Below are 288,358 nucleotides of genomic sequence, written 5' to 3'. Positions count from 1 at the left end.
CATTGCTTCTTGTCTGTACGGTGAAGTTACTGAGACCAATTATGAGTTTTTAGACACACCCCACCACTATGAGTTCAATGCATCTGATGACTTTGTTGCTTCAGGCAGCAATAATTCTGTCCTCATTGCCAGTGTAATATTTATGCCCCTGTGAGTTCCAAGCATGTTGTGATTTAACATGCAAAAGTCCTGATGCAGGGTTTCAACCTGAAACTTCAACAATTCTTTTCCTGCCACATATCGCTGTTCAACCTGCTGAGTTCCTCCAGCAGATTGTGTGTTGCTCCAGGCTCCAGCGTCTGCAGGCTGTTGTTTCTCTGAGAAAAATGTGTGTGTGCAATGGCTCACAAGCAGGATTAAAATGAAAGTGGCCAGCTTTTAGATTCCTGATCTGATTCTTCATTGAGGCAGCTGGTTTGGTCTGCCCCACTTCAAAGCACATGACACAGATAAATACCTTTACTACAGAAATATATCAGTTCCTGGCATACCTTGTGATATTAAAATGAGGACATTTTAAAATTTAAGCTGGCTGCTCTCCTGCTCCTGTTTTATAAGCCTTGACAGTGTGGGAAGAATGAGAGAAGGCAACAACAGTAATTACAACATGGTGTTTCACAGGAAAAACAGAGAGGGAAACAAAGTAAAAACTAGTTTGTGGCAAGATCAAAGTTCCTTGAAGAATATCATGTGAGCTCTAATACAACAGTAACGGCAGGAGGCTCTATATTTTAATTGCTACCTCATATTAATTCGAAAGCAAGGACTGATGGTCTCCTCATACTAACTTAAACCAAAAGCTGTTCCCTGTCCACCCATTCGATGGTGGATGATCTGAAAACAACTTAGTTATAATTTCCAATCACTAGATTACTTATGGGTGGCAATAAGTCTTTGTATAATCTGTGACTTACCTTTTATTGTCTCCTTCCCCATCGTCACACCCTAAACACACATCTCACCTTCATCCAATAGTTCAGTGGCTCATTACACTGACCTGAGCAGCAGCATGAATGGGATTAGGGTTGACTCTCTGCTTGGATGTATTCTTGGAGGTTTGATATCCCATATTTCATCATCTACATGGTTAAGTAGTCTTTCATCTCCAAAAACAATAACTTTTATAATTGATAAACCAAAGTTCCCTACAATCACATAGACTATATTACACAGAGGCATGTCAGAGGCACAAGAGACTGCAGATACTGGAATCTGGAGCAACACGCAAGATGCTGGAGGAACTCAAAGGTTTAGGCAGTGTCTATGGAGGGAAATGGACAATCGACATTTTGGGTCATGACCCTTCATCTGGACAGAAACATGTCAGCTGTCCAAACCTGTCCTTGTGACAGTGGTGCATGAAACAGCTGGCTTCGCTTCCAGCAATTTGGTGTGGCTATCGATTAGGATTGTCTGGCCCCATCAGTCAATGGATCCACAAGAATGACCTTGCAGGCAACTCCCATGTATGAATGGGTGGTCTGTGAGGTTGAGATATATGGTCTTGGCAGGATGAAGGTTTGTTAAACATGTCTCAATGCTCCCATCATTCTGATGGCTGGCTTTGACCGCAAAAGATTTAGAACTATTTATGGTCTGTAATTGGAGTGAAGGTCACCCTGAGAGGAAATTGTGAAACTGAGCAATGCCAAAAAATAGTGGCAGAGGCCTTCTCTTAATCTGTATATAAGTCCTTGCTTCATGTGAACATGAGAAAAACACATGCTGTTGATCCCATATGACCTGCATCCATCATGTTAATAATGACTGTCCCAACGCCATAAATGGAACTGGTACAAGAAGAGCTGCAGTGTCTTTTCTACATCACAGTGGGTCCAACAGTGAGTTACTGCTCAGCCTGTCATGTGCTCACTGCTGGTCTTTGCCTCAGTGCCAGAGTTCCTCCCTTTAATGTAACTGGTGGAGAAGTGTTAACATAGTGATGAGGCCTGGTAAAGGCCTGACGTAGAATTGCAACATGTTCAGAAGGGACTGAGCTCTGTAAAGTTGTTGGTTCTTCTGGTATTTTGTATTGCTGTTACTTTGCTTTAACAGGTCAGCGTCCAATTGCATCAATCTTGAGGCCTAAATATATCACCCCTCTGCTTCAATCTGACTTTGCATGTATAAATACCTCTTAAATACCTCTTCAAGCACTTTCAAGTGCCCTTCCTCAGTTCCCATAACATTTTACCATTTATGCCCCCTATGGGATAATTTTCATAAATTTTGATTTATATTACTTTCAACAAGAGCTCCCTCTGGTGTGCTGGTGGTTTCCTTTTCCTCTATTTTATTTTTCCCAGTTTGCAACACCCTTTAGTCAATCTTGCTGCAAAATATTTAACGGGAGCCACCTGGCTGTTCTTTTCAAAACTTTGGTGAGACGACGTACTTCCTAGCTCCAGTGTTGGCAGGCTGGTAACATGGGCCTCAGGAAACACTTAAGTTGGAGGGACACAAGGATTGGTGCGTAGAGCAGTTAAGTATCTCTGCAGCACTGTCTGAGAGCCAAGAGGAGAAGGAGTGCATCCCCCTGACCTCCAACTGTGGTTGGTATTACCCACGTGATCTTTTGTGTGCCAGCAATCACTGAACTCCTCATTAACATATTCCCTCTACCCTGATCTGTCTCAAACCCCACGAAGTTGCCCCTGACCCTTCAAACATTATTCACCCTTACCCCTTCAATCTCCATCTAGCAGCAGGAAACTAACCTGTTCTGGGATGCAGCCTCTTCTGCACTGACAGAACCAAATATGTCAGCTAGAACTCCTGTGGCAGATCCTGTTGAAAGGAAAGCACATAGATAGCATTTGAGAAAACTGAGACTTCCAGTTGCAGAGGTCTCAGTTAATGCAAAAAAATTGTGTTCATAAAGTGCCTTTAAAGTGGCAAAACATCTCAAGGCAAAATCTACAGGGTTGTGGGGGTGGGGCTAGCTGAGGTGACAGGAATAGGGAGAAAACAAGGACAAGGGTTTTTATAATCAAGATATTGCTGGGCTAGGAACCGACGTAGTCAGTGAGTGAGGATTTGATGGATGAACAGAACCATCCAGGGGGTTATGATATGAAGTGCAGAATTTCAGATGTCCTCGATGTTTGAAGAGTGGAAGGTGGGCAGATGACTCATGAAGTGAAGCAGGGAGTCAAAACTGCCTTGTGGAAGAGATGGTGGCAGATGGTATGAACATAAGGTTAGAAACTCAACTCAGGTACAAATAGAACAACTTTGCAACCAATCTTGTTCAGCCTCAGTCATTTATTGGGAGTGGCTGGAGAACAGACCTGCTGGTGGGGACCAAAGAAAATGCCACAGGTTCTTCTGATAATTCCCTGGGTAACTTTGAGATCTAACACGGTTATGGAAGTCCCGAAATTGCTGGTATCTGTCTAACTATGTTTCAATACTCAAATTTTCATGCAGGCTACCATGAGGCAGCAACTTGGCCATTTTGTCCTAAAGAACCTGCTTTGAAACTTTAATGCAGGGACAGATTCCCATTGACTTCAATGAAGTGTAACAGCTGCAGGGAGCCAAGTTATTGTTTAATTTAGATTTTTTCCGTCATTTGAATTTATTTCAAAGTTTTAAAGTATTTCAAATTTCTAGGCTGTGTCATTTTTTAATTTTTTAAAGTGTTCTAATTTATTCAAGTTTTAATAAATTTTAATTACTTTTTAATGTTATGAGTGTTTCTGAATGTCAGAAACATTCACAGTACTTTGATGACTTTACCTGGCAGTCATGTCAGTGGGTGTGACTTAGCCATTTGTCTGGGCTTTAGGAGTCATGGGCAGGGCTTGGTCTAGCTCCTCACATGATGCCTCTTAAGTTGAGACCTGGTTGACAGCAGAACCTCACTGCAAGGGATGGAGGCGATTTCCCTGTAAATTCTTACTCAATCAATGGCAAAAGGTCAATTGAAGAGGTTCACTATTGATTGCAAACTCTGGCCTCAGTATTCTCAATATTTACTTGGAAGAATGCAAACAAAACAACAGGAAGTCAACAGGAAATAGCCAAAAGAAGACAAGCACACCATTAGATCAAAGGTGCCGAAGACCTGCCAACAGCCAATGTTGGAATTACAGTGAGAATGAAGATATCATCAGGCCAACACCAGATGTAGCAGAAGGCAGTGGTGACTTGACACGCACTGTACCACAGATCTCCAAGGTGACAGAGGAAGCTGTCCCATTTCGGAAGAACAAACACCATTTCAGGAAGACCTCTGAGGAAACTTGTTTGGCAGAAACAGATAGGGAGCTACCAGAGGATACACCATTAACTCTATTGAGCAAGATCACCTTGATGATCACAAGATGAGCCTGAGGGCACATACCACCAGGCTCAAGGACAGCTTCTATCCCACTGTGATAAGACTATTGAACAGTTCCCTTATACAATGAGATGGACTCTGACCTCACAATCTACCTTGTTATGACCTTGCACCTTATTGTCTACCTGCACTGCACTTCCTCTGTAACTGTGACACTTTACTCTGTACTGTAACTGCTTTTACCTGTACTACCTCAATGCATGCTGTACTAACTCAATGTAACTGCACTGTGTAATGAATTGACCTGTACGATCGGTATGCAAGACAAGTTTTTCACTGTACCTCAGTATAAATGACAATAATAAACCAATGCCAATACTAATAAGGAGCTACCAGAGGATACACTACTAACTCTATAGAGCAAGATCAGCATAACTCAACAACAGAGAACCACAACCAGTTAGGAACATATCTGGAAGGACAGTCAGTTGACACAAGTACAGTGTCTGAAACATTCTGTCCAAAGCAAGACACAGAGAGTCTGAACAGTTAATCAGGTTGTTTGCTATTTTTCTTTTTGTTTTTCATTCTCAAAGGCAGAATATAGTATGTGTCATATATAATGGTGGTTGTTAACAATCATTGCTGTTTTAAGGCTGTACAATTGTATGATTGTATCATGTGATTAATAGCTCTCTGTGTTTTTGCGACAATGTTTGGCGTGGACATTTCCAGAATCTGTCTTCGGCAGTGGAGAATGGTGCAGTAAGAAATGCTGTCCTGTAAGTTTTATTTTTCATTTAACAGGCTACCCTCATTGTTATTAAAGCAGAACACTATAAGCAGGTCAGGTAGCATCTGTGGGAAGAGAGACAGTTAACATTTCAGGTCAAAGACCCTTCATCAGAACTGAGAAAGAGAGAAACAAATTAATTTAGTTAGGAGAGGTAGGGGAGGAAGAAGGGTTGGATCTTATATGTTTTGTGACAGGCTGTTGCAGTTCTGTGTTTTCCTGGGAGATACAGGAAACATGCGCCTTTTGAAAGAGGCAGGTCTGGTTGTGACTGAGGCACAATTGCAATTTTAAAGAAAATTTGTGGAAAGTTTTACTCTCCAAACAAGTGAAGAATTACTTAGCAATTTTGTCATCAACCCTGTCAGGAGTAATGAGAGATGGTTACCTGAAGGTGCAAGTCATTATTTTAATAGATGTGGCAGCAATAGATGTACAGTGGAGAGCATTCTGCCTGGTTGCATCACCGCCTGGTATGGAGGCTCCATTGTGCAGGACTGAAAGAAGCTGCAGACGGTTGTAGACTTAGCCAGCTCCATCACAACCCTCCCAGCCATCGAGGACATCTTCAAGAGGCAGTGCTTCAAGAAGGCGGCATCCATCATCAAGGACCCTCACCACTTGAAACATGCTCTCTTCTCATTAATACCATCAGGGAGGAGGTACAGGAGCTTGAAGACCCACACTCAACATATCAGAAACAGCTTCTTCCCCTCTGCCATCAGATTTCTGAATGGTCCTTGAACCCATAAACACTTCCTCGTTATTCCTCTTTTGTAACTTATAGTCATTTTTATGTCTTTGTGTCTTGCACTGTACAGCTGCCACAAAACAACAAATTTCACGACATAGGTCAGTATAATAAACCTGATTCTGATTCAGTATATGAAGTGTGATGCAACCTGTCCATTCAGATTAATTAAATGTAACCACAAGGTGGTGCTATAACCAAAGATTGTCAATGCCTTGAATCCTGATAATGCTGTGATATCTCACAGTCATTGAATAACCTGTAATCTGAAACAACTCTAAAAAGAAACCTTCACATATTAAATTTACTGTTGCCCATATTAGTTATCAGCAGAGTCTCTACTGATAAGATTATTGCCTCCGAGTCAGAGGTTTGTAAATTCATGATACCCAGTGATCTACAGACCAGTAGACCTGAGCACAAAATCCACAATGTGTGAGTGCTGCACTGTCAGAGATGCTGTCTGTAGGATAAGATGTTAAACTAAAACCGGGCTTGCCCTCTTTGGGGCACACAGAGGATTCCATGGCCTTACTTGAAAAGAGCAGAAGCGTCCTGAACAATGCCTAGCTCTCACTCAATCCCTACAGATGTATCATTAGATGATTTAGCCCATTGCTGTTTCTAAAACATCACTGTGCACAAATTTGCTGCAGTTTTTCCTATAATTACAACAGTAACATAACTTTAGAATTACTTAGTTAGTTATAAAGCAGAGATTGCAAAAGATGCTGTACAAATGCAGACTTCCTTTCTTTATCTGAATATCGTCCACCAATGTCAGTTATCCAGGATTACGTGCATCCGGTGGCAATGGGGACCTCCTTCTGGAGATTCCAATCCTGGAATTTCTCTAGCACGATCTTTATGGGATTGGATGGCACCAAGCGATTTTCAATGTGCTCCAAGGTTGAAGTAGATGAAGTCGTTACAGGATGCACATAGACTCCCCCTGTCACTTCGATCACCATACCAGCTTCGACAACAAAAGACGATGTAACCTTGGAGATCTGTGGTGCAGTGTGTGTCAATTCACTACTGTCTTCTGCCACATCTGGTGTAGACCCGATGTTATCTTTTATTTTACAACAAAATAACCTTCATTTGTGTAGCGGCGTTGATGCAGTTAAATCTCGGAAGGGCTACGCAGAAGTGCAATTAGAAAAAGATTGACACATCGAAGAAGGAGATATCAAATTAACACGTAATAAACTAGCTCATAAACATAGGTCTACGGTGTACCTTAAAGGATGAGAAAGAGAGGAGAGAACCACAAAATGCTAGAGCCGAGACAGCTGAGGACATGGATGTGAAATGGGGGGGGGGGTGGGGGGTGGGGAACAGTGAGTGACGGATCTGCAAGATGCTATACAAATGGAAGTTATTTTGTCATGTCCCTAAACCCAGGGATCCCTGTCTCGCACATTGTCCCTAAACTTAAGAGCCTTTGTCTCCTATACCACAATAAAACACCCAAACTAAAGAGAGTAAAATGGCTTTGTGCAAGTACTGAAAGCGGCAGCCTTTACTTCGGGTGAGCTGGACCCACATGATTTCAGTGCAGATCAGTCTTCGTGTACATGAGTGATGTGGCCTGGGAGTAAGAGGGAAATACAAACTTTCTGGAATCAACTGAGCTTGAACAGGTATCATTCTGGGAAGATCACAGCCTTTTCCACTGTGGATTGTCAGAGGTGGAGGTTCTACCCGTCAACATGACACCTTTTACTGAAATCAAAAAACTGCAGATGCTGGAAATCTGAAATAAAAACAGAAAACACTGGAAACACTCAGCAAGTCAGGCAGCATCTGTGGGGAGAGGGAGTTAACATTTCAAGTTGAAGACCTTTTGCCTGAACTGAACAGATGCTGCCTGACCTGCTGAACTTTTCCAGCATTTTCAGTTTTAATGACACTTTGTGTTGTTTTATAATGCTAGTTCACAGGGCTACCAGCTGCTCCTTATTGCACTGCCCAGTTTGGTGAATCTTTACCTGAGCCCAGAATGTTACGTCTAACTCACCTTTATATTGAAATTGTTTACTCAAGAATCTTTTCAAATTACTGTATCTATGGTATTGCTGTTTCTGTTTCCAGGAGAGAGATGATATACAACGCCATTCTAATTTTGTTGCTTAAAAGTTTGCACAGTTTCCCACTCATGACAGATGGTGCTGGATTGCAACAACATCCTGTTGGTTTAAATTGTCCCCTCCTCCCCTGCAATCCTTCCACCTAAACATCCTGAAGATGTTGACTGTTACTGATTCAAAGGTTTCACAGACATCTCACACCTTATCCAAGTCAAGTAATCTTTGTAACAAGGGCACCACAGTGATTGTTAGCAAGATACAGAAACAGAATAAATTAAATCCAACAACAGAGATTAATATATGTAAATATACATCACTTCAATTGCTTAGTTCTACACACATTTCCCAGAGTCAGCAATATTTAACTAGTGTCCACCAACCTCACTGCCCAACACATCATACAGATGCTTCTGGAATGGATCCTCCTTTGACAAGATATATAGATTGCAATGATGAGCTCTTAGTACTCCAGCTGAAGAAATATTCACCAATTTAGGCAACAACTTTGGAAACGTGAGTAAAGGAGCCTGTTAAATCGCCTAGGGTTTTACACACCCTGCTCTTTAGTAAGCTAATGCTTGTTCTCACTGCCCTAACTAACTAACCAGGCCATCTCCAACCTCCCAGTCCTTTTCAAGCTCCTTGTACGTGTTGTATCTTCCCAAAATCATGCTCATCTTTTCCAGAACTCCTTTGAATCTCTCCGATTAGATTTTCACTCATATCACAGCACAGAAATTGTCTTCATCAAAATCATTAATACTAATATGTCATCTTTACCTCCTCTGGCCTATATTTGACAGCAGACCCATAAAGATATAGTTGTTTCATAGATATAAATGTCTTAGCAATCAGTTACGTTGTACAATAATCACTACATTACACAAAGGGATAAAACTGGTTGGACAGCCCAACGTAGACTTGATATGTTGCAGGGCCTCCTTCTACATTGTTATGAAAAATGAGACAGGTTCTGCAAAGTTGCATGCAACACAGTGAACCTTGAAAGTTCTTCCCACAAACATCTGGAACTGACGTCTACATCTGTCCACACATTTGTCAAGCCACAGCCTGACATATTCATGGAATCATACCTCACAGACAACGCACCAAAATTGATCATCACAAACCCTAGGTACATCCTTCCCAATAGCAGGACAGTAGGCAGTACAGTGGTGTACAAATGGATGGGAGTAGCCCTGGGAGTCCGCAGCATTGATTCTGGACCTGACGGCATCAAGTCAAACACTGACAAGGAAACCTCCTGATTACCACCTACAATCGTTCCTCAGCTGATGAATCAGTGCTGCTCAATGTTGAATAATAACTGGAGGAAACACTGAAAATATTAAGACCACATCATGTATTCTAGGTGGGTGGCTTTCAATGTCCATCACCAAGAGAGGCTTGGTAGCACCACTACTGACAGCTGTTTGAATATTGTGACAATGTGTTGGTAGGTTACTCTACAGAATGTCCTGCTTCTCTGGTCCTGCGTTTTCACCTTGCGTGGGATCCACTGATTAACTAGATAACTTTCCTTCCAATCATTTAGATAACATTTTTGGTGTGTTGCCCATTCAGCTGATTAAACACTTTCATCTTACAATATCCAAGAAGTTAAGCAGTCAAGTGTGATCCTTGTTACACTGAACCTTTAGGCAAAAACAACAAGACACCAGAAGTCAATTCAGAATATTGAACAGAGAGTTAAGGAACAAGGATAAGGAAGTCAGTTTTGTCTTTGGAAAAGAGGAAATGTTAAAGTGGCAAAATTGATGCTTCTAAAGCTTTGAAGGCAACAGACAAAAGAAATTTGATCAAATTGGTCACCGTGGTGATAGTTTCGCATCCAAGGAAACACAAGTCAAAAATGAGGAAGTTGAATGTGTTCATCAGTACAACTGCGGAATGAATAACCAGCGGAAATTACCCTGGTGATAGAGTCAAAAAAAATGCAACATGAACTGAAAGTATCAGAAAAGCCAAAACTGATGTTGTGGTCTGTGTTGAGTTATCTGATCCTAGTACTTATGTGATCTGTCTCTTTCCTGTTCATATCCTGCTGTGTACTCTGCCTCAGTTCACTCCATTATTCGAGGCATTTGGGGTGGTGCTGAACACTGTAAAATCATTAGCAAACAACTCATTGTGCTTGTGCGGGACTCCTGCAGCAATATCCGTAGGCTGAGGTGCTTGGCCAACCTCCTTTATGCTCCTGTGACTCTAGCTAATGGGAAGTTTCCCCTTCATTGCTCTTGATTCCAATTTGAGTGGCCGTGACAGTTGGAAGGCAATCATCTCAGGCTCGTATCCCTGCAGTAGAAGTTAGTCAGGAAGCTGCTCACATCCTGCTGCCTCATCAATGATCTGCCCTCTGTCACAAAGTCAAACCTGAGGACGTTCAGGTTGCACAATGCTCAATTCCATTTGGAGCTCCTCAAATAATGAAGCAGAATGTGGCTGTGTGTCCTGGACGATATTTAGGCATGAACTGACATGGGGCAAGTAATATTCATGTTACAGAAGTCTCAGGCAATAACCATCTCCAACTTCCTTTTGGCATTTAATGGCATTAACACAGTGAATTTCCCTTTTGTCAACTGTGAGGGTCATTCTGATCAGAGACCTAACCGGAGCTGTCATATAAATACTGAGCTCTGAGAGTTGGTCAGATAATGAAGCTGGATGGCCTGTGATGTGTAGGTCAACTTCTGACTCCCCAAAGCCTTTCCACCACCCAGACGACACAAGTATAAGGACATGCCTGAGAATTATGGTATAGCCAGTTTAACTTTGGTTAGCTTTCTAGAAACAATAGTTAAGGAAATAATGAATAGACACCTGAGAAATTTGACTTGATAAAGGAAGGCCAGGAAAGATTTGTTGGAGGCAAAGTGTATTTGACCACCCTGGATGACAGTCTTGTCTCTGATTTTTTTGCACTAATGTCGTGTTTGGCACAATTATTTTTTTCTCTTCACTGTCTTGTATAATTTATGTATAATTTGTGTTTTGTGTATTGTCTGAACTTATGTGCCTGTGATACTGCTGCAAGCAAGTTTTTTTTATTGTGCTTGTACCTCACCATACTTTGCACATGACAATAAGTTCCACTTGACTTGAATTTTTAAAATGAAGTTGTGGAAAGTGTTGTTGAAGGGAATGATTTGGATGTTATCTTCATGGATTTCCAGAAGGCATTTGGTAAATCACAAACAAAAGGCTTTAAGAGCCATGGGGTTAAAAAGTCACTAGCAGCATGGATAGGAAATTCATTTAAAGATATTTTATAGAGTTTGGTGGGAACTGGTTGCTTTTCAGTGTGGAGGATGGTAAAAGTTATGCTTCCCAGGGTCCATTGCTGGGATTAATGTAAGTTTTTAAATTTATTTGAGCATGGATGTATAGGGTAAAATTTCCAGATCTGTGGATGACATAGAACTTGAAGTGTTGTAAAAAGGGACAAGGAACGTAATAGACCACATGAAGACAGGGATAGGCTGAGTGAATGCACTGACACTGTCAGGTGGAATCTTACACACTGAAGTGTGAAGTGACAGAAAGAGTGAGGAGAGACAAGGTAGACTAAAGATGAACTCTTGACCTCACAATCTACCTCGTTAATGCCCTTGCACCTTATTGTCTGCCCGCACTGCACTTCCTCTGTAACTGTAACACTATATTCAGCATTCTGTTATTGCTTTTCCCTTGTACCACCTCAAAGTATTCATGCTTTGAAATTATTTGTATGGATGGCTTGCAAAAGTTTATCACTGTATCTTGGTACTTGTGACAATACTAAACCAAGAAACTAACAAATGGCAGTTGTAAGGGTGTGTTGGAATGGGGCACCTCTGCATATGCTCATCAGTCCTTGAAAGAGGAAGCCTTTGTTCAGATAATAATGCAAATGGGATTTTGGGGTTCATAAACCGAAACAGAGCATAAAAGCAGGAAATAAAAACAGAAAATGCTGGGAATACTCAGCGGGTCAGGCAGCCTCTGTGGAAGGAGAACCAGAGTTAATGTTTCAGGTCAATACCCCTCCACCGGCACTGGGAAAAAGAGAAAAAAAGTTTGTTTTTATTTTGAACTGAGGGTTGTGGATGGATATTTAGGGCAAAGGGAATATATATGATAGGAGAAATGGTAAGGAAAAACCTCTTTAACTCAGATTATGACTGAGCTGGTGCTGCTGTAGAGCTGAGATTCAGATTCTTAGCCAGATTAGATTTGTCTGTTTTCGTCCATTACTGGGTTGGACCAACACCCTCAGCCAGACAGACTGAAGTGGCTTCCTGCAAAATACAGCCCTGTTCTCAGTCAGCTCAACCTTGGCTGTCTTCCAGTTTTGGAGATTTTACCCCGTACCTTCATATCCATATTATTAATACATATTTTAAAAAAATGCAGCGAGGCCAGCACTGGCCCATGGGGAGCATTAATTTTTATATCAGAATCCATTTAGTGACCCTTGCAAAATGACCTGTCATTAGCTCCAGATTGTCACTGCTTATCCCAAGGCACCAGGCCAATACTGCACACACTACCCACTCAAGTTATAATCTTGTGTTCTTATGGATGTAACTAAGTCTGGAAATAACATTAAGTGAAGGTTGCTATCGTGAATCAGACTTCCCATTTCTAACCGGTTTGGCTACCTCTGCCACGGAGAGCACAAGTTCTCATGGAGAACAGTTCCACAACCAGCAAATGACCACTCTCCATGGGTAAATGAACCATCAGACCTTGCAGCAAACTCCTCTATCACAGTTCCTGGGTATGGTTCTGTCCCACTGACAAGACAGACCCATCAGAAGGGGCAGTACAGTGGGAACCAGGTGGTCCTGTTAATCCTCAACATTTATTCCAGACTCCATGAGAACAAGCTCCATGAAAACAAGGAAACCTCCCCTTGATTACTGTTGCCCCTCAGCTTATGTACAGTATTTGTCTTCCTCCAGTGGAAGGAGGGCTGAGCATAGCAAGGGCATTTGGGTGGGGACCTAATATCCATCACCAAAGGGCTTAGTAGTACCGTCACTGACCATGCTGGTTAGGTCCTGAAGGAGTTAACTACCAGAATGGGTATGCAGCAGGCAGTGAATGGACTAATCAAGAGGAGTTCTTACTAATCTGACTGTTGGAGATGCATCTGCCCATAGCAGTACTGCTAAGAGTGACCACTGCAGAGTCCCTGTCGAGACAAGATCACTTCTTTGATAGCGTCTTCCATCACGTTGTTTGACTCTGCAATCATGCTAAGTGAGATAAACTCGAAGCGGATCTGCCTGCACAAACCTGGGTATCTGTGAGCCGCTGTGAGTGATTAGCGACAAAACCGGATTCCACCATAATCTGTTACCTCACAGCCTGGCACGTCACTTACTTTTCCAACACGATCAAACCAGGGCATTGACCCAGGTTCAGCGAGGAGGGTAGAAGACCATGCTGATAACAGCACCAGGCCCAACTATAATAGAAATCCCAACCTGGTGAAGCTGCAATATGGGACTACAAGTGTTAATCAGCAAAAATCAGCATGCAATGAAAAGAACAAAGAGATTCCATTACAGATCAGATCAAAGCTCTGTAGTCTGCCACAGTGAAGGAAATTGAAGGTCCCTGCCCAGTGTACATTCATTGTATGTTCAGTCCACCTACTCATGTATGGTGAAGGAGAATAAAACAAACAAGGAGAAGGCTGCTCCACGAAAATTTCCATCCTCAATGATGGCAGAGCTAGCATGTAAGTGTGAACAACAAGAATGAAGCATTCACAACCATATTCAGCCAGAAACATGGAGGATGATCTGCTTTGGCCTCTCCCTGAAATGTCAGTCTTCAGCCAATTAGAAGCACTGCACATGGCATCAAGAAATAGCAGATATAACCGGATACAGCTACGGTTATGGGACCAGATAACATCCCAACCGTAGTCCTGAAAACCCATGCTTCAGCCAAGCTGCTCCAGTACAGCCAGACCTCTGGAATTTATGCAACACTGTGAAAAATTAGTGACCAATGAAAGCAAACAAGTCTGATTGATATTTACTGCCCATTTGGTCTACTTTTAATGATCAGCACAATGATGGAAGGTGTCAACAACAGGGGTAGTTAACCTGCTCACTGATGCTCAGTTTGGATTTTGCCAGGATCAGACCTGATCAGAGCCTTTCAGAGGATTTCACAGCAGGAGTTCCTCAAAGGAGTGGCCTCGGTCCAACCACCTTCAACTGCTTCAATAACCTACCAAAAGGACAGAAGTGGGGATTGTACATTGTTCCATTCCATTTAGACCTCCTCAGCAGATGCTCACACCTGCATGCAGCAAGATGAAGATAAGTCTGTGAGAGTTTCCTCCGGGTGCTCCAGTTTCCTCCCACATTCCAAAGACGTACAGGTTAGGAAGTTGTGGGCATGCTATGTTGGCACCGGAAGCGTGGCGACACTTGCGGGCTGCTCCCAGAACACACTACGCAAAAGGTGCATTTCACTGTGTGTTTCGATGTACACGTGACTAATAAAGAAATCCTACAATCACACATGGGCTGTTAATTGGCAAGTAGCATTGATAATGCACAAGTGCCAAACAGCGACTATCTTCATCAAGGAAGGTTCTACCCACATGCTCCTAACATTCAGTGGCATGACCACGGCTGAATCCATCCTGGGGTTCACCATTAACCAGAAACTCAACACGCGAATGCTGCAGCTGAAAGAGCAGGTCAGAGACTGGCTATCTTGTGATAACTGAAAGCAACAAATCTGATCGTCTCCTGACACCTAAAAGCTTTTCCAGCATCTAAAGGCACAAGTCCGGAGTGGAATGAAATACTCTCCATTTGCTTGATGAGTGCAAATGCAATGAACACTCAAGCAGCTCAGCAGAACCCAGGACAAAGCAGGGCTCTTGACTGGCACTTCTTCAGCCACCCTGAACTTCAACCACCCTGAACTGTCACACCCTTCACTAATGGTGCACCATGGTTGCATTGTGTATGACTTACAAAGTGCAACAGCAGTTCCCACACCTGCAGATTCTGGATTACCCTGTGAGCAATGCAACAAGTAGTCCATTCGGCCCTTCAAGGATGCCTTTCAATGGAATTGTGGCTGATCATTTATTCCTAAACCCATACTTTCTGATGTCTTTTGTGCATAGAAATCTACTGATCTTCTTAAATATATGGCCTCCACAGTCTTCTGTGGTTGGGTATTCCTTAAGTTCACAATCCTTTGAATGAAGAAATTTCTCATCTCAATCCTAAATGTTTCAGCCTGTATTCTCAAACATCCTCCCAGCATCCAGCTTGAGCTGTGTCAGAACTATGTTTCAATTGGATCTCTCCTCATTCTTCTAAACTCTTGAAATACAGGTTGCGTTGATCCAATTTCTCCTCAAATGATGGTCCTGCTCGCTCAGGAACTGGACTAGTGAATCTTTGCAGCACTCCCGCTATGATAAGTGCTTCATAGGTAAGGAGAACAAAACTATTCACAGTCCGGGTGTAGACTCACTGAAGCTTGATATAATTACAGTAACGACATCCTTGTTCCCGCATTCAAGACCTCTGGCAATGAACATCAACGTACTATTTGTTTTCTTAACCACATGCTGAATGCCTTTGGTGTACAATGCAAATCAATGTTTCACAACCTCTCATTCCTTAAATAAGTTGCTCTTCTGCTTTTCCTACCAGGGCGATTAACTTTGCATTAATCCACATTATACTGCTTCTCCCATTTGTTTGCCAGTCACTCAGCTAAATTGCCTTGAAGCCTTTTTGTATCTTCCTCACAGCCCCACCCCAGTCTCACATAGCCAGCAAACGGACTCATTACCTGATGCAGGGTTTTGACCCGAAACATTGACCATTCCTTCCTTGCCCCACAGATGCTGCTCAACCTGCTGAGTTCCTCCAGGAGATTGTCTGTCGTTCCAGATTCCAGCATCTCCAGTCTCTGGTCTCCAATGAACATTTTATAATCTGTTCCTGCATTCAAATCATTGCCATATAGTGAATAGTGATCCCAGTGTTATCCCACGACTTACTGACTGCCATCCTGAAATAGACCAATTTATTCCTAATCTGTTTCCTGTCTGTCAATTAATCCTTAGCCCATACCAGTATATTATAAAAAAGTCACGTGTTTTACTTTTGCCCACTAACCTCTGTAGAAAATCCAAGTACACCATTTCCACTGGTTTTTATCTTGTCTATTCTACCAGTTATATCCTTAAAAAAAAGGTTTGTTAAATACAATTTCCCTTTCATAAATCCATGTTTAATCCTAATCATGTTTTCCAAGTGTACAGTTATCACATCCTTTACAACACTCCTGTTTTTCTCTTCTATTGAAGTTCAGCCAAATGATCTGTCGTGGTCTCTTCCTCCTTTTTAAATACATTCGTCATCCTCCAATCTGCAGGAACCATTCCACGATATATAGAATTCCAAAGATGATGACCAATGCATCCACAATTTCCATGGTTACTTCATTTAGTACTCTGAAGTAAATTAACTGGCCCTGGGGAGTTATCAACTTTCAGTCCCATAATTTCATTAGTATTTTTTCATTTAACAAAAATTACTGATATCCCCAAATCCCTCTTCATTAGATGCTTGGCTCCCTAGCATTTCTGGGAAGTTACTTGTGCTGTCATACAGCATGGAAACCGACCCTTCCGTGCCACTGTCAACCACCTACTCTACACTAATCCTATATTAACCCCATTTTTTTTATTCTCCCTACATTCTCAACTCCCTCCAGATTCTACTGCTCACCGACATACTCGGGGCAATTTACAGTGGACAATTAATCAACCAGCCCACATATCTTTGGGCTGTGGGAGGAAAAGTAGAACACCCAAAAGGAAACTCGTGCAGTCACAGAGAGGGTATGCAAACTCCACACAGACAGCATCCAAGGTCAGGATTGAACCTGAGTCTCTGGGTCTGTGAGGCAGCAGCTTTACTTGCTACCCCACTGTATGGCCCTCTTCCTCAAGGACAAATTTTGCTATTTTTGTTCCTCATTATAAACTCTGCCATTTCTGACTGAGGGACACTGTCTTCACTAACCTTTCTCCCCCCATATTGTGGAAGCTTTTACAGTCCATTGAGATCTATTAGAATTATTAAAAATATTATAAAGTAGAACATAGTACAATGAGAACTACACAAGCAAAATACAAAAACATTTAATAATTGGATTAAAAGAGAACTACATATATAGTACAGAGAAGACTTCATTTGTGACAAGTGCTCTACAGTAGAGAATGCAAAGTCCAAAAGGCACACACTATTGTATTAATAGCAGAAAATGCTGGAAATATGAATGCAAAGATTGTGTAAAAATTGTGTATAATTTGTTTATGTTTTTCTTGTGAATGCTGCTTATTCAATGCTATGTCTGTGATCCTGCTGCAAGCAAGTTTTTCATTGCACCTGTGCACACATGTACTTGTGCACATGACAAACTCAATTTTAACTTTGATATCCAAAACTTCAGGCAACATCTGCAGAGTGAGGCAAGTCAGTGTTAACTACTTTTTGCTCTCCATAGACACTACCTTACCTGCTGAATATTTCCAGCATTTTCTATTCCAGACTTCCAGCATCTGCAGTTTTGCACTTTTTTTTGTAGTACCAGTTTTATCTTCCACTTTGGAAGAAAATAAAACCGGCATTTTCCTGGCTTCGAGGCCTTTACAAATCTAAAGACAGACAACTTGCAAGGGATATATTGTATAGTGCCAAATAGGATTAATATTTTGACTCTGCGTGTCAGCCTAAAGCATACAGCTTCCCTGCAGTTGTTTATTCCGACATGTTCAAAAATAAAGGAATCACACAATTTGCTGGCCCTCTCTTCCCTATTCATAATCCCCAAAAATCTAGATTACAAAGATTTCAGTAACACTTATTGGTGGATGCAGTACTTTCTCACTGCACTTTGAAATACAAACCAACTAGTAGTATTTTGAGTTCCAAGCCTCCGATGTTCAGGTTTTCAGCTAGAAAATGACTGGTGGGTGGAGACTGCAGATGGTGGGGGGGGGGGGGGTGCAGGGTGGAGAGATAGGGCAAAGGTGGTGGGTGGTTTGAGGGGAATGTATAAGAAATGTATCATATGTCAAAGAGTACTAATGCTCAATAGGCTCAGCTGTAGCCAAATTCCAGTTTACTTTGTAAAAGTTATTTGTCAAAGCACTAAACCAGACTTTGGGAGAAAAAAAAATAAGCTTGCAGTCATGATAAAGTAGTCTGCAAAATTCCCTGTAAGCTTGTGGTCTGATGCAGTGCAGGAGACTTGGTCCCAAGGGTTTATTCTGCCACATTCTCCTGACTGCTGACCCTTTGGAATGTTAGTCAGGCTTGAAAAGAATCCAGTTTGTTTTGAGAAGCAACAAAGAAAAATGTAAACGCGGTGACCTTGGAATGTTATTGGAATTGGCAGGGTGGAAAAATTAGAAACAGGTGGCTGCATTTTCCCAGCCAGCCTGCACTCATGGACAACTGGGCTTTGCACACATTGAAATTCCAGAAGATTCCCAACATTTTTTTGGTTGAAAAGGAGGAAATGTGTATTTATTTTTAAAAACAAATCCTTAAAAACAAGTTGCTCTAACTTCATAATGAAAACTATAGTGAGATGAGTCACAATTACTGGAGAATCTAACAATCACTAAACATTGTATCATCAAGTGCTGCTTTTTCCAGTCACCTGACTACTGAAACAATTTTCTCCCTTCCCTCACAAGTGTCAGCTGCTTCACAGACTCCAATAAAAGCCATGCTTTGAAATTTCAAGAACATTTAAAAAAAGAAACAAATATCTTCCTTTGCCAGTCACCACAGAACTGCAATGCAAGCAAAATATAGGGATTTAGAAAGTAAATTGATATCAGATTCTGCTCACAATTGCTAAAGTAAACATACTTGAAATGCAGAGACATTCAATAGGAAAGTGGGAATGTTGCTGTGTGAGGCATGGCCACACAAAACTGCAGCTGCTTCTCTACAGTGTCCGCATTGCAATGAAGGATTCAATAAAATTGTCCAGGATAATCAGTAGGGTGCTCTGGGACGTACTCTGCATTGTAATCTGAATGGCTTCCATTCTGTCCTTGCTCAGCCTTTGGACAATACTTGGGATCGTAGATCTGGCGGCCTAGGCCGAAGTTGGTGCCACTCTGGTTGGCTCCTTGGTTGGTCCCCATCTGTAGAGATGCCGTACTGTTGTCGCACTGCTCAGTGCCCAGCTTCTTGTCATAAATGGGTCTTCGGGTGCCAGGTGCAGTCATACCAGCCTGAACAGCGGTGGAAAAAGGTTATTGTTCAAGTTGTAATCAAGCAAGGCTACAGCTCTACAACATGCAGCACCTGTTGACCAGACAGCCCATCAGAATCTAAGATACCCATTAACAGAGGAAAAATAAAATTTCAGAAAAAAATACAACTGAGGAAAAATAAAATCACTTGCAACTAGAAAAATAATTCACAGAAAGCAGATATTTGGGGAAGGGATCAAAGAATATGGCAAGGCAGGCAGTGAGGCAGAAATTAGCTAGATTAAGAGGGCACACTCAATGGGAAATTTATTTTAAAGCAACATTCCTCAAAGTCAGCAATTTAGGTGAAGAGAAAGGAAATTTCTTCACTTAAACAGCTGTGTATCTTTATAATTCTCCACCTCAGTCATTAAATGCAGTGACTGGTGGATCTGACCTAAACGAATGAAGTGATGTGGGAACAGTATGGGAACACAAATTGATGTAGAAGGTCAGTTATTACTTTATTGGTCAGTGGAAGAGCACTGAGGTTCCATGGCCTGCTTCTCCTATTTCTTATATTGCAAGAATTTACTGAATATCATATTGTCATATTGATAAAGTAAAAAACAAATCAAACTTTCAAAGACTGATTTTAGTTCTGATATAGCAGACTACAGCACTTCAAATAGGAAGATTTTCATTATATACATGAACAGTGCAATGGAATAAGGTATTCACTTCAATCGCATTTTCATAACTTCATGTCCCAAAGCATTTTACTTTTGTTGCGCTTCAGGAAATGCAGCAGCCATTTTGTCTCCAACAAGATCCTTGCAGAGAGCGATGTGATAATGAGAATACACTGTTTTGGTGATGCATGGTCCAAAACACTTGGTGAATCCCCACCATCTCTTTTATTGACAGCATTATTTTATCTTTCTTACTCAGAGAGAGAGAAGATGGAGCTGCAATTTTAACATCTTATTCAAAAGATGACAATTTAGTCCTCATTCAATATCGCACTAAAACATCAGCCTGGATTTTAAGCTCAGATCTCTAAAGTGGGGCATGAACCCAGACTAAACCCAAGATGGGAGCGCCTTGCACCATGGAAGACCTGTGCTCACATCCACAAATAGCCATCGGACCTTTGCTCTTCTATTTTGTCAAAATTAACCAGAGGCCTTAGCAATCAAAATGGGCAAATAGCACAAACCTGACTTGCTCCCTTGTTGGTTCCCATCTGTAAACTGATAGTAGACTGGTCCACTGCAGCAGGGATTTGAGCCCTTGGATCATACAGATGTCGCCTGGTACCATAGGCACTCATCCCAGTCTGGCTGGCACATTTATTGGTTCCCATCTATGCAGCAGAAAGAAAGATGCACAAAATCATCAACAGAATGAACCAATGTAGAATAGTAAGTCAAAGGCAGGAATCAACTACAAGACACCCACAGTCCCTTTGTCTCTTTCCTTCATTTTCCCCCGCTTCCTAAAATTTGGATTATATTTCACCAGAGACCCTCCAGTTCGCTGACTTGAAGCCAGTATCAACAAGGTCTTGGAGCAATTGTCAAACTATTCAACTGCAGATGCATCAAAACCCAATCCCGACATCACACAATATTCAACATGAAGAGCTTCCAACATGGGTCATTGCACTGATAGAGGCTAAAAGTCTAAAATGCTCTGAGAAGGCCAGCATAATCCCTTTTGTTGCATGGCTGGGATGAGCCCATAGAACGAGGGATCCTCCAGCTTTGCAAGGATCAGAAAATCAACCCTCAAGAGACCAAAACATTAATACCTGAAGTCCAATGACACATTGTCCTGCATTCAAGACCTCCTGATCAAATGATCGCTCCTGTTTGTCTGCATATTTAACACCAATGTCAACTCCAGCCAGCATTCCTTTGGTTTTAGCCTAGAAGAGGATATTGAAAGGTGTTAAAAATGCAAAGCACTTGGAACAGCTATTTGCCCCATTACACATTCACACACAGCACAACTCTGCTATTAAACAATACAGCTCATTTCCTTCATTATCTAAGATGCAGCACAATTTCCATTCCCACCCACGATCCTTCCCAAAAAGTGTACACAAATTTAGTCTACCCTGAAATCTCAATAATCAAAAGTGGCCTCTACATCACCAGGATGAACAATTAATATTTCTTGAATTTCGTTCTCCAGCGCTTCAGCCAATAGAAGCACTGCCCAGTTTAGAATAACCCTTAAAACCACAAACATTGGGTGACACAGGTAGTATATCTGCTGCCTCACAGATCCAGTGGTCCTGGTTCAATCCCAACCTCCGGTGCTGTCTGTGTGGAGGGTGCACTTCCTCCCTGTAACCATGTGGGTTACCCCTGGGTGCTCTGGTTTCCTCCCACATCCCAAAGATGTGCCCGCTGGTAGGTTAATTGGCCACTAAATTTCCTTGTGTGTAGGTGAATGGTGGAATGTAGGGAGAATAAAATGGAATTATTGTAGGATTAATGTAAATGGGTGCTTAACAGACAGCACATTCTTGCAGGCCAAAGGGTCTGTTTCTGTATTATACGGCTAAATTCAAGGCAAAGCTTTCCTGAGCAGGTTAATGATATTTAGAGGCAGGATTGACACTTCATTGTGGTGACCTTCCCTTATGGTCTCAGGCAAAGACCAGACACCTGGGGAAGTTCAAGTGGACTCAACAGTCATGGAACTTTTGCAGTGTCAGCCAACATATGGAGCAAAAAAGGAGCAAAAATATGGGACAGATTAGATGTGTAAAATCAGAACAGCACTTGTCACTTTGCTCCAAGTCTCGTAATTACCCTTCAGCTGCAATCATGGTTTGCGCTTTTGAGCATAGAAGGAGAATGGCCAGTGCTCGATCTTGTGAACCAATTGTGATTCACTGTTACTTAAAGTGAACTTGGTCTGAATTTGCACTTCAAGCAACACCCTACTTTGATTTGTTCTCACATTTGTAATAATTGGGGCCTTGTTTGGAGTAGGGGGACTGGAGCTGCCATACTTTGAGACCCTGCCAAATGCAAGGATCTCACCTGATGCACTTTGATTGGGCTTCTTGGAAAGGCACCTGGACAAATTAATCTCCCCTAACCCAAGGAAGTTGGGGACAAGATAGTAAAGGCACTTTATAACCCAAACCCATTCATCCTTCGCAAACACATTCTGGGTTTGGTGGCTCGACAAATGCCCAGAGCTGACTTCAAGAGTTTGGCTGGCATCAACCAAAGACCATTCCAGCTCTGGGACCTTTCTCAAAACTACAGCAGGCTCACTGAGCTCCAGTTTGAGTAGAGGGAGAGGCTGCTCCAAGATAAACTTAGTAATCAGTGTCCATCCCCAAGTACGAGGAATGGCAAGGGGAGTGATGAAGTGCCAAGTCACAGACAGTGAGGTATTAAGTGCATTAACTGATGAATGTAATACAGATACAAAAAGACAGCAAGTTGGGTCACATGGACAATTGTTCTGAGCTGATGCCAAGCTGGTACTTACCATCCCTGCCAGGGCTAGTAGTGCTGTCTGTACCTGGGTCAAATTTCCATTCTCAAAGAGGTCATTTGCCTCAAATGTGTCATGTGGTTTAATGCCATAATTCTGCATTGCTTTGATAAAATTGGACAAGTTTTCCAGCTGTTTGAAACAAACAAATAATTCTTAACCTCAACATACATGATGAAATTTATTTTTTTTTAAACACACTATTTCAGTTTTGACTTAGTGATCCCAATTCATTTATTTTGCAGGAAGATATCAATTTCCTTTATGTTCCTTGATAGGATTTGCAATCAACTCAATAGATTATAGGATGAGCTCTTTTCCCAGAATTAAAACTGCAATTTCCTTCATTTAATGTTTAAAGATGCTGCGAAATTCCAGAAAATGCATTGAAGGACTTACTAATTTTCTTTTATAATTTTTTATATTTTATAATTTTATTTTTAATAAGCACAGTACCTGATGCCAGTTTAAAGCTGACCTGTTGATTTTCTTCACAGAGTTGGGTTTGATTTTGTTCATGAGCCTGTCAAATGGAAAGAATAAAATAGAATAGGTTAGTCTAAATGAATGCTTGATGGCTGGTGCAGACTTGTGGGCCAAAGGGCCCATTTCTGTGCTATACAATTATATAAAATGAAACAGGCAAGTTCAACAGGGAAGCTGTGGCTGCAATTTATGCACACTGACCTTCATATTCAATTAGTAACCTGGAGTTACAGCACCATCAGGGTCACTGGTTTCCAGTGAGTGTCATTTTAGTGCAGGGTATTCCTTGGCTATGTGAGAACAGACTTGGCTAGAAAATTTACATGTCCAATCTCACTCTGGAGATGAGGGCACCTAAGCTGACAGTTCAGATGTACCATTGGGAGACAGATTCTGCAGATGCTGGAATCTGGGGCAACACACACACACACACAAAATGCTGGAGGAACTCAGTAGGTCAGGCAGCATCGATGGAGAGAGATAAATAGCTGACATTTTGGGTCGAGACTCTTCATCAGAATTAGAAAGGAAGAGGGCAAAAGACAGAATAAGGTGGTCAGGGGAGGGGGAGGAGCACATGCAGGCATGGGATAGGCGAGGGGGAAGGTAGGTGGGTGGGGGAGGGTAGGTGGGTGGGGGATAGGTAGAAGAGGCAAAGGGCTGGAGGAGGAGGAATCCGGTGGGAGAGGGTAGTGGACCATGGAATAAAGGGAAGGAAATGGGGAATAGATTGGTAGGTCATGGGGGGGGGGGGGGGGGGGGGGTGGTGAGAGATAAAAAGAGCAGAAAAGGGAGGGGGTTACCAGAAGTTAGGGAAATCAATGTTGAGGCCGTCAGGTTGGAGATTACCAAGGTGGAATATAAGGTGTTGTTCCTCCAACCTGCATCTGGCCTCAACGTGGCAGTAGAGGAGGCTGTGGATAGACATGTCAGTATGGGAGTGGGAAGTGGAATTGAAGTGGGTGGCCACCAGGAGGTCCTTGCTTTTGTGGCGGATGGAGCAAAGGTGCTCGACGAAGCAGTCACCCAACCTGCATTGGGTCTCACTAACGTAGAGGCGGCCGCACTGGGAGCACTGGATGCAATGAATGTCACCCTTGGATTCACAGGTGAAGCGCTGCCTTACCTGGAAGGACTGTCTAGGGCCCTGAATGGTGGTGAGGGAGGAGATGTAGGGACAGGTGTAGCACTCAGTGCTGTTGCAGGGATAAGTGCCAGGAGGGTCATCAGTGGGGAGGGACGAGTGAACAAGGGGGTCGCGGAGAGAGCGATCCCTGTGGAAAGCCCGGGGCGGGTGGGGGCAAAGATGTGCCTGGTGGTGGGATCCCGTTGGAGGTAGCGGAAGTTGCAGAGATGATGTGGCAGAGGCTCGTGGGCTGGTATGCGAGGACAAGGGGAACCCTGTCCCTGTTATGTGGGGGTGGGGAAATGGGGTGACGGCAGACATGCGGCAAATGGAAATGGAGGAGGTGCAGGAGAGGGCTGCGTTGAAGGTGGTGGAAGGAAAACCTTGTTAACTGAAAAAGGAGGACATCTGAGTTGTCCCGGAGTGGAAAGCCTCATCATGGGAACAGATGTGGCAGAGGCAGAGGAACTGGGAGAAGGGGATGGCATCCTTGCAAATGTACTATGCATTGCTGGAGATACCAACTTTCAAATAATGTTAGACTGAGGCCCCATCTAGCCTTTCTAGTGGATGTAGAAGTTTCATTAGTAAAGTACAAAGGTTTTTAATGGTATTCTAACTACTGTTTATGCTTCAGCCAGTAGAGATATGAAGTCTGTTGAAATAAGGCAACAAATTGATGAAAATTGTCGCAAAGGGATGAAGGGATTGGCAAGAGAAGCAGAAGTTAGCCAAAGCAGCAGGATGTGTTTTGTCTGACTGTTCATCTCATTAAGCACCCTTCCTTCTGGTTTTCATGGCTTGGTAGCTGGTCAGTTTTCAGGAATTTGAATCCGATTACTTTTGGAGGTGCAAATTAAACATGCATACACACTGTGTTCCTAATGATTTCTGAGTAACAGGATGGGTGGGCAGGGATAGAAGTTGGTTGTGTCCCTACTGGAATGTCTCTACTTGGTAGCACATCAGCTGTCTGGCCAGTATCAGAGAACCTTTCTCCATAATTTTCTTCAGTGTCAATCTGAAAAGGCTCCTGGAATTTGTAGGAAAACAGCAAGAAATACCAGCAAGTGCAAATATTAAATCCTGCAGCTCATTACTCTGCAAGCAAGTCTGATCGTGTCCCATGACGCAGGCATCTCCAACATCAGAGTCTTCCTGACATTAACTCTAAGCCCCAGTGTCGAACACCAATCCCACACACATTCCTCTGAATGCAAGCTTTGTGATGCTCTGTAATAGGAGGTGCATATATAACCTTCAATTCAAAAAATACTAAAATGCCAACCTTTTCATGGCAAGCCTAACAAATTTACATTGCTGATATCATTGAAGATTTGTGTGCAGTCCCCACCTCTGTGGAGAGTCCTGATCAAGAAACATTGATATGAGCACCCACTCCCAAGATCAATGCAAAAAAGTTTATGTATGTGTAGGAGGTTTGGCCACAAGTTGCCCGTTTCCACTCAGATCAAAACTATATCTAAAAATATACACAAGAGTGAAAAGTTCCAGAACTAATGCATATGGCTGCTTGACATTTGGCATCGAGCATCAAGTGGCGTGATGTCATTGCATCACCAAGCTTAGAAGTTTGTGCAAAACCCTCGAACTTACTATTCTTTCACCCACTGACAGGAAGACTTCAGGCAGAGTGAGTCACGGACTACTCACCTCAGTCAGGACTGAGTGTGTGCTAGTACTGCTCTCTGGTTTAATCAAGGTGAGAGGTGGGGGAAGGAGGAGAAGAAAAATGTCTATTAAGTTCCAACTCATTCTAGTCATCTCTCCTGGAATGAACGTTATATTTTCTGATGCGCTCAGTTGAGAACCAGCCAGATTCAGCTGAAGATAGTGCTGAAACCAACCAACTTAGTTCATACAAAGAAATGCCATTTGAGCAAGTAGTGCAGGTGCAAGGTGGGAGGGAACCAGAAGGACCTGCAGTTTCCATACACAGCGTGTTCTTGAAATAAACCATCAGGCCATAGTGAGAGATGGTGGAGGTCACGTGGGTTTATACAGTAGCCAGGGACATTAGAAATAAGGTGGCACCCATTAGCTGACAATATCAGGCCAGAGTCTACAGAGAGAGATGATCACCAGCAAACAATTATCCACACTCAACCCAAGGAATGCCTCAAAACACACGATAGTCTATTAATAATTTTTGAAATGCAATCACCAATGTAATGTGAAAAACATGACAGCCAATCCGAGTCCCTTACGATTCCATAATAATCAATGAGATCAGAACAAATGATCTGATTGGGTAAGTGTTAGCAGAGGTATGAGTGTTGGACAGAATATTGGAATACCTCCACTTTCTTCGAACCTTGTTCACATCAATGAGGTTTCTTGTCTCATACGAAAGACGACAATTCTACGTGCGCTGCCTTCACTCCTTCCTGCACAAAAGTGCCCAGAATGGAGCTTGAACCTTATGAATCAGAGGCAGATTGTTTCCACCATTAACAATAGCAAATGAAAAGTCCCATAGAATTGGCCACTGCCTGAATTCCAATCACAACAGTACTAGTAAAACCATCAGCTTACACTTTAAGCTAGAGGGAGAGATGGGACAGAAAGGAAATATTTGCCCCTGATACAGGGTCTTTACAACAATCTTATATAACGCTCCAGTGGGGGTCACTTATATAATCTTATATAACCCTCCAGTGGGGCCTTGGGTGGCCCCAGAGGGCCACCCAACTTCAGTAACTGATCTGTTAAGACCAAAAAAGGCTTTTGTCCACATATAGGTCTCTCCTTTGGTCTTGTTGTTATCATGGAGACTCCATTTGAAATCATGAGGAATAATTAGATCCACTGAAAGCTCACATTACAGGTCAAAACGCAAGCTCAGCATAGCTATACGCTAGTCTTGCAATATTCCAGCTTAACGTGGTTGCTCCTTACACAAGGCTTGCAAGCACATGGCTGGATGCCAGCCACAAACTCAGCTTTTTAAAACAAAACACCCCTTACAGAGCACTATCTCCAATCTTGACTGAAATGCCCAACTTATACTCCGTGAAACCAAAGTCCTTCAGGAAACAAAGGTTTGTTTGTTAGGTTACTTTATGGAACAAAGATGGACTCACACCTGTACTGTCACAACTTGCAATGCTCACAGATAGACCAAACCAGACAAGTAGTTTCATCCCATGTATTTGATTCTCTCCAAACCATGCAACAGAAACGATGAGGAAATGAGATCAGAATAAAGGAGTATCTGGGGGTCACCAGCATGCCAGGGGCGAAGGAAGACCAAAAGAAAGTGAAGCAGAGGTTCAGTAGGGTTGCACCTCCAATGGTCAGCTGACACAGGAGAAAGAATTGTTTGGGAGGGGAGGGGGGGGGGGGGGGGGGGTGGGGGTGGTGGTGCGGGCTGTGGGTTGAAGTGAAGTGAAGAGGTCCTAAAAAGCAATGAATCTGTGCAGACCCCATTCACTTGCAGTGAACACAATAGTGATAGAACAGGTTGCCAATCTCAAGATCTAGACTAACAACCCAAAAATGCAAGTTCAAATTCCTACACAGCAGCAGTGGAGCTTAAATTCAATTAAATAAAAAGGTAGCCATGATCATGGCTGATCTATCCCAGGTCTCAGCTCCTCTTCTGTGCCAGTTCTCCATCACCCTCAATTCCTTGATCTTCCAAAAACCTTTAGTTCCTCTTTAAATACCTCAATGATCTAGCCTCCACAATCTGCACCCAGTAAAACCCATCAGGCAATTCCAAATCTAATTATTCGATTCTCAACTGCCTTATAAAGTGGACTAACATCCATTCAGCTCAAGGGCCAAAACACTAGCTTTTCCAGTACTTCGTGAATTGGATTTTTTTTACCTTGGTGTAGTCAAGAACAATCCCAGGAGCTGATTTTGAGATTAGGACTTGGATATATTACTACAGTGGAGGTTCATTTTGCATTCAATGTTGCAAAAGGCATTGAACTATATGGAGAGGTAACTGGAATATGGTACTGAGATGGAGGACCAACCATGATCATACTGAATGACAGAAGGCTCAAAGGGCCAAGTGGTCTACCACTGCTCCTGTGTGTCTGTCTGGGAGTATGAGCTGCTGATTCTGTGTGCCAGAAGTGGGAGGGTATTCATACATTCCATAATTGACATACAGATGGTTGTATTGTGGAGGGTCGTGGCTGTCACGTGACAGCACTGCCCACTACCTGGTGGTCAGACACCACTGCAAATCAAGGTTTGGCCCCTGCCCCACTCAACAGCACACACCTGACCATTGGCCCTTTTAAGTACCTTTGTACTTGGCCTTGGGCCATTGGCCTTTGTAATCAATTAGTCCTTGCTGTCACCGAGCCTGTAAATTACCTGGGCTGGACCCCCCAGCACTATAAAGGGCGCCACGTGCGCTCAGCTCACTCTTTTGCCATCTTCGAGGGACCACCCTGCTTCACTCTAGGCCGAGTACTGTGGAACGGCGCTGGAGAAATCGTTAGTGAGGTGTGCACTGTTAAAGGGTTGGGAGCGTTTTAGTTAGTGTCCCTGGTAGCATAGAGCCATGCCTGTATGAGTCAAGGGGTGGTGGGTATTGTATTGTTTTTCCCGATTGTATGTACCTAGTTCGTTGTGTATGTGTGTGTATTTTATCCCCGATGCGATTTTCCGCACGCTCACTAAACTGTGCACGTTATTCCCGTTACCATCTTCCCACGCTCGTCTTTTGTAAATAAAATCATTTACTGCCAGACTGTGTTCAGAGTCCTTGCTTTTGAGACCCATCGAATCTGTTTTCTCACTCACAACAATGCTTCCTTCTGCTCTTAATTGTTTTTGTATCATGATCCAAATCTAATGCAATGCCAGTGTTACGCACCAGCAACAAAAGAAACACTCCGAATCATGTGATAAGTGTTAAAAACTACTTTATTAATAACTACTTACGATAATAAGAAAAATAAAAGTAAAAATATTAGAATGTTAGAAGTAAAAATGTTAAACCTTGAACATTAACCCAAAAACTAAACTCATCATGTGTGTGTGGCAAAGTCCCAAACTCCAAGTCCAGGAATGGTTCTTAAAGTTCAGTTCCGCAAGCCATAAGGTGAAACATGAGCAAAAGCTTCTTCAACAACTACTGTTGTCTGAAGATAAAATGTAGATGTAGAGACAACAAGAGAGTAATTACGAAATCCCAAATGTTCCACGATGGAACCCAAACAACACCTCAGTGTTTACTTGGTAGTGACTTCCTCACCCCGCAAAGCATCCGAATCATGGCTGTCCACACAAATACCTGTTTCCCTCTACAGGTCAGCAACAAAGTGAACTCCACCAGATTACTCCCAGTTTCCATACGTGGATTGTAGTAACAGACAGTTATTGTTTCTCATCCATCTATAGAGGAAACTAGCAGGCTGGTCTCTCCTCTGACTGACTTCTTCAACAACATCATTACGTCCTTTATCTTCTGTTGACGTAAGCACACCACACACACCACTATGCTCTATCTTAAAGGGACATTCACCTAGTCCGTGACACCAGCTAAACTAGAATGCTATGTACAGGCAGGGACCTGAATTCAGACAGAAAAAACAATGGATTTAGATAGAGAGGGTGACAAGACAGAAGACAATGGGGGGGGGGGGAAGGATTTATCAGGAATAACTCTTGATGAAATTCTATGATTCTAAGTAACCGCAGTGCCCGGTAACAACTTTGTTATGACCCTCAGACCCATGTTGCAGAACACAGCTGCTGCCTGATGGAGCCCAGGTTTGGGAATAACAGCATCCTAAGGAAGTGGATTCTTGGGAAACAGCAAAATAGGGCTAGACTTAATGGTTTGCAATTTATTGTTTTGCTGAATTGCCACTGTCAACAAAAGGTGGGAACACAGTACTCACTCGCAGAGGATGACTCCGTCCTTCAGGCCTTTCTGAAAGTTGTCCCCAATCTGCTTCCCGGTGATCTCCTCGATCCAGACTCGCAGCTCCTCCTCCTTCTGAGTATCATATTTCTGGGCAATCTGCAGGGAAACAGTTCTGCATCAGGTTGCTGGCTGAATGACACTTGTGTTGGTGGGTGGAGGTGACAGAAAGAAAGGGTGCAAGGGGTCTTGTTACTTTTATGAATCAAGTCTGCTTTTATAACATGACTAGAAACCATGAGCTAAAGAAATTCTCCCCTCTGCTTCCAGGAGAAAGATTTACTAAAGTGAACACAAACCCCGAATCAATAGTTCAGCAAGTATTTCTATGTCACTGTGACACCTGGAGTGAGATGTTCTCTAATCCATCAGCACAGTAAATACTAACAAACCTCAGAACCATTTGAGATGTACACAGTGACTGAACCTGGTGAAGTGGCACTGATGTAAACCTTGTGTCCAATAAGTTTGAGCATGGACACTTAAAAAGTGCCTGCATAGGGACCATTTTGGCTCCTCCCCAACCAGCCCTGAAGCAGAACAAAGCATTCATTGCAGAAATAAGACTCATTCCACCAGATTGCCTTCAGCTTCCTTTACATTTCTGAAATGAGTACACAGTTTGCGCATTGATTCAACTCCAGGTCCACTGTAGATTCTTCCTTACATCCGCACAAAGTCAACCAGACTGCAAATCTCCATATTGTTCCAAGGTTACAATGGCTAAAGTTGTTTTCCAGATTACAAACATAGAATGATTTCATTGTTCAGTTTTGGGGAAAATAATTCCTATCCAACATGTTAAGCACTGTTTGGTGCTGTGTTTAAGAAAAACATTTTTTCCCCCCACTTTTTTGTGGAAGTGGTCAAAAGAAATGTGGAACTCAGAATGCACACTGATTTCATTCACTAACCACATGGCCTGAATTTTGCAGATTCCTATTATTGCTCAGTTGCAAAAATGAGTTTATTTCCTTATGACATCGGAGGGAATTTCAGCCCATTGAGTTTATGCCAACTCTCAGAGCGATTCGTATCCCCAGTAACTTTCCCTGTAATCTTTTCTTCCCGCATTCCCCATTAAATCCCCCCAAATTCTATGACTCATATGCACATTAGGGACAATTTAGGGGGCAATTTAGTGGCCAATTAACCTACCAACCCAGCTGTCTTTGTGATAAGGAAGGAAACTGGAAGTCCCAGTGAAAAACACATGGTCACAGGGAAAGTATGCCAACACCTCACAGACAACACATCTGGAATTGGGTGGTGGAAGCTGGATCATTAAAAGTATTTAAAATGGAGGTGGATATACATCTGATTGATCAAGCAATTGAGGGGTATAGAGAAGTGGTACAGAAGAGTGAGGCCATGATCATAGTAAACGGTGGGATCGGCTTGAAGGGTCTGATGGCCTGCTCCTATCTTCTTATGATCTTCTGCAATCTGAATTATTGATTCAAGCCTTGGAGTTGTCTTTGAGCTCAGAGCAGGAAGCAGCACCAAGATGAGCTGAAACATTCATAACTTGCAAACTGCCAATACAGGTGACCCTCACATAATAGGAGGGTTGCATTCCTAGAAGACAGACGTTAGTGTGATTTTCCATTGAGCAAAGTTGTGTTATCTGTGTATGCATCAAGAAACACAAGTTGAAAGAAATTTGTTTACTATTTCTTCCTCCACAAATCCTGCGACAGTGAATTTTATTTTGCATCTCAAAATTTGTACATCTGCAAGGGTGAATTTCCATTACCCGATCGGCTGTAATGTGTGTGTGTGTGTGTGGGGGTTTATACTGTAAAATTCCAATAATCTGGCACACTCAGAATTTTGGTGCTGACAAACTATCAGATATTCAGATCTTATTTTGTTAATGCTCCAAAAGACTTCAAATTCATTTTGAAAAGAGATGTTACACAAACTCTGAACTCTGCAGTGTGGGAATCAGGGCCCCGGTGAGCAGACGATGACAACAGCTGCAAACATCACCCAGCTAGCCAGATGCTGAACTACTGGGAATTCCAAGTGGTTGGAGAGCAGATGATAAGAGTTTTACTATATTATATTAAATGCATCAAAACAACTTTCCATTCTCTGTCCCATAATTCAATGATGGAATGCATTGTCTGCTGTGGAACTGGATCACACAGACCAAGAGAATTCCAGGTCATTTCTGAATTGTTGATAAGCTATTTGCCACTAGTGGGGCATTACAGCTGGCTTTATGCCACACAGATGTTGTTGCTTGTGTGATGTAGAGAAAAGCAAGACCCCCGTCTGTAGTAACCTGGTGAGGGATGGGGATGGGGATAACTGCTTACTGAAATGGAAAAGGAGACCGACCAATCTTTCTCTTATTTCAGTCAGTAAATCTTGTGCAAAATACCACCGATCCGATTGCTTCTTGTTTAAAAACTTTCCATAAAGTAGGAGAGAGTGTTGATTATTGAACAGAATTGGATAAAGTGTAACAATTAAGAAACTGGACCCAAAACTGATTATTCAGACACTGGCAAACTGCAACATCATTCACTGGTACAACCACCACCACCCCCTCCCCCCCCACACACAAAATTCTACTTTTGGAACAACTTCTGTTTATATTATAGCGAGCCTTGTAGAAGTTGGCCAAGAGCAGGATTAGATTCAGCTACTGTACCTCCTACCAAATCCAATCAGCCGACCAACATTGTGGGCTCAGCTCACAGCTGATCAATGGCTTCTTGGCAGAGGCACTCGAGAATACTGTATATTCCTTTTAGTTCATTCATTGGTGACTTATGCTACTGTTAAACTTTATCATGAACATGTGACAGGATACGAATGTCGCTTGTTATTTACTTTCTGGCTGTCCTTTTCCTGGACCCCTTCTTCCTTTCCCACCACTGCTCTACTTAAAAGTTATCAGTTACGAACATTCACAATGAGTGTTCTTTTGTCAGCCATTAACCTTCATTAAGAGACTCTTGTTGAAAATAACATGGATTGTTCTCAGCTTGAACATGAAGGTTCTGCGTTACTGAAGTGCCCTTGTTACATTACAAGATTTCTCGTCTGACGCCTTCTATCTCAGCTGCCTGGATCAATGGGCAAGTGGTTAGTATAACAATCTGTTCCATTTATTCACAGTGGGGAACTTTGAGTGCTTTGACTAGACAAGTACACCCAGTTAGTAGGACTACTAATTTTAAAACCATAAGTTAATTATTTTCCACACCTGATTTTATAGTCAACCTGTGCTGGGTTTTACAACAGTAGCAGAATCTTGGAAGATTTACCTTGAAATTTTAAGATTGCAAATGATGAACAGTTTAACTTGCTGTAGTTAACTTCCCACAATGCCAAGAAGATGGGTGGAGATCACCTTCTATCAGATAGGGGATGGACAGATAAAAACCCATATGCAGGTAGATGGGATTAATTTAAATTGGCATTATGGTTGGCACAAACATTGTGGGCTGAAGGGCCTGTTCCTGTGCTGCACTATTCTATGTTCTATGACAGCTTTTCGGCCCTGGACAGCACAGATGCGAGGGCTGCCACCTACTATCAGTCAAAACAAAAACCTTCCAACCACAGAGTCCCTTTGCACGTGGATGGCACTTCCCAAACCCACAAATCACCTCACCTAGATCAAAGACAACAGATACATGGAAACAAGAGATTCTGCAGATGCTGGAATCTGAAGCAACACACAAAATGCTGGAGAAGCTCAGGTCAGGCCCCATGCGTGGAAACACGGTCACCTGCAGACCACGCCCAAAGTCCCAGAATACTTTCCTCTATGCTATTATAAGAATGCTTTCAACACCCAGGCTGCACGACTCAATGTGATAATTCACTATCAGCTTTGTAAGAGCAGTGAAGGAAGACTAACAAGTTCTCTACTGACTAGAGATGCCCATTTCCCAAGAGTAAATTTAAAGAGAAATCCCTCTTTGGAGTGGGAATGTATGTGATATTGATTAAACAAAATAAACCACTTGTTCTGTATGTGGAGGACCTGAGATTCCAGTGCAATTTCCTGGCTGATTTGAACACAAGTTCTCAGAAGGGAAAGTTAAAGGAATTGAATGGATGCTTAGCTAATTCCATCTGCTGCATTCTGGAGAGATTTAGACAAAGCAAACTTGGCAGCTGTTGAAAGCTTGTGCAGCAAAAAAAATAGAAGGAAATGAAAACACAGAAGTAAAATGAGCAATTTTGCCACCCATAATCAAACCCTTCACAGCCACTGTGGATTTTCTACACAAGGGAAAGAATATGCGCCTATTACTAGCGGCATAGAAATTATTAAAAGCTGCAGTGCTTAATCTAACAGGGCCATAGTATAGGATATCAGTCTCCCTGGGACATGGGCAAGAACTATTTTAAATAATGGACACAAGGGAAATGATTAAAATTCTTTGGCCTATACATGGTGCCGTCCCTTTACAATGCAAATTCAACAAAAAAAATTCATTAGAAATCCAGCCTCCACATCAACCACACATCAACTCAAGTGCAATCTGATTTTATCAGCTGAGGAGACAGTTCATTCCAGATGGCAAATTTCTCTAGCTTAAAGAGAAGTGCCTGAGGGAAGATTCTATATTTAAAGGATGGTAAAATTACATGCAGGACACCACTGACATTAGTAAATCAAGATATAGTGTGGAGATGAAGACAAGCTTTAGTTTTGAGAGCCTGTAGATTTCAAAGTGGTAGAAAAGATAAAGAGGTGAGGAATTGCAGATAAGTAAGAGGAATGAATTAAGAGCGGGGAAATTAAAACAGTACATGACAAACTTGGACTTCAAAGCAGTGTGGTGGGGGTGGTGGGCAGGGTTGCAGTGGCAGGAAGTTGTGCTTGCAGAAGGTTTATAACATGGTGCTTGGAGCTTAGCAAAGAGAGGAGACAAGAGATATGGTGATGGATGTTGTTACAAACCAGGAGGACACAACCATGCACACGAAAGCAGTATTACCTTGCCCATCTACCACACACACCTAGTATTGAACGGATCACCTGAAAGGTTCTCCCTTCCACTGAAAAGCATCTTGCAGTCTCGTGTTTGATAATGAACAATTTTCACCATTGCAGTTTGGTCATTCTCTAAACTATTAAAGGGTATTCCATGCTCGAGACCGATCCACATTGACCCAAAAACAGAACCTTGCTTAAAATTATTCATTTAATCAGAAACAATATATCCCGTGTTATAGGAAATTTATCAAAGTCTTTGCAAAATGGAGAACTTAATCACTAACTGGAAAAATTCATTAAGTAGGCAAATAAGAGAGCCTGGGGTTAGCATCAAATAATGTGCTTAGCCACATTTACCTCCAATAGTCAGGAGAGATGCCCTAACACAAAGGCAGCACTGCACCATCCCTCAAGTATAATATCTCAACAAATCTTAAAATCCAATTACGACTCAATACAATACAGCACCTTTAATATAGTTCAATGGCTAAGGTATTTAACAGGTACAGACAGCAAAATCTGGCATCACTTTACATAAGGAAATATTAAGAGATTGACCAAAAGCTCAGTGAAGCAGTACCTTTTTAGGATTGACAAAGTCAGAGAAGGAAGTTTAGAAAAGGCAGAGACAGATTTGGGAAAGAAATTCCGGGGGGACAAGGCCTAAACAGCTGAAGAAACTGCCACTAATGCTCAAACAATGGAAATTAGGGATGGCCAAGATTCCTGAAATTTGGAAGAACAAACTCTGTGGGATTCCAGATCTTAAAACCCTTTGCAAGCACTGATTCCCGGATTTCAGGCAAAGGCACACTTTTGGACAGGGCACTCGGATTAAGCTTCATTCACTTCACCAGTTCAGTCACATCACTCCACCGCCAAATCAATGGCCTTAATTCCTCAGTTGACCAAAGTCAACTTCTCAGAAAGCCAAAGTGGCAACTTGCAACTGGAGAGCTTGCAGAGGATTAAGGAATTAACATATTGCACGAGCAGAAGAAAGGTGTTACACCTCCACTGCCCATCCTTCAGCACTTGCACCATTTTCAAATTTAAGTAATTCATTACAGCATAGGACATATCAGGATCCTACCTGAAATGTGTAATTGAAAGGGAGCTTACACTGTAGTGACAACCTAAACCCCTGGATCTAATACTAATCAGTACATCCCCAAAGCTCCTATTATAACAACATTAGCCTCCGTTGCATAATGAACAAGAGAACTTCCCTAGAGACATGCAGATGCTGATTCCATGGCTTCCCATGATAAGCTGTAGGTCTCAGCCTTACCTACCTGAAAAGGTCTATAATCAGGCCATGAACCTCAGCTGAATTCAGTTAGGCACAGTGCCACCAACCATAGGCTGTGGTGATAAGGTGGATGAATACATTTTTAAAAAAGTGGCTCCCGATTCTAATCCAGTTTCAGTGTTCCTAAAGTACCCTCATGAAGGAAGGGCAAGGACAGGATCAAATGTGTCCATGCTCACTCCCAGTCCACCGCCACAGTCAATGATCCAGCTGGCTCCTACTGTCTGGGCTTACACGACCAATGACCATATGGCTGATGATTACTCACTCTGGAACTCTACCCTTAGGGAGAATGAAAGAATCCAAAAATAGGTTAGGAAGAACAAAACTGCTAATGTTGGAAATCTCAGATAAAAACAGAAGTTACTAGAAACACTCAGCAAATCCAACAGCATCTATCGAGACAGGAGCAGTTTAAGACCCTTTTCCAGTTCTCATTTCATATTTCTCACAGAGGAAGCCATTCATCCAATGGAATCAATGCTGACTCTCAGAACAATCCCTGCTCTCACATACCCAGCAACTCCACACCAATTTTCCTTAACCTACCTACACTAGGGGCAATTTATAAAGGCCAGCCTGCTCATTTTTGAGAAGGGGAAGGAAACTGGATTATCTAGGGGAAAACCCATGCTGTCACGGGGAGAATGTGAAAAATCCACTCACACAGCACCCAAGGCCAGGATTGAACCAACGTCCCTGGTGCTGTGAGGCAGCAGCATCATCGCACCACCTCAAAAACTATGTTTAATCTGCTTCCCCACCACCCAGTCCCCCAACAAACCTCTAAACACCATCACATAAAATATTTTGTACTGGGCATAGAACACCAATTACAAACCCAAATCTAGAATAATTCTGGTATGTACAGAGCCAGCAGCAAAACCATTGGTAAAGTTATGCTCATTGCCAACAGGACAACTCGCCATAGCTCACTTCTTAAATAATATAACAGCGTGTTGACCTACAATGTGTTAGAACTTATCTCCTATAATGTAAATTAATGCTTTTCTGTATTTTATTAGAAACTGGCTTTTCTTGAAAAGAAAGCCAAGTTGTGGCAAATTAGACAATACTGTTGCATTTGTTTGCTCTGTTCTTTAATGTGGAATCAATCACACTCTGCCTGCTGCTTAGGCTAAAGCTCCTTTCTTCCTTCCACAACTTTCTATCCATGCCCTTAGTCCTATTGCAGCCTTGCCTCATTACTTTCCTTTCCCCCATCACAATCTTTCAACTGACCAAGCCTTGTGACCACCTCTCCTCATCACAAAAGCACAACATTTCAGTAGAATTAAATATTAGGAATTAAGTATTTGAGTAGTAGTTTCCAATTGCAATGTCAAAGTTCCCATACTTAACTCTGCATATTCTCAGCGTTAAACAAATTCCAGCATTTTCCATTTTTAAAATCAGATTTCCAGCATCTGGTTTTGATTTTCATTTATTCATTTCTGAGGAGAAATTGCTGTTTGGGAGCCATTATGGATCTGATAGGCCACCATCTGTAATGTACTTAGCCCAGGCAACACAATTGGATGGGAAAAAAAATCAAAATTACTTGCATTTATAGAACATCTCATCACAACCTCCTGATGTCTCAAGATGCTATACAATCAACTAAGTACTTTTGAAGTGTAGTCACTAATGTAGAAAATGCAGCAGCCACCCCATGCATAGGAATTTTACAAAGGCAGCTATGAGATAATTATCAGATGTTTGTTTAAACAATGCTGGCTGAGGGATAACTATTAGAGCACTGGGGGAGGGAAGAACTCCCAGCTTTCCTTCAGACTCACCCATGACTGGGCCTTGCCTGAAGATAATAGACACTCTTGGATAATAAAACACTCCCTCAGTGCTCCACTGAAGTGCCACCTTTGATCATGTCACTGCAGTGCAGCTCAAATTCAGGGCCTTCTGACTCAAAAAAGTACATGCTACTACTGAGGTATGTCTCAGACTGATGCCAGTTAGGAACACCTACACAATCCAGGCTGAGGTAACCACCCAGTCATATGAAAGGAGGAAGCTCTCCCTTTACAGCCTACATATCTACTCTCCGCAGACTTGGCTGCATGACTGCTGGCACAGTGTGCTGGTGGGGGTGGTGATGGGGCAGGGAGGGTGCTAAATATGACCTCAGTGTCAAAGAAGTGGGAAAACAGGGAAGGGGAAAGGATTTTCATAGAAGAGTGTCTGGTCCAGACCATTATTCAGTAACTCCTTCTGGAAGGACCTGCCAAGTAGACATCACAATTGGTGTGGTGTCCATGTGGCAGAGTAGCTGGCCACAATTATGATGTACTTTCCTTGGGTAAGGTACCTTTAGGCCAGGCACTTTCAGAAGGCTGCTAAACACAAAATCATTTCCAGTGAGAAGTCAGCAACCAGGAAACTTGCACTTTCCATTAAAGCCGACTGCAGGGAATACCTGAAAAGTATGCACAATGACAGAATGGAAGCTTCACAACAAAACTTATTGGATCAGTTGCAGACACAAGAAACATGCACACAGCCTCAAATAGTGCAGACTCACTGCTTGAGAAACAAGTCAAGCTTGGTCAATTGGTCAAGCTGAAAGATAAAATACAAAGACATTTGGGGAAGAAAAAAGTTACTTCATACAAGATATAGGTGATTGCTGTCAAAATGAAAACAAGGATAAAAATCATCCATATTCACCTTATTGGTTGAAATTAAACAATTAAGCAACAGCCATTAAACAAACACAATTTTGAACTGAATTTGCTGTAAATCTGAAATAAAAACAGAAAATGCAAGAAATACTCAACAGTTCAGGCAGCATCGGTGGACAGAGAAACAGTTAACTTTCAGATAAGGTATCTTTATTAGTCACATGTACATCAAAGCACACAATGAACACTTTTTGCATGGTGTTCTGGGGGCAGCCCACAAGTGTCACCAGGCTTCTGGCACCAACATCACATGCCCACAACTTCCTAACCTGTACATCTTTGGAATGGGGGAGGAAACCCACGCAGACATGGGGAGAACGTATAAAGTCCTTATAGACAGTGGCCGGATTTGAACCCAGGTCGCTGGCACTGTAAAGTGTTATGCTAACTGCTACACTACCGTGCCTGATCAAAGACTTGACGAAGGGTCTTTGAAATGTCAAGTTAACTGTTTCCCTTTCCATAGTTGTCTCCTGACCAGCATTTTCTATTTTTGTTTCAGAACTTCTAACTGTTCTTGGGTTATTTTTAAAAAAATCTCCAGAATTTGTGGGTAATTCCGGCAAACATTTGTGCAGAGAAATCAGGAACTAAACATAGTCTTAAAGAAAAAGTTATTTGCCACAGTAGTAAAAATGAATCTCCCTTCATCTGCTTCAGATCTCTCCAATTTTTTGCCTTGTCCTCTCCTGAAGGGACGACCTCTTGCAGGGTTTCAGGTTCAACTAACAGGGGTTGTCCTCTGCTACCCCACCCAAAGGACAGTTGGAAGCATCAATGGAGATGGGTCTGGCTACCTTGAGATCTCCCCACTAATCTTTCAATTCCGATGGAGGGTCTCAACCCTTAACACCAATGGCCCCATTTCCCTCCACTGATGCTGCCTAACCCGCCGAGCTCCTTTGGCAGCTCATTTTTTGCTTCAGATTCCAGCAGCTGCAGTCTCTGGCGTCCCTACTTCTGCAATGTGCATTTGCCATGGAGATTTGGAGGGAAATGCCGTGGCTTTGTCACACGTTATCATGAACAGCACACCACAGGGCTAGAACCCAAGGAAGAAATCAGACCCTCCAATTGTTTGCTTTGGGAATGCACAAAGGAAAATTAATGCCATGGTGATGTAATGCAAATAGAATGATGTGGCTTGTACAGTGGTATTGTATTGCTGTATTATATATTTGCAAAGTTCATAAATAAAGCAAATTTTTTTTGGAAAAAATAATCAACAGGCTATTTAGTTGCAAGGCTTCATCCTCAGGAAAGGCTCAGAAGAACTGCCCTAGAATCACTGGAGATGAAACAGTGAGAAGCAGGAGTAGGCTATTCACTCTTTGGCTGATCTTTTCCCTCAACTAACCCCATGTCCAATAATTATCTTAATAATTAATATCTATTGATCTTCATTTAGAATTTACTGAATGATTATACCATCACTGCCCTCATGGGAGGGGGGTGGTTGGTACTGGTGGTTTCTCAGTTCCTTCTGGGTGAAGAAATTAATTCTCATCTGTCCGGAACAGCCAACCCCTTATTTTGAGACATTGACACTTGGTTCTAAACACCCCAGCCAGGGGAATCTTCAACTACCCATCTACTTTGCAAGCAGTATGAGATTCTGAGACAGGCAGACAGGATATATGCTGAAACCACACTTGGAGTCACAAAAAAATTCTACAGATGCTGGAATCTGGACCAATACACAAAAAGTGCTGGAGGAACTCAGCAGGTCAGGCAGCATCCATGGAGGGAAAGAAACAGTTGACGTTTCGGGCCAAGACCCTTCATCAGGACTGGAAAGCAAGTGTGTACATTTCTGGTCACCACATTAGAGGGAGGATGTGATAGCAGCAGAGTGCAGAAGGGATTCACCAGGCTGTTGTCTGGAATGAAGGGTTGTAGTTATAAGGAGCTATTGGATAGAATGTGCTTATTCTCACTAGATCATGGGAAACAGAGGGGTTAACCTTAGAGTTTTATAAATCTCTGAGGGGCCTAGATAGGACAGATAGAGTCTTTTTCCCAGGGCAGAGAAGTCACAAACAAGGGTGTTTAAAGTGAAGGAGGAGAAATTTAAAGGACTTCTGAGGGGTATGTTTGTCCCAACACAGAGGATATTGAATATCTTTGGAATTCTCTAACCCAGAAATCTGTGGATACTCAGTCACTGAATATACTCAAGGGCGTGATCAAGAGATTTCTGGGCACCAAGGAAAGTAGTAATAGGAGGTGAATATTTGTGAAGGATCAGCCACAATACTGAAGAGAGAACAAGTTTATGAGTCTCTATTTCTTTCACTTAATGCATGGAGCATTAGGGTGGAAGCTGACTAGATGTTATTCAATGGACATCTTCACCAAGGTCATGGGAGAACGGAGGCAGATACTCTGATCAATTTTCTTCTCCCTTAATGCAGGATTAAGAAGTTCTTTGACATCAGTTAACTCAATATGGAGCTGAAACACGACTGGTCAATTCACCAAGAAAAATCTGGAGGGGAATTAACACAATGGAAACCAGAAGGTGAGCATTGTTGAGACTGCTGGTCAAAGCATGCTGCTGGAGGTGAATGCAACACATAGGCCCCACAATATGCACTTCAATGATGCTGGGCAAGGGGTATCACTGGATATCTGAGCACTAATGGTAATAAGCCAGTGTAAACTCACTCCCTTTGCACCTTTCACCATTAGTTGTCTATGCAGACTTGTTGCAGACATATAAAAAGATATAAAAGATCTGAGCTTGTGATATTGCTTCTAGTTTCTGAACTCCCAACCATCCAGGATTGTACTAGTTTCCAGGACACTGATGCAAGCAAATTCAGAGAAAGTTCACAGGAACATTAAAAATTTTTAAAAATTGAAAAGTTCATTAGCTATATAGAAAAAAATTGAAGTTCTGTGATGCAACTCAGCCCACTAACAAAACCAGCTGGATTTAGAAGTCAGAATCCATAGGATTCCATTGGAAAAGCACCTGCATTATACAGCTAGGTCATTCAAGTCACATTTCCTGCACATTGCTAACTTCATCATAAACCTTGATCACCCTTGTCACTGCTGGGATCTGCAAGTTATTTCCTGTTTTTAAAAATGATACCAATATGTATTGCATCAATTTATAAAGAGGGAAGTTGCCTGAACATATTCTTTTCAGTTGCACAAGCTCACTGAAACAATGACACAGAGGAGCAAACAAAACAAAAATTCACCTTAGGGCAAGAGTTTGAGAAGGAGAGAAGTCATAATTAACTGTAATATAATTTAATTTTAAGACTATAATTGAAGTACTGTGTACAGAGGCTCCAGAGAGTGTGCAAAATATACTTCACAAGGGACATACTCATCAGGATAATCTACCCAAACTGGGGCTCTTCTCAAAAAAAACACTTAAGTACAGCAGTTTAAGAACAGCCAGATAATCTGGTTGGTGATGTTAACAGAGGGATAAATATTGGACACTTGCCCAGCATAACCCAGTCCGGACACTTTTTTTGATCCAAAACATTAAGAATTCTTTCCCCCACGCAGATGCTGCTGGACCCACTGAGTACCTCCAGCAGATTGTTGCTTCGGATACTTTCCACCTGTGCTGGAAAGAAAACTGCAGCATAACAAATGGATTACTGCTGGACTGGGATTAGAATGAATCATGGGCAGGGACATAACCAAGGAGAACTGTGTTAGCTGACCATTGCACAATGCATTCAACATCCTGTCCATTAAAAACAATGGCCTGCAAATTCATCCCCATGGTTTTTCCAGCAGTAAAACTCCCTGACATCATTTGAAATGCCCTTTATAAACAAAGGCTTAGCTCCAAAAGCCAGTTCTAGTAGCCTTTACAAAGCCCCACAATAGAACCAAAACTCCTTCAGCTGCTGGAGAGTGTTGGCAAGGAATGAGTGCATGCTGCAATGTTGGGAAAGGGGTAGCAGAGGAACTTGCCCAGGCTTCTGATGAGCAGTGCACACAGGAAGTATTTTCCACATGCAAAAGGAACATCCTGCCAGGGAGGTGTCAATAAAGGAATGAGAGGCCTCTATAAACAACAGCACCTTGGGAGCCCTACAATGCAGCTGGATCCAGATGCAAATGCAAAAGCTGTGTTAATCAAAAATAGGTTCCCAACTTTGCAAGTAGAGCTCATGACTTCAACGGTGCAGCAGAGAGCAGCAGAAGTGTCACACTTTAGCAGAGGCACCGCACAGGGATCCCAAGAGAAGGTTTTTGGAAGAGAGGGCAATCCCAACTTCCAGAGACAGATGAGGGCAAGAACTGGTGTTCATGTACTGGCAGCAACTCACTGCTGTGAAGAACACATCTTATCAGATGCCTCTGTAGTTTTTCTTTAAATACTCATTTCTAAGCTGACAAACATAGACACTTCTTTTTCTGTGCGATTTCTTCTGGCATTTCTGACCATTTAATTTCAGGGGGACCTGCTGAAATCACCTGGGGGCATGGTGACTGGGATCCCAGTGTGGATCAGTCTACTTGAATTTGTTTGGCAGAGAGTTTCGCAGCAGCCTGGAGGATTTGTCTGACTCATTAAACAGAATTCAGTTTGATCCTTTTGCATTATGAAAAACTGTTTATTCTGTGAAAGAACAGCACCAGGTATGACTCAGACCAAAATGTCAAAAATCTCAGAGACAAACATTGGACATGTCACACCTATTGATACCATATGGGTGAGTTGGGAGCTGGAAAAACAGCACTCAGGTACAGGAATTTCCCAAACCCAAAAACATCCTGATCGATAACTATTAACAGAAATATGTTCAAAGTTGGTTAACACCACATGAACTTGATTTTCATTTGTGCAATAAATTTCTGGGCTAAAGTAATTAAATAGCAGAGAGAACCTAATAACACAATATTGACCATTTTTACACCCCTCTCTCTCGCAGTTCCAACCACTCACAGACAGTGCCCAAAAACCTTGACTGCCCAAACACCAAAACCACAACTGTTTTCCCCAACTACTTTTCTCTGCAAATTCACAATAGAAGATCTGTAGCTAGAATCAGAAATTATACATCAAACATTGGCCTACACACAATTGGTTTTCCACTACAGTGTTAAGGAGGGCAGATCCCAAGGCTGCCACACATCGTGCTACTAGCATTTTTTAAAAATCCATTATGTAGAATGGCTGAGAATTTGCACCTCAGAACTGACTGCTGGATGTCAAGTGATCTAGTAGAGATTTTATAAATAAGTCGAAAAACCATACACATTGATTAGTGATCATCATATTTGCACAAATGTGGGGAGATCTGTAGAATTGCTATGTCAGTGCAGAGGAACTTGTGAAGTGGGGGAAGAGAATCAAGACCATATCCACTTCCAGTTGGTTTAATGCTTAAAACACCAATTATTTCTAGATTGTCAAAAACAAAATAAGGCTGATGTCGGAAATCTGAAATAAAAAAAGTCAGGTTATGTCAAAAACCTAACTGATTCTCTCCCTCCAGATGCTGCCTGCCCCACATTTTCTGCTTTTATTTCAATATTAGGGTGACTTTGATCAGAAGAATTAGCAAGGCTGTAGACTGAGTGATGGGGAAAGGAGAGAATTGGTTATTTACAAAATTGCTCTTCTGAATCTTTGCCATCCCCCCCCCCCTCCTCCCATTTCCTCATCTTCCAGGTTCCCCACCTTCACAAGTGGATCCGGAGAGCAAGGTTCAGCACTGAGTACACTGCACCGAGTCCAAAATGTCAATCTTGGTTCAATGATAACACCCTGTCTCAGAAGGTCCTGGATTCAAAGTCCTGACCAGACTCTTCAGCCACAGTTCAAACAGTGCTCAGAGAGTGCTGCACTACTGAATATCCTTGGGGATGAAACATCGAACAAGGTGGTGTCGCCCAGGTAACACCATCTCAGAGCAGGAGATTCTTCCCTCCAATGACCTGGGTAGTAGTATACCTCAACCAGCACCAGGTTATCCAACAAACACCATCTGTGGGAGCGTACCATGGTCAAATCAGAAATTAACCAAAAATTCTAGCTACTCCACAATGAGACCAACTAATTCAGCAAAGGACAAAACTGCTTATATCAGAGAGCTTTTCTACGTAACAGCCAAAGAAAAAGTTAAAATGCAACTTTGTCACACTAATTACAAGGATGTGAAAAGCTATTTCGCGTGGCAGAGGATGGCGGTCGAGGTGGGGGAAAAGAGGTCACTGACTCAGTCACCTCATGGTCACTGAAACAAAACTGAATAAACAATAAGTGTAATAACGAATATATTCACCCGAGATATTCTCCACACTACCAAAAACAGCAAGTGCACGCAGCAAACAAAGATTTTAAAGAGCTGCTGAACTCCTGTGAAGTATCGCCTCTATTAAAAGTTAACCTTTTTTAAAAAAAAGTCACCGCCCACCACATGTGGGATAAAAGATTCCCAGCTGTTAGTGCTAGAGCGGGAGATAAACTGGCCCGGGGGACGCGGGTGAGAACCAAAGTTATATGGAGGTTGAAGATAGAGAGAATGACTTTAACTAATCTAATCTTGCAGTAAGAAGCAAGGGCAACGCCCAGACCTGCCGGAAAAATATCAGATTAACAACTCATTAAGGACCCACTTTACCAGTGAACCGAAACGTGGCTGAAACCCACTCACAAAGTTACCCGAGGCTGGAATACAAAACAGCAACAACATTCCGAAGGAAAAAAGTTAAACTCACTCTGTTCTTGACTTCTGCTGTTAACCCGTACGAGGGGCCAACGTTGAACTGCTTGCTGGAGTGTGACATATTGCTACCACTCTGTTTTACGGGACTGCACGCAGCTTCGTTTCCTTCAATAAAAGTGCGATGAAAGGGGATAAAATTTTCACGTTCCTTCTGATCAGCCTCAACCAAGTCCTTTGCCCCGCCCGTCCAGTGCGCTCCTGCCTATATAAGGAGAGAAACTTGACAAATTCCAGGCTGGGCGCTCTCCCCTCCTCCAATTCGCAATCTTTCACTGAGAAAGCAGCAGGAAACTGACGTCAGGCAGTCGCATCACCTTTCCGGACGTCCAGGAAAGTAAACCAAGTGTTCCCTTTCCAACAAGGGACTTTACCTGGACATCTGCAGTAAAAATAAAAACACTACGCAACGAGTCTGGTTGATATTTGCAGGGACAGAAACTCTTTGCCACAACAGATTAGTGGTCTGGGGATCCTGATATAATTTAAAAGGGAATCAGAATTGTAGAGAAATAAAAGACTGCAGATGCTGGAATTCAGATAACAAACACTATGATGCTGGAGAAACTCAGCAGGCCAGACAGCATCCGTGAGAAAAGCGTTTCAGATCAGAACCCTTCTTCAGGACTGAAGCTAGGAAAAGGGGAAATCCAATATATTGGGGGGGGGGGGGAGCAGAGCAGCAATAGGTGGACGAAAGAGGGGAGGTTTGGTGGGCACAAGGTGGTGATAGGCAGATGCAGGTAAGAGATAGTGATAGGCAGTTGGGGAGGAGGGAGAGCAGGTCCACAGGGGACGGGTCAAAGATGATGAGGAAAAAAGGGGGGTAGAAGAAAGAGAGAGAGGTGAGGAAAGGGAAGAAAAGAGGCATGGTTGGGGGTGGGGATTATTTAAAGTGGGAGAGTTCAATGTTCATGTCGTTAGGCTGCAAGGTTCCAAGATGGAAAATGAGGTGCTGTTCCTTCAGTTTGCGCTTGGAACAAAATGGAAAACGAGGTGCTGTTTGTGTTTTGAGAAGAATTCAGGGAGTGGGGTTAGAGTAGTTAGTCACTGCTGAAAGATCACGTATTCAAAGGTTGCATTCTGTGCTGGAAATGTTGAGATTCTGCATTTTTATTAATCAATGACATCAAACTTTTTTTTCCACAGATAAAGACTGTTTGAACATAGCAATATTTATAAAATCATTTTAAATTAAATTAAAATTAAATTTTATTTACAGCGTGGTAACTGGCCCTTCCGGCCCAATGAGTCCACGCCGCCCATTTTAAACCCCCAAATTAACCTACCCATACGTCTTTAGAATGTGGGAGGAAACCGGAGCACCCGGAGGAAACCCACGCAGACAGGGGAGAACGTACAAACTCCTTACAGACAGCGAAGGGAATCGAACCCCGATCACTGGTGCTGTAATAGCGTTGCGCTAACCGCTACGCTACCGTGATTTTCCATCGCTCTTTTGCTCATGATCTATAAAGTGAGTACTGAGAGGCCAGAAGTATCACTTGTGATCCTAAAGATGCCTTATGTACACAGAAGCACACCCTACGGCAGGTTTAATGATAACAACATGCTCTTACAGCACTTTTACGAAGGCAACACACCCTATGCTGCTTCATTGGAGTGTTATGAATTCATATTGATCCGTCTGAGGAGAACCTGAAGTTTGGTTGAAGAGGGTTTCAAGGGGAAAGGAGTTGGGAGTGAGGCAGAGAGGCTAGTTAGCCCAGGGGACCATGCCCCATGTTAGAGTGATTAATTCAGTGATGATGGAGGCTGGAGCTGAGGAATCAGGGAATGGAATTCTTTCCCATCCAAACCCAAGGGACAGAAAAGTCAAATTTAGATGAGATTGTCTAATTCACTGCAATTTATGATGAATTAGTCTGCACATTTCTTGACCATAAAGAATGCCACTGCTTTAAGGCCACTTCCAGGGGTTAGTGTGATTCTGTTGGGGGAGGGGTTGAGAGGGAGGAATGTGTCTTTCTTTGCCAGCGAGGTAGATGGGAGTTAGTGACCGAGACACAATTGTTATGGGTAGCTTGTAATGCTGAATTGGGCCTGGCTACCATGGAAACAACTTTCCTGAGGAATCTCTTTCCCTCCCTCAGTTTGCTTCCTCCAAATGACCAGATTCTCCTCACAGACCCACATCTGTATCTTACTCAAGAGTAATTCATTTTATACAGTTGTGAATGCTGGACTGTATGGAGACCCTTATTAGCATCTGTATACCTTATTTTCCATTTTATTAATGTTTTACAACTTAAATAATTATTATAAACCTTTATCATTTAAAATCTCATCTACTTTTCTGGAGAAATGTTTTTTGATATTTCAGAATCCCTGAACCTCATAAATCATTTTAAAAAGAAGAACATGAATACGTGTTATGTTGGTAACAGTCTTCTCTGAGTGAGAAGTGGGAGTCATAATCTTAATCATTTTTACTGACTGTGCAGTGCTGAGTCAGTGCTGTGTTGTTTTTCTTTTCCTGGAGTACAATGCTAAACCATGGTCCTGTTCACGTGTTTAGGTGTGTTATTTGAGAAGAGCATGTGTTTTGCTTGGTTGGACCTGAGGAATTCATGGAGGATGGGAGATTAACAAGGAGGAGTTAAAATAGTTGTACAAAGAGGTGATTGACATGCAGAAGGTTGGGAGTGGCAAAAGGCTGAAGATCCCACTGTTTATGAGCTGGCTGTTGTATTTGATCACCTGTCAACACAGAGTAGTTTGATGCTCTAGTGAAGTACCTTGAGAATTTCCCACTACATTGACCCTGACAGATCCCTGCCTAGATGTCAACCTGATTGACAGCCTTGGTTCTAGTCTGGTGGGGATTGGGGAGGAAACTCTCGAGTAGGCCACAATCCAGTATTGGTCCAATTAATGACTAGGGGGGTGGATGGAATGGGAAGGGAGGGTATCTGATAATGGGGAAGTTTGGGGGCTGAGAGCAAGCACTCCTGGCCCATGGGCAGTGGTATCAATGCATTTAACTTCACCCCATAAGACATAGGAGCAGATTTAGGCCATTCAGCCCATCGAGTCTGCTCTGCCATTCGATCATGGCTGATTTACTTTTCCGTCTTAACCCCATTCTCCTGCCTTCTCCCTGTAACCTTTGATGTCCTTACTAATCCAGAACCTATCACCCTTTGCTTTAAATATACCCAATGACTTGGCCTCCACAGCCTTCTGTAGCAATGAATTCCACATATTCACCACCCTCTGGTTAAAGAAATGCTTCCTCATCTCTGTTCTAAAGGGACGTCCTTCTATTCTGATATTATGCCCTCCGGTCCTAGACTCTCCCACTACTATCCAGGCCTTTCAATATTTGGGTTATTCAATAGATTTCAATGAGATCCCCCCTCATTCTTCTAAACTCCAACGATTACAGGCCCAGAGCTATCAAATGCTCTTCATATGTTAACCCTTTCATCCCTGGGATTATTCTCGTAAACCTCCTCTGGACCCTCTCCAACACCAGCACATCCTTCCTTAGATATGGTCCCTGAAGTTGTGGTCACCTCACTGCGACTACCAGGCTCCTTGTGGTCTTGGAAACTTCGATGGCTACAGAAAAACCTACAAAGACGATTATATTAGAGATCCTTTCTAAATGTTTGCCCTGTTTCTCTCTTCACAGATACTGCCCGACTTGCTGAGTATTTCCAGAATTCACTGTTTTACTTTCAGATGATCAACTTCTACAGTATTTTTTTTTAATTTTTAAAAAAATTTTATTTACAGCGTGGTAACAGGCCCTTCTGGCCCAACGAGTCCGTGCCGCCCATTTTAAGCCCAAATTAACCTACCCATACGTCTTTGGAATGTGAGAGGAAACCAGAGCACCCGGAGGAAACCCACGCAGACACGGGAGAACGTACAAACTCCTTACAGACAGCAAAGGGAATCAAACCCCGATCGCTGGTGCTGTAATAGCGTCACGCTAACCGCTACGCTACCGTGCCTTTTAAATATCATAGAGCCAGTCTTTCACTCCATGTGATATCAGAAACAGTAAAGAGTACTGGATAGAACAAAGATGAGGACCAGACAACTTTCTGGCCATAGTACTGAAGACTTGTGTTCTAGAACTAGTCGTCATTCTAGCCAAGCTGTTCTCAAAATCAAGTGTTCCTGGATGTCAAAGTTCAAGCACCCACAGGAGAAAAAAATTACATCAGAAACAGGCAAACAGCAGAGGCAAACACACAAAACAAACATAAATACACACACAACAGACATAAACACACAGATACACACAACAGACATAAACACACACACATACACAGATAGACACACACCAGACACAAACAGACACAGCAGATATAAACGTACAAAGCAGGTACAAATACACACATAGCAGACCAACCACACTCAGCAGGTATAAACACACACAGTAGATCCAAACACATTCAGCAGACCTGAAAACAGACAGCAGACATAAACATGCATGCACTCAAGCAGACATCAGTTGGAAGAGAACAAAACAAGCACACATGCATAAATACAGGCACATTGATAGGACCTGATAGAAGTGGAGCTGAGAACAGTGAGCACAGGTCGCACCCTGTACTATTTCATGTAATCTCTATTGGGATGGGCAAATATAAAATTTGAATAAACTGCAGAAAATATAAAGGGGGAACCATGGTGAAAAATCTCATGAAAATGGTAAAACTGAAGGAATGAGAAGCTGAGTCGTATTAGCTGAATAACTATGAAAACAGTTTCAGAAAACACTGTTGAAACTTGTTTGTGGGATTGTTTTACTTGAATATCAATGCCAGTGGGAGGATCAGCATGAGCTTTGGCGGAGCACAGTGACCATCTGCTGTGCGTGTGTGGCAATAAGTAGTGATGCCGAGTTCTAACTGGAAATATTATCTGCTGCATAAAGCAAAGCACAACCCTCTCCCTGGTTTGTATGTGAGAGTGAGAATGTATATGTATGATTATGTGTGGTTGTTTCTATCTGTGTTCTTCGTCCATTTCAGAATGTTTATTTCATACTTAATATCAATGTAGAAAGAGGCTATTTGGCCCATCAAGTCTATCCTAGATCTCAGAGCATTCCCCTCATCAATTCCCCCGATTATCTCCCTGCAACCAGTTCTCTTCCACACGCCCATCAACTCCACCCTGATTCTCCTGCCACTCAACTGCACCAGGGGTAATTTACAGTGACTGCTTAACCTACCAGCTTGTCCCTGGTTTTTGGGAGGTAAACAGAAACACCAGAGGAAACCCACGCAGTCACAGGAAGAACATGCAAACTCCACATAGACAGCATCCAATGTTAGAATTGAACCAGGGGCTGCTGCAGCTGTCCAGCAGCACCAACTGCTGTGTCACTCTGTGACCCTGTTTATGCATGCAAAATATGTTTATGAATGACGTACGTGTTCATGTGTACATGCATGTTTGTTCATGTGTGCACGAGTGTGTGATTGTGAATCATTATTAACATTACAGTTTAACTTTATTCAACAAGCTATTACGAGAGGCAACTTTTTTTCAAGGTAAGAAGCACGTTTTCTGCCTCCTTTGTCAAGTTTGTACTTACCTACTGATTGATAAACAGCAGCTCTTGACATACCAGGTACACAACACTTGCAGGTAAATTCAGTTGATTGTTCAGCTACTATTTTGGACTTACCCACTGTCCCTCAAGGTGATATTGGAAGATACTCATTCTACACATTAGAAGCTCTGCAGCATGACAAATAATATTCCCTGCACTCCCAGTTAACCACCAGTTCTCCAGTTATAGAATCCCGCAAGAAGAGCAGCAAGAATTGCAATGGCCCAAAGTCATTGTCTACTGTAATTTCAGACAATGACCTTGGGATTTCACAGGGATTACTGTCTTCACTTTACTGCAACCAGCCTTTTGTACACACACCATATTGATTGAAACCATTCTCCGCCCAGCAGCTCACCACCTCATTACTTGCAATCCTCATCTGAAATTTCTGCCATGGAGTTCAGTTTCCTTCAGATACCAGATCAGAATGGCTATTACTTACATGCTTTCTGTTTGATTGTGAGATGCTTCTCAATAGGCACGGTAGTGTAGCGGTTAGCGTAACACTATTACAGCTCCAGCGACCTGGGTTCATTTCCCGCCGCCGTCTGAAAGGAGTTTGTACATTCTCCCTGAGTCTGTGTGGGTTTCCTCCGGGTGCTCCAGTTTCCTCCCACATTCCAAAGACATACGGGTTAGGAAGTTGTGGGCATGCTATGTTGGCACTGGAGGCGTGGCGACACTTGCGGGCTGCCTCCAGAGCACTCTACGCAAAAGATGCATTTCACTGTGTGTTTCGATGTACATATAACTAATAAAGATATCTTATCTTATAATAAGCTAACACTGGCAAATTTTGCTGCTGGGCTCCTTGGGTGATAATCAGGAGTGTGAATGCTGTCAGAATTTTCCTCTCCTTGCAGGGGCAAGCTGAGACCAATGGCCCATCCCATAGTCCAGGCTAAAGTCTGCCAACTCAGACTTTTCAGTCTGAATCATTGACCTGAAATAATAACCCTGTTTCTCTCTCCTCAGGTGCTGCCTGAACTGCTGAGCATTTCAAGTACTTTCTGTTTATCTTTCAGATTTCCAGCATGTGCAATATTTTGCTTTTGGATTCCTGATGGTACTTTTGACTTGGTTGAGATTAACATTAATTCCTGGTTTTCTGAATAGGGAGCCACTTCTTATCACATTAATTCCAGATAAGTTTTCCAGGTGGTATATACTTTTTGGTATTGAGTTAATGGATTGAAAATGAATCCTTTGTGAGGATTTACTATTCTGTCTTATTTGTATTGAATTCTCTGCAAATCTTTTGTCAATACAAACCCTCAAATGTATATTTTTAACAGCAAAAGTTTCAATTCACAAAGGAGGTGAATTTTAGTTTCTTTTTGTTTCTCATCTCTGCTCAGATTATTTTTACCCTCTTGCCACTTTTGCTTTGATTTTATTTGTTTGGCCTTTCTTCTCTCTCAATTCAGCTCTCCCCAAGAAAAGTTACCTTTAAAAAATTAGCAAAATAGCTAAAAATAGACAAATTGCTTGCTGTTGTACACGACCACAATCGATGTTGGGTTAGAAATGTTGCTCCAGCATGCTCTGAGTATTTCAACCAATATCCCTTTAAGTGTGTTTTACCCAGGTGCTTTATACTTTCGAGGCAAACAAATGGACACAATCCTATCTGGATGCATTACGGCTTGGTATGGTAACTGTTCTGTCCGCAGAGAGTTGTGGACACAGCTTAGCATATCACAGAAACAAGCCTTACCGCCATAGACCCTGTCTACACCTCGCTGCCTCGGTAAAGCAGCCAACATATTCAAAGGCCCCTCCCACTACAGTCATCCTCTCTTCTTTCCCCTCCCATTGGGCAGAAAATACAAAAGCCTGAAAACACGTACCACCAGGCTCAAGGACAGTTTCTATCCTGCTGTTATAAGACTATTGAACGCTCCGATTGTATGATAAGATGGAGTCTTGTCCTCGCAATCTACCTCTTCATGGCCTTGCACCTTATTGTCTGCCTGTACTGCACTTTCTCTGTAACTGCAATGCTATATTCTGCATTCTGTTATTGCTTTTCCCTTGTACTACCTCAATGTACTGATGTGGTGAAATGATCTGTATGGATGGTGTGCAAGACAGTTTTTCACACAGTTAATCATGCAATACTTAACCCTATCTGTTCAAGTCCCAAACACTATCTTTTATGCTTGGGTCCATTACAAGGTCTTTGCTGGACCCCAAAGTCCAGGGTTCTCTGCTCTTGAGGAAGGTTAGTCTCCTCCTTCAAGTACAGCAGTGCCATCTTCACTCCCTTGATTGGAGCCCTCAAAATTGTCCATCATTAACTCTGGTCCTCGCTGGCTTTGCTGGCTGTGGTTGAGGTTCTTCACTGCTGACCACCAGGACAGAGTTATTGTTGCCCTGGCTTGCTGATTGGAGTGTAATTATACCCCTGCTATGACCTTCCAGAAATCTCAGTGACCAATTGGATGGCAAGGTGGGAAGGCCATGCATATCACTTCAAAGGATAATGAGTTTGAGGGAAGCTTTGAATGCAACCCTCCAAATCAAATGAGGTAGGAACAGGAAACCTTGGCTCCATTCAGTCTGCCTCTCTATCGTTTCTTTCCCTGGACCAAATACTGACATTAAATATTCAATCACTAATCGATGAACTTGTATTCCTATTCTTGCCAGAGTATCACTAGCTATGAGCTCAGACTGAATGTCTGGCCCAGCTAGTTATGTGGTTTTGGGTCTTACACTAGTCTAAGGTCAGCTTGGCTAATTTTCCTATGGTTCCCAGCTCCGTGTTCTAAGGAGCTGCTTGGCCACAGCAGATACCAGGACATAGGAGGTTATGTGATTGAACTGGTCTTAGCTGGAGATTATGGAAGAAAATCAGCCAGGATCCTAGGGTTCACATGCCTCCCTTACTAAAATAAAAGGACATCATATCTCTTCTCAGAAGCATCTGCCACAGTCCTTAGTATGAGTTTTCACATGCATTCACTGGCCATGTAGACAAAATGCACATGTGCAAGCAGGTAGAGAAGGAGAGGGCAGTGTCAGGCTTAGCTGCAAAGGTTCCTGTGGTTGAATAACACACAAAGAATAGGAGGAGCTCTGGAGGTTGGAAAGCACCAATGCAGTTGTAACCTGGCAACTCGGACTTACAGTGCACAAGTCAGGATGTGCCCCAAACAGAAAACGTGTGGAACATATGGAATGACAATAACAACATTAACTTTTATAATGATCCTCATTGAAACCACCTGGGGCATTTTACAGGGGAAAAAATTAAGAGGAAGCAATATTGTGCCAAGTTTAGGAGCAATGCCTCATATGTTTGATCACAGAGCTGGGTTTTAAGAAAAGTGTTGAGAGGTCACTGAAGGGGCAAAGGGGGAAAAGTGAGACTGATACTCCAGCCATCTATTGGAGTGGCATGTCCAGGAGGACCGAGTCAAAGCGCTGAAGGATGAAGAGGATATGGAAGATAAATAGGCAAGTGGATGGTGGTGTTTCAAGGTGAAGATGGTGATTTTAGAGACAACATAAGAGGGACACCTGCCATGTATTCTCACTGCTGGACATGTGGATCCTGTTGGTTTTGTTGTCCCGCATTTGCCAAGCTCATTGACCAATGGGTTAACCCTGTGACATCTCAGGCTCAGCATCCATTGTGGCCACAATGACATCAGGTTGTACTTAGGTCCATGGTGGTCTTGGTGGGAGTGCAGAGGGGGTTGAAGTGGAGGGGAAGTCACTAGATTCCTTATGCTCCAGGAATCTCGGGGAATTTTCACAAATTATCAGAGACTCTGGTGAAACCCACAGAATTTCCAGGAACCAAGTCCCTTCAGAGTACAGGATGTTTCTCTCACTGTGGGTAATAGCAGCAGACAGATCTGTTAACACCTTGTGACACAGACCGGCAGTAATCAGTGTATTCATTGTAGGCATTTTAACCTCAACATACAAATGAATGCACAATAACAGTATGGATTAGTTCACTTGTGCCCATTGTATTCTATCACTGTCTGTAGAATCTTTTGAACTGTGGTTTCCTTTGCATTGCTTTAATAGTTAAACAGGGACTAGCGGGCTTTCTATGTGTACTGTGGAGGCTGATGCTCTATACTTGTGAATAGGACTTGCAGCATGTTAAAACCACACCAAATCATTTCCTGCTATTTGCAGCCTTGTTGCACTGCAGTAATGCTATGAGTCAAACTGAAACTCAGGAGTCCAAAACACACCATCTGCCAAATCCTGCTCAATGTGGATTCAGTCTATTCTTTATTTTGCAGTTGATAAGAACCATTGATTATCCATGGGGCTGGAACTTCATTCACATGATTCCAAAGAAGACAATGCAATGCCGTTGAACATCAGCTTAACCCAGAGCAGCTTGGCACCCATTAGAGAATTCATCTCCTCACTTTTCAGTGGGGCTTTTGTTCTCTCTAACATTTTTTCTTGTTTAAATTTCCCCTAAATTGTGTTAACTGTGGTGCAGCACACAAGATTTGTCAGTAGTGGGTTTATTAACTTCACCGATTTGAAAAATTACAGATCTTAACGACCTACAGTTTTACTAACTGGGCTTTTGAAAGGGCTAACACTGAAACTCCATTCTCTGTCCTTTCTGAGATCAGTAATCTCTGGTAAGCTCAAATACAACCTCATATGTGTGCCTGGACTGTTTTACCCATCGAGTTCAGGCTCACAGTCACTCTCAGCCTCCTAGCCTCAGGCTACTGCTGCCAGACTCTGCCACATCTCACGGCTTGCTGCTCACTGCTGTATGAGCGAGGTCACCCAAACTGCAAACCCAAGGAGAGGAGATTTCATCTACTTTTCCTTCAGCCCACAGGAGCAGAAGAAGTAGATGCAAGCATTTGCCTATATTACAGGCTTCCTCAAGATGTAGGCATTCTGAGACTACATCGACATCCTTACAGACACCTCACCGTCCACTTGCTGCCAGGACACCCGGGCTGTGGTCCTGTTTAGCTTCCTTGACCTTCATCCACAAGAAGATTCCTCAAGCAGGCAACATTCTTCAGCAGCCTGTTCAGGCCACTCTGCCCCCTCAGGAACATCCTCCCATCTCCTCAACATCTTTATTTTGAAAATTAGGCTTGGAAAACACGTTAGAATTTTCTGAGGAAATGTGGCACAAAGAAGACAAATAAGAACCAGGGCATGTGATACTTTTAGATTTTCAGAAGGCATTTGATAGGGCATTAAATAAAATGTTGCACAGGAGGACTCATGGGGGTTGGGGAATAATAAAACATTAGCAACAAGGAAGGATTGGTTAACATCAGAGAAGAGAGAGAGTAGGAATAAGCATGTTATTTGCAGGTTGCTTATTAATTATAATAATCATTAATAATTTTCAAGTTGTACCTTAATAATAATTAAGAAATGATTCTTCGTAAAATGAGCCCTTCTTTAAGCGGAATCATAAACACCAAAAGCAGGAAATTGTCATCAATGTGCTAGTACTCGTTAAAGCCCATGGGAGGTTCTTGAGTGACCAGAAACACTTTTAGTCTTTGTAGAGTGGGGGAGTAATCTCATCATTGTTTCAAGGAGACCATTTCCTTTTCCATATCATTTTTTAAAGGGCCTTGGAATTTTCTAAGTGAGGAAAAAACAAATATTGTGGATTGAATTATCAAAAGGCTGACTAAGCAGCTCTGTGCCTGGTGATTTACAGCCTTCCCTTTCGAAGCAGCAATGCAAAGAGTATGAAAATCAAAAAAAATGCAGATGCTGCAAGTCTGAAATGAAAACAAAATGCTGGAAACACGAAACAAGTCAGGCAGCATCTGTGGGAAGACAAACAGAGTCAATGTTTTGACTCCAGGACCCTTCATCAGAATGAGGAAAGAGAGGAGATGTTCTCTTTTTTTCAGTTCTGACGAAAGGTCCCAGGCCTAAAATGCTAACTGGTTCTAATTCCACAGATGCTGCCTGACCTTTTGAGTGTGTCCAGCATTTTCTGTTTTTATATTAAATCCAATAGACATCTGGAGAAAGTATGAGCTGGCCAAAGAGGGATAACATGGATTTCTGAAGAGAATGGTTATACCTGACTTATACGTGTGAATATTTTGAGGATGTCACTGGCTTGGAGGATAGGGTGGTACCTACTGAATGATGAATACCCTTCCAGAAGCTGAGGTGCTGAGTAAGGGATTATTAGCAAGAAGGAAAGCAGATAGGGATAGGAAGGTAGACAACAGAGAGTAGGGATAAAAGGAATGTTCTCTGAAGGGTACAATGAAGTTTGCAGATGACACCGAATTACAAGGCACATTATGTTCAAACGAAGGAGCACAGAGTTGCAAAAGATTATTCACACAGTAAGTATGATCCTTAGCATTAAATGTGGGGAAATGTGATCTCATCCCATTCGGTCTAAGAAAGACAAATCAGAATGGTTTCTTAATCATGAGATGCAGAGAAACAAAGGGATTTCAAGCCCATGGGTGCAGATCACAGAAAATGGTGGTTAGTATAAAAAGTAATCAAAGCGGTTAATGGAATGTTGGCCTTTATCTCATGGAGGTTGTAAAAAAAGGCAAGGAACTGTACAGAGGTTGGGCTGTACAGAGGTTCGTTGGACTCCAACTGGAGAACTGAGTTCAATTCAGGGCACCAAATCTCAGGAAAGAGAGGGCAAAGTGCAGATAATACAAAATGAAATCAGGGCAGAAAGGGATAATATTGATTTATTTATTTGAGCTGAAAATGTTAAGGGGAAATTTAATTGAGATTAAAACAGAAAATGCTGGAAATACTGAGCAGGTCAGGCCGCATCTGTCGGAAGAGACACAAGGTTAATGTTTCAGCTCAAAGTCTCTTTGCCAGAATTGACCATTTGTCAGTCCTGATGCAGGGTTTTGGTCGGAAACATCGATAATTCCTTTGCGTCTACAGATGCTGCTTGACCCATTGAATTCCTCCAGCAGATTGTTTGTTGAAAAGTCATCACTGTTTCTCTTTCCATAGATGCAGCTAACCTGCTGAATATTTCCAGTATTTTCTGTTTGTGTTTTAGATTTCCAGTATCTACAGTTTTTTTTATTTTCAATCCAGCTGAGATGTTTAAAATGATGAAAGGATTGGTATGGTAGGTCCAGTGAAAGTTTCTTCAGATGGGGGAACAAAAGAGCACAACCTAATATTGAAGTTGAACCACTTAGAAGAGAAATTAGGAACTACTTCTCTCACTAAAGGCAGCTGAGCCTTGGCTTCTGCCTCCTCTTACGTCTGTTGTTATTGTCGATTGCAATTTCCAAGATTGAGGTCCTTGTTTCATTATTAAATAAGAATGCCAGGAGCTAAGGCAGGTAGACACAGTTTACTTACACATCTGTGATCACCTTGCTGAATAACTGAATGGCCACTCCAATTCTGACGTGCCTATCTAGACAGCGACATGCAAGTCATGTCCTCAGTCTGTACGGAGTTACCAGATCTCGAACTTGGGAAGAAACAAAGGTTTTTTTTTATTTGCCCTTAATATTCCTGGCATAGAATGGAAATAAAGCTCTTGATCCAGTTCACTGTTCAGTCTTTCCTGATGGACTGTACACAGCAGCAACGAGTGAAGAGAGTATTTTACTGGTCACTCACACTGACTACATTTCCAGTACATGGGCGTAATGTTGAGATATTAGAGGGAGTCTAGAATCTGAATGCCAGTGATTAATCAACAACTTCACAAGTGAAAGGGAGGAAGTTGGAAGGCACTGAGTTGAACCGTTTGCCATGTTGTTGATCAATGTTGCAGTTTCATCTCCAGGCTGCAGATCCCTCCTGACATGTTGGCTCATGGATTGAAGATAATCAGGATAAGGAGGTATAGACTGAACAGAGAGAAAGGAAGAGTGAGGAGGAGGAACTTCAGTGAGCATTCAGGATGTGAAGCAAAGACGAGGAGGGAGAAAAAGATCAAACAATGCAAGGTCTTAAGGAGTGAGTGATGCAGTGTGAATGGAGAAAGAACAAGGGACAGTGGTTGAAGGGTAAGGGCACAGGTGTAGGGCTTGAGGGGTGAAGGCTGAGAGATGCGTGAGAAGGAAGGGGCAGGGGCTGAGAGACTTTGTTTCCTTTATTGTTTCCAGCCCAGAGCCTGCTGAAAGGGCATCTCCACAGGAGATGGACGATGCCTGTTATTGACTGTAAACAATAGACTACTTGATTGCAACGTGACTAATGGGAGAAATAGGCCTCTGAGCAAATAGGCAAAATCACATTAACCATTTATATGCTGAACACAATTGTTTGGTATACAGTAATCCCAATTTTATTTTCTCCCTCCCTTTGCAGTCAGACTTCATTCAGTGTAGACAGCATTGGGGGTGCTACAGTTTGCCTAAGTCTTCCTGGGTTTAGATCCAGCTGCTTACTGTTCTCCATTGACCCCTGCTGGAAGGTGGCAGGGGTGCATGTCTGCTGCGGGCTGGCTCTCTTTTGAAGGAATAGTCCAGACTGATTGTCTAACCTCATGGATTGTAAAAGGGCAACTCAAGTGAGGTACCACAGTAGGAGGATAATGGGGAGGAGGGCCTGGCCCCCGTGGAATCTGCTCCCCAGCCAGGATCTCTGCCTGCAGGGAAAGAGGAACAACAATAAAGGCATATTTAGGTATAATTCAGTTGCAGCAGATTTTATGTTACCAAATACTGAACCTGGAAGACTAGCATATCTATCAGTCTGATTGGGTGGTTAAATACAACTCAAGGTGACTGAAAACAAAACTTTCATAACTTTGTGCCAGTAATTTTATTCACCATATACAGTATTATTTGAATTATCATTGTTGCAGCTTTTACTGAACTCGATTTGATTTTGTCAGATTCTAGAGACATGATGTAACAGAGTAGACTGGGAAATAGGAAGGCAGACAGTCATTTTGGCTTTCTTTTAAAAACTCAGCATGTATTAAACTTTGACCTTAAGAAGGATTATGAGAAATTTGTGTTAAATATCTCTCCCACTGTGTTCTGACAGCTGGGGGTCAGTGCAGGTCACTCAGCGTCTGGGTAACTGGGGCCGTCACCAGTTCAGGATGTAGCCTGCATCAGTCAGTGCACAATAACCTTCTGATTCAAGATCCAATGAATTGTAGTTCAGAGTGACAAACTGCCAGGCTGCAGATCTCAACTCATTGTGACCTACAGCAGAGCAGAGCCCCTAGAAAGAATAGAGCACGGACAAGCATAACTCAGGAGGAAGGAGTGTGTGTCATTGCTCTTGGGAACATGAGTGAGACTTCCAGCACACTTGGAACTGGGGGCAGGTGTGGGATTGGGAATAGATGAGATTGAGGAGGCTGGTGATGCCCTAGATTATATGCTTTTAGAGGCTTTCTGAATTTATGTGAATTGAAAAGAAAATCGAGAGAATAACGTTGAGAGGCCTTTTTCCATCATTGCCAGGGTCCAAACATCCCCATCATGGAACTTCCATTATCCACAATCCAGTGACATGATTAGTAAGTTTGCGGATGACACCAAAATTGGTGGCGTGGTGGACAGTGAAGAAGGTTGGCTAAGGTTACGACAGGATCGAGATCAACTGGGAAAGTGGGCAAAGGAAAGGCTGGTGGAATTTAACTCAGACAAGTGCGAAGTGAAGCATTTTGGGAAGTTAAACCAGGGCAGGACATGCACAGTGAATGACAGGGCCATGAGGAATGTTCTTAAACAGAGAGACACAGGGGTACGAGTACAGAGTTCCCTGAAAGTGATGACACAGGTAAACGGGATGGTGAAGAAGGCAATATAGCATGGAGTACAAGAGTTGGGATTTACAGCTGTATAAGACATTGTTGAGAATGCATTTGGAGAATTGTGTACAGTTCTGGTCTTTATGCTATAGGACGGATGTGATTAAGCTAGTGAGGGTGCAGAAAAGATTCACATGGATGTTGCCAGGACTGGAGGGCTTGAGTTATCAGAAGAGACTGGATAGGCTGTGACTGTTTTCCATGGAGCGAAGGAGGCTGAGAGGTATTATGATCATAAATAGGTGGATAGACACAGTCTTTTTTCCACGGTAGGGAAGTCTAAATCTAGAAGGCATTGGCCTAAGGTGAGAGGGGAAAGATTTAAAGGGACCCTGAGGGTCAAGTTTTTCACACCCAGTAAACTATACCCAGTAGTGGGTATATGGAGGGAGCTGCCAGAAGAAGTGGTAGAGGCAGGTACAATTACAACATTGACATTAAAAGACATTTGGATAACTACATGGATAGGAAAGGTTTAAAGCCAAATGGAATTACCTTGGTCAACATGGACCAGTTGGGCCAAAGGGCCTGTTTCCATGCTTTCTAACTCTGTGACTCTAGTGATCCAGCAGACTCTTTGTGGAACAGCACATTTCTGGGGCAGAATATAAAGGTGATAAACAACAGGGTCTTTAGTTTTGTGCCGTGCACTGCACTTCCATCAGTCTGGTGCTGAGTAGATGTCTAAATGTGAGAGAGAGAGAAAATGCGAGTCCTGGTTAACTGCTCACTCCTCTACTGCATTTAATGGAAGCACCTCTCTGACTGCAGCGATAAGATGGTCATAAAGTTTCCCATTATGCCCTCTATAAGTTACAGATTGCCTCGGTCCCTGCTGCCTCCAAAGAAACCACATTTAGCATCTCCTGTTTGATTCTCTCCACATTCATTTCAACATTGACAATGTTTCTACAGCAAGGCTGCAGTCCTTTAACTTAGATTTCTGCCGAACAATAATCCTACAGAAATGCCTTGGGCCTATTATTGTCCTCACTGGCATCAGCAATTTACTAATTTTCAATCCACTTCATTGCTAATTCATACATTGCAATCAAATATAAATTATACATCCTGGATAGCAACAATATATCCTTTGTGTATCAGTAGAAATTCATTTCCTTTCTAAATCTTTAAAGGAAATGTCTCCAGAACAATAAAATGAGAGGAGGTTTAGTCTGAAGTGCTGGGCTGTCTCTTTGTTCCCAGGCTCAGCAAACTCTGCATTCACTGTTTGATACATTGAAGTCTTGCTGTAAAAACTTGCCTCCATCAGCTTCGGAATTTGGCTTTAAAATGTTAAGGGAGAATATTGTGCTGAGCTCCAGGGATGAGTGTGATTCAGGGCAATGCAGACCAGCCTGAAGTCAAGACATTTCCTAGCTTGTGCATTTGACTGATATTAGTCAGGGTGGCTTGGCTCTGTAATTGGCTTCAGTGGGTTGGGAGCAGAGAAAACTTCTCAAGTGCCTGACTATTATCTAGTGACCATCAATGACCATTGGGCACAGGGACAGAGCTCAGCAGTGAAAGCATCAACCTATAGTTTAATATGCTACCAGTCTTCATTGTTTGTGCACACACGTAAAGAAAGACCCATTTAACCATAGAACCATAGAAAAATACAGCACAATACAGACCCTTCGGCCCACCATGTTGTGCCGACCTTTAAACCTCGGATGCTTTCACTGCTGAGCTCTGTCCCTGTGCCCGATGGTCATTGATGGTCACTAGATAATAGTCAGGCACTTGAGAAGTTTTCTCTGCTCCCAACCCACTGAAGCCAATTACAGAGCCAAGCCACCCTGACTAATATCAGTCAAATGCACAAGCTAGGAAATGTCTTGGCTTCAGGCTGGTCTGCATTGCCCTGAATCACACTCATCCCTGGAGCTCAGCACAATATTCCCCCTTAACATTTTAAAGCCAAATTCCGAAGCTGATGGAGGCAAGTTTTTACAGCAAGACTTCAATGTATCAAACAGTGAATGCAGAGTTTGCTGAGCCTGGGAACAAAGAGACAGCCCAGCACTTCAGACTAAACCTCCTCTCATTTTATTGTTCTGGAGACTAAGACTATCTAACTCCTTCCTCCCACATATCCCCCTATTTTAAATTCCTCCATATGCTTATCTAACAATCTCTTGAACTCAACCAACGTACCTGCCTCCATCACCACTCAAGGCAGCGCATTCCATGCCCCATCCACTCTCTGGGTAAAAAACCTTCCTCTGATATCTTCCTTGAACTTCCCACCCATTACTTTAAAGCCATGCCCTTTTGTATTGAGCATTGGTGCCCTGGGAAAGAGGCACTGGCTGTCTATCTATTCCTCTTAATATTTTGTACACCTCAATCATGTCTCCTCTCATCCTCCTTCTCTCCAAAGAGTAAAACCCTAGCTCCCTTAGTCTCTCCTCACAATGCATACTCTCTAAACCAGGCAGCATCCTGGTAAATCTCCTCTGCACCCTTTCCAACGCTTCCACATCCTTCCTATAATGAGGCGACCAGAACTGGACACAGTACTCTAAGTGTGGTCTAACCAGTGTTTTGTAGAGCTGCATCATTACCTTGCAGCTCTTAAACTCGATGCCGCGACTTATGAAAGCTAACATCCGATAAACTTTCTTAACTACCCTATCCACCTGTGAGGCAACTTTCAGGGATCTGTGGATTTGGACCCCCAGATCTCTCTGCTCCTCCACACTACCCAGAATCCTGCCATTAACTTTGTACTCTGCCTTGGAGTTTGTCCTCCCAAAGTGTAACACCTCACTATTCTCCGGATTGAACTCCATCTACCACTTCTCAGCCCAGCTCTGCATCCTATCAATGTCGCTCTGCAATCTTCGACAGTCCTCCACGCTATCCACAACACCACCGACCTTTGTGTCGTCTGCAAACTTGTCAACCTACCCTTCTACCCCCTCATCCAAGTAATTAATAAAAATCACGAAAATTAGAGGTCCCAGAACCTATCCTTGTGGGACACCGCTAGTCACAGCCCTCCAATCTGAATGCACTCCCTCCACCACAACCCTCTGCTTTCTACATGCAAGCCAATTTTGAATCCACACAGCCAAGCCTCCCTGGATCCTATGCCCTCTGAACTTTTGAAGAAGCCTACCATGTGGAACCTTGTCAAATGCCTTACTAAAATCCAGGTAGACCACATCTACTGCACTACCCTCATCAATCTGCCTGGTCACCTCCTCAAAGAATCCTATCAGGCTTGTGAGACATGATCTTCCCTTCACAAAGCCATGCTGGCTGTCCCTAATCAGACCATGATTCTCTAAATGCTCATAGATCCTATCTTTAAGAATCCTTTCCAACAGCTTGCCTACCACAGACATAAGGCTCACTGGTCTGTAATTCCCCGGACTATCGCTACTACCTTTTTTGAATGAGGGGACAACATTTGCCACCCTCCAATCCTCTGGTACCATTCCCGTGGACAACAAGGACTCAAAGATCCTAGCCAACAGTTCAGCAATCCCCTCCCTCCCCTCGCGGAGCAGCCTGGGGAATATTCTGTCAGGCTCCGGGGACTTATCTGTCCTAATATTTTCTGACAGCTCCAACACATCCTCTCTCTTGATATCTATAAGGTCTAGAATATTAACCTTATCAACACTGCCCTCAGCATCATCAAGACCCCTCTCCTTGGTGAATACTGAAGAGAAGTATTCATTGAGGACCTCACCCACTTCCACGGCTTCCAGGTACATCTTCCCACCTTTGTCTGCTTGTACTCTCGTCATCCGTCTGCTCTTCAAATAAGTGAAAAAAGCCTTGGGATTTTACTTAACCCTACTCGCCAAGGCCTTTTCATGTCCCATTCTTGCTCTCCTCAGCTCCTTCTTAAGTTCCTTCCTTGCTACTCTATATTCCTCATGAGCCCTATCTGATCCTTGCTGCCTACACCTTATGTATGCTGCCTTCTTCTTCCTAACTAGTTGCTCCACCTCTCTTGTCACCCATGGTTCCTTCACCCTGCCATTCTTTCTCTGCCTCACTGGGACAAATTTATCCCTATCATCCTGCAAGAGATCCCTGAACGACAACCACATCCCCATAGTACATTTCCCTTCAAAAATGTCATCCCAATTTACTCTCGCAAGTTCTAGCCTTATAGCCCCATAATTTGCCCTTCCCCAATTAAATATCTTCCTGTCCTCTCTGCTCCTATCCTTTTCCATGACAATGCTAAGGGTTAGGGAGCGGTGGTCACTGTCCCCCAAATGCTAACGCACTGAGAGATCTGTCACCTGACCCGGTGCATTACCTAATCCGAGATCTAATATGGTATTCCCTCTAGTCGGCCTGTCAACATACTGTGACAGGAATCTGTCCTGGACACACTTAACAAACTCTGCCCTGTCTAAACCTTTGGTACTAAGCAGGTGCCAATCAATATTTGGGAAGTTGAAGTCTCCCATGACAACAACCCTGTTATTCTTGCCCCTTTCCAAAATCTGCCTCCCAATCTGCTCCTCAGTATCCTTGCGCTACCGGGGGACCTATAGCATACTCCCAGTAGAGTGACTGCTCCTTTCTTGTTCCTATCTTCCACCCATACTGACTCTAGAGAGGATCCTCCCACATTATTCACCCTTTCTGCAGCTGTAATAGTGTCCCTGACCAGTAATGCCACCCCTCCTCCTCTTATTCCCCCCCCCATCCATTTTAAAACACTGAAATCCAGGAATATTCAATATCCATTCCTGCCCTGGTGACAGCCAAGTCTCTGCAAGAGCCATAATATCATAGTCCCATGTACTTATCCAAGCTCTCAGTTCATCACCCTTATTCCTGATACTTCCTACATTTAAGTAAATGCACTTTAGTCCATCCACCTTTCTACTTTTATACCCTATACTCTGCTTCTCCTTCCTCAAAGCCTCTCTACATGTTAGATCTGACTTTACCCCATGCACTTCTTCCATTGACCTACCCCTCTGGTTCCCATCCCCCTCGCAAACTAGTTTAAACCCTCCCAAACCACACTAGCAAACCTGCCTGCCAGGATATTGCTCCCCCTCAGGTTCAGGTGTAACCCATCCACTCTGTACAGGTCCCACCTTCCCCAGAAGAGATCCCAATGATCCAAAAATCTAAAACCTTGCCCCCTGCACCAACTCCTCAGCCACACATTCATCTGCCATCTCCTCCTATTCTTACATTCACTATCACGTGGCACTGGCAGCAATCCTGAGATTGCTACCCTTGAGGTCCTGTTCTTCAGCCTTCTGCCTAGCTCCCTAAACTCACTTTTCAGGACCTCATCCCTCTTCCTATCTATGTCGTTGGTACCAACATGTACCATTACTACTGGCTGTTTTCCCTCCCACTCAAGAATGCTGTGGACCCGATCAGAGACATTCCGGACCCTGGCAGCTGGGAGGCAACATACCATCCCGGATTCTCGCTCACATCCTCGGAACCTCCTGTCTGTTTCCCTGACTATCGAGTCCCCTGTCACTATTGCCCTCCTCTTCTCCTCCTTTCCCTTCTGAGCAGCCAGCCCAGTCCCAGTGCCAGAGACCTGGCTTCTGCCGCTTGATCCCTGTAGGTCATCCCCCTCAACAGCATCCAAAGCGGAATACCTGTTACTGAGGGGAACAGCCTCTGGGGTCCTCTGCACTGTCTGTCTGTTCCCTTTCTCTTTCTCTCCCCTGACAGTCACCCATCTATCTGCCTCCTATTTAGTGAGAAGGTGAGTGTGTATCGGGACACATGACCACACAGTCAGAGTGAGCATCAGTGCAGTTGTACCCCAGTGGGTGTCAGTGTCCAACAAATCGTACTCTTATGAGAATAACAGTCCTGGCATTCACACACAAGTGAGAGACTGCATCTATGGGATTTAACCAGTGAGATTCAAGTGTGTTGGGAAATGCAGTGACAGTATCACTCCATAATTAAATAGGGAGGGTGGATTAATATTATATAAAGCTAGAGACATTCCCAGGAGATGAATGCATGATTTCTGTTAATCCCATGTGTCAACATTAGCTCAGTAGCACCACACACATCTCTGACCTCATGCCCTGAGGTTATGAAAGACACTAGATAATTGGAAATGTTCACAAACCCAGCTGAATTGCTAAAAGTTATGAAACATTGCAGAAATGGTATGGAAGTATCTCCATTTAGTATCTCTAATCCAGATGGTTGTGTGTTCAAGACAAACAGCAGATATTGAGCACATCAGTACTTGTCTGCAGTACTGATGGAGTACTGTCCAGGGATTGTTGCCTTGCCGTGGTGGAGGGATGTGAGTGTTCCATTGACCTGAAGAGTGTTGCTGTCTGGTGCTGGCCTTCCTGGTATAGCTGCCTATGGTGGGGTTTCACTGACTAAGTTGGATGTGAGCCAGGATCTTACCCACAATGGATAGGAAGGAAATCTCCCTGTAGTTCCCACAGTCATATTTTTACCCTTTCTTATCAGTTGTCATAATGGTCATGCTCTTGAGATTATTGGGAATCTCCTCTTCTTCCCAGAAGCAGGTGAACTGGTGAAGGAGTTGTGACAGAAGTTGGAAGTCACCAGCTTGATAGAGTTCTTTCGCCCTCTGGTGGTAACTTGATAACTCTCTGTCACCTTGAACATTGTGCTTTTCTCTCAGTTTTCCCACTTCCTCTCAAGTACTGTGTCTTTCATATTTCATATTTTATAAAAGGAAGGCATTCGGTCCATCACATCTTTCCCAGCTACCAGGGCAGTCCCATTTCCCCACTATTTTTTCCTTGTAACTTATTCTCCTCACATTCCTATCAATTCCCCCCAGATTCTACCACTCACCCACACACTAGGGGTAATTTACAATGTTCAATTGTTGTGACCTTGCACCTTATTGCACTGCACTTTCTCTGTAGCTGTGACACTTTACTCTGCACTGTTATTGTTTTTACCTGTACTATATCAATGCACTCTGTACTAACTCAATGTAACTGCACTGTATAATGAATTGACCTGTACGATTGGTTTGTAAGACAAGCTTTTCACTGTACCTCGGTACAAGTGACAGTAATTAACCAATACCAATACCAATTTGCGTATGTTTACAATGTGAGTACCCAGAGAAACTCACGTTGTCAGAGGGAGAATGTGCAAACTCCACAGTGAGCCACCCTCCTGCACCGCTACAGTCCTCTTGGTGATGGACTGGGTGCTGCTGGATAGGGAGTTCCAGGATTTAGAGATGGTAATATATTTCTCAGTCAGGCTGATGTGTGACTTGGAGGAGAACCTGCAGGTGTTGGTGTTCCCAAGTCCCTGCCCTTGTCCTTGGTGGTAGAGGTTGAGGGTTTAGGAAGGGCTGTCGAGGTGGCACAGTGAGTAACTGCAGTGCCTTTTGTTGATGGTACACACTGGAGCCACTCTGCACTGATGGTAGAGGGAATAAATGTTCGGGGCAATTGATGAGGTGACAGTCAAGCAAGCTCTATTGTTCTTGATGGTATCCAGCTTTTTGAGAGGTTTTGGAGCTGCACTCATCCAGGCAAGTTCATTGTGCTCCTGACTTATGCCTTGCAGATGATGGAAATGCCTTGGGGTGCCAGGATGTGAGTCACTGAATGATATCTTATCTTTGGCCCACTCTTGTAGCCACAGTTAAGATTCCGATCAATGGTGATTCCAAGGATTTGATGATGGTGGATTTGGCGATGATAATGACAATGATTGCAAGGGTATGTGGATAGACTCTCACTTGAAAAACACTATGATGCTGGAGGAACGTAGCAGGCCAGGAAGCATCCATGGAGAAAAGCAGGCGGTCAACGTTTTGGATCAGGACCCTACCCGAAACGTTGACCACCTGCTTTTCTCCATGGACGCTGCCTGGCCTGCTGAGTTCCTCCAGCATCATAATGTTTTTCATCTAGATTCCAGCATCTGCAGTCTTTTGTTTCTCTAGACTGTCACTTGTTGAATATGGTCACCGTCGAGCACTTTTGTGACACAAATGTTACTTGCCACTTATCAGCCTGAATGTTTTCTAGGCCTTGCTGCATGCAGGCAGGGTCTGCTTCATTGGCTGAGGAGCTGTGTCAATTGAATTGAAGATTTTGCGATCATCAGTGAACAGCTGAACTTCTGAGGAAGAATATTGAGGGAGCAGCTAAATACAATGAAGCTCCAATAATCTGGCATGAACAGGACTTTGATGGTGCTGGACTGACAGATTTTCTGGAAGTATTGGATGCTTTTTCCATCAATACCCAACACACTGTTAAATCATTTTTTTAAGATGTTACACAGTATTCAAATAAATATTTCAGTGAATCAGGCAAGTTTAAAGGGAGGGTAGGAACTGGGGTCCTGATGGGTGGAAAGGGAGAATGGGAACCGGGGTTCCAGTGAGTGGGAAGGGAGCATGGATACGTCACCTAGTGAGCCAGATGCCAAACCATTCTGATTTCTGATTAGTCAGATAGTGGATTATCATTGCTTTACTGTATTGTTGAACTTGTATTGGTGAGGACACTGCCCTGAGGAACTCCTGCAGTGTAATCCTGGAGCTGGACGATTGATTTCCAACAACCACAATCACCTTCCTTTGTACGAGGCATGACTCCAATCACTGGAATGTTTTCTCTTTGATGTCCATTGACGTGCCAAGTGTGATGGACTCAGTATAGATCTGGCAGCTCAAAACTGGGCATCCATGATGTGCAGTAGATCATCATCATCAGCAGATCTGTAACCTCATGGCCTTGCATATTCCTCATTCTACTATTGATATCAAGCTAGGGGATCACCTCCGGTTCAGAAGCAGAAGAGTGCAGAAGGCCTTGCCAGAAGCATCACCAGACATACCCAAAAATGATGAGGTGGCAGCCTATTGAAGCTGCTCAACAGTAAAAACAGCATGAAATAGTAACTTCACAACCAAGGGATCAGATCGAATTTTGCAGTCTTACCATTTCAAGCTGTGAATGGTTGTGGACAATTAAACAGCTAGCGGGAGGAGAGGGCTTCAAGAATATCCCCACATGGTGGCGCCCAGCATATGAGTGAGGCTGAAGCTTTTGCAACCACGTTCAGCTAGAAGTGCCAAACAGATGATCCACCTTGGTTTCCTATTGAGATCCCCACCATCACTGAATCAATTCAATTCATTGTATTGCATTATCAAGAGATGGCTGAAAGTATTGGATGCAGCTATGGCAATGAGAACAGACAACTTCCATCTGTACTACTGAAGACCTGTGCTCCACAACCAGCAGCACCTCCAGTAGCCTCAAAGATGCTCCATGTAGTTATTACGCTGGCATCCACCTGACAACATGGAAAACTGTCCAGGCTTATCTGACTCACAACAATCAGAACAAATCCAATCTGACTAATTATCCTGCAATCAGTCTACCCTCAATCATCAGCAAAGTGACAGAAGCTGTCATCACCAGCGCTATCATGTGGCACTTATTCACCAAAAACATACTCACCAACACTCGGTCTGGGTTTTAACAGTCAACTCCGGACCTCATCACAGTCTTGTCCAAACATGGACCAAAGAGCTGAATTTCAGAAGTTAACTGAGGCTGACTGCCCTTGACTTCAGGTTGGTTAATTTAAAAAATGTGCTTTATTCATAATATACAGTAAATACATTCAGTTCACTTCTTTCTCTACATTCATTAAACCATCAATTCAATACATTTTCTGACAATGCGTCAGCACCACTCATGTTTCCTCCTTAAACAATGCAGCAGTGAAGTGTTTAAGAGGCTCTCAGACAGGACCAAGCCCCTCAGCGTCCAGTGGCGGCAGGACCCTAGACTGGGGTCCTTCCCCACATAGCCTTTGCAGTAACCGCACTGAGCTTCAGTGCGTCCCTCAGCACCTTGGAATGTACCAGTTGGCAGCATTCGCTTGCAGACATCTTCTCACACTGGACGACCAACAGGTTTCGGGCAGACCGAAGTGCATTTTTCACTGAGTTGACGCTCTTGTCGTCAAGGTAGCACTTGACCAAGTGTGGCCTCGAGGCCAATTGTGTAATATTGGCAACCAGTTACATCTTCTGCTTCCTCTGCCAATATTTTGTTATTTGTGCTACAAGTCTCCAGCACTTAGCAATGTTCGCCATATGGAGCAATGTTTATCAGGCACAGATGCATTTAGCAAAGCAGGATTTTACACCAGAAAATGAAGAGCATCGAATGCTAAAGACCTAATGCGGGCAAATGGAATTAGTGGTGGGAATTTTTTTTATTCCAAAATAAACTTTATTCTTAATAAAAGACAAACTATATACAATTATAAAACAGTGCAAGCCTTTACATTCTTGCACAGGTCATTCATTAGTGTTAAAAACAGCACCGGTGCCACACGTGTGGCTCCCTGGGGGCTACCCGGTCCCGTATTTACAATATTTAATTCTTACTTGCCTGACCCCGCCCCTCCCTCTCCAGTGGCAGAACCCTAAACTGTAGTCCTTCCCCACTGAGCCTTTGAGTTGGCTGCGCCCAGCTTCAGTGCGTCCCTCAGCACGTATTCCTGCAGCCAGGAATGTGCCAGCCGGCAGCATTCCCCTACGGACATCTCGCAGTGCTGGGAGACCAACAAGTTTCGGGCAAACCAAAGGGTGTCTTTCACCGAGCTGATGACCTTCCAGCAGCAGTTGATGTCTGTTTCTGCGTGTGTCCCTGGGAATGGGCCGTTTCTGTGCTGCATAACTCTCTGATTCTGTACAATACGGGCTTGAGCAGGCACGGTAGTGTAGCAGTAAGCGTAACGCTTTACAGCGCCAGCGACCCGGGTTCGATTCCGGCCACTGTCTGTAAGGAGTTTGTACGTTCTCCCCGTGTCTGCGTGGGTTTCCTCCGGGTGATGCGGTTTCCTCCCACATTCCAAAAAGACGTACGGGTTAGGAAGTTGTGGGCATGCTATGCTGGCGCCAGAAGCGTGGCGACACTTGCGGGCTGCCCCCAGAACACTCTACGCAAAAGATGCATTTCACTGTGTTTTCGATGTACATGGGACTAATAAAGAAATCTTGTATCTTCAGTCAATGTCATAGTTGAGTGAAGAGACCACGTGACTGAGATGCTCCGGCTGCCGAGGGGGAGAGGGTTGTGATGACGTCATCGCGCCGAGGCGGCGTTGACGCTGGGCCGGCGGTGCGTGCGTGCGTCAGGACGTTGTGGTGGCTGGGACCCGGCCTGGTCTCACGGGCCTCCTGGATCCTACGGGCAGTGGGTGGCGGGACGGAGGAGCGTCCGTCAGCGGTCGGGCGGAGGGCGTCTGGATGTGGAAGTGGGAACGGCGGCGACTGGCGACCTCGTCAAGTTGGACGGCAGGCCTCGGACCTTCCAGCGGCTGCAGCCCGGGGATGGACTCCGGACCCGTGAGCTCGGGTTGCCCAGACTGAGCCTGCAGCCGAGGAAAGGCGCTGGGCTTCACTGCCGGCCGGTCGGTCCAACGCTCACCGGCGGCGGCTTCAGGGGCTCTGCCTCTCCGGGCAGTGTGGGTGGGATTCACCATAGGCAGCTCCAAGGGCTCCGCATCCGAAGGCAAGGAGTCGGCTTGGGCCCTTTAATCCCGGTGCAATATCAATGGGGTCCAGTGAGTGGGTCTCACTATCAGTCTGAATGCAGCTAAGTAGGGTTTAGTCCTTCTATATTGTTATTAGTCTTCTCCTTCCCCCGCCCCCCCATGAGTTGAATCTTATTAGTCTTTCGTTTCATTTTTGCATCAAATAATAGTAATGGGAGATTAATATGAGCAGACAGGAAGATCTCAGTGAGGCTGTCAGTTTAAGTCAGTGTGTCAATGGGGTTGAGATGAATGAACAAGGATTGGGAAATGATCATATGGGTGGTGGAACTATTCTGACCGAGGGTGGTAATGGTGGTTCTCTGGAAAACCTTCACTGTAGCAGAGATGCTTTTAGAGGGAATTTGGATGAAGATTTATATGGGGCTGGTGTAGGTTTAGTGAAAGAAGACATTAATGGTGAACAGAAAAGTTTGGATAATGTGGAACTGAAAAACGCAATAACTGATGAAGTCAAGGTTTTGGTTAGTGCTGTGCACTTGTCAGAATTAAATGCAGATTCTGAAAACAATTTGATTGAAGATGGTGTGAAAAACTTAAGTTCAGGAACTGGCGATGTGGATGAGACTTCAGACCTTGATGATGAGGAGGATGATGATCACTGCCAGATTAAATTGCTTTCTGCCCAGTTGCGCCAACATGAGGAGGCTGCAGTGATCATGGAGAGCAAAGGAAAACTGGCTGTTAGGTCACCAGTGGATGGAGGGACTGATTCATCAGCTAGAGAAAGTGACAGGAAACAGTCTGGTATGGTTAACAGTCAAGACATTTTGACTGACAGGAGCTATGAACATCCACTATTGCTTAATGAAAAACTTAGAAGTTTAAATGGAAATAAAAAGGAAGATCTAGTTCAAGATTGCAACAAGCTGACCCAGGATAGTTATCTAGAAAGAGTTTCTGGTTTTACTGGTCATGCACTGTCTAATATCCAGGAAAAGCTCACACCAGCACAAACTGAAATAATCTCACAAGAAACTTGCAGATGGTCAAAAGGTTCATCTGGAAATGACTTTGGCCAAACTAAGGATATCATCGGGGGTATGCACCTTGACCAGCAAACTCCTGATTTCTTTGAAGATGATGTGGAAATTGAAGATTTTTCAAGTTCTTCTTTAGTTGGCAGGCTGTTACTTAGGCAAATGATACTGAAGGAAGACTGGAAGAAAGAGGGAGAAGCATTGTCTTTAGCTGTTAAAGAACTGAAAGAAGAGGTTGAGTGTATTAGCAAATCCTTTCTGCCCGAGGATGATCCTGAGCACATTGATCCATCAAGTCAAGGCGCTTGTCGTATAAAAGACAATGTCCATGAACCAAATCGAAAGGTAAGAAAGGAAACTGAACGGAATACTTCCTACTTGCGTATTCCAGTCATGAAATAAGTCTTTATACTAAGATTGAGGTGAAATCTATTACAGGAGGTTCAATGCACAGTGCAAACTTTTTATTCTGGTATGAAATTAGCATATTCTTGAGGTTCATTGTGTGTTTTGGGATGTGGATTTGGCGCTGGTAAAGTAATGGGAGTTTTTCCACAGTTGGAATTAAGTTGTGTCTTGAGGGTATTGGTTTATTATTGTCTCTTGTACCGAGGTACAGTGAAAAACTTGTCTTGCATACCGATCGTACAGATCAATTCATTACACAATGCAGTTACATTGAGGTAGTACAGAGTTCATTGATGTAGTACAGAGTGCATTGATGCAGTACAGGTAAAAACATGCAAAGGAACCTTTTTACAAGGACTTCAATACTGAAATACCTCTGCTGCAGGCTGCTGATCTGTGTAACTGGACCCTGCTCTCTGGTGATGTGGTGCAAGTTATGGTCCTGGCAGCAAATTGCACCAGAAATGGCCATTTAACTTTGTGGCCAGCAGCCCTTTGTCTCTAAAAACAACTCATTTGTGTTGCAAAAGCAAAGTACTGCAGATGCTGGAAATATAAACTGAAATAGTGCTGAAAATAAAATTCAGCAGCTCAGACACCATATGTGAAGTGAGAAACATATTTTACATTTCAGGTTAATAATTTTTCATAGGAAATCTTTGACCTGAAGCACCAACTCTACCTTTCCATCTCTGCAAATACTACCTGATCTATTTCCAGGACATTATGTTATAGAGTTGAGTGTAATTCAATTTTAGTTGCTATACAATTATCTGATATCCAGTGTTGCTAATGAAGATTTGTGGGTGTTCTGTGCTGAGGCTAATCCTTAGCAGAGTTATAGGCCAGATAAGTGGTTCCTATTGAAAAATCATCTTCCCATGGAAGCAATTGTCAAGTCATAAACAACTTGCCTAAAGACTTCATAGTAATATAGAATCATTCAAATATTCCTATGCTATGTTTTTTTTTGCTGTGTGGGTGAAGTCCAAAGTGATTGTGCATCTGATACACTTGGGCTGGTGGTCAATCAGGTAGCACTACTACATATATTGAAGAGAGATTAAAAATGTGAGCTTGCATTTCTGAATGAATGTAAGATCATCCATCTGTAATGTTCAGGGTCACTTGTGCATCTACAAAAAGATCTTGGGGTGCACAAGTTGCAGAAAATTGTGCTAATGTTCATTTGCACAAATGTGTGATTTAAATTGCATGCAGAAGTGGTATTTGCAGCACGGAAGTGAGCCATTTAGACCAGCAAGTCTTTGTTTTTGATGCAAGGCTTCTGCCGTATTTTGCTATTCATCATATCACTGTATTTTGCTATTCATCATGAACATAATGCTCCCTGCATTAAAGGATGACCTGACTTATGGAAATCCAACTTTACATAAATTCTCTCATGCATTTTTTTGAAACTAGTGATAATAACATTTTTCAAATAATAACATTTTTTATAGTCCATTAGTTTAATGATGGGTAGTATTAGAGTGATTATTCAATAAAATTAAAGAATTGCAGCAAGAGTTTGTAGAGACTGATACAGCATGGGTTACCATAGAAAATGAACGTTTCTGACTTGCGGAGAAATCAGCTTACGGACAGTTCTCAGGAATGAAACCGTTACCTGACCCAGAGACTACCTGTACTTAGCTGAACTTACTTAGGAATAGAAGGTGTTATTCACTTCCAATATTCCATACAAGACTGAGGCCAATTGCAACTAGGAATTTGAAGACTTACTGGTGTGTCATGCAGACTCTACATTTGTAGATTGAAGTTGGCTTTGAATTTTTTTCACAAAATGAGTTTGTATCATTTGTCGAATTGTTATGAAGCTTTTTTTTAAGGGGGTAGTGGGTGTGGGGCAAGGTTGGTGATTTTTTACATGTATGGAATGATCTGGATGGTATGCAAACAAAGGTTTTTCCCTCTATCTTTGTACATGTAACAATAATAAACCAATTACCAATTCATGCAGAAAGTGGGATGGGATGAATTAGTGACTGTAAGCTCAGAGTGCAAAGTTCAATTTCTATTCCCGATTTGGTGCTCTGATTGAGATCAGCTAATTCACCTTGGAAAGAACTGTCTGTACAGCCCGGTAATGCACAAGAATTATCATCGAATTACCCAACAGACTTGATATTTTAAATGAACTTAAGCAAAAAAAAATCAAGTTTTACTTAAGTCATTTTGAGCACTTGGACAAAGAACATTAAATTGTCTTTGGTATAAAAAGTTTTAATTTTATTTCAGACAAAGAAGAAATTTTCCTTTCCTGCATTTAAGGAAGGTATGTTGGCCCTAATCGGATATCATCAAGTATGTGCCTAATATTACTGTTCAGTCAACTGTAATATTGAAAAGAGAGGTTAGCATTTGTACAGCACTTTTCACAATTTCAGGTCTTGCCAATGAAGTATTTTGTTTTTGAAGTGTTGTCACTTTAGTTGCGTTGGAAACACATCAGCTAGTTTGTAGATAGTGAGGTCCAACGAATGGACAAGTCCTTTAACACACCTCGCCTAATGTTAAAGTTGTTCCTTAAATGCAAACAGCTAACTTATAAGTTTAGTCTTCGGTTTGCTGTACATATGCAGTTTGAATAAATGTGCAATTCCATATGCAATGCTACTGGAAAATGGGCCATACATGTGCAAGTTGCCATCTCCTTTGTCAATGATAAATTTGTTGATTTGCATTGGGTGGTGATAGAGCTAGTAAATTGGTTTAACATTCCCTGGATTAGAAAGGGCTAGGGATGATTGTGTTTGGGGTGGGAACGGAGGGTGGTCTGTGGTAATGTAGGGGAAATGTGGAGATGTCAGGATTCTTGTTGCTGGTCATTATCTGTAGAGACAAAATAGGGCAGTTTGCTGGGATGGTGCATTAAGAATATCCTGGAAAGCAGGAATTATAGGATATTACCAAGATTAGAGGGCTTGAGATTTGAGGAGAGACTAGACAGGCTGGGGCTTTTTTCCCCAGAGAGTAGGAGGCTGAAGGGTGACCTTATAAAGGTATATCAAATCATAAGGGGCATAGATAAGGTGAATGGTTGCAGTCTTTTTCCCAGGATAGGCATGTCTAAAACTAGAAGGCCTGAATTTAAAGTGAGGGGGGAAAGATTTAAAGGGGATCTGAGGGGCAACCTTTTCATGCAGAGGGTAGTATGTGTATGGAAGGAGCTGCCAGAGGAAGTGGTAGAGATGGGTACAATTACAATGTTTAAAAGATATTTAGACAGACACATCAATAGGATGGGTGTAAGAGGGATGGGGGCCAAACACAGGCAAATGGGACTGGCTCAGGTAGCCATCTTGCTTGGCATAGACGAGTCGGGCTGAAGAGCCTGTTTCAGCTTGTATAACTCTGGCTCTATGTTCACTGCTTTCATGATACCCAGTGGTGGAAGATAGATTTTAACCCTGGATTCAATAATAACACTTTTGTTTCTTTCTCTGCATGTAGTACTGGGACCCTGTGAGTCAGAGGATCTCCTCGATGGAATCATATTTGCAGCAAGTTATCTTGGATCAACCCAGTTATTCTCTGACAAAAATCCATCGACCAATGTCCGAATGTCACAAGCACAGGAAGCAGTGGGGAGAGTAAAGGTGCTTACGTAAAGTATCTAACTTGATGCACAATATTCTGCAAATGGGAATATTTGCAACATCTAGCAGTATGCGTGTGATATTGATGGCCCCGAATGTATCACTGACAGATGAGTTGGGGAGGTAGAGTAGTCTCCAGGTTTGCTACCTGACCTGTACTGCTGGTAGGTTTTTGACGTGATGGCTTTGTGTTCTGGGCCACTGAACATTTCTAAGTAACAACATGTGAAATAAAAGCAGGAATAGGCCAAAGGGCTCCATGACCCTCTTTCCCACTTAGTGAAGTTACAACTAATTATGCACTTTGTTCAGTTTCCAGCTCAATCCAATAATTCCTGACACTTAGTATCCAAAAAAAAATGCATTTCAGGCTTGCATTTACTCTAAACATCCGCAATCCTCTGAGTTAGAGAATTTTAAAAGTTTGTAACTTCCAAGAAATTTCTCATGACAACCCTAACTGGCTGACAACTTATCTTGTTATCACCCATATTTCTAATACTTCTCTGTTAAAGGAAGCAGTCTCTTGCCATCTGCCTTAGTTTCTGCTCATTAGGCAATCCCTTCGTCCCAGGAATCAATTGGTGAATCTGCACTGCACTGCTTCCAAGGTAAAGATGTCATCCTTTTGGTGTGAAGATCAAAGCTGCACACAGTACTCCAAATGAGGTCTCACCAAACCCCAAACAATCTTAACAATGTTTTCCCACTTTTCTAAAGCCCCTGAATGAAGTCACATTTGGTGGTGGGGGGAAGGTGGGAGATGACCTGAAGTTTGTTGTCTGGATTTGTGCTTGTATGGCTGTAAGGAAGAAGTACTGGAGAGCTCCTGGCACGTGGACTGTTCTCCTATCTTCCAGAAGAAGATACTTGCTATTTGTGTGTGTGTGGGTTGGGGGGAAGTGAATGGAAATTCAAGTCAAGTAACTAATTTGTGATTATGTTTAATAGGCACCCGAAGGAGAGTCGCAACCAATGACTGCAGTAGATTTGTTTATATCGACACAACGAATTAAAGTATTGAATGCTGAAACGCAGGTAATGGGACATCTGAATGTCAAGAAATATACCTGAGCTCTTCTGCACAGAGTGTACTTTTTTTTTTCCCTCCCACAGTGTCTTGGTACTAAAATACTATGGAGAAAAATCTACTTAAGACATTTTAGTTATCAATATTCTTTATTAATTACCTAGAAATATTCATATCACTGACACCAACTTTGCAAATTAATTTACATATAGCAAAGCTCCACAAACTGCAAAGATACTGACCACTTAATCTGTACTAATGCATGTAAGTTGGCCAGGGCATTGACTACTGCTTTTCTAAATGGTCCGACTGAGAAGGCATGCGCAACCTTAGTTTAACACCTCAACAGAAAGACTTCACTTCCAAATGTACAGCAGTCTGTCAATACTGTAGTAAAGTAGAGGTCTTGGTTTGAAGTAAAGTGAAAGCCATAATTGGTCTATTCTCAGTGAGAGTGCTACCAATGAAAACAAGACTTGTGCGGCATTACATAGTTCAAAAAACTCTCTAGTGCTACTAAGGTCTGGAATGACAGTCATTAGTTATTTTGTCGAGTCCAATTGCCTGGCTTATTCAAAATAATTTATTCAGCTATGCTGTTATGATGATCCCAGGAGTAAGTTAGTACTTGCAGGTGGTTAACGATACATGAATGGTCAGACAAATCTATGGCTGTAACGTGTTCAAAAAAAAAAGTGTGAGTATGAGATCTACACTTTATCTATACTTCACAGCTTGCAGGACATGTTAATGTGTTTGCCTTAAGTCATTTCTTAGTTTTCTGCCGTCACCTATCTCGGAAACATTGGGTTAAGTTTTAACAGGAATCCATTTTGCAAATTAGACAATGGTGGTAATGTGAGTTTGGCTTATCATAATTCAATTTCTTCCTTCTGTAGGAAGCCCTGATGGATCACCCTCTGCAGACTATTTCATACATTGCAGACATTGGAACTACAATAGTTTTCATGGCTCGGCGACGATTGCCACGTAAACCTCCAGGCCAGGAGACTGGGAGCTCCGTGACAGGAAAGCGAGAGTACAAGATGATATGCCACGTCTTTGAGTCAGAGGACGTGAGTATCATTCTATTATACCTTAAATTTCTAAATGATAATCTGGACTATCAGGATCTCAGTCTGTAGTTATAACATTTCTTTTTGTGTTGACTTATCAATGGCTAATTTATAATGCTGTTCAGTTGTGATGTTTTCTGCAGTTGTGGCATGAGTTTCCTTTTGTTATTTGTTAATTGTTTAAAATCAGTACTTGTAGGATATTGTTAAGTGATTCATTGCTCCTCCACTGTGCCCTGTGGATGTGTAAGGAATGGTGTGATTCATTGGTATGTACAGTTTTAACAATGCAATCCAATGTTTTTTAAACACTGTCTCTACTTGCAGGCAAGTCTTATCGCACAGGCTATAGGCCAAGCTTTTACTGTGGCTTACCAGCAGTTTCTGAATGCCAATGGTATCAATCCTGCAGATCTGAGTCCCACAGAGTACAATGATTTAATCGACACTGAGTTCTACAATGGGGATCTTGTACACTTTTCCAAATCAGAGAACTCTAAAGAGGTGAGTGTCTGTTGTGATGACTTGTAGCATGGTAACTTTGGATTTGCAAACGTAACTGGCAGAGTGAGCAACAATGTGCAGGATGGCCAGATTTAATGATCTAGAATAACTTCAAGACCTCTATAATTTCAAACATCTTTCTGGATCTGGTATGTTTCAATAAGTTGATATTTCTTTTTTTCTAAACTGCAGAGAAAAGGCTGACCTTTACATGCCCTTTCCTCGTAAAATAATCTCTTCATCCCAGAAATTAATCTAGTGGATCTGTGCTGGTACTGAGTCCAAAACAAGTGCGTGTATGTCCTTTATCAGGAAACATGGCTTCCCTTCTGCTGTGGTTGATGGAGCCCCCTCTTGCATCTCTGTTTCTCGTACTTCTCTCAGCCTGCCTCCCTCCAGATATAGACAGAGATAGAATTCCCCTAGTCCTCGCGTTTCACCCTATGAGCCTCAGCATCCAGCACATCATCTTTCGTCATTTCCGCCAGTGCAATGAGATCCCACCACCAGCCACATCTTTCCTTCCCTATCCTCTTCTGCCTTCCACAAGGACCACTCCCTCCGTGACTCCCTGGTCCACTCATCTCTCCACACCCATCCCTCCCTGACCCTGGCACTTTCTCCTGCCCTTGCAGTAGGTTTAACACTTGTCCCTCACCACCATCCAGGGACCTAAACAGCCCTTCCAGGTGAGACAAAGGTTTACATGCACCTCCTCTACTGCAATAGGTTTTTCCTGATGTGGCCTCCTCTACGTTGGTGAGACCAAGTGCAGACTGGGTGCCCGTTTCGCAGAGGACCTTTGCTTGGTCCGCATTGGCCATCCCACCCTCCTGGTTGCATGCCATTTCAATTCCCCTTCCCATTCCCACACTGACCTGTCCATTCTTGGTCTTTTCTACTCCCAGGATGAAGCCCAATGTAAGCTGAAGAAACAATGCCTTGTGTTCCGCCTGGGCTAGTCTACAACTCAAAGGCATGAATAATGAGTTTTCCAATTTTGGGTAACCCTCCTCCCCCCCCCCCCCCCCGTGTTTTTTTTTCCCACACCCCCCACCCTTCTGATCCCCTTCCCCCTCCTAGTTCCATCCACTCACTACAACAGTTCACTCACAAGCTCCCCCTCCCCCCAATCTGGTTCCAACTACCATTCATCTTTCCCCTGATGGTTCCCATTCTCACCTTAACTTATCAGAGTCCAGCACTGGTGGCCCTTTGTGTTCCTGCTTACCTCCCTCCAGCGGCTGGTTCCAACCTTTGCTCTCTTCTCCTCTGACCTTGCTCCATTTGTTCCTTTCCCCCTTTCCTCTCTTGCGCTCTTTCTGTCACGCTCTCCCTCCATCTATCATTCACCTGCCACTGCCTCCCAACTCCGCCCCTGCTCCCCTTCTTGACTTCGCAGTATCTGCCTGTCATCTTTCACCCTTCCTCAGTCCACCAGTTACCTTGGATTCCTTTCTCACCACTCCCCTTTTTATATTGGCTACTCTCAGTCTTGATGCAGGGTTTCCACCTGAAAGGTCAACAATTCATACTACCACTCTTACCCGCTCTCCCCCCCCCCCCCCCCCCCCCCCCCCCCCGCCCAGACACACAGATGCTGCTCAACCTGATGTCCTCCAGCAGATTGTTGCTTCAGATTCCAGCATCTGTAGTGTCCTGTGTCTCCTCTGCTTGTATATCCTTCCTTAAGCATGAGGATTGCAACTGCATATAGTCCTCTCAAGTGAAGGTCTAGAACCAGAATGTGGTTTATTTTCACTGACTTGTATGTTGTGAAGTTTGTTGTTTTGCGGCAGCAGTACAGTGCAAAGACACAAAATGACCATAAATTACAAAATAAATAGTGCAAATAAAAAAGGAATAATGAAGTAGTGTTCATGGACCATTCAGAAATCTGATGGCAGGGGGAAGAAGCTGTTCCTGAATCGTTGAGTGTGGGTCTTCAGGCTCCTGCACTTCCTCCCCGATGGTATTAATGAGAAGAGGGCATGTCCTGGGTGGTGAGGGTCCCTAGTGATGGATGGCACTGCCTCTTAGGTGTCCTCGAAGGTGGGGAAGGTTGTGCCTGTGATGGAGCTGGCTGAGTCTACAACCCTCTGCAGCCCCTTGTGATCCTGTGCTTCGGAGTCTCCATAACCAGGCTGTGATGCAACCAGTCAGAGTGCTCTCCATTGTACATCTGTAGAAATTTGTAAGATCTTTGGTAACGTACTACATCTCCTCAAACTTCTAACGAACTAGAGCCACTGGTGTGCCGCCTTTGTGATTGCATCAATGTGTTGGGCCCAAGATAGATCCTCCAAAATGTTGTCTCCCAGGAACTTGAAGCTGGTCACCCTTTCCATCCTGACCCTTTAATGAGGACTGGTGTGTGTTCTCCCAACTTCTCCTTACTGAAGTCCACAATCAGTTCCTTGGTCTTGCTGATGTTGAGGGTGAGGTTGTTGTTGTGACACCACTCAACCAGCCGAAGTATCTCATTCTGAAGTCACCGTCTGAGATTCTGCCAACAGCAGTGGTGTCATCAGCAAATTTATAGATGGTGCTTGAGCTGTTCCCAGCCACACAGTCATGAGTGTAGAGAGAGTAGAGCAGCGGGCTAAGCATGCATCCTTGAGGTGCGCCTATGTTTGCCAAAATTTTGCATAATTGCAGGAAGGCCTCCTTGCACTTGTATTCCAACTTCTTTGCAATAAATGCAATTTTATTATTCACATTCAGAATTGTTCATTGGAACCTGCATGTTAGCGTGCAAGTACATTTCTTTCGTGAATCAACATGGGCTTGTTTCTCATTTTAAAATGCTGCTTTTCCATTCTGTCTCCAGGGATTTGTTAGCTTTTAGTCAACTTAACTTCTCCAAGTTTTGTAACTAATTACTTTAAATCTTGATGGTCATTAAACTCTCGTTTCCCATTGTTCCTGGTGCCTTTATTATGACGTTGACATTGAAGGCAAAAACAAAATATTTCTTTAATGTCTCTCATTTCACCATCCATTTTCCTTCTCCAACTTCCCAATGTATAATTTTGGGATGCTCTGCCCTCCCTCTGAAAGGGACTATCTTAACAAGGACTAGAAGTCATCCCAAGACCATTTCTCTGGCTCATTATGAGCAGTATTTTTAACTAAGGCAGATGAGGAAATTGTGAAATATCCAACATTAATTTTCAGTGTTTTTTTTCCCAAGATCACCTTTTACGCTGGTGTTACTGAAGTTCACTGGATTTTATTTGTGCTTTATACAATCAATGATTTGCAGAATTGAAGGAGAAGGGATCATTAAAATGAGAATGGGTTAGAAGTAGTCTTAGATTTCGCAGATATATTATCTAGAAGTAATCTGAAAATTAGTTTCCAACTCCAGAACTTTGGTGATTGTTTTCATATGTAATATAGTAGAATGGCTTAAAAAATACACTAGAGTTGTTGCTGTAAGAGAATACTGAGAAATTTAAGGAAAAGGGGGTCTTGGTGGATTTGTAATGGATTACTATCTCTGGTGATCTAAAGCTCAGCTGAATAGTAATAGTTATGTTTTGAGATGATAGAGGTAATTCTGTTCATTGCAATCCTGGAAAACAGCACAATCAGGGCTACAATGTTGTTTTCCCATTTCTATTATCAAGTTTGGTGTTGTGCTAACACTGAACTTGATAATCAAAATGGGAAAACAACATTGTAGCCCTGATTTTTCTAACATTCGACAGTAATTTTGCAAAATGACCCCCAGTATGTCCATGCTGGTACAGTTGTAAGCACCACACACCAGAAGAATTTCTGACATGTATTAGGGCCTTCAATCTGGATGAACCCAAGAAAATATTTGTTAGCGTTCACCCTACTTTCGCTAACTAGCTCGTGGAGCTGGGGATGATGAAAGCTAATTTTAAAAATGAACGAGATCTTGGGGAGAGAGAAAAGCAGAAAATGGTGTCAGAGAGCAGAGTGAAACTGAAGGTAAATAATATTGCTTGAAGACTGCAGTAGCTGTGGGATAGCAACAGTCTCTTTCTGTGAGAGGTCAGGAGAAAATTATGATGAAATGGGCAGGGTAGAAATTGGTGGAAGTTATTGTGATCAACTACCATTTCTTTTTGTCTTGGTGAAGTTTATACTTTGTTATAATCCACAATGTTACATAATTTCCCATGTTTTCAATGAGTATGATAATTGATGCAATTCTGTTCTTTGCACAGGTCCATATCGAAAAAGCGAAAGGTGAGATCCTTGGCCTAGTGATAGTGGAGTCAGGCTGGGGCTCTATCCTTCCCACTGTGGTGATAGCCAATCTCATGCATGGCGGGCCCGCGGAACGGTCAGGAGAGTTGAACATCGGAGATCAGATCATATCTGTGAATGGCACCAGTTTAGTTGGCCTGCCACTTGCTACTTGCCAGGGCATAATCAAGGTACTGATTCCCAAGTGCTCTGGAGTTTGTATGCATTGTTTAGGTTCTTGTTTTAATTTATTTCTCTTTTAGTTAAGTTTCTTACACTGTAAAATCTTCAATACTTACAATTGGTTCCTCGTATATAATATAGAATTACACCAATGTCCCTAGATGTGTTAATTAGTAGATTTCTTGCCTGCTTTGATGAGTCACACAAAATATGAAACTCAGGATTCTACTTAAGCTAAGTATTTAACTTCAGTTAGATTTCATGTTCAGTGTACAGATACATCACGGCAACCTGTGACTTGTGTTATAAAAAGAAAAAAAAAACAATGTCTCACAGTGTCAGGGACCCATCTTTAATCCTGACCTTGTGTACTGTTTGTGTGGAGTTTGCTTGTTCTCCCCGTGACTATAGATTTCCACCAAGTGTTTCAGTTTCCTGTCATCTCCTGAAGATGTGCTGGTAGGTTAATTGGTTACTGATAATTACCCCTTAGGTAAGAATCAGAGGGAAAATGAATGACCACATGAGAGGAACAATTGCAGGATTACAGAAAAATAAGGGGGAAATGATTCTGATGGGATTGATTTCCTGTGATCTGGCATTGACCCAAGGGGACAAATGGCCTCCTATATTGTAATAAATAAGTTGTATCTAGTACGATACTAGATGAGGTCGTACATCTTTATGTCCCTTGACTAGTTATGCACATTGAATTAAGATTCCTGCTCTTAATCAGCTTTCAATGACCAATGTTGCAGATTCTTGATATATAGAGATTAGGTAAAGAGGGGATTGAGCTAATTTGATGCTGTCTGTTTGAATGACCAGGTGAAGAATGGATAGTTTTGGGAGCATATTAGTACCCTAGCAGTAATCAATGCCCTTTGTAGGGGAGAAGAGAAAATGGGCAGGAAGTCTGATTTTTTTTCCATTATCAATCTATGTGTTTTTACATGTAATGATAGTGTAAGTCTGGAATTGTGTGTCAGAGTAAGTGTACCTTGAGGCATTGCTTCAGATTGATAACTTCTCGCAAACCACAGCATCCACTCTTGGTTTACTCAGCCCTTAGTTTGCAAGTGAAATTTTATAAGTGGATGAAATAAATATAGCTAGGAGTTATTTACATATGGAGGATCGGTACCATGGGGAATCTGTTTCTACAAATTAAGTAAAGCCAGTCAGGATATTTATGCTAGTAATGTGCATCCATATTTTCTAGACTGAATAGATTGACAAGGCAACAGGTAATGGCTGGAACAGGAGTGGAATTAGTAGCAAAATAATAAATTTATTGCTAAGGCAAGAAGTGTGCTGTTGGGAGAAATTCAGGCATATTTATTTAAAGGAGCATTCTGACAGCACTGAGACAGTGGATTGCTTAAGAGGGCTGTGTAAATATACTTCGTATAATTGTACAATAGCATGGTGTTTTTGTTTATCAGAGGAGTGTAAAGAGCTGAACTAATAATTCAGAGACATGAGTCTTAGATACCATCATGGGCAGTTGGGGAATTTAATTGTATCAGAAATAGTGACCTTGCAATTATCAGATCATTGTTAAAAACTAATCTGATTTACAAACAATTTTTTATGACTGTATCTGCTGTCTTTACCCAAATCTCTCTATGACCTCGCATCACCACCTCAACCTCTCCCCACCTATAACCTCGGATATCTGTATTTGTCTAATTCTGGCTGCTTGATTATCGTGAATCCGCTGGTAGCTGTGCCCTCATCTGCTAACCCCTAAATTCAGGAACTCTCTCTAACAATCCTTCTACCTTTGAGAATAACCTTAACACCAACTTCTTTGAACAAGCATTTGATCAACTTCCGTAATATCTTGTTGAATAGTTTGGCATCAGTTTGTGCTCGACCTTCCTGTGAAGCAACTTGAGATAAAACAGAAAATTCTGAAAGACAAAGCAGGTCAGGAAGCTCTGTGGTGATGGGAATGATGCTTCAGGTTGATGCTTTTCAACAGAACTGAGAAAGATTATGGGATGCAATATGTTTTAAGTTGCAAAGAAAATAGGAGAGAACAATTGATAATAGGGTAGAAGACAGGAGAATTTAAATCACAATGGAGTATGATGGAGTCTGGTAAAACTGAACAGACAACCAAGCATCAACCAAGGCATTATATTAAAAGGCAATCTGGCACCAGTCTGCAAAGCCCTTCTTACTGATGTGGTGTGTGCCACAATTTTGACTACAGTTGTTGATTTTTAAAGCACAATCCTGGCATCATACAGAGTCATATTTTCATCTTTTAGTTGCTACTTTCCTACCCAGCTGATCACTTCTAGGACAGAGTGACCCTAGGGGTCTTCAGCATTGATGAATATGGGCTACTTAATTGTTCTTGTGGACATATGTCTAGTCTTCACCTTCAGGACACTCTCCATCATACTGTGTGGCATTATGCTCAGTGGAGTAATTAGAACTGGCATGGCAGCTGCAGGCTTGTAATGGATGGAGTTCCAACAAGGAGCTAACCATTTTTCATTTGCAAGGTGCTTGGTGGTTCAGTTACTGAACTAGTACTGGGAGTCATCAGCAACAGCAGGATTATATTCCACCGCAATCCTTTATTTTCTACTGTCTGGCCTGGCTGTTACTCTTTCATTACCATCCAATGAGGCGATTAACAGTGGCCCAGTGAGGAATGTAGAAAGACATACTAGAAACATTGCCTTGTGTAAGTGAAGTACCTACACAGTGAAGCTATTAAACAAGACAACCCTTTTGCTAAACAGCAGAAGTGGCATGCTATAGACCACCCATTCGTTAGCCCAGGATGTATTGACACTTGTTTCATGCAACTGGTAGGCAAGTGATAAACTCCAAGGAGCTAACCATTTTTCATTGGCAAAGTGCTTAGTGGTTCAGTTACTGAACTAGTACTTGGAGTCATGGAGTACGGAAACAGGCCCTTCGGCCCAACTTATCCATGGTGACCAAGATGCCCATCTAGGCTAGTCCCATTTGCTTATGTTTGACCCATATCCCTCTAAAACTTTCTTATTCATGTAGTTGTGCAAATGTCTTTTAAATATAGTTATTGTGCCTAGCTCAACCACTTCCACTGGCAGCTCCTTCCATATACATATCACCCTCTGCGTGGAAAAAGTTGCCCCTCAGGTTCCTATTTAGGTCTTTCCCCCTCACCTTAAACCTATGCCATCTAGTTCTTGATTCCTCAGTCTGGAAAAAAGACTGCTTTCACCCTATCTGTAGTTCTGGACTGTTGATGCAGAGACATGTATTGGAATCCCATTCCCAACCGGCGAACTTTAAATTCAAGTAGTTAAATATTGGCACACAAATTGGGAACAAGAGTAGACCACAGGAGTCCTCGATTCTGCTTCACCATTTAATGAAATCTTGGTTTAATCAGTTTGTAAATTTGGATTTTTTCTAAAGCAATGCTAATCTCAGTAACGAGGAACCATGAAATTACTGGATTGTTGTAAAGGTTCATCTGTTTCACTAATATCTTTTGGGGAAGGAAATTTGCAATTCTTCACTGTTCTGGCCTTCAAACCATTTCTATGGTAGAATCTTAACTGTCTTGTCACTTTGGGAGTTCTGTCATTGCTAGTGATATCCACGTCCAACAAATCACTAAATTTTTTTTAAAAAATCACTGAAGATCTCCATCCTTGATCAGATTCTTAACTCAACCAGCATGCACATACTATATGTGGGTGTTCCAAGATGAATGAATCACATCTTGACCCTTTCCACCAGTGTGTAATGTTCACACTGGATAAGAGTAACTACAATGATACTCTAAATTTGTTGCCATCTAGGGTAAAGCAGCCCACTGGATTGGTGCCACCTGCATCACATGTAGACGGTATCACTGCAATAAGTATTGAAAGGTGCACTGCAGCAAATTGTCCAAACCAACAATCGCCTCACACCCTAGATGCATGGGCAGCACCACCAAATGTGTCTCAAAGTTGCACATCATCCTTGGAACTATATCACTCTTTCTTAATCATGACTTGGTCAAAATCCAAGAGCTTCTGTTTCAAAACAGTATTATGAGAACAGTAGGACTTCAAGAAGGTGGCTCTTTGCACTTTAAAAGGCATTTAAGATAAAGTATAAATGTTGGTCTCGTCATCGAGTTTCCCCCTTGTCCCATGAATATATAAAATGATGGAAATTGATTTGTTTCTTTGGAAGATGTTAAGGGGTAGCATGTAAAAGTTTCAAGGAGGTGATCAATATTTTAATCAGTGTAGTGGTGTCATGCTGTGGAACATTGTTGCCTTGCTTTTGGTCTCTCCAAGCAATTTAAGCAGTGCATTTAGCTTTTCCACTTTACAGTGTACGGAGCAGGTACCTGGCGGTCATGTGATGTTAAACTAGGTAACTCTATGTTGATAAAATAGTCTGAACTGGAGAGCAGTTGGATTCCAACAGTCATCCTCTGAGCCACTGAATTAGCCTGAGATTCTGAATCCATAATCAGTATTGCATCTGCTAAAGTAAGTCTGCAGGTCTGATAAAGATAGCGTATAATTTGGTTGTAATATCTCAACAACTTAAATAAAAACCGTGAAGTTTCCATGAAGACTTGCATTTAGAAAATGGCTATTGAGTGGCAAGTAACTGCTATGTGAGGCTAGTTCACTTAGTTGACTTGTAAGCCTTGATCTGTGCTAATTTATTCACTACGATTCCTACTAGGTTGAGAAATAGTTTTTGTGGTGGCCTTCCTGCCGATTGTAAGCATTCTTATGGAAAATATGTCCATCTAACATTTTAATGTATTGGTTTTAAAGGACTTGAAATATCAGTTTGAAGTGAAGCTGAATATTGTTCGCTGTCCTCCAGTCACCACTGCAATCATCAAACGACCAGACCTGAAGCTTCAGCTGGGATTTAGTGTTCAGGATGGCATTGTAAGTAAAACAAAATGGCATTAATAATCTTTAAATAAGTTACTAGAAGTAATTTCCCCTCTTCCCTGAGGGAATTTCTAATCTCTCAAAGTCTGCCTGCCTTTTATTTAAGAACAAGGTTTTCATTTCACACTGAAAAACAAGTACTAATTTTCCAGCTAATGTCAGGAATCCCCATGTTAAATCCATACCAGGATAATGTAAATTCTGGTTTTTAAAATGTATTGCCTTTCCAGTGACATTTTTCTTACTTTATTTTTATCATCTTAATTTTGAATTAGTAACCTTTATCAAAACATTAAAATTGAGAATATTCATTTCACTTGTCCATTGAAGGAACCGTAATCAATGGGTAGATGAAAACTGCCACCAAGTAAAACCTAGTAGTGGTAACTTAATTGTATTTATATAATTGAATAGAGTCATAGAAATCTATAGCACAGGAGAAGGCCATTCAGCCCATTATGTCTATGCCAGTTAAAGATGCTATGAGGCCTTAATTTATGATAATTTGTCTGTGATGCCGAAAGTGCTAAAATAATCAATTAATAAATCTATTCTAATTTATCCACATGAAGTGTAATTTAGAATTAATCTGAATTCCCAGAGTGAATTAAGTGGGTACATATTTTATCTCCTTTATCGATTGGGTATGTGATTACTAGCTAATTAAACCTGATAAACCTGGAGTAATTGTTAAACCAACAACACTAAGCAGACTGTTTAGTAATGATCTAATTTCTGTTAATATGAGCTGGATTTGTACAGGTGACTTTTGTATTTCTTGTATCACAATAGTAACTAGATTTCAGAAGTGCTTAATTGATTGCAAAGTTTAAGAATGTGATAGGTGCTGTATACATCAATGTAAATCCTTGTGTAAATAGCTGCTGTGGGGTGTAAATCCAAGGATATCCCTTTTATTTAAAAGAAAAATCTTTCAATGTGCGGCAATGACTTTTTCTTTCCAAAAGTTCTACTCGCACAGTGAGTTGCTTTGAAATGTCAAGTGGAAAAGTATTCAGTAAAGTTGTATAATCCAAGGCTTTGTTAACTGTCCTGAGATGGATGGTAGTTAATCTGTTTCAGTGAGTGGAATGCTGGCTCGGACAGGAGAGTTCACTTCAGCTAGTGTTAATGCTGCATATATACATAGAATCCATCTGAAAGGCCTGACCATCTCTTGATTGTCTTGTGTGAAGACTGGAACCACTGTCAGAAGAGCACTGAATATTTCATCTTGTTTTCCATTCTTTTATTTTTATTACATTCTTTTCAGGATTTGGCTATTATTAGCAAGACCAATTTTTATTTCCCATTCCTAAATGTCCTTGGGGAAGTGGTAGTCATCAGTCTTGAACTGCTGCAGTGCTTTTAGTGAAAAGTTGAATAGGGAGTTCCACAATTTGGATCCAGTGACTATGAAGGAACAGCAACGTATTTCCAAATCAAGATGGTGTGTGGGTTGGACGGACCCTGCAGGTGATTGTGGTCCTTTCCACTTGCTGCTGTTGTCCTTGCTGACAGCGGTCAAGAGTTTGGAGTGTTTCATCCTTTTTGCCCATTAAATTCAGTTTTACTAGGGTTCCTTGACGTCACCCTCAGTCAAATGTTGTCTTGATGTAAGGGCAATTACTCTTGCTTTGCCTCTAGAATTCTGCTCTTTGGTCAATGCTTGGACCAAGATTTTGGTCAGGTTTGAAGCTGAGTGGTCCTAATGAAATTTCAGTTGCCATTGGTGAGCAGGTTATTGGCAGATCAGTGCTGCTTGGTAGCACTGTCAATAACACTGTCCATCACTTTAATTAGGAATAGACTGAGCAATAATAACCAGATTGGATTTGTCTTGCTTTTATGTGGACAAGATGTACTAGGCAACTTTCCACAGTGTTTAGTTGATGCTGGAGTTCTAAGTGTATTGGAACAGTTTGCCTAGAGATGTAGCTAGAAAGCACGTCTTCAGTACTATAGCTAGGATATTCTGGTCCCCCAGCACCTGTTGTTTCCAATGCTCTCAGAAGCTTTTTAATATGTGAAGTGAATCAGATTGACTGGTTTCTGTGATGTTGGAGATCTCAGGAGGAAACGAAGATGCACCACCTCAGCACTTTATACTCTTGAAAGTTCACAATGCAAGTGAAGTATGTGGAGGTGAAGTAGGTCTTAGTGTTAGATGCAGAGTTGAACTGCCTCTGCTTTGGTGTTCATTGTATCAGTCTAATTTTTTTTTCTATTTCAGACATTTGCTATCTCACAAGAAACCAATGACTGGGCTTCTTTTAATCCTTAGAGTACAAACACACCCAGAACTGAGTTAACTCTTCCCAAACTTAAAACATTGTGTCCCTTTGTCACTGAGTCGGACTGATTTATACAGAGAATTGCTGGGTATGTGTTACTAAAAGGACTGTAACCTAATGTGGGAATCATCTGAATTTGTGTATTAGTTCAGTCTTGAACTTACTCCCAAGTGATTTGTTTCATAATCTATTGAAAATAAAAAAAACTGCAGATGCTAGAAGTTTAAAATAAAATATAAAATATTGGAGACTGTTCTGATAAGGGTCTTTCACCTGAAACTCTGTTTCTCTTTCTCCGAAGGCTGCCTGACCTGCCGAGCATTTCCAACATTTTCTGTTTCATAACATTAGTTTGTTTTTATATCCAGAATTTGTCATAAGCTAGTTGCTTGTGTGCACTGAGAGCAAATCATGTAATAATAGACGTTGCTCTTTGATTAATCTGTGTGTGCAGTGGGCAAGTTTATTCAGCCAAAACTGCCTTCCCCTTGCTGTTGTCCAGTGAGCACATTTTGTGTAGAGATCGTTAATGATCAGGGATTGGCCACATGACCATGCCAGTATTGACTCTTGTGGTTTTTGATTAGCTAATCAACACTTCAGGAAAACTTGACTCCCACTTTCAAAGGTGTCCTATGGAAGAAACAACTACACCAAAAAAGGATTTTAATTTACTTTTGGGAAACAAACTTATTTAAAAAAGAAAAAGGGCCAATAAAATCTCAGTGTACTTTCAACATGTGGAAGGGTCAAAAAGGTGAATAGAATTGATATATACATTTGTTTCTTAGTGCCACTAGAACTGACCTGATGCAAAATCAGTAACTGTACAACATCTTGCAGATCCAATGAGTTAATGCTGTAAATGTTTTCTTGACCAGATCTATAGCCTCATGAGAGGCGGAATAGCAGAACGAGGTGGAATTAGAGTTGGGCACAGAATCATTGAAATAAATGGACAAAGTGTTGTGGCAATCCCACATGAAAAGATTGTGCAAAGACTGTCAAATGCCACTGGCGAGGTAAGTGCAAAATTACAGTAGTTCATTAAAATTTCTGCTCATTGAGAAGTTTCCTGTTCACTAATATCTGACTGGGTGCATACACAGTCCAGTGTGGGACTGAGGCAAATGGACCAGTTCACATTAGGGTTGATGCTATTGTTTGTAATGCCTCTAGGTTTATTCCTGATTAAATAACCTGATAGTTGGGTAAAATATGATGGAGCAACTGGTCTCTGTGGAGTCACGTCAGCAGCTTCAGGAATGGCAGAAGCCTAAAAAGAACTAATAAAGTTATAGCATAGTCATGGTCAACAGTACATGGAAGAAGTGATACTAGCCTTGAAAACATATTAGTTATAGTATGATTGTTTTTGTTTCTGTGTCCAGAATATTGCTTCTCCAAGCTTCTGCCACTGTTTTACAACTCTTGATCATCCACCATTTTCCAATTCAAGTGAGGCCTCCTGTGTGATGGATAGTGGTACTGCAATAACCATTACAGCAAGCTTTCCAGAGACGCACAAAATTCTGCAGATGCTGGAATCTGAAGCAATCCACAAAAAGTGCTGAAGGAACTCAGCAGGTCAGGCAGCATCCATGGAGGGAAATAAACAGTTGACGTTTCTGGCCGACACCCTTCATCCTGATGCTGCCTGATAATTTTCCCTCCATGGATGCTGCCTGACCTGCTGAGTTCCTCCAGCACTTTCTGTGTATTGCGGCAAGCTTTCCATGTGTTTTTATTCAATTTAGCACATCTCATACTTTTAATTCCTTTTTGGCCTCTTGTAAATTTCCAAAGGTCAATCATGTTAGAAAATGTAATTATGAAGGTACTTTTAGGTTATTAGTTCATTTCTACTGGAAGGAATTGGCTGCCTATTGTATTTGGTTTTCCTGCAGTAACATTTTTCATTTTTGAGCCTAGGCAGAGAGTTTTGGTGGTCTAGTCAATTTCAGACAGGCATCACAGTCCAGCCCATAACTCATCAGATGCCAGTGTATTTGTATTTTCCAATAAGGGTGTGTGATAGTAACATGGAGCACAAACCTGCCTCCTTCCGACTAGCCCTCTACCCAGAGGCATGGACATTAAGAAAACCTTGGATTTTATATGCAATGTTGCACTGCTCTACAGTCAGTGAAGTACATTTAAAATGTACTCACTCAAATAATTTAGAAGATATGGCACCCAATATGCAAGAGGTAAGCTCCAACAAATGGCAGTGAAATATTGATACTGACTGAGAGAGTGGTGTTGACCAGGACAAGGAGGAAGAAGAGCTGATGTACTCGTAGTTTAACATCGGTTTTGGTCCTCTGAGCATTTGCAGCTACTGCCCTGACCAGCAGTAATGTGGATATGATCAAACTTGAAGGCCCCTTTGCTTCATGATTATTTATTGAATTATGTTTATGTGAGGGTGGGAGATGTGGAAATATTTATGTCTTGATAACTTTCTTTTCTAGATTCACATAAAGACAATGCCAGCTGCAACATATCGATTACTAACTGGACAAGAACAACCAATATACATATAAAGGAAGAATTATCGTCATTAGCCAGCTGAAACACTTGTGGCATCCATGGATTCCACATCGACACTGCCTGCTTTGTTGTGCCTCAACAGTATTGCAACACCATTCTTAATTGGCCTATTGAAGGTGACTTAACCATTCCACTCTGCACTAAATTGGCTGCTGGCTCAGAGCTGCAGCATCACATCAGGCCAGTGTGAAAGGGGGAAATAAGTTAACTTTTGGTGCAGGGTTGGCTGCATGCCACACATCAGACGTTGCACTGATACAAGGTGGCACTGTTTTTCACCAAAAGGTTCTGTACATGGCTTCCTCCATATCATCAGCTCGAACTAGATATCTCATGACATCTGCAAACAGCTCTTCTGTTTTATTTGAATAGAAACCCACTGGATTTATTTTAATAGTGCCAAGGGCAAAGCTTAATATTTTAACCAAGTAATTAAAAAAAATCACCAAGGGATAAATGTATTAAGCAGACCAGAGTACTTATGTGGATAATTTTTTGAGGGGTTGGGGGAGGGGAGGGACGAAGCTATGGACGGTGGTCTCGGAGACGATGAAGTTTTGGGCCTGAATCTTGGTCTGGAAGCTATTCTGCATTGTTTGTGAAAGGTGTCTTTCCATCCTACGACTGCCTGGCACTGGGATATCAGGTTCAGCTGTTGTTTTCCAATTTGCTCTGTGTATACCAAATGCAATTTACTATTTTTTTTTGTACAGATCTTTCTTTTAAAATGTCAGGGCAAGATGGTCTAAATTGTACCTTGTACCTCTGCATAAGGAGATGAAAAATCAGTCTGGAGTGACTGCTTCTGTTTGCTATCCACTGATTCTTGCAGAGAAGTGTGGTGTATGTAATCAATAAGGAAGAATAGATTGTCCTCATTGGAATTTCCTGCTGACCATGTGCATTGTAGAGACTCTGAGGATACCTCACTTAGAAGTTCATGCCTTTGGTGCCTTGAAAACTACCATTAAGTTAGCCATAATTGCCATGCTTGGAGTGTTTATCAGGGAATATAACTGAATAAAATACATATAGTAATGATTGTACAGTATTTTGCATAGTCATAAGGGTTAGCTGAGAGGTTACCGATATTATGTAGACTACAGGCCATAGGTTCATCTATTGGCCAAGACTGAATTAGATATTTTTGGCTCAGCTGAGACAATAGGGGTGGGGACTGAGGGTTTATTTGAGATCACTACTAGTTTAAGGTAGAGGGGATTAATTAGTCCAGGACTTTTGCACCATATCATTATTGCATGGCATTTTGGAAAATGCATGTGGCCAAAGATATTGCCCATAGGGACTCAATGTACTTGTGTCTGTGGAAATGCAATCCAGCAAGAGTCGCAATCTTCATACAAGAAAGAGGGAAAGTTGAGGGCAGGGTATTTCTGTAGCCCTGTGCATCTGGAAATGTTCTCTATCGCTGTAACTTGTTTATATTAATGACCAGTGTGGCTTCTGAGCTGCTATGATCAGAATTTGAGCCATGTAGTCTTTTATCATATAAGTTGCCTTTTCTGCATGGGTCTGCTCTGAATTCTTCCAAAGGAATGTGCTACTGACATCTGACATTTAGTTAATGGAAATGAGAGTACCTGGTGCTCTGACAGATTGAGCAATAATCTAATGCAGTGCTTCCTTTGTCTGGTTCTCGTTAACACCTTTCATTGCAATAAAGTTATTGTGGCATAAATGCATTAATTTAGTAAAATGATGTATGGTTTGGGTTTCCATATTGTTAATGAAAACAATATACTCAACATGCAAGAAATCAATAAAAACAAATTGCTGGAACTACCTAGAGAGTTAGGTAACTTCTGTGGAGAGAGGATTTCAGGATGACTAGCATTTCAGGATGATGGCCATTTGTCATTTCTGTTTAGCTGAACTCTCTCAATCACAATTCCAAAGTTCAACAGATAAGGCCTTCAGTCTCACAATCTCATCAGAATGCCATTCAGAATATTATTCCTACTCCATTCCAAACTACAGCATTAGAATCCTGACCTGAGCCACATTTCCAGAACCTACTCCATTTTTGTGTGTAAAGTATTACTTTCTGGCAGCTATCCAAGGCTAATTCTCAGCACCTGCTGTTGGCTTGGTATGTCTGTTCCAGTTGTAATAGGAGCTTTGGGTCAGAAGGTGATGCACCTTGAGATATGGATCAGTGTAACAATCAACAGACTGAATATTCCTGTAGTTTTTAGGTCTTGGCTATTCCAATAGCCTGACCAACATCCAACATTCTTCCCATGAATATCCACAATTTCCATACAACACAGGAGGAAGGCCATTTGGATTTCAGCATTCCCATTCCTGCACAAATTCCCCCTGTAACCTACTCTCCCAACAATCTTACCACCTCCTCCATCACGCCCCACTAACTCCTCGATATTCTCGCACTCATCTACATAATGTGCAATTTACAGTGACCAATAACCTAACAGCCAGTGCATCTTTGAGATGTGGGAGGAAACCCACATGGAGAACATGCAAACTCCACACTGACAGTATGAGAGATCATGATTAAAGCTGGGTTGCTGGCGCTGTCAGGTGGCTCCACTAGATGTGCTCCTGCCAGTTCTGGTGCCTGTTGATCCTTTGAGCCCCCCAGGTGCCATTTGTACATCACTCCTGCAATTGCTAACCCATGTCTGGTAACCCTACAGCCTTCTGTACAGCTCTGACCTCTTGATCAACCCTGATTTTATCCTTTCCACTATTGGTGTAGTGCTTTCAGCTACCAGGTCCAAAAGCATTGGGATTCTCTACAACATTGTCTCAATGTCTTTCCTCCTTTCAGATGTACTTTGAAATCTACCACTTTTACCTAGCTTTTGATCCATGGCTCTGATACGAATGGCTCTGTATCAAGTTTTGTTAACTCTTATTAAGCACCATGGAAAGTTTTACTACATTAAAAATGCTTTTCTAAATAACCTACAGTTAGAGAGAGCATGCCATTAAAGAGAGAAAATTAAACTGAATAATATGGATGACTGGAATGTTGTGCTTTTTAAACAATTTTATACCAGGTAAATCAATGGCAACATCAGAATTGAGCTAAGCAGCTAAAATTGGCAAGTACATTGCATGTTAGGAAAATGATGCAGTTTCTCTAAAAAGGAAACTTAATTTTTATGTGGGGGTGGGGTCTTATTTCATTTCAAATCCGATCTCCCCACACACCATTAAACAATTTCTGCTGGTTTTATTGGTTGGAAGCTTGTTGAATGGTTGCCACATTGGGCAATTTAGCATCACAGCAACCACCTCAAATGAGCACTGTTAATTTGACAAACAGCTTCCTCATTCAACCATCAATCTCTAAAAGAAAAGGCTCTTGAAGGTGCTGATTTCAGAGGGACTTCTATTGAAGTTGGTGGCTGACAGATTGGCAGATGCATTAAGTAGTACTCACTTAGTTTGTTACAAAGCAGTTATTAGTGAAGTTCATCCCAACAAAGCTCAGATCATAGGTAATGGCATGCATGAATACCAGATTGAGCTACAAGGTCCCTCTGGAATTAAAGAATACCAAATGACAGCAATTAGGTTGCTGAAAGTCCCTGTAATTTTGGGAGAGAATATCAAACAGGCTTTCTGCTTCTCATTGCCTATAGTCTTGAGTTCTGCTGGAAAACGAATACACATAAAAGGATGGGATAGCATTGATGTTCTTTTCAATGATGTAGTGTACACAACATAATAAAACATTCTAAAGAAGTTCACAGGAGAGTCATCAAACTGACTTTTGAGATACATGGAATGGGTGATAGTGTAGAGAGGTGAGAATAGTATTCTGAAGTTTTTGATCCAGGAAGCTCATGATGTCCTAGAAAGAATGGAAGTTAAAAGTGCAACCACATAGATTTAAATGGATCAACTAGTTGATTATTTGTGCTGTTATAGATCTTCAAAGGTGATTTATTATTTTGGCATGTACAATGATGACAGCAGTTCAAAAGTATTTCATTGGTTTGAAATGTATTTTGAATGTACTGAGATAGTGAAAGATGTAAAAATGATATTTCCTTTCAAATTTGAAATGGTGTACTAATTACTGCTACACAGCAAAATTTATTTAGGTGAGATGATGGTGACCGCTGGTCATATCATTAAAAGGCAGCAATTTGAGAGGAAAGGAAAAAACTCAGACATTTTAAAATTTCATTTAAAAATGCCCACTTCAGAGCAGCTTGTGACAAATGTCTTAATGCTGAACCCATTAAATGAGATTGACAACCCATGAAAATTGCTGTGCAGAAATGATAAATAGCAGAAAGGAATGAGTCAATGCATAGAAAAAATACACATTTTATTGAAATATATATTGGATATCTTCCAACAACAGTTGCTTAGCATGAGAAGTTGTCAAGACATAAAACTCCTGTTATTACAAGGAAACAGATACTTGCAGCATAGACCTGTGATCCACTACCATCCCTCACCAGCAAACTGTTTGGAGTAGTTGAAACCACATCTGGAGTTCTACTTTTCCCACCATCCACTCATTGTGTTTTAGTGCTGGGACAAAGAGCCTGTCAGACAGGTGAGGTGCATACTTTTAACACTCCTGTTTGGCTTTAGGTGCCAGGTGAGGAGACACTATCCTATTTCAGACACTAAGTGTCAGTATTAAGTTCTCCTGGATCAGCTAGAGTACAGCAATCAACCCCCCTTTGTATTATACTGGAAATGTACCTCAGTCCCAAGGCTGTATGTACTCCCTCAGTGACAATGGGAACCAATTGTGCTATCCCACATATTATACCCAGAGCCACCCTGGGAACATTACAGGGCTCACTGCCAGTTAATAGGCAGGTGGTGCCGTCTCAATTATTTATGGAGCTCTTTAATGCATTCTTAAAATCCTTAGTAAGGGTGGATGTCTGAATCTGGCAAATGACTCAGTCTATTACTCAACTATTTCACAGAAACAAAATCAGTTTGATCAGCAGAAAGTTCACCATTTGGTGGAAAAAAAAACACTCTAAAGGGAATACTTGGAGATGATGCTTGTGATTTTAGAGTAACTTCATTAAACTATATAAAAGGGATTATGACAATGGCTCTAATGATAAGCAAGGCAGCCATAAATGTCCCAACTTCAGTTGCTGGTCTGTGGAAAGTTACAGAGAAGGAAAGTGAATGCACTTTGCAGCATTTCCTGTGTCCCCTCAGACTGAGAATTGAAATTGATCTTGTGGGCATAAACTGCTTGGGATTTGAGACAGGCCAAGCTTATTTTGAATAAACAGATTATATATCTTTAGAAAAAGATTTGTCTATTTTTGTTCTCAATGTGCAGTAATATCTGCACCAAATAATTCCAGCTAATGTAATTCAAAACAAGCAGCTCAAAAAACCCCCACCGAGAGCTGAGGTGCTGAAGCCAGTAACTCGTGATTGTGTCTGGAATATTTATGCTTTAAAAGGTCAGTAAGTTAATGAACCTAATACTTTATTTTTCTTCCATTCCCTTTAAGCCTGAATATACTGCTCTTGTGTGTACACTGTATTCAGCTGTGAGCCTAGATAACACATGATTTAGTGGAAGCATTTATTTTATATCACAGGTTAATGATTTTCCTGTTTTCACATGACACGGGATGAGCCAAATGTCGTCCTCCTATTTGCAAAGAATGTGGATGAGTGCATGAAGGTCCCAAAGAGCCACAAACCAAGAATGGGAAGTGTGATTTTCCTAAATGGCACTTTTGTTACTGCCATGTACAAAATGGCTCAAATGCCTTCATGCCAGTAATTTCTACTATAATATACACCAAATATAACCACCATGATGACCAATCAACTTCATACTGGCCAGGAAAGGAATGTATAATCATCCAGGCATGTACCATGGTGAATGAAACATCGACCCATCAAATCTTTGTGGAGAGGTGAAATATTTCACTGAGGTCCCTTCATTTTGCACAGTTATAGAAAATGGGATAAGGCTTATACTGTAATTATTTATTGCATTTATTTAAAAATTAACATTCATGAAGAAGTTATAAACAAATGTTGATAGTGTTTAAGAGCACCTAAACACAGTTGATTGTTTAAACATTATTCTGTTGGTGGAGTGTTTTGTTTTGATGAGACTTTGCTTACAATTCGGTGGCTGGTCCATTCCATTCATCATCATCTTCATCGGAGCTGTAGACTGGTTCTCGGCTATACCTGATTGCATTGAGATCCTGTTTGCTTGGCCTACAAAACCATGATTGAAGTAGGACAATCGTCACTTATCTAAATGAGTAATCTGCATGCATATAGTATTAGATCTCAAGATAATTCAAAGCATTTCACATCCAGTGAAGTATTTTGAACTGTAGTGACATACAGACAATCACATTTCAGCCAGTTTGCATCGTAAAAGGACGTACTTGTTTATAGTGCTTTTTATTTTCTCTGAATGATACAAGGCCATTTACAGGCAATAAAATATTTTGGAAGTGTGCATTACTTTGTAAAATATAGCAGGAAACGTAATTTGTTGTAATATTGATAATGTGTATCAAGTTGGGGTCAGCAAGCAACTACAAATAGTCATAGAATTAGTCATAGACTATTCATAGAATATATTTACAGGAGGCAGGCCCTTCGGCCCATTGAATCCGTGCCAAGCATCAAGCATCCATTTACACTAATCCCATTTTTATTTTTTCCACATTCCTATCAACTCCCCCAGATTCTAGCTCGCACCTACACGCTAGAGGTGATTTCCAGTGGCTAATTAACATACTGATCCACACATCTTTGAGATGTGAGAGGAAACTGGAGCATCCAGAGGAAACCCACGTGGAGAACGTGCAAACTCCACACAGACAGGAGGTCAGGATTGAACCTGGGTCGCTGGAGTTGTTGACACAACAGCTCCACTAGCTGCACCACTGTACCGCAGACTGAAACGGCGATTATCAAATGTTTACTGGGGGATAGATATTGACCAGATGCGAGGGATAACTCCCTCTGTTCTTCTTCAACACAGTGGGAACTGCTGTGCACATCTGAGAGAACAGACGGGGCCTGTGTTAATACCTTATGCAAAATCCTTATGGAAATGCAGCTTGCTCAAAACTACACCGGAGTATCAGCCTTGATTGTTGTGCTTGAGTCTCAGAGCAAGACCTGAGCTCACAACCTTCTGACTCAGTGTAAGGTTCTGCTAACTGAGTGATAACCAGCACATGTATTCAGTGAAGTTCAACGGGCCAATAACTAGCTGAACAACCAGTTTAACGTGTTCCTCTTTTGAAAGCAGTCACACTTTCAATGTTTTTGACCAGTTTTCCACACGATAAGTGAAAACACAAAATATTTTGCGTGCTGAGATTTTAACAATAATATATATTCTTGCAATTTATTTAAGTAAGTAGCATATGGATAAGAGATAGTTAATATTCAAATTGAAAGTCGTTTTTCTCAAAGGTAGGGAACCTGACTTGAACATAATATTCTTGATGCATTCTCACCTGTGCTCTACAAAAATGGAATAAGATATCTTTACTGTTATATTCAAATCCTCTTGTAATACAGTCAATACACAGTTTAGGTGCTGAACCTCCAAATTAATTCTCAGTGATTTGCATACAAGGTCCCTCCAAACACCACCAGAGTTAGAACTAGAATCTGCAGTTATTTCCTGACATTCCCAGGTTCACATGGATAATGAGCAAGGAACTGGAGGGGAACTGCCCGCACCATTGCAACCACAGCATTGATTATTAACTTTAAAGAGAGGGAATGTAGAGTTATGAGAGAGGAGTGGGGACTCGAAGAATTACTGCACAGTAGAATGGTATATATACTGTATGAGCTATGATTAGCTTCATTAGATGGTCAATGAATGTTCTTAATCTGTAAGCTAGAAGGTCAGGTTTGGATCCAGGTTGTAATGTTTAACTGCTATGAAGAAGCAATGTTTCTCCAAATTAACAACCCACTAACAAAGCACAAAAATGTTGGATATATAACCTGTTTCAAAATTACATCGGATTGTATTACAAAAAAAAGAAAAAAAATCACTTTTTTTGTTACTTTAATTAAACATGTTTCCTTTACAGGAAAAATAAAGATAAGAATTACGATTTCATACTGGCTTAACAGTGGGTTTTAGTCTCATGGATCAGAAGCATGGAGTCTGTTGAGATCTGTGCACACAGGATTCCTGCAATAAAGTGGTTTGCGTGAGAGCTATTGAAGACACTTACCTGGTATAATAAGGATCCCTGTACTGACCCTGAGGTTCTACCTGTTGGAACAAACACGCAGACTGAACAAGAGTATTGCACCAAGAACAACAACATTAGATGCAGTTACATTAAATCTGTATTTTGAGTTATTGAGGAATTCCTGTGCCAAATCCTTGCACGTTGTTGTTGGAACTGGCTCCTAGTCAGTGTCTTCCACCTCCCAATAGAAGGTTAAAAGATAAGTTCAGACCCAGGGTAGCCAAAACATTGGTGGAATGTAAAGCTGTGCTGTTCCTCCACTTTGCACTTACTACTGTATAAGGGACAAAAGTATTTAATAATTTACATACTTTATAACTTGAGTTTAATTGAATGGTTTAATGGTTTAAAAGTGTTAAGTTTAGGTTTTTTAGGGCCTCAGAAGTAAGCATCGGGCTGGCTTGGGAGCACAAATTGGCAATGCCGGATCAGCAATAGGTTCAATCATATTTACTGCATTTGTCAGTGTGAATGTGAATAGTTCGATGCATGATGCAAATTCCAGCCCTTTATATTACCCATGTTAATATTTCCCATTTACTAGTTCCCATTTATTGATCAAGAAGTTAGACTTAAGCTTTTTATATTTGACCCCATCTTGAGTTTGGGATGGTTCCAACTATTATCCTGTTAAGGTTTCTGAAATGGCCCCACATTCTTCTCTAGATACCTTGCAATAGCCCATAAAAGTGTCAAAAACATCAATCAACTCATCCAGTAAAATGGCTTTTTCTTAAGCACCAGAAAAGTTTCCGATTTCATGAGCGCTTTCATTTCACCAAGGGTTCATTTCCCTTTCACCAGTTGAACATTAACCATCCGTGGTTTCACATACCTGTGCTTGTGAGTGAATCTTTGGTGCAGCATGAGTTTCCGTTGTGGGCAATAGAGATGCTTCAGTCCTGACAGGTTCAGAGGATCTAGTGATTGCAGGCCTATCCGGCATGTCATCCAATTCATTATCGGTGTAAGCCCCACCTTCTGCATCTGTGTCCTCATAATCACTGTTGGCTCTGCTCTCATCGCAGCTCAGGTAATCCATGCTCGCGCTGTTCGATCGGTTCAGCAATTCTATGTCTTCAGTCCCTGTTTCTTCAGTCTGAAACATAAGGTACAAGATGAAAAGTCACATGACCCATTAATCTAGCTACCTAACCACCCATCTTCTACAGTCAAACACCTACTTTTTGGCGCTCACAGATTCCATTGCATCCACTTAATTTCCTTCTACCATTCAGTGGGGATCTACCCTATTATGGACTTCACCCTAAACAAATAATGTGTTAGTACAGTAATGCCAACTTTCTCCCACCAGGAACTCCACCCATTCATTTAATCGGCTTTGTGGTCCATGAACCATTCCCCCATTGTAATCTCTGTCATCTGAACTCCTTTTACAGTTTATCATGGACAGGTTATTTAATCTCTTCCTCGGCCATGCATACCTTATTTCATATAATTTCTTATGAGATAGAGGGAGGCGACTTGGCCCATCGGAGGACAATGCCAGCTTTCAGAGTAATCCCATTAGTCCCATTATTTCCCTGTGATCTCTCTGACGTGCCCATACAACTCCCCCCACCCACTCGATTCTCCTGCCACACTAGGGACAATCCACAGTGGCCAATTAATCCACGACCTGCATATATTTGGGACGTAGGAGGAAACCAGACCACCCAAGGGAGACCCACCCAGTCATAAGGAGAAAGTGCCAACTCCACACAGATATCTAAAGAAGGACATGTGGAGATCTCCTGCTCCTCTTTGGATACATCATAGAGAAGAATGCATGCAGTTGAGTCAAGATTATACAGAGGGTGGACATCACTGCAGATTCTGATACATTCTCAGTGATGTCTACATTTCTGATTACCAGGAGCAGGGAATTGTTACTAAATTTTTCCTTCCTAAATCCAAAATTATTGGTACAATTCTACTTGCTGCTCTATCTAAACTCAACTGTGTCATCTTGGAACTGGGGTTTCCCTTGTGTTGAAGATCAGAACCACACCAGGTGGTTTACTCACAATGATGTACACAAAGATAAGCCATCTCAGAATCAAAATCAGGTAGGTCACCTTAATCTTAACCTACATTTTATCAAGAGTTGGGCTATACTTTTACCAGCAATATTTGAACTTTTAAGCATGTGGCAAAATCATTGCAAGTCTTCAATCAAGTACCTTTTCTTCAGGAAACCACACTGGTTGGGTCTGCTGCTCTTTGATTGTTGCTTTCAGGGCCTCGTACCATGCACTAGAACCAGAATTCAGGTTTATTGTACCTGGAAAAAAATCCATAACATTACTGCTAGGAAGTTGTAATTAGTTGATGCCCAGCATTTGTAGGTAGAAAGAACAACCTTGCTTGCATGTAGTGTTTCCAATGCTGTTTGATGGGTTGGAAACTAGTCATTAGAAATTCCTGTTTCATTATTAATATGTAGAAAAATCTGCAAGATCACAAGGTGAAGAAGGCTTTCATCTTATTTGACCTCATCCTTTCAGGAGAATGAGTACCATTATGGTACACATTTCTTAAAGGGATGCAGTGTCCTGGCCTTAACCATTCAGCTGCTGATCGCTGTCCATGGAAGGAAATGTTTCCTGATGTTAGTTCAAAAATTGCTTTAATGTCCTGACCTGGCACATCTGGAAGAAATATTCTGAGCTTGCCTTCTCGATCCATCACTGTAATCTTCTGCAAGATCTGTCCTTGAGGCTGAAGTGCTCCAGTTTATCTAGTTGTTCCTTAAAACTGATCTCTCTGACGTTGTCCCTGGGGCCTCTACTGTTTCTCTTTGGAGTGGCAAATAGAACAAACTTCCCAAAATAGATGATGTGAACAACAGTGCCGGAGTTAATTCTGCCTTTCCACTTTGCAGAACCCTATGGGCTGGCATGTTTTAATGATTCCGATCTTTGTCAATTGGAAAAAAGGAGAAATATTACAGACATCAGCTGGAATGAAAGAGTTTTCCTGCCGCCCTCTCCTGAAGGCACTGGTGCTGAGTTCAGTTCTCTGGGCCGGTGACAGATCTTTTGTACCTTACTCACATCGAACTTACAGCACAGAAACAGGCCTTTTGGCCCAACTGATCCATATCTATGTTAATGTTCCACTGAGCCTTCTCCCACTCTACATCATCTCACTCTATCAGTTTATCCTTCCATTCCTTTCTCCCTCATTAGGAAGGTAGTTTGCAGTTATGGGAAGAGGGTGGGGAGTGAGCTAACTGTATGGGTCTGGTATGATCTCAATGGGCTGAATGGCCCTCCTTCAATGCTGTGATTGTGTGATCTTTCGAAGTGTGTTAAACTTAATTTAATTACTGCAGACATTGATGATGACAGATTATTTTAGTGTAGCATTCTAATAAGAATGTCAAAATAAATCAACAATTAAGATGATATTTGCATTAATGAGCAAATTCACTAATCAGATTATGTACAACACAGAAAATAATCCGTAGATTAACTCTGGGCCAAATATTAACTTAAAAGGTATTTTAGATATTTTATTGAAAACATTCCAGGCTACTAGATCTGAGCTAACAAAATGCAATCCTAAAATAATCAGGGTTGGGATGCATCTGAAGACTGATCACATTGAAGCATCTCATGCACTTGAAGCTACAGACTTTACCTGTGAAGAGGTGAGACCAGTACTTCCTCAGTTTTACGCCTGTGCATAGAGACTCTTGGAGCTTTTTCCGTGACTGAGGGTAGAGGTGATGCCGCATGGCTTTCACCTCCTGTTTATTCTCTGGATTGAAGAACACCACAATTGGGTACCACTTCACATAGTTCAGCCGCTCAATGGCAGAAGGTGTGATGTCAAGTAGTCCATGTTTGTTCTGAAAATTATATTGAAATCATGAGTGTCATATCATTTAATCGCAGCCATCTGCTTTCTTCACCACCTTTGAAGTGTTTTGTAGGTTGTCAGTTATGGAATTATATACGTCTAATATTGAACCACAGAAAGTAGAAAACACAGTCCTGGTCAAAGGTACAAGTTTTAAGAAGTATCCTAGATGTGAGAGAGGGTGTTTTAGAAAAGGAATTCCCATGCTTAGGGCCCAAGACAAAGGAAAGCATGACTGCAAACGACGGAGCAACTAAAATCAGCAAAGAACGAGAGGTGAGAACTGGAAGGATGTGCAGAACTAGAGCTTGGACCTGGACCCACAGGTAAGGATGACACCATAAGAAGAGATGAACTAGATTGTTCTTTATTACAATCCAATAGTTACATAGTTATTATTATTTTTATTATTAGTGAAACCAATTTTCCAAATTTTAACTAACTGAATTTGTTATCCAGCTGCCCTGGTGGAATTTGAACTCATATCACCTGATAGACCAGGTGTTTGGATTATTGTTCCTGCAAACTATTCACTCTGCTACTAAAGATCACAGCTGTCCTTCAGTTCTCTCCCCACCCACTCCCCACAGCTTCAACAGCTTATGACTGTTTATCCGGGCTCCCCCACAGGGATGGGGCATTAAATACACTACATTTGCACACATTGATGTCCATATTTACAGTATATATAACAAATTCAATACTATGGCTCACTTTGCTCCTTCTATACCTGGGGCATTGAGGCCTGCACACAATATTTCATCTGTTGTGCAGAAGAGGATCAAGCAACTCCAGCCACAGTCAGACGTGGTACTTCTCTGGTCCACATTGTTTATCTCATCTACTTAGGCACAGAGCTACTGCTAGGTTTCTGGATAAGACTTGTGCAAAAATAATGACCAACTGTGTACTCAGTTACCTTTTGAGAGATAAGTCGCACCGTTTCAAGTTTGATGATAGATGATGATCCCTCTTCAGAATTCCTTGGCACCGTTTCTAAAATGGACATGTTGTAGGATCAGTGATTTAGATGCACGGAGAATGGCCCAAAACTATAGCAAGTGACACTTAATATTAGACAAATAAAATGTGATGCATGCAGGCAGAGTGAATACTGAATATACTGCAAGCAATACTAAAATTATTCAAGGAAGGAAAGAATTAAGGTATCTTTGTGCATGGATCACAATTAATGCAGAGAAGCTGCAGTCAGGACATACTGTGTCATAGAACCATTCTATTTAAATCAAAGGACACATTTCCGTCCTTGTGCATGTCACTAGTGAGGCTGCATCAGAGTTCCACGTCCGTTTTAGATTCTTTCACATGGTGGGTGAAACATGGTCCTATAAAAAGGTTCATAGGAGAGCACAAAATTGATCCACAATTGAAAAATCCTGATTAACTTAGATATGTTTCAAGAACAGTGTAGACTTAGACTGATCTATTAGAAGTTTAGCAAACAATGAAAGGGCCGATGGTGTGACATTGGTGGATTATTTCAGATTTCATGGATTGAGGAGGATTTTTGATCATGTATTTAAAATTTACAAGAACAGGAATGGGTGAGCTATTGAGGTGAAAGGTTTGGAGTTATTTGCTGACTGTGCTCATTCTCTAAAGGGCAAACAAAGAGAGTGAAGTTGCTTTCTGAGGAGAAATTGGACTTCTGCATGGGTGCAGTCAAATGCAGAATTCAAAGGTCAAAAAAAACAAACTGATGCAAGGTCCCAATTCGAACATTGACCATCCTGTTGCTGCTTGACCTGCTGAGTTCCTCCAGCAGTTTATGTTTTTTGCTCCAAGTTCCAGCATCTGCAGTCTCTTGTATCTCCGCTGAATTCAAAGATGAACTGACGGTCAGGTGCTGGCAATATCAGACTACCTGCTCCATTGCTGTCACTGAGCCCCACACCAGAGAAATCAGGACAGGATTCGGATGTACTTCACATCCAGTACTCAAATTTTATGCCAAGAAGCCTGGCAGGAAAACAATGCTCCCATTCATTTGAATGGAGTTACCAACTGCATGAAAAAGGCTGTCCAGTTATGTACTTTGTTTGTATTATCTTATTATTGCTTTTACTTTTAGATAAGATATCTTTATTAGTCCCATGTACATCAAACACACAGTGAAATACATCTTTTGCGTAGAGTGTTCTGGGGGGCAGCCTGCAAGTGTCGCCACACTTGCAGCGCCAACATAGCATGCCCACAGCTCCTAACCCATACGTCTTTGGAATATGGAGGAAACCGGAGCACCTGGAGGAAACCCACGCAGACACGGGGAGAACGTACAAACTCCTTACAGACAGCTGCCGGAATTAAACCCGAGTTGCTGGCGCTATAATAGCATCATGCTAACCGCTACACTACCGTGCTTAGGGTTTTGAATTGCTTTTATTTGTTTTTTGTACTTTAATTTTTTTTAATTATTCCAATCTATTTGAATAGTTTTTAAATGTCTCTGACAAAACTCTTAAAAGCTGTTAGAAAGATTTTTATGGTCCTTGATGGATGGCCCCCTACATGCTGTAAGTCCAGGTGAGCAGGTCTGTGACAACTCTGCTCAGCAGCAATGTTCAGAGCGTTTCTCTCACTAAAACCACCTATCAGAATGAGTACAACCTGCAGCCAATACTCTCCTTAGTCCAACATCAGGTCCTATAAAAGGCACATGATTTTCCATTTGCTACATTGCCTAACGTGTTAGAAAGGAACTTTCTGATATTTTCCAATTCCAGTATTCAACCTGGGCGTTAACTCTGTTTCTCTTTGCAAAGGTGCTGCCTGGCCTACTGAGTGTTACCAACAGCCTCCTTTTTTATTTCAGATTCCTAGCATCTGCAGTTTTTTAAAATCTTCATTTGCTATTGTTTCTCCTCTGACTTTTTCTATAATTGTCTGAATGGAGTGAATAAAGAGGGAGAGGCTATGGTTGGCAGCTTGCCTCTCTTGGTTTGGGAGTGTACATTGGGTGCAATCTTGATCTGTGCTTTGTTTTCAAATAGCCAGCACTTGGTTGTCATTTTAAATGATCTGAAATGCTGAAAGATGGAGTGAACCTATAAGGCAAAAAATGCAAGGCTGCAGCTTTCCGACTGAGCTCGTGAGCTGCACACTAATCAAGTCATCACTGGCTTCACATCTAGGATGGGAGACTAAAGTCACAGTGCAATGAGTACTCACGGGCAAGCTCAAACTGGTCAGGCAGCTCACTGGCCAGCCTTTGAGTAGCGATGTCTGAAATTGGTCCAAGAATCACAACAGGCCTTTTATAACTGGCTGTAACACAAAAAAAATGCAAAATAAATATAGATGAATAAAGATTACAATTTTTGGACAAGAATAAAAGCAAATACGTATTTAATTTAGTGATTTAACCAGAGTCAGGATTCCACTGTGCTGTTTCACCCACTCATCCCCACCATTTCCTTCATCCTACATGTCTCCCTGTGCAGCTGTGATGGAGGGTGCACTTTCAGCTGCCTCCAGGGACACAGCAACTGCAAGTCCAGCAAGCCATCTGTAAAACACCGGTCATGATTCAGAGTTTCGAAACGGGAGAAAACCATGACTGTGATTTCTTAAAGTGTTCATATCCCAGTTTCAGGACTTTATTGTGATCTCCAGTTTGACGTTAGGGCAAAATGCAACACTCATTTAGGAAACCACAAATGGCTGAAATCCAATTTCTATTTAGAGGTGGGAGTTCATCCACTTCTCCAATAATCATGACAAGGTGGAACCCAGGAACGTTAAATTCCTGTGCTTCAAATGAAGCATTAGATTGAGACCCTTTATGCCCAATGCAAAGGCTCAGACTGCAGTTTAAAATCCAATAATGTTATGCTAAGAAGGTGTCATTCTCCAAGTCCTGGTCAACATTCCATGTTTGATACCTACAGCACTGTTCTAAAACTTGCAGATTATATGTAACTTGGAAGTGTGGTAAAGAAGTGTGGTTGAAGAGAAAAGAACACGTAGGTAGGCCAGGAAGGACACATGGTAGATGAAATTCAATGCAGGCAACACATTGATGCATTCATGAAGAAGGCATGTCAGTGGCTCTACTTTGTTAGGAATTTGAGGAGATTCGGTATATCACCAAAGACTCCGACAGATTTCTATAGATGTACAGTAGAGATTATTCTGACAGGTTGCATCACAGCCTGATATGGAGCCTCCAATGCACAGGATCGCAAGAGGCTGCGGAGGGTTATAGACTCAGCCAGCTCCATCAGGGGTGAAACCATCGAGGACATCTTCAAGAGGTGGTGCCTCAAGAAGGCGACATCCATCATCAAGGACCCTCACCATCCGGGACATGCCCTCTTCTTGTTGCTACCATCAGGGAGGAGGTACAGGAGCCTGAAGACCCACACTGAATGATTCAGGAACAGCTTCTCCCCCTCCGCCATCAGATTTCTGAACAATCCATGAACCCATGAACACTACTTCATTATTCTTTTTTTCTTGCACTATTTATTTATTTTTTGTGTTTTATAGATTTTTATGTCTTTGCACTGTACTGCTGTCGCAAAACAACAAATTTTATGTCATTTGTCAGTGATAATAAATCTGATTCTGATTCTGAGAAGTACTTTGAATTTTGGTAGGAAGAATAAGAAAACTTAATATGATTTAGAGGGTACAATTCTAAAGCGGGTTCTGGAATGGAGATACACAGGTGTACACTTGCACAAGACCCACGAGATAACTAAGAAAGTTTATAACATTTTACACAATTTCAGGACAACTCAAAGCACTTTACCATCAGTTATATACTTTTGAAATGTCAGAAATGTATTTGAAAGTTGAATTGTGGTCAGAATTATAATGCAGGGAAAGGAAACAGTAATGTACAGCAAGATCCCACAAACACAGTAAGGTAAATGATCTGATAATCTGTTTTAGCGATTGAAAAGCAAAAGGCTCCAGTTGCTGGAAATCCCTCAGAGGTCACTAACCTGAACCCTTAACTCTGTTTCTCTTTCCACAGATTCTGCCTGACCTGCTGAGCATTTCTATCATTTTTCTGTTTCAGGTGGTGTTGGGTGATGGATACATGTTGGCCAGGACACTGGGAAAATATTCTTACTCTTCTCTGAACAGTGCCAGAGTATCTTATGGACCCATGCAAGAGCATGGAGACTATTGAGCATTTCATCAGAAAGAAAACACTTCTGACTGAGTTCCTCAGTTGTTTAAGAGTTCAAGCATCTGGAATGAGGCCTGAGCCCACAATATTCTATCTGAGAGCTGGAAGTATTCCTGACCCAAGGCTGATAAAGAGTTGGATTAATAAAGAACATAGAACACTACAGCACAGTACAGGCCCTTCGGCCCACAATGTCGTGCCAACATCTAACCCTTCCCTCCCACATAGCCCTCCATTTTTCTGACCTTTAAGAGAACTTAATACCTTCTCTGACAGTAATAAACAAAGCAACGGCCAAAGGTAAGTCCCTCACCAATACGTTCAACTCCAAACCATTCACTCACCACCTGAATTCAGTCCTGTCAAAAGAATAGCTTGAGAGTTGCACAAAACTCTAAATATGGCTGAGAATAGGCAGTGAGGATAACGCTGGCGCAAAGATCTGATATTCCCAAGGATCTGATCTATTGGCTCATTGACTTTTGTTTGGGATCTGTAACTTTCATAGTCCTGATCTGTTGGGCATCTGAGTTTGTCAGTGATCTGATACTATCAGGGATCTGATCTTACGATGTGAGATTATTAGGGATCTGGTCCACTTGTGTTCATAGAATCACACAGCAGAAGTCCATGGAGCTGTTTGACCCTATTTTGTCTGAGCCAGCACAAGGAATGAGACATTCCATTAGCCCCAGTTGCCAGTCTAACCTTTCTCTCCTTTATATTATAAATCCAATGGTCTTTTTAAAGTTACTACTGAACCTTCTTCCGTATCCTACCAGAATTTTTTATTTTTTGCCAGGGATCCCATATGTTTATTAAACCACCTTATTAAATTGTCCATTGTCATCAAAGATTCAGCTGCATTGCTTGTGCTAAATTTTCAGCATGCTCTCTCCCAAACATTGTATACTTCACAATTTCAGATCTGTCTATATCCCTTTCTTTACCTTTCACTTCCTCTGTGTCTTTCCAATGCTCTCTGTCTCTTCCAGTCTAAATCTCTCTACTCATCTATTGCTTTCCCTTTTTCCATTTTTTACTGTCACCCATCTGCTCTTTGTTTTGCTCCGCCTAAGTCTTTATGTCTCATTCTCACTCACTCACAAAGTGCATACACACACACACGCACACGCACACACACACAAACATACACACACCCCTTCATTTATTTTCACAAGTCTTCATGAGGCCTTTTAAACTGAAGTCTTAGCTTGAGTTAATTGTCCCCCTTCTCACTGATTTAATCTGTGTAAATTCGCTCTTGGTCTGTGCCAAATCGTACAAAACAGAATGAAATCTAATTCTGACACTTTCTGTACCTTCTCTCAGGACAAACCCTTTCATAGGGCGGAAACTTGCCCTGGATCGTCAAGGCTGAAAGGTCATCCCTGCTTTTCCGTATGTTTTTCTTGGCCCCTCTCAGGCCACGCATCTTCCAGAACTCTGCCCGTGCTCCGGCCGATGTACTCGATGAAGCTTTCTGCATTTCAACTTTGGCGATCTGTTCAGCTCTGTACGGGAATGAACAACACGAAACATCAGGTTAGGTTATTGTCCCACTGTTACTCTTGCAGCATTGACTGTGATATTTGCCCCAACACTGCACAGTGGTGTGCATACTGTGGTGGCCTTGAGTACCTTAATCTGTTGAGTATTTTACTGGACTGCTAATAGGACTGGATTACTATCTGGAGATATGAGTTCCAATCACCATGGTGACTAAAGAATTAAAGTGCAGTTAATTAAATAAAATCTAGAATCAAAGAGTGAACATCAGTGATGGTGACCATGAAACTACTAGATTATGGTAAAACGCATCAAGTCCAATTTCGAAATCCGCTATCCCAGCCCAGGTGTGAGTCCAAAACCACAGCCTTGTGGCTGACTCTTAACTTGCCCCAATGAGCCACCAATTCAAGGGCAAGATGCTAACATCCTGAGTCTGAATTTAAAACAAAATTGTATTGGATATGTAGTCAAAGGATGGTAATTTTCACGACAGTGGTTACAGATCACAGGATCACTGCTTTGTACCAGAGAGTTTATTCAAACTGTACATGGTGATTATATTATAGACAAGGTGATATATTTACATAATACATACAACTACACCACACTGCTTCCCTCTTTAAAGAAAACATGGTTTTACAGTCATTATTAATTCAGCCTTCCTGAGTCTGACCTCCTAATTGTGTACTTGCCCCCTGACATTGTACTCGTTATTGGAACTGAGGAACTTGTAACCTCTTGATCCAAAGTTCAGTTGGTGTAACTTTGGAACCCTTGGCCTGTTTCTGTGCTCAAATCTGGCATCTGGTTGTTGGGGAATCCTGATATTTTAGCATCTGGTACACCCATTAATTTGGAGTGTGAGCCAGAGGTCCAGAGTATGTGGGGCATGGGGCTGGAGCCAGGGTCTGGACTGTGGGTTGGGGTACAGCTGAAGCCAGGGTCTGGACTGTGGGTTGGGGTATGGCTGGAGCCAGGGCCTGGACTGTGGGTTGGGGGTACGGCTAGAACCAGGGTCTGGACTGTGGGTTGGGGTACGGCTAGAACCAGGGTCTGGACTGTGGGTTGGGGTACAGCTGAAGCCAGGGTCTGGACTGTGGGTTGGGGTATGGCTGGAGCTAGGGTCTGGAACACCAGGGGTCAGGAATGTGGGTGGGTTTGCAGCTGGAGCCAGGGTCCGGAGTGCTTATATATTTTCTGCTCCCTTTAAACTGAGCAGGTCCATTGGAAATTTATTATACCACTGTGTAACTGGTGAAAAGAATGAAAAACGCAGTGTGTTGGGCTATTATTTGGATTAACATCGAATAGTCCTGAATATCAGTGTGCCATCACCAAAATACCATGGGTGCTGGCTAATCAGAGTTTTATTGTACTTTGATTACAAGAGGTCCATTGCCACCTTCTGAACTACACAGGTACCAAGAAGTGACAAAATATGACTCCTTTAAAAGAATGGGAATCCTACTAAATTTTAAACAACCCAAAGGCGCTGCGGCAGTTCAAGAAGGCAAGTCACCGCCACCTTCACAGGGGCAACTTAGCAATGGGCAATGTATTCTGCCTTTGCCAATGACGCCCACATCCTCGAAATGATTAAGAAGACCCTAAACTGTCTTCTTTACCTTATTTCTTTTAAGGTGTTCCAGTTTGTGCCGTTAGCTATTTCAGCCAGGATAACAGTACAGACACAGTGAGTACCACAGACCTTGGGCTACAGCAGGATTTGGGAGTGGAGTGGAGGTGGTGAATGTGTGCATGTGAAATGGCCGACGTTCCTAATCCTGAAGTCAGTCTATGTTTCCAAGTGGTGGTGGGGAGCAGGACCTATGGTGGCATTGCTTCCTATACCCACCACTAACGGTCACCAATAAATGAGAGGTTGTACGCCTAGTTCCCTGCTACAGCAAAGATGCAAAAGAAAATTGGTGTGAGGGAGGGATATTTGAAAGTTCAACATGTGGGCAGCTGCGAGGTTGAGAAGCGGAGGGTTCCTTGTTCAATTCTCATCTTGCTCTGTCTTTGTTGATCTCAGCCAAATCAATGGTAAGGTTGCCACAATGGAATCAGGAAGCCAGAGGCTTGAATAATATAGGAGAGCAAGATGCATTAAACTATGTGCATCAAGTAAAAGTTGTTTAGCATCCCTGAGCCATAGTGAAACAATGTTAGCTGCACCTCCTTAAGCCCACACACTTTAGAGAATTGCAGGATTATTGCAGACCTGTTCTTGTTGGGGATGGTGCCTCTCTCCTGCTCCTTGAAGTCTCGTCCGATTCGCACAGCATACCACGCTCCCAGCTTCCCTTTGTACATGGTATCGATGACTCGGAATACGTCGCCTCTCCTGAAGCTTAGGTCCTGAGACCCTTCCAGCTCGTGGTCAAAGTGGGTTCGCACGTAGAAAGAGTCTCCAACATTTGAGTTGATCATTTTTTTAAAAACTAAAAGAAAGGGTCTTTTGTGTCAGTTGGTGTTTATATATAGCACCAGGAAGTTCAACTGGGCAGAACTTCCAATCATTTACGTTTAATGTAAACATTACAGATTACAGACTTTAAATGAAGAAAAATGAATACTAGGAATTAGTTATATGTATCTCTCACTCTCACGCCTAAGGTTTGGAACTTCAGAATGTAAAAAGCATTGAAAAAATGGGGAATTCCAACCATTTCCTGCTGTTTTTTTAATCTTGATAACACAGCCTCTCCCAAGGCCATGACTATTCTATGTCTATTAACTTGAGCTCTAAATAAACTTGGGTTGTGCCATTTAATCTCAGGTGCTATCTGAACAGCGGTTTTGAATTGTTTTTTACTCATTTGAGGGATGTGGGCTTTGCAGGCTGAGCCACTGTTTAATTGTCCTTCCCTAATTGCTCTTGAGAATGTGGTGGTAGCTGCCTTCTTGAACTGCTGTAGTCCTTGATGTGTGAAAATATACAATCTGTACTGAACCTGCACAATTTCTGAAGGTGAAGATTTATTTTGAAGTTTGAACTCGTCAAAGGTTTGTTTTTCTTTAAAAAAAAGCCTCAGAATTAACTCAGTAAAAGTGGTGTTGTGACCCAGTGGCACAACCTGTAGAGCTGCTGCCCCACAGCTCCACTGACCTGGGTTCAATCCTGACCTCCGGTGCTGTCTGTGTGGAGTTTGTTCATTCTCCCAGTGACAGCATGGATTTCTCCCAGGTGCTCTGGTTCCCCCCAAGTTCCAAGAGCCAATGGGTTGATAGATTAATTGGCCACTGTAAGTTGAATCTAGTGTGCAGGTGTGTGGTAAAATCTGGGGAGAGTTGATGGGAATGTAGGGCAAATAAAATGGGATTAGTGTAGGATAAGTGGAAACGTGTGCTTGATGGTCATTGCCAACTCAGTGGGCTGAAGGGCCTGTTTCTGTGCTGTATGACTATGATTCCGTGATCTGAAGTTGTATTAAGGAGTTGGTGCCAATGCAGTTGATCTCAGCTGAAACAACAATGAAGAAAGCTCAAAACAAGTAGTGGGAATACTCGGCAGACTAAGGATCATCAGTGGGAGAGAAAAAGAGTCAACATTTCAGGTCATGAACCCTTCATCAGAACTGGAAAGTGAAGGAAACTTGCAGTGCTTGGAATAAAGAGAGGACATTCAGTCTGGGTTCATGTCCGCTAACCCAGTTGTGCACGGCATCTAGTGAAGAGTGAGGTGTCCTCTGCTTTGTGCCCTTGTTACTGAATCCTCTGAATCTCATGGCCTGAGCTCACGTCTAAACAGTGAGCTCTTGGCTGTGGTGCTGTTAAGAGGCTGGGCATTACAGACATATCCCGTATGAGTCAGCCCTCAGGAAGAAGAGGAGAACTATCTACTAGAATGCATTCAGAAGATAAGGGTTTTACTAGCAGGTCACACTCACTGTCTTCCTTCCTCTGAGCTCTAATCTCCATTTGCTGTCCTTTGGGTACATCCAGCATGAGCAGCACTGCCTCTTCACGAGTGAGGTTTTGGAAGCTGACGTTATTCACCTATTCAGGCGAGAGAATAAATAGCTGAGTGTTTTGGTGAAAACTCAAGTGGTAATCTTTGCAATTGGAGTCAAAGAGGTCATAATTAATCACAAGGAGCCTTCGAAAGATGTAGAGTGCACATGAGATCACATCAAAACCCAATCCTCTCTTCACCCGACATTTATTCATGCACGTTTGACACGGATTGCTGGATAGTGATTAGGTATGGCATTAACACAAGGATAAAGAGGTCAATTGCAGCATCTCCACTCACCAAATGAGCAAAAACCAGACCTTGTAGTCTGTATGGATCAATACTGGTAGAGTAGTTACCTTCAAAGCCATGAATAATGATGTTGAACTTCGTTTTAATCTGATTCAGATCAGTTTATCACAGTTAATCTCAAACCAATTGTAGAAACAGTCTCTGTTAGATGTTTATATACTGATGGGTTTCACAGACTATTCTCAGGAGCTTTTCCGCTCTGGGCTTGGGGTTTGTGTTTCATTAGTCAAACTCTTGGTGTTATCTAAATCACCTGGCTGGATTGCAATGTTAGAATAATAATGTTTCAGCACAATATAAACTCATTTACTGTGCTGGTGTTAATTTCCATATGTAGATGAGTTTAAACTCTAATACCTGCTTTCTCAACATACCCTAGAATATTCTTCCTTTTCAAGAAAATCCCTAATTTTCTTTTAAAAAAAACTGTTGTTTTTTTGTTTCCACAGTTGGTGGAAGAATCCACCTTCTGATCAACTGAAGTCCATTCTCAGACATTTAGTTTTTCAGTATGCCCTTTCTTCAAATACTTTGGATGTTTCCTTTTAAACGATGCTTCACTCTCTACCACTAGGGGCATTTGTGGTAAATTATTCTTTCCTTCCGTAAACCTCTGCGTGGAAATAATGTCTCCCAATTCCCCCCTGACCCTTCCAGTGACCATTCTAGGATTTTTGCCCCTTGTTTACTCTTGGCAAGTGCCTTTGCTGAATTCCTTCATATGAGCCAATATCAGTCACTGGGTATAGTGGGGGTGGAGGAGCAGGGAGGGGTAATGTGATGGTGATTGTATATGATCCAGGTCTGCCTAAATGTAGATCCTTGAGACCTTAAGTCAAATAAATCCTTTCCCTTGATAAGCAGAAAATTACCTGAAAATAATGAGCAACATTTTGAAGTTTTAAGAGAGAATCCCAGAGTCAGAGTCAGGCAGCACAGAAACAGGCCCTTCGGCCCACCTTGTTCTGGCCCACCGTTCAGTACATGTCTACACTATTCCTTTCACTTGTTCTGTAGTTCTATCAATAATAATAATCAGGAACTTCACATTCCATTACCTTTAAAATCTGATCTCCTTTCTGGATTCCCTGTTTGGCAGCAGGACTGTCTTCGAGAACCCGAGAGACAAATATTCCAACGTCGTTGCCTCCAGCCAGCTGCAAGCCAACATTGGCATCCTTCACAAACCTCACAACCTTCATGTCTGGGCTGTAACTAAGTACAGAAAAGCCCAGTCAGTGAGCACAAAGTGAATTTTCCCCCAGAATGTCTGGTTAAAGGTCAATGAGATGTTCAGTCCTCTATACTGTTATTGCACAGGAGGCAAGTGAAAGGTCGGGGCATTGAAGGGGGTAACTGTGGCTTCCCTTGGATGAATGAGTAGCAACCCTGACCCCTACTTTTTATTTAGAAGGTTACAACTTAAGCTTGGAATCTAAAAGATGCTTTTGAGGGTTCCCTTGCAGTTAGTACACTGAAGTGGAAGTCCCAGTTTTATTGGTGCTTCCCTTGTTGTAAGACACAACCCAAAGGGCACAGAAAGATCCAAGAAGCCGACAGGGCTGGTTGTGAATTGTGCCTTTGAAAACGTTGAGTGTGTGCTGATGTTGATTACGGTGACTTCCACAGGAATGAAAGGAACAAGAAGAAACTTCAGATGGATTGGACATTTAAATTGAGGAAGTGGATGGACAGGAAGAGAGGCAAGTGCCTAGATCACACCTAAACTCTGACCTTCCTGACAGAAAGGTTGGTCTGAAGGACACATCACCTTACTCCACTCCACCATCACATGAGCGGACTTTTTATGTTAAGAGATCAACAGGTTTGCCCTTGAATTTACAATGAGGAAAACCACATATTTTTCTCCTGTCTCCTGAAATTCCTGAGGGTTCCAGTCTCTCTGATTACACTCTGCTGCTGTGTGCGAAAGACTTTGTTCATGGCCCAGCCGATAAGTATTGACGGGTGTGGAACTCAGCACCTGCTGACCTCAGAAATACACCCCAAAGCTTCAGTCAGCATCTTCAGGAGAAAGTAGGAACTAACAGGTAAGTGAAGGAACCTCTGATGTTCTTAAAACCAGCAGCTCCCTGAACCATATTGGTAAATCAGATACATCCACATTCAATGAATCACGTATTGCTTTAATGGTTCATTAGTCACATAACTGCCTCAAACTTACCCAACATTATACTCATCCGGTGGTCTTGTGTTTGATGCCTTTACTGGGACAGCATACGTTGCATCCTTTATGGCTGCATTTAGGAAAATGAAATCCAATGAAATGTTGAAAATCAGTGATTAGTAAGATAACAAAAGGAAGACACATAAGGAAATATAAAAAACATTGTTTGAATCTTATGTTCCTGTTTTGATTCATTACCTCTGCCTATCCAAGATAATTTTTGCTTACCGCTTAGTTTCTGCCTCAACTGAATGTTCTCTGTTTCCTCACAACTCTGTGTGAAGGACTTTATTCCACACTCCTGGTTATCTCCCTTCCACTTAATCCTCTCATTGTTCTGGATCTCTCAACCACTAGAGAGGATGGAATTAAATCAGAGCAGGCTCTGTGAGAGCTGGAGATAGTTACAGAAGCTATCTCCTCAAGTCAAGCTTGCATCTCTTGGAACAGTAATTGCTTCCCACTTCCTGAACAGCACAGTAACTGGCTGAGAGCTTCTATCAGCACCAAGGCTTCTGATAAATGATGCATTCAAATCCACTCATTGATAACAAACATTTGCTCTGTCTAAGCCAAATTCATTCACTGCTGTGAAATATAATTATTAGTTTCAATCAGCAAGAATCAAAATAGCTAAGCTAAAATTACTCACTTGCAACAAGCTGGCTACCTATTAATACTCACCATAAGGGGACATGGAGGCTGCAGGTTTGTCCTCCATCTCTGTAACTGGGTTTTTGTTTGGTCTTAGGCTGAAAAAAAGAGTGGAAAACAAGAGTCAGCTCTGGTCAACACCAAATCATCTCCAAACAAAGCAAAATGGAAGGATTCAGTTCCACACCAGTCATGCATCAAAGTGGGTGAAAATTAACATTTAGGTGCTGATTATATTGTTTAAAAGGGATGGAGACAGAAAGCAGGCAACTTCAGGCCAGTTAGGCGAAGTCTGTTGTAGGGAAAATGCTAGAAGCTATTACAGCAGAGCACTTTGAAAAATTGAAGGTAATCTGGCCAACATGATTTTTTGAAAGGGAAATTATGTTTGACCAATTTACTTAGAATTCTTTGAACAAGTAATACATGTTGTGGATAAAGGGGAACCTGTGGATGTACTAAGATCTCAAGAAAGCATTTGATGAGGTAATGCATGAAAGGTTATTACAGAAAATAAAAGCTGACAGGGTAGGAGGTAACGTGTGTGCGGATGGAGGATTGGCAAGTTAACAGGAAAGGGAAAGCAGGCATTAATGGGCCCTGTACTGGTTGGTATGATGTAATGAATGTGTGCCATAAGGATCAGTGCTGGGACCTCAACTTTTTGCAATTAATATAAATGACATGGATGAAAGTGCTGAAGATATGACTGACAAATTTGCTGATGACACAAAAATACTTTGTGAAGCGAACATAAGGAGCAAACAAAGGGATAGAGATAGGATGAGTGAGTGGATACAGATGTGGCAAATGTGGGAAAATGTGAAGTTGTCCATTTTGCCAGGAACAATAATACTGAAGCACATTATCTAAATTGTTGCAGGGCTCTGAGGTGCAGAGGGATCCAGGTATTCCAGTGCATGATTCGCAAAAGGCTAGCATCCAGGTACGGTGTGAAATTAGGAGAGCTAACAGAATGTTACTGTTCATTGTGAGGGCATTGAATACAAAAGTAGAGAGGTTGTGCTTCAATTATGTAGGGCACTGGTGAGACCATATCTGGAGTACTATGTACAGAATTGATCTCCTCATTTAAGGAAGCCTGCTAATGCATTGTAAGCAGTTCAAAGGAGGTTTACTGGACTAATACCTGGAATAGATGGGTTATCGCCTCATGAAAGGTTGGACAGGCTGGGGTTTTCTCTGCTGCAGTTCAGAAGAGTGAAAGGGGAAGAGGGTGGATGTGGGGAGGATGGTTCCTCTTAGAAGGGAATCTAAAACAAGGGGTCACTGTTTGAAAATGAGGGCAGCCCTTTTAAGAAAGAGAAGAGGCAAAGATTGTTCTCTCAGAGGGCCACACATTTTTTAAGACTAACGGAGGTCCCTTGCTGAGTTTTCACTGGCCTCTTCATCTTAGTTTCTCAGTGACATGACATAGCATCAATGGCCTTGAAAGCAAATATTACTGGAAAATGAATCAACTTCTTCTGCTTGGTAAGGAAGCCATTACATCCCATTTCTGTGCCTTATAATGTATCCATTATCTCCCATTGCTCTGCTTTGTGAACCACCTACCTTTCATTGGTCTTCAGTTCGTTGGCAGGATCTGGCCCAACAACAGGTGAATCTGAACGTTCCGGCTCCATATCTGAAATATCTGTGCAGTAGGTGTATATAATCAAAACACTTTAAGAATTAAACGTTTATCCTTCATTCATTTTTGGGGAAAAAAAACTTATCTGTTCACTTAGCCAAGAGCCACGACTGATGACAGGCATTGTGTTTTTTAACTGGAAATTGGACATCTAAAGCTTTGTCCCACTCTGTCTTATGGAGGTGTTAGATACAACCAAGCAAATAATAGAATGAACCTTGAGCCCACTGCCCTCTCCATCCCTCACCCACAACCAATGCTGTTCTTGTCCAATTTGAACTCAAGGTGATTCTAATTTTAAAATGTCGACACACCACACTGTAATATCAACTTATGGTTATTGACCTTCTTTTGCCCAGAATTTTCATGGAAGTGTTGGTCCCCTTACTTTAGATTGGGCCTGGATGTTCTACAAACAGATTATACATCTGTATGTTGACACTAGCAATGCCACTTCCAGGAATTCGACAAGTTCATAATGAGGAATAATCAATAAAGAAAAGTTTAGCAAGTGAAGACAGGGAGGAACCAGGAAGACCAAACAAACTAAATGTAGGTAATTAATTTCTTGTTGGAAGATCAACTTCAGATCTTCAGGGAAATGAAAAAAAGACAAGTCCCTCACATTGTTTTTTCCATCAAATCCTACCAATCTTCTGTCAAAGTTACAGTTGGAATTGGCAACCTCCATGGAAGTTCAATCCCACAATATTTACTTTAGTTGTATGTTAGGATAGATTTATTATTGTAATATTAGCGTATGAAGTGAAAACTACAATAAAAAGAAGCAGAATTTTCCCTGTACCTGCTGGCAGTGAAACGATACATTGAGAAGATGGTAAAACAATAACTTAGGCTCCTACCTTCCATTCCAGAGCTGTTTTCCTCACTGTCCTCCAGCTCTGGGATGTTGATCAGAAACTGTTCATTATCGCGAAGAACCATCAGTCTCAATGCTCCCTCCGATCTCTCAATTAGTGACTTTGTATCTTCCAGAGATATATTCTCCGTTACTATACCATTAATCTGCCAAATACAGAAAGTGGTCTTTGACTTCCACCATCATCAATGGCCACCCTTTAAGAGCAACCTAAGAAAATGGACCATTAGATTTAACAAGACATTCCATATGTCTTGTTTAGACTGTATGGACTTGTTTAGTCCACATTTAGACTGATCTAAGATCCATTTACTGATCATGCCAAACAGCCCTCAATAGAGCTATATCAATTTCCACTTAAAACTATCTCTAGGTTTCAGTGGCCTGGATTTTGTCAGGTTTTTCCAGCAGTTTTGTAGTAAATTAGTAGCATTAACTTGTGTAATTAGAGTCATATGAGTCATAGAGCACGGAAACAGGCCCTTTGGCCCAACTGGTCCATGCCGACCAAGGTTCCCATCTAAGCTAGTCCCATTTGCCCAGGTTTGGCCCATATCCTTCTAAACCTTTTGTATCCATAGTCGGCCAATCCATAGTTTGGTCATTGGCACATGTGTACCTAACATGGAAATCCTAAACCTTTTGTCAAGTTCCTGCTGATGAATCTTGTACTTTCCCACTTGACTCTACATGGACTCCATATTTCTGTATTTCCTTATGAAAAAGAAAGAGGCCATTTGGCCTATCGAGTTTATGTGGGCTCACAGATCAATCCCATTGCCCCACTAATTTTCTCTGTAACCTATTCTCCCTACATGTCAATCAATCCCCCACTGGACTCTGCCACTCACCTACACACTACTGGCCAATTAATCTACTGAACTGCATGTCTTTGGGATATGGGAGCACCTGGAGGAAACCCATGCAAACACAGAGAGAACATACACACTCCACACAGACATCACCGGAGGTCAAGATTGAACCCAGGTCATTGGAGCTGTGAGGGACCAGCTCCACTCGTGGTGCCACAGAGCAAGGAACTTTCTGGAGCTCCCCAGTTCTTAATTTGGGGAAGCTTTTACTGTTGTGAAAACAAGTTAGGAATAAAGTAAGTAACAAAATTATTCCTTTCCCCCACAGATACAGCTCGACTCGCTGAGTTCCTCCCGCAGAGTGTGTGTTACTCCAGATTCCAGCATCTGCAGTCTCTTCTGTCTCCACAGAATTATTTCTGTAAGTCGATTTTTAATTCAGATGCCTTTAAATATTTTTAGGTGATTTCTTTATTTTAATAATTTTCAATGTTTTAAGTTATTTGTTTCATTTTTAATGCTTTTTGAATGCTTCTTAATGTCAGGGACTTGTGCCTGAAAATCTACGAGACCATCCTCTCCCATTCTCTGTCATTTTCTGCTGCAATTTCCAACCCCATGAGCAGCACTTGCAGGCAATGAGCACCTCCCCTTTAAGAGGTGCAGGTGTGGCTTCACTCAGTGCCAGCTGATTTCATCTGGTTCTGGACTCTTGCAAAAGTGGATGTGCACTCATGCAATAATCAGTGTGATTAGCATTGCCTGGAATCTGAAGTCATGTTAATTCGGTAGGAATACAAATTTTATATGTATCCCATACAGGGTCAAATGGTGGACGTTACTTGCAAATGATGAATACAGTAAATTTCATATCCAATCTCCACCCTCCCCCTACCCATCCCACTGCTCACAGGCAAAGATTCTTTAATTTGGAAATTCCATTAACAGATTAAAACAATGTCTAGGCTGACATATAAGGGGGTGAGTATATTTTTATCTGTTTCTCTTTTTATTCCCCATCCTCCAACAATCCTGCCTCAAGCCATGGGAGGTAATTAATTTGCAGGAATTTAATGGTGATCTTGAACCAAAGAAGGGAAATGGGAATTGGCCATCAGCTAATACTGAAGGGTGTTGATCTCACAATGTCAGTGTGGAACTGTGTTTGCAAAAACAAACATTTCAGAGAATTGGTCCTGAAATGTTGTATTTCTGTCTTCTCTCCATGTGAATAGGCACACACCATTATATCCTTGGTTCCTCGATTTACACTTTCCGTAAGCAAATTTTCCCACATGTAATGTGGTACCGCAAAATCTTCAATGGACTTAGACCATTGTTGGCGATGTCCAAACACAATTGATTATCTTCATTAATTATCAGATCTATGAGCTTTGAAAACGAATATCTCTTACCTTCAGTATGATGTCTCCCTCTTGTAAGACCCCTTCCTTTGAGGCAAGACCACTTGATGTCATGTGTTTAATGAAAATTTGACTCCCCAACCTCAATCCATATTCTGTGGGGCAAAATGGTGCACAAAGGAAAATAAATAAACTACTTAGAAATGTTGATAACCGAGGAATGGATAACAATGCCAATCTTGCACATTCTGCTTTAAAATAGAAAATATGCAGTCAATTATTCTTTCAGAGAGAAATCTATTAAAAGCAGTGATATGTTAGCATCAGAAATATGTGTCTGCACTTTGACCTCACTGATCAAGGCCCACTTGGACACTTTAGCTGCAGTTCACGTTTGGCCATATCACAATCTTAATGTATATTGTATAATGGGTTGTTCATTCGTTGGGGAGAATGGAGAAACAAGGGAAAGCGAGAGAAGGGGGGATGGAGGGAAAGGAACAGAAAAAAACAAAAAAAATGGAAGGAGAGAAGGTGAAAAAGAGAAAACTGAAGAGTGAAACCAGAGACTCAGGAGACGATTCATTAAGAAGGGAAAAAAAAGTAAAGAAACTAATAAGATAGAAGTTACTACACTGTGTGCTAATCCAAAAGACAAGAATCTAAAATTTCCTCTAAGTGAATAAATGTGGATTTCCAGAGTCCAAACATTTGCCTTCCCGTTTGTGGAGTCACTGGAATAAAAGCCATGCAAAGTAGGTGTGACCAGACTGGAAACTCTCCTGCAGCTTTTTCAAGGACAGTTCAGCCTATATTCCAGTTGTAGATGGAGAGACAACCAGCCAAAGAGGTGGATTCACTTCAATATCAAACACCTTTGTTGCATGTCACATCAATGGTTTCAGTTTACGTTTGCAGAGAATTGGCAGTACAAACATCGTGGGCTGCAGTAGATCAGGGCCATAGGCAGCACAGAAATTTACAGAAAGAGGTCTTTGAATATTCATCGGGATAGCTGTTGTAGTGTGGGGGCACCATGCTGCCTGGAGTGAGGTGACACTGCCCTGAGTTCACAGAAGAACTGTAGACAAATCACTTAAATCTTCAATGACCACACCAGGGTAGACAAGGTAACCCACTCAGCATTCTCTCATGATTTGGTTACCCACCCAGTGCACTCTTCACCATCTCAAAGTTGGTGAGGCACCATGGAATGTTCAACTATGTTGGTCGTTTTACCTAAATGTCATCTATTGTTCTTGTTCTTCCTGTTGTTGTTATTGTTGATGCTCACCAGTCATTGCCTTTGCCGAAACTGTATACAAACCGTTCCCTCTGCCCATCGCACTATCGGCAGGAATTTAAACATCATCTCCAAAGCTCTATTTGCACATTAATTCTAGAGTGTGGTCAGGTTCAGGGTGATTCTAACTTGGAATTATCAGAGGGCCTACACAGTTTCTATAATACCATTTGCTGAGGTGTACATCCTGAATGCCCCTACTTCTACCTTGACAGTCTCGTTCCCCCCACATCTCTTGGTTCTACTCTCCCATTCTACTTGGTATTCTACTTACAGTCCTCAGTTATTTGCCTAAACTGTCTTTTTGCACTTTATCATTGCATAATGCCCAACATGGGTGGCACACCAGAAAGACATTACCAGCTTTAATCTACTCACCCCTTTTGATAAAAAGGTTGGTTGCCAGCCACTTGGCTATTACACTAATGGCAATTCAGTACAAACCATACCAGAAATGCCTGCTTACTTTGGAATCTGACAGAAATCTCTCTCACCTTCATCATTGCTATTTTTAATGAGGAAACTCTTGATGGGTTTCTTGATGGCAGGTTGGCTGGTCTCGTCATGGTGGCTCCAGGATGGGCTGTCTTCTCTTCTGTACTTCCTGTCATTGTGGTCATGGTTGTGGTGCTGATGGTTGTAACTCCTTGAGGGACTGGGGCTTCGATCATAACTCCTTGAGGGACTTGGGCTTCGATCATAGCTGTGGTTCCTGTCGGAGTACTGGTCATGGTCACTGTGATGATAATCCTCATGGTACAAATTTTGGTTCTGAATCCTTCGTAGATTCCTGTCAGCTGGATCATAGTCCTCATCCTCATCAGAAGCATCATCATGTGCATAGTCTGATTGGTTTGAATAGAAGGACCCTGTTGGTGCTGAGTTAGTCACAGGGATCTGTACTTTACGAGGCCTCTTCACTGTCTTAAAAGATAGGGCATAACTATTAGTCAGCATGAGGTCTCTCAGCATTTGGTTCAAACAACCAGCTACGCATCGAATATCTAAAACCAATTAACATGAAAAAATGAGAAAGTTAGGAGTCAAAACAAACGTATTCATGAACCTTTCAGCACAAAGTGTAATTGAATTGCAAAATTAGTTACCAGGAAAGATTATTGAAGTGATTGGTGTAAACAGGATCACAATATTAGATGTCTTTTGAGACAGACTTGAGGAGGATAAATCCCATGACAGTGTATTCCCAGTAAGGATCAGTTGTTGCAGTAAATGTGGGCTAGAGAAATGGTGCTGCACGATTGCAGCCTCCCCAGTCCTTTGACCCACAGCCTGTCCCCGATTTAGTCCCCCAATCCTTGGATTCAATCCTCAATCCTAAACTCTTCCCATTCCTTAAACCCATCACCATTCCTCAGCTACACTGATCCTTGGACCCAATCCTCAATTCTCAGCAACCTCCACTGACCCTCACTGCCAGTCCTCGGCCCACCCTGACTCCCAGCCCTGGTCCTTAATGCTGATCTCTCGCCACCTGATCCTTGGCCCTTAATATCAACTCCAATCCATGTTCCCCAATTCCTTGGCTCTGATTACCCACCCTCAACACAGTCAAAATGAACCCAGATAATTCCCCAAAATATCACTCCCACCCACAAGCCAAAGGTTCCAATCAGACCTAAGACTGCAGAACCTCCCTCTCTTCCTCAGTGCTGACTAAAGCCTCAGAACGCCTGCAATTTGCAGTGGGGAATCTGTGACTGGACCTCAGTGTCCATTGACACACTCATTGTGCCTCCCTCGCAGGTGGATTTAAAGGATCCCAAGGCACTATTCAAAAAAGAGCAGGGGAGCTCTGGTGTCCTGGCTGGCATTTATTATGTAATCGACACCTAAATGTTCACCTGCATCATTGCTGTATGTGGGATCTTACTTGCTGTGTGTGAACTAGCTGCCACATTTTTCAACCATACAATTGTGCCCACGCTGCAGTACTTGAGTAGCTGCGAAACATTTCATTGGAATGAATGTTTTTGCTTTCTTTCACTGATTTTCTTTAATTTGGTCTTTTGATGTGGTCAAAACAGACAAGCCAGTTCTTATTCCCCACACCTGTTTCCCTGAGGGTGTTAAGAGCCAACCTTCTAGTATAGGCACTTAATCACTATAGCACCACAATTATATCGGACTGAGGTAATGGTGGCAGGCCTGTCCCTGAAGAAACTTACAGTTCTGTCCTTCTGACATTCCAACAGCCGACATTAGCATTTTTTTCCTGAAGAACAATCGGATTTATTGAATTCAATTCCACAATCTGTCTTGGGTGAATTTCAATTCATAGCCTTATATCATTGTGAACCAGAGAAAACTCATATAACAGAGGCTCGGTGAACAGAGTAGTCGCTCAGCCTCTGACTACACAGATTCTTTTTAACACTCACTATGTTAGCAGTTTTTCCAGAACTCTTCAGACACTGGATGGCAAATGAAGAAAGGACATTTTCCATGGAAACGCCATTCACCAAAACGATTCTGTCCTTTATCCTGAAAAGGGAGAACCATTCCAATTAACCTGGCAAAGATCTCAGGAACACAACATCTCATATCATATGCTTGAGCTGTTTCCTTCCACCAAACCTCTCCTCTCCTGACACCCTAACTGTAGATAGGGAAACCAAACAGGTTGAAGTTCGTCCAGATAGTATTTCCAGAAGGCAACACAATGTGTCCGGTTGACTGTAACTGGAAATGGGTCGGGATGCAAAACAGATGGCTGATGTTTAGTTCAGTGGAACTATTATTGACTGCTCCGGCACAGCCACATCATCTGCAAACCCGGACACATTTTAGAGCAGGAACCTGGGGTCATTTCCCCCTCCGGAGGATGATAGTAAAAGAAAGACAGAGTTGGATTTATCTGGTGCCTTTCACAACCTCAAGATATTCCAAACCACTTTGGCTCTAATGAAACAGTTATGAAGTGCAGTCACTGTTGTAAAGCAGGACTAGTGATGACCAGTTTGTGTACTCCAAGCACTCACTATCAGCAATGCAATAATGACAAGACACTCTGCTTTTCTTGTTCCATGAGAAATAAATATTAGCCAATTCACCAAGGAATCTCCCATGATTTCCATCAAATAGTCCTACAGGAATTTTTTTTATGATCACCTGAGAGAGAGGTGAAGACCTCAGCTTAATATGTCATCTGTTACATGACATCTCCAACAATAAAGAATTCATTCAGGATGCTCTGATACATCAGCCTAGATTTTTCTGCTCATGTCTCTTGAGGGGGACCTAACTCCCTACTCTTCTGCCTCAGAGGCAAGAGTGCTACCAACCGAGCCACAGGTGACATAATAGTGGTAAATATTGCCCCGATACTGCTGGAGAAAAGGCAGGCAAAAGATTGAAGCTGGTACTACCCTGACTTAAAACAGAAAACGCTGGAAATACTCAGCAGGTCAGACAGTATCTATGGAAAGAGCTGCAGAATTAACATATAAGGTCGAAGACCATATCTTTGGATGGACCTTCTTTGTGTATTCTTTGTCTTTATTTTGCACCTGATGCTTGCAGTAGCTGACTCAAGAGCACCAGAGAGGCCCCTGTGCATTGATTCTGAGTCCCATCTGATCATGGTTAAACAGGGGTTGTAGAGGGAAAGGAACGAAGAAAGTAGTTTAATTTTCCATTACTATCATCCATCACCTAAGTATAAATATTATCAACAAACCCCTTTGTGCTCTCTAGAATGTGTGTCCCCTACCTCAACAAAATGGAGGAACAATCCTTCTCAGCCAAGATCTCTTTGTGACGACTCGTTATTATCATCATGACTAATTATCGCTGAGAAGAAGCTGAATCACTCCAGCCAGTTTCCTCCTTCCCTTCCTCTCCAGCAACATCTGTGAAGTTAGGACTTCTGCATATTCTGGGTTTCATTAGGAATCTGCTGTTGCTGTCTCAATGGAGCACAAGGACATGTGGGGGTGTGATAACTGGCAGCACATTGTGACCTACTACTAATGGTTTACTGAACTGAAAGAGATCACAACTGTCATATCTGATATAAACACTCAAGTTGGTATGGGAATGTGGTTGGCTGCTTTTATCTCAGATCTCTTGCAACATCTTCTTTATTCTAATCAATATAATCGCGTGGTTGCTATAATGTACCATTATATAATGTTCCATTAGGGGGCTCTCTTGTGCTCAAATATAATAACTAGGTTCAGCATCCATTCTAACAAAACGTCTTCAATCTGAAACCTTAACTCTGCTTGTCTTTCTACAGATACTGCCTAACCTGCTGAGCGATTCCAGCATTTTCTGTTTTTATTACAGATTTTCAGCTTTTGCAATTTTTGGAGGATTTTATTTACAGGTACAGCACTTTTCCAATCTCTTTCAGATTTGGTTTGGATAATCCTGGTCATAATCCATGGATCTTTTTACTCACAGAATCTTTCCTTCAGCTGGTCCAGATGGAACGACATCTGAAACCAGGATGGCGGTCTCTCCTGTGCTACTGTTGGGCTTGTCTCTCCCTCCAGATATTGCAATACCAAATCCTATCTTTGAATCCTGGAGCACAACACAAAAATTGAGAATTACCACACACAAGGAGACAGTGTGAGACATGTTATGAATGCTGGGGGAGGTGCTCTAAAGGGGTTAAAGCTGAGGCACATTGCCAGGACAGCGTGCAGAGAGATTTAAACTGAACAATTGCACAAAGGGAGATTTAAAGGGAATGTAATCAGAAATGAGTGATAATGCACAAGCACCTGATTTTACACTGAGCCAATGGAAATAAATCAGATGGATTGTCAAACAGGCTGTATTGCTCATCTTGTGCTGCCATTCATGATGACCTGTATCCCAGTCTCTCGAACATGGAGGGGTCAGTGGAAGTGATCCATTAGACCGCTGATTGAACTACCTGGGTCTTGTTGAGGAGCTTGCTGGTCAGAGGGTTGAGAATCCAGTGGACCAATTGGTTCAGGTTGGGTAATGGGGGAGATGGGGGCAAACTTCAGCAGGGTGGGGCATCAGAATTGTGGCAGGTGGACGCTGGCTTTGGGCAACCAAGTGAAATACATCCTAATCTGACAGAACTGGTTTACGTACCACTCGTACAATGTTTATTAAAATCACTTGAAAAACATTTTTCATAAAACCTCTCTTCAGTGTGACCAGCAGAACACTGGTTAGACTGCTCAGTACTGAGAACCAATAGGTAATGTGTGCACCTTTTGCCCATTGCTACTTTAAACTGTGTTGTGAGCCTGCTGGTGTTACACTACCCTGATCTGTGTGGTTAAAGAGGCTGCTACATATTTCAGCTGTGTCATTGGTATTCCAGGTGCTCCTGAGAATGGGAAGGACCCAGAGTTTGGTGGGGAGAGCTCACAAAGCACAGTACTGCTATTTTAATTATGTTCCCAGTGAACCTGTCCTAGCATCAGATTCAGTTCCAAGTGGGTGTGAGCGTATCATGGGATGAAGGAGGATGATTTAGCAATCCCCGTTATGGACTGGCTCGCAGACTTCTGGAAATTAATATTAAAACATTGTTACTGTAAGCGTGGCTTAAAGATCCATGGCAATCATTCCTTTTTTTTGAAGAGATGACGTTCTTGGTCCTTGGACATTCAATAATCAATTTAAATGGGGGAAGGATTGATCCTTCACTGTCTTTTCCCACTGAGGATCAGGGAATACTTGGATTAGCGGGGATCCAGGTTCAATCCTGCTCTCTAGAGTAGAGGTTTCTCGTTCTCCCTGTGCCGGCCTTGGTTTTTCCCTGGTGCTCCAGTTTCCTCCCACATCCCATAGACAAGTGCCTAGGGTACACATCCCCACTGTGTGTTGCCTCTAGGGTAGGTGGATTGAAAGTGGTTTGGAGGGAGTTGGTGGGAGAGAGAACAGGTTACTGGGAAATAGTTGGGGAATGGGACTGATGTGATTGCTCTGAAAGCAGCACGGACTCAATGGACTAAATGGCCTCCTCCTATGCTGTGAGAGTGGCCACTCGGAATAGTGAATGATTTGGGGAGAGGCGATGATATTTTGATCCTGAAGACGTTTAAGTTGGTGAAGTGGGGATTATGATAAAGTGGATTACGTGTTCTCTGTGGGAAGAGTAGGATTGAGAAGCTGCATGGTTCCTGCTTCTGAGATTCCAAAAGAAAAGGAGAGGTGGGTTTGGGATAATAAAGCAAGATTTACCCGATATAACATGACTGTGTGTTGCTCCCATATCAGAGTTTCTTCCATTTCTGGGAACTGTGAATAAAATACACAACATAATTATATTAACAATACAATGAAAGTATACCTCCTACAGATTTTTTATCCCATCTCTGGAGACTCTCTTATTCCGTAAAGAGGCACTGCACTGGGTATGTTTCCCAGACATTGGCTCCTGCTTAGGTACGCATGACCAACATCACCAAATGGTGGAGTGAACATATTCCCAGACATCGACCCGTGTACAGAGTACACATCCCCAGACATCAACCTGCGTACACGGTACACATCCCCAGACGTCGACCCGTGTGCACGGTACACATCCCCAGACGTCGACCCGTGTGCACGGTACACATCCCCAGACGTCGACCCGTGTGCACGGTACACATCCCCAGACGTCGACCCGTGTGCACGGTACACATCCCTAGACGTCGACCCGTGTGCACGGTACACATCCCTAGACGTCGACCCGTGTGCACGGTACACATCCCCAGACATCGAACCTTGTACATGGTACACATCTCCAGACACTGACCTGCGTACAAGGTACATATCCCCAGACATGTACAGGGTACACATCCCCAGACATCGACCTGTGTGCACGGTACACATCCCCAGACATTGACCTGTGTACAGGGTGCACATGCCCGGACACAGACCTGCGTACAAGTATGCATCACCAAACATCGACCTGTGTACAGGGTACACATGCCCAGACAGACCTGAGTACAAGGTATACATCCCCAGACAGTGACCCATGTACAAGGTACACATCCCCAGAGTTTCTTGTCTGTGTTGCTCAGTAAAACATGCAGGTCAAATTTACAAGTGGGCCACAGTAGTTGGAATAATTTACTCCAAAACAAAGTCGCAGAGTGGAACTATGAGTAGAGCCACTGTTCCCCAGCTCCAGCGACCTGGGTTCAATTCTGATCTCTGGCGTTATCTGTGAGGAGCTTTCACGTTCTCTCTCTGACTGTGTGGGTCCTTCTGGGTGCTCTGGTTTCCTCCTACATTCCAAAGTCACGCACGTTGGTAGGTTATTTGGCCTTTGTATATTGCCCCTAGTGTATAGGTGAGTGGTGGAGTCTGGGGGAAGTTAGTGGGATTGCAGGGAGAATGTATTGGTGGAAGGATGGGAAAACTCTGTAAGCTGCCATAGACTTGATGGGCTGAAGGGCCCCCTTCTGTATTCTAAAATATGAACATATAAATGCCCTCACTATCCGGATGTCTGTAGTTCATCTTCCATGCACCACTTGATAGTCGATACTTGATAAGCAGGGGTGAAGGGTGACTGTCAGAAGATGGAAGAGGGAGCTGAGGTTAGAATCATGACAAGACTGAGGGGCTGGTTGACCTACTCTTGTTCCTAACTCAAGTGTTCACATGTTTGCACCTTAGGATCAGCCTCTTAAGGATTCAAATTCCACTCCCAGATGTGCAGACATTTCAGGGCATTACTGAACCTGTGCTGCATTATGTGAGGTTCAGTTGAGGACTTCTGTTGATTGCAATGGATGTTATTATAGACACCAGTCACAAAGTAAAGAAGCACAGAGAATCTTGTCACATTCTAGACAACGTTCCTTTACAAAACACAAATTAGTAGGTGATTCATTTTATTGCTTAGGAATCAGGTTGTTCTATACTTCCTTCCATAATAATAACTAAACATTTTTTAAAATTAGCTAAAATAAATAGCTTGAAATGAAACAGGGTAGGTGTAACATCTTTCTTTGTAACATTCTTATGTGGTACAGAAGAGGAAAGCTACCCGCTTCCAAGCTCAAAGTTAGTGAAACCTTAGGGGAGCAATCTTATCTTTCAATCAATATTATTCAGGCAAAGCTATTCATTCTAGGACTGTTCTTGCAAGGTTGAAGCTATAATTTCCTGCCCAGCAGCAATGAAGACATTTGATGCACTCAGTTTCAGTATCTGCAAAACCTAACATTGTCCAAAATCTGAAATCAGTTTGTTTATGTGTGTTAGTGTGTAAATGTGTATTTGTGTGTGTATTTGTGTGTATTGCATGTGTGTGAGTCTGCACATGATTTTGTGTGTGTGTGTGTGCGCACATACATGTAAGTGTGTCTGTGTGTATATGTGTGTGCTCACGTTTGTGTGTGAGCAGACACGGTAGTGTAGCGGTTAGCGTAACACTTTACAGCACCAGCAACCCGAGTTTAATTCTGGCTGCTGTCTGTAAGGAGTTTGTATGTTCTCCCCATGTCTGCGTGGGTTTCCTCTGGGTGCTCCAATTTCCTCCCACATTCCAAAGACGTACGGGTTAGGAAGTTGTGGGCATGCTATGTCAGCGCCGGAAGTGTGGCGACACTTGCGGGCTGCCCCCAGAACACTACACAAAAGATGTATTTCACTGTGTGTTTCGATGTACATGTGACTAATAAAGATATCTTGTCTTATCTTATCTGAAAGTGGAAAATTCAAAGGAGATGTACGGGGCAAGTTTTTTTTTTACACAGACAGTGGTAGGTGCCTGGAACAGGCTGCCAGGGGAAATTGTGGAGGCAGATGCGATAGCAATATTTAAGAGGCATTTAGACAAGCACATGAACAGGCAGGGAATGGAGGGATGGCAGATGGGATTAGTTTAGGTTGGCATAAGGGCCTGTGCCTGAGCTGTACTGTTCTATGTTCTATGTTCATAATCCTTATTCAATGAGCAGACATTTGGAGACAAGGTGTCAATGGTGTCGGAGTGATGCTGGGGGCAGGGCCTTGGGACGCATCATCTAGAGGACAGCTCACTGCTCGTGGTTTGCTCCACTGCAACACTGAGGCCTCGAGATAGTTTGGAATTACGTGGCTGTGGAAGTTTAAATGTGGTTCTGGGACTAGTGTGAGGAGTGAGTGTGCTTTGTGGGTTGCATTAAGCTCCAGTGATGAAGGTTACCTGGTATCCTGGCTACCACTTATCAACGTTGCCAAAACAGATTAATAGATCATCACTGCTATTTGTGGCAACTGGCTGTGTGTGAATTGGTTTCTGGTTTTGCTTATGTGGTAGTGGCTGTATTTCAGCAGTAATTCATTGGCTATGAAACATTTGGAATGTCCCAAGGATGTGGAAGTACTTTTTTTCTGTATTGTACCCTGAATGGCTCAGTGGGTAAGTAAACACATCAGAAGAATAGATCTCTGGTCTCCGTGGAGCTGCTTGATCTCAGCCAGATACAGTCCAAATGCTTGATTTGGCCACAGGGTCCTGTGCGAGTATAGGACAAGTAACCCAGGGCATCTATGGAAATGGGTCTGTCGATATATCCTCCAGTAGTTGAAGGATGTGATTCCAATCCTAACTAAATATGTCTAATTGACTTTGGTGATCTGACTGCAGCATGTTCTCTGTGCCTGGGCTAGAAGTCAACATAAAGAAAGACAAGGTTATCTATTTCCTTGGTGTTGGGAAGCTATTGTGTAACATAAAACCATTCACAATCTGGAAAAACATATTCTAGACCAAGGTAAACGTGCTGCAACAAAGCAGCCATACAAAAGTATTTGTAGATGATTACCAGGTGATAACCAGGTCAGATTTACTTGGCCTGTGCTGTAAGGATGCTGCAGTTATATCCAACTGGGAAACTGTTCCCACACCAAAAGAAAGTGTACTTAGTTCAGATATAAAACTGCAAATTCTAGAAATCTGAAATAAGAGAAGACAATGCTGGAAATATTCAATAGGCTGGGTGGCATCTGTGGAAAGAGCAGCAGAGTTGAGGTGTCATGTTGGAACTGCTACACTTCTAATTTGCACACATTGACTTGGTTTCCATCCTCAATGAATACGGTCAGTTTTGCAGATGATACTGAACTGGAAGGGGCAGTGGAATCAGTGGGTACAGTTTGTGGAATGAATTGGACCAAACATAATGGGGAGAGAAATTTAACACAGAGGAAGTTCAGGTGTTACACAATGCAGGGAAAAAACTGATGGCTTCTGCAATTTATAAATGGTATTGAAGCTGCTTAGCATGTAGCCAAAAACACCTAGAATATGCCCAAACAAGGAAGAACTTTGCTCATCAAAGATAATGAAAGATAATGGTCAATTACCTTATTGTAACTGTATAATGTAAACCAGAGAATAATCAAACCCTGTAGTACTCTGTTCAGACTTCAACTGGAATATAGTGTCCTATGATGGTCATCAAGAAATAAGAGAGACCTTTAAACTCTAGAAACTGTATAGAGCACTACCAGGCTGATCCTTAAGAAATCTAGTCTCTAGTCTGGAATGAGGCAACTTTGAGGTGGACATTTAGAGGTATACAATCGAACACATGCACACACTGATGTACAGCAGTAATTCAATGGCAGAACAGACAGTGTTACCACCAGCTCCATATCACTGCTTGAAAAGATGGTAGAAGCAGATTGAAGAGCAAAGGCTGACAAGGCTGTGGAGAAAAAAGTGTAGAGTGGAAAAACTGGATGGCTCATTCAAAGAGCCGGCACAGATACTGTAGGCTGCAAGACAGCAGTAGGATTCTTTGAGAAAAAAATTATTGATCAACGTGGGAATTTAGGATGAGGCTGAAATCATCAAGAACCCTGTTGCATGTGTGTGCAACCATTCCTCACTTTACAAAAGGGATATATTCCTGGAAAACATTTCATTAAGTAAGATTTCATAATTGAAAAGGCTGAGTGAAGAGCATTATGGAATTTCAGTACAATGTGTTCCTATGAGTGGGGGGGGGGGGGGGTGGCGCACTGTTCATTATAGCGCAAAACAAATCGAGAGCACCTTCACTTCCCCAAGGAGTCAATAGCACTATAGCAACAATTCATAAATCAAGAAGACGCTGTATTTGAGATCCTTTGATGGCTCATACTTAATGGCTTGAAGGTTTTCATCAGTTAGTAGTTGTTTACACAGGTTAGGAATGAACTAGGGTCAATAGGCTGTCTGTGCTGAATCATTGATGTTGGCTGCAGAACTTCCTCTATCTCGACTCACAGTGGGAGTCTGACAGGTAGGGATAGGCTGCTGGGATCTGTGGAGCTGATCCTCAGATCTCACAACAGAGGAGAGCGAAAGACAGAAAGAACATAGATTTCCATAATACATCTTCCATAGTCACAGGGCATTATTAATTACTGTTGAAAGACTTTCACTTATGCATTAGCAAATGCAGAAATTAATTTACACACAGCACAAAGAATAATAAATTAACACAGAGAGCAGTGGGTGCCTGGAATGTGCTGCTAGGGGTGGTGGTGGAGGCAGATACGATAGAGAAGTTCAAGAGGCTCTTAGATAGGCACATGAATGTGCAGAGAATGGAGGGATATAGACATTGTGTAGGCAGAAGGGATTAGTTTAGTTAGGCATTTATTTACTAGTTTACTTAATTCGGCAAAACATGGTGGGCCGAAGGGCCTGTTCCTGTACTGTACTGTTCTATGTTCTATAAGTGACCTAATTGAAGGGGAACAATTATTCTAAAAAAAGGGAAATTGAAAGGTTTATAACTAAACTTTGTATTTCCCTCCCACTTCCTCTGAACCTTCATGCCTCCGACAGAGGAAGAACCTTCAAAAAACAATGCTTTAGATCTGGATTTGAAGGATGAGAACGGATGATTGATGATTTCTGAAGCAATTTGCATTTACATGAGAAGCTTCAATGCAGCAAAATATTTGTGAGGCATTCCATGACGGAGCGGCGTGTGGTGAAAGAGGTTCTTAAAGCTGAGAAAATGGAGGCAGCAAAAAGAAGTGGTAATGGCAGAGGATTAGAGGAGGGACTGTTACAGAAGGCTGTGTGAGCATCAGTGAAGGCATCAGTGGACCTATCAATATATTGAAGCTGATGTGTTGCGGAAGAGATTCAGTGCAGGTTAATAGGGTGAGCCGTAACAGGTCAGTGAGACTGATTGTGGAATGAGTGAATTTAAGTCTAGTTGATCCCAAACTTGGCCATCATGGTAAGGTGGATTAAGGTTTCATTGGTAGTAACAGAGGAGGACATTCATGGTGGATTTTCTCCACCGATGACCCTTTAAGCACTTGGGTAAGAGTTAAAAATTGAATGACTTCAGTTTGGGGTAATTGCCAGTGATTACACAGTACAGAAAGAGGGCTGTTGTCACTGTCAGGCAATGCAGCTGCTCTGCTCTCTTTATGTAAGTGCACAGTTATTAAGCACATAACACTGCACAGTCAATTCACACAGATGGCGTTGTACATTGTGTGCTCAGTTCCGTTGCTATGGATGAAGAGACTACTTGTAAATTTTGTTGATTATCTTTATTGTATTTATCATTTTTAAATACCAGCGAGCTAATTCTATCTTTTTCTTGCTGCATGTCTCACTAATCATTTGGACTGAACTGGGTTACATTTTTCGACCATTCATATCTTTCTGATTTTTTTATATACAGGATAAATTCCACATCTTTAAAATTTTAAATGTTTATGCAATTTCAAGTTGAGAGCGGTCAATGCCAGGAAGTAGATATTATAAGTCAATTACCCAGCTTCCATCAAACATGCCAGGTCTGGTTCAATCCGGGTTAGATGTAGAATGAAGCTCTTTCTACTCCGTTGCATTTCTTTCCTTTTCCATCTATGAACTTTATGATGGCAAGACTGATGGTTATTGTTTCATCTGGATTGAGAAACCACCAGCTTCAGCCAAGGTCAAATTAAGTGTGGATGAAGCACACCATAGGACATAGCCTGGGGTATAAAGACTGGTCCATACAGCATTAAGGAACACAGTCGAGCCTAACCTAGTCTTCACCCAGCTTATAGCCTGCAGGCCATCTGCTTTTACATATCAGGATCATTCTGGGCAGCTTTTATCGATCCTTATAATAAATTCACAGATGGTCCTATGTTGGTTGATCTGTTCACCACCAACTGCTATTAAAACAACTGATTTTTTTCCTGTCCTTAATGCCGTAAACCACTCCCAACTAACATTACTTGGCCTTTCTTGCTGTGTCTCAGATACAGAATGCAAACAGCAATAACAACACTCCATTTGCAACGGATCTATAACGAAACAAAAATCAAAATAAAACTGGCGATGCTGGAAATTTGAAACAAAATCAGTGTTGGAAACACTCAACAGGTGAGTGAGCATCTGTGAAAATAGATACGGAGTTAACATTTCAGTTTGAATATATTTCTTCACCGTCAACCCTGACTAAGGGTCTTCTACCTGAAACATTAACACTGATTCTCTTTCCACAGATGCTGCCTGACCCATTGAGTATTCCAGCACTTTCTGTTTTGGTCCTTTAAATCTGATGCCAAGTCATACAAAGACCAAAAGCTCAGTTCTAAGGTGCTTTGGAAGGAGTTTAGGGCCTTAGTAACTAATGGCAGAGCTGCCAAATGGTGGAGGGATTTTATCTGCAATGTTCAGGAGTCCAAGAAAGGAGCAGCACAGATATCTTTGGAAGTTAATGAGGCTGCAGGAAGTGACAAAGATCGAGTGGAGACACCACAGGGAAAACAAGGATGAGAATATAATAATCAAGGCATTGTTTAACCATGAGTTAATGTAACTCGGCAAGCACAGGGAAGTTAAAGGAACAGGGTTTGGTGTGAATATGACACAGGCAGCTGAGTTTTGGATGGCATGTGTTTAATGAGTATAAAGCAAAAGAGGTTAACCAGGAGTGTGTTGAAGTAATCAAGTCTTCAAGAAGAGGGTTTCAGCAGCAGATGAGCTGAGGCAAAACCAGGTGATGAGGCCTGAAACTCAACTTGAGGTTGAATTGTTACCAGCCTTCAGCTGAAGAGAGTTGTCAGGTGAAGGGCTGGAACTGGTGGCCAGAGATCTGTATCGATCCAAAGACAATGCTTTGTTTCTTCCATGATTTAATTGGAGGAGATTTCTGCTCATCCAGTACTGGATGTGGCACAAAGTGACAATTCAGAGACAGTGGACACAAGTAGAATGCATGCATGACATCACAATATCTTGGACCGAGATCTCAAGGAAAGCCATTCAATAGATCATGACTGATCCACGGCAACATTCTGCATCACATAAACCATACAACAATTTATTGTGCTTAGACTTGAAATGTAATCGACATGTACATCTACAGCCTTTTGGATGATTTTATAATCTTTATAAAATAATCCATTAAAACACATTTTAAAACAAAATATAGCCTGGTCATTCACCAGCATTAAGGCAACAACTTTCTTTGTAATCCTCATGAAACAACACAAATGTGTTTTCTTTGAAAAGAGTGTGTTATGACTATTCAATTATTACCAAATTGAGTTGTTTTCTGGAAAGAAAGTAGACTGAAGGGAGATTTAATTGCACACCCTTAAGCTATGAGCGATAGACTGATCAGGAGGGACCAATCGGCCATGTGAGGGAGCTTGATATCTAGGGAATGTAGACTCAGGTTTCAGAGGAGATTAGAGGTGGGATGAGGAGTTTCCTCACAGAAGTAGTAGTCCGGCCTCGAATTTACTGTCTGAATGATGGTGGCAGGAAACATCTTTTATTTGAAAAGTACCTTCCACAATGGAAGGTGGGATGAAAAAAGATTATTTAAATGGAGTGAGACTGCAAAGCTACCTGAGTCATAAAGTGCTAGAGAGATACAGCAATGGAAACAGGCCCTTCAGCCCACCGAGTCTGTGCCAACTATCAGCCACCATTTACACTAATGCTACATTAGTCCCATTTTATTCCCACCACATTATCATCAACACCACCCCTGTCAGATTCTACTGCTACCTACACACTAGGGGCAATTAACAGTGGCCAAGTAACCTAGCAACCCACATGGGAGAAAACTGGAGCATCCAGAGGAAACTCACACGGTCACAGAGAGAACCTGCAAACTCCACACTGACGGCACTGGAGATCAGGATTGAACCTGGGTCACTGGGGCCGTGATGCAGTGGCTCTACTAGCTGGACCTCTACTAGCTGTGTCAACCAAGTCCTAGTAGGAATAACAAAAAGTTAGCCTGCAGATTCAACAAGTAAGAAGGAAGGCGAATGGAATGTTGGCCTTTATTACAAGGGGTCTGGAGGAAAGTTTTGATACAAATTTACAGGGTGTTGGTGAGGCTGCTTTGGCCTCCATATTTAAGAAAGGGTGTGCTTACATTGGAGGCATGGAGTCCATCTATGCCTCCTCCCAGGGTCACACACCATGCCTGCTTGTCCAGTCATAGCATCACAGAAGTTTCCATTACATTAGTTTGCAAGTACTGGAATGGCATGGTGCTTTGCATAATTCTCAGTGTTTATTAGGAGCAGTTTTACAATAAGCAGCCTGCCTCCAAAGTGCTGTGGAGCAGACGGCATAAGTTTCCATGCGGCTGGAGTGTCCCTTCACAGTTTGGAGTTGCAGAGCAAGCAGTGATATGAAAACATGGATGTGAGATTTATATTAATTGGATTTCAAATTGAGCTGGAAAACAATGACAACTGATGTCATTAGGTGTACATCTAACGCAGAAACATATCACCTGGGCAAGCAGGATTCACCACGGAAGTGCCTAGCCAAATTTCTAGAGAGGTGCAAATAACAGAGAAATGGTCATTATTGTATCTCACTCTAGAACAATTGATATACAGTCACATAATGCTGAAAATAGCACTGTTATCAGTTGAATTTCTACACCTGTTTGCCTTCAGGCCAGTTTAAATAGCCATTGACTAAGAAATGTTTTTTCTGATCTTGCTACTAAATGGCTGAGCTTTAATTTTTCTAATTATTTGACCTCGTTCTAGATTCCTTTAATAAAAAAAATAGTTTCAGTATATCTGCCTATTTAAATCCTTCATCATACTTTCTTCACATCTGAGCTACCAAACTCAAGAGTATACATAACAAATTTCTACAGACTGGTCTCATAACTTAACCCAAATATAACCATGGCAAGCCAGCAGTCTATCCTCCCTAGATCAATGTAGCTTTCCTGAGCTACAGTGCAAAAAACAAAACACTGTAAGATGAGTGTGATCAAAGCATTACACAATGGAAGCATCACCTTACCACTTTTGTAATCCAATCTGCTTGAGATAGACCCAGCTGGGCTTTCTAATTGCCTTTTAATCTTGTGGTTTGTGTACCTGGGTTTCCAAATCTCTTTGGTGCGCTCAATAAGTAAAGAAACAAAGAATTTGTATCCTAGTTTCACTGCTCATTGGTACATCCTCACAGAGGGATTTTGTGTAAGCTTGTAACACCTCTGCCATCATTATTTGTACGATCTTTGGGTCAGCTCGCACGTGGCAAGCCTTTAGCCCCCTGAAATTTGATCGAAAGTCAGTTCAGTTTCAAAGTCAAACACTGCCAACTAAATGCTCTCAGCACCTTGGGAGCAGCTTCACCAGGACTGCAACAATTCAAGAAGGCTCTCACCAACACCACCACTGCCTTCTCAGGGGTGGTGAAGAATGGGCAATAAATGCTGCCCTTTCCCAGCAACACCCACATCCTGAAAGGTTCATGGACTTATGGTATCTGCAAACCTCTGCAATGTTCCTCGTTCATTGTTATAACTTGCCTTGTATAATTAGCCCAGAATGCCATTTATAAATCACTGCCTGCTTTAAAATTCTTTGTTTTTAGTTTTAATGATTGCCAAGAAATACAAACTTTCAGCCACTAAAAACAGAAATTAAAAAGCATAAAATAACAGGATTTACATCAACAAATAAAAATCTTCAATGATCCTTAGTAATGTTGCATTTCATCAAAATCTCAGAGTCTGTCATAATTAATACTTTATTACCCCCGTTATTTCTCAGCAGTCAGAGATGGCAGACAAGTTGTGTGGTGAGAGAACACAAAGGAAGCAAATGAAGACTGTTTCATTCACTCATTGACTAAGGGATGAACATTGGGCACCAGGTGAACTCTCAGCTCCTCTTCAAATTATAACAACATTTGTTTAACACTTGGTCACAGTAAAACAGCCCAAGGGACTAAACCTGAGTAGAATGAGACAAATATTGACACCTTGGTCAAAGAACTGGATTTTTAAAGAGAGTTTTAAAGGAGATAGGAGAGGTAGAAAACCTGAGGGGGGGATTCTAAAGCTTTGGGTCAAGGCTGGTAAATACATGGCTATCATTGGTTGGGTGAAGAGAATTGGGTTATTACAAATGTTTAGAATTAGAGGGAATTACAGGAACAGAGAAGGGTGAGGCCACAGAGGAATTTGAACTCAAGGGTAAGAATGCTTGAATTCCTGATAGAGCAGGAGTCAATGTACGGCATTAATTGTAGGAGTGACTGATGAATAGGACTCAGCAGAGTTAGGATATAGGCAGCAGAGATTTAGCTGGATGGGACACAATGGTTTAATGCCACCCTTCTGAACTCTAGGGAGCTGCACAGTGGTGCAACTGCAGAGCTGCTGCCTCACAGCACTAGAGACCTGGGTCAATCCCAACCTCGGGTGCTGTCTGTGTGGATTTTGCATGTTCTCCCTGTGACTGTGTGGATTTCCACTGGATGTTCCCACATCCCAAAGAAGTGTGGGTTGGTAGGTTAATTGACCACTGTAAAATTGCCTCTAGTGTGTAGAATCGAGGGGGAGTTGATAAGAACCTGGATGAATAAAGAAATTGGGATTAATGTAGGATTAATGTAAATGGTGGTTGATGGTCAGTGCAGATTTGGTGGGCTGAAGGGCCTGTTTCTGTGCTGTATCTCTCCCTGCTCTATGACTAAATTTCTACAATTTTGTGATTCAAGTGTGCGGAAAGTGGAGGTTGGGAGAAAAGTCAAAAGAACATTGGAATTGTTGAGTCAGGGTCAGGGACAAAAGTATTTAAATTTATGACTAGCACGGTTGTGTCACTACATTGCAATTTAACCCATTTGTACTGATTGTGTTGGCCACTTTCACCAGTCCATACCAGCTTCTTTCACCTCTAGGTCAGGAGGAAGCAAATGGATGACTGAGGGTTTTGGTAGAAAATAGATGCAAATGGGGCAGAGATGAAGGATATATGCAGGGGGTCTTGTAATAGAGGAGTTATAGGATCAGGATTTCAGATAACGGGCAATAGGATGGCGAGGTTCAGAACACTCTAGTTGAGTTTGAGACCTTAATAATACCATAGAATCTTTACATTACTCAAGCAGCTTAGTCTCACGGATGAAAGATGACACCACTTACATTGCAACACTCACTGAAGCTCCAGCTGACATTTTAAGCTAAAGTCCTTGGATCCAGAGTACTAGCTTTCAGCACAGGTTTGCTCACACCAACCCACACCAACACCCTGGGCCTGAGCTTCATCACGATGCAGTAGAACTCTCTCTACTCTTTTCTCCCTCTCAGAACCATCATCCTTTTGCATTTTGAATTTCTGTACTCCGTATGGATTGTTTTATTTCTGACATAGGCATCAGTCAGAGATGCTTTATATTTCAGTCACAATGAATAGAAAGATCCTGAGATGCCTTTTGTATTTGATTTACAAGGAGTAGAAGATTATAACATCCTGGTTACAAGCCCACATTACTACAATTCAAGATTCACAATTATACTTGCCTGATCCTGGAATCTGACAGCCATTTTGTAACTATCCTCTCATTTTCCCGATTTCTCTCTCTCCTTCTGTTTTTATTTCCTGGTTTTCTGGTAACTCCCCACTTTGTACACTCCAGTGCAATGTGGGCGGAGATTTTTGCTCAGGGTGTATGCGATAGTCTCAGTCTTGCTTCGAAGGACCATGCAGCAAATTCCACTCCGGCATTTAATACCTGCACCTTTAACCACAAAGGACTGAAACCTGCTGAGCTGACAGGCCTTAGCCTGGCTCTGCCCCCACCCAGTGACGACACTACAACAGCACAAGCTCAGGTAAACAAACCTATTGTTCTGTATTGTGAAATGTGAGGCTCATTCTACATTCTGTTCTAACACCCGAAATTTATTCCACGTTCCAAGCTTAGGGAATGTGGTTCACAATAATATCAAATTACCCAATGTCTAGAAATCTTCCATTTTCACCCAAGGTTAATTGGTCAAACATTAACTAGGTGGTAGGAGGGAGGTGCCCTTTACATACCAAGGCTGATACAGAACTGCCATTCTCTCAACACACGGATGGAAATTACCACACTGTTTTATTTACTGCTTCTAGTTGCCTCAGGTCTTGGCACTGTGAAGTTCACCCGTTAAGATCTGACTGCCTCACAGCACAGGTGACAGCAGGTAACTAACTAGATCATGTAAACATGCAGACATTTAAACAATGAATAGAGCAATTTCATTTCTGGCAATGCAGCTTAGCTGCTGGGTGGAATAGGCTTGTTCACAGCCCAGTATGGGGTGAGGAGCAAGGGCGTGGGGAAGAAATGGGTAACTCAACCCCTTGCTGCCCGTGAAATGGGCAGTCTTTCCTCCATTACTGCTGAGTTGTCGCACAATCTTTCAGCTTCATGTTAATGCTTTAGGATTCCATATGCATCGTACTAAATACAGCTTTCAGTTTGTACCCTGTCTTGTTTGCACTTAATTGAGGTAACAGCTCCAGGTGTCACAAAGCAGGTAAATGCTTGAAATTTGCTTTGGAAATGTAGCCACTGGTGTTACTGTAGGTAAACATGAAAACTGTATTGAACATAGTAAGGTCACAGACTAAGGAATAATGTTAGTGAGCTTCGTGATTGACGTTGGTAGAGGGGTCCATTCTGCTCAAAGCACACTGCTTTGGTTTGGTTCTGGTTGTAATTCTGGCTCAAGTTTGGGAGAGTGAAGCAGGTCAGTTACTGGTAAGCTGAAAAAGAATGGCACCTTGTGTCTAAAATGACAGGCTTGGAAATTCTAGTTGAGAGCTTCCCAACCTAGGATCATAACCCCAAAGATTTGGAATATTGTGAGTAATTTGGGCCCTGTATCTAAACAAGGATATGCTGGCCCTGGAGAGGGTGCAGAGGAGGTTTACAAGAATGAATCCCAGGAATGAAAGGCTTAATGTATGAGGAGAGTTTGACATCCTCCTGGCCTGTACTCGATGGAGTTCAGAAGGATGAAGGGGAATCTCATTGAAACCTACTGGATACTGAAGGCCTGGATAGAGTGGATGTGGAGAGGATGTTTCCATTAGTGGGAGAGTCTGGGATCTGAGGGCACAGCCTCAGAATAGAGGGATGTCCATTTAAAACTGAGATGAGAAGGAATTTCCTCAGCAAGATGGTGGTGAATCTGTGGAATTCATTGCCACAGAAGGCTGTGGAGGCCCTGTTCATTGGGTGTATTTAGGCAGAGATTGATAGGTTCTTGATTGATAAGGGGGTTAAGGGTTACAGGGAGAAGACCGGAGAATTGGTTGAAAATATCAGTCATGATTGAATGCAGAGCGGAGTTGATGGGCCGAATGGCCTAATTCTGCTTCCATATCTTCTGGTCTTATGGCCACATATCAGCTGATAGAATCATGATCCCCAGACAACATTAGGCCCACCTGCCTCAGATGCCACATCCTGCTACTCATCCACTGATAGAAACTTGGATCTAACCACCACCCACCCCCTCAGAAATGCTGTGGGATCCCTCCTCAGCTCCTCACCCCTCCACTGCCTTCCTTGCCCACATGGGAATGAAGGCCGTGTTAGTTATTCCTGCCAACATGCACAGCAGGTAATGGTGGTTGTCTCAAACTCTCGCTGTCTTGAATCTGCTGGGTAGGTGGGAGATTTGGGGAGTTGGGGGGAAAGAAAAGGACAGAGATAAGAGGGGAAATGAAGACTACACACTTTCTCTACTGGGTAGCTATAGATCCTGGGAGACACTTACGCTGTGCCCCTGATACAGGAATTACGTCAAGTGTGCAAAAGAGAGACATGCCAGGAGTTGCCCTGCCTGAGTATCTGGAATTGAAATCCCAGAAATGGTCCATTTTTGCACTCTGCTCCAGGTAAAATTGAGTTTGTGTCACATGCTGGTGAAAAGAAGATAGCGTTACTCGATTGAGTTTCCTGGGCAGCAGAGCTGATATTTGCCACTGGCAATGTTGCCACCTCTGGGAAATTCACAAGAGGCAGCAATACCTCAGAACATGTACAGAGTGGTTAGGAGACACAAGAGACTGCAGATGCTGGAATCCGAAGCAATAAACAAACTGCTGGAGGAACTCAGTGGGTTGAGCAGCATCTGTGGAGGAGAGGAATCGCTGATGTTTGGATTGAGACCCTGCATCAGGACTGAATGGTTAGGACCGGATGTCAGACACTTCTGGGCGAAGTACAAGCACCGTGCTGGAAGGTTTGAGAAGCAGCAATATGAGGAGAGGATCAGGGTGGGTTAGGTAGCGGATGAGTTGGGATTAATTTGTTGAAATAGCAGGCAGGTTGGGCACTAGACATCAGTTTGTCAGCAGAACAGGATCTCTGGTGGAAATTCAGGTATGAATGTGCAATGAGTTAGCCAGACTAGGGCATAGAGTGGATATAATGGAATGGGGTGAGGTAGGAATGAGACAGGGGTGGATAGGAGTATAGCAGGAAAGGGTAACTGGGCAGGGAAACAATAAGAACAGAGCTGGAAAGATAGGAGGACGACAGGTGCTGGAATCATGATTGAGATTTTTTCTTTGATCAGCTAAAATTCATGAAAGAATGAGAGGAAGATGATCATCTGATTTGGAGTGTGCCACTGGAGAAAATGACACAAAATCCAATAGGGCAAGGACAACCCATAATTTAGTTTTAGGCTAAATGAAGCCTATTTAGCCTAATAGCCTAAACGACTGTATGACGTTAATAGATCATCATAGACAGATCTAGTCCATTGGATCACTGGAGATCAATACTGAATCAATGACACTGGGCAGGGTGATTTAGGTGGACTAATTGATACCTTTTGCCTCCAGATCAGGGTTCTTTTCTGGGCCAGGCCACTACTACGGAAGTACAGGAATGTCATAGAAAATGAGGGAACTGCTCAGCAAGTCAAGTGGCATTGATGATAGAAACATGGACCCAGTGTTTCAGGTCGAGACCTTCACCACATTGTATGCACCTTGCAGTACCAATGGCATGCCTTTCAGAAAAGCAGATGTAGAAGATGCCATGTCCTTGTTTAAAAATAACCAAGTGCTCTCGGTCTTTTTAATGACTAGTACAATGAATTGGTCACAAAAAATTACATAAAGTTCATAACCAAAAAAGAGGCGACTTAATCCAACCAGATTGTGCAAATGTTTACACTCACCTGCCACTATTGAACCCATCTCATTTCAGCAACTCGGTTTTCTTTCTATTCCTTTTTCTCTCTCACACTCATCTAATTTCTTGTGACAGCTTCCAAATTATTTGCCTTAATTAGTAACTATGGTAGTCATTTGTACAATCTCACCATCCTCAGAGTAAAGAAAACAACTCCTCACCTCCTTTTGATTTCTTTACTAATGATCCAACCCCCAGATTTTCCCACAATTAAAAAAATGTTCAGTATAATCCAGTCAAGATTCCTCAGTCTGCCTTTCCACAGGAAAAAACTCGAACCTCTTTCATCACTTTTGATATATGTAACCTTTTAGATCCTTGTAAGTCTTTTGCAGGCCGGGCAGCATCCGTGGAGAAAAGCAGTCAACGTGTCAGGTCAGGACCCTTCTTCAGGACCTGGCCTGAAACACCCTATTACTCCTCTTTGTAAAGATTCCAACATCTTTCCTCTCACTGATGTTAATATACATGGTCTACATTTCCCAGGTGTTCTTCTGTCTGCCTTTATGTACACAGGAACAACATTAGCTATCAGTCAGTCTTCTTACACAGAACCCTCTTCTCTGAAAACTTTTATACATATAAATTAGCATCTCTTCTATCTCTTCCCTGGTTTCTGGAAACGTGTGCACACATTTCTTCAAGCCTAGAGTTTCATCACAAGAACAAAAGGTCTCAAGAAAATAGGAACAGGAGTAGGCCAGCAGGTTGCTCAAGCCTGGTCCACCATTCAATATGATCGTGGCTAATTTATGCTGGCCCCAATTCTTCTTCTGTGCCAGTTCCCCATAGCCCTCCAAATCCTCAAAGAATTATCAATGTCCACCTTAAATTCTTCTAACAATCTTTACCCTGTTTAGTTCCAGTTTGTCAATTATTTTCTTCCTGTCTTTCCCTATTTTACAAATATTCATTTTGAGTTCATCTTTTCATGGTTTATATTGTGACCTTCTTTAGTAAAAGCTGAAGCAAGTTGGCTGTTCCATATGCTGACCTTTCACCGTCATTACCTATGACTTTATTTTGATTATATAAGATTCCTTTAGCTACTTGTCTCTATTGGACACAGTGCTGCAATGTTGGAACTACATTATACTGTGTAGTAATTCCCTGCTGGAGTGTTAATAGACTGTGAGTGCTGCAATAAGTGCTGTAACACATTGTGTAACTCTTCCAGTGCACTATGTTAGAGCTGTGATGCAATGTGTTGATGTTGCAATATATTGTTAATGTTGTGATAACTGTTGTAATGTGGTAATACAGTGGGTTTAGACCAGCAGGCAGTATGTTGGTACTGCAATACATTGTGTTAGAACTTCAATATGCTGATTTACAGACACAGTTCATCATTGGTACGGTAATGTGCTGTATTTGTATTCCAAATGTTGAATCAGCAGTTGGGTTGTGACTATTCTTATTGACTTGGAAAAGGGGAAATCAGTCAGAACTTTCACTCCTGACCACTATCCATTGATCTGTTCTGGAACAAGCTTGTGTGTGGACTTTCAGCAAGGTGAAGTTTAACTCAATTGCAGATCTCTATAGCAGAATCACTAAAATCAACGTATAAAGCTGGGTCTATTAAGGGTTTGCTTAATGGTAATATTTTCACCACTGAATTAGAAGCTACTTCTGTCAAGTCCTTCTCCAGAAACGTCAGTACATGATCTCATTTTCTTTGGTGAACTTGGAGGTTGAGAATCTTACTTCATTTCCAATTCTGTGGATTCTGAGGTGGTTGATGAAGCCAAAATGGGACCAACAGACTCTGTCAGAGTTAGGGCAGGGAGTGCCTGACTGGGTGGGACAGTGTGTAGTTTGAGAAGTGATGCATTCCTTTCACCTTTTACATTGAGCTTATGTGTTCTCCTGATGATAGTTTCAAGGCTCTTGACGCCATCCCAAATGTTCCTTCTCTGTTTTGAGCCATCACAAGCCAAGCATTCCCACAAGCTGAGGAAACATTACACATTTTCACAGGGGTTTTAACAACATTCTCAAATCATTCCCTCTGCTCCTCTGATAATCTCTTGCCATTACAGAGCTCTGATCAGAGTGTGTGTTTCAGGACCCTGGCCTCGGATATGTGAACGATATGGCCGCTCATCAAAGCTGACTGAGTAATTGGGCCTCTGTGCTGGGAATGTCAGCCTGGGAGAGAACCACAGTGTTGCTTCACTAATCTCACCAGTGGATTTGGAGCATTTTGTGGAGACAGATTTGGTGGTACGTCTCCAGTGCCTTGAGGGGCCTGCTACACATAGTTAACATCACAGAAGCATACACAAGGACGGCGATCACTGCTGCTAAGTAGACCATGAGCTTTATCCTGGGCTCGACGTCTTGACCCTCAAACAATCTTTTCCTCATCCTCCTTGATGGTGATAATGAGCGTGATGTGTCTAAGGTTCCCTGTATGTCCTCCTCTTTGCAGACACAGGAGATGAGATTCTGAATTTGCTTCTGAAGGTCCTCTCCAGCGGTAGGTTGGCTGGTGTCATGTGACCCAACTCAGTTCACAATCTAGGCTGGCATTTAAATGCAGTACTGTGGGATCACTGCATTATTTAAGATATTGCCTATAAGTCCAATGTAAAGCAACTCATTATGTGCTGTACTATTGAACAGTACAACGTTTGAGTGGAAGAAGTAGACGGCAGCTCCATGTACTTCAGATGTGAAATTCAATCGCTGGTGTCAGTGTACAAGTTCTGACTTTATATGGAAGGTGCTGGGTTTGCAGCAGTGATATCTACCAGTTACACAACACATGTTTGGTTATTTGCTGCAAACTGCATATAATAAGCAGAAAAGGTTTGAAAGAAGCCTTAGTAGAAGAATAAAGGACTATTTGAGCATAAGTTAAGAAGTAGTCCTTACTTGAATCACTTTTAGGGAGTCTGCCACTGAAGATGACCACAAAAACTTCTCTGATGGATCAGATATCAGAAGCAGGAGGTTGTGACTTGGCCCATGTCATTGAGTCATAGAGTGATACAGCATGGAAACAGGCCCTTCAGTCCATCTCATCCATGCCAACCATGGTGCCCACCAAGTTAGTCTCATTTGCCCGTGTTTGGCCCAAGTCCCTCTGAACCCCTCCTATCCATTTACTTATTCAAATGTCTCTTGGATGTTGTTATTATACCTGCCACAATCACTTTCTCTGGCAGCTCATTCCATATACGCACCACCCTCTGCATGAAGAAGTTGTCCTTCAGGGTCCCTTTTAAATCTTTCACCACGCACCTTACACCGATACCCTCTAGTTTTTAGCTCCCCTTCCTTGGGAAAAAGACTATGTACATTCACCCTATCTATGCCCCTCATGATTTTATACACCTCCATAAGGTCACCCCTCAGTCTCCTACGCTCCAAGGAATAAAGTCCTAGCCTGCCCAACCTCTCCCTGTAACTCAGGCCCTTGGGTCCTAGCAGCATCCTCATAAATCTTCTCCAGTTTCTTTCCAGTTTAATAATGTCTTTCGTATAACAAGGCAACCAAAACAATACTCTAAGTGCAGCCTCACCAACATTTTGTACAAGTGCAACACAACATCCCAACTCCAATACTCAGTGACCTGTCTGATGAAGGCCGGTGTGTCAAATGCGTTCTTCACCACTCTCTCTACCTGTGACACTGCATTCAGTGAACTATGTACTTGTACTCCTAGGTCTCTCTGTTGCACAACACTCCCGAGGGCCCTACTATTCACAGTATAAGTCCTACCCTGATTTGACTTCCACACTTATCTGAATTGAAAGCCGTTTGCCATTCCTCAGACCACTAAAGTAGCTGATCAAGATCCCCCTGTGATTTTTGATGAGCTTCTTCATTCTCTACGATACCACCTATTTTAGTATCATCCACAAACTTACTAACCATTATTTGTACATTCACATCCAAATCATTTGTATAAATAACAAATAACAGGGCCCAACACCAATCTGTGTGGCACACCACTAGTCACAGACCTCCAGTCTGAGAAACAACCTTTGACCATCACTAGAGCAACAAAGGACTGAAGATAATGGAATCTAGATGAAAAACACCATGATGCTGGAGGAACTCAGCAGGCCGGGCAGCATCCATGAGAAAAGCAGGCGGTCAATGTTTCAGGTCAGGACTCTTCTTCAGGACTGAAGATAGGAAAAGGGGGAACCCAATTATAGGAGGCAAAAGCAGAGCAGTGATAGGTGGACAAAAGAGGGGAGGCGGGGTGGGCACAAGGTAGTGATAGGTACATGCAGGTAAGAGATAGTGATAGGCAGGTGCGGGGGAGGAGGGGAGAGCAGATCCACCAGGGGATGGGTCAAAGGAAGAAAGGAAAAAGGGGGGTAGAGAAAAGAGAGATAGGCTAGGAAAGGGATGAAAAGAAGAGGCATGGTTGGGATGTGTGTGTGTGGGATGGGGGTGGTGGTGGGGGGGGTTTGTGGGAACTACTTAAGGTGGGAGAATTCAACGTTCATGCCGTTAGGCTGCAAGGTTCCAAGACGGAAAATGAGGTGCTGTTCCTCCAGTTTGCACTTGGACTTCTCCTGGCAGTGGAGGAGGCAAAGGACTGACACATCAGTGATAGTGTGGGAGGGGGAGTTGAGGTGACTGGCAACGGGGAGATGCAGGTCGCAGTTATGGACGGAGCGCAGGTGTCCTGCAAAATGGTCACCTAGTCTGCGTTTGGTCTCACCAATTTAGAGGAGGCCACACTTGGAGCACCAAATGCAGTAGATGATATTAAGGGAGGCGCAGGTAAATCTCTGTCTCACCCGAAAGGACTGTTTGGGTCCCTGGATGGAGGTGATAGAGCTGCTGTAGGGGCAGGTTTTGCACCTATGGCAGGGGCAGCGGAAAGTCCCCAGGGTGGGAGCGGGATGGGTGGGGAGGGAGGAGTGAACTAGGGAGTCGCAGAGAGATCGTTCCCTATGAAAGGCAGAAAGGGGTGGGGAGGGGAAGATATGCTTGGTGGTGGGGTCCCATTGGAGATGGCAGAAGTGGCAGAGAATGATGTGTTGGATACGTAGGCTGGTAGGATGAAATGTGAGGACAAGGGGGACCCTATCCCTGCTGGGTCTGGGAGGGGTGGGGGTGAGAGCGGAGGTGCCAGAAATGGCAGAGATGCCGGTGCGAGCTCTTTCAACCACATTAGGGGGGAAGCCACAGTTAGTAAAGAAGTCAGACATCTCGGATATTCTGGAGTAGAAAGCCTCATCATGGGAGAAGATACGGCGGAGGCGGAGAAATTGAGAAACAGGGATAGCGTCCTTGCAAGTGACAGGGTGGGAGGATCGGTAATCGAGGTAGGTGTGGGCGTCAGTGGGTTTGTAGAAGATGTCGGTGGATAAGGAATCTTCTGAGATGGAGATGGAAAGATCGAGGAAGGAGAGAGAGGTGTCAGAGACAGTCCAAGTGAATTGGAGAGCTGGGTGAAAATTAGGGGTGAAATTTATGAAACTGTTGAGTTCCGCATGGGTGCAAGAGGTGGCACCAATGCAGTCATAGGTATAGCGGAGAAAGAGTTGAGGAATGGGACTGGAGTAGGCTTGGAACAGAGATTTTTTAATGTAACCAACGAAGAGGCAGGCATAGCTGGGACCCATGTGAGTGCCCATAGCTACACCCTTGGTCTGTAGAAAGTGAGAGGAATAGAAAGTGAAGTTGTTTAGGGTGGGGACAAGTTCAGCCAGGCAGAGGAGAGTATTAGTGGAAGGGGACTGGTTCTGTCTCTGGTCAAGAAAGAAGCAGAGGGCAGTGAAGCCATCATGATGGGGAATGGAGGTATATAGGGACTGGAGGTCATGGTGAAGATGAAGTTGTGCGTGCCGGAGAACTTAAAAGCTATGGAAGAATTGGAGAGCGTGTGATGTGTCACAGACGTAGATGGGAAGGGATTGGACCGGGGGGTAAGCTAGTGTCCAGGATATGAGAGTGGGTCAAGAGCCTGTGGAGACAACAGGTCTGCCGGGACAGTCCTTCTTGTGGATTTTGGGGAAGAGATAGAAGCGGGCATGGGGTGGAGATCTCCTGAGGTGATGAGGTCAGTGGTGGTGAGGGAGATAATGTCCTGGTGGTCCTCGGTGGGGTCATAGTTCAGGAATAGGTAGGAGGAAGTGTCCGAGAGTTGGTGTCTGGCCTCTGCAAGGTAGAGGTCAGTACGCCAGACAACCATGGCACCACCTTTGTCAGCTGGTTTGATGACAATGTCAGAGTTGGTGCTGAGGGAGTGGAGAGCAGTGCGTTCAGAAGGGGTGAGGTTGGAGTGGGTGAGGAGGGTAGAAGAGTCAAGATGGTTGATGTTGCACTGACAGTTGGCTATGAATAGGTGCAGGGAAGGTAACAGGCCTGGTGGGGGAGTCCAGGTGGAAGAAGAGGGCTGGAGGCGGGAGAACGGGTCATCAGAAGGGGGTGAGAACTTCTTACTGAAGAAGGTTACACAGAAGAGGAGGCAGCGGAAAAAGCTCAGCATTGTGCCGGGCTTGGAATTCATTGAGGTGGGGGCATAGCAGTATGAAGGTGAGGCCTTTGCTGAGAACAGACCATCACTCCCTGCTACCTACCATTGAGCCAATTATGAATCCAAATAGCTATGTCTCCCTGGATCCCATGCGATCTAACCTTCCAGGTCATCAAATTCAGTCCCACTCATTGGAAATGTGGTTCCCATTGTGATTCACCACTTTAAACATCGCCTGTTATTGCAGGGTGTTGTACATCAGTCACTATTTCTTGCATGACTCTTTGTTGTATAAAATCACATTGGAAGTTGGCACTTAAGAAAACCATGCCTGTGGCCCTGGGATAAACAAGCACATATTCTCACACACAGCTGACGTCATCCACATTTCTACATCCTTTTTAGCTTTCATGCTTTACAAATGATGCATAAAACCAAGAGCTGTCCTATGCTCATAACACCATTGCAAGAAGGGTAGAAGGGTTCTTTTTCTTGATAACCCATCCAAAATTAGTCCTACAATCAATCTCAATAATAAAAACAATGTTCATTTTCACATTGCTATTTCTGAAAATGGCTGAGCACAAGCTGTCTGCCATGTCTCATAGGAAATAGGTGCATACCCCTTGTGCCTGCTCTGTTATTCATTAAGATCATGGCTGATCGCTTACCTACTTTTCTGCACTAAACCCTATTCCCTTAATATCAAAACATCCATTGGTCTCCCTCTTGAGTCACTGGACCTTTGCAGCCCTCTTGAGTGGAGAATTCCAAAGATTCACTACCCTCTAGGTGTAGAATTTTCGTCTCGTCTGTGTCCAGAGTGCCCCACCCTTAATTTATGGCAATAAATCCTAGCTTTAGACCAGTCAGGGAAATCATCAACCCTGCATGTACACTGTCAAATTCTATAAGAATTTTGTATGTTTCAACCTTTCATTCTTCTAAAGTCAAGGGAATACAAGTCTACTTAATCTCTCCTTATGTGACAAACCCACCATCACAAGAATCAATCTGATGTACTTTTGCTGCATTCCCTCTATCAAAAGTACATCCTTCCTTTAAGTTGGGAAACCAAGTCTGTTCACAATATTTTGAATGTGGCATCATCATCAACTACATAGTTAGAGCAAGACATCTCTACTTTTATACTCAAATTTTCTTGCAATAAAGGTTAACATGCAATTTGCCTTCCTAACTGTTTGCTGAACCTGCATATTAAAATTCACTGTGAACTTTTCAATCTCCCACCTTTTAAAAACTTATTCTGCTGCTCTATTTCTTCTATTAAGGTGTATAACATCACATTTTTCTATTTGCTATGTCCTTGCCCAGTCAACTAGCCTGTCTTTATCTCCTTGAAGCCTCTTGGCATCCTCCTGACAGACCTCTAAGTCATTTAGTTATGTATCATTGGTAATCTTGGATATATTGTGCTGCATCCCCTTATCCAAATCATTGACATAGATTGTGAATAACTAAATGATTCATAATGAAGGCCTTATACTGACTCAGTCTGCCCTGACTCTGAAAAACAAATGCATCAAATGTAAAATTATGCAGGTTTCTATATTTCAAAAGTTAACGAGTAGGACAACACACCTTAACTGGAAGTATTCCACTTACATCTACGTTTCAACTGGTAAACCATCTGAATAATACAAATCCAGTTTCAAGAATTTACAGGAACTTTCAGATTAGTCAAAAACGGAGTCTCTAGGCAGGGTAGTCAAGTAGAAAACTTAAGGCAGTCAAACTTGTTCAGCAGGAATAACAACATAACTAAATGGTTGGTAATTTAAGAGAATAACTCTTCTGTCATGAGCCCTCAGTCATTGATTCGCTACAGCATTGGCTTGTTACAATCTCTTAGTCCAGAAATTACTGTCAGATGGAAGTTCAACTCATCCATGTGACAGTTTTCTCTCTGCCATTTCAGTTTAGGCAATAGCCTATTTAAAATAAAATAGTTGAAGTCTGTGCCACAATAATATATGAATGCTTTAAAATGTTCACCCACTAATATTGCCCATAGGAACTTTTTGCCTATTAGAATCAATCACACCCCTGTTGTTGACAATGATGGGTGTTTTGGAGTTACTCTCTGTAGTATAGGGAAGGTATTGTGTGTTTAAACATCAGTGTCTGTGAGTTCATTGGCAGTTTTCTACGATTCACACTGTTTTGACATTGGAGTTAACTTCCTAACTCTTCATTGCCACTGATGAACCGCAGCTACTAATAACACATGTCAGGTGTGCCACCAGGATGGCACGGTGACCTCGACTGTTGGCTGTGCAGAGTTTACACATTCTGTCCACGACCGTGTGGGTTTCCTTCCAGTGTTCTTGTTTCCTCCTACATTCCAAGGATGTGCTGGCGGGTCAATTAGCTGCTGAAAATTACCCCAGTATTGGCAAAAACAATCAAAGGAGAGTTGATGGGCATGTGTGAGAGAGAATAGGTTGCAAGAGTTCTGAGAAGTAATGGGACTAATGGAATTGCTCCCTGGGGTAGTGGCATGGACCTAATGGGCTGAATGGTCTTTTTCTCTCTTGTATAAAGTATTTTTTTATTCAGTTTGCTCAGTATTCCTCCATGAGTAACTAAATCTTCCAGTGCAGGAAGATCCTTGATAAAATCCAAAGGCTGTTATGAAATGATCTCAGTCAAGATGGTTCCTGGTGAATCACATTGCCTCAGTGTCCATGGGAATTCAAATAATGGAGGAATTCACCAGATATACATTGATTCCAGATACTGGGTGAGGTTCTTCTCACCCCCGCCACCCACATAGCCCCTGGCCAGCTTACTAAGAACGGGTGAAACAAAGCAGAATAAACTACTCTCGCACCTTAGGGAATAGATGAGCTAAGCTGAGCCAGAGAATTGCCACTCAATTAACTGGACAGGATATTACGTTCTTCTCTATAACATCATGAACTAAGAACAGAAGCCATTTCGTTCTGAATGCAAGTTTTTGTTACATCAGGCCCATTCAATGTCCAAGGCAAAAGAGACACTTAAGCAATGCATGGTTCCCAAAACTTTTGAGGTGCACACTTAATCTACTTTAGTGTATGATGCAGTGGCACTATGACAATCTGCATTCACATTTCTCCAGCCAGTGACAGACCTGTAACCCTCAGTATTTCAACCATTATTATACATCTGAAATTCTCTTTTCAGGCTCCACCTGGAGACCAATATGTTCAACAAGAATCAAGGTTGTCTGCTCTGAAACTAGGTCCACTTTACTTAATCACATATTAAATTGTCTAAATAAATATTGCTAGTGGTATATGTTAAACATGTGGTGCAGCATATTTATAAGTACAAGCTATTAGAGCTGAAGTCTCAAGCCCACCTTGAATTTTTTTATTGCTAGTTTTTTATTATACTGTGTTTCAAAATGAGCTTTAACTTTTAATATTGATTACATAGAGCATAGAACATAGAACATATTAGCACGGTACAGGCCCTTCAGCCCACGATGTTGTGCTGACATTTTATCCTGCTCTAATATCTATATAAACCTTCCCTCCCACATAGCCCTCCATTTCTCTATCATTCATGTGGCTATCTAAGAGCCTCTTAAATATCCCTAATGTATCTGCCCCCACAACCTCTGCAACCAGTGCATTCCACGCACCCACCACTCTCTGTGTAAAAAAACTTACCTCTGACATCCCCCTTATACCTTCCTCCAATCACCTTAAAATTATGCCCCCTCATGTTAGCCATTTTCGCCCTGGGAACAAGTTTCTGACTGTCCACTCGATCTGTGCCTCTTATCATCTCATACACCTCTATCAAGTCACCTAAGTGTATTACGATGACAACTCTTGTACATAACAAGTAATAATTACAGGTTTAATATGATCAACACAAAACCAATCCAGGAGTTGCTCAATAAAACTATGTAAAGTAAGTTTAACAAAATAAACACAAACAAAATCTGGTTCAACAGTCTACAGTTTTTTTTTATTCTTAAATGTTCCTTTGTCAGGTATTAGTTTAACTTACCAAGCAGAAAAGCTATGTAGTGAGTAGAGATCCTTTAAGTTGTTCAAATCCTCAGTGCTGTTAAAATATATCCTTCATTCTTAGTTTTGTACCACACATGAATCCACTGGAGACAACTGAATGAGGGCTGTTGTCTTCTCTTTGGTGAAGTAGGCGGATAACTCTCTCCTCATTACCATATGGTAGGTGTCAGGTTTACAAAGAGTTTAACTCTTTGTAGTGCAGGGACGTGGATACAGTCTGGAATCCAGGTTGCTGCTATTCCAATTCATTTTTATGGAAGTTCAAAATAAAAGTTTTCCAAAAGTAAAATACCGTAGATGGTGCAAGTCAGAAATAAAATCAGAAAATTCTCTAAATACTGAACAGGTCAGGCAGCATTTGTAGAGAGGGAAACAGAATTAGTGTTTCAGGTTAATGACCTTTCATCAGAAAAGTTAACCCTGTGTTTCTCTCCTCAGATACTGCCTTAGTTAAGTAATTTCCAGTACTTTTGGTTTTTAATCCAGAGTGGCACTGTTTAGTTTGATAACTCTTCTTTCTGTTTGTCTTTAACATCTGTTTTTAGTTGTAACCTTTTGGGAAATGGGAATACTCACCCGATTTTTAGTTGATATTACTTGGGCAATCCAGTGCACCCTTACTGTATGGAATAACAGCAACATTCACACAACTTTAAATCAGGTATCACTTCTCCCAATGGCTCAGCTGCTAAATTTGTGGCATTAGAGTATATATATATTTGAGCATTTCATTCTGGTTGGTCTATGTTAGCTTATCTATGCTAGGGTATGAATATATGATATTATAATCACCTTCTATACATCTGGGCAGTTGTACATTCAGAGAGTTAAACAGCACAGAAACAGGCCCTTCAACCCTACTGTCCCATGCCAAACAAGCTGTCTACCTGAGCTAGCTGCATTTGCCCATATTCCCCCTAAACCTCTCCTATCCATGTACCTATCTAAATGTCTTTCAAAGGAAACAGATCTGACAAAGTCCCTAATCCCCATGGCTGGAGACCCCACTTTGGGAAATGGGTGTGTCAGAAGGGTAAGGATTTGTGGGCAGTTGTCTATGGTTGAATATTCCAGTGACTAGCCTCACAGATAAGAAATGACCACTTGGAAGAACTGGCATAGCATAGTCTATAATGGGTGGCACAGTAGTGCAGCAATTAGTGCTACTGCCTCATATTCCACACAGGTTCAATCCTGACCACAAGTGCTGATCTGTGGAGAGTTTGAGGTTCTCTCAGGGATGGTGTAGGTTTCCCCCGGGATCTCTAGTTTCCTCCTACATTCCAAAGATGTGCAGATGGGTCAATTGACCACTGTAAATTACTCTTTAATGGAGGTTAACAGCAATAAAAATCAAATGGGAGTTGATGGGCATTTGAGGGAGAGGATATGTCACAAAGGTGAAGGGAAATAAGGGGGGAATGGGACTAATGGGATTGCTCCTCTGGGAGCTAGCATGGACCTGAAGGTCTGAATGTCCTCTGTGTTGTTGTAAGATGCCAGCACTATCTAGAGAGAAGGGGAGATATTTTAACTGTATATAGCTGTGATTCCATCAAGATAATTTTTGCAGAGGTGGGGTGGGAGTCAAGAAAGTGATATACGAGGTTACCTATAGTTTGCACTTTCAAAAGTTCTTCACCCCCACAGTAAATTGAACAATGAATTCTTAGACTTCTGCAGTGTGTGGCTGCTGCAATTGTTGGTCTGTTCCTGACACGGTTTTAACTTGTTTATACTGATCTGCCAAGTAGGATCATAAGAAACTGTACGAAAACAATTTAATTATATAGGTGATGAAGTTAGATTAGATTCGCCGGAACAGATTATCGCATCTCTAATAAATCTGTGACTAATATATAAATCCTTCCCTACTGCTTAAATGTGCACTCCTAGAATGTATTGGATATTGATATGACCCAAGGCACAGTCCCATTTGGCTCCTGCTAATTCTGTACAGTTATTTCCGACTCCAGTATTACCCACAACCCTGCCAACCTGGAGTGGTCCATTTATCTTTGCTTTGCACTGCAGGTCCTACTTTTATCGATGCACCATAGAAAGCATCCTATCTGGATACATCTCGGCTTGGTACGGCAACTGCTCTGCGCAGGACCGCAAGAAACTGCAGAGAGTTGTGGACTCAGGCCCAGTGAGTCACGGAAACCAGCCTCCCCTCCTTAGACTCTGTCTTTATGCTGCCTTGGCGAAGCAGCCAGCATAATCAAAGACCCCACTCACCCGAGTCATTCTCTCTTCTCTCCTCTTCCATTAAGTAGAAGATACAGGAGCCTGAGGGCTACGTACCACCAAGCTTAAGGACAGCTTCTAACCCACTGTGATAAGACTATTGAACGGTTCCCTTATACGACGAGATGGACTCTGACCTCACGATCTACCTTGTTGTGACCTTGCACCTTATTGCACTGCACTTTCTCTGTAGCTGTGACACTTTACTCTGTACTGTTATGGTTTTTTACCTGTACTACATCAATGCACTCTGTACTAACTCAATGTAACTGCACTGTGTAATGAATTGACCTGTACAATCAGTACGCAAGACAAGCTTTTCACTGTACCTCGGTTCAAGTGCCAATAATAAACCAATACCAATATATCCTATTCATCAGAAGACCCTTCTACCATCAAAGGTACTTCCTAATGTCCAGTGGTTGGGGGGGGGGGGGTGATTGTGACTTAGCCTTCGTCATTTAGCTCTTGTGCTCTGACTTTTGTTGCAAAAGGTATGCTCAAGAGGATTGTGATCTCAATATGTGCCCAGCCCAGCCTTTCCCATGTGGAGACTGAGCTCCCACCAATAGCTCCAAGTAGTCCCCTGTGCAAGGTAATGGCCTCACTCTGTGAAACAGCAGCAGTCCTTAGTTGAGGGTTAGCAGTGGATTTGTATCTTGGTTAATCAAAACCACCTGCTGTGCATACAAGCAATGCCATGGAAAACATGTCAATATGTCTAAGAAAGCACAGTAGCACCTTGGTGGGAGGCTCTGGTCTACAGGGTGAATGCAACAGATAGTGAAGGCCAGTCACTGCAGCCATGGCCATCATCAGATACCTGGTCTTTGTATTCAGGTGGGAGGATGCTGACAAGTATCATAACAAACATCAAACTTATTCACCTCATTTCTTTCTATAAAATGAAAGTAAGTTCTTTCTTTGATGTTGAAGGACAAACAAATTCTCTGTTGTATAGGAACACAAGAGACTGCAGATGCTGGAATCTGGAGCAACAAAGAACCTGCTGAGGAACACAACGGGTTGAGTAGCACCTGTGGGGGTTTCAACCTGAAACGTCGACAATTCCTTTCCTCCTACAGATGTTCCTCGACCTGCTGAGTTCCTCCAGAAATTGTTTCCCTATGCTATATCTACCATTGCTTGTTCTGTAAGATTAATATAATTATATAATAAGCATCATCATTAGTCCTAAAGCAATTTTACAACACATGCAAGCCAGAGTCAGTGGCCCAGAAATTCTGTTGGATAGTTGCATGCTAAGGACTGAAACCTGACAACTAAATACACAGAGGCTGCAGTGGATGTGCAATAATGCCAAACATCATGCAACACGTATCTTGATGTAACTCACACAAAATTCTTCTACATAGACAAGGCATGAGAACAATGGGATCTCACAGAACAAAACAAGCCTTAAATGGAGGATTGCGACTTGCTTTGGTATCACTTAGGGACCCAGTAAAATCTGGTGCCATTTTAGTGGAATCCAGGTGCCTGCCATCTTCTGGCTTAGTCCTGCTTTAAGTGGTTTACTTAATGTTTGCTTCCATTTCTACCCCATGCCTCCCCTACCCCCCCAACTCACTGCAATGTCCTAATGGGCTACCCAACCACCTTTCCGATCAATCCCACCTCTAACTCTCTTGATCACTAAAGCTGTTATCCCCAATGTCTCACACTGCCTCTGATCATCTTGTTCCTTAACTCCGAGATGGGCGCCATTCCAGGCTGATCCCTCCTACCCTCAAACAATCCTCTCACCACCCTCTGTTCCCAACCCCATTATCTCAAGCACCCTTCCACACAATCATCAGCACAACAGGTATCCTCCATTCACTCTGCCATTGTGGAGTTAGCTGAGCTGGGCACAGGTTGAGATCACAATGTGTGTAAAGCCTGTTCCTGGTCCTTGTGTGTGATAGAATTTCACTCCTGGAGGCCTCACAAGGAACTGATGGGAGCCCATCATGCAACATCACATTAGTGAGCTTTTTTTCATATAATGTATACCATTTGGCGAAGTAGCTTTTCAGTTAAAAACATTACAATTTTCTGACTCATTCTTACAATAGTGATTCAGCCTCTGTCATTCCACTGAAGGCACTGCGTTGAATGAAGGTGAGAGGAGGAGGACAGCTTCTTGACATTTTTAGAAACGTAATGCCATGTTAACATTTGCTGGCTGAATGGGGGTACATATCCCACTGAGGGTCGAATCACAACGTGATCTAATATATGTAAAAAAAAATTAATGTCATTCACTGTACAATATGTTTGATTATGTGTTGTTGTTGTGAACATTTATACAGAACTTCAAATAAAACAGACAGATCTTTCAGAGATTCCCATGGTTCCCAAACGTTACTCCAAACAATTTGTGTGTTATCTCACTAAAGACCAGGAAAACACAGGTTATTAGGGCCCTGGAATTATAGCCCAGTACTGAGTTTGTGTAAGGCAAAATGATGGAGCAAAAAACAAAGTGCTGGAGGAACTCAGTGGGTCAGGCAGCATCTGTGGTGGCAGAGGGACAGTCGACATTTCGGGACGAGATCCTGCAACAGGATTGAGAGTGTAAAGTGGAGACAGCCAGTGTAAAAGGATGAAGGGGAGGGATGAGGCGGGAGCTGGCAAGTGATAGGTGGATTCAGGAGAGGAGGGGGTGATGGGCAGTTGGAGCTGAATGAGGGAGGGATGGGTGGAGATAGCAATAGTGGCTGGAAAGTGATAAGTGGAGACAACAAAGGGCTACAAATGATAGAATCTGATAAATAAGGAAGGTGATAAGTGGAGGGATGATGTGCAGATGGAACCAGTGGGGGAGGGGTTAGGAGACCCCGTGGGTTAAGTGTGTGGGTGATGGACAGATGGAACCAGCTGGGGGAGGAGAAAGAAACTGGGCAATGGAGGGCTAGGGGTGGGGTTTGGAAAGGAGGAGGGGGTGAGAGACTTGTTTGGATCAGAAGGAGAGAGAAAGGAGTACAAGGGGTGTGGGTTACCTGAAATTGGAAAATCCTAAGGCATGAAAATTCAATTTTTGTGTCATCTGCAAACTTACGAATCAGCCCATGTACATTTTCATTCAAATCATATCCATATATCACAAACAGCAGAGCTCCCAGCACTGATCCCTACGGAACACCACTGGTCACAGACTTACAGTCAAAATAACACCCCTCTACCACTATCCTCTGTCTCCCATGGCCAAGTCAATTTCGAATCCAATCTACCAAGTCTCTATGGATCCTATGTGCCTTAATCTTCTGGATCAGCCTACCACAAGGGATCTTGTTGGTTGTTTTACTGAAGTCCATGCATACAACAGCTGCTGCCCTACCCTCATCAATTAATTTTGTCACCTCCTCAAAACAATCAAGTTTGTAAGACATGAGTTGTTCCCCCACACAAAGCCCTGCTGCATGTCCCTAATAAATCCATGCTTTTCCAGATATGAGTAAATCCTATCCCTAAGAATTTTGTCCAATAATTTCGCTGTATGGCTCACTGGCTGATATTTTCCTGGTTTGTCCCTCTTGCCCTTCCTTAACAAAGAACAACATTAGCTATTCTCTGGTCCTCTGAGATGAACAGTAGTTTATACAAAAATAAAGTCAACATTAACCTGTGATAATACGTATACTGAGTGTGTGAAAGGTGGTTGCAATGACTATGCAGTTCCGGCCCAGCTGGGAGGCCAACCATATTGTGGAAGTATTTGAAAAATGTATGTAAAAGTGTAAACAAAATCCCAACAGTTTTCTGAAAGGTATGAATGGTGAAGAGATCAGCTATATCTTTCTGTGGATGGGAGAGAAAGGATTGGATTTTTTCAATAAGTCAAAGAATGAAAGAATTTTTAAAAACTCGGTGCATGCCTTAATCCAAAATCAAATCACTCAATCAACAAATATGAGTTCCAAAGTTTGAGACAAGAACCAGTTGACACTGCCACTGGTTTCCTTTCAAGGCCTGGTAACATGGTCAGTGAATGCAAATTCAAGAGAGTGGATGAAGGGGTAAGGAACCAATTCACCTGGGGCTCAGAGAACACAGATGAGAAGAAAGCTTTGGAGAAGAAGAGTTCACAATATCACCAGATGTAGAAACAGCCAGAGCCCAGGGAACCACAAGTTGACAAATGAAAATACTAACTCCTCATACGGCCAATCCAGGTCAGTTCTGGGAAAGGAAGCAAGGTTGACTCATTTAGACAACTGAAACAAAAAATAAGTGAGAAGTTGTGAGAAACTACTGTTCACCTCAGTAAACACGAGATGGAAGAGAAAACACCAAAGATTAAAAACAACGTGCCAATTAAAAAATGCCCTCCAATAAGAAGCAAAACAGACCTCAACTAAATGTTTTGGAATGGTTAGATGGAATGGTTGAATGCTTGGAGGATTTTGAATAATACATCACAGTTGATCTTGAAGTGAAACCTGTGATCCAGCCCTCACATCAACTAACAACTAAGTTAAAGAGAAAGCTTGGAAAGGAACTCCAAGAGGAGAAATGGTGGTGGTAATAATCAAAGTCCTTAAAGTTACCAAGTAGGTAAACTCAATTGTGGTGGACAGTTAAGGATATGTCTTGACCAAAGGACCAGAATCAAGTGACCACTACCCAATTTCAACATTGAAAAAAAATTACACCAGCATTGGCAGAGGCCAACGTTTTCAGCAAACAATGACAGAAATGGGTACTGGAATGTGAAGTATGATGAGGAATTTTCACAGTTTCCAACACATTATTTAGACAATACAAAATCCAACAAGTGCTATTTGCCCTTAGAGTAACAAGAACAAGTTTCAGCAGAAACTAGATGAGACTTCGAAAGGATGCGGGAGAGCCTTGGGCAAGGCGGATGCTGTCCCATTCTATGGAATGGATGGCTAATTCCATGACTGTCATCGCCACAGGGCCATGGGAAGCATCAGGAAAGTCAGATTCAAGCTAAAGGCTGACTAATGCACTAAGAATTGGAAAGAATGCTGAATCTTTGGAATGTTATACGCACCAAATGGATTGAAATCGAGACTGGAAGAAATCACATCTATCACTGAGATGAAAGTACCAAGGGACAAGAAAGAAATGAGAAATTCTTTTGGACCACTCCAATATACTAAATTCTTTCATTCTTCACATGTCAGAACCTACAGCAAACCTGACAGAATTAATGAAAGGAGATAGTGAATACAATAGTTTCAGTCCTATGAAACAAACTTAATTAATTTAAGAAGATGGTGTGCAGCAAGATGGTGTGCACCTAGGACAAAGGAAAATGGTTATAGTGGTTGGAGATCAATCATCTCAGTCGCTGAACTTCTCTGCAGGAGTTCCTCAGGGTTGTGTCCTGGGCCCAACCATCTTCAGCAGCTTCATAAATGACCTTCCTTCAGTCATAAGGGAGAAGATGTTCACTTATGATTGCACAATGTTCAGCACCATACACAACTCCACAGATAATGAAGCAGTCCACATTCAAATTCAGCAAGACCTGGACAATATCCAACCCCGAGCTGATAGGTGGCAAGGAACATTCGCGCCACACAAGTGCCAGGCAATGATGATATCCAATAAGAGAAATCCAGCTATCACCTTTTGACATTCAATGGCATTACCATCACTGAATCGACCACTATCAATATCCTAGGGGTTATCATTGACCAGAAACTGAACTGGAGTAGCCATATACATAATGAGGCTACAAGAGCAGCTCAGAGGCTAGGGATCCTGTACCTCCTAATTCTCCAAAGCCTGTCCACAAAGCTCAAGTCAGGATTGTGAAGGAATAGTCTCCCCGGATGAGTACAGGCAAGAAGCTCGACACCATATAGGACATAGCAGCCGACTTGATAGGCACCCCATCTGCAACCATTCACTCACTCCACCACCAACACATGGTAGCAGCAGTTTGTACCGTCAACAGAATGCACTGCAGCAACTCACCAAGACTCCTTAGACAGCACCTTTCAAACTCGCAACCTCTACCAGCTAGAAGGACAAGGGCAGAAAAACCACCACCTGGAAGCTGCCTTCCAAGCCACACATCAGCCTGACTTGGAAATTTAACACTGTTCCTTCACAATCACTGGGTAAAAATCCTGGAACTCACTCCCTAACAGCATTATGGCTTTACCCACTCCTCAGGGACTGCAGCGATTCAAGATGGCAGCTCACCATTATCTTCTCAAGGGCAATTAGGCATGGGTAATTAATTGCTGGAATCCCTTGAATGAATAAAAAAAAGATGAAATGTCACTCTCCAACAGACAAATACTGTCATTTTACAGGTAAATGCCCATATTGAAGGCCTGGGAGTTGCTCCAGTACAGGAGCACACGCCGACAGCAGTTAATAGCTCTTGTATCTGCAGAAACAAAATTCAGCAACACAGAAAAAGAGCTATTCACAGTTGTACAAGGATGCAAAAAGTGTTTCCCTTCTCCCCATGAATCTTCAGAAGAAATGACTGCATACTCCAGGAGTGAATTCACAAGAAAAACTAGTGAAGAGCACAGTACGACTACAGAGCTTACTCCTTGAGTTTCAGATCAATGATTTCACTCTGAATTACAAACAGGAGAAGACATGGGTCTGCATCAAGTGTGACCTTGATTGTCACCACACAGGAACCATGCAGCACAACAGTGTAGCTAGTAGAGCTGCTGCCTCAAAGCTCCAGCGACTTGGGTTCAGTCCTGACCTCCAGTGCTGCCTGTATGGCCTTTGCATGTTCTCTCTGTGACCATGTGGGTTTTGTCCTGGTGCTCCAATTTCCTCCCACATTCCAAAGGCATATGGGTCGGTAGGTTAACTGGCCACTGCAAATTGCTCCTATTGTGTAGAATCTTGGAGGAGTTGATAGGAGTGTGGGGAGAATAAGAAACATATTATTGCAGCATTGGTGTAAATTGGTATGTGATGTTTAGCACGAACTTGGTGGGCCAAAGGGCCTGTTTCTGGGCTGTATGACTCTATGAGTTGAGAGCTGGAGGTGTGAAGAAAGACTGCTTAGCTAATGTGACACCCACAAAACAGCACAAGATCAAAGAGACCACCGAGGACAAAGAATTACAGATATTTTGTCAGCAAGTGATTGAGGAGTGGCTGAAATGATGAAACAAGCACAGCCAGTATTAAAACATTATTGGTCATCCTGCATGATGATCTTCTACTGGCTTGATCCTAAACAAAATATCCAAAAGGTGGGAAGAGAATTGCTCCAGAAGATACATGAGGGCCACTCAATGCAGAGAAAATTAGGTCATTTGTGTACTGGATTGAAATCCACAAAGATATACAGCTGTCAACAAGCTGTGTATGCCAGGATTACCAAACAAGAAGAGAAGATGGCTACTGAGATATTACCCAGGCCAAGGCATCCATGGGAGCTGATTTATTCATGCACAGCAAGGAATGGTATCTCATAGCTTTAAGTTCCCATTCATTTGAAGGGTGAAAGATTTGAAAGTCACAACACTTACTACAACACTTTGAATCCTGTTTCCAGAAAGAATTTCATGAGAAACCAATGTATGATAATGGAATTCAATTCAATCATACAGGCAAAGATTCAAGGACATGTTAAAAGCCTTCTTGAAAAAATACAACACCCTCAATTATTCCTCAAAATCTCTGGCCCATGAGCACTCAAAGTGAGGAAGGAGCATTGAGAATCTCAGGGTTATGCATGAGGAGAACACTGAATGTGTTAGCAGTAGAAGGAGCGGACCACCTCACAAAATATCCATCTGCTTGCCCCATCAGTCATTGTTTGTCCCATCTATGGAAGAGTCTGCAGTTTCTATATTGGCCCTATTAACCACATCAGAACGCACAAACCTGAAATGAAAGTAAGTCATCCTCAATCCCTAGAGAATGCCTATGAAGAAGAACATAATGCACCCCAAGAGAACGCAGAGAGTTTGCACCTTTCTTGTTCACAATTGCGACTTCATTGCCACATTGCCTGAGAAGACATGGTTTCATACAGAGACGTGACCAAACAGTCAAGCACACCTTTATCAAATGTAGAAAACCCAAACCTCCCCTATTATTCATCCAGGCTTCATCTCTTACGATGGACAAGAATTCACCAACTGAGCCACAGAATGACAGAAACTACAAGACAAATTTGCCAGGCAAAATATATCTTCAACAAGACCAAGAAGTAAGACAATGATTGAGTGATGCACAAATAAAAGAAAGCTAGCACTACAACAATCATGCTAAACATTAACTGAGTTGTTGAGATGGCAAACAGTGCATGTATTATATCCAGCATGACAACCAGTAACCTAGATAAAGTTTATACATAACATATATCAGGATGGACCAACTGATGATATGGATTAAAATCCATTTCTGGCCTATGCATTGTATTTCTCAGCAGCCTGATCCTGTATTCTTAAAATAAAGACAATATAAGTTGTAGATTGAGTTTTAAAGTGTAATTAAGAAACAGAGCTCTGAGAATAATAAAATCTAACACCAATATGTTGATTTTGAGACAAAATGTTACCAAGTACAAATTTATTGCTTTCCTCAGATTTGTTTCATTTGAAGATTATTCAAGGACATCAAATCCCTTTCGTCCTAAATTGTTTTGAGAACGGTCACTGCAGTCTTAGAGTGAGAGCCATGTGAGGACAGCAGGTTACTAAGCTGATTTAATTATGGGTCATTCCTCGTTGCTATGTTACAGGCTTCAGCATAGATCCATCTATGGGTTTGCAGTGATTGCTTTTCCAGTGGTGAGCCCTGAAATTCCTTGATGCAATCCCATCAGTGACACTCAGATCAGCCTTCCTGCTGTGCTGTAAATGGACACCTTATCTCCATGGCATTGACTTATTCTACAAGTGACCAAAAACACTAGGGCAGGAATGAGTAAAACTTGTGGGCATAGGTTTAGGGTGAGGGATAAAAGGCATAGGAGGGATCTGAGGACAAATATTTTCATCAAAGTGATTGGAATATGGAGCTCACTGTCTGAAGGTGTGGTGGAGGCAGGGACTCAAACAACATTTAATAAGTACATAAATGAGCACTTGAATCACCAAGAGATAGAAGGCTATGGATCAAATGCTGGAAAATGGGGTAAGTATGAATAGGTACATGATGGTTGGCATTGCCGTAGTGGGCCGAAGGGCCTATTTCTGTGCTCTGTGACACCAAAAAAACACACACCAGCAATTGTCTATGAGAGATGCAGCTGGGGAAGGGGGAAGCAAAGGAGAGCAATTGTCCAGCATCAACTCCCCAACCACCTGAGGAAGAAGGCCAATTAACAAAAATATCTCCTTTATTGGGAACCAGATCTTTGCCCTGGACACCATTCACAAGCCCATGCCCATTTTCACCCATTTGCAGCACAGTATGTTGCAACAACACACATGTCCAGAGATATGTTTGACCCAGGGTCAAGCAGTGGGAGGTCTTGGGGTAGGAAGGTCTTATCCGCAGCTTTGTCTCTGTTGGATGTATTTGGTTTCAAAGGAGGACAGAGAATGCTCTGGCACAACAGGGTCTCTGCTAAATTTCACAGATCCCACCAAATTCCTCAGAATCAGAATTATTATGTATGATGTGAAATTTGTTGTTTTGTGGCAGCAGTACAGTGCAAAGACATAAAATTACTATAAATTACAAAATAATAAATAGTGCAAAAAAAAAAGGAATACAAGGTAGTGTTCATGGGTTATGTTGGTGTGGCTGCAAGGAAAATTCAGCCTTAAAATCTAATTTTTGAAAATGATATTCTTTGCATATGCTGCTCTCTCACCAGGTGATCATTCTGAACGTGTGAGTCTGGACAATGAAGATTGGCAGCACACTCACTCATGGAGCTCACTGCTGTAAAGCCCAAGTAAATCAGGCATCTTCTGGTCTATTTGGCTCTACATCACCAGAGGTAAAGCATTCATTCTTCAAACCATTGGATTATTTTTAGTTGACTTGCTAAAATAAATTAGTAATAATGATTGCAACTGATTTAATTTGGGGTTTGGATGTTTTGTATTGGGCCATTATGCAACAATTGGTAGCAAATTTGGGCTACTTAACTTGTGGTTCTAGTGACAGCAGATGCCCTTCTCCACCATTAGCAGCCTTCAGGACTCAATTTAATCTAACAAAAACTGGAATATTAATGGGTGTTATGGACGTTGTGGGCCAAAGGGCCTGCTTCTGTGCTGTGTGATTCTATGACACTGTGTAAAGTGGGGATGGGTAAGACTAAGATTCTTGCTTGTGCATTTCTTAAACACTCTGCTAAACCCACCAATAAATTTTGGCTTTTAGGGGAGGATTGCAGAATGTCAGAATGAGGTAGTAATGTTAATTTCTCCCTAGGTAGTCCCTTGGGATTGAGGATGATTTGCTTCCCCCCTGGTTTCGTGGGTTCTGAGGCAACTGATGAGGTGCTTGACAGGGTGAGCGGGTGGAGGTTTGTGAGGTGGTGTGCACCTTCTGCTGTTTACACAGGGTTTCTGGTGCTTACAATACATGGACTCGAGCTTCTCAACTCCATCCCAGATGTTTCCTCTCCACTTTAAGCAGTCATGGGCCAGAGAGTCCCAACAATTAGTATGGTTGTTGCATACTTCCAAGGAGGCGTTGAGCTCTTCCTTAAATCTTTTCCTCTATCCATCTGGTAAACTCTTGCCATGAGAGAGCTCAGAACAGAGACTGTTTAGGGAGCTTGGTGTGAAGTAGCACAATGCCCTGCTAATAGGCATGGACCAGAGGGATATGAGGTAGGGAAGGAAGATACAGGAGGCTAATTCAAAGATCAATCAGCATGGCCTGATATATCAGGGTAATGAACATAAAAGTGGTGGAATGCAAACAAAAAGGTAGTGTTTTGTAATTTAACTTTTCAGTATCAATGACCTAGTTAGTGATATATCAGTCAAGTTGGAAAGATGAGTGATTATTGACAACAGTCAGGATCAGCAGTTAGTGCAGGATAGGTTCTGGAATATGTAATTTTATGTACTGTAAATACACCATTTGATGGTAGACAACAGGTTTAGTTGTTCATTGCCATATTTGGATAACATTGCACACTGTTACTCCTGATTTCATCTGCCAAATTTGAAGATTATTCCAGGATCATCCAGGAATAAAATGATAACTTCTGGCTTCTTTTCTCAGCTGTAATACATCTTCTTAAACCCCTCTTCCTGATCTCCTCCACCTTCACCTCTAATACAAGTGTGAGGAAATCAATGACTTTATTGTCATTGTGGAGACCATAAGATTCCATTTTCTTCTGTTAATTCTTTCCCTTGTCATAGTCCTCAGGGGTAAACTTCTTCTGACATTTCCCCTGATCTAACCCTGAACTCACCTTTTTCTATTTACTCCCATTTCCCTTCATTCCTACATTGGAATCATCTTGTCCCTGAAACCCATTTCCAGCTCCCTCTATCATAGTCACACCATATTAATGACTACCTACCTCCTTTTCTTTACCTTACGTTAATTGATACTGCCAATGTTTTAATTCTTTCAAGTATAATTCTCCTCTCCTTCAAAAAAACACCTTTTAACTTGATTTACTGTCCCATTTTCAACCTCCCCTTCCTCTTTAAAGTCCTTGAACATGCTGGCCCCTCTTAAGTTCACGATGACTTTCTCCTGGAAATCTACATTTGATTCCATCCAATAAAATGTACACCTTATTGCATTATCAAAACATTGCTTTTAAAAGTTACAAATGACTTGTAGGAAAAAAAGAGGGATTTGAAAACAAGTAGGACAATTTTAGAATTGAGGCCTTGTCAAGCAAGGAGTCAATGTGTGTCAATAACCTTACTGGTATGGCAACAAGTAATACTCAGCCTTCTCTTGGGATGAGCAATTGATCAGGCTTTCTGTTCCTAATTACTTTCCAATGATCCCCATTCTAGGCTGCAGGGGTACGTGCTGAGGATTGCACTGAAGCTTGGCGCAGCCAATGCAAAGACTCTATGGGGAAGGACTGCAGCCCAAGGTTCTTCTGCCACTAGAAATTGGCTAAGACCTTTGTAAAAGACTCTCAAATTGGAAGTTTTGTAGCACCCAAAGGGGACCACATGGGTGGCAATGATGCTCTGTATACAGAACATGCTCACACTACAAGTGTATTGAGCCAAAATCATTAATAATGTATAAACTGAACAACACTATAAATGTAAAGAAAGCAATACACTGTTTATTGTATTTTTTATTTCTTATACATATTTTTATGAATAAAATTTATTTTGAAATTAATAAAAAAATCCAATGACCTTAGTGAAAATGTTATGCCTGGATATTGGCTGAGGACAGGCTTGTGATTGCCTGAAATATCCTGCTACAGTTGGATAGCAAGGATCACCAGTGAATCAATTTTTTTATTAGATGGTGCTTAGTGTTTATCAAATTATTACTCAAGTAAGATGATAACACTGTGAGGAAACCATAAAGTTCAGAAGTGGTGAAATTAACTAAGTGAAATTACTAAGTGTACATGACAATATGAGAGAGAGGATAGAGAGTTTCAACAAAGTGGTTCTGATATTAATATTCTGAAATAGAAAATAATAAACAGTACCTAGGGTGCGGACAGAGAGATTGTTTAAAAATATTAGATTGCTTAATAACAAAGGATATTCAATGCAGCAAGATAGAGTTCCCACTGAGATCACAATCTGCCGCTGATTATTGTTTCCATTTATAAATAACACAAAATGTGACATTCATTATCCCAAACAACTCTTGGAACTATTTCAATTGTGGGGTTTAATTGATATCTTTATTTTAACCTCTTCACATTTAAATAAAACATTTCACAGAAAGCATGCACCAAGCTTTGGCAGATCAGATCTGCCAAATAATCTAATTTCAATGCTGCACATTTGAAAGGAACGCCTCTGCCCTAATCACATACTGTGAAGAGCTCAGCCAGATACAGTTCATCAACTAAAACCTCCTGCTGAAAACTGGATATTTGAATGTGAGTGAGGACAGAGTCAGGCTCCACTCTGATTCATCCCATGATTATAAAGCCTGATGATATTGTCATATAAAGAATGGCCACTTAAGTGTTAGGAAGCATTCATTGCCTGTGGAACTTAGCTCATGGAGAACATAGCACTCTAAATCAGTCCATTGTGCTTGTGTTGGTTCTAGCTTTTCAACTGAAGCTGTCTATTCTAGTCCTAGTTCTTTATTGTTCAGTCTATCATGTTGTATCATTCCTTTTAAGATACTTATCCAATTTCTTCTTCAATGACGTTACTATATCTGCCTCAAAAGCTATGTAAGGTGAAGTATTCAATACCTAACAAATGTGTACCTCCATAGCAACCTCAGCCTAGATCTATACTCCAAGCCATCTGTTGTTTTTTTAATAAGAGGGGCACTAACCCAATGCCTTCAGGACAAGAGGATATGGGAATGAAAAATAAGTGAAATCAAAACCTGGAATATCTTGGGATGTTTTCTCACATTTACGGTGCTATATAAATGCAAGTTGCTTTAGTTGAAGCTTCGGATGGCAGCAAACTCACAAGATCAGGGAAATGGGGTAAATTCTAGTTTCTAAATATTGATCTTCCAAGGTGTTGGTGTAGATTATGTGGCAAAGCTCACTCCTACGATCCTTGTAAGATAATTCTTATGCAGAATGGACATCTCAAGGCATTCTTTGTGTGTGTTATTATTCTGTTTATAACCACGCATCAGACATAAATTATTATTATGTTCACTTTTGCTTTGCTTCCCCTCTCCAATTTTATCACCTCTCCTGCGACAAGAAGCATCATTTGTATATACATATCACATTTAATACAGTGAAGTGTCCCAAGGAGCCTCATGGGCCTTTAATGAGACAAGTTCTGTTTCCAACCCAGAGATGGAGATACTAGGAAGGGGGACCAAGATTTTGTCTAAAGAGATAGATTTTAAGGAGTGATGTAAAGAAGGAGAGAGAGATGGGGAAATATTAAGGACCCTCACCATCTGGGACATGCCCTCTTCTCGTTACTACCATCAGGGAGGAGGTACAGGATCCTGAAGACCCACACTCAACACTTTAGGAACCGCTTCTTCCCCTCCACCATCAGATTTCTGAATGGTCCATGAACCCATGAACACTGCCTCATTATTCCTCTTTTGCACTATTTATTTATTTTTGTAACTTATAGTAATTTTTATGTCTTGCACTGTACTGCTGCCACAAAACAACAAATTTCACGACATATGTCAGTGATAGTAAACCTGATTCTGATTCTGATCCTGAATGTTCGAGATAAGGAACCAGCGACATCCAATTTATGGCCTGTGTATAAAATCTTGCCCATGGTAAATATCGGCTTAGTGACTGAATAACCTGCTGGCTTAGATGTTCTACCATGCATGAGACTCAATGCCATGTGAAGAACAAGGATCATGGAAGAAGTGTTGGGGAACACATTCTAGATAGAGGAAAGCAGTGTGTCAGAGAGGATTCTGTGAGAGGTGGGCTAGAGAACTGGAAGATTATGGAGGGTGTCAAAGAGATGACTGAATCCATAGTCAGAACAACTATTGAGGCTTGGCAGTAGATAGTAGGAAGAGGTCAAAAAGAACCAGTTTGGAGGGGTGGGAAATTGAGATCAAAAAGATGATTGGGACATTGATGGGGAGGGGAGGCTTGTGGTTTGTTTGAAGGAAGGGTTGTGATCTGGGAGGGGAGTGGTGGGGTGGAGAGAAAATCAAGACCTTGTTGATGGAGGGGGATTGGAAAGAGGATTGAGACCTGGTGGGGAAGGGATACAGTCAGAGAGATGATCAAGACTTTTGGAAGGGGTAGGATGTAGTTGGAGAGTCAAAAGAGGAATGGTCAGGTGAAGGTTTTGAGAGAGGATGAGGGGAGTGAATTCAATGAGATAATTGCTGGGTGGGAGACTTGGGGTGATTAACAGTAAGGGAAGGTGCACACTTGGGTGGCAAGCAACCTCTCAGAGAGTAAAGGTCACAATCACCTGGTGGGATCTGGACTCATTGAAGTCAGGCCCTTTAACTTACACTGAAGCAGACCCCAACTCTTCAGTTAAGCTCTGTCTCAGTATTTGAACTCCATGATATTTGTGGAGATCACAATTGCAGTAGAATTTTGCATGTGACATCAAATGACCATTGTATGTTGTCTGGCATCATTACGCATATCCAGCAGCCTCTATGTGCTAAGGGCTTATGCACACAGAGGAACTTTAGCATGTGGCCTTCTGCTGCAACCTGAAAATGATCCCGCAAGTACAAATGTTTGGACACACCTGGTCCATACAGTTAAAGGCATGACTGTTGATGGTTCATAAAAAAGGGGATGAATGAAGAGTTCTGGACGATGCTAGAGCTTGAGGAAATACAGAAATGGAAAGTAAGTTCAAGTTAAATTTGAGATCATGCTTTACCATGTATACCTCAGAGGTGATGCGTGTGAGTTTGTTTAAAGGAACAGGGTTTTGGAGATGGATAATCACCATCACCTTCTGCTAGTCACCATCTGACATGTTGCTCAAGTGACAACTCTTTGTGTTTTATTCTAGACAATGACTATGCTCAGACTCTTGAACAGACCTGTTATACAATAAAGATGAACTCTTGATCTCTCAATCTACCTTGTCATGGCCCTTGCACCTTATTTGTCTACCTGCACTTCACTTTCTCTGTAACTGTAACTATAACATTATACTCTGCACTCTGTTATTGCCTTTCTATTTGTACTACCTTGATGTACTTATGCTTGGAATGATCTGTATGGATGGCATGCAAAACAAATTTTTTCACTTTATCTCGATGCATGTGACAATAATGAACATTCCAGCGATGGTAAAACAAGGAATACCGAAAATCAGATAAACTGCTGTCACCGATTCCCTTGGTCTGTACGTGAAGATTAGCCACTTGTGGTTGGCTGGTACTGATGGAACCTGCACCTGATAAACACTCAATGTCTCCTGGAGATGAAGGAGGAACCGTAACACCAAAGAAGGAGCTAAATGAAAACCACAGAAGCTAAACAGTGCCAGAAGTACACCACCTGTCTGTCAAGTCTTTTTTTTAAGTTGGTGTTATTCAGAACGTGCTCAGTTCCAACCCCTGTCTCTTCTCTGCACTGACACTAAATAACCTGCAGTGTACTCAAATGTTCTGTTTCTTTTTTTCCTGATTTTCAGCATTTCTATGTTTTTTCACTCTTATCAATGAGGAAAAAGGTTTTACAAATAAAATATGTATCAAATATTCAGCAGAGCAACAAGCTATTGCAATATATGTGGTAAAAGAAATTGATTTAATAGTCAGGCCGTAGGACTGCATCTTCTCTAATTAGAGAAGCTGCAAAATGTTGCACAGAATGACTTCACACTGTAATTAAAGAGCTGATAATTATTATGTGCAATCACTAGTCTACAGCCTTATTATTAACTCTGGAACTGATAAGACTTCCAGAAAATATGAGTCTAAGGATGCTTCTTTCAAGAAATTTCTCTAAAAAATTGAAAAGCTGCCAGATAGTTAAAAAACTCAAAGAGCTCTGCTCAGTTTCTTCACAAAAGCAAGTCACTGTTGATAGTAGAAATTGGAAATAAAACCAGAAAATGCTTGGTCAGGAAGCATAATTGGAGGAAAAGAACAGAATTAACATTCCCTGTTAATGACATTTCACCTTACAGGAAATGTGGAGTTCCTTTAGCTGATCTCAGCCAAAACAGCTTTCACTGTTCATTGGCCTGAGTTTAAGAAAGGAAAAATCAGCCAAGCACCTGCTCTATTCCCTGTATACCTGCAGGAAATGGAGCATTTATTAAAGGGCAGATCTTGAATTGACTGCATGCCCTTTGCAGTGAAAGAACCAGTAGTCATGCCCTATTTAGTCTCACACACTGCTCATTTTGATGAGGTTGCAGAGTTTAAACTCATGTTGTTGGGTTCGTAACCTAGTAAGAGTCTGATAGTGATAAGGTTGGGCTAACTTGTGATGCATATGCAGTTGAATAGTTGATGACATGTACTGTTCAGGCCTGCAGATGAATAATGACCACTTGGGTTAGGCACTAGAAATGCCCATGGAACCACAGCCACGTAAGAAGTTAATTGCTCTCAAGGGAAGAACAAAAATAGAATTAAATTTAGAGTATATTAATTAGCATGTTCAAGTTTGATGGTGCAGGCAGGTTTAACATACTGCTTTCAGTATTCTCACTAATGAAGTTTCAATTTCTTTTGCTATCTTCACAACCTTGTTTGTTTCCTATGTTCTCAGGCACCAAGTCTGACCATCTACCTACGCCCTCTTTGACTACTTTGGTTCTATTGACTAAACTATTCTCCATCTCTGGTGCTTTGCTGTTTTTCTAACCTTCCAAACAAAAATTCTTTGACCAGTTTTTCAGTTGTATCTTCTAAGTATCCTACCAAGACTTGGTGTCAATTCCTTTGTCCTCTGTTAAATACTTTGGTCCAAATCAGAGGCACTGTGTAAGTGCAAGATGCTCCTTTATCTACAAGCGTTATTTTCTCTCTCTAATCTTGTAATGGGGGTCACAATTACCTTATATGTGGTAAATCATCTGTGTGGAATAGAGCCAAACATGTCAATATCTACCAAATAGGCCAGCAGAAAGTTGTGAACTAAAGGTTGCCAAATAACTGCATTTGTATCTAGTCATGGCTCTTAATACAGGTTATAAACAAACAGTGTTAGATCTCACCCAGAAGTGTTGCAGGGTTGACAATTCTGATTGACTGCATTCCTTGTGATTACATCAGTTCTCTTGTGGCTTAATGGTTTGATTACCAGGTGTGCCATGAAATTTTGGAAAAATTGTCACACATTAGAAAAATGAACAAGTAAATACATTTACATTTATCTAATCATTTGATGGATGGGATGAGGTGTTTGTATGCCCTGAAATATTTTTGAGATGTAAAGTGTGACCTGAGTTGTCAAAGTTTGGGAAAGACTGCATTACATAGCATCTGCCCTCCCACAGCTCCACCTACGCACTCCAGCGTTTTCCATCTTCACACGACACTGATCTCCCAGTCAAATGGGAAGTCCAACTAACTCTTCCATAACTTGGATGATGATTCCTCACGGTAACACACCGCCTTCTCCCAGATTCTATGTCGTTAGGATTGATAAATTCAAGTTATACTTTATTGTCATTCACCCATATGCTATAAAGCACATGGAGGAACGAAATGAAATTAAAACAATTTTAAAGAACATTCCAATTGTATTTTCCGTGGGTTACTCGCACAAGTGCCTGAATCGGCTGAACCGATTCCTGGGACATTGTCAACTCTTGAACATTGGCTATGACGTAATAAGAGCAGAGCAAGAAGGATGACGTTCCTTCGAGAAGGGGCATACCTGACCGTGGTGACGTCAGTAATGTACGCGCCCTGCAATGACGCGCAGTTTCTGGTGTACACGGAGCCGTGACGAGACGGCCGCGGGCTCCGTTGATGTTGTTGTTGCTGCTGGTACGAGGAGCCGGGCGGCCGTTACTGACCGTGTGAATGAAAGGCGGCTCGGTGACCGACCCCGCGCCTTTGACAGAAACAAAGCTGTCGTCTTCTCCGCAGCCGAATCCCGGTCGCTTAATCTAAAAACAAACCCTTCCTGCGCAAGATTTCCCCCGTAATTGCACATAAAACCCTGTCGGGGCTGAATGGAACCGGACGGAGCGTCGACGGAGGCCGGGGGTGAGAGCGAGCCGCCGGCGGCCGAGGAGGCGGCGGTGGCGGGAGCCGAGGGGGAACTGTGCGCTATAGGTAAGAGGGGGAATAATATGGTGCATAAATAAACCCGTGTGCGTTTGTCTCTCCATTGGAGGGTCGGTGCCGGTCTCTTGCCCATATTGAATGGGATCAGGTGCTTTGCCGTGATGGGTCTACGCCGACCCCGTTGGGATGGTAGTGAGCAGGATCCGGATGCACGGTCCTTACTTCGCTGCCTACCCCCCCCCCCCCCCCCCTTTATCCAGTCTGATCCTTCAGCTGACCCAGGGGGAGAAATCCAACCGCAGTCAAAGCCTCTTTTCTGTGGAAGGCACAGCTGATGTGGGATTTGGTAGCGCACACTGACACCCTGCTGCTCTGAAAGATGCCCTCTGCAGCACTGCCACATGTTCCCAGGTACCACCAACATTAAACGTGTTTTAAATACTTTATTTAATAAATCTGTCACTGCTTGTATGATCTCTTCTTTTTAAAAAAAAAGACCAAAATGCTCATAAAGGAATCTCTTAGAAATAATTAGAAGGTTAAGAAATGCAAAAGGTCAGCTCTGCATGAACCCTTTTATTATTTTTGTTAATATTTAAGAACTTCACATTGCTGCTGTATCCTAGTTTGGGTGTGAAGAGAATGATTTTCTTTTTTGTCTGAGTGGGTTGCTGTTTTCCTTATTGGGAATATCTATGATGTGAATTGGGATCTGTGAAATCGGGTAGATTTGTCATCCGCTTAAGTTAAAACCTGATATCTTGCAGTGTTTTTTTTCTAATGGGATCCTCCTGCAAATATTAGTACACTTCTAGAGACCAGTGGTCTTAATTCCAATGGTGAGTTAACTACAAGGAACCTAAATACTTATTGCAAAAATGCTCATTTTTATGTAGTGACAAATTAATTGGTTATATGAAATTAAGTACAAAACTAAATAATGATCCTAGAAACCCCTTGAGGGCCGTGTATCTCTGTCTGAAAGCCCATGTAATAAAATACTAATAACATTTATTTCCTGCTGAGCTTGGAACAAGCACTCTGCTATCAGCATGATGCTGATATTTCACTAGGAGAAACAAAGGAGTGATATTTTTGGCCGAAAACATTAACTGTTTCAACACCAAGCAATTAATATGGGATGGGCTCGTGTGGAATTCTTTGTGAAATGATTTTTAATGTCATTTCATTTAACGTTATATCGTAGACAGCTCCACAAGCAGGCTGCAGTTTAATGTTGGGTACAATGGTTGTACTCTGGTAATAAAAATAAATGCGTTAGCTGATACGAGTGTATATCAGAGAAAGCAATGTTGCAAGAACACAAGATTAACTGTACACAAATTATTTAACGAGACTTCTCTAAAATAATTTAATTTAGGTACTATAGGATACAAATTCTGTGCTTTGTGACAGCAACTTGCTTTCACAAGGTGTCTGCGATGTTGTGAAGGATATAGAATCATAGAGCAATACAGCACGGATACAGGCGGGGTAATTCAAGAGGGAAATATAATGGGATTATAAGCAGTGAGAAACAGTTTGAAGAAGGCTTTTAAAGGTAGGAAGGCAAAGATACATCTGGCGGATTTGAAAAAAGTGCTGATTTGTAAGCTTTGCTGCCTTGTGTGGCAAAGGAATAAATAGTTAAATGTCAGAAAGCAATGGAAAATGTTCTGGGGCATAGGAGTTTGAAATTAGAGAAAGTGGCCTGAGGGAAAACTATGGAAAGATTTGTAAACAAGAATGAACTGTACAGTTATAAATTACTTGAGGAATCAGGAAAGTGATGAGGGCAAGGCTGATGGGTGCATGAGGCTGGATGTAGGAGGTCAGTCTCCCTTAGTTTTAAGAATATGAGACGAATACGGTGCATGTAATAATGGATGCAGACTTCCTCTTTTTCATTGTAATATGCTTTAAAATAGCTTGTAATAAAGATTAACAAATCTATTTAAAATGGATTGCATGGTTAGTCTGTTAGAACATGATAGATCTTGGTCATTTTCCCCTATCCATTCCTAAAACATTATACCATTCTATTTATCCCTAACATTGCATGCAGTGGAATCATTGGATTTAACCTTATGTTTGTAATTCTCGATCTTAATCTATCGTGATTATTGGTGTAAGGGCAGGAGCTTCTGGTGCATTGAAATGCTACAATGGACTTTGGTCTCTATCTTGGGCTGTTCCTGGGGGTCGAGATGATTTGCTTCCATTCCTCTTCTTTGGGTTTTGAGGGATTGTGCAGTAAATTTGAGATCTTAGATGGTATTTGATGGGTAGGTGGATGGGCAGTGTGTGATGGATGGATACAGGCTCCATCCACCATCTTCACCGGGTTGCTGCATTCTCCTGTTGAAGAGTCTCGATTATCAGTGCCATCCTGGATGCTTCTTCATTTTGAGCAGTCATGGTCCAAGGATTGCCCTGAATTTGGGGAGGGTGGGGGATGTTTTAGGGAGTCTTTGGAAAAAATCCTTGAAGCATTTTCTCTGTTGTGGTGGTAATCTCTTGCTGTGACAGAGTTCAGAGTCTGATATTGGGCTTGTGAACAATGTGACTCAACTGTTCAGGCTGGCTGAATGTCTCACTGCAGGGATGTTGGCCTGAGAGAGAAAGCTGATGTTGGTTTACTTATTGTGCTGCGCAGCAGTGCCCTCTGCCCACCTGTATGCTTCAGGATCATGAACTACCTACAGCAAGCAGCTCAAAGCATTGGAAGAAGCCCCACCAACACTATCTCTGTAATAGGTGATTCAGTTTTGTTCCTGATTAATGACTAAAGTGATGACCTGAAATAAAGTTAACAAAAGAGCAAAATGGGTTTCTCGGTCGTCAGTTTTGAGGACCTCTAGGATGTAATTCTGTGTAAATGGCATGCTCTACATCAGAAAGATGAAGAAAAAAATGAAAAATTTTCAGAAGATTTTGGGTATATATGGCTCTTGCTTAGCAATTAAAAGGAAGAAGACTCCAGATTGACATTTCAGGAATGACCAAGCCAACAAAGTTAACCTTTCTGCCTGATTTAAATGCTGACTGATCACCCTTTTTCTGGTTGTTTTTTGGTTGGAGCAGCATTGTTGTTTTAATATTTCCATGTTATATAATCTGTATGCTATTTCTCTTAATTTTCCTTGAAAGAAATAACATCCATTTATTGTGATGCTTTTCATCTTTGGAATATTCCAGAGAGTTTTTGAACCAGTCAGTCAATTTTGAAGCATAGTTACTACACTGTTCCATAGGGAATCGCAGACCCACAATCAACAATGAAATTGATGCCCAGTGAGAATATATTTTGTAGCATTGATTGAGTGATATGAAATTGGTCAGGAAATGAGGGGAATGTCCTTTCTTTAGTTATGGAATAGTTTACATTGACTTAGGAAAGATGAAACTTCTATTCCACTTTTCATGGAAAAGATGAATCCTCCAAAAATGCAGTATTCCCTTAGAGGAATATATTTCATCCTAAATCCTTCAGAATCACTGTTCAAGCCAAAACTGACAGTTTTACACATTTAACTTCAGTCCATTTTTATGAAAATTCTCCAGTTCCTCCTTCACTAGAAGAAGCAGGAACTGTATCATTCATTGTGGTTTTACAATGGCTTTGACATTTTGCCAAGATGGAGTGGTTTCAATTTGAAGCCTGTTTATTGTAACTGAAGTTGCTGCTTACTCCATCCATTTCATTAAGGCAGTTAACATTATATAGAATTCTTTGTTGAATTTATTTGGATTCCATTGGCTAGGAGCAATAGTATGCGTGTGTTTTGGATTTATAGATGGTTTGCACCTGTTGACAGCCTCTCTTCAATAAGAACTCTCATCTTTACAATGCCTTTTTTTTAGATCAAAATTCCTGAAATATTTTTTGGATTACAGAAGTGGATAATTACTGAGAATGTATAGCATGGAAACAGGCCATTCAATGACTATTTACTTGTACATAAACCTTGTTCTTCATCTCATCCTATCAAAGTATCTTTGATTCTTTCTATTTCATGTACTTAGCTTCTCCCTTAAATGGAAGATTTCCCTTGAATTTCCTGTTGTGTTTATTATTGACTCCTATTTATATTGCATAGATTTGGTCTCCACCTTCCACCCTATAGGTTGAAACACTTTATCTTGACCTATCCTATTGAAACCCTCTTCATATTTTTAAAAATGTCTGTCAGGATATCCCTCAACCTTCTGTTAATCTTTAGAGAGTCAAGTCTTTTCAGTAGTTGTAATCCTTCATTCTCCTAATGTACTTGCAAATCTCCTTTGCACCTTTTGTGGTGCCACAATATCTTTTTATGAGGGAGCACAGAGGGAAGCAATTTGGTTCATTGTATTGCACCAACCCCTTGAAGTAGCAGCAATCAGTTCCAACCTTTGATATTTCACCCATCCCTATGACTTTATATTACAAGCACATGTTTTCCTTTATCTTCCATTAAAACTGTTTCTGCTAATCCTATTGGGGTGTTCATTCCGAATTCCAAACCCTAACCATTGATGGTCTGGTTGTTTTGCAAGTCACTGTAACTCTTTGCGCCCACTCTTCCACCCCCTCCTCCACTGGGTTTTCATCAGCTATTGGAGACTACTTATTTCTATAGTATAACCCCCTCCCTCTTGAATTTGAAACACATATACTGAATCTCACCTTCTCTGGTCTAAGGAGATAAATCCCGCCTTTGACAGTTTATCCATGTAGTTGAAATATCTTCCCTGGAATCATTCCAGCAAGCTTCTTCACCGCAGCCTTTGTGCAGCTTCTAACTTGCATTGCCCTGAGTACCATTGTTTTTTCTTTATTGTTGCTGTGTCATATTATGGTCATTGTTAGTAAACTATTAATAGTTCAGGAGTATATTAGCATATCAAAGCATGTTAGCTTATGAGTACTGCTATAGAGCCTTTACATTAATTTGCTGCGAGGTAATCCTATGACAACAGTGCAAAATCAAAACACGTTCAAAGCAATATGCAATGTTGAACTGTCTCAAAATCAATAAATTTGTTATGAAGATCATCATTTTGTGTTTGAGAGGATTCGGTAGAACTTGTAGATTGGGATATACCCTGGTGGATCCCAGGAATTAATGCTTAGTGACAGTAATTCATTCACTGCTGAAACTGCCAGTATTAAATCTAAATTACAGAAGCTGGGTGTGATATTGAATTAGTTGTGCTTCTTGCAAGAATGATGGAGCTTTATAGTCAACAAAGGTCGCATCTATCACTGGGCTTCAGTTGATTTAATCATGGCTGCATGTTATTTCAATTTTTTTGTATTTTTCATCTATTCATCATCCTATTCCCTCATCTACTTGGTATCTTTATTTTGAGATGACCAGTGAGGTCAGACATACAAAAGTTAGAGCTATAGCTGGACTTTAACATATGACTTAAAAAAAACTCAAAAGACATTGTTGCCTGGGTCTAAAATGATTGCTTTTGAATTGTGGAGTCATTGTTTGGTTTCTCAACTGTATTGCAAGTGCTTTAATCAGTATTGACTAATATTATTTCTGTATGAGCCCATGTCTAATCATTATTTCCAATCTTGTGATTATGAAATAATTCAGATTGCAGTGAATTGTGTCAGTTAACTGAAGAGTGCTGTCAAAAGACTAAAAAGAGCAAAAAAATTTGAGATAACAGAAAATGTGTGAAATATCCAAAAGGTCAATAATCTAACTATTGAAAGACATCTGGTGAAAAGTTAGCGTTCCAGGTGTAACTGGACATCAGACTGTTTGAAACATGATATATTAATCTTTTTTTATATTGAATGAAGTGAAATTCCAACAATTTTTGGTGTTTGACTTCCAGCACAGACAATCACTTTTAATCATTGATCTTTTGTGGTAATGTGTAATATTTTGGGGTGAAAGGAGCAGCTGACTTGGAATATAATACAGCTATAAATTGGGTGGTTCATGGACTAGGATGCTGCTTTAATTTGACTCGATTATTAATGTTAGTGAATCTCAGATCATGGAACTGTTCTAAATTTCATTTTTCAGGTTATGGGTATTCCCAGCATAGCCAACATTTATAGCCCATGCCCAATTGCTCTTGAAAAGGTGGTGTTGAGACTTATTCTTGAAATACTGCAGCCTTTCTGGTGGTGGTACTCTCACAGCATTGGCTAGGGACTTCCAGGATTTGGACCCAGTACAGTGAAGAAACAGCAATATATTTCAAGGTCAGACTACTGTGGGACTTACAGGGGAACCATGCCCTTGCTGTCAGTATCTTGTGTGGTAATCGTTATGGGGTTTGAGAAGTGCTGCTAGAATAGTCTGAGTAAATAATTTCAGTGCATTTTACAAATGTAGGCTTATCAGCAAGCTGTGCTGGGGGCGGATGGGGTGCCAAAAAAGTAGGCTGATTTGTATACATGGTGAAGAACTGCTTGAGTGGAGTTGGATATACTCATCTAAGTAAGTGGAACCCATTCCTTCAAGCTCCTGAGATGTCTTGTGGAAGGCAAGAAGTCATTGGGTTGTCAGGAGATGAGTCACTCATGATCCAAAACCCAGCCTCTGACTAGTTCTTGCAGCCACAGTACTTAGGCCAATGAATGTCAAGGATATGTGGTCAGATTTTCTCTTGGTGAAGATGGTTATTACCAGGCAATGTGTGTTGAGAATGTAATTGCCATTTACTAGCCCATGCCTGAATTTTGTCTAGATCTTGCTGCATACAGGTGTAGACAACTTTATTTTTTTTTGAAGAGTCCTAACTAGGATTGAACATCCTCAATTCTGATTAAATGAAGGAAGAGAGGCCATTGATGAAACAGCTAAAGATGGTTGGACATGGGCTGCTGTGCTGATGAACTCCTACAATGATACCTGGGGCTGGGATAATTGTCCTTCAGCAACCATAACCATCTTGCTTCTTGTGAAATATGACTCCAAAACATTGGAATGTTTCCCCTTGATGACTATGGACTTTACCAGGTTGAATGTAAAAGACTTAAGAATCTATGGATGTACAATATACTTTGAATTAAAGAACCTGTATTTTATAATTTCCTAAAAATAGCAGTGAAACCATAATTGTCAGCATTTTCCATTCTTGTTTTCATGAATTGTATCCCAGTGCTGGCTGGGATACAATTCCATGAGTAACAGTTGCAAGTTTAAATTGGTTTATTATTGTCACATGTACCGATTAGCCAAGCTGCCATTATTGGTGACTTTTGTAAGTAATGATTGAAGTCTGTTTGGATGCCAAGACCATTTATATTGATCCTGTTTGATTTGATGCATTCTTCTAATAAGGCCTTGTGGATCGTGATCGGGAATAAAGACTCTGACTAACTTATCCCATTGTTTACTTTGGCATAAGAGCCGGCTATAATGCCCCATTTGGAACCCATTCATGTGCGTCGGGTTCTGGTTAGGTTGGACATCCAAAATAAAATCCTTGGGCTTGAGTCAGATTGAGCCAGGCTGGTTCCTTAAATTAAATGCACTACTAAAGTTCATTTCATATGTGACACAATACATCTGATTATCTGCAATAGTTGGAAGATTGCAGATAGCACAGAAGGGAGGTTGCAGTTTCTCAATGCATGGCTTCACAGTAGAGCCTGGATACCTAGCCTGAACCTGACAGGCCACAGCTTGTGTATTGTCATCTTCTTCTTAGGCAGTCCCTTGGGATCAAGGATTACTTGCTTCTGCTCTGGGTACCTCAACCCAAAACACCAATGAGGCCAGTATGGAAACCATGGACTCTTCCACAGATGGGGCAGATGGCAGCAGGCAGGTAGGGAAGGGCTTCTGTGTAGTTCTGGTGCATGGCTTTGAGACCCTAGCCACCATCCTGCATGCTCCATCTTCACTTTCAGTAGTCATGGACCAGAGGTTCCTGGGAGTTGATGGTGATGTTGCACTCCTTCAAGGAAACTTTAAGCACACCCTTGAATCTTTTTCTCTGTGTGTCTGGTAATCTCCTCCCATGACACCTCTCAATGCCGTCTGTTTTGGGAGTCTGGTGTTGAGCATTTAAAATGAAATTTCCTGACCAACATTGCCAATTGAGAGTAACTACGGCCTCAATGCTGGGGATGTTGGCCTGTGTGACGACATTGATGTTGGTTCATTTATTCTTCCAGTGATATTGGAAGGTTATGTGGAGGCAGCATTTATGGTATTTTTCCAGTGCCTTAAGGTGCTTCCTGTAGGTACACTAGGTTTTAGAAGCATACAGAAAAGCAGAGAACATTATTACTCAGTAGGCCATGAGTTTTATTCCTGGTCTGAGTCTTGATCTTCAAATACCCGTTGTTTCAAATTGACCAAAGGCTGTCCTGGCGCATTGAAGGTGATCATAAATTTTTACCATTGATGTTTGCCTTCGCTGAGAGATGGCACCCAAATAATGAGAACTAGTTCAGGTTTGCCAGGGTCTTGCTGTGAACCTTTATTGTCAGAGAGCAGTATGGTGTAAAGGGGGCAGGTTAGGACAGGTCCTTGGTCTTGTGGATGTTGAGTGTAACACCCATCCTTGCATGTTTTGGTGAACAAGTTGGCAATGTTTTAGAGCTCGGTCTCTGAGTGCACAAATGCAAGCATCTCCTACATGTTGCAGCTTGTTTATTATGATTCGGGTGACCTTGGTTTTGGGCCTTGTGTTGAATAGCTTCACTTTGGTTTTGAAGATTAGCTCACTCCCATGGGAAGTTTATTGAAGGTGATCTGCAACATTGTAAAGAGAAAGATTGAGAAAAGTGTTGGGGAAATGATGTAGCCTTGGTTGACACCAGTCTTCACTCAGATTGGTTACTATTATTGTCAGGATGGTAAATCATCATAGAACAGCAGTAAGTTGGACTTCGTGGATTTTTGGCAGGGAGCTGAATTTGAGAAAATTTTGTTCCACAGTCCTTCCTGAATGATGGAGTCTGAGGATTTAGTGAGGTCAAAGAGGCCATGTATCGTGTAGCATGGTGACGATCATGCCTCTGTGCCTCTAGATGGATGGAATCCAGACTGTGATTTGGCAAGGAGATCTTCAGCCACTCAAAGGAAGCAGTCGATAACCTGGCAATGACCTTTCCTGTGACAGGTTTGGGAGATATCAGACATGTCTCCTTTCTTGATGATGGTCGTGATTACGGCATCTTTGAGTTTACTAGGTACATATCCTCTTCTTCCCACATGTGGATAGTGAGATTGTGGATTTGTGACTGAAGCTTTTCACTGCTGAGTTTTAGGATTTCAGCAGGAAGTGTTCAATCTGCTTCAAAGACCTTGTTATTTTTGAGTTGCCTTAACGTAAGCCAGGAGTGGCAGCCAGTCTGGTCTACATATGTTGTTGTAGGATGGAAGCAAGGATATTCACATCAAGGATAGAGTTGCTATTGCGGCCTTTGAAGTCTTTGTTCTGGTAGGCATTGCCTGCCTATTTTTCATGATTAGCTTGTCCTATTCTAGGCTCTCGTTGGAGTGGAGCCTTATGCATTTGGACCATAGATGGCCTTTACAGCATTGGACAAACCTGTGCATGTCATGGCTGCCAGCATGTTGCTGAACCTCCTGTGCTCAATCCACCATCTAAGATAAGATATCTTTATTAGTCACATGTACATCGAAACACACAGTGAAATGCAGCTTTTGCATAGAGTGTTCTGGGAGCAGCCCGCAAGTGTTGCCACGCTTCCAGTGCCAACATAGCATGCCCACAACTTCCTAACCTGTACATCTTTGGAATGTGGGAGGAAACCGGAGCACCCGGAGGAAACCCATGCAGACATGGGGTGAACGTACAAACTCCTTACAGACAGCGGCCGGAATTGAACCTCGGTCGCTGGCTTCTGACTGAATCTCTACCTTCAGGTGCCTGTAGAGCTATTTTCCTGTTAAATAAAGATGGAGCTTCCAATCTAGCAACGCTTTACATTTATGGTTGACTATCAGCTCGATCTTCTTGCCTTTCTTGTCAAACTGGTCCTGGTTCTTTTTGGTTGATAAACCAAAAGTCTCTTCATAGGGTAATTATGGCAGAAGTCATGGCAGTCCTCAGCTGTGGCTCCTGTGAGTGGTAGTCGAAAGATAGTCTGTTGAATATAGTAGCTATGAAGAAATATTGTATAGGCTCGGATTTTTTCCCTTTGGGACTGAAGAGTCTGAGGGGAGGCTTGATTGAGGTATGTAAAATTATGAGGGGACTATATGTAGTATATAGGAGGTCAAAAACCAGGGGCACATATTTAAAATAATTCATTGAATAGAGAGATTATTTTTCCTACTCAGACATTGGGTAGAGATCTGGAACTCGCTGCCTGCAAGAGTGGTAGAGGCAGAAATCCACACCAGATTTAAAAAGTACCTGAATGTGTATGTGAAGAACTGTGACCTGCACAGGGCTAGGGATCTAGTGCTGGAAGGTAGGATTAAATTGGTTAGCTTTTTTCAAATGCACAGTCATGATTTGCCAAATGGCTGCCTTCTATGTCATAAATTTTCTATTACAGTGATTCTGTGAATGCACACTGTATGCATATCAACATTTTATGAAAGATGTGCTTGGAAAGTTTAAATTGTTTGACAATTTTCCTCCTGTCTGCTATTTTAATCTTATTTTATCTGACAATGTTAGAACCAGTGCTGAACAGTTGCCCAACCCTGTTTCCTAAATCTTCTGCACTGAATTGTCGCTTGCTTAATAAGCCCATGTTTAATATTTCTATTCTGATAGAGATCAAACTTTTGCTGTTGTGCAGAGTACTTTATTTTTGAAATAAAATTTTAAGTTACTGTGCAGAAGTTTTCAAATTGTGAAAGTTACTGCAACTTTGACCAGGGATGCCAGTCTTATTTTACTTGCTCAATTGTTATCTTGTGGATTAATGCAGGCAGGACATAGTCTCTCAGTTTTATGTGCTTGAAGATTCTACTTACAAGAACTTGCATGCTATTTTTTAAGTACTACACTAGTGTAGGAGTACAAGCAATTTTGTATAGAGGCACTTCAATATTATCATCCCACATGGAGGAAGTGGGTCCTCTCAAAACATATTTAAGAACTATCTAGATGAGCACTTGAATTTGCTAAGACTTGGAAGGCTATGGACCAATTGGTGGTAAATGAGATTAACGTAGCGAGGTAATTGATAGTCAGCATGGACATAGTAGGCTGAATTGTCTGTATCTGTGCTATCAGGCTGTATGACTGAAGATATGGCCTTTAGATATATTCCAGTTTGGATGTGGAATAATAAGAATGAGGATCAATGTCTGATTATTCTGTAATTGAGGCAGTACATCTGAGCTACATTTACAATGTCCTTCTTTCCTGTCTATTTTTTAGATCCGCTGTTTCATTTCAAAATGTATTTGTGTGGCTTTCTTTTAATATCTGGGTCACTGCCTTTGGAAAAACTGAGGATCCAGCACACAATGAAAATCCTTTTATGTGAAGATTGGGGAAAACACAATACAGGCATGGCAAAACTGTTAAAGGCTTAGTATAATGTTTTGAAAGACAAATAGAAATTGTATTTGTATGTGTGTTGAGTTCATAGAATGGGAAAATAATTGCTGGTAGCATGACATTTTCTTTTTGCCTCCCCAAAAAACTTAAGAACAAAGGGTGAAAAATTAAAATACAAGAATTTTTTTCCATGTAAATTCAGGGATCTTTATTAAAGAAAAATGCTTATTTTTTTTTAAACTGAAATTCAAATTCCTGTTTTGTTTCAAGTATTATTTTCTAAATAATAAACTTTTTGTACATAATCTTACCTGATCGTATGCATTCCTTCCCTCCCTATTTTATGAATTATTCTGTTAAAGATGTAGTGGATAAATAACTGAAAACACTGATTTGAGTCTAACTTGTTTCATGGAGGAATTTCTCATTCTCTTTTCTTCCTCGTGTTTCCATACAATGGGCGAAGAAATTGGTACCAACTCTTAAAGGAAGTTATTGGGAACCCAATGTTCCAATTGCTTGCTAGGAGATATTAAATCTAGACTGATCTACAAATTTGATTTGATGCTGCACACTGAATGAGTGCTGTGAAATTTGTCAAAGTTGCATTTTTGGATTTATCAATCTAAATACTTTCAGCTTTAGGATTTTTTGTTTTGCATTATAGTTGCGACCTAGCATAATGTAGAAATTTAATCTAAAAAAACAATTTTTTGATATTTGCATTAACAGCCCAGTTAAGTTGTAGATTATCCCAAATCTGTTCATTAGGCACTTGTCAATTTGAACTTGCTGCTGCTGTCTGATTATCAGTTTTATCATTTTGTGAATACTGCACATTTTAATTGAATATTTGTTGCTATTTATTTATCAGTAAAAGTTACAAAACTAATTCACTTTCTACATCTGTTGTATAGTGACATTGCACATGAATATTTGCTAAGACAACACTTTTGATGAACTTCAAATGTTTCACATAAAAGTGGAATTACATTTTTGTTGAACCTTACAATTGTTCATTTTGCCAGATTGTGGGAAATATCTATATTTTAATCTTGGGTGTAAGGATTGTTTTCATTTGCCTCATGCAGTAACACTGTGCTTTAGAAATGAATGGAGCATTCATTTACATTGAATTCAAACAAAATTCATTGGCACTTTTATTTCAGGAGCGATCAGAAAATGTTCAATAGGAATAAATACTTCCATTCTTAGTGTCTCAGAAAATAAGCAGCCCATATCTTTTTGTTGGGGTTGAGACAAAATTTTGGCAAGGGCTAAAAAGTGGCAGCTAACATTCATGTAACCCAAGTTCCAGGTGGTGATCAACATTAACGTTCAACAACTTTAGAACACAAGACAAGAGGAGCAAGAGTAGGCCACCAAGTCCTTCAGCCTGCCCTGCCATTCAATACATGATTATGGCTGATTTATGCTGGCTTCAACTCCTGTGCCAGTTCCCCATAACTCCCAATTCCTCGATCCTTCAAATATTTACCTTTCTCCACCTTAAGTATATGTAATGATCTGCTCTTCACCTCCCTCTGCAGCAGAGAATTCTAGAGATTCACTACCTACTGAGAGAAGAAATTTCTACACTTTGTTTTAAGTGCTGGTCCCTTATTTTGTAGCTATTTCCCCTTGTTCGTGCCTCTCATTGGTGAGAATGCCTCAACATCTGCCCTGTTAAGCCCCCTTAGGATCTTGTATGTTTGAATAAGGTTACTCCTCATTCTTTTAAACTCCAAGGAATACAGACCCAAACTGTCTAGCCTCTTGATAGACAATGCTCTCATCCCAGGAATTAACCTGGTGCATCTCCTTTGGATAGCCATTGCTGAGTCTCCCATTGTGATCATCCTGGGGGCAAGTGGGAGAATGAGGGCACTCTTGTTTAGAAACTGAACTGGACTCACCATACAAGTATTATGGCTGTGAAGGAGGCCAGAAGCAAGATGCAGTAACTCCACAAAGTCTTTGTTTACAAGTTGCAAGTCAGGGGAAGTATTCTCCACTGCATGAGTCACTGCAGCACACCTTATTGACAGCTTGACCTTCTGTCCACCACCAACGCACCATAATTGCAATTTTCACCACTTACCAAAAGTACTGCAATTATTTAGAAAGGCTACTTTGCAGCACCTCTTATACCTGTGACCTTTGCCATTTAGAAGAACAAGGGCAGCAGACCCCTGGGAACCCGCAAGTTTACCTCCAAGTCTCATGTCGTCATGCCTGCATTGTTGCTGGGTCTAAATACTGGAAGTACCTTCACCAGAAGGACTGCAGCGATTCATCACTCCTTAAGAGCAATTGGGAATGAACAATAAATATTGCTCTTACTGGTGACACCCACATCCCATAATTTGATTAAAAACTTCTAATTTGAATGTGGTTGTGAACAAAACAGAATAAGTTTGTGGCAGCCTTTAATTGTGAATTCTCTATTAGACAATTTTTTTTATCAGGGTGACACAATCTGCCTTCTATATATCTTCATATTTGATTCTTGAGAATTGTGCTTTTTTTAAAAAACTGATGTTAATTTGATTTTTTCTTTAGAAAGCAAAACATTGAAAATGCTGAAGTTGATGTGATCTATGATTTGGTGGTCGGCACAGTAATATTTGTCAGATGAAACTTTCATTAAACAGTGGAAAACATCAAGTAATACAGTGTATTGATTTTTTTCTTCCAATATTTTTAGTGCTGATCAAACATCTATGACTCAAGGATTGATGCTGGGTGGTCATTTAAGCTGATGAATTAATGTTCTTAAGATGTTCTTAATGTTATTCACTGGTAGCATTGAGATAGTACGGATGTCTAAATCAGAAGTTTTTAGATTCAAGCCCCCACTAGAGTGAGTAATCTGGATGGATGCATAACTGCATTATTAAAGGAATGCTGCACAATTGAAGGTCATGTTTAATAGATTGGACTTCTCAGGTACATGTGAAAGATCCTATAACAATAAGAGCAGAGGAGTTCTGGTGTCTGCCCAACGATTATCTGATAACCAAAAACTGAATTAGAAAAGTGACATTTCAAAAAATATGAAATTGGTTATACCTTGAAGATATGAAAGATGCTGAATAATATAAGTTATATTCTTGTACAATCCTTGCAAAGCATTGGCTACTTAATTGTATTATGTGTATAGGAGCTTCAGCGTAAGTACTGATTTTTCTTCAGTCCTTTATTTTCAATTTCATAATAATATTCACTGTATTACTTTTATGAACTGCTGATTTCTTCACTACACAATTTGTTCATTGTTGGGCTTCGAAGAAAAATTTGAACATGAAAAATGAAAATGTATTATATCTTCCTTTCCAAGTTTAGGTGAATGCTTGGTGGTTTGCAATCTATAAAGTCTACAATTACAGATCAAAGCTGAGAATGTGTGAATGACCAGAGATACTCACAGGAGGTGGGTAGTGAATTGGTCCCCTGCATGAGATCGGATTAGAGGAAATGAAGGCATGAAGAAGCTGAATTGGGAATACAGTATGGATGAGAGTCTTATAACTGGTGGGGAAAAAAACTAGGAATGGAACCAGCTCTAGTTATGATGTTGAAAATGGATAACATGCATATGGATAGGTTGTACCGTTAAACAATACCATATTATTGTCATTTATAAATATTTATATGTTTGGTGTTTAAGACACATAACCTTTTTAGTAAGAAAAGTTAATTGGACATGTCTGCTCAAATATAAAAAAAACTTACCTCATACCTCTTATCACTTTGAAGTGGCAAATTTGATAATCAGTTTACAGATGTCCCAGTACACACCACAGCTGCTAATCTGCTCTAATATCCATGGTATTCAATTGCTGGTGCAGTTGATATACTGGTTAGTGGCAACTCTGAGGCTATTGATAGAGGCATAGTGATGCTCTTGCTAATGAAAAGGGGAATTAGTTATGATTTCTTGATGGTAATTTCTGACACCTTGGTGCAAATGTTACTTGGCGCTTGTTAACTTAAACCTGCGTATTGTTCAGTTCCTATTAAATATGGACGTGACTGCTTTGTTAGTTGACAGATAATAGATGAAACTGAAAACGTCATGAGCAAACAATTCCACTGATGACATGATGGATGTATGTTATTGTTTAATGCTGATGAAGTAGCTAAAGACAATTGGCCCTGAAGAATTTCCACGTAGGTGGGGCTAAAACTATTGGCCTCCAGCAATCTCAATTTTTATCAAATAGGCAAGGCTTAGAAGGATGCAGACCTAATGCAGGCAAATGGGATTATTGTAGATAGGCAAAAGGGCTTGTTTCTATGCTGTGCAACTATAAAATGCCAGAAACACTCAGCAGTTCAGGCAGCATCTATGGAGGGAGAAACAATCAGTATTTCAAATTCAATGTCCCTTCATTGGAACAAGAGAAGTAAGAAAGCAAGTGTCTTTTAAGTTATAGATGGTGATGGGGGGATGAAGAATGAATGTCTATTATAGACCAAGCTTCTCCAGATAATGCAGTTTTTAGTGCAGTTCTTCCTTGAACATAATTTGCTTGGCTTACAGTGAACAGCTTCTTCAACTTCTCTCCCTCTGTTCAAGTCAAAGTTATAGCTAGAGAAATTCACATGAGCCCCAACCATGCTGAATGTTTGTAGGATATGTGGAACAATTCTTGTTTCAGTCCTTTCCAGGGCTCTTTCTTCAACTCTTTTTCCATTATATTGATGACTGTATTGGTACTGCTCCCTCCATTCATACAAAACTTGAAACTTTCATTACTTTGGCTGCCATTTTCCACTGTTAGGGGATGGGCTAACGGGTAATATCCATTATGATGCTCAGACTTGCATTGCTATCTAAACTACACCTCTTGCTACTTTATTTACTGCAAGGATCCATTCCTCCCAGTGTTTCTGTCACAGTTATACATAGAACATAGAACAGTACAGCACAGTACAGGCCCTTCAGTCCACAATGTTGTGCCAACATTTTATCCTGCTCTAAGATCTTTCTAACCCTTCCCACATAGCCCTCCATTTCTCTCTCATTCATGTGCCTATCTAAGACTCTCTTAAATGCCCCTAATATATCTGCCCCCACAACCTCTGCAGGCAGTGCGTTCCGTGCACCCACCACTGTGTAAAAACCTTACTTATGACATTCCCCTTATATCTTCCTCCAATCACCTTAAAATTATGCCCCCTCATGTTAGCCGTTATCGCCCTGTGGAAAAAGTCTCTGACTGTCCTCTCGATCAATGCCTCTTATCATCTTGTACACACCTATCAAGTCACATCTCATCCTCCTCCTATCCAAAGGAAAAAGCCCTAGCTCACTCTCCTCTGCACCCTCTCTAAAGCTTCCATATCCTTCCTATAATGAGGCGACCAGAACTGAACACAATACTCCAAGTGTGGTCTAACCAAAGTTCTATAGAGCTGCAACATTACTTTGAGGCTCTTGAACTCAATACCCCGACTAATGAAGGCCAACACACCGTACGCCTTCTTAACAACCCTAATGACCTGCGCGGCAACCTTGAGGGATCTATGGACGTGGACCTCAAGATCCCTCTCTTCCTCCACACTGCTAAGAGTCCTGCCATTAACCTTGTATTCTGCCTTCAAATTTGATCTCCCAAAGTGCATTATATATGTTCTGATGACAAGATTTTCCACCCCACTGCTTTTGTGATCCCTTCTTTATCCTTAACTGTGGCTTGCATGAATCGTTGTTAACAGGGCTCTCAATTATGCATGCTCTATTTCCCACACCTCTGCGGTCACACGATCTCTCCCATCCAGAGCAAGGATATGGCTCCCCTTGTTCTCGTTCTTCACTTGCAAGCCTCCATTTTTAAAGGAACATCCTCCATAATTTCTTCCATCTTAGACAAAATTCTATTGCGTGATGCATCTTCCCTGCCCCTCTTATTTGAGCATTTCAACCTTTACGACTTCCTAGTTCATTCCTCCAGCTTCACCAACCACTCATCAGCTTGTGGCACTTTATCACACAAATGCTGGCAGTGTAACATCTGCCCTTTTACTTCTTGCCTTCCCACCATTTAGGGACGCAATGGGTTTTCCAGGTGAAGCAGCACTTTTTCAAATTAGTGAATTGCATTTGGTGCTCACAATGTGGTGGTCCCTGGTTAGAGAAACCAGGTGCAGATTGGGTGACTGCTTTTCAGAACACCTCCGCTTTGCAGTGACAACCCTGAGCTTTCAGTTGCCTATGACTTTAATTATCCATCTCACTCGCATTCTGACCTCCCTTTCTTTAGCCTCCTCCATTCATCCAGTGATGTCCAGAATAAGCTCAAGGGACAATACGGGCATGTTGCAGTCTTTGGGACTTGCTGTTGAATTCAGCTGTTTTATGTAACCAGTTTTTCCCTAAATAAAAATGGAAAATTCTGGAAAGACTCAGCCAGTCGGGCATCTTCAGTGGAAGGAGAAATGGTTCACATTTCAAGTCGAGACCTAATGAAGGATCGTCTACCTGAAATGTTAACTGTTTTGCTTTCCACAGATGCTTTCCACAGATGCTTCCTGAGTTACTGAGTCTTTCCAGCATTTACTGTTCTTTTATTTTGTGTTTCTAGTATTTGCAGTTTTTCAATCAACCTTTCTATTTGTGTTAGAACTGGTCAGTTGAAATGTCAGGTCACTCAACTGCTCTTCCGTTCAGATGAAGGGTCTCAACCTGAAACATCGACTGTCCATTTTTTTCCATAGATTCTGCCTGATCCGGAGAGTTCCTCCAGTGTCTTGCGTGTTGCCCCTGATTCCAGCATCTGCATTCTCTTGTGTCTCCGTTCTACAGATACTGCCTGATTTGCTGGGTTTTTCCTTTATTCTCTTTTGTTTTTTTTGCAGATTTCCAGCAATTAGTGTGTGTACCTTACAGTTCTGCATGTTTTTCTGTTTCTGCTCTCTGTGTTGACAGAAAGTAAATTAGTTACCTGGGCAAGCTTGGTCTCACCCTAGCATGGATATTAATTCTCTACTCTTTTATCCCATCTCTACAGTCTAAAACAACTGTTTTCTTACTTCTCCCGTTCTGGTGAAGGGTCATTGACCCGAAATCTAGAACATTTCTTGCATATTCTGATTTTTGTTTCAGATTTCCAGCATCTGCAGTTTATTAATTCAGTCACAATCTTTCAGTCGGATATGACTCAACATACTCAAAAGCTTTTCTTAATCCCCATAGGACACAGTTATATTTGGGCTCCTCCTTGCTGCAACATTTGGTTGAGTGCTTCTGTTGTCATGGGAGTCACTCTTGTCTTGCCATTAAAAGATCATTTGCTAGTTCCTCTGTATCCCTTATTTGCCATAATTATTGGGTTAGAAACAGATAATTCTGAATAGATCTATACACTGTATACTGGTTATATGCCATTAAAATTGAAAAATAGTAAAAAGTCTGCAGGTGCCCTTTCTTAGTCTCCCTTACTACTTAATAAAGGCTCAGGGACTCCTTATTTCTTTATACTAAAATTATTTTCTCAACAATACAATACCTATTTAAGAGCCAAGAGCAATGGTTGCTATTACAGAGCATATTGTTTTCAAGATCCACTGAATCATTTATACATCTGCATGCAGTATGTCCTATCTGTTCAATTTTTTTTTGTTTTAGATAATATTTTGCTGAAAATTAAGATTTTTAAATATTTGGCACATTATTAGGCAAATTAGGTGACTATGACTAAAAAATATATTTCTGTGTATTGAGGCATTTGTGGAAAAAGGGCCAAGGGTACTGTTTTGTTGCAGTAATTATATACTGAGCTTGTGTATACTTGATGCGTTTGTTTCAGGTGCATTTACTTCAGCATTGAGATAACTTCTTGTAAAATAAATTAATTTCTGTGGCCTGAGCATAAGGATGCAATATCAGTGTAGCACAAAGCTTACCACATCAGAAGATCTCATTTTCATTTCCTGATTCACGTTGAGTTATCTAACTTTAACTTTGGATGTTGCATTATGTCCTTGGATAAGTACTGAGTTTAAAGCTACTACTTAATCGATGTTGGAATGTCTGCTCCTGTGGATTTTGAATGAAAGCAGCTTATTGTGCATTTATTCTTTGAAGAGATTTTTAAGCTGCTTTTTTTAGCTTGAATCTTTGAGACCCAATTCATAACATCGCTTTGAACTCTGTAATGAACAGTGTAAGTTCACTTTATACAGCAATTTTTGTGGATTTTGTTGGTGTTCACTGAAATACATTTTTCTCCATTAGAATCTTCCTGGATATAGAAAATTAAATCACATTCTGAAAACTGCAGTTAAGTACAGAAAAAGAACTCTAATTTCTGTTGACTTATGCACTTAGTCTTTTTGTGACTGCAGCTTGTATGCATGTCTTTGGGCAACTCATCTGGCTTTTTAGAAAGAAAACATGTTGAAGGACAGGCCAAGGTTAATACTGATAAAATTAAAATTATTGTTACAATTTCTGCTCACACCATATACTGCTCTCATTCAGTGGAAAGTTTTGTTACAGGCAAGCTATACTTCCTGCAAACTGGACTGAGTTTCAGTACCATGTGTGAAACAAAAGTGTGTCTATTGAGATATTTATACTGGAATTAGTAAGTCTGAAACTTTTCCAATGTGTGAATGAATGCACTGATACCTCACTTAATGCTCTCTTGCAGAGTTCTGATCCATTTATAGTGTTATTGACTTGGGGTGGGGGGGGGGAGAATATTTTTATTAAAGTAACTGAATGGAGAACAAAAAAAAGTGAAACTGTCTAAACTTGTGTCCTGACAGACTAAATGATGCCATATTGTTCATGATTGTTCAGCCAATGAGAGCATATTCTGTCATTGACGTTCAGCCAGAGAGAGCATAGTACTTAGTGACCCTTTTCACAAGTTGATTCATTTAGCTTTCATTCTTAGAAAAGCATCGAGAGTGTGAAGTGAGGGTCCAGTGTATTGTGTTAAGGCTGTAGCTGCTGACCTAGTTTATTAGTTATTAAAATGAGCATGTCATTAAACTTAACAGCAGATAGATGTATCACTTAACTTAAAAAAAACAGTAAGCTGAAGATTTTCTAGCAGTTCTCTAAGGAAAGGAAGATGTCACATTTATTTTAGCAGACCAATGGAGAACTTTTCTCAAATGTGGCAATATACGAAATACATCAACTAATATGTACAACAATGTGATAATAATCAGATGATCTCTTTCAGTAATGTTGCTTAAAGGATAAATATTGGCTCGGACACCAGGGAAAACCACCTTACTTGTTGAATCATCCAACTGAGAAGGCTGATAGATCACTTTCTTGTTGCTTGGATAAATGTCCTTGAAATATTTTTGAGAGGAAATCTTATCCATTTGCCTTTGGGGGACTTGAGGGAAAAGGGGACTGGTGTACAGCCAAAAGACTGCATTTATTTCTCCATTAGATAAACTTGAGCATGAAGATGCCAATCATTACCAGCATCACGGGTATGGATAAAATACCTCCAGTACAGTTAGATCTTTCCCACTTTGCAGTTATGCAATCAACTTTTAAAACAATTTGTTATTTCTGAACAGAGGATATTTGAATAGTATATCCCATTTCAATGGATACCTGCTGATTCTGATGGAGTGCCAAATCATACAACCTGATTTGTTTATATAAATCACTGTAGTACTCTAAATAAATGTCCCACCTTTGGCTGATCAATGATCATTGATGTTTTTTCTAAGTTTTAGTAAAGATGAAGGAAAGGAATGATCATACTATTTATATAGATAGGAGTTAAAGATGGGGGTGACCTTGTTCTAGTATTATATCGTGACTGGCTACTTCCATTTGTGCAGCAGCCAATTTATTTCCTTTCTTAATAACGTGCTCACAATTTGCCACTGATGAAGCTATAGCTAATGTCCATCACTGCTTGACCTGAAAAGACTTCCTAATGAGGTGGTGGTTCTTGCATTTATTACGGTTGTTTGTGTAACTGAAAACCTTAGGTCATTTCACACGCATAAGTAGTTAACTGTTTATCTTGGGACCAGAATTATCTATAGATCAGAACAACAATCAAACAACTTTTAATGCAAGTGCCAACTCCCCAAAAGTAGTACTAAAAGGAATATATTTATCAAAATTCTGTCTCGTTACAACTTTGTCATATTCAGCAGTTGTGATATGTGCTCTCATATGTGTAGCGTGTGTGTGTATAAATAATCCAGACCTGGTAAGAAAGGGAGATTTCCTTCTTTGAGACATTAATAAAGCAGATAAATTTAACAAACAGAAGTATCACAGTCATCATTATTGACATTGAAATTAAATAAATAGATTTGGAATAGAAAACAATTAAATTCCTCTGATAACATGTTGGGATTTGAATGTGTTTCCAGATCAATAGTCCAGGACACTGGAGGTGTAACTTAACCACTGTGCAACCATATCCTATCTATCTGAGTATCTTCATTAACATCCATCTCTTTGCTAATAATACCTTCAAGGTTACCTAGGATCAAACTTAATCTCCTCTTTTACCTTCTCTCAACAGATTGCTTGATGAAATTGAGATTTAGAATAGCTGCTGAACTAAACATTATGAAGACCAAACCATTATGTTTGGTGACTAATTTCCACCTATATAGACTCGTCTCAACCTTCAGTCTATGAGGAATGTTAAGGAAGATCAGGAAATTCATTTCTCAGCAGCATCCTCCCTTCCTTTCCTCTCCTAAAGAAATCTTCACATGAAAGATTGAGAAAAGGGGCTTCATAAATTTTGTGCATGAAGATTTCTTTGGGAGACAAAAAGATGCTGCTGAGAAATGAAAATTACTTGCATAAAGATTGTTGAAATTATTGCCCTGTACTTGCCTTTTGGCAAGCAGTCAGGCCTGGGAGTGGAGGCCATTGTGGCCTAGAATTATTTTGTATCATAGAAATGCACAGAGGTACTTTTATTTCATAGTATCTAAGCTTGAATTTTATAATCGATGGATGATAAAAACATGAGGCATTAGCTTTGCTTATGTAAAATTTTTTTGCCAATTCCCAGATTTTTTTTTACTCTTGTGGTTCTTCACCCCACTGTTGTTCAGTATAAACTCTTGTGTTGGCAGGCTGCTTGTTTGTTGGTGTCATCAAAGACAAACACAAACCTGTACCTACCTATATCCTTCTATCTTGCATTGTAGAAGCCTGACAGTATGTCTCTAGACAGTATGTCTCTTCCTTTTCCTTATTTGCCCAGCAAAATTGAGCTTGTGTGTAGCAGTCCAAATATTACTTCAGCTGATTAAGCACAGGCTGAAGCCGTGACACTTATTGGCCATATTGTTCTATTACTGACTGGATAAATCGACTACATTATCAGGGGGAATGTGTTTTAATTCAATTGATGGTGCATTTATACAATATGCTTTGGCTTTGCATAGGAATAATTTTGCAAAGTAACATTGTGTCTTGTATTTTTTTCAAACTTGGGTGAAGTAGAGCATGTGGATTGGGGCTGTGAAAGGTCTGTGCACTGATCCACATCAGTCTTTGAGGAGCTACCAGCTCTTTACATAGATTAAGATTTAGATGGTCCACTGGATGACTTTAATGCTTGGGTGACTCCCACCTTGTGGTGGGTTGGTTTTCTAGAAAACACTCCATCTCGCAATTTTCCTTTGTGCTAAGCTGCATCTTGCACATATGTCGAGAAATAAGAGTTGGGGAAAAAATTGTTTTTTTTTCCCACATAAATTTTGTAAGAACGAACTTTTATTCCATATCCCAGATATTTTGGTAGTGATTTGTGAATTACGTAAGGGCGAATTTCCATTACCTACCACCTTACGCGGGGCCACCTTTATGTTGTTTTGGAAGGAACTTTCCGGATGTCATCTGTGATGACATTGCAGATCTCTTGGGTTAGATTGAGATAATTCTATTCATTGAGTGTTTGGAAACAAATAAAATACTAGATTACACAACATTTTTAAAACAAAAACGTCAAAAATCAGTCCTGATGCAGGGTTTTGACCTCAAACGCCGACAATTACTTTCCTCCCACAGATGCTGCTTGACCCGCTGAGTTCCTCCAGGTTGTTCATTGCTCCTGGTTCCAGCATCTGCAGTATAAATCCTAATTGCTTGGTACTTGCCCTTGCAGATTGAATCCTCTTAATATTCACAAATTCACAATACAAGAACAAAGATTACAGAAAAGTAAATGTGCTTAGTACGTTTTCTGCTTTCTTTTGTACAAATTACTTGCTCTCCAGAGTTAATGCCGTATAATAGATTTCCTGTTGTCTTGCTGGAATAGCAACATTTACACAGTAAGAAAAGTGTGAAGCCAATACAGATTCCAGGGTTTGATGCATATTGTTGTATTTTTATTGTGCAGTTACTAATGGAAACATATTTAATTTTTCCATTTATGCCCATCACATATATAAGTTCAGGATATTTACATGTTATGCTTTGAAACTTCTATCATGCTGATATGGTAAACAATTCTTTTTCTACCAGAATGGGGTAGCATTCAATTTTAATTTCCTGAATGTATTGTGACTGTATAAAATATGAGTAAAATGCTACAGTAAAATTTAGTTATCTTTTATATGGTGAACTGAGCTGAAAAAATAGGTTGGGGCTGTTGTCAAAAGAACATAAGAATTACGAGCAGGAGTAAGACGAATGACTCCTCAAGTGTTCTCAGCACCAGAGTTATGGTTGCTAACTTTTCTGTTAATACAAAGATCGGAAAGTAAATTATGAATGGGATGTAAGGAAGCTACAAAGGGACTTATCTAAGTTAATTGCATGTACAAAGCTCTGGCCTGAGTTCCTCTCTCTTCCAGTTCCCCATTTACAGCTATTGCAGGGATGTTACTTGCATAGTGAAGACTGATGCGAAATATCTGTGAACTACTTCATCCATCTCCTTGTTTTCCATTATTAGTTTTCCATTATTAATTTCCCATTCTCACTTTCTATGAGACCAAAGCTGATTTTGTTAACTTTTTAAAATAACTATAGAAATTGCTATGATTAGGTTTTTATTTCTGGCTAGCTTTATTGGTATTGGTTTATTGTCACTTGTATTGACGTACAATGAAAAACTTGTCTTGCAGACGGTTCGTATAGATCAATTCATTACACAGTGTATTGAGGTAGTACAGGGTAAAAACAATAACAGAATACAGAGTAAAGTGTCACAGCTACAGGGTAGTGGATTGCAGGTAAACAATAAGGTGCAAGGTCATAACAAGGTAGATTGTGAGGTCAAGAGTCCATCTCATCGTATAAGGGAACCCTTCAATAGTCTTATCACAATGGGATAGAAGCTGTCCTTGAGCCTGGTGGTATGTGCCCTCAGGCTCCTGTATTTTCTGCCTGATGTATTCTTGTTATTTGATTAGTAATGTTTTAGAGTGATAAGAGCTGAAGGCACAACTACTAGAGCTGCTGCCTCTGAGATCTAATGACCTGAATTCAATCCTGACTTCCAACGCTGTCTGTGTGGAGTTACCACAGATGCACTGGTTTCCTGCTTTCCCAAAGATGTGTGGATTGGTAGGTTAATTGGCATTGTAACTTGCCCCCTAATATGCAGGTGAGTGGCAGAATCTGGAAGGGCAGGGGCTGGTGGGGGTTGATGGGAATATGGAAAGGAAAAAAAATGGGATCAGTATAAATGATTGCCATGGGCTTAAGGGCTTGTTTCCATGTTCTATGAATCTAAAGACTCTTATATCAGTAATTACTGCAATGGGTTGATTTGTTTAGATTTTATTTATGGAAAAGGGGTTTATAAAGACAGTCATTTATCCCTTTATACAAGGCCTAGGGTTATATGGTCAAAGGGTCATACAGCCACCCCTGTCTACATCGACCATCCAGTACCCACCTCTACTAATCCCAGTTACCAGCACTTGGTCTGTAGCCTTCTGTCTTGGTAATTCAAGGCTTGTCTGTGGTTTTAACAGGTTGTTATCTAGTTTGTGTTATTGTAAGTGAACTAAAAATAATAGGGGGGAGAACTGGGTGTAACAATCAACAGTGGATATTCAGAGCTGACTTTGTAATGTACTTTTTTGTTTTTTTGAATTGGGTGAGAAGTAAAGGAGAGAGAACTTTGATATATTTTTACCTTGAAATATATTTTTGGAAGCAAACAGAAGAGTTGGTATACTTAGTGTTTATAGTTTAAAATTCATTCCTTGCCTTTGGTTCCAGGCACAAATTAATAAATAGAAAGAGAAAACTTACGTGTGTGTGTATATATATGTGTGTGTGTATATATATATATATATATATATATATACACACACACATACATATACTATCTGTTCAAGACTTGAGGTATCCTGTGCTGTATAATAAATTTTGAATTATTTGTTACATAATGTCAATTTTGCTGTGTAAGATGCATGGCAACTAGTTTAGGCACAACAAACTTCCACAAATAGTGATTTGATAGTAAACAATCAGTTATAGTAACAATCAGGACACCCCTGCTTTTTGCAATATTACCAATCTGCATTCATTTTGAAAGGAATACATGGCCTTAGTTCAAAATTTCATCTGAAAGGCAATACTTCAGAAAGACATTTCAGCACTGCAATATTGGATTAAATTTACATCCCCAAATTCTGTACGATGAGGCTTGAAACTACAGCTTTGACTTGCTGCATCAGTGTAGAACATAAGAATGTAGATAGGAGTAGGTGTTGGCCCTCCAGTTCCTTAAGCCAGCCTTGGCTCCAGTGTCTGTATATCCTTTCTTAATTAAGGGAATTAAAGCTGCACTTGACTCTAGGTGTGGCCTCACTGATCACCATATTTCTTGGTTAACAGTGCCTAAAGTCTATTGCTTTCAAGCTTGAATATACTCAACAACAAAACATCCAAAGCTCCTTGGAGTAAGAAATTTCTCATAATTTCAGAACTCCTTACCTCAGGACTGTGGTCACTAATTCCAGATTCTTTAGCCTGAGCAATCAACCTCTTAAAATCTATTTTATGAATCCTTTCCAAATCTTGCTTTCTCAGTGATTGAGAATTTCTGTCCTGTCATTCTCCTAAACACAACTAAGTATAGGTAAATCTTATTCAGTCTCTCCTTATCAGACAATCTGCTTATCCCAGGAATTAGCCTAGTGAACGTGCACTGCATCACAGCTTAGGCAAGTCATTCCTTCCCTGGAAATGAAAACAAAAAAATTAGCAGTGACAGGACTGGTTAGATGCAGAATAAAGCTCCCTCTACACTGTTGCATATGGGGGGGAAAAAAAAACAAAATGAGAAATAATCTCACACCACGTTGTTCCATCACGTTCCGAGGCCAAGTGAAATAGAGAATTTTCACCGGTAAGCTAACCAGCGGCATCAGAAATGAACTTATTTATTCATTGCTGTTTGTCTGGCCTCCCTGTATGCCGATTGACAATTTTACAAAGTGCAGATCATACTTCAGGTGTTGTCTCATCAAACTCTGCATAATTGCATGGAGATTCCTCTACTCATGACGTCCAATCCCTTTCTGTGTAATTAAGGCCAATGTGCAATTTGTCTTCTTAATTGCTAGTTGTATCCACATGTTTAGTTTCTACTTTTTTTATATGGGCCAATGCAGTGCTCATTCTATACACCAATGGTTACTAGTCTTCCCTGTTTCTTAAAGGATTCTGATTTGCTGTTCCTGCTACCCAAGTAGAAAACCTCACATTTTCCCCACATCAATATCTACCTTGTCCAATTTGTACAAATACCTTAGCAGACTCTTTGCATTCTCTTCATAGCTCACTTTCTTGCCAATCTTTGTACAGTTGGAAAGCTTGAATATATAACAGTGAATTTTCATCTTAACTGTTCACAACTTATAAGTTATGGGCTGGGGACTGATTCTTTTGGCAGCCTGCCAAAATCTGTCTTTTTCCTACTTTGTATTTTACTCTTTAACAAATCTTCTTTCTATGCTAATATCTTTCTTAATCCTGTAGACCCCTAAATTACTCTTAACTACTTGGTTGGTTATATTCTCAAAAAAAAACTTGCATTTGCAAAATCTGGTTTTCTGTTCATAAAACCATGTTGCCTCAGTATCATCATATCATGATTTTCTAAAAGCACTGTTTTCATGTCCTTAATGACAGATTTCTGCAATCTTTCCACAGCTGATGTCAGACCAACTAGTCCCTTGTTCTACATAAATTATTAAGAACATAGCAACAGAAGTAGAGAATCCTGACCATTGGTTGCTGGAGGAATTTATTTGCTGAAATTAATTGAAATGTGCAGGGATTATAGGCCATGGGAATGTTCATTTTATAAGCAAAGTATTTAGTTAGCAGATAGCATATCTTGCTCTGGTTTCATATCTGTGGATTGGCTCTCTGACATAGATAATCCAATATTGTAACAAGGAATGATCAGATGCTGAAGAGATAACTATTTGATTGTAAGTTAATTTTTTTTGTTAATAAATATTAACATTTCCTGATCCTTCAGTAACATGGGGGTCAATTTAAATAATACTCTTATAAGATTTATTAAAATATTTGTGTTCTGTTTCCAACCATTCCTTTTATAAATTTCTGTCTTGGATTTTATTTGTTGGGGAATGGAGTTATGACTTAATGAATTCATAGAAATGCTTGTTTTTATTACTTGAAACTTCCTTTAATGATTTTTAATTTTTTTGTTGCTTGTTTATAATTTTTTTAAAATCAAGTTTTAATAGATTTTGAATGTTTGTTTCTGATAATTGTTAATACCTCTTGGTTAATAAAATTTATGTAATTTTCAAAATCAAACACATGGTTCTTGATTTCTGTGCATCGGAGCCTTTCCCTGTTCTATTCTCTGTGGAAGAGCCTTAAACTGCCTTGGTCCCTTTCTTTGGAGCTCTCAATTTGACAGTACTTCCCTACTTTCTTCCCAATTTTTAAGGCATTCTTAAATGGTATCTTTTGGATTTGGTCAGCACTTAAGATGCTTGCTATTGCTTTGTAGTTGCTGTTCTTCTCCTGAGAGGCACTATACTAAAGGCACTATACTAAAGGCCCTTCTTAAATGCAGGTCATTTTACCTTACAGAAAGTAAAGTAAAAGGTTTAAAAACCAAGTCTAATTATTTTGATTTACAACCATATATTATATCCTTTTTGGGTTGTACTTTTGAAGAAAGTGAATGCTTTGAGTTGTAAACTTCTTTGTATGCATTCCCTCAGGCTCAAGAATGACTAGCTTCTAGTCTTGTTTTGAGGTGACTGATGAAATCAATGTGGGAACGGCAGATTCTTCCACATATAAAGGAAGAAGTGCCTGACAGGACTGTTTACACTGGGCTTCTGTGTTCTCTTGATGTATAGACTCTGTTCTCAATATTATCCCTAAATGATCCTTTGTAACTATGGAATTGGCCAGGGGTTCCCAAAAGCTAGTGGGCATGTTGCAATTTTTCAAGGAGCCTTTAAGGACATCCTTGAATCTTTTCTTCTGGCCGCATATAATCGTTCCTGTGAGATAGAGTTCAGAAATAGAATATCTATTTCAGGAGGCTGCAGCTGGGCATAGGGCAACATGGCTCTAATGGCCTTTTCTTGTTGGACTGAAATAGATAGCAGCTTTGTGAAATCTAATGTTGACCATCGTTGGAAGGCTAGAAATATCTAGAACAGGAAGTTTGCTAAGAGCCACCAGAGAAGAGTGGATGAACTGTAAATGCTCCCCAGGTACATATGTATTTTGATGAGGACAACATTCTGCCTGTCTTAAGTGGTATCTCCATCGTCAGTTTCTATTCCACAATATTCAAAAGTATGTATACTAAGCAAAAATGGAATTGCAGATGGTGGAAACTTGAGGCAACAATAACAAAATGCTAAGGCATTTGGTAAATTGAGTAGCATCTGTTGAGAGATGACATTTTGAACTTTTTGTCATTGTTGATGTTCCCTGTGGAGATGTTGCAGTGAAAGAAATAGTGCCCCATGGTGAAAACCAAAGGAAGTTGGGTATTTGGAATCTGAGTGATCAGGGCAAGTATTCATGTATATGATTACCAATCAGTTTGATGAGTAAGTAACACAAAGACAGAGAAGTGCAAATTGAAGTGGTGAATTTGAATGCAAATCAGGTGCAGCAATTTAAATGTAAATGGGAGATAATGCTTGGATGTAGGGAAGCTATGGAAAAGTTTAAAACATTTTTTAAAAATTGCTCAATATATTAAAAAAAATCAAAATTCAATTCAATGCTAAAGGAAATTAATTAATTTTCTGCCCCCAAGTAATTGACACCTTGATAAAATAATCCTTTAAATATTAAAAATGCGTGGACATTAAAAACCTTCAAAATATGTCCATGTGTCTATTTCAAAGTAAATCCAACTTTGTGGGGGCTTTAATGTGTATTTACTTAACCAGCTTGCCCAATTGAATCCATTTGAGTGTTGAGCCAGAGAGCAGAGTGCTGCTATTGCTAAGCAACTGGCAGAGAAGTCTGATGTTCATGAATTTACTGTCACTTGAAGTTGCTGCATAAATAGCACTGGTGCTCCCAAACCTGCCCTTGATTTGATGATAGGTTATGGGCCATTTAAGTAGCAATGAAACTTTCTTCCAGCTACATTTTTGTTCTTTTCTCGGGTTTCTTTTTGTTGGCAAAACGTGTACGTAACAACCCCCTACAACCCAAGTTGCTAGGAACAAAGCTGTGGGAATAATGTCAAAGGCTTTAGGAATGTTTTTTTGATGGGCAGGATAGGCTGTAGTCTATGGCTACAGCCCAAATATTCACTGAAGTGAAGATTACTGAGTGGAATTATTGTACAAGGAGGCTGGTACTTGGAGTTTGGGGAGTGGGGTGCACAGGTGTGGGGAGGAGGTGATATTGCATGGTGAAAAGGGCCAGGAAGTTGCTTTATTTTGTCAAGTACTGAAGGAAGGTAAAAAGATGTAATGCTGCATGGGTGGCTGACTTCAGCCAAGAAGCTAGAGGACACAGTAAGGCATCTAGAGCACAGCAGAAGTGGAAAAAGGAGAATTGCAATGTTAGAGGCCAGACAGTATTACATTCATTGTTAGGTGAATCTGAGGCTGGGTGGGTAGTGAATAGGTTCTACTGAATGGACTATTAAGGGTCCGCTGTCTTGTTTTGGATATAAAACGTAGGGCAACAGATTGACCTTCCCAGAGGTGGCAGGTAACAGCTAATTCGAGACTCTGGTATTAAGGCTGGCAGTTTATTAAAGAGTGTTCCTGCATTGAAAGTAGGCTGAGGATAATAATACAATATGAGGTAAAGAAGTTCAGAGAGTTGTAAAGAGCATTATTTTTCAAGTTACTTTTTAAATAAATTAACTTGCCTTACCTTTATTTATAGGATTAGCTCCCACAATACTAATTCAGTAATGTAGATTATATATGAATTGCAACATAGAAATGTTCGACGTTGTTGCTCAGTGGCTTGAACTGGCGTTGCAAGCTGACTTGAGTATTTTCTATAATGCAGTTTTAACTTTCACAATAACAATGGTATTTGCCTTGCATAATAAATAATATTGACAAACCTCACACGGATGTATAGCAGATTGTTTACTTGTTCACTGCTTTAAATGATTTTGCTGTAAAATTTGAGGAAGGGTTTTTAAATATATTTGGAAATATATTTAAATAGGTTTTTTGGCTAATCAAAAGGTATAATATATTATTGTAGAATGTATTATTGAACATTGAGCACTAGCCCCATGCTATTGGAGAAACCCTTGGCTAATTGTGATTTGCTTGCTTTAAGTACTTTGGAACAGAATTAGCAAGATGCAAGGTATTAACCAAAATATTTTCAACGTAAAATTGCTGTTGTCTGTAGTTCTGTTGTGCTGTTGTGTGCATGGATAGTCTGCAGTCAGACTACTGTTGTTTGTGTCTTGCCTCGTGACGGATAAGCTGGTTTTATGTGGTACAAGGGAAAGGCTTATTATAGCTGAGAGCTGCTTAGAAATAGGGCAGTGATGTTCTGTCAATTCATGACAAATCTGTTATGCAATCTGCTGACCTTTCACACGGAGAAATGAGAAGCAGTTCTCCTGATTCTATACTCCTGGAAACTGTATAGAGTATTGGACATCTGGACTAAATCATTCAGAAAGCACAAATGCAGCAAGCTGGGGCTGTGGTTTCTTGCCATCCTTGTTGACACTATTTAATTTTGTGCTTGAATCAACTAATGAATAAACATCTTATGTTTTTGTTCTATTTAATATGACAGTTTTACTTCAACATAATGTGATCTTGTAAACCTTGAAGAAAGCAAATTTGTCTTGAGGTATTTTGGGAAATGAATGCTGCCCAAATTCAGCTTGTAATTCCAGAACACTAAATTAGCACAAATACAAAAGCAATGTCTAATAATGATTCTATATTCTTTGGATTGATGCTAAAAGATTCCATTGTCCTATCCAACTAGATGTTTAATATAATTTTAATATCTTATTTTTTTCCTATGGCAAATTTACTTTTCTCGAAGTTGAAGAGGTACAGCTCTGTGGAACCCAGTTTTAGGGAAGAGTACTTGTCAAGATATTGTTCGTGTATGAACTTTGGAAAGCTACTTATTCGTGAAGTTATCATGGAAAATACATTCTTACCGTATTCCACATGTATGCACTTCCCACTGTATTATTGGATAAGGATTTTGGAGTCTCACCAGAAGCATCAAAATTTAAAAAGACCTCCCATCTCAGGAATCAATTTAGTGAACCATCACAAGTATATCCTCCTCTAGGCAGACAAATCAGAGCTGCACACAGTATTCCAGATGGTGATTCACTAGAGGTCTACATAATTGGAGCAAGTCATCCTTATTTCTCTGCTCAAGTCTTCTTTCAATAAAGGCCAAAATACCATTTGTCTTCCAAACTGCTTGCTGTACCTTCTTGTTAACTCTGTGGTTCATGAACAGGGACACCAACACCTGTCAAACTCTAAAATTAAAACAGAAAATGATGGAAGTATACAGCAGGTCAGGTTGCAGAGTGAAGGATCTTTGACCTGAAACATTAACGCTGTTTCTCTTCCCACAGATATGGTCTAACCTGTTAAGCAGTTCTGGCATATTCTGTTTTAATTTTTAGATATCCAGCATCTACAGTTTTGTTTTGATTTTTGCCTATCAAACTCTCACTATTTAAAACAAAATCTCTGCCTTTCAACTTTATTCCAATAAAATGGATGATGTCATATTTTTCCACATTATATTCTATCTGGCATGTCCTTGCCCATTCACTTAGTCTGTCTATAACTCCTTGAAGTCGGTCTGCACTCTTATCACTGCCCACACTGCTACCCAGTTATGGGTCATCAGCAACTTGGATATATTGAATTCAATTCTCTCATCCAAATGATTGACATAGGTTGTGAACAGCTGTGAACAATCCCCTCAGTACCCCATCAGTCACAGCATCACAACCCAAAAATGACTTTTTTTAAAAATCTTATTGTTTTCTGTCCATTAATCAGTCCTTAATCTATTTCTCTCTCCACAGAACAGTGCCGGACCAGCTGAGGCTGTCCAGCACTTTCTGTTGTATGTGTGTTTGTTTTCTCAGTAAGGAAAAACATATAGTTGATATTAAATATTTATTCTGGCGACTCCTTTTGCTTTCAGGTGTGTTCCTGCAAGAAAGCTGTTTGTTTACTTGCTCTTTGTTTTGCTGCCATTCAGCTACAGGCTTTTAAAATCCATGACATGCGTGATATTATTCTATGCTGAGTTATCTGACTGCTTTCATTTATTCTTTCTACCTATAGGCTTGTTTTCTGCAATAGGACTTGCATTCCTTTGGTTATTACCTGGGTTTGAGAGGAACTTTTGGAGGCAAATACAGTGCATGTTATGTCTGTGCTAGACCAAAATGACACCCAATTGTGTGTTATTGAAACATTGTCAACCGAGGCTGTTTCAGATGAACATTTTTACTGTACTTATCCAGTGATCCTGCTGGAAAATGCAAAGGCAAAAATATCTGTTAGAGTACTGGACCTTTCTTGACACTTGGCAGTTCTCTTTCCTTTCATCACCACACCATCCCTCTCCCAATCTAAGTGGAACAATCTTGCTATCATTTTCTTTAAAGTCATGGAATACAGGCATCACTGGCAATTGATTACAATTTATTGCCCATCCCTAATTTTCTTTAAAAATGTGGTGGTGAGCTCCTGCGTTGAACCACGGCAGTGCTTCAAAAGCAAAAATACTGAAAACAGGAAGCACGTGAACCATGTTAAAAGTACTGCCACATGGCTGTTGCATAATGAGACAAGCAACAGTGAAGCAATAACAATATATTTCCTAGTCAGGATGGTGTTTAACTTTAGGAGGAGCTTGTGGGTGTTTGTATTCTCATATGTGATTCCCATTGAATTAATTTTACTTGGTTTCTTGAAGCCATATTTGGGAAAAATGCTGCATTAGTGGCAAGGGCACTTTCATGTACCTTCCCAAAATTAGATTTTGTGATCTTGTTTGAATTAAATCTGTAGTGAAGCCTGAGGTTGAGTAGTCCTAGCAAAACCTAAACCGTGCATCAATATGTAGTTTATTGATGAACATGTGCCAGTTGATAGTTCAGTCAAAGATACCTTACGTAACTTTGCTGATGAGTAGAATAATGTGACAGTAATTGCCTGGATTGGATTTGGGGTGCTTTTTTGTAGACAAGGTGTAGCTGGGCTATTTTCCACTTTACTGGCTTATTGGATAGATCTTAGTATCGTAGCTGTATTAGGTCAGCTTGTTTAATGGTTCAATCAGTTCTGAAGCACAGGAATTGATAGCCAGGCTGCTGTTGTGATCGGAGCTTTTGGTATATTCAGTGTTCTAATTTTTTTTATTCTGGGTGCTTGCAAGCATTTTTGATTTTATGTACTGGCACCATGTGTTTTATTTTAGCACCTATTGTTGCTTTCATGAGGAAAGGTTAAAAATTGACAGCAGTAAAGCTGCTTGTTCAGAAACAAAATCATTTTAGATAGCTTAAGAACGCTGACCTCTGATATGGCTAACAGACCATTAGACTGGAGGTAGTTGAATAATCAAAATAGGTAAAATCTATTAACATTTATGCTTAGCTGACTATAAGCATACACTGGTTTGTTGAAGTTTTCTGGGAAGTATTTTGCAAAAAAAATCCTGAATATTCAGTACTAAATAAAACAAGAAACTATAATGAGTGTGGTACCAGATTTCCTGGCTGAAAGATGGGAATGTGTCGTTGGAAGTCCATAACATTGATTCCAGTCCTCAGGAGAACCAACAGAAAGGAAATAATCACTAATCTGTTGAAGGTGCATTTGTTGATGACAGTATTAGTAGAAATGATCACTGCACAGTTCTTACAGATACACAATTCTGTTTTCACCCTAAGGACGCACTCCATTGTGTTACATGGAGCCATTCTGCTAAATGAAATAAAAGTTGCCAAAGTTTGTTGTAAATTTATCTCAAAACCAGGCCATCAGCAGAAGCTCATTCCATCACAACCTGTGATCTTGAAGATGGGTATATTCCTTCACTCCACCATTGCTTTTAAACCATGGGACCAAACTTGGGTTCAGTTAGGAGTGTGTGGGAATATGCCAGGGTATCATCATGCTTGCCTCCAATTGAGATGACAACCTAGAAAAGCCATAGTACAGGACTGCATGTATACTAATCGTTGGAAGCAGAATTCTTTTGACAAAACTAGCAATTTCATAGGCAGAGAATCTGAACAAAGCCCTATGGTACTGCCATGAATAGTGGAAGACTATTAAACAACTAGTGAGAGAAAGGTTACATTCATTTAGCAGATATTCACATTCACATAACCTCAAAGACAGCAGAACTAGCACTTTAGTGGAAAAGACAATTGAAATGTTTATAACCACCTTTGGCCAGAGTTGTCAAATGGATGAACCTTCTGAGATTGCCACTATTACAAGCTAATATGTAGCTAATTTAATTCGCTCCACATATGGATGAATGCACCAGATGTAGAGAAGGTTTTTGACAACATCCTGAGTGTAGTGTTGAATGCTTGTGTTTCAGAACTGGCCACACCTCTAGCCAAGCTGCTCCAGGACAGCTGTAACACCTGTGACTAAACTAAGTGGAAAATTGTCCAGGTGCATCTGCAAGGAGCAGGACAAATGCAGTTTAACTATTGCCAATAAAGGTGTGCTTGAATATAAAAGTAAAATTCGATCTGTTTATGGCTGATCAACACTAAACCTGAGTATTCAAAATATTTTCCCAACAGCTTGAGTCTACAGATCATCATACCCTTACACTGACACAGAGTCCTACTTGGACATCCATATTCAAAAAAGGCCCTCTGAGCCTGGATGAAGTCACTCGTCCATGCCCCTATCGACAGGTACCACTGCCTGACTCTGGCATTGAGGCAACTTGATGCCTTTGCCCAAGAGTGTGCTCCCTACCTACTGTTTAGTATTTAGTGTCCAATCTCTGGGTGGATTTCACCACCCAATTATGGCACTGGGGCAAACTTAATATGGATGTCCGGCAATCGCTCTCCTGTTCCAGGTCAGGTCCCTGACCAGCTCCCAGAATGAGTATCCTGCACAGCCACTAGCCATTGCCAGCATGCCAAACTGTCCAGAATGAAGTGCTGGGCCAAACTGTCCTGGCATGACCTGATGACCCAACCTGAACTCTGATGTTTCAGCAGAATATATACTCAACTGGGCCTGAATCTGATGCACATGGTTGCATCCATTTGAGTCTGGGTAAGGATTTAATTATCACCCTAATCTATTCTTGGTGGTTAGTAAGTAAAGGTAGTTGAGTTTGGCAGGACTATTAAGAATTGCTTACTTAACAATAACATGCTTAGCAATGCTTTGTTTGGACTTTGACAGGACCATTTGGTCACTAATCTCATTATCTTCAATACAAAAAACACAAAGAAATAAGATGAATTACAACAATGACTGCCCATGGATACTAATGTAGCATCTGACTGAGTGTGGTAAGGATGAATCCAAGGAAAACTCAATTTGGTGGAACTAGGGGGAAATATCTCCATTTGGCCAGTCATACTTAGCAGAAAGAATGGTTGTGATAGTTGAAATTCAATTAATTTAGAATGCATCACTGCAGGATTTCCCTCCAACATAATATCGGAAGTAGGGATATTCAGCTCTGCCCACATGAGTAAAGAGAAAATCCCCATGAGAAAATTGGCATAAAGCAAAGGTGGGCATGTGGAGGTGCAGAACAAGTTAATTATGATGTACTTTAATGTTGCAACAGGTGTGAGGGACTAAATGACTTGCTCCTGTTCCTGTTTTGATGTTAGTCTTAGTTTCTGTTCAAAGTTGATGTTGCCACTTTTAAATGCTTTTATCTTTCTCTTCACTTACAGAATCTTTCAGTAAAAAATCAGGCTTGGCTGAGGTGAGCAAATTTTGTAGTTATATATTTTTCACAACCAAATGCTGTGATGACTGGTGCTTGATACAAGTTTGTAATTAACATATTCAATATCCCTTGCATTTACTTCCAAGATGCCCTCTTCTTCTGGAAATACATATGCACCTGCAGGCAAAAAGATTGGACACAGGGGAGTGGATGCTTCTGGAGAAACTACATACAAAAAGGTATTCTGTCTTAAGGTCATATACAAATTTAATTAAAATTCTTACCTACAAACAGATTTTCCTAATTATTTTGTTTTTATTTTACTTTGTGATGCTCATCATTTTAATGACACAGACAAATAAGCAAGAATTTAATCTGTTTGGAGTGGATGGCTATATCTGTAAATTAAATAGCAATAAAATGTAACCATTTTAAAAAAACGCTAGTACAGTTTTTTAGTTCCTATTTCCCAAAGTAACATTTTAAAACTGAACATCCTGCACATTATTAAATCTGAAATTTTAAATTGTAGAGATAAAAAGAAAAACTTTCAATGTCAAATGATAAAAACAGAAGAAGCTGATGTTGCATTTTTCATCAGCGTCTGAAAGAAGAAGGGTTAAAATTTCAAAAGGATTGTCATGGGATTTACCCAGTAAACTGGATTCTGCCATTTTGATTGCTTAATTGAAGTCTAATGATCCAGCTGCAAGTTCTGATTTTCTGCAATTAATTAGTAGATTGTGTTTTCCCCAATGATCTTAATCTGTTGAGTTTCAAACTTGGGTTTAGAAGTGTAAAGTGAGCATTCTTCTTTAAACTGCAATACACAGCAATTATTTATTATACTCTGTGGCTAGTGCACATCAGTTGTTTTGGTTAGATGACTTCATGTGTCCAATTTAACCTTCCTTATGCCTTCATTTCTAATATTAAAACATGCTTGAAATGTTACAGTGATATTAAATTGGAGTGCTTATCAGCTTGTTACATGATTTTCTGTCTACTGCTCCCATTACATAATCCTAGTAAGCAAGTAAAGTCAAGGTTGTTAGATGGTTGTGTTTAACCTTGCCTTTAAAATGCAGCATTAATGACCAAGGCAATTATTATGGTGAGAACTGTTCATTGTACAAAAATATCTCAGGCCATATGATTTTTCTATGGAAATACAATTTTGTTAACACTTAGCTCAGTTCTGCTAAAGATAATATGGATATGTGTTCAGATGAGATGTTTGTACTAATATGATAAGCAATTTCTGATAAAAATTATCTATTATTTTTACCTCTGGTGAAATTCTCAGTAATAAGATCAAGTGGTATTTTTTAACCTTTTAATCTTTGTTGACATGGCTCAAAATGCATTCAAGCTTCAGGGCACAAACTGATCCCAGCTCTGGTACAGAGAAAAATATAATTTGATTCTGCTTATGCTGCAGACAAGCTCATCTACTCTCAAAGGAGCTATTCAGCTGGGGATTGGATACACGGTAGGAAATCTCAGCTCGAAGCCCGAAAGAGATGTGCTGATGCAAGATTTCTATGTGGTTGAGAGTATATTCTTTCCTAGGCAAGTCTGTCTTTTCTCCAAGTAACTTTTTGGGATTGTAATATTTTGTTGATTTTTTAATTGTTAATCATTTTATGATTTTCTCCTTAATAAATGTGGTGTCTAATGTTGGATAATTGTTAAAGTATATTTTGTATTCTCAAAAACTACACCAAGAGATAAAAATGGACCTCGGTATTTGTATCACACCTTGTGTCTTCAGGACATTTTGAAGTGTTTAACAGCCTGAGAATAACTTTTGAAATGCAGTCACTGTTATGTAGGCAGGTGATAATCAAGGGAAAGAGTGAAAATTTAAAAAAAAATAACTGCAGATGCTGGAAATCTAAGGCAAAAACAGATGCCAGAAATACTCAACAGGTCAAACAACATCATGGAAAGATAAATAGAGTTAATTTTTCAGGTTGAAGACATAATGGGTAATTGGTTAAAATCTGTGTATAGTTATTAGGAGAGCAGTGATAACAAGAGGAGGAACTTTTCAAATGAAACAAAGGAATCTTTACATTCCCTGAGAGGCAGAAATGTCTCCACTTAATGTCTGATTCGCACACCACAATTAAACCTCTTTTAGGTTACTCTCATTACCATGATGCTCCAGACATTGCAGCATCCTTGTAAATCTCCTCTGCATCCTCTGATATTATATCCTTCTTGCAATGTGGTGATCAGAACAATTCATATAGACTATTCTGACAATCCCTTTCTTATTTTTTCTTAAAGGAAGATGGTTGTGGTTCTTGGCAGTCAATCACTCCAGCTCCAGGACATCACTGCTGAAGTTCCTTAGGGGAGTGGCCTCTGCCTAACCATCTTTAGCCACTTCAGGTCTGAAGTTGGGACTTTTGCTGATGATTGCTCTTGCACAATACTTAGTTGCATCTGCAACTTCTCAGCAAATGAAGCAGTCTATGTCTGTATGCAGCAACACTAGGACAACATTTCAGCTTGGTCTGGTATGTGGCAGGTAACATTTGCACCATAGAAGTGCTACATATTGACATCTCCATCAAGAGAGAAAGTCTAACCCCAATCTACACCACTCATTCACTCCACCACTGCACAGTAGCAGCAGTTTGTACCATATACAGGATGCAGAGCAACAAATCACCGAGATTCCTTAGATAGCACCTTCCAAACACACGATTTCTACCAGCTAGAAGGACAAAGGAAGCAAAAGCATGAGAACACCACCACCTGGAGATTTCCCTCCAAGCCACACACTGTTCTGACTTGGAAATATATTGCCGTTCCTTTACCATCGTTCAGTCAAAACCCTGGAACTCTCTCCCAAACAGCACTATGGGTATACCCACACCTCAAGCAATTAAATGCTGGCTCAGCCTGCAAAGTCCACGTCCTCTGAATGAATAAGAAAATCAATACTCTTATATTTAATTGTAACACCGTTATCTATAGAGTCATAGAGAGACAGCAGAGAAACAGACCCTTCGGCCAACCAAATCTGTGCTGACCATCAGTCACCCATTTAACTAATGTTAGTTCTTTTTTATTCCCCTCAAATTCTCATCAAACCACACCACCACCACCACCCCTCCCTCCCCCAAGATTCTACTACTCACCTACATACTAGGGCCAATCTACAGTGGCCAATTAACCAACCAACCCGCACCGGGGAAAACCCATGCAGTTACAGGGAAAACATGCAGACTCCACACAGGACTGTCTCTGCTGCTGTGAGACAGCAGCTCTGCTATCTGCACCACTATGCCCAATGATCAACATCCTAGGTGTCACTGATGACCAGAAACTCAACTGAACCAGGTTAATGTGTATCGTAACCTTGAGTAGATCAGGGGCTTTGGTGCTCTGCAGTGAAAGTCTCACCTCCTGACACCCCAAAACCTTTTCATCATTAATGAGGCAAGTCAAGACTGTGATGGAATACTCTTCACTTGCATGGGTTAGAGCAGCTGAACAGCACTTAAGGAGCTATAGGAGTCTGCTTGATTAGCACCACATCCAACACCTTAAGCATCCATTCGCTTCACTAATGGTGCACTACATCAGCAGCAAGAAGATGGTCACCACTTCCTTCTCAATTTGGGTTTTTAAAAAAAACAAGCATTAAGATATAATGATGTGGGAATTTGTTATTATTATATTTTCAAGCATCCATATATGCATGTAGCATCTTTAGTGTTGTAAACATGTAGATTAGCTGTGTTAAGATATTGGTAGTGTGTACCACCATTTATATTTTGGGCTGCCTCTCATTCTTAGTGGGTTTAAATACAAGGAGGTAAGCTGATCATTGGTGCTCTGTTAGACCATGAAGAGATGGGAACGTCATCTGGCTGCATGCAATTATGCAGTTTTTCTACAAAATTGATGGTGAATATTTCCAGCTAATTTTGGTATGACTGATACTCAAGTTTTCTTTTAATTTACAGTGAAGGTAGTAACTTGACCCCAGCGCATCATTTTCCTGACTTCAGATTCAAGACGTATGCTCCAGTGGCATTTCGTTACTTTAGGGAACTCTTTGGCATTCGACCAGATGACTATCTGGTGAGTGTAGTTAAGTGCTCGGTATTCTTGTGCATTGTGTGCCATGATTTTTAGTCAGTTGAATTATGTTTGCTGTGTAACTGGAAAATCTCTTTTGGTGAATTGCATGCAATGATGCTCTGAAATTTTGCTGGTGAGTGGATGAACGAGTGGGTCTGATTTTTTTTTTATTTGTATAGTTTGTAAGATATACACCAGCAGAATTGAAGATCTTCTCTTTCAAAGTTGTGCTATGTCTGGAGAAAGCAATTTTACAAGGAATCTAATTGGCAGTCTTTAGCAGATGAAGAACGAAATTTGTATGGATGTCATAGAACTTTACACTGGTTTTTAAATTTAATTTGTTTTTCTGTAGTGCTTTCTAATGGTATTAGTATGCCAACTCTTAAAAAAAAAATTTGATATTTATACAATGGTGGCACAATAGTTAAACTACTGGTGTAGTTATCCAGAGGTCTGGGCTAATAATCTAGAGACCCAAGTTCAGATCTCGCCTTAATTAAATTAATATAGAATTTAAAAGAAACTAGCCATAGTAATAGTGACCACAAAACTATCAGATTAGTCCAGCATTTATGACAATGTCCTTCAGGGGAAGAAATCTGGTGTCCGTACCCAGTCTAGCCAATAAGTGACTCTAGACCTACAGCAATATGGTTAACTTTAACTGCCTTCAAAGAGATCGAGCAAGGCATTTGGTTGTGTTATAACTGTCATGACAAAACAGAACAATTCCTGAATAACTGCTGTGGTTCAAGAAGATGGATCACTACCACCATTTTGAGGGCAATCAGAGATGGGCAATAAATGGTGATAACAGCCACATTCCAAAAAATGAATTTATATATTCAAGCAAAACATCCCTTAACGTGTCCTTTTCTACAAAAGGAATTAAGATTGGTCATGCCTAACAAATAAGATGACTTTAAGTCATTTTTAATACATTTCAAGTTTGGCAGATGAATTTTGTTCTTTCCATTATGCTTAATATCACTTGTTCTGAACTAATCACTTGTGTCTTAATATGATGTGTGCCATGTTTGGGCAGGTGGTTAAATGGACTGGAACTTGTAAACTAACTGTTAAAAATTTCAGCTATTGGATCCTGGTGGTCTAGGCCTGTTTATTTTAGAAATTTTAAAAATTTTTACCAAGTACTTATGCATTAATAACTTAAATATAGTAAAATGATGCACTTATTGGAGGTAATTCTTTAGTTAATCTTATAAGCTAAACACTATGAAAAATATTTGATCTTTTTCTGAATTAAGAATGACATGCGGAAAACTGGCACATGATTGAAATCTGAAATGCACTGCCTGTAGATGTGGCAAAGGCAGCACCCATTGTGGCCTTCAAAATGGAACAGGATAAATGTATGGTGGAGAAAAAATTGCACAACTATGGAGAAAGGGCTGACGGGTGGCATTAGAGAGCTGTTCAGGTAGAGAGCTGACATGGATATGATGGGTCAAATTTTTTTGTGGTCTAACCATTGTATGATTATATAATTTTCTTCCCCCAGTAATTAACAAATCATGAATGTATCTCATTCTTCTAATAGATCCTCTAATCACTTCAGAATTACCACACTTCTTTCTTCTGTGGATCTAGAAAAATGACTTGTTAAATCTCAAAGTTGTGCTGTGCAATTGTTTTTGGCACAACTAAGTTTTTCTTCAGTGTGTTTTTACAGTCGAGCCTGGGAGAAGCAAATCAATGTTCCTAATTGATATCCAGTGCCCTCTGCTGGAAAGTGTGGCTTTTGGTTCAGGTTAAGGGGTAGGATTGTGTTTAGCTGTGATGCTGTCTGTTGTTAGTTGGCCCATTGACACTTGCTTTCTAAGGTCACAGATAAAGAATAGCCATCTGGTTAGTCTCATAGGCCCCAATTCTGATGAAATTCTATCCCAGTGTAAGTTACCAGTTGCAAGAAAAGATTGTATCACGTACGTCATAATCAAAGGTAATAGCTTCGAGAAGGGAGAGTGAATATTTTATTGTTTGAAATATCCTGTTATTTCTGACTGGATAGATGGAAGTTGGGTGGGGGAGGAATTATGTGTAAGGTGCAACAAAATAAAATAACATCAAGCATAATGGCTAGTGGTGCTCTTTGTATTAGATTGTACCATTGTATTTATTTAAAGCGTTCATGTTGGTTGGATTTAATTTCATTGTGGAAATGTATAAATGGAAATAATTCCTGACAACCATTGATATCAGGTTGGGTTGATCAGACAGTGTGTACAGATGATTGAATTTCACCAAGGGTCTCTAGACGAGCATTTGCTCCGAGTGATTTTCTCTATTATCATTTACTCCCCCAACCCAGCAGAGGATTGCTGTAGTCAGTTCCAGTTTATAATCATTTGGCTTATAATCATGAAATTCAAGTGTGGGACTACCCTGTTCTGTGCAACACAAAACCATAACAGACATTTCAATTACCAACCAAGTTACATTTTATTTTAAATAGTCATGTGGTGTGTGTATTTAGTGGCAAGGAACTTCCTCGTTAATTGCGAACAACTGCAAATTCTGGAAATCTGAAATAAAAACAAAGCATTGGAGATACTTAGTAATGCAGGCAGCTTCTGTGGAAAGAGAAACAAAGTTAACACTTCAATTTGATGGCACTTCATCAGAACTGAATTTTCACCATTTTCTGCTTTTATTATTAACAGTTTGTTTTTTAATATTATTTTTGTCTGTTTTCCTTGGACAGCTTTATATGTCAGAAAATGCCCTTGGTTAATCATGTCTTTATCCTTTCTATCATAAATGCTTCTTCACAGTCTGCAACTCCTAGCTTTTGTGTTGTCTGCTTACTAACCAGCCCAAAGCAAGCCAATTCTGAACCCAAACTATCAAGTCACCGTGGATCCCATGTATCTTAATCTTCTGGATCAGCCTACCATGAGGGACTTTGTCAAATGCCTTACTAAAGTCCATGTGGACATCATCCACTGTCCTACCCTCATCAATCACCTTCATCAGCTCCTCAAAGAAACTCAATCAAGTTTGTAAGATGTGACCTGCCTTGCACAAAGCCATGCTGACTGTCCCTAATCAGCCCATGCTTTTCCAAATGTGCATAAATTCTGTCCCTAAGAATCCTTTCCAATAGCTTCCCTACCACTGATGTGAGGCTCACCAGCTTGTAACTCACTGGATTATGCCTGTTTCCCTTAAACAAATAAACAACATTGGCTATTCTCCAGTCCTCCAGGATCTTGCCTGTGGCTAGAGAGGATACAGAGATCTTCGTCAAAACCCCAGTAATCTCCTCTCTTGCCTCTCTCAATAACCTGGGATAGATCCCACCACCTTGATCTCAGAACATCCTAGCATATTAGTATATCCCACACTGACCTCACTATCCTCCATTCCCTTCTCCTTGGTGAGTACCGATACAAAGTACTTGTTTAGTACCTCGCCTACATCCTCTAACTGCAAGCATAAATTCTGTCCTTTACCCTTGAGTGACTCTACCCTCTTCCTACTTATCCTCTTGTTTTTAATGTATGTATAAAGTGCTAATGGGATTTTCTTTAATCCTACTTAGCAATGACATTTCATGGCCCCTTTTGGCCCTCCTAATTCCTTGCTCGAGTTCTTTCCTGCTTTCTTTATATTCCTCAAAGGCCCTGTCTGATTTCAGCTTCCTAACCCTTGGATAAGCTTCCTTTTTCTTCTTGACTAAATTTACAACCTCTTTCATCATCGAGTTCCCTTATCTTGCCATCCTTGTCCTTCCTCCTTACTGGAACATGTCCTGAACTCTGACCAGCTAATCTTCAAACGACCCCCACATGTCAGCTGTGGATTGCCCAATAACGGCTGCTAATAAAGCTGCCTAATAATGTTGTAATTTGCCTTCCTCCAATTTCGTACTTTTCCTTTGGTCCACACATCCTTATTCAAAACTTAAGGAGTTGTAATCACTATTCCAAACACAAGGTCCGGTATGGTCCCTCCTCTAGTTGGAATATCCACATAATGTTTCAAGAAACCCTCTTGGATGCACCTAATAAATTCTGCCTCATCTAAAGAAGTCCAGTTAACATTGGGGAAGTTAAAGTCACCCAATACAACAACCCTGTTGCCTTTACATTTTTTCATAATCTGTTACATATCGGTTCCTCTATCTCCCACTATTGGGAGGCCTATGGTATAATCCCATCAGAGTGATTGCGCTTCTCTTATTTTTGAGCTCTACCCATATTGTTTTAGTGGGTGAGCCTTCCAGTGTGTGCTCTGAGTGCAACTGTGACATTCTCCATGATTAGTAATCTAGTGCCTCCACCCCTTTTATCTCCCTTTCCATCACGTCTGAAAAATAAGGCTGGATTGTTAGCTTTATTTTTTTTTGAGAGTTGCTTGCTTTCTTTTCATCTTTTTCCATTGAGTGTTAACTGCAGGCTGGACAATAGATAATCTCCCATAGGGTCTTAAGTGATAGACAGAGTATAGTGGTTCAGCAGGAAATGAAGTGAGGAATGGAAGAGGGAATTGGAGAATATTTGTTAACTTCAGTGTGTAAAGCAGTTTTAGTATTTTTAAAATAAGCATTTATGCAATGTTCAGGAATGGACCAGACAACAAAACCAACAATTCCAATGTGGAAATTTCTATCCTATGAAATTAAAGTTGCCTTATTTTCCAGAGCCTAAACTAAACTGGGACTTTGAGTGGAAGAGTGTGTTGTTGAAGCTGTACTCGTACTGTCAAGTGAGGGACATTCCATTATATTTCTAAATTGTGCTTTGCAGATGCTGGAAAGACTATTCAGAGTAGAGAGGGAACTTAGCTGCCATAGGATATCAGGTTTCCCATTTGTTTTAGTAACCATGGTGTTTATCATTCTAATGTTGACAGACAATTAAAATCTATTGAAATAATAAATAGTTTCTTCACAGAAACAAAGTGCCAATGACCTGTTTAGATTCTGGATTAGCTATTTTAAAAATTTGCAGATAGCCCACTCTAGTGGTCTGTATCAATGTTTGATCAATGCAAGCAAAGATCAGAGAACTTCTGTGTCCTTCAAGTGATTATTTCTTCAGTGACATAAATGAATAAAAATTGACAGGATAAACTGTTCTCAACTTTCCTATTTCTTTAGGAGATAGAAAGAGGCCTTTCGGCCCATTGACTCTTTGCCAGTTCTTGGAGCAATCCTATCAATCCCATTCCCCCACTTATTTCTTGGTAATCCATTCTGTCTCTCATGTCTTTTGACTGGTTATCCATTTCAGAGTTTGACTATCTAATGAAAGCCCAAGGATGGGACTAAAACATTTGAGTGATTTAAGGTTGCTCATTCTTCTGAAAAAGTCTTTTTCTGTGTCATATATTGAGTTATTGGTTAACTGTTAGGACTTTATTGTAAAAACAAGCAAAGTAAAAAAACCTCACTTTGTCTTTGTGTTTGATTCCCCGTTGTTTCCTGAGTGGCAAATTGTGGACAAGACCAATAATGTAAATAATGCCACACAATTACTATTTAGTCTCTATCAGTTACTCTTGTACATGAATGCTGTTACTGAACTATGTTATGAAATTGTGTAATTAATATGGAAATTAAAGCTAATGTGGACAAAATGGTTTTTATATTTTAAAATATTGAAAAAAGAATAATTAACAAAAATGGTTATATTTAATCAACAAGCTGATTCCCTCGGATATGGCTTGCAATTTTGAGCAGCTGTTAGCATCCATAATTGCAACTCCCATTGTCTTCTCTGCAGGATTTGTTCCATCTGTGTCATTACATGTTGTGTTCTACATGGGGAGTTTGCCAGAGTTGGACATTGAGTTTTCTTGCAAAACAAATTTCCCTCTATAAACATCTTTTCTCATTTTTTTAAAGGGGGAATGCCTTGGTCAAAAATACTAATCAGATCATTCGAATTTTTTTTAAAAAGGGAGCGTTTATAGTAAACGTATCGGCAAAAGATGATGAAATATTCATTGAATAAGAGTGTTTGCATTGTGATATGTTCTCTCATAGTATTCATTATGCAATGAACCCTTGATTGAACTCTCCAACCCTGGTGCCAGTGGATCTCTCTTTTATGTGACAAGTGACGATGAGTTTATTATAAAGACTGTGATAAACAAAGAAGCAGAATTTCTACAAAAGTTGCTTCCAGGTTATTACATGGTGAGTGATTTTTCTCCATCCCTGATCCCCTCCATTTTTCTCTACTTTTTGAAATAATTAATTCTTCCTGGAATATAGATCTACATCCATCTGCTGGCCTCTGATACCTTACATAAGTAGCTATTCATATGTGGGTGGAAATGGTGAATGATGGTAAACTAACACCACCTACTGTATATGTGATAATTGTCAGCTGGTTACTTCAGGAGAAGCATATAATCTTTGCTGATGTGCATGCAGTTTCCCATTCCACTTATAAACTCTGAACATAAAGTTAAAAATACAAACAAAATCACATCCTGTTTGATTCAATGTCTTGGCATCTAGCACACAATACTCTACTGCATTTATTTGAATGATTGCTACCAGTTCATTCGTTACATTAACACATGGAAAACACTTTCTCTATTTTGTTCCAGAACCTGAATCAGAACCCACGGACACTCTTACCAAAGTTTTATGGACTCTACTGTGTTCAGTCTGGTGGCAAAAACATTCGAGTGGCAGTGATGAATAATGTGTTGCCGCGCGTGGTGAAGATGCACCTCAAGTATGACTTAAAAGGTTCAACCTACAAAAGGAGAGCTTCAAGAAAAGAACGTGAGAAGTCCAGACCAACGTTTAAAGACTTGGACTTCATGCAGGATTTCTCAGATGGATTGTTACTAGACGCGGACACGAACTGTGCCCTGATTAAAACCCTACAGAGAGATTGTCTGGTAAGAAGAGAGTCAGGGATTCATTTAGAGGGAAAATAGTTTAAGAAAACAACATCAATAATATTCTGGTCATGCCATACTACATGAAATAAGGAACAGAAAAGTGTCTTGGACAGTAATGATTGATTTTGCATGTATTAGTCAGGAAGTTTGAGGAGCAACTGTATTATATGCACAGACAGAATAAGTGCAAGCATCTTTTCCCCAGGGTGGCAATGGCCAATACCAGAGGTCACCCGTTTAAGGTGCATGGAGGAAAGAGGTTTTTTTTACACAGTGGTGGGTGCCTGGAATGCACTGCTGGGGGTGGTGATAGGGGCTGATACAATCGAGTTGTTTAAGAGACTATTAGCTAGGCATGTGGACGAAAGAAAAATAGAGGGTTATGGAAGGTGATGTAGAGAGGGGGATAGATTGAATGGGTATAAGGCTTATATAGGTCGGCACAACATCGTGGGCTGAAGGGCCTGTACAGTGCTGTACTGTTCTATGTTTAAACTTCATTATAGAATGTAGCTCCTTTTGGAGAAATAGCAGAATCACAGATTGTGATCAGAATGACTGTATGAGCATGGAATATCTTTTGATTTTCTTTTGGGATGGGAAGGGCACATTCATAGAACCATTGAAATTTCTAGTGCTAAGAGGAAAGCTATTAAGTGCAAAGAGTTTTTGTTACCCAAACCCATGTTCCTATTCCTAGCCCTGCAGGTTATGGCGCTATGCACATTATGATACTTTATAAATGTAATAATTGTTTCTACCACCACCAACTTTTCAAGATATTGCGTTCCAAAACCCCAAGAATTATTGGGTGAAAAAACAGTTTCCTCAACTCTTCTCTAAACTTTCTCCAATTACTTTAGATCTTTGTTCCCTAGTAGTTGACCTTTCTGCTGCTTGTTCACCTTATCAAGACCTCATAATTTTGTACGCCTTGACTAAATCTCACTTCAGCCTCCTTTGTTTCAAAAGGAAACAACACGCCCAAGCTAAGCTCTCCTCATAATTAGCTAGTCTCTTGACTTGCAACATCCTTTGCCTGCTGTCTAGTCCTATTACATCCTTTGCATAATGTGGTAGCCACAGTTCTAGCTGTGGCTTTTCAAGCATTTTGTACAGTTCCAGCATATCTAGTTTTATTCTGTGTTTTGCCAATAAAAACAAGTATCCCATCTGCTCTAACCACCTTTTATCTACTTGTCCTGCTAGCATCAGAGATCTGTAGGTATGTCTTCTAAGATTGCCTTGCTCTCTGACTCTTTTTAGTATCCTACTATTTACCTTATTTTCGTTTGCCTTCCATTAAATTCATTATATCGTGCTCCATTGGAATTCCATTTGCCACTTTTCTGCCCACCCACCAGACCAGTCTACCGTCAATCAACAGCAAAATGATGGAAGATTCAAATGTGGATCAAACAGCAGAATTTCAGAGGTGAGGTGAGAATGACTGTCCTTGATGTCAAGGCAGCATTTAACCAAGTGTGGCATTGACTCCTGATGAAACTGTGGTCAGTGGGCATCAAGTCGAAAACATTCCAATAGTTAGGATCATGCCTTACACTAAGGAAAACCGTTGTGATGGCTGGGTGTCAGTTGTCCCAGTCTAAGAATGCCACTGCAGGAGTTCCTTAGAGTATTATTCTAGGCCCAGCTATCTTCAACTGCATTATCAATAATAATTCTTCCATTATGCAGTCAGAAGTGGAAATGTTCACTGTGCATTGTTCAATGCCATTTGAATCTCCTCAGGAAATGAAACAGGAAATGCATGTATTAAGATGTTCCAGTTTGGGCTGATTAATTGTTATTTAACATTCACACCACACACATGCCAGGCAATGACCATCTCCAACAAGTCAGATTTTAAAATTTTCACTTTTGATGTTCAATAGCATTAGCCTTGCTAAGTTTCTCCACCATCAGTATCCTGGAGGTCACTGTTGGCCAGAAACTCAGTTGGACCAGCCACAAACATACTGTGGCTGCAAGTGCAGTTCAGATGCTGGATGTCCTGCAGCAGGTGATTTGCCACCTGACACCTCGAAGTTTTTCCATCATATACAACTTGGAAGCATGATGGAATACTGTCCATTTGCCTGCAGTTCCAACTCAGCACAATTCAGGATAAAGCAGGCTGCTTGATAGGTGCCTCATCTATCACTCTAAACATTAATTCCAGCCACCAACACCATACCGTACCTGTGGTGTGTGCACTCTAGCAAGGACAAAATACATTGCACTAACTTGCCTAATTACTACAGCAGAACCATCTGAAGCTTGTAACCTCTGGCACCAAGAAGAACAAGGGAACCAGGTACATGAACACCTGTAGGTTCCCTTTCAAGTTGCTCACCATCCTGACTTCATTGTCACTAGATTTACATTCTGGAACTCCCTATCCAACGATCTCACCAGAAAGATTGCCATGTCTTAAGAAGATGGCTAATCATTGCCTTCTCCAGGGCAGTTATGGATGGACAATAACTGCAGGCCCACATCCTGAAAAATGAATGAAAAACGAAATCTTCCTGCTTCCCATGAGCAACAAAACGATCAATTTTGGTATCTTCTGCAAACTTTGAAAATACGGCTCCCACGTTTAAATCTAAGTGAACGAAAAGCAGGTTTATGGAATTGAGCTCAACAGAATCTCATTGGATGCAGCATTCCAAGCATTAAAATTCACTTTGGTCAGTGTAAATGTTACCCACTTCTCCTGCCACTTCATTTTGTTTTAACCTTCTCTCTGTCCACTTTGAAAATCAGGAATGTGGAGCCAAGCTTGAAGCATGTTTCAGAAATATATTAATCTTTTGAGAAGCTTTATTCACTTTAATCTTTTGGATCATATTTTTTTCAGTGGTTTCTTGTGTGTGATGTCAAACAAGATTTCATGCTAGATGATTTGATATCCTCTAGTTACTGATTTGTGTGCAGACTAATTGTCATGTTATTTCTCCTTGTGCAATTTCAATAGGTGCTAGAGAGCTTTAAAATCATGGATTACAGTTTGTTGTTAGGAGTTCACAATTTAGACCAAGCAGAGCGTGAGAGGCAGTTGGAGGGCTCACTAAGTACCTCTGATGAGAAACGACCCATTGCACAGAAAGCACTCTATTCCACAGCCATGGAATCTATTCAAGGTGGAACATCACGGGGCGAGTCCATTGACACAGATGATACGTATGTATATATATTTTTACAAAACATTTTACCTTTGATATGTTCAAGTGCTATGATTTAAAGAAAATGATAAAAATACTGTTTGCCTCTGAAGATTTGCTTTGCAATGAGGATATTTAGTCTTTGTAATAGAAAACAGGTACGTTAAGTGACTGAGCAAAAGCTTGGCAAATGGAGTACAAAGTGGGAAATTGTAAGGTCATGCACTTCATTAGGAGGAATCAAAACGCAGACTAACATCTAAAGGAGACTGGAAATGAGTGGAGTACAGAAGGGACAAAGTGCTCTTGTGCATAAAACACAAAAAGTTAGCCTGTCTCTACAGCAGGTAATATGGAGACATATGGCACATTAGCCTTTATTGCTGGTGGTTTAGAGTTTAAAAATAGAGAAGTATTGTTACAAATTCAGGGATTCATTTAGAGGGAAAATAGTTTAAGAAAACAACGTCAGTAATATTCTGGTCATGCCATACTACATGAAATAAGGAACAGAAAAGTGTCTTGGACAGTAATGATTGATTTTGCATGTCTTAGTCAGGAAGTGTGAGGAGCAACTGTATTATGTGCACAGACAGAATAAGTGCAAGCATCTTTTCCCCAGGGTGGCAATGGCCAATACTAGAGGTCACCCGTTTAAGGTGCATGGAGGAAAGAGGTTTTTTTACACAGTGGTGGGTGCCTGGAATACACTGCTGGGGGTGGTGGTAGGGGCTGATACAATCGAGTTGTTTAAGAGACTATTAGATAGGCATGTGGACGAAAGAAAAATAGAGGGTTATGGAAGGTGAAGTAGAGAGGGGCATAGATTGAATGGGTATAAGGCTTATATAGGTCGGCACAACATCGTGGGCTGAAGGGCCTGTGCAGTGCTGTACTGTTCTATGTGTTTAATTGTACAAGGTGTTGATGAGGCTGCATGAGTTTTGGTCTCTTATTTAAGGAAGGATGTACTAGCATTGAAGGCAATCCAGAAGACATTCGCTTGGCTAATTTCTGAAATGAGAGGTTGTCCTGTCTCAAACAGTCAAAAATTTAGACCTATCTTTTAGTTTAGAAGAATGAGGTGGTGGCCTTATTAAAACATGCAAGATCCTAATGGGACATAAAAGGTACATGTTGAGATGATTCCATGAATGGGAGAATCTTGAATGAGAGGATGTAGTTACAAAATAAGGGAGGTGGTCATTTAAAACTGAAATGCATAGGAATTTCCTCTCAGAAGAGGTACTGAATCTCTGGAATTTTCTACCCCAGAGGTTGTGGAGGCTGGAACATTGGAGGTATTTAAAGAAGAAGTAGATAATTATTTGAGAGATTACAGAATTGAGGGCCATGTAGAACTCGCACAGCTTGGGGTCAGGGAGCCTATTCCTATTTTCCTGTGTTCTTGACCTTTTTTAACTGAAGACTGTTACATTTTCAGGTTATGAAATGACATTTGCTTTTCTTTGTTAGGATGGGCGGTATTCCAGCAGTGAATGGGAAAGGAGAGAGGCTCCTCTTGTACATTGGTATTATTGACATATTGCAATCTTACAGGTAGGCTTTTGTTCATGCTATAATAAAGTGCTTGAAAGAGTTTTAACTTTAACTTTGTACATGGGAAGAATTATAATAGCGAGATAAATTGCAGTGGCTGAAGGAGACCACTTTATCATCAACTCACAAACAATTAGAGGTGTATGATTATATGCTGAACTTAACAGTGACACCCACATCTCATAAGATTTAAGTTTGTGGCTTAGGCAGTTTCAAAAGTGGCTTCTGGTAATTCACCAAGTAGCCAATTACATGAATGTCACAGTTTAAAATTGTACAGGCTGTTTGCCTTGGGAGTATTGCACCTTAGTCAAGTTCTGTCTGTTGATGCTGCCTGTCCGTTTCAAATTGCAATCATTGAATAGCAGCCAGGAGGTGGAAACTTTTATCTGTTTAACTTGGGTAACCTAATTGTAATTTGTAGGATGTAGCAGCTACCTTGCTGGAGATCAGCTGGCATCTCTTAAATCAGTGATAGGAGACCAGAACATTTTTGATCTGTGAAATTTGGTCCCTCACTGCTTTACAATTTTTTGTGTATTTTTTCTGTTGATGCTCTTTCCAGAATGTGTTTTGTTGATACACCAGATCTAATGCTGAACTAAATCCAAAGGTTCCTAGCACACTGGAAGCCCTGATTGGACATTGTAACTTGGTCAAATGTGGCAGTAGTTTTTCCAACAGCAAGATTTTTCAAAAGGCAGTGAGATTAATAACCTGATGATCTTTAAGAATGCTGCTCGAGGGATAGATCTTGACAATGATAGGAGAAATCTCTTCAGATTGTGCTGTGGAATTTATTACATGTATTTAAGAGTGCAACAAAGGCCACAATTTAATGTGTCATTCAATAAAAGCTTTCTCCCAACAACACAACATAATTTTAGTTCTACAGTACTGCAGTTTAGCCTCAATTATGTGCTCAAGTCTCTGGAGTGGGGATTAAACCTTATGATTTGAGTGAAAAGTGTTAAAGTTTATATCAATGTTGAAGCAAGGCCTTATCTTGGCTTAAGTAAGTGATTTACAAGATTAATCAAAACTAACTGATGTTTATGTTCAGGTTGATCAAGAAACTGGAACATACTTGGAAAGCACTTGTTCATGATGGTGTAAGTTTTCATTTTAAAGTGATATAACCAATTGAGAAATATCTACCAATTTAGCATATACAGTTACATTTCAAAAAGCAAATGCCGCTTTAATAGTCCACACAGTCTGTTTTCCATGTGTAGCCTTCAACAGAAATGTTGTCAAAGATTTCATTTTCTAGCTTCCCTTATTTTATGGTTAGTTTCAGAACTAAATAAATCTGCAGCCTCCTTTTTAATTTCAAGAGAATAATAAAATGAAAAGACTCAGGGATAGATGAGATCACATCCTTGGTTGATCTGCAGTTGTGGGTTATATGTTGGAAGTACATAGGACGTATATTACATCACAAGAGCCAGTTCTACTCTAATGACGTCCCTGTAATGTGAAAGTTGCATTTATTGTACAGCATTCATGTGGTTTAGTGCATTGCACCATTTGCATGAGTTATAGTTAAGTAAAATGTGAGGAGTTCTGTATTGACAAAGATAATATATTCCAAGATATTTTAATTTGGTGGAGTAAGTTCCACAATGTCCACTGAATGACCTGTTCATTTCGAGTTTTACGTAATGACATTGAATGTTGATTTATCCTAATAAAGAAATGTGTGAAGCACGTCTGCCAGGGCACTTGCTTAAAGAGAAATGAACAAGAAGGTGAAGGAAAGGCAGGCAAAGCTTTCCTTTACACTGAAGGTATTAGATTTGGGCAGAGTTCGATGGTTCCATTTAACTTGTACTTCCATAGTTACTGTTAACATGAGCAAGACTTAGGGATACCAATTTGACTTTACACAATGCAAGATTGAACACCGGTGTTTTGGTAAATTAGGGAAATATCTGAGCTAGTTACAACTGGTCAGCAGTTAAGTTCTTCCAGGAAACAGAGTAATTTAATATCTTGGTAGAATTGCATGCTATTAAGGTTATCTTTAGCTCTTTCGTGAGATTTGGGCAACAGTGGCAAGGCTAACACTTAATGCCCATCCTACTTAACCTTAAAGGTGTTGCTGAGCTGCCTTCTTGAATTGCTTCAGTGCTTGTGGTGAGTAGAATTTGCCTCGTGTTAAATAATTCTCCCATGATGTAGGTAGAATTCAGCATTTGACTTTGATTTAAAAAAAACAATCTGCTAGAGGAGCTCAGTGGGTCAGGCAGCATATGTGGAGGCTGAGAAATGTCCACTGAGTGACCTGTTCATATCAAGTTTTATGTAATGACATTAAATGTTGATTTATCCTAATAAAGAAATGTGTGAAGCAAGCAGGGACATGGCCTCAAGATTTGGGGGAATATATTTAGGACATAGGTGAGGAGAAACTGCTTTTCCCAGAGAGTAGTAATTCTGGAATTCTCTGCCCAAGGAAGCAGGAGAGGCTACCTCATTAAATAAATTTAAGACACAGTTAGATAGATTTTTGCATAGTAGGGAAATTAAGGGCTGTGGGGAAAAGTTGGGTAGGTGGAACTGAGTCCATGGCCCGGTCAGCCATGATCTTATTGAATGGCAGAGCAAGCTTGATGAGCCGGATGGCCTACTCCTGCTCCTATTTCTTATGTTCTTATGTTGATGTTTTGGATCGAGACCCTGCGTCAGGACTTTTGTGTCAGCATTTTGCTTGACTTGTATGTTATTAATGCAGTAATATTAATATAGTCAGACTTCTTTTAAACCTATTTCTTTCATTCCCCTTTCAGCTTTGGATCCTCTTCACCTAGGGTATAGCTGTGGTACTCTTTAGTACCTCTACTAAAGATGCCTTAGTGGTAATTCTCACTAAGGCAGTGAGAATGACCAGGTTATTTGACTGTAAAGTGATCACTTGGTCTGCATCTATACTAAATTGATGACACAAAATCCACTCTTACGTTAAGATCAGAACCATGAATCCCTCTGTGGCTCAGGTGTATTGAAGTCAATTACTGCCCTGACTAAAATCAGCTAACGCTGAGTTAATTTTAGAAACACATTTCTGAATTGTTAAATATTTTCATTAATCAAGGTAATCTCTAGTCAGACAAGATTCATTATTTTGCCCCATGCATGCCTCTAACAGCTTCAATAAAATTCAGTGTTCAAAACTTCTGGGTATCTTGCTGCCTGGCAGTTAAAATTTTGATATTTGACTGGATTTAACTACATGTTAATTTTGGCTCTCCTTAGATTTTCTAAAACAATTTCTTTACACACTGTGAGTAACATTGTTTTTTCTTGGAATTTTTTACAGGACACTGTGTCAGTGCATAGGCCAAGTTTCTATGCCGAAAGATTTTATAAATTTATGAGTAGCACTGTCTTCAGAAAGTCTTCATGTAAGTAAGCATTGTGTCCTCTTTGGAAGCTATTTGGAATATTACAAGGGCTGAATGTTTTTATGTCTTTGCACTATACTGCTGCTGCAAAACAACAAATTTCACATCATATGTTAGTGATAATAACAGATTCTGATTTGGATTCTTGGAACAAAACTCTCGCATTGGTCCCTATGTAGTCTGTTGGAACAGCAGTTCTGCAATAACTCAGCCAAATGATAATTTGTCATACATACTCAGTATTGCATCCCATCTTTAGCCAAGGGTTCATTGAAATTAATGTAGTATTTCTACTGATTTTTGGTTTTTATCTTTAACCTTGTTTGAGATCAATGTTAATAGAAATTATTAATTAAGATGTTCATTTAGTATTTGTTTCATTATTTCACAGCATTGAAATCATCCCCATCCAAGAAAGGACGAGCCTCTCTACCAGTTCCTAAATATGTCGGCCCAGGACAAGCCTTTTCAGCCAGTCAGATTCCGACAGAAGATGAAGAGAAGCGGTATGACCTGCGGGGAGCCAGGAGCTTCCCAACTCTTGAAGATGAAGGTAATTGTCATGTAAATATCTTGCCCTTCTTTTTGAATTAGGAATATTCCTTTATCTCTTCCAAGAATACTGATTGTGGAGAAAATTGAACATTTTCTTTGGTGTATCATGGTATTGGTCCCAAATGGACCAGTTTATTTTGGTACAAAAAACTCCAAAGATATTGAGATTGTTTTTGATTAAAACATTTCAGCAGGGAACACTAGTTCACAGTGCTTCACAATCCTGATGGCTGAAGCATTTTGATTAGATTCTCTTTATCCAAGTGTAGTTGTGTATTCAAAATGAAAATGCCAGTGATACTCAGTAAGACAGGCAGCATTTGTGGAAAGAGAAACTGAATTAACTTGTCATTGATCTTTCATCAGAATTTTTTTTTGGTAGATGTTGCCTGACCTGCTAAGTATTTGCAGAATTTTATATTTCTGTTTCACATTTTCATCATTTATAGCGCTTCGCTTGTGGAATAGCGCTATAATCCACTGGATGTGTTTTAAATATTCAAGGACAAATTAGATAGGGGTGGGAGCAGGGCAATATCTAGAAAGTTCCCCTTTGAGATCCTTGTTGAATTGAAATTCGTTCAGCAGGTCATTTTGACCATACTTGCATTTCTCTCTTCGCTCTAACGTGATCTTTCTCAGCCTAGAATTAGTCTAACTTAAGGCTCAATGCTCAGTGGCATGAGCTGGTAATTTGTTCTATAACTTCATTGTCCATTGGTAAAAGGATTCATTGATATCTAAACTAGTCCTTGCATTTTTTAACTTAAATATATCACCATGATAATATATCAAATGAAGATAATCCATCAATGTGACCATTCATTATTTTATATACTTCTATCAAATAGTGATTTCACCTTTAAATTGAATGGACCCACTGGCTTAAGCCTTCTTCAAGCTGGAAACATTCTTTAAATCTTCAGAACATTTTTCAAAGCCTTTTCCATATATTGGCTTGAAGGACTTCTTAATCTAAATGTAGTCTTACCACTATTATGCGAGGCTAAATTGATGTGTTTTGTTTTACATTGAATTCTTGAGTAAATATTCTATTTTCTTTGGTCTTGGCCAAGAAGCCGTAGGTAGCAATGAACTGTAATGCCAAGATTCTTTTTATGCTCTCAACCGACTCTGTTAGGGTTGAATGAAATACAACTATACTTGTATAATTGCGTAGTATTGTACTGACCAATGTCAATTATTGTTTACCAGTTTGACCCTTTCTTGAGTGTGTAAATCTACTTGCAGAAATTAGTGCTCCTCTCAGCCTCACATTTACACAATTTTTTAAAAAATTTCTATAAACTTGTGGACTGTAACCTTAAGGCCAAGATTAGTTAATCTGAAGATGTTAAACAGCAGTTGTTTTGGCATTGCTTTAAGCAGATCCACATTCATTACACAAATCTTCCACTTGCATAAATTGCAAACAATGCTTACAACACATTGTAGCAGCTTCCTATTATTTGCACAAGGTTCAGGTGACACAATAATCTACAGTGTACACTGGCAAAGGCTCCAGGGTATCTCATCCTCGCGTCCCTGCTCAAAGTGGCTGGGTAGTGGCAGGTGGTACCATGAGGGTTCTGGGCTGAGCAAGGATGGTGAGCATGTGATGGGCAGATGTATCCCACGAGCTGTATATTCTGCACCATGATATTAGACTAAGTGGCCTGAAGTTCCCTGGACCAATGTCTCGGTTTTTGAAAGCTGGAAGTATTTAAGTGTTCTTCCAAACTGAGATAACGATCCCAGATCCTGGTAAGATGTTAAATATTTTGTTAAGAAGTTTGTAAACTGCATATCCCATTTCTTTAATCATCTTAAGTGGAAAATATCTGGCCAGCTGTAGCACTTTACAGTTCTTTGTTCTGTACAATTTATAAAGAATTGCCAATTAAAAACGGGACATGGCATTAAGGTGACTACTGTTCCTCATCGTTCTATTTTACTTTAGATACAAAAACAATATGCTTCCTGGTAAAGAGTTTTCCTTCCTTTTGTTTGTTGTTTTTTTAATAACATCTCAAATTTTTTTAGGGTTATTAGGCCGACCAGATCTCCTTCCTTGTACCCCTCCTTCATTTGAAGAAGCAACAACAGCTTCAATAGCAACAACTCTGTCATCAACAACATCTTTGTCAATAACAGAGCAGTCAGCATCAGAAGGCTCAGAACATCATCATCGTTACAGGTATGAAGCATTGTTCATTTTATCTTTTGTTATTCAATATTTCTCTCTCTCTCTTCCTTAATCTCCTGATTGTTTAAAAATACCTTCAGACAAGCATTTGGACATTCTTCTAATTATCACATTAAGGTCCAGTGTCTCTTCCATTCTTATCTTATATCGGGACCCTGATAGATAGGAGATAAACCATCTTAGGCCAATTGTGTCATTTTTCTGCTTCTACACTGGAGATAGTCATAAGAACCTAAGGCTGTTACTTACTGCCTTAAGCAACTAAAACATTGGGGAAGCTGTGCGTGTGTGTGTGGTGTGTAACCTATTTATTTGAAAGTATCCTTTTTTCTTTCTTAGGCTTTTATCAGTTAATATTAACAAAAGAAGAAAAGTTCCTCTAATGTGTATGCTGCTGCATTTGGCATTCTATGGGATGAAAAAGTTTAGTAAGGAAAACCCATTCACTAAAAAAAAATGTATTTATGCAGAGAATGTGAGTTTGAGTGTTTTTTAGAAGAGAACATCTTTCCAGGCACATTCATATTGAACAAAATAGCTGAGGCATCTTAGTTGCCTCTGGAAAGGGAAGGCCAATCACAATCTCTGGCTGTGAATTTTCAGCCTTCAGAAAGTCATGAACTATAATATTTTTTTCTCTCAATTGGATTCATGTAAAGTAAAAGTGGATAAATGGTTGTCAATACCCTGAGATGCTTGGACTGCAATGATTGATGTTAAGAGGCCATTGTTATTTACATCATAATAAATTACTTGGTATTGATGTCAGGGTATTGGTCTGCATGCTTGAAGTTTATAAGACAATTGTTAAGATTGTGGAGGGCAACAAACCTTTGCAAATCAATTTAGATGTGTTGGATAGGATAAAGTGGTAAAGAGCATTTGATAAATCCAATGTACTATATTTGGGCAGATCTACCAAATCCAAATAAACTACCCTTAATGTAGATCAGAACAGAATTTGGTTGAGAGAAGAAAGGATCTTTGCATTATTCACAGTTCAATATTAAGTTTTCTGTCAAGTGGTGAGAAAATGGACAATGTATTAATAGGTCTGTTAGACACCAATTTGGCCTTGTATAAGATGATGGTCAGAACACATACAATACTGAACCCAGTTTGGTCCCTTCATGTGATACAAAGATTCCTGGCAGAAAGTGTATTGATGGAATGTTGGTTGAGGTCTAAATTGACCTAATTTGTGAATGTTGCCCTTGGTTAATTAGCCCACTGTTATTATCTGTATATTGAGGAATTTTTTGGACCAGATTCTTGCAAGTCAAGCTCTCTCTGTAGGAGAGAAGAGGGACATAATTACATTTTTCCTTAATCTGTAAAGCTTGACTTGTTTTACTGTTTTAAGCAATATAATGTGACAAACCGTGTATAATTTAAATGATGATTCCCCGAAGAATTTGCCTACTCTGAGTAGCTTCAAAATTGATGACAGAATTTAATTCTTAATTCTCCCAGTTTTAATCACACATGTATCTGAAGCTAAAAGTTTTTTTTACTAGTATAAGATACACTAACCAGCTCTGTTTATTTATGAACATACACACAGACATCCCCATGTTTTCTAATACTCTGACCTAGAATTTAGAGTTTCAGAGGATCAAATTGTTTTATGTTGCCTTCATATTGCGAGGCACATGCTTTCAGCAGGTGTCCTGGCAGAATCATTTAACTATTTGGTATCCAGGTACTGCATTTTGCTTTCGATTTCAGCAATCTGGCCAGATTATTTCAAGTATCATTGATCGATGGGGGCATAAAAAAGCTGCTGTACTATTTTCATCCCTTTCTTATGTGCTGATTCTTCTTAGCAGGAACTGCACCAAATTTTTCATGCTGGCTGCTGAGGGGGGCTAGACAGAACATTTTGGGATTTCCACGATACATCAATGATTAATTTTTTAACAATATTGCTATTTTAAACACTTTTATAAAATATTTTATCTTTACTATCTGCAAAAGGTGCATAAAGATCTATATAGTATGAAAATAGATTGGTAATTTAAAACTTTTATGGCAGCTCACTAGTGCAACAATTATAGGAAAAATAATAAGGCAATGAATAAATAAATGCAAACTTCAAAAATAAATTCTGGTTAAGTAATAGCTTATTACTAATTGCTTTCTATAGAATAACTTTCTGAATAATGTTTTAAAATTTACCAATTGCTCATATAAAAACAATGGTGCAAGGCAAACTATTATTTAATGCAAATTAGATAATCAACCAGAACGTTAAGAGCACAATTTCCCGAACTGATCAAACCTATATCTTAATTCCAGGCAAACAAAAATTTTAAGGTTTGCTTCCAACACTTAATAGACTCTGATGAGAATTAAAACTAAATTTTGAAAAACAATAATATAATTATGTTGTATGAAAGAAAAAGTCCAGAGCCTCAACCAGTGTACTAAAGAAAACTTCCATTTGCTGTTTCTCTTCACACATCCCTCACTTCTATAACTTCCACAACATTCTTCCAAGCCCTTCTCTCACCCCCTTCCAGTCCATCCTACCTTACACATTCCTTCTCTTGCCCAACCACTTCCACGTAAGATGCTCCCTTCCCACTCCCACAAAACAATTTGCCTATTTCTCTATGAACACACGTATATACACCTGTTCTTCACCCTTCCTGTCATCAAAATAAGCTGACTGCGAGGTACAGTGGACTGGACGTTAACAGGTTAGCCTTTACCTCCACTCTTCACTGCAGTGGACAGGTAACGTAGCTGAGAACACACTGCACCTGTGTGAGGGTTTGAGTTTCTGTGTGTCAACTCTCTCTTTTTTCCTATCCCTCTTCTCCCAGCAGCACCCCCGGTGAGAATCCTGTTCACCCCTGCACAGTCAGCATGGAGGATGGGGGAACAATGGCTATGGCTGTGAGGGCTGAGGTTCTAAGCTATGTTTTTTAGTTGGCTGTAGATGTGATACCCACCACCCACCCCATGACCTTATTAGGAAGTAGTTGCCTTGTATCAACAAGTTTCTTGTGCCTTGTCAGCTAGCCACTTGCCAGCAAGCCACTTGCCAGCAGGTTGATATATCATGGAGGCACTCTGCTGTAGTAGCTATTATTTCCAGTGCTTGAACATTTTGGTTTTTATTTTTGATTCAATATGAGTTGCTTTCTCATTTTTTTTTCTTAGTGTTCTATACATATTTTGATTATTTAAAAGTAAGTTTTCATCTCTATGATACAACTAAATTGAGTTAAGTAATAACATATACACATTTAAGATCATGTTACCTTATTAAAACTTAATTGTGCATGCCTAGTCATTACCATCTGCCACTAATCAGTGCATCTCAAAAACAAACGGTCTACATTTTAAAAGCCACATGCAGCATTTTCAAGTCGATGAATAAAAGTGTAAATTCTGCACATAGAACAGTACAACACAATACAGGCCCTTCAGCCCACGATGTTGTGCCAACCTATACAAACCTACTCTGTGATCAATCCTACATAGCCCATTACCCTCCATTTTCTTGCATCTATGTGCCTATCTAAGAATCTTTTAAATGTCCCTATTGTATCAGCCTCTACCACCACCCCTGGCAGTGCGTTCAAGGCACCCACCACTCTCTGTGTAAAATAAAAAAGCCTACCTCTACCCTATCTAAATCTTTTGCACTAAGGAGGTGCCAATCAGTATTAGGGAAGTTGAAATCACCCATGACAACAACCCTGTTATTTCCAAAATCTGCCTACTTATCTGCTCCTCAGTGTCCTGGTGGCTATTGGGGGCCTACAGAATACTCCCAACAGAGTGATCATTCCCTTCCTATTTCTGACTTCCACCCACACTGTAGACGATCCCTCCATGATGTCCTCCCTTTCTGCAGCTGTGATACTATCCCTGATTAGCAATGCCACTCTTTTCCACCCCTTCCCCCGCACCCCCCCCCCCCCCCCGGCTCTTTTACCTACCTCCCTCCCTATCCCTTTTGAAACATCTAAACCCTGAAACATCAAGCGGCCAATCCTGCCCTTATGACAGCCAAATCTCTGTAATGGCCACAAAATCGTAATTCCACATGCTGATCTATGCTCTTAAGTTCATCACGTGTATTCTTAATACTTCTTGCATTAAACACATTTCAACCCATCCAACTGACTGCGTTTGTACCCTCTCCACTGCCAATCCTTCTTCAGTCTCTCTGCACGTCGCATCTACCTTTAACCAACTGCTCCATCATCTGACCTAACACTCTGGTTCCCATCCCCCTGCTGACCTAGTTTAAACCCTCCCCAACAACTCCAGCAAACCTGCCCACAAGGATGTTGGTCCCTCTCGAGTTCAGGTTTAACCCATCCCTTTGTACAGGTCATACCTTTACCAGAAGAGATCGTAGTGATCTGAAATCTGAAACCCTGCCTCCTGCACCAACCCTTCAGCTATGCATTCGTCTGCCATATCTTCTTATTCTTACCCTTACTGGCAGCAACCCAGAGATGACCACCTTGAGGTCCTGTTCTTTAGCTTCCTTCTTAATCCCCATATTCCCTCCTCAGGACCTCATCCCTTTTCCTATCTATGTCGTTGGTACCAATGTGTACCATGACTTCTGGCTGCTCACCCTCCTCCTTAAGAATACTATGGACTCAATCCAAGATGTCTCTGACCCTGGCACCTGGGAGGCAACATTCCATCCAGGAATCTCGTTCTTGTCCACAGAATCTCATCCAATGAATCCCCTATCACTACCGCACTCCTCTTCTCCCCACCTTCCCTTCTGAGCCACAGAGCCAGACTCAGTGCCAGAGACCTAGCTGTAATGGCTTTCCCCTGGTAGGTCATTTCTGTCCCACCCCCCCAAACAGTATCCGATATGATATGCTTGTTATTGAGGGGAACAGTTGATACTTATTGCCAATATAGGATATTATTGGTGAAAAATGTAATATGTTTTACTTAAGCAGATCTTTGGGCATTTTTCCCTATTTTCTTGGTCTAAACTGAAATGTATATTGCGGCAACCAGGGACATGATCACTTGCTGATTATATATCTTCCTTTCCACCCACCACCCCAATCATTCTTTTGAAGTCAATAGTAATAACTGATGACTGGACCCCGAGTGAAAATGCAATCAGGAAGATTATTGACCATTTAAGTTGGTACCATATTTTCCCATTTCAAGTTTATTTGAATCGACTCGGCATAATTCAAAATTTGATGTATTATTTGTTCGTTGTAAAGCCATCAATGTCACAGTAGCCTTGGCAGTAATTGCATTGTAGACTAGCATCAATTTTAAGACTGCTTTACAATGCACATTGAGCAGCATGCTATTATAAATATAAAAATATTCTACATGTCTGAGACAAGATTTGATCATTTATTTAGGACCCATAAAGTCCTGTGTTTCTTAAAGTCTGCCATGATTGCAAGAAGCTTACAAGTTTCTAGGATGTCTATCTGTAAGGAGTGCTAGGTTCTGGCCGAATTCTGCATTATCATGACTCGAATCTGGCAATGTTCCATTCTTACCTAACATTATATGCTTTTTCTTCTGTACTGGTTGATTTTTTTTTACTTAAAATAAAACTCCCATTTATATACTGCATTCATTTAGTAAGTCATCCTATGATGCTTCACAAAAGCATTACCAAGTAAACTTTTGATCAAGGCAAATTAGGGGATATGATCAAACTTTTGAAGAGGTAGGTTTTATGGAGCATCAATGGAGAAAGCGAAGGCAAAAGATGGAGAGGTTTTGAGAGGAAATGAAAGAACTTGAGGATAAAGGTGGCAATTTTTACTTTATCTTTTTAATGTCTGAATCTTTTATCAAGTTTAAATTCCTATCTTTCCCCTTTTCCACCACCCTTAAAAGAATCATATCCAACACCCCATTGGTTAATTTTATTTCTGTAATGCTAAATGTAAATTTAGGATATATAATGCTGCATTCTCTCAAAATGTAACATTATTTATTTTGCATGACATCAGATCATTCGGTAAAAAGAGCATTACATGTTTATGTTGCGGTCTTGTCCTCATCCTTGGCTTGTATTATTATTTTTATTGTTCATGGCTGATCTATTATAGTTATTGTTCTTTTTTAAATCTGTTTAGGAAAACTACACTTTCATCAGTGCAGGATATTGGGTGAGAATCAAACTTGCTCATTTTCTTTCCACAAGTAGCCTTGTATATTTTTTTAAAATTTTATCTGTTAAGTTGCTAATTTATGGACATGTCTGGGCATTGTTTTGCTAGATATTTGAATGACTGGCTGCATTGAATTAGGCAGCTGCAGTGTTTAGTTGAGTGCAGTGTTTAGTTGAGTGCAGTGTGGACACATTATGAATTACTTAATCAGTTACAATAGCCCAGTGGTAAAATTACTTGATTAGTGTTCCAGGGATGTGGGCTATAATAGAGGATATAATTTAAAATCCCTTCACATAGTTAAATAAATCTAGAATAAAAATGCAGTAATTGTAATAATATTGGATTGTCAGTAAAAGCCCATCTGATTCACTGATGAGAATGAAATTTTGGCATCCTTACCTACATGAGATTTCAGATCTATAACAAAGTGGCCGACTCTGAGCTGCCTTCTGAATTGGATGATACTGGGCATCACTGTTGACCAGTAACATACTTGAGCAGCTATATAAACAATATGATTTTATGAGCAGGTCAGAGGCTGATTCATCCCCTAATTCTCCGTGTCTTTCACTTTTTGCAGAGCACAAATGAAACATTGTAGAATTCTCTGTACTTTCCCTTGAATGTATACTTCCCCTGACACAGGCTTGAAGCTTGATATTCTCCAGAAGGAGAAAGGTCCAAGTACATAGGGATAGTTGTCTTGCATGCTATCCTGTTTGGAAATTTGTTGCTTATCCTTTATTTTTGGTGAGTTTAAATTCTGGAATTCCCACAAAATAAGACCTGGAATCAATAGCAGTATACAGACAGCATTGGTTTAAGAAGATTATCAATACCACCAGTGTCCACAATCACATGAGATCTGGAAAAAAAAGTTGCATAATATATAGCCATGCTGGGTATTCAGAGTGCATGTCATTTAGTTGATGACTGATAACACCCAAAGCTCAGGCTATCATCCAGCACAGGAAAAAGGTCATTAGGTATCTGTTTATCTTTGTAAATTGTTTTCCCTTGGAAGTGGCTTTTGAAGTTCTTCCAGCACCCTTTGAGGCAGCACGTTACCCAGTTCTACTTAAGAAGAGTTTTTTAATACTTTATCAGATTAGATTCTTTAAATCACCTTAAATTTGTGTTCCCTGGTTGCTGACCTTTCTGCCACAAGGATATGATTTATTCAGATCAGTTGGGTATTGTACAACTGGATGATTTCAACTTTGTAGGGAGCTTATTTATGAATCATATGCTCATCGTACGTGCCAAGGTGAAATTATTAATTTAGTGCCTATTTTCTGTTGAATTGTTATCAGATTTTGCTATGAACCTGCACCTGGTAGAAAATGGACTTCTGAGATAAAGGAAAGGCAGGTTAAAAACCATTTAGTTTACTAAATCCATTTCATCCTTATGTAGTGCAATTTCTGTATATCATTGTGCCCCCACCACCCAAGTCTAGAATCTCGGAGAGAGGCAATAAAGGAAAAACTCAAATTAATTTATGAACAGTCTTTGGCAAAATTTCTTTCTGCTCTCCATTGGTTGCCAAGTGTGGAAACTCCTGATGCTGCACATTCTTTCAATACACAGAGACGTTAGCCGCACTTGGGAACTCATCCAGATTTGCTGTGTATTAAATGCTTGTATTGAATCTGTAATTTTGTTGTCCTTACACTGGATCTGCATTGACTGCATATGCCAGCAATGATTCCAGTGTTCTTTCTTGGGGGGGTGGAATTCTCCTACCATCTGATGTAAATCTTTGCTTTTGTATCTCAAGCTTGTTTCCCTAAATCCATTGTAACATATCCAGCTTGGATAGTTTGACAACCAGCCATTATGATTACATTATTTTATAAGATTAAAAATATATACTTTTCTAAAATAAAACACTTGCATGCTTGATAATTATTATCTGTTAAATTAGTTATCAGTTTAGTGATCCATCTTAAACCTGTTCCAGGACTTCCACATTCCACGCCTTGGCAGGTATAAAATTGTCCAAGGACTCGTAAGCAACAAGGCTGATACTTCTCGTACACAATGAATTATCCTGACCTAATAACCTGCTTGCCTTTTAGGAATCTTACAGCATTAGTCATGACATTCTGTAATCTCTAGGCTTTCTTGGCAGCCTTGAGCATGCAACCATGCATTGTGTATTATTGCTTACTGTTATTGCACATGCCCAGGTGTATTTTTGTACATTAAAAGCCAAATAAATGTCCATTTGTCAAACCATCTGAAATCTGTTTTTAGTGATCTGAGGACCCTTCACTTATCTTTGTGCCATCTGTGAATTTGTAGATAGTTTCCCTGATGCTTTCATCCAGATAATTGGCAAAATTAAAGAGAAATGTCTTTAACAACTTGATAGTAAATGTTTATCTTCGTAGAAACACTACCATTAATAACTCTTTTGACTGAAATGCAGCCACATCTTTATCCAGACCAAAATCTCTTTCCCCCATCCCAAAAGAATCAATTGTAGTATGTTTTAAACTTGTAAATTATTGTATTTTTCTGAGAGAATGTGATGCGCTTCACAGTTCAGGACACTTAATCTAGCACATCTTGCTGTGATGTGTGCAAGGGCTTGCCACTCCTTTGATGTTGAGGAAGCACGTAGTAATATCAATGCAATCATTTATGTGGTTGGCAACTGAAATTAGATACCTGACTTGAGGATTCTCATCTTCCAAAGGTTTAGGAAGTAATAGACAACACTTGCGTAGTGCAATGTGTTCTCCCTTAGAACCCAGAACTCGGAAGTCCAACTTGTGGTTGACCATGAATCTGTTATTCTTAAGCACTCTGCATTGTCTGCAATCTTTTGCCTACTCCTCTGCCAAGACTGGATCCTGAGGATGAGTGTAATCCCCAACTTGCTTGGCTTTTGAATCCTATCCATACTACACCTGATGCAGCTCAAGTGCTTTAATAAAGCTAGCTAAGAGACTGCTGGGATCCTTGTGGTGATTACCTTTGGAGTATTGAGGATGCAATTTAGCTGTCTTCATCGCTTTGGAGGCACCCTGCTTTACCCTCCAAAGAGGGTCATTATCTGCTATAATTATACCAATAAAGAGAGGTGAAGATGGTTAGAGAGGTGAAGATGGTTAGAGAGGAGGAGCTTATGACAGAGTTTAGTTTGTGCTGCAATTGCCTTTCATTTTAATTCTCCATCACACTTCTACTCAGATGTATTTGTCCTCGGCATCCTACATTCTTCCATGAAAGTCTAAAGTAAATTCAAGAAGATGACACCTTATCTTCTGATAAGACACTAACCTTATAGACTCAACCTTTATTATCTAAGATTATTGAAATTCCAGCATTCACTGCACCTTCCTCTTTGTGCATTTACGCTTTCTTCATCCTGACCTTTTGTTCTACCTGTACCTTCAATTATCTTCTTTGTTCACTTGCTTTCCTTTGGTCCTTATTCACTTCTGCCTTCCACTTCTTCATCACAGATCTTCCTTTTTCATCCTTCTTCCCATCTCCTAAACAACACTTATTATATTTCTCATTCTTTCCCAATCTTATCAAAGGTTATTGACCTGAAACCCTGTTTCTCTCATGGAGTCAGGCAGACTCTGTGCTATTTCCAGTATCTTCTATTTTTTATTTGCTGTAGTGGTATGATTATTAGAGTTAAATTGTGACTGCCTGTGTGTGTTCTCAGCTGTGTTGCTTAAAAAAAATCTAAAGCTGTGAGGAGTGAAAAGGTGGTTCTGTCATTGTGCAATAGGTTGTGTGAAAGAGTTTTGGTCTGAGGGGTATGAGTGGTGCAACTGTGTCCATTTAAAGACAGCATAAGTGAGGCACACTTTTAAATGTATCAATTATTCTGAATTTGTTCATGTGATGTTCCAAGGTGCATGGTGACTCACTGCAGGACTTCATCTCTGCAACCAACTCCTGCCATCTCCTCATCATTTCTGTTGCAGAGGAGTTGCCTACTTGGCTCCACCTCATCCTTCAGAATGTGCATATCGGAATCTGTAAAGCGAGTATATACACCATCCCCTGTGCATCCCTTCACCCAGTCATTTTATCAGGGATATAGCACCGAGACTTGTAGTGATGCTGTGGAGTGTGCCCTTTCAGGGCTGGGCTGCTGATGTCAATTAGCACAGGAATGGACTGGGAGGTACATGGTATAAAGCCATTATCGATTGTTACCCTTACGTTAACAAGTTAAGGGCAGCACTGCTCTCAAAACATGCCTAGATATTTTCACACAGGTTTGCTATTCAGTACCACATGCAGTCTTCACAAAGGTACTTAGTCTAGCCTAGATGTCATCCAGACACTGTCATTGTTTAAAAAGGAAATGGGAAGTACATACTTCCTAAAATAATGTAAGTTGAAGAATGAAGATTTCAACCCATAATTTGGCTTTCTGCTCTTTGAATAATAAAATTTCATAGTACAAAGGAACAGGCCATTCATCTGCCTCACTTTAGCACGTGGGTAGTGACACTTTCGTCTTTATACTGTGAGCACAGCAGTAAGGAATAGAAAACAAGAATTATTTACAGTTTTTCATTTGGCAGAGTGACCATTTAAACATACAAGTAGTCTTTTTACTGTTGTATACACCTCAGCAGTATGTTCTTGTGGTGTGGTGGCAAAGCAATGAAGTAGTTACTGTTTTACATGTCCCCCTCTTTCAAAGGTCTTGGTTGACGCTGAGGTGGTTTCACAGTATCTAATGCTTCCTGTGCAAGTGTCAATAGATGATTTGTTCCATGCATTCACTTTTCAGTAGGAGTTGTTGGTTAGTTTTGGGAAAAAGATCCCAAAGTGCATTCCTTAACCCAGTGCTCCATCCTGCATCTAGATGCTAAGATTCATTGACTTCTGTAGCATTGTTCCAGATTTGTACCAGCTGAGCTGATGGAAAAGAGAGAGGGATGCAAGAATACATTCTTAATCAAATATGGTCTTTTGTAAATATTCACATATTGTTGTGTTATGTAATCCAGTAAAATGGCAAAATTCTGTTGCATATTTTCCTAATCTAAGTGATTTGTCTACCCCTAGATCCTATGATGAGGCGGCAGTGGAAGCCAACTTGCAGCAGGTCACTGTTGAACTGGAAGCCAAGTCCAGCATTGAGTCTGAAACTACACTGGAGGAAGGAACAGAAGAAGAGGAGGAAAAAACGTTAGTATTTTGTTACTCAGCATATCTGGGTGTAATGCTTGTTTCTGGTTGTGCCATTCATAACAAAATTAACAATAAGGTTAGTAGAAATGTTTTTTCCATTTTGTAGCAAACATGGAATGATCTCTAAGCTCATCGACACCTTCCCAAAGGAAGCAGATAAATATCTTTAGAAAGCTATGAGTATGGATTCTTTTCCACATGAACTAAAGAATAGTGCAATGTTTTTTTTCCCTGTGGACACCAGCACAGACTAAAGTGATCAAGGATAGTATGTTTAAAAAAAAAGGGAAGCCTCTTCACTTTGGTCAGAAAGCAACAAGTGGACTAATTACCCTTTCTTAATTAAGGGCATGCTATACAATTGCTGCATCATGTGACAGAAATGCTCCTTGTAAAATGGTAGTATGAAGCATCTTGCCTTATAAACATTTTACAATGGGTACACAGAAATCTTCATTAGATCAAAGATGTTTTACCATTCAGCTATTATCATGTTGCTTTCACTAAGTTTTAATAAAATAATTATGAATAGGAATTTTTTTGGAACAGAATGTTTTTGAAGATGATACTTTTCAAGTTGTATAACTGGATGAAAATTACTCCATTCTAAGTTGTAAGAAATAAATCTGCTTTTTTGTATTCCTTTCAAAATGTGGGATATAATGCATTGGAGATTATTCCCTAAATCTGATAATGTAACATGCATTTTAGGTTACTTATTTGCACTCGCTATGTGCCTAATATTAAATTATTGAGTTGAGAATGTTGCTCTGAAGGGATGGGCTGTTTTAGTCGCTTGTGTGTAAACTTAGCTCAACTTTAGTAAATTTGTTTGGTTCTGTACTTGTGAATTTAAGAAACTTTTAATGTGATTGTAAATGGAAACATGTCTAATTTCTTGAAGTAGTACAAGTTAAGCATCTTTAAGAAATGAGTAGAAAATGGGAATTTGTCTAAAAATGAAGTTTTCTGAAGATTTCCTCCCACATGCTAAAGATGTTCTGGTTGGTAGGTTAATTGGCTACTGTAAATTGCCCCAATGTAGATCAGTGACAGGAGGAAGAGAGAGGAGTTGATGGGAATGTAAGAGGAAAAAATGGGTTTAGTCTAGCTGGATGTTTGATGTAGATGGGGACACAGGCAGAAGGACTTGTTTCTGTACTGTATGACTCTGTCATTGCTTAAAGTACCATACATTCCACAGTGTGCTATCTATGTATTAATGCTCTGCTTCCAGTATTGTGTTTGTATGTACTAGCCCATTATCACCACTCCATATTGTGTGTTCAGTTACACACTTGTGTGTTAGCCCACTGTGACTGGTATTGCGACCATGAATTTATATTGAGACACTGTCCCAATAATTGACTATGTACACATGTATAGCACTAACGTGTTTCTCATTGGTTGAAGTTAAACTCACTAATATTCACTGTTTTTAATTAATCCATAATATTTTGGGTGGTATTGAAATTCATAGGTGTTTTCATATTGGAGGACTTTTGAACCCTGTATAAATCTTCGTTTTTAGGGAAGTTCCTTCAGCATCTGCACGTACAAGTTCTACTATCACTTTGGAAGCCGACACTGTGAGTCAGATCTCTGAGGGAGCCAGCCATGCTTCTGAGGAGGCAGAAGATGATGAAGATGATGAGGAGGTTCCAGTTACAGACATATACTTTGTGAGTATAACAGACAATTAGCAATTCTGCATGATTTGTAGCAAAATATGTCAAGACTGTGTAAAGCAATTTGATCTGAAGGGTACAGTTGTATTTCTAGTTCCACACAAAGTACTTGAGCAGTATTATTGCACAGATAGCTTTATAAACCTGGAAACTACCAAAAACAACAAAGTTTACAATGTGAAACTTCCCCAGGAAGACATCCTGCTTAAATCTGATGCGAGTATCCAACACCACCAGTTTAAGGTGGTTAGGCCTAGTTTCTCCTTGCAGTTAGGTTAACATTAAGTAAGCATCAGCCAAATTTGAAGTCTTTCCCTAAGATTAGTCATGGATGGTGGCTTTGTCAATTCTACAAAATTGAAACTCATTCTGTGAAACTCATTGAGTGTTCCAGAACTATTGGGAATTGGATAGTGTGTGTTTAAAAAAAAAAGTTAAAATTGATGTGAAAGATTCTAAATAAGTTAAATTTATAAAATCTGCTTACCTTTTTTAAGTCTACAGTTATAGAGTATGAGTTTCTACTGTGCCATTACATTATCTTTTATTTAAGATGTGCACCTTTTACATTATCTACTCATATTGTGGCTCTTAATCCACCAGTATGGTGCCCAACAATGCTTACATTTTATGAGTAGCTGCGTTGCTCACATTTGTGAAGTTCTAACGTGTATAAGCTACTGAATAAAGATTGATACCAGTGCATGTTTATTAGATCACAACCACTTTCTGTCTTGCCTACTTGGAGGGAGGGGAGATAAGCCAAAATTTCCTTGGGAATGTAATGGCTCCGAGGTGACATGCTTGATGATTGAAATTTGGAATTAATGTGGAAGGGACCTTCTGGCAGACTTAGCAGCATGCCATCTTTTGAGCCAGCCATGTTTGAAGGATACCCAGCATTTATTGCTTGACTGGCCTCTTTGGGCTGAGAAGGATAGACCTGTTACTAGATGCTAAATAAACAGTGTTTATTATACTATTCCAATATAATAAATGGTAGCATGATCGTAATGTGACAAGTAATGTAATTCCACCGGAAGATAATGGGTTGACAGCTTAGCTCTGATTAAATTGAAACATCTTTGTGTACTTGATCATGGACTTTTCTGGCATCTCTCAATTTGGAAAGTAAGATGTATTCTTGGTAGAAAATGTATCCACGTCACATTGGACAGTATAAAGTACATCTGTGTATTTTAATATTTTGTAAAAGGGAAATAAGCTTTTACTACCAGAATAAATGTGTTGCCAAATATTCAAATAAACTGTAGGATTTGGAATGCCTGTGATAGTAGATCCAGTTTTCTTAAAAAAAATGTTCATGCATTTAGAGGATTTCGCAATAAACTATTGCATTCGTACTGGTAAAAATAAAACAACAGTGGATATGAAGAATCAAAAATTAAAAAGTAATATTAATAGTAGGATACAGATTTGTAGCTTATTATAATGAAAGGTATCAGTTGAATTAGGCCAGTGTTGAGCTGTTTGATTTTAACGTTTTCTGATTCCAATCTTGCCATTATTAGCAGAATTTTGACATGAGTAACATTCTTAAGTGAGTGATTTCCCTAGCTCATATTTCACCAGCTGAGAATCTCACTGCTATCCAGTGGGAGTTTCACACACGTCTTGAGCTGATATGAAAGCGATGAGTACTCACATTTGATTGCCTTTGGTTAGGAGTCCATTGCAAGCAGCTTCAACAAGCGAAGCCCGGAGAAGGGGTAATGGAAGTTTATAATGCTCCACTGTTGTAGATGTTCCAAGTCTTTCTTACAAAGAAATTAAAGGGTGTATTCTTGATTATACAGTTTCTTACTTGTGGACCTCAAAGATAATATCTTGATATCTCCATGAAACTTAGAGGTATAGCTTTTAAAAATTATCATCAGCTTGCCACTGGTAATGACACAGTAAAATAGAAGTAAGACAAATCCCAAATAACTTTCTTTCTATTTATTAAATAAACTGTCAACCAGGGCAGCAGTAGAGATGCCACAATTGGCATGAGGACCTGTTTTCATCTTTTTGTTGCAAAAAGTCACCTCCACTTGATTGCATTGAACTAGTTTGGATATGGATATCATGTAAAGAGAGGATTGAGCTCTGTTTTTAGTTTCTGATGCTGAATAGTCGGCTGGCACAACCTCCTAATTATATTTGCACATGAAGATTAGTCACTTGAATAAAAACAGGAGTGCTGCTGTTTGTAGATCTGTCCTTGACACAAGACAACATGGGGAATATAGTTGTCATACCTGTTGAGATTGACCTGAAGCTGGCTGATTTGCCTTAATTAGATGAAAGTTGTATGTAGCTTTCAATTCAAAACCCACAGCCTTTGAACAGAGTAACTCTCCCTGTTTTTAATTTTATGGGTTCCTAGAATTATGCTGCATCCTGAAAACCATGGACGTTAAAAAATACCTGAAAATTCATAACTTCCCAGACAGCCTCTTAGGTCAACCTTACTACTTCCTACCCACTAAATCACATACCTCAAAAACTTCTCACTTTTGACAAGCATCCAGTGGTTTTCTGGAAATTGTCCTTCATTGGTAATGTCCCATAACTCATTACCCTTGACTAGTTAGAGCACGACTATTATAGTCCCAATCTGAATAGAAAAGCATGCAGTGTCAAATAGGGCTCAATATTGATTTTATTGTTCAGCTTGTTCTTGCTCCTTCTGACTAATTTCTTCTTGGCTTGACTCTTATAGATGTGATCATAGTGTTGAGTCACAGTGAAATGTTCACAATATGTTGGCAAGAAGAGGCAGGTGGGAATTAGGATAATAGTTTGAAAGATCAGTCATTGAAATTAGTTTTGCACCAGGTAGAATATTTTGGTAAGAGACTACCCCCTACAGCCGAGTTGTCTGAGACTGGAGGGCATTGGTGTAAAGTGAGGAGTAGGAGGTTTAGAGGGGATCTGAAAAAGAATTTTTTCACCAAGAGGGTGGCTGCAATCTGGAACACACTACCTGAGAAAACGGTGGAGGCAAATACTTTTGCAATATTTAAGAAGCATCTGGATAAACACTTGAATCGTCAAGGCATAATAGGATGTGGACCAAGTGCTGGTAAATGGAATAGAAATGGTGGGCCCAGAGGCTACTCCTGCGACTCTAGGGCTTTTGGCAAGTTTGTAATTTGCCACAGCACTTTCTATCTGGCATAGAACTCTCAACTGATATTAATAGTGGTGTGAAACCACCTGCTGTGAGATTTACAACCTCATTGATTCTTGCTTCCTCCAAGAATGACAAGGTTTCACTAGCCTGTTTTCCTTGAAACCATGTTACTTTAAAGGCCAATGCATATTTTGCATTCTTTGTCCTCACTGAGATTCATGACCTCTTGCAATCTCACATACAACCTAGCTGGTGTATTGGCTGATTTGCCTTTTGAGGTCAAGGTCATAGTCACTCTCAGCTTTCTAGATTCTGGGTCATTCCAGGCTGTTGCTACTGCAGGCTACCCTAAAATGTTAGCATTCAGAAACTGCAGTATGTCCTCACAGGCACCTTGCTGGCATCTCCTGCCAGTAGTGTCTGGCTGTATTTTTGGAGATCTTTGTGACCTGTAAACACAAAGAACATGTCTCCTGCAGGTATTTTTTCTTCACCAGCTAGTCCAGACCACCTTCATCACCTGACCACACTGTCCCACCCTTTTCTGATTATCATTTGCAGCATCTATTCATTCAGTGGCAACACTCCCTTCTAGCTGGGAGGGTTACTTCAGGTATGTTCCTTTCAGAGCTGGCTGCAGGGATTGAGCTGTTCTGCTTAATATCAGCAGCTGCAAGAACTTGCAATATATCAGTAAGGAACACCATGTTGAAAATGACATGGGATTGCAGAGAGAAATTTGACAAGAATTCCTTAATTGAAGACCTTGGTCTTAATGTGACAAGTGTTGTTATGGTGACTAACATTGCTATTTTAATGGCACTGAGAGGTATTAAAGCAATTTCTACCCATGTGCGAAAATCACTTTCTTAAAGTGGAATGTCACATAAGAACAAAAGGAAAAGCACACTTACTGAAAGTATGGAAGTTATTCTATTCCCAGATCCCAGGAAGCATATGGAGAGCACACTGATTATGGAGTCTCACCAGATGATCTGGCAAATTTTCAATCTTGTTATGTAGGGAAATATTCTGGATTCTGTGTCTATAGTGGACTGACGGTTTTACTTTCCCTTACTGGCTCTCAGTACAGAAATACTGTTCATTTTATTTTTATAGGATTAAACCTGACTTTTTGTCTTTAAATGAGAAAAATGTTTACACCTAGACTTTTTACAAGTGGGTCTCCATTTTAGGAATTGAATTCCTACTAAACCTGCCACTCTGGATCCTTGGTAAGAACTTCCTCAGTGAGCCCTGCTCCAACCCATCAGCAAGATCTTGCATAGTGTATGGCCTGCCATTTGTAACTCCCAGTAGAAATGCTTTGCCAGCAGGTTAAGGTATATCTGGCAGAACTGCTAACAAAAATATAAATACCTCTGATATTCACAAACATTCAAAAGCAATTGGTTATTACATATACAATTTAAAAAGTTTAAAATTATTTTTAAAAAAAACAAATACATAAGCTGATAGGGAAACACTTAAAACAATTAAATACATTTAAACCAACTCGCAGCAAAAATGTAAATTACCTGAAACTTGCCTTTGTCTCTTGCAGCTGTCAATGTCCATTGAAGTGGTTCAGGTTGCTGAACTTCCATCGTTTAACTTGACACAGGTTTAGCAAGTGTAAGTGCGAGGAAACTTATGACATTTGTGCTCTACTGCTATTTAGGAATGCAGTCAATAAGTGAGAAAATTTGGGACTTCTGCTTTTGCACATCTTTACACAAGAGTTCCAAAGTGCCTTAGAGTTGTGATGATAGATTCCTGAGACCCTGCATGGGACTGCTATATTTTTGTGCAGAAAGTTTGAGCAGTGGTTTATAATCTAAATGTGAATATGAAACTATAGTTTTCTGGCATTGAATGCAGAACCAATTTTTGCAGAAGTGGTGTCTATTGCCTTGGGATCTGGAACAAATCAACTAGTTTAGCAAGTGGATTTGTAATGGGGCTAATTTTTCTTATAACTCACTGTTAAGGGGTTAATCATTTGTGTAAAGCAATTGATTACCCCGGTTTACATGTTTCTATATTGGATAAACTGATCAATCCTTGTGTGAATGCAGTATGGTGACAGTCCTTTACAAAGGACTTTGCTTTAAAGTCATTTATATTCCTTTCTCCTTTTTGTCTTCTCCCTTTCACCATTTCAGTCCACTTCATCTAATTACCACGCAGTAGTCAGCCCCAAAGAGATCTTGGTTCCTGCTTTAGTTTTGTGTCTGCCTGACTTTATTAAGCATTAAATGAACAACTTTTTACAACAATGCAACACCTTCTGGAGACATCTGGGCCAGACAGCAAACGGTGTTTGGAAAGCATAGAGCAGTGCCATTCATATGAGAAGCCATAGTTCCTAAATGTTCAGGTTTGCAATCGTTTTAAAAATTGAGCAGTTTGGGCTGATGTTAAAGCTTTGATTGCAGCTATGTTTTAGCATTAGGTTAAGCAGGATCAGGATAGTGCCATTACCATTTTACATGTGTTTTTCTTTGATTTCTTCACATATTGTTTTAATTCTTTTCACCATCACTTTCTCCTTTCCTATTTGTGTGCCGTGGTTTTCTCTCACCATCCAGTTTACGGATGGAATGTACTGGATTTATTCTCCACAACGCAGTCGTTCCCAAGCCACATCAGTTTCTGATGAGAGTGTAAGTTGGTTCTTTTTATTGAAATCTCAATGTTCTATGTTCAATGTCTCTATTTTTAATTTTAGTTTCAGCCATTGTTGACCATACCATCTTTGTAAAAGTTTGAAACTAGTCTATGTGAGAGCACAGGAATTAGGAGTGGAAACATAGAACAAAGCAAAATGCTGTGGAAAATAGTTCCTCTTCCATACAGTAAAGCAGCAAAGATGTTTTCAAAGCCTTCATGAAAAAAATGTAACATCTCCTCTGAATCTTTGGAATCCCTGGCCCATAACTGCTCAAAATGGGGAAGGAACTTTCAGGATGGCACTGAGAATCTTGAGTCTATTCATCTGGAACAAACTGAAGACCAACAAAAATAGCAGAAGGAATGGACCATTTCTTACCACCCACCCGGTCAAGAATCTCCTGCACCTATGATAAAGTCTGTGGATTCCACATTAGCCTCATCAGCCTCCTTGGAATCCAAAGAACTAGAATGGAAGCAAATCATTCTCAACTCCAAGGGACTGCCTAAGAAGAAAGATATCTCTCCTTCACCAGTGCTAAAGTTGGTGTATCAACCAATTTAGATCCTAAAATTCAGCTGCTTAGTTTCATAAGGTGAAGAAAGGTGCACATTTTTCCCCAGAGTTCATATGCAATATACCAAAGTTTCTCGTACACTGGATTGTGTACGTTGACCTGCATTTATTTTACAAGACAGAAATAGAATCATTGGCAGATTCAAAGTTTGATAATACAAAGGGACGATGAAATATGATTTGAATTCCTTCTTAAGTCAGCTTGAAAGCTGATTGGTTTTCTCAATCCACTATTTTATTCACAAGCAGTTGATCTAGATATATAGAATCATAGTTACCAAAGAAATTTCTTATTTATTATATTGTTCTCCTTATCTGTTTCAATTTAATCTCGACAAAAGTTTACAACTTTTACAATCATTACAATACTTTTACCTGAAGGTCACAGACGAATGTTCAGTTTTGTTCAAAAACAAATATGTTTATTTTTCTAAATATATTCTTACATTCTTAAAAAGGTATGTGATGGACAAACTGTTAATACACCATTGTTTAAAAGTTATTACACTTGAAGAACTTAACGTCCATCCGGATCTGATAGCAGATGATCTGAGGACCAGATAAATCTGTTTCAGTAATAGAAATACAAAAAAACTGCAAATATTGGAAATCTGAAATAAAAATAGAAAATGCTGGAGATACTTAGAGGCCAGGCAGTATTTGTGAGGAGGGAAGCAGTTTTTTTTTAGTAATGTTGAGTGAACGTCCAGGACATTTAAAGCCAGAGATACTCCGCTAGTCTTCAAAACATTGGTAGTATATTTTCTCCTCTTGATAATATTAATACTTTGATTCAGAGGAGCCCCTCTTGAGACAATTGGATTAAGAAAGTGCTATTGTTGATGCTTTTGCTTGAAGAGGAATAAACAGGATTAAACTTTCCCCAGATATGTATTTGTATGCAAATGTTGACACTGACCACCCATAGGATATTTGACTGTTCAGCAGGCAGGTAGGCTGTGGTGGTTGATGCTGTTCCTGTGTGTTGTGAGCATTTATCTACTCAAGTGTACACAAACACTCTCTCATTCTCTCCAAACTCACTTGCTCATTCACTCTGTCCCTTTCAATAAATGTCATTTGATAGTGATTAGAATTGTGTTTATTCACATACCTCTCTGTCTCAGGTCCAAGGCACAAATTGTAACACCCAGTTGTAGGTCCCCGATTAGTCTGGCTGAGATCAGCTAACTGAACACAGCCATGATACTAAGATTGGAATATTATATTCTAATTGCCTTTTGTACTAGCAAGAAATTTTGTAAGTCATTGTTCTTTATTGTCCAAAAATAGATACAGCAGTGCAGTAAACCTCTGTATATAGCAGTATTATATTCCAATCAAACATTATTAATACAAAATATTTAGCAATCTTTTAAAACTGCAACAACACCATTTAATAGCTTCATAGCACAAGTAATCTACTTTTGAAGGATAATTTTCTTTGTGCTGTTAATTTTCTTTCTCTAATATTAGAGAATAGCAAAGGACAAAGTAGCAATTAGCCAGCATCTCGAATGGAAAATGCAGATCATTTTCAACTTGAATGCAGACCATTTTTAATGTTCTTTTTACATTTAAGTTTGATGTGGTAAAATAAGGCAAAATATACATTTTAAGAAAAATTTATATGAGCTACAAGTTTCTCGTGGTTAAATCACATGCAAGTCACTGCACCACAATAAAAAGGTTTACATCGCTTTCTGCAGTTCTGCTGGTATGTTTGTTTTGGCCTTCCTTTAAACATACTCTATCTGGAAATTCACGTAATATATAACTTGTTTCTCACCTGCAGTTACTTTCTTTCTTTCTTTCTCATTTTTGTTGCTCTCCATGGTTTCTATTTTTGTGTCTCCTGTTGATTCCGGTTATTCAGTGTACAGAAGAGAGGGCCTGGATTTACTCTCCTCTTCACTATGGTTCTCACGTCCGTTCAGTTTCAGATGGAGAGAGTGAAACTGTAAGTTTATTGTCCCGTTCCTTTCTGAGCTTGGTTTAAGTGTAGGTGCCTTGGCAGGTGTGGTATTATGTAGAATTAGTACTGAGTCGAATATATACCACAATTGGTAATCTATTTATTTATTCATTAACATTTTTCTTTTTGACTTTCTCTTAATATAACTTAATACTGAGTTAACAGCAATTTGTAATATATTGTTGAACTCTGAATAACCATTGTTCTCTTTCATCGTGTCTGTGCAGTATCTATTTCTAAACAGAGAAAGTGCATGTATCACATATTTGGTATGCGATGAATATTCAACTCAGCACTAACGTAGGATGCATGGCTTTGGGTATGAGAGATGTTAATAATGGTGTTTTACTATGCCATTATTATTGTACAGCAAAATATACAAAAGCTTTGTGATCTCAGTTTTTATCATTCCAAATCAAAAGGGCTTTGTGGTTAAGTGTCAAAGAGGAAGGCTGTATTTAATATTTGAATGTTATTCCAGCTTCAGTATTTCATAATTACGATATATTTGATGTCTTTTTCTCTTGTCAGAACAAAAGAGTGATAGCTTATTTTTAAACTGGGCCCTTATATGTGGTAGTTATTGACCAATTTTTTCTTTGCGAAAAGAACTGTTGTCTGGTGAAAGTCCTGAATCCATTGTGCCTGTACTATCTCTGATCTTTACATATAGGCAGTGTCCTCTGGGAAACTTTGAGCAGAAATATTTGGCAGAACTATTCAGCAATCATGCAAAGAAGTTCAAAAGGTTATTATGTTTGGGAATAAAAAAAACCTTGCATGAATTGAACCTCCTCATTTTCTTACAGTTATCTCTATCATTTTACCTTCTCTTCAGAAATGTAAATAAACCCATTGTGTAATAGATACATTACCTACACAACTAGACTACCTTTTAAAGTAATTCTCCTTTGCTTTGTAATCATGCAGTTTGAACTGTCATTTAAACACTTTAAAAAAAAATGATCAATTTGCCTTAATTGGTTTTGGCATTATTTTGAAAGCTATAATCAGAACACCTTGATATCCCTTTAACAGAAACCAAATTCAAACTCCAAGCCAATGTTTTCAAGGTTTTTAAACATTTTCTTACACCATTGTAAGCAAGGCATATATTCCATTCAGAAACATGGGGGACTTAATCTGTGCTATTCAGTTCTGACTGTTGGAAACTACATGTGTGTTCATGATGGATCATCCCCACTGACACCCTCCCAAACCCACCACAGTTTCCCTTGCCCTATGATCATTCAAAGCTTAAGCTCTCATTGATTTGTGATAGAAGGTCTGAGATCATGCAGCTTGGAAATGCTTAGTGCATGCATTGCAGTAATAACGGAAGGAATTAATCTAAGATATTGAATGTACCTATAAAGATTTTTATTACTTTTAATACTATCAAACAATATGTTCTCAAGTTCCCAGCCTTCAGCAGAACCCTTAAAATCATAGAGTATTCTGAAAAATTAACTTGTACTATTGTCACAAATGTCCTCCTTTGATGCCTATTTTAATGGACTCATGTAGTCACCTTATGCTAATTGTGGGACCAAATATTCAGACAATTTGAGTATTTTAAGGCTGGTTGCTTGTGTTTTTATTTTCCCATAAATTTCGTTTTGTACATGTTTGTGGCAAACTCTGAGCCATTCAGATATTGATTCCTGAAAACCTCAATGGTGAATTTCTTTTGTCTTTCACACCATATTCTTCATGTTTACAAGGTAGCAAAATTTGAACTGCATTTATTAGGCATTTAGTATATTTGTCAAAAAAACTAATATTAGATGTCTCACACTGCCAATTGTCCAGCTGTTTTTAATTGTATTGAGCTGTGAGTTATTGCACACAGGTCAAACAGATCTGAAAGTACTGTGTAATTGAAGTTAACTTTCTCAAGTAATCGGCTTTCCAAAACAATGATTGTCATTTGGGAGCAGGTGCAGTGTATTGAAGTGGGGATGAGATCTCATAGAAGTTCAGTACAATGTGCTTGGGCAATTTCAAACTTAGCAAGCATGACTCCCAAGTTGGTCCCAACTTACTGCTAAGAGTGCAGGAAATGGAAGTATGATGCATTGGTTCAGATAGACACCTAGTTTGATTTGAGGTGCGTCATTGAAAGACTAGAGGGAGCTTTTTTTACTCACTACTTGACTAATGCTATACTAATGTCATCTGAGATAAAGTTTTCTATCTATAGGATTTGTGAGGTTTAATGGTTGTCAATGAGCTTTAGCTAAAACTGATCCCAATTTATATTAAATCTGAAGGTGCTCTAAATACTATGATAGGAAGACAAAGTACAAATTTAAGAATCAATCAAAAGATAAGATTAGAGGTTACAAAAACTATAAAAGGACAAAACTAAAGGCTTTGTACCTCAATGCACACAGCATTCAAACCAGATGAACTCTAGCGTAAATAGAAATAATTACCATTATAGAGACTTGGCTGCATGGTGACACAGATTGGGTTCTGAATATTAAAAGGCACGTGATATTTAGGAAGAGCAGGAAACTTGAAAACGGTGAGTTTGATGAAGACAAGGAAGGTATGCTTCCTAAATTTGCTGCTGATATAAAAACATAAATTAGTTGTGAAATGGACATAAGGGGGTTATAAAAGGACATGGGTAGGTTAAGTGAGTGATCAAAGATATGGCAAATGGAGTAAGATGTAGAAAATGTGAAATTGTCCATTTTTGTAGGAAAAATAAAAATATACATTCAAATGCTAGGAAATTGCAGAGCTTTAAGATGCCGAAGGATCGTGGTGTCCTTGTACGTGATTTGCAAAAGGTTTGTATGCACACAAACAAATAATTAAGAATGTTAACAATGTTATTGTTTATTGTGAAGGGAATTGAATACAAAAGCAGGGAGGTTATGCTTCATTTAGATCAAGCTTTGCTGAGGCAACATCTGGAAGTTCTCTGTCCTTGTTTAAGGAAGGATATTAACGGACTGGAAGTATTTCAGAGAAGGTTTATTGAACTAATACTTGAAACAGGCAGCAAAAAATAAGCATAATCTGCTGAAAGAACTCTGGGTCAAGAAGCATCTGTGGAGGCAAAAGGAATGTGTCAACATTTTGGGTCTAGGTCCGGGGGTGGGGGGAGGTAAGGTAGCCAGATGGGGAGGGGGAGAGGGATTGGAAAAGATAAATGAAGGGAGAGAGAAAACCTGGGTAGACTCGTGAGAGTGGGAAAGGAACATGGAGTGTGGGTTACCTGAAATTGGAAAATTCAATATTCATACTATTGGGTTGTTACTATTCAAGCAGAATATGAGGTGGTGTTTTTCCAGTTCATGTTTGGCCTCATTGTGGCAGTGGAAAAGGCAGAGGATAGACAGGTTGGTGTGGGAATGGGAAGGGGAGTTGAAATGACATGAAACTGGAGCTCAGGATAACCATTGTGGTCAGTGCACATGTGCTCTGCAAAACATTTGCCTAGTCTATTCTTGGTCTTGCTGATGTACAGCGAGCCACATCATGAGCACTAAATATAATAGACCAGGTTGGAGGAGGTGCACATGAATCTCTGCCTCACCTGGAAGAACTGTTTAGGTCCGTAGATGGTGGAGGTGAAGAGACAAATGTTGTACCTCCAGTTGCAGGGAAAGTGCCTGGGGACAGAGATGAGTGGACCAGAGAGCCACAGAGTGTGTGAAATGCGTAGGTTGTCTTTTGAGGCTTGCTTTCTATTCACCAGTGGTTGGAAGTGTGAGAAGGGACTTGTTGAAACATAAAAATTCCTGAGGGGTCTTGAAAGGTGGATGTGGAGAAGATGTTTCTTTTGGGAGAATCTAGAATTAGGGGTCAATACTTAAAAATAAGGAGATGCCTTTTTAAGGCAAAGATGACATGGAAATTTTTCTCTGATGGTCGTGACCCTTTAGACCACTCTTTTGTTTTTAGAGGGCAGTGGAAATAAAGGCTGAATATTTTTAAGGCAGAGATAGTTATGTTCTTGATAAGCCAGGGGGTGAAAGGTTACCATGGGTAGACTGCGATGCAGTGTTGAGATTACAATCCAGTCTGCCATGATTTTATTATTAAAGAGTGAGCAGTCTTGTGGGGCTGAGTGGGCTACTCCTGCTCCTGTGTATTTGAGGTCAAGCAGCAAAGAGGAACAGAGTTAACATTTCAATGACCTTTCATCAGAATAATGCCAACTAATATGTAACACAAATAGAAATGTACATTTTATCACTGGCAATAAATCAACCATTGTATTTGAAACTAACACTGCCATTGCCTTCATGTTTTTGTGGTGAAGGAATACTAGTCAAGTTTTGATCTTTGTGCCAAATAAGTGAGTAAATTACCCTTTATTCGTACCCCAAGGCAGCGCAATAGGCGATGTGACATAAAGTTACCTTCTCTCCTAAAAAAAAATTAGCTGAAAAGACTTCTTCATCTGGTTACGTCTAAAACGGCTTAGTGGCTTAATAAGGAATTGTATCACGATGGTCTTGAATTTGATCCTTTGCCAGTGTTGCATTAACTGACCCCAAGTTGGGCAGTAGTAAAGATGCCATTATTGACTACAGAACTCTTGAATAGGGAAAGGGGGGGGGGGCGGCGGTGCGGGAGGAATCCAGTAATTTCTCTCTTTATTGCTGTTGAACGGTATGTGTTATGGTGTGGGGCTGGTTGGTGATGGCTAGATAACAAGATCGCTCTTTTGATGACCATCCATAATTGTGTAGTCAACTGTGTTTTAATGATTGACATGACAAATGGTCACTAAGAATGCTGGGATCTATAGAATCAAGAGTCAGCATCCTTCAGGAATAGTAATGAATACATGTTCATTTTGAAGCTTACAGCTGAGTTTAATAACTCTGTTTTGTTTTTAATCAGTAAATCTATGCAGATCGTTTTTGAAGAATAAAGAAGGAAGTTCTTCCAGAGGAACAACTTAACTTGGTCGGAAGCAGTGTCACTCCATTGGATCAGAATGATACAACATCATCGCTTATTGCAGCTGGGTTCTGTGTTATGACGTGCAGAATATGAAACTCGAGCAAAGGAAACTGCTGGAACAGAGATCAATTTGGTAGAATGGGATCTATGAATCTTCTGGGGGGCATGGTGGGGGTTGGGGCAGTGGTTTTTGTTTGATAGTGTAAACAATGTTTCTGCACAGCTCTGCTCACACAGTAACCGTATCTTGTGGTTCTATGTGGTCATTGTTTGTCAGTGACAGATCACTGTTCTTTAGTCCATGTCCTACTGAAGTCTGATTGATTAGATTCTTTCCTGACACAAATGAATTGCAGAGTGCCACAATCGATCTCGCAGTGAATGTATGTTATTTTGTTAATATCCAAGATCAGTGCAGCTTTTGGCAATGTTTCCAGTTGCGTAAATCACTTGTAAGCAATCAAGCTTATCTTTTTGTGCTGAGGTTATTTTCCCTTTGGTGTTAATCTACCAAAAGTTTTTTGCATAAAATAAGTAGGAAGCTGAGTTGTACTTAAACATTGGTAGCTATAAACATAGAAGCACAATGCAAAACTGTACATGCCTCAGATGATAGAGGTACATTTTCCTTAACTACAATTAATATGTAGTTCTTATCTATTTTACATATATTTTTCATGGACTGGGGCAGTGGGGTAAGGGTCATTATGGGGGTGTTCTGGAAAGCAAAGCAGTATTGTGACTTGAGCTAAAATTCAAAAACCCCATATGTATTTAAACCAATTTTATTTTTAAAGCTGCATGTATTTTTTGTAATTGTGATTATTTTTTGACGAGGGCTGTATTTTGTGTGCAGTGCAAAACTTCCCCAAGGAATCAGACACTGTTTGAATCAGCAAAGATTAGGTGCAAAGTAATGATTCCTCAATATAGCTTAAGCACTTGTATCATGTACAACATAAGCTAAATGTGGGGTGCAGATTACTTCATACAAACCCCAGTAATGCCACCTCATCAACAAACTAAGGAGCAAACCATCCTATGAAATGTACATTTCCAAAGTATATGTATTGAGGTATTTATGTTTTCTTAACAAACTATACTCTACTAGATGTGTTTCTAGTTGGGTTTCAAAATTGCAAGTTATGAAGTTTTATATTTTGAATTTTGAAATATTTAGAAAACTATATGGCTACAATCCAAACATTTAATCTGTGCATTGTATGATAAATTGCAATATCTATATACGACAAATTCTCTTTCAATTATAAACATTGCATTGAAGTGGCTATAAAATAGGCTGCTGCAATAGTCAGGCGCTCTTTTTGAAAACTGTGCATGTTTCTTTCCTACTAGTGTAATTATTCAGGTGTTTATTTTGTAATGTGTATTACATCCCTAATGCTGATTACAAAGTAGATACAGGTAGGTATGATTTAACTGGCACCTCTCAACTCATATATCATAAAAGACCCTACATTATCTGTTTTTTTTAAACTGCCAACCCACCCCTGCCACTCCCAACGTGACATTCCCTTATTAATTTAGGGGCGTTAATACTACCTCCGTATTAGCCCTGGGACCTCAGCTCTTCATGTGGAGGTAACTGAGTACCATTTGTACATAATTCTTTTGTACATAATTCACTGGTTTGTTCTGCTTGATATTTCGTCTGAATGTTTGGAATTGTCTGGTGTTAGTAATGCTATCTTATTGGTGTACATTCTATCCAGATCTCTTGATATAAGCAGAATATGAGTGAATGGACTTAAATTTTTAATTGACTCTGAGGTCTGTGCCACGCAGCAAAATGTTAAGATTCGTAAATGACTTGAACATGTGGATTCCTGGAATCTGAGGCTAGTAACTGGAAATACGCAAGCATCATGAGATTGACCATAATAGCAGAATTATATAAATGGTTATTTTTCTATGCTTTGTGAGCAAGTTAACTCAAATTTTACTTTGCCTAGAATTGTATAGACTCTTGGATTACCAGGTGGATGGAGAAAGGGTTCCAGAATGTTCTCCAAGCCTCCTTGGAAAAGGTGAAACACACCCACCAACTCCTAGGAATCCCTGACCCATGATTGCTCAAGATGGGGGAAGGAGCATTCATGATGCTATTGAGAACCATGAGTCCATGTGTTGGAAGTGCGCACTAAAAGCCCAGAGTAAAAGGCAGGAGGAGTGCACTACCTCTCAAATCACCCACTCGCATGTCCTATCAAGCACCACCTGCCCCATCTGTGGTAGAATCTGCGGGTCCCACATTGGCCATGTCAACCACCTCAGAACCCACAGAACTGGAATGGAAGCCAGTCATCTTGGATCCTGAGGGACTTCCTCAAAAGAGACTGTTGGAGTTAACCATACTGCATTATTGAACTTTTTCAAGATCAAGAGAAGCCTGTCTGCACCTAGCCAAATTATAGATTTGATTGTACCTCATGAAATTTTTAATTTAAAGAATAAGCTGCTACACAGTTATATTAACATACCAATTCATACATATTGAACCTTGCAGTGCATTGCAATGTTACAGGTTCCATGGAAAGGAGGTAGAATATTTGGCAGGAAGATGTATGTAGAAATACTAAATAGGTTGTAGCCAAACCAGTGGTCTTTATGAAAATATAAAATGAACTGTGGCATCTAATTCCAAAACTATTGGGTGAAACAAATTTCAGTCCATCTTGTGATCAAGATGTAGTTTGGTCAGCTACTGTAAACCAGTCATCCTGGCTATAACATAGCATTCTGATATTCAATAGGAATATTGTGGGTTCGAGTCCATTCCACAGTTTTAGCATTTAGTCAAGGCAGTCGTTTCAGTGTGATACTAAAGGAGTGCTGCAATGTCAGAGGTACATTTTTTTTTCAGATAATGTATTATCCCCTTTTGTGGACATAAGAGATCCTATAGCAATGTGAAGAGGAGCTTTTGCTACTGTCCTAGCTAATGTTAATCATTCAACCAATATTTCTATAAGCAGATTAATATTTCATCTGTCTCATTGTTGCTTTTGAGACCTTGTGTGGAACATACAAGGTATTTGCTTAAACAGCAGTGACTACACTTGGGAGAAGAAGCAACTCTTTCGGTTGAGATGCGCTTTGGGGCATTAAAGGAAATGATTCGTAGAATCTAATAGTATAGAGAAAGGTTGTTCAGTCTGTTGTGCTAATGCCAGACCTTTTGAAAGAGCTATCAAATTAGTTTGTTCACTTATTCTATTCCTTATAGTACTGATTTTTATTTTCATTTTCAACAATATAGCAATTCCCTTTTGAAAGAAACTATTAAATTTGCTTTTGCCACCCTTTTCTGTCAAGTCAACTTAACTCAAGCATTTTTGAAATATAATTAAGAAAAAAATCTCATCTTCCCTTAGGACTTTTTCCAGTTACCTCACGTCTGGGTGTCCCCAGGTTACTGATCCACCTTCCACTCGAAATAGTTTCTCTACAAGACTTCACAATATTAAATTCCTCTCTGCTCTACTCTAAGGAAAGCAGTCTTGACCCCTCTGATTGCTCCATTTAGTTGATGTTCCTCATCCTATAGAAATGCAAGATTTGCATTTGCTTCTGCCTGTTGCTGCCAGAGTTAAATTCATCAGGAAGTGTACAGCTTTTATGTGCATCCACTGTAAAATGCTTGCTGTTCCCAGTACAAACTATCTTTCAATTTATATTAAAAAATATATAATAGAAGATAATTCTTCTGATACTCACTCAGGTTGGATATAGTTTGCTGGATGTTTGGCAATAACAGACATGAAAGTCCTAATGAATTAGTAATTCAAGATGATCTAAACTGAAGTAGGGAAGCCCTTTTGGTTTATGACAGCTGCCTAAATTGCACATTAACTTACTATTTAAATATCACAGCAAGTTTTATATTGCTGATTTGTAAGTTTATTTGGTTATTATTTTGGTCTATTTTTATGCTGATTGTTGCATCCTGCTACAGCATGCTCTGTGCCATTGATTTATATTGTTGATCACACTGAAGGATTAACAATTAATGGTATTACCAAAAGTTTACTGAGATACTATCTGCATGTGCTCTGAGTTGCCGAACTCATGCAGTCAGTAGCTGTTAGCTAATATGCATTTGATCATTGAAAGCATGATAAGCAATATTATAAATAAAACTTAGTTTTCGTACAGAATCTTTAAACATTTTCTAATCCTAAAACAAATAATTACTTGTATAAATCTTGTATCAAAAAGAATACTTGAATTTGTTTCTCTGTATGTTTACCTATTTTGTGGTTGCAGCTTGAATTTCTTGTGCTATAAGTTTGTTTTTAAAATTGAGTTATCATTTATTTTGTTGTAAAGATTTTGTTTCAAAGTTTTCTGGTGCTAGAAGTCACTAGGTTTTATGTGAGAAGCTATTGTGATAAACCATTGTTTACTCCAGCTGTGAATTTGCTCAGCTTCTATTAATGCGTTGAAATTGGGAGCACGCTGATAGTGAAGGCTTAGATATAATATACTGATTCAGTACAGATGTGCTTTCCTATCATCCACAGGAAGGAGATAGGAGAGGCGTATTTTTGCTGTGTATGCACTGACGCAATTTATCTGCATCGTACCCTCCATTTATTTGTATTTAATGTATCATTTAAATGTATTTTTGCATTTTTACAGATGTTACGTAATCAGACATGCTGAGTGTTTGGTTTGTATGGCCTTGGGTTGATTTGATCCATATGCTGTGAGCCCCTGATAAACACTAAACCTGCGTAATGTGAATTAACTGATTTAATGTGGAATTATCCAATACTTAAAATGAATTTATTTATTGCAAAAACTGTTGAGCAATATATCTCCACTTGATGTGTGGATAAGAAATATGTCCTTGCATCCCTTACTAAACTGCAGCAGTTTGTATTTTTTTCATGTTTTGTCTCCAGCTGTGTACCTACTGTAAAAGTATTTTGAAAGGTATAATTTGTATCTGTACATAATTGACTTTTGTAGCTGTTTTCAGCATCCATTTCTTCTCAAACTAGCCAGATCAATGTTAATCAATGATTAAAGCACAAAGCTGAGTATCTACAATGTTTCACACACGTGCACACACATGCCCCCTAAGTTCTGATGAGAAAATGGCCGGAATATCCCTTCCCAAAGTAACTTAATCTGTGATTTATGTTTTCTGGCATAAGTTTGGTTGACACACTGGGATCTCTTTTATATTCCCAAATCAAATGCTTTGTACAGGCTGTTCTTGGTTTATGAATGCCCAACTTATGGACACCCCCTACATACAAATGAGTTCCCATAGAATATTAATTTCAAAAATCTGATGTATGTGCATACATTTGTTCTAGGAACAGCAGAACTAGTTTCCTGTCTCCACTTTTCGTAATTGTTCTTATCAGTCTTTTGTGCTTTTGATGCCATTTATTACAATGCTAAGGAGGCATGGTTGCCATATTGAATGATTTTTGTGTATTTTGCAACCTTTTGGGCCTCTGTAACAACAGAACCCATTTGTTACCTGGTAATGGCCTGTATTTAATCAAATGAAGATGGAAACTATGCTTTCATTTCAGATACATTTATTGGCTGTTTTGGTTGTAAAAATTAATTCACAACTATGTCTGTCACAATAATGATTATTGAATTGTGGTGATCATAGTAATTTAGTTTAACCATTACTTTGAACCAACTGCATTCAATTTTTGAAATTACATGGTTGCACCCAAAAATTTGATTATATCAAATGCTGGAATGGGATGGAGCTTTTGAGGTGTGAAGAAATTTTGCTCCCACTTGGTTACTATATAAGTACTTTTTTTATGATGTCAAATGAGGCAATGAATTTAAGAATTAATTGTCTGAAATGATCTTTTGAATGCCTTAAAGAATGACGGGAGTGTATTTTTTTCGAGAAATTATAAATAATCAAGGTAGTTCTCATCACCATGTTTGATGTCAGGTCTGTTCAAAGTTAGATGATCTCAATGGGGCACGCAGCTGGCCTTGGCACCTTGGTTTGGGAGACAAGATGATCGGGCATGCTTGGTCTTGAAGAGTCCATGGGCAACATTTTGCTCACCTGCAATGTAGTGGGTTTTTGTTGTCATACTCTATTACCATATGACAAATGGCCACGAAAGTGAGCTATAGAGGCCAGTTTATCACTGTTGAGCTTGAATCCAAATTTGCCCTTGGTGAGTGCATAAGGGGACTGGTAAGGTGAGGACAATATCTCCAGTCAACAAAAAAAAGAGCTACTGTGACACGACTTCCCTTAAAAACATTGAAAACTTCACATTCCTTTGCATTCGTCTTTCCCTTGTTATTTTGCTCTACTAATATATTGTTTTTCAAACAATGTTCAAATTTGTGAAAATATAACAGCTATCATCTGATTTCATGACTTAATATAGTTGCTTAAACAGTGGATCACAAAATTGTGTTAATATTTTGGAAGAAAACACTGAATGCAGTGAATATACTCCATAGATTAACCTGTCTTTTCCGTCTGATGTTGCTGTTTTTACTTCAGATTCTCAGCATTTGTCTATTATTAACACATAGGTAGCTGAAATACTATCTGTTGTGCCCTAAAACTGGAACAAGAATTTTTATATTAATTTCAGTTACTATTTATTAGGTCATCCTGAGCCTTGGAGATGTGGATTAACACACCATCTTCAAAGTTAGTATTATCACAGACCTGAAAGCTGCATAGCTGTGCAAACAAAATCACTTTACATCAAAGAAAGTGGCAGGAACTTTATGATTGTGTAATCTTTTGACCAATAGGCTATAGACATTAGTAGATTTGGTTATTTAATTAGCAATTGAGATGAAAATGCATTTCTGCAATATCCAGATATAATTTTAAACTGGATTCGTGACCGTTTATTAAAGATATAAAATTGTTTATATGTCAATAATTGTGCTGTTGTAAAGTTCCTGCCTTTTTCTTCTATGTGAAGTGATTTTGTTTGTAACTTTTGGTTCTGTAATAATAACAGCTACTGTAGCTAGAGGGAACTAATAGCTGTGCAAACAAGTACAGAATTCAAGTTTTATGGCTTTAAAAATCATTAATTTAAATTTTTAAATTAATCTTTGTCATTAAATTTCACCACCTACCAAGAATTATCAAGAACAAAACTGGTAATGTAAAACAAGTCGCTTATCAGAGATTGTTTTAATTTGCATATCTGTGGCTCACTCACCTCATGAGACAGCATTGTGTGTTTTGAGTCCTGCTCTGGAGCCATGAGTGCAAAAGTGATTTGGGTTGAGTCTCTATTATAATAGGGGAGTCACAGTGGTGTAGCTAGTACAGCCAGTGCTCCAGAGTGCCAGAGAACCCAGTTCAGTCCTGACCTTGAGTGCAGTCTGTGTGGAGTTTGCGCACATTCCCTGTGATGAAGAGGGTTTCCACCAGGTGCTACGGTTTCCTCCCACATCCCAAAGATGTTATGGTTACTAGGTTAAATTGTCCCTAGTGTGTAGGTGAGTGGTAAAATCTGGAGTAAGTTGGTTAGAATGTGGGGAAAATAATAAAAAAAAACAACGGGATTAATGTATAGAATTGTACAATACGGAAGCAGGCCTTTTCGGACCATCTCACCCATGCTGACTGTGATGCCTATCTACATTAATCCCATTTGCCTACATTTGACCTGTATCCCTCTATGCCTAATAGAGAGTATTAGTGTAAATGGGTGGTTGATGGTCAGTATGGACTCAGTGGGCCTCTATGCTTTATTTCAGACTCATACTGAGGGGTGCTACACTGTCAGAGCTGCTGGATTTTGGATAAGTTGTCTGTCCTTTGGATGGATCCTAAAGAAAGTATGGCATTTTGCAAAGAAGAGAGATTTTATGGCCAAAATTTATTCTTTAATGAACATGATCTGGAGTTTATCATATTATATTATGGGGAGTATGGAAAGTGGTGGTTGTTTCTTCCTTTACAATAGTAACGCCACTGTACAGTTACTCAATTGGCTCTAGGATGCATTGGGACATTCTGAAAGTACATGACAAGCACTGTATAAATGGAAGTTCTTTTGTGTCCTTGTCATGAAATGGGAGGAAAGGAAACAGAGGAAATATTAGATATTTGTCTGATTTTCTCTATCTTAAGAGTTCCAGTTCAGTCTAAATATTTAATTTGCCTCTACCCAACCCTAATTGTTTGTGGGAGCTTGTTGAATGCCAAATGGCTATTTCACTTGCAGTCATTGCGTATGACCTTCTATGAGACATGAATTGTGCTAAAGCACTAGATAAATGAACTTTTCCTGCCCTTTTAAAATGTTTTTAAAACATGTTTGTCAGAATTTTTAAATCCAGAAATGCACAGCATATCAGTCAACAGTTATGGGAAGAAAAGATGCATGATTTCAGTGAAGATCCTTTATCTTTTCAAAGCTCTCAGCTGGAAGTATTAACCTCTCACTTTGTATAGTTCCTGATAGGCTGCTGTGAATTTTGAGCATTTTTTTATTAAATATTTTTTAACTCATTGGATATGCAGGATCTATTTTAGATTAAGCATTGACATTTTATCTCTCAAAGTTTCTAAGATTGTAAAACCATAAGAAGTTGATCTGTTCAGGGTTTTAGGCACAAAGAGATTAGGAATTTTCAGAGGAATTATTACATGAAGAATGGTGGAGAGAGAAGTATATATGTGGAGAGAACAAACCGTCTTTGCTTTTAGTTTTAATAAATGGTGCAAGGAACAGTTGCATATTTTATAAGCTTGCCTTACCTTTTGAATCTATATAGTAGATCTAATACTCGATCTGTATCTCATTGTTTAGTTTCTGCTGAAACTTAAATGGATATTCTATAATTAAATAATATGAAGAAAATCTTTTCATTTTTTTCAATCTTCATAAATCAGTATTACTATAAAAATGCTGGCCAGGTAATAATTAGTTTAAACATGAAGTAATGCAGGTTCAGTGACCAATTAATTTCCTTCCTTATTAAATTTGCAGTGTAGAATTACAAGCATATTTCTTTTAAAGTATATTTCTTTAATTGAAGGTTTCGACAATAATAATAGTTTCTTATGTTTTCAAGCGTTAATAAATAAAATACAAGTCCATGTTTCAGTTGGACTCCAGTAATGTCAAAATGAGGAAAAGATTGAGGCCTTTACATCAGGGATGTTTTTCTATCTATCTTTTCCAAATCTATTTTCCTTTACTGTTTTCACCTTGTCCTGAGTTTATGTTACCAGGTTTTGATGTGCAAATATACCACAGGAGCTGGTGGCATTAATGTAATATTAAAAAAAACCATCATGAAAGCATCTGCTATAACCGCACTTACTGAGATTATAAACTGGTCTTTTTTTTCTCTCTGCCATCTATCCTAAATAGAGGAAACATGCTCATCTCAGACTGACCTCAGTAAATCCAGCTTGTGTTTGTCCCTTTGCACGCACAGGTGGTTTGGAGTAAAAGAGGAAACAGTAGTTTAATTAGCAACAACAGCACTGCTTGTTATTTTTGGAATGTTTTAATATGGGCAATTTATTCAGCTGAGTAGTTAATAAGCTTTTAGCAAACATCAAAGTTGTCTGTAGGAGTTCAATAAAGTGCGACTTGTTTATAACTGGTTGAAAGATGAAAAGCATCCAGTAATAAAATTACATCCTGTCTCTCAAACTCAGGCATCTTGAGTATTTTGAGCTGTTTAATGTTGATGAATATAGGACTGTGGTGGTAGTTTGAGGGACAAAATTAAGAGCATAATGATGTTTTGGTTTTAAGTATAATTTTCCTGTAGGAAAACTGCCGATAACTAAAACTAGTGGCAAAACTATTCTGACAACTTCATTGCAATTCACTTAGGTACTTATCATATATTTTCCTTTTAGGTTAGTCCAGGCTCTGTTCTTATTGACCAGTGGTAACATTGACTGAGAGAAGATTGGGAGAAAATTGGTTGGGGAATTTTTCACAACAGAAATTGCAATTGTTTTGAATCTGGAAGAATAGAGAGAGAGAGATATATATATATATATATATGTGTGTGTGTGTATATATATATATGTATGTATGATTTGGAATTAGTTTATTATTGTCACATGTACCAAGTTAGTGTACAGAAAATAACATCTAAGAAGATAAACCTTCCATTCCTAATGTTAGATTGGGGTTGTAGGGGTTGCAATAAACTTGGGTTTAAAACTTACTATTCACTGCTCTGTGCATCCTCCTTGTTTCTCCCCAACTCGTCATCTGTTTTCCATATTCTGTCCCAGGTAGTAGGAATATTGGTGCAAATATTAGTGCTTGTAGACGAAGCCAATTTTTTACATTAGTGTCTCCTTTGTCTTTGAATTGCATGGGGGAGGACAGGGAGAAGTTTGTGCAGAAGACTTATTCTCTTAATTGCAGAGTTAAACATCAGCTAGAAAAGAGATCATTTCTGTACAATATAAAAAGAAAATTAACAAAAGAAATGCAGTTGCATCTGATAAAGTAACATTAAACAATGCTAGTTGAGGTAATCTTTTCATTATTTGTGGTATGAATTGAATCTTAAATTTAAATGTTCCATATCTGGTACAAGAAGTACTGCAAATAGATTTTCACCATCCTTCCCTGGTAACACACTCCATTGGAATTCCCATAACTCCTCTCCCCCTCCTAAACTAATTCCTGGCTCCATCATTTCTACTTCTAACCTAATTTGTTGGTCATGTACCCAGAGCTTTGAGTATTGTTGAACAGTTCTCATTTTGTTACTGAATTTTTGGCACAGATTATTGAAGGTTGGGATCTGATTTGACAAATCACTGTCTCAGTTGGGAAAGACAGTATATAGCTGAACAATGTAAACTAGAAATACCCAGATCTATGCTGAGTTAACATCACAACTGGTATGTGCAGGGACTCAACATTTGTTGCTGTGCCCCTGGATAAGTGAGATAACATAATCTGAGTTCTGTACTCATGATTACATATAGTGACTTCTAGACAAGGACAGCATCTGCCCAAACATTGTATCTCACCCCCGGTCAAATAATTCTTATTGTTCTAATAGTATGTAGTGACCAAATAGATGAGTCAGTATGGAGTTGCTGTGAAACGGTCTCCCATATTAATCATTTCATTCAAGGTGACAAATTTGGGGAAAACGCACTATGGCTTCAATGAACTATTTTTTGTTATAAATTGGGAACTATTAGCACGAGTCTGTTATCCTTTCCAGTACTACCAAAACTGCTTAATTGGATTTAATTTTGCTGTGACATTTACAGAAGTATCAAAGAAGAATATCAGTGGGTGAAGGTACCATAGGTATCCAACATCATTTGTCATCTTGCTTGTCATGATGGTAGTTACTGTCCATCAGCAGGGATGCAATAGCAACAACTGAACTGCTAAACAGGTTTGCATTTTGTCCAGAATGATTCGATGCATTGACACTTTTTGTGAAGTGAAGCACGCTCACTTCAGTGTAGGTGTCTATGTATGGAACCAGTTTGATGAAGCTGCAGTGGGAAATTGAGGATTACTTCCAGGAAATCTCACTAATAAATTTGAGCATTGTCAGTGTTGCAGCAAAAATATATAGCATTTGTAAATTTAAATTATGAAATGTTAGTTTAAAATTTGCAGAGAAGCAGGCCAGTACAAATATCATGAAATTTATTTGATGGGGGGAAAAAAAAGGATATCTGTGATGTGCTATTATCTTTGCTTGTTCCTGATAGTATTGTTAAAACTCACAGGCCTGGGGCTCAACTAACTTCTATTGTGTACATATGCAGTTCTTTTGTATATATTTGTTAATGACTGTACATAAAAAGCCATGGAAATATTTCCCCCTCCTTGGTGTATTTCTACATCAAAGACCTGTTTGATATTGATTATTGTATTAGTGCCTGGCAGCTGGCAAATAGTTCACAATGGGTTAAATTATAAGCTGTGAGCAATGTGAATCCGCTTAATACTATGACTGATCAATAAGTCCTATTTCAGTTAATGAATTTTCCGCTAGTGTGTTGAAGCATTGCTATTGCTGCATAGGGATATTCTTTTGCATCTTTGTCTTTATTGACATTTAGAATCCTTCAACTGTTGAATTCAGCTCCAGTCTGTTCTGTAAGCTCAACGTGTTTTTGTTTCAACTCCAGGTCGTTTTGGCAAATGACTAGGCACTTAAACATGGACTCATTGTACTAGAATGGAGAGTATGTGTGACAAGTACATTTTTATTTCTGATTTAAACAATTAGGTTTGTGAAGTTGAATGAAATTTGTTTGATAGCTCTTTTGTTCTTGCTGCTGTTTTTTCTTATGAAATGTCAATATTATAATAAACACTACATTGCTGAATGGCTGGAGTCTCATTTTTAAAATGCATTTTAATTGCTGTTTCAATTCAACATTTTCAATGATGTGGTTCTCACAAAACAATCAGAATAGCAAGAAAATCCTCAATTACACAAGGTGTTGGAGAACATGAATTCCTACAAGTAAATTTGTCAATCCTTACACATGAAGGGTTCCTCTTTAGTTCTGAAACCATTTGCCTCACTGGGCAACAATTTCCAAGTAATCATGCTGTATGTAAAGTCGTTCAGTTCAGAGTGCATTTGTTTCAATGATTTGTAATATTTTGATCTTGTGCAATTTACAACACAAAGAAACTTGCAGATTTGTTAAAGTTGGAGGTTTGCAATAAGTACATAGAAAAGTAGGAGTCGGCCACTCAGTTCCTCAGGCCTGCTGCACCATTCAATATGATCGTGGCAGATCTGCCTCAGACCTCATTGAGTCTTCTGCAGCAGTCTCTGATAGCCTCAATTCCCCAATCTTTCAAAAATGTATCTACTTCCTCTTTAAATACCCCCAATGATCTAACCCTCACAGCTCTTTGGGATAAGGAAGGTAATGCGGAAAAATGTTAAGTTGTTCGTTTTGGTGGGGGGGGGAATAGAAAAGTGGAGTATTTTAGTGGTGAAAGGTATTGGTGTTTACCTGGGTGTCTTGTACAAGAATCACTGAAAGTTAACATGCAGGCACAGCAAGCAGTTAGGGAACATGTGGGCCTTAATTGCAAGTGGATTTAAGTACATGTGAAAAGATGTCTGTCTTGAAGCAAATAGGGTTTTGTGAGACTGCAGTAATGGTTCGCCAGATTGATTCCTCGGGTGGATGGGTTTTGTCCATTTGAGGAGACATTAAGTAGACTTGGCCAATTCTCTCCAGAGTTTAGAAGAACGAGAGATGATCTCACTGAAACATGCAAAATTCTTGTGGGACTTGACTGGATAGATGCAAGGATGCTAATTCCTCTATCTGTGGTATCTAAACCAAGGATCAGAGTCTTAAAGGGTCAGCCATTCAGGACAGAGATGAGAAGAAACTTCATGTGGAGGATAGAGAATCTTTGGAATGTTTTATCCAAGAGGGTTGTGAGCCCCTGTGGCTGAGTATTTTCAATACAAAATACAAAGGAATTAAGCGGTGATGGGATTAATGCAGAAGAGTGGCACTATGATGAAAGATCAGCCATGATCTTTTTCAATGTTAGAACATTAAAGATATTTATTACCCAATTGCCAGTTCTGTTTTGGATTTTGAAGTGGAAAAGTATACGAGGAAAAGGCCAGTGATTAGGAGTAAATTAAGAATGATGGTGATAACAAATGGCTTCCTATATTTTACATCCTTCTGTTTCCCTCATTATCCTTCAGCTGCAACTTTGCGGACCATGGGCTTTTCCAAGCTGCTTGATATTTTTAATGTACTTAAACAACACTGGGATCATGGGTATTTCCAAGGTTTGGTAAAATTCCATGCTACAGAATCTAGATCTTCAGTTAATGAAAACATTTGTTGATGTTTCACTGGCACTGGAATTTTCTACAACCATGTCTTTCTTCCAGCATGTATTTGATTGCTAATTGCTGTTCGATAGAAAACACAAACTATCAGAGATGGTGTGGTAGTGGGCCCGTTGTCGGAGGCACCAGATTGACACATCTACACACCTCTTAAGTTGGAGGCAACCAAAATGTAGCTGAAATATTTCCATCCATCACTATTGTGAGGTAGTTCTTCTAATTATCACCCCAGAAAGTAGTTGTTTGCAACTTTAAAACAATTGTGCCTGGTAAAGTAGCACTTGCAGAACTGTCTTGCTCTATAATTACAGTCTATATTTGCAGCAACTAGCAAATAGATTAAAGCTGTGAACTTCTGTTTTTGTAATGTCCCCTGGTATTTGCTTTTTTTAAATCAAAATTCTAACTAGAAACCAATTGGTCAATTGCTGTTGCTTCATTGCAGTGCACAGGAGTAAAGCATGAACAAAGATTCCATCTTTCGGATATTAATCTGAGATAACCTGAACTCGTGAACTAAATGCCATTTTTTTTATTTCTTCAGTCACTAGTGATTGGCTATCAATTATTTCCATGACCACCGCCAGAATCAGTAAACTAATGTCAGTGTCCTTGCCCACGGCATCAACTCCTGCATTGGGGCCATAATTACAGTCAGCCAGCGCTGTTGGGGAGGCCATAGCGCTAACATCCCCAACACCAGATTTCCATAATAGGAACTCTACTCTGAGCTCCTTTGCTGTAAGAGATTGCCAAGTGGACAAAGAAAATTCAAATTTATTTTAAGAGCTTTGCTTAAAAGAAGTTTAACAGTCCCACTGATTTACGGGAATCTCTAGCCCATAATAGAGAAAGCACCTTCTAGTTGGGCATTAAGAACCAAAGGGGTCATTGGCTGGGATTACGGACAAGACCACCTTTCCAAGTTAGATACACAAGAGACTGCAGATGCTGGAATCCGGAGCAAAACACAGGATGCTGGAAGAGCTCGGCGGATCAGGCAGCATCTATGGAGGGAAATGAATCTGAGGACCTTTGTGTGTGGCACTTTGTCGCCCACACCAACAAGCACCTTCTGGTCTCACGTCGGCCTCATCGACCAGCTGGGAAATGGAGTAGAGGTAAGTCATCCCCGACCCCGTGAGACTTCCCAAGGAGGCGGCCCACTGATGTAGACCTGCCCTGGGTCTCCCCGCACAGAGAACATTGGGTGGCCACTGGCACCATGGAGGGGTTCCGGGACTGTTGGGCGCCTCGGGAAAAATGCATCCTGGATAGGGATGATAATGTAGTAATTTAAAGTTTAGTCGTTGCTGCCATTTGTAGTAATTTAATGCAGTGTTGTAGTTCTTGCAATAAACTTGCTTTTGTAGTAAAAAAAACTCGAGCAAGGGCAAGGATCCATGCGAAGCAGCGCTGCAAGCCTTGCCTGGATCCTCGGTGACGTCATGGGGCGGGGTTTGATGACGCAGTTTCGGGGCTGTGATTGACAGGCGGGAGAGTGATGGCGGCACGCAGCGGCTGGTTGCTGGGCCGCAGCGCCGTGAGTAGCGCGCTGCTCCGGAGCGGCGGCGTCCGTAGGGTGGCCGCCAGTGGCTACGCCAAGAAAGCGGGTAAGCGGGATCCGCAGCCGTCCGGCTGTGACCTCCGCCCGGGAGTGGACCCTCCGAGTGGCCGTCTCAGCCCGCAGTGTGGGGCATCTGGGCAGTGACGGACCCTCCCCGACTCATGGCTCGCAGTGGGATCCTCCCGAGCCTGGGCATGGAGCAACCCCTCCTGTCCCGTCGCCAGACGGAGCAACCCTTCCTGTCCCATCACCCTGATGGAGCAACCCCTCCAGACCCACCGCCCAGACGGAGCAACCCCTCCCGACCCAGCGCCCAGTTTGGACAATGGATCTGTTCACCTAGTCTGGACTATTGGTTCATAGTACACACCCTACCAGTTCCCATACACTCACCAAACCCTCTGCCTTTGAGACTTGAACCTGTAACTTTTTATGTTGCCATATATAAAAGGACTTAAATCTATTCTGATGTTAGGTGATTCTAAAGATGTGATGAAAGGAACAATAGGATCTTACTGAGATGATTCCAATTCTCTGGTATTTTGCTTGCATCTTTCAGCTGTCAAGGGGAGAGGTAAGATTGGAATCAAAGAGGCTTTGCAAGGTCCAGAGGTTTGTAAGGATCCTGTCACTCTGACCACACATGCTGTGGGAGTGAACATTTACAAGCAAGGCACAGACCCAGAGCTACTGCCAGACACTGAATACCCTGAATGGTAGGTATTACCCTCATTTAGACCATGTGTTTTTTTTTCTGGGTAAAGAACTGACTCCTGGATACAGGAACAATTCCAGTTCAGTGGTCCTTCTATGAGGCAATCCATTGTTGTCAGCCAAGATAAGCTTTTTATTCCAGTCCCATCCTTTATATTCCTCTAATAGTTTTGTTTCCCACTATGTACTGGTTCACTCTTCCATCTCCTCCAATACTCTTTCATAACACTTACCTGTGCACCCATGTGGAGTGCAATACCTGCTCTTATGCCTTTTTTTCCTGCTTGGCCCCTAATCACTATTTCCAGGTGAAGCTGGGATTTCCTTATGTTTCTTCCAATTTAGTATAGAGCATTCAGTGTTCATAATATAGTATTCTTTAGATTGGGGAAACAAAACAGATTGAGTAAACGCTTTTTAGAACACGTTCAGTTGACAAAGGTGACCCAGAGCTTCCACTTAATTGCCTGTCACTTTGATACTCCATCCCACTTCCATTCTAGCCTTTCTGTGTTTGGCCTATTTCCCCGTTACAATAGTACAGAATGTAAGCTTGAGGAACAGCACCTCATTGTCTAACTTGATAACATTGCAGTTTTCCCGATCAACAGTGAGTTCAATGGTTTTGGATAATCAGACATTCAAGCATGGTGATTCACATTTATAGCATTTATATTTTTGTCCTCCTTTGGTAACCTCAGATTTAATTCCTCTTTCCTCAGACATGTTTCCCGAGACATTTTTTTGTTGATCACCACCCTCTTCCAGCCAGTACCATTTTCATTTATGTCATTCAGTTTCTTCTATACTCCATCCTATTCACAAACTTTCCCCTTTATTGCTTTTGCCTCTCACCCTCTTCCCCTTTCTTGGCAACTTAAAGCTTTTTATATCTTTAACTTTTCCCTGTTCTGTTCAATAGTCATGGACATGAGACATTAAATCTTTCTGTCTCTCCACAGATGCTGCCTGACCTGCTGAGTATTCTCTGCATTTTCTGTTTCAGGTTTCCAGCATCTGCAGTATTTTGCTTTTGAATTGTATATATTCCTCCCCTTTAAACACTTCAGTTTGATTTGCTCTTCTAATTAATTAATTCCTAAAATTCTCAGAGCCCTTAACTGTCTCAAAAACAGGAAAGATGGAAGAACTCTGGGTTAAGCAGCATCTCTGGAGGCAAATGGTGTAACTTGATGTTTCAGATCGAGACCCTGCATCAGAATCGAGAGGGAACAGAAAAGATTGCCAGTATAAAGAAGTACTAAAGGGGGGGTGAGATAGAGGCTGGTGGGTGACAATGTCTAAGCACCTACCCTTGACATTCAATAGCATTACTATTTCCAAGTCCCCCACCACCAATGGGCGGTTAGCATAACGCTTTACAGTGCCAGCAACCCAGGTTCATTTCCGGCCGCTGCCTGTAAGGAGGTTGCATGTTCTCCCCGTGTCTGCGTGGGTTTCCTCCGGGTGCTTCAGTTTCCTCCCACATCCCAAAGACGTACGGGTTAGGAAATTGTGGGCATGCTATGTTGGTGCCGGAAGCGTGGCGACACTTGCGGGCTGCCCACAGAACACTCTACGTAAAAGATGTATTTCACTGTGTTTCGATGTACATTTGACTAATAAAGATATCCAATATCCGAGAGGCCACCATTGACCAGAAACTCAGCTGGACCAGTCCCATAAATACTTTATGTATAGTGGGAGTTATCTTTGAAAATTAGACAATAATATGATTGAACAGTGTCAACTTGGATTTATGAAAGGAGAAATCGTGCTTGACTAATTTATTGGATTTCTTAGAGGATGTATTTAGTAGGGTAGCTGAGGGAAGCCAGTGCATATGCTGCATTTGGATTTACAGATGTTTGATAAGGTGCCACACCAGTTGGTGAACAAAGCTGGAACACGTGGACTTGGGGGTAATGTACTAGTATGGATTACTAGTATGTACTAGTTGGTTAACAGACAGAAGTCCAAGGGTGGGGATAAATGAGTTCTTCGGAGATTGGCAGGCAGTGACTATTAAGGAATCACAAGGATCCGTTCTTGAGCCCCAACTATTTACAATCTTTATCAACAATTTGAAGGGATCCAATTTGATATTTCCTAATTTCATCAGATTGCTGTTAAAAACCTAACGAGTGTCCTTCAGTGTCCTATGACTTCAGTTTCAGGGTTGACTGGGAAGTGACCCATTAAATTAGTCACTTCACCGTAATGTACCATCTGCATCATTCCCTTGGATCATCAACAGTTATCAAAGGATGGCAGCAACAAATGTGGATTTGGCAAAATTCCCCATTGTTTTTAAAACATTATATATACAGCATACCAGGACACTGACAATGATCAAGAGCAGATAGCCAGTGTGTAATTGTTTTAATCTTCTTTCCCACTGAGGTGATCTTTAGTGCTGGTTTATGGAGGTCATCTAATTCAGCCCAGATGTGATATTAGCACCAACTGGGTCCCTGTGGATCGGTAATGCAGTTTCTCCGTTGGTCACTAGGTGGAGCTTGTTTGTTGTCATGTGCTTTGAACAGTAAATGAATAGATCTTTTTATGAGATGACTGTCTTGTAGGTTGTTTTCCTTGAACCTTGGGCCTCCAAAGAACCTGGATGAATTAGACCCAGAATCCTGGGAATACTGGAAAAGGATAAGAAAACAACACATGTGGCAACACAACAAAGAACACAATGGGAAGAAGTTCTAACAAAAATTTTGGAAGTAAGCCTCAAGTATCCATTTCACCAAAATGAAGAAAGTCTTCAAAGGAGAAAATTTGATCAGCAGTGGTCATGTGCAACAAGTCTTCAGACCAGTCATTACACAAGGAGGACCTGTGAAGGAGCTGAACTTGAGTTTCTCAACTGTATACGATATGACCCAGAGAGGGAAGCTGTAATTAACACTTGCATTGTCAATTAATAATGAAAAATAAAAAGAGCAATTTTTTAATAAAATTTTTTTTTTCCTTTCTTCACTCTGCTCCAAAAGGACGTGGGTCTGATGGGGAAAAAGTACATGCCCTGGCTATTGAGGAAGACACATACTGTAGGCTCTGACTAGAGCAGTGGTACAAGTCCTCCTGTCTTACTATTTCTAGGATTCAAGTTCTTGCTCACTCCTGCAGGGGTCCTGGTTCTCTAGGCTCATTATTGGGGTACCTGTTTTTCACGAGAATGGAAGAAAATAGGAGCAGGACACCAGGCCCCTCATGTCTGTGCTACCATTCAATAGGCTGGTTCTTGCTTGCCTATCTACTGTGCCAGCTTCCCACAAGCCCCAATCCCTCGATCTTTCAAATATCTATCCATCTCCACTTTAAATATATCTAGTGATCTGGCATCCACCACTCTTGGGGGCAAAGAATTCTGGTGATTCACCATCCTCTGAGAGGAGAAATTTCTACACACCTCAGTTTTAAATGAACAACCCCTTATTTTGCCGCTGTGTCCCCTTGTTCATGAAATATCCAAGTTTGCTGCTGATGCAATAGGTCGAAAAGTGAGTGGGGCCTAAAGAAAAAAAATCTTCAATTGTCCTGTCCAAAATTCCTCTTTCAACCACGACCAAAACATATGTTAAGTCACTGAACTGCTGTCTTGGCTCCCTTGAGTAACACAGCATTAGTAATTGAACTTTGAAAGGAACACTATATGCAAAATGTGTTAGAATGTTTCTGAAGTACCACGAGGAAACATTTAAATGCAAGCCTTTCAATCTCTTGGTTTCCCTGACAGTGAAGTGTTTGAATTTTTAACCTTTTCAACCAAAGTACAAATTTTACAGTTGGAATGCATTTTAAGTAACTGTAAGGATCTTTCTGAAGGCTGCTTTTTTTTAAAAACCTATAAAGTAACATTAATTCCAGTTATATTCTCGTGCACCTCTGCCACCAGGTTTCTCAATATGTGGGATAGGGCTAACTTGCCACACTAGCTTTACTTTCACGTTTGTGGGTGTATTATATTTGTTAGTGATGGGCTTGTGCAGGAAAATTAAGGTTAATTCCTGACTTTCTATTATTCTGGCTGTGTAAATGCTCTCCAATATTGATAAGCCAGTCGCCTCCATCCCTTATAACCATTTGTTTAGCTCTTTCTCTAGGTAGCATATCAGATAAATAGTGTGATCTTTTCAGTGATGATCCTTACGGGTCAGAGTATGCCAGGCTCTTTTGCCTAGTTCGTACTGTCAGGTCAGAGAGTAGATATGATGAAGGAACTTACCTCAAATTGTATGGGCAAGGGAGAAGGGCAAATCCAGTCAGAGTCCACTCTCCTACTCTCAATGGATGTTGAGCTCGATCGTGATGGCCATTCTGACCACCCATTCTGTCCTCTCCTCACAAAAAGGTCAGCTAACTCAGCACAGAACTGCAATTAATCCCAAGATCAGAACCCCGGCTTCCTGCATTCCGGCAGTGGCTGCACTTCAAAAAATATATATTTAATCAGCTGCAAATTAAAGTGGGAACCCTGAGGTTGTGAAACTTGTTTGGTGTGAGAGACTACAAAATTTTGTAATACAAAGGGATCTGGGGGTCCTTGTACATACAGCAAGTAATTACACAGGGTAATGAAATGCAGGCCTTTATTGCATTGGGTATGAAATAGAAAAGAAGGAGAGTTTTCATCTGACGTTACAGGGCATTTGTGAGACTTCACTGGGATTGCTGCGTACAGATTTGGTCTCTATACTTAAGGAAGGATGTGCTTGCATCAGAGGCAGTGCAGAGAAGTTCACTAAGTTGATTCCTGGGATTAAGGAAGGTTGAGCAGGTTGGGCCTATAGTTATTGGAATGTAGAAGAACAAGGGATGATCCTACTGAAGCATTTAGGTTTCTGAGGGGAATGATAGGGTGAACAATGAGGATATTTCCCCTCAAGAACTACGGGGGCATAGCTTCAGAATAAGAGGCCGCCTCTTTCAGATGAAGAGAAGGAGGAATCAGTATCACGTTTATTATCACTGATATATATCATAAAATTTGTTGTTTTGTGGCAACAGTACAGTGCAAGACAAAAATTACTGTAAGTCACAAAAATAAATAAATAGTGCAAAAGAGCAATAACATAGTGTTCATGGACCATTCAGAAATCTGGTGGCAGAGGGGAAGAAGCTGTTCCTGAAACATTGAGTGTGGGTCTTCAGGTTCCTGTACCACCTCCCCGAAGGTAGTAACGCAAAGAGGCCATGTCCTGGCTGGTGAGGGTCCTTAATGATGGATGCCGCCTTCTTGAGGCACCACCTCTTAAAGATGTCCTCGATGGCAGGGAAGGTTGTCCCCGCTGACATGGCTGAGTCTACGACCTTATGCAGCCTCTTTCGATCCTACGCATTGGAGCCTCCATACCAGGCTGTGATACAACTAGTCAGAATGCTCTCCACTGTACATCTGTAGAAATTTGAAAGAGTCTTTGGTGACATAGCAAATCTCCTCAAACTCTTAATGAAGTAGAGCTGTTGGCGTGCCTTCTTCATGATTGCATCAATGACGCCCAGGAACTTTCCACTGCTGACCATACGGACTGGTGTGTGTTCTCCTGACTTCCCCTACCTGAAGTCTACAATCAATTCCTTGGTTTTGCTGATGTTGAGTGCGAGGTTGTTGTTGTGATACCACTCAATCAGCTGATCTATCTCACTCCTGTACACCTCCTCATTGCCATCTGAGATTCTGCTGACAACAGTGGTGTCATCGGCTGTTTGAGCCATGCATTTCTTCTCTTAGAGGGTCAGGACTCTGGAATTCCCTACCCCCGACAGCAGTAGTGGCAGAGTCATCAAATATATCCAAGGTGGCTATAAACTACAAGGGAGTTGAAAGGTATGGGGGAAGTCGTGTTCAGGCCAAAATTAGATGAGTCATGATTTTAATGAATTGTGGAGCAGACTTAATGGGCCAGTTGGCCTACTCCTGCTTCTCGAGTTTCTCATGTTTCTTATCTCTGTAAGTCGCTTTGTTTTGGATTAATGTTATAAGGCTGAGAAGTGAATAGAATGGTTTGTGGCATAGAAGTTTGATTTTGCCATATATTAATTGGCAAACCTAGCTGTTCTTCTCGATTAGGACTCGCTCACTGCGCATAATAAAGTTAGGGAACCTTAAGTGGAAATGCAGAAGTGAGTTTGTTTACAACTGCATCTGGAGTTTCACATCCTCAGATTTGTCTGCGTCATCATACACTTCCCTTTTTTTTGAAAAGGCCAGCAGTAGACAGATCATTTGTTTCTGATAGCAACTAGTTGGGAGCCTGTGGATGATCTATAATCAATGTGGAATTGAAAAGACCACAAAGGCTCCCTCTGCACTGAGATCTCATCAGTTTCCAGACCATTCGACCAGAGGCAAGTTTTTAAAATCCATTCATTGTTTGAAAGCGTCTGTAAGCACCCAGGATATCCGAAAGCACTAAATGTCTAACTTTAAAAATTTTGTTCTCCTCTGCAGCAGTGTGATAAATTCTGCGTATGTTCTTCCTAGTGCTCTTACATATTAAATTTGGAATGCTCCACTGTTGTTAATAATAACAGCATTCCTCTCATAGCTTATGATAGGTGTGATCCTTGCTTCTAATGGTTCAATTGAATTGTACAAACTTCTGCTGT

The 288,358-nt window shown here is 40.7% G+C and overlaps 5 protein-coding genes and 1 long non-coding RNA gene across 8 annotated transcripts; 4 read left to right on the top strand and 2 right to left on the bottom strand.

The window, feature by feature from the left end:
- Nucleotides 1–17,114: 17,114 nt before the first annotated feature.
- On the bottom strand, nucleotides 17,115–46,225 carry LOC127582583 (calponin-2-like). The gene is made up of 7 exons (XM_052038008.1): nucleotides 45,940–46,225; nucleotides 30,232–30,353; nucleotides 23,185–23,251; nucleotides 22,723–22,860; nucleotides 21,017–21,133; nucleotides 20,423–20,569; nucleotides 17,115–19,242 (listed from the first exon to the last, which is right to left on the bottom strand). Exons 1-7 carry the CDS (start codon nucleotides 46,006–46,008, stop codon nucleotides 18,979–18,981), a joined length of 924 nt encoding a protein of 307 aa, XP_051893968.1. The 5' UTR covers nucleotides 46,009–46,225; the 3' UTR covers nucleotides 17,115–18,978.
- A 26,825-nt stretch (nucleotides 46,226–73,050) lies between these two features.
- On the top strand, nucleotides 73,051–96,392 carry LOC127582600 (amyloid-beta A4 precursor protein-binding family A member 1-like). Its single transcript, XM_052038035.1, has 10 exons — nucleotides 73,051–74,211; nucleotides 76,537–76,573; nucleotides 77,752–77,897; nucleotides 78,849–78,935; nucleotides 79,827–80,003; nucleotides 80,331–80,507; nucleotides 84,710–84,922; nucleotides 89,717–89,836; nucleotides 93,018–93,158; nucleotides 94,611–96,392. Exons 1-10 carry the CDS (start codon nucleotides 73,051–73,053, stop codon nucleotides 94,680–94,682), a joined length of 2,331 nt encoding a protein of 776 aa, XP_051893995.1. The 3' UTR covers nucleotides 94,683–96,392.
- A 2,570-nt stretch (nucleotides 96,393–98,962) lies between these two features.
- On the bottom strand, nucleotides 98,963–145,637 carry LOC127582598 (tight junction protein ZO-3-like). The gene is given in 22 exon segments (XM_052038034.1): nucleotides 98,963–100,914; nucleotides 102,918–102,958; nucleotides 103,774–104,037; nucleotides 105,122–105,222; nucleotides 106,584–106,794; nucleotides 107,725–107,801; nucleotides 109,995–110,090; nucleotides 113,289–113,301; nucleotides 113,303–113,480; nucleotides 115,703–115,922; nucleotides 117,372–117,480; nucleotides 118,807–118,963; nucleotides 119,934–120,006; nucleotides 120,621–120,688; nucleotides 122,166–122,247; nucleotides 123,108–123,270; nucleotides 125,352–125,455; nucleotides 127,098–127,527; nucleotides 129,003–129,105; nucleotides 131,027–131,151; nucleotides 132,799–132,855; nucleotides 145,356–145,637. Coding segments are annotated over 22 exon segments (2,799 nt in total). The 5' UTR covers nucleotides 145,380–145,637; the 3' UTR covers nucleotides 98,963–100,811.
- A 258-nt stretch (nucleotides 145,638–145,895) lies between these two features.
- Nucleotides 145,896–173,956, top strand: LOC127582599 (uncharacterized). Its single transcript, XR_007958136.1, has 3 exons — nucleotides 145,896–146,021; nucleotides 171,583–171,708; nucleotides 173,711–173,956. It is a non-coding gene; the product is annotated as an uncharacterized LOC127582599 (long non-coding RNA).
- Nucleotides 173,957–180,266: 6,310 nt separating this feature from the next.
- LOC127582394 (phosphatidylinositol 4-phosphate 5-kinase type-1 gamma-like) lies at nucleotides 180,267–275,604 on the top strand. Of its 3 annotated transcripts, XM_052037587.1 has the most exons (18): nucleotides 180,267–180,587; nucleotides 217,397–217,428; nucleotides 217,539–217,631; nucleotides 218,834–218,964; nucleotides 221,379–221,496; nucleotides 227,513–227,665; nucleotides 228,085–228,384; nucleotides 231,368–231,573; nucleotides 233,031–233,114; nucleotides 234,178–234,226; nucleotides 236,437–236,521; nucleotides 236,913–237,074; nucleotides 239,120–239,273; nucleotides 245,387–245,419; nucleotides 250,478–250,600; nucleotides 252,135–252,285; nucleotides 260,560–260,643; nucleotides 265,528–275,604. In XM_052037587.1, exons 1-18 carry the CDS (start codon nucleotides 180,485–180,487, stop codon nucleotides 265,528–265,530), a joined length of 2,064 nt encoding a protein of 687 aa, XP_051893547.1. In that variant the 5' UTR covers nucleotides 180,267–180,484; the 3' UTR covers nucleotides 265,531–275,604. The 3 variants fall into 3 exon arrangements, with proteins under 3 accessions (XP_051893547.1, XP_051893548.1, XP_051893549.1); XM_052037588.1 differs by lacking the exon at nucleotides 245,387–245,419; XM_052037589.1 differs by lacking the exon at nucleotides 260,560–260,643.
- Nucleotides 275,605–280,923: 5,319 nt separating this feature from the next.
- On the top strand, nucleotides 280,924–284,699 carry mrpl54 (mitochondrial ribosomal protein L54). The gene is made up of 3 exons (XM_052038033.1): nucleotides 280,924–281,069; nucleotides 281,583–281,739; nucleotides 284,323–284,699. The coding sequence occupies exons 1-3, from the start codon at nucleotides 280,961–280,963 to the stop codon at nucleotides 284,453–284,455; spliced, it is 399 nt and encodes a 132-aa protein (XP_051893993.1). The 5' UTR covers nucleotides 280,924–280,960; the 3' UTR covers nucleotides 284,456–284,699.
- Nucleotides 284,700–288,358: the final 3,659 nt, after the last annotated feature.

The sequence above is a fragment of the Pristis pectinata genome, chromosome 24 (assembly GCF_009764475.1).
Source record: "Pristis pectinata isolate sPriPec2 chromosome 24, sPriPec2.1.pri, whole genome shotgun sequence".
Taxonomy (NCBI): Eukaryota; Metazoa; Chordata; class Chondrichthyes; order Rhinopristiformes; family Pristidae; genus Pristis; species Pristis pectinata.
Note: the sequence above shows the minus strand (reverse complement) of the source record. Positions and strands in the feature narration are given on the sequence as shown.

Bases quoted from the DNA above. Each gene is read 5' to 3' on its own strand.
- LOC127582583 (XM_052038008.1), bottom strand. From the start codon at position 46,008: ATGTCACACTCCAGCAAGCAGTTCAACGTTGGCCCCTCGTACGGGTTA. The intron at 30,354-45,939 runs GTGAGTTTAACT...GTTTCCCTGCAG, and splicing joins CAGCAGAAGTCAAGAACAGA to ATTGCCCAGAAATATGATAC. The intron at 21,134-22,722 runs GTAAGTACCAGC...ATCCTCTTCTAG, and splicing joins TACTAGCCCTGGCAGGGATG to GCTAAAACCAAAGGAATGCT.
- LOC127582600 (XM_052038035.1), top strand. From the start codon at position 73,051: ATGAGCAGACAGGAAGATCTCAGTGAGGCTGTCAGTTTAAGTCAGTGT. The intron at 74,212-76,536 runs GTAAGAAAGGAA...ATTTTATTTCAG, and splicing joins TCCATGAACCAAATCGAAAG to ACAAAGAAGAAATTTTCCTT. The intron at 93,159-94,610 runs GTAAGTGCAAAA...TTTCTTTTCTAG, and splicing joins TGTCAAATGCCACTGGCGAG to ATTCACATAAAGACAATGCC.
- LOC127582394 (XM_052037587.1), top strand. From the start codon at position 180,485: ATGGAACCGGACGGAGCGTCGACGGAGGCCGGGGGTGAGAGCGAGCCG. The intron at 218,965-221,378 runs GCAAGTCTGTCT...TTTAATTTACAG, and splicing joins GAGAGTATATTCTTTCCTAG to TGAAGGTAGTAACTTGACCC. The intron at 250,601-252,134 runs GTTAGTATTTTG...CTTCGTTTTTAG, and splicing joins GAAGAAGAGGAGGAAAAAAC to GGAAGTTCCTTCAGCATCTG.
- mrpl54 (XM_052038033.1), top strand. From the start codon at position 280,961: ATGGCGGCACGCAGCGGCTGGTTGCTGGGCCGCAGCGCCGTGAGTAGC. The intron at 281,070-281,582 runs GTAAGCGGGATC...TGCATCTTTCAG, and splicing joins TGGCTACGCCAAGAAAGCGG to CTGTCAAGGGGAGAGGTAAG. The intron at 281,740-284,322 runs GTAGGTATTACC...ACTGTCTTGTAG, and splicing joins GACACTGAATACCCTGAATG to GTTGTTTTCCTTGAACCTTG.